Raw genomic sequence first — 263,628 nt, 5'->3', positions numbered from 1 at the left:
TCTCATCTTCTTGGCTTCTTACTCTATGTCCTCTTAATTTCCTTCTTCCCTACTATCCTGCTGCGCCCAAGCCTCCTCTCCTAGCTTCTTGTCCTCATAACCAGGTCCCCGCTTAGCCCTCTCATCAGTGTTTCTGGTCCCCTTGCCCAACCCCACCAACCTGTTTGCAGTCTGCGGCCATGAGGTTGAGGCTGCTGGTGGAGACCGTGAGAGTGATTGGCATTCCAGCAAATTTCAGGTTACTCCTCCCCAGGATAGAGCTGAGTGGGCGGCTACAGGGCTGGGGAAGGGCCCAAGCGTCTCAGAAGCTGGGGGTTCCTGACACCAGGAGACCACCCCAATCCTGCTCCCCACCTGCCTTCCCCCGCTCCTCTACATCTCCCAGCAGCACCCCTAGCCCATCGACCCCAGGTACCTTTCTCCTCCTTGTGGCCCCCTTAGCACCCGGCACAGCCTCACACACCAGACTGATGGCCTCCCTGGGGAAAGAGGGGTACTCAGACCCAGAGCCTGCCTCACACTCTGCTGGGGCTGCCACAGGGCTGGGGGAGGGGAAGGCCAGGCCAGACTCCTGGGGCACTCCAGGCTCTTTGTCGTGGTGGATTGAATTAAGGGCCTTTAATATTTGATGACACTGAGAGGCCGCTTCCTGGCTGATTGGGTTAGGGCCTCAATGGGTACGGCCCCACCCCTTTCCAGCTACCAAATGTCCCATTCCCTTCCCAAAGGCGGCAGCAACCTTCCATCTACCCCCATTTTCTACTCAAGCTCCAGCTGCCAGCTGCCTCTGCCACCTCCCCCACGACTCCTAAGGCTGGATAAGTAAGCAGTGTCCAGGCCAGAGTTGCCTCTTCTCATTCAGACTTAGACTTACTCCCCTAACTTTCTCTGAATCCCTTCTACCACCCAAAGATAAGCCATCACTAGCACCACCACCAAGTGACCCATTTCCCACCTCCCCTCACTAATCCCAGGACTTCCATAATCCACCCCCCTCCCCACTAACCTGGTGACCTGAGTCCTGGTGTTGAAGTCCAGGGCGCGCATTGACTGCAGGACCTCCACACAGCCCATGTACTGAGGGGAGGGATGGGAGGACAAGTCAGCCGCCTCCCCCCAACCCTCTCACAAAGGGCCCTAGGACTTTCCCCTACGTGGTCCCTAAGGGAAGGGAAGATGAAGAAGTTCTGCCCACTGCCCGTGGCTACATCCCACAACATGCAAGACAACAGGGAATGAGGAGAGAAGGAAAGGGCAGGCTAGGAGGATCTCATGCATCTGGTAAGAGAATTTGGAGGGAAGGGGCAGGCATTGGGTGGGATGGAGTGACATCTCCAGAAAGGGGGAGGAGACTGGAGGGGACCATCAGGAGACACTCATTCCATCACTTACTAAGGCCTTCGATGTGCTGGGCATTGTGCTAAGCATGGCAGGGCGGGGGTGGGGGAGTCACAAGAAGGAAGGGGGCACAGGCAGAGCTGGAAAGGAAGGGGCTACAGAATGGGAGGAGGGGCAAGAAAGGTTTAACAAACAGGACACTGAAACCAAGGGAGTTGCTGGGGAAGAGCAGGAAAAAAAAGAGCTGGAGTGAGCAGAGAAACTGGAGGGGTCTGGGAGGGAGTAGGAGGGAGTATGTTCACTCACCCGAACCAAGTAGGAAACCCCCGGTCCCATGACTTTGTCGTTGGGATGCAGCCAGCCCCGCGTGGGCTTATTGACAAAGCTCCCGTGGCGGGTCCACTCCTCGCCCCCCAGCTGGCCCCCTTCCACCCGAGTCCTGCGCCCGCCGCCTCCACTCAGCTTGTTCATGTCCTGGAGGAGGGGCAAGGGGCCTGAGTCCAGCATGGCTGCCCCTAAGATCCCCTCCCCATCCTCGGCTGCCCTTCCTGGCTCCCCCTTCAGCCCCGGGCGCCCCCCAACCGGGTTGGCCAGCTTCAAGTTGCTCATCCGGGGGAAGAAGGAGCACAGGGTAGTGGGACTGTCGTCCCCAGGCAGAGGTGGCAGGATGGGTCCCAGGGACGAAGCTGATGGGGAAGGTAGCTCCTCCGTTGGGGTGGACCCTGAAGCTCCCTCCTCCAGCGATGACAGAGACTCATTCCGAAGTGGGTTGTACTTGGGCTTGGGGGGCAGGAGATCCATGGCTGGAGTGAGAGGGAGGCTGCTGCCCAGCCCGGCCCCCCTGCCAGTCAGGGCAAGGGGGCCAGGCAGGGGGCATCCCCAGGCCCTTAGCCTGATCGGACCTCTATGGCCCAGGGATCTCAGGGGTCCTGGGGAGGGAGAAGGACGAGTGGCTGCGGCTCCCCCACTCAGACCCAGACAGTTTCAGGCCCCATCTCTTCCCAGCGTGGAGCCTCTTCTCTGGCTGAGAGGAGAACAGGCTGGACCTAGAGCTGCCTAGCTCCTCCCCAGGGGCGGGGAGCTAAGGGGACAGACCAATCCCAAGGACAGTGCTGACTCACAGGCTCTGAGGGGCTGAGCCCCCACCACTGCCCCAACCTAGAACTCTTGCAGGGGTAGAACTATCCAGGCCCCCCCTGCCCCAAACAAACAATTAGTAATCTGAGGAGGAGTAAAGTGGGGGTGCAAGGAAAGGATGAAGGAGTGAGAGGAAAGGAGGGAGATAAGAGATCTGGATCAATCTAAACCGGACATGGGCAGGCCAAAGGGAGCAGGAAGCTGAGGCAGGGTAGTGGGGAATGAGGGAGGAAACAGAGGCAGCTGGGGGTGGAAAAGGGAGGGGATCCCTGAGCTCAGCATTTCCCTTCCTGTCCTGGTTGAACACTCAAATTCCCCCATGCTCCAGCCCAGGCCACCCCCCACCACTGCCACACAGTGGGGCGGTGGCCCCAGGGAGCCTGGGCCATTAGCATCCTCTGTTACAACAGCTGTGGACTGGAGCTAAAGAAATGGGGAAAGGAAGGAAGAGGTCCCAGCGGATGGAGAGAGGGGCCAAGAGGTAGGACAAAGCTGGTGAAGTAAGGGGAATAAAGTCCAACCTGAGCGCTGCATCAGGGAGCCACCAGGCAGAAGCTGGAGCAGAGGAGACAAGCTGGTGGAGACTTGTTCTCTATGCATGGCACTTACCATCCCAAGGAGCGCTCGCTCCTGGCCAAGCACTCTTCTGCCCCTCTTTCCACAGGCCTAGTTAGCAAAGCAAGCTGTCAGGGGGCGGGGCACTGACACTGACTTCAGCTTCCTGGGCCTGACAGGTTATGCTCATACCCCTCCTCTTGCAGTGTCACTGGGGAGGGTGCAAGGGTCCACCATAGAGCAAAGTGCCCCTCACATCAAGGGCAGGGTCTGGCTGGAGGAGGTGGGAAAGCGAAACAATTCTCCAAGAGAAGTGGGGGCTACAGGCCATGAAGGGATAGAGAGGGCAGAAGACAAATCTGTGCTAAGTACAGGAGAAAAGGGTGACAGAAGATGGGCTGAGGCTGGACACAGGGAACAGTCCCAAACCCATTCCTTTCACCCACATTTCCTGCCACAGCTCTGCTTCAGGGGGCCACAGAGGAAGTTGGAAAGTGACCAAAATAGTAGTAGTAAAATATACATATACCCCCCCCAGGCTCACCTCAGAATTACCCTTATCCTTAGATTTACTTCAGAAGATAAAAAGTCACAAATAATCATATGATTACAGTGACTGCCCGTACTAACACTTAAAACGTGTTAGATACTGTGCTCAACTCTTTCACCTCCCTGTAGTCCTCATCCAAGAAGAGCTGTGTCACTCCATCCACCTCTCCTGAGAAGGAATTCTGTCACTGCATTTCCTAAGGCCCAGGCACTCAGGCATAGAAAGAATGAGGAAGCGATTCCACCATAGCCTCACACCCTCGACTCACAAACACCAGGCTGTCCTCATCTTTAGAGATGAGAGTTCTGTGGGAGCCTGCAGGATCCAGAGGCAGGGAATGACCAACAGGTGTGGACATTTGGAAGAAAAGAAAGAGGAAGGAGGGCTCCTTACATTTGCATAGGGAAAAAGGAGATTGCCTACTGGGAGACGGGGTGATTGGGCGAGGGGGAGAAGCTGCATGTGGCTTCTCAGCCCAGCAGGGAGGAGGAGGCAAGAGCAGTGGGAAGCAGCAGGAAATGGCGAAAGCCTCAGGAATGTTTCCAGAAGGGAAGGCTGGGCAAGCGGGACCAGGAGGAATGCCCAGACAATAACTCTGGTTAGGAGGAGGGAAAGAGCCAGAGAAGTGGTGGGGGCTGAGGAGTCCCTTAAAAAAACAGCAAAAAGGCCACTGTCCCCTATACCCACTCCAAGCCACCGTTTTCTGGTGGTAGAAAACTTTCACTCCTGTCACACACCAGCAAATCCATGACCCCACCCAGCTCCCCAGGTACAGGTATGAGACATACAGCTGTTTCTGGGGTGGAGTCAGTCCTGGGAAGGGAAACTCAGGGAGTGGGGCTGGGAATCTATGAGCAAGTCTGTCTCCCAATCTCGTGCCAAACCCCAAGTCCAGCCCCCTTCAAGTAGATCCACCCTTGGAAGGGGGTAAGGAAGAGGAAAAGGGCTGCCTCTAATCTCGCACTCCTCAGAGCCAGCTCAGTGGAGCGTGAGAGCTCAGGAAAACTGAGCCTAAGGCCCAAAAGAGAAACAGAAGAGGGAAATATAAGCAGGTGGAGTTTCTGGGACTGAAGACAAAGCTTCTGAGGTGATGACCTGGGTCCCACAGGAATAAAGCTCCTGAGGGGGCGTGGTCCCCTAGGACGCGTGCATCAGACTTCCAGGAGACGAGGCTTCTGGACAATCAGACGTGGATTAAGGAAGGGGCGGCGCTCCCAGGGGGCGGAGCCCCTAGAGAGGCGTGGCTTCACGAATTCGAACACAGTAGTTCTGCGAGGGGCAGGGTTTTGCCCTTTTGGGAGATAGGCTTTTTGATAGACAAGAGTTAGCGGAGAATCGTCGCGAGGAGGCGGAGTTTCGGGGAATTAGAAGGACTAACGTAGGGTTTCTTGCAGTAGGGCTTGGAAGCATGTCTGGGGGTTGGACTTCCAGGAAAGCTGGGTGACAGGGTGCGGTCGGGGACAATAAATAGAAAACAAATCGGGGTTCGGGGAGCCCCCTGAAGTTGGGAGGTGGGACTTCCGGAGAGGGGGTCTCAGGGGGCGGGACTTATAAATGAAGACCGGAAGTAGGGTCCCGGGAGAGGGGTTCCGGGGTGGAGGAGTGGGTCACCAAAGGAGAAAAAAAGTCCCAACTCACCAGGGCTTCATGGAGTCTCCGCACCGCACCGCGGGCCGATTTGGTTCCGGATCACGTCACGGCCTCTTTAGGTCCCCGCTCTAACTTTCTCCCCGGGCCTGGCCTCCCTGGAGAAACTTTATTTCACTCACTTCCGGCCTCACTAACCCCTGACCCTCTACCTCACCGTCCCTCCTTCGCCCATCCCACTTTCCCGAACCAGCCAATGGCAACGCGAGAACGCGCACAGGAGCAGTGACAGCCAATAAGAGGCCTATTTTTGATCTAAGCTAGGTCTCGAGAAACGTAAGAAGCGCACTCCAATAGGGACTCAAGGAGAAGCAAACCTAAGCCAATCGGAGGCTTGAAGGTGGAGTTGTCCCGCCTTAAGCAAAAGGGGCCAATAGGAAGCGCGAGCGGCGTGTTTGAAAGCGAGGCCAAGGAGGGTGGGAGCGCGTGCTGCTGGGAGTTGTTTGGAGGTCGGTGGTGCGGAGCTGGCTGTCTTCAGGCAGAGTGATCATGTCGCACAAACAAATTTACTATTCGGACAAATACGACGATGAGGAGTTCGAGTACCGGTTAGTGCAGGCGCGGGGGCCATAACGAGGTCGTGAGTTTTGACAAATGAGAAGCCGAAGAGTTAGTACGGGGACTGAAGCGACAGAGTTGGCGCATGCGCGGAGGTTAACGGGACGGGTGTGAGAGGGTTAAGAGCGTAAGGCGCATGCGCGAAGGGTAGGAAGCGATTGTAAAAGAAACAAAGTGGTAGCGAATTTGGAGTAAACCCTGTTGGGAGGAGGTGTAGGTGGGCGTGGTTAGAGTGTTAGCGTGCTGACCACCTTCACCTTTGCTAATTTCTGGATCATTCAACTTTATTGAGCAGGTTGAACTTGCCTTCTTGGGACTGCTTGTATCACGGCAAACACCATAGAACCACAGAGCTACTGGGAAAAGGCGGCAAAGGCGGAGCTCGAATTTTCCTCGCGTGCTCACTGCGAGGGGAGTTCCGCGAGAGCCTAAGTGCTGCTTATTAATTGATGGAAAGGGGCGTGGTTGTCTGGCTTTTTTGAGGAAGGGAGCTTCGAGGAACTGGAGTGGAATAAAACTGGGCAGGAACATTGAGAAAAGACTTAACATGAACCTAATACATGCCCTTCATATATTCGGAGGGCGTCTATTTAGGAAACAATTTTGGAGTGCTTATAGGTTTCAGGTGCTCTGCTAAAGTGCAAAGATAAGCTGTGGTCTCTGCTTTCAACAAACCTAAAAATCTGTGGAAATACTGACAGACTTCAGAAAGTAGGTGATAATTGGTATGAGAGAGATGGGAGCACCTATGATAGAGATAGGACTTGGCCCAGGATGGTGAAGAAAGGAATTCCTACAGAGTTTACATTTGATAAATCCTAAAGCCGTAATTCTAGATTGGAAAATTAGGGAAGACAAAGGATTCTACAAATGTTGGCATTCCACTGATCTGTATTAAGTGTAATACTTAAAACAACTTCCTAGTTTGTATCTTGTCTTCTCAAATGAAGAACACAAAATGGAAATTTGCTTTTCTTGTGTTTCTTCTCCAGCCTAGTGGAGGGCTCTGGGCCCTCTGGAGAAGTCGGTGTGTGCTGACAAATACATACCCATCTTTATGCCAGGTCCTTGGGAAAAGCCCCCAGGCCCTGCTTGAATCCAGTTAACTTTCTTTCCTCGGCTGTTTTCCTCTACATCTGAACTAAGCTAACTAAAACTATGTGCCTGTAAAATCTTTGCAGGACTAGGGAGAAGTCACTAGTGTCATCCCTTGGAAGATGTAAGTCTTCGTAGTGGTATTTTGGCTAAAGAAAGTTCTTTGGGGTTTTTTTTGTTTTGGTCTAATTAGGTGTTGAAGCCAACCTTTGTGCCAGGGGATTGTTAGAATGTAAGCTATTTTCAGACATTTAGACTAGAATTATCTCTTTGGAAAAAACCTCTGTTACTAGCACAGAGAGAGCATTTAGTATATTTTCATTGAGCATGATGAAGTTTATCTGGGTTAGCCTGATTGAAGTCAAGAGTAATAATTTATCTGCCATGAAAGGAGACTTATCCTAGTCATGGAGTTTCCCAAAAGAAGTCTCATGGCACATCCCTTCAGAGTTAGGAAAATGAGATTTCAGGATTTATTTTATTTTTATGTATTTATTTTTTAAAGTTTGGCCCTGAGCTAACATCTGTTGCCAATCTTTTTTTTTCCTTCTTCTCCCCAAAGCCCCCCAGTACATAGTTGTATATTCTAGTTGTCGGTCCTTCTAGTTCTGCTTTTTGGGACGCTGCCTCAGCATGGCTTGATGAGCGGTGCCATGTCCACTGCCCAGGATCCTAACCGGTGGAACCCTGGGCCACCGAAGCAGAGCACCCGAACCCAACCACTAGGCCACGGGGCTGGCAGGATCTATTTTAAAGGATAAGACGTTTACATTTCGTCCTTTATGATGGCTCTTCCAGTCAGCACTCCATAATACGCCTTTCTTCTCCACAAAATCACTTCTCTCCCTTCCTTTCCAATCCTGTTGCAAACCACTTTTAATTATTAACACTGCGTGTGCTGTGGGGCTCCCATTGTATTGTTTTAGGGTAATCAACTAGAAGACTGGAAGCCCCAAGGAGGCGGAGGCAGTGTATCAACAGTGCCTGGAATTCAGGTGCTCGTTCACTTGAGTTATTCATTAAGTAGGACTTTTTTTTTTTTTTTTAAAGATTTTATTATTTCCTTTTTCTCCCCAAAGCCCCCCGGTACATAGTTGTATATTCTTCGTTGTGGGTTCTTCTAGTTGTGGTATGTGGGACGCTGCCTCAGCGTGGTCTGATGAGCAGTGCCATGTCCGCGCCCAGGATTCGAACCAACGAAACACTGGGCCGCCTGCAGCGGAGCGCGCGAACTTAACCACTCGGCCACGGGGCCAGCCCCTTAAGTAGGACTTTTTAATATACTTTCGTGAGGAATTACATAGCTTGCCATTTATTTCTAGCTGCCTCTACCCCACAGTGAGATTATATAAACTCCTTGCCATCAGAAACAGGTTTGTCTTTGCTTTCCCCTCTTGGCTTTGTATGCAGGCACTTGTCTAACAGACTGTACCCAGTACTGACACAAATTCCCCACCTTCCCATGTTTCTGTTACAGGCATGTCATGTTGCCCAAGGACATAGCTAAGCTGGTCCCTAAAACCCATTTGATGTCTGAATCTGAATGGAGGAATCTGGGCGTTCAGCAGAGTCAGGGATGGGTTCATTATATGATCCACGAACCAGGTCAGTACAATGGCTGCAAGCAAACACGTCAGGCTCCTTCACTGAGGGAACGAAGGGATGATAAGATCGCATAACCCAAAGGAATAGGCGGAAGGGGAGGGTGGTTTACTGGTTCCTTAATCTGCCAGCCATCTAGAAAAACTGGAGTGACCAAAAATAAGAGTGAAGTATCTGGGAAGTTCAGAGACAACCTGGCAGTGGAAAACCACCTTTAATCTCTAATTCAGTCAGAGGGTACTTTGTGTGTTTTTTAAGGCCATGTATACCCCGGTAGAGGTTATGGCTCCTGCTTCATTCTCCATCAGAAAGCAAATTCTTGGATGTGTTCCAAATAAGCCAAGGAGAGTATATTTTTTGATAAGACACCAGACACCAAGCTGCCAGGCAAAACTAATAAAGGACACCCCGGGGCTGTACAAACATAGCAAAAGAGCTGATATTAACAATTCTGTACTTGGCAGACAGGCCAGGCTTCTGGGTCTGCTTCTAAGGCCATATGCTTAAATCTTAATTTAGTTAGAAAGATCCGAGTGGGTGATAGCTGGGAGGTGGGAGTGGGATACACTATAGGTTGTGCATAGAATGGTATGAGCTTGTCTCTGAGATTCCGCTCACTCTTTCAGAACCTCACATCTTGCTGTTCCGGCGGCCACTGCCAAAGAAGCCAAAGAAGTGAAGCCGGCGAGCCACTTTTCAGCCTCAAGCTTTACACAGCTGTCCTCACTTGCTAACATCTTTCTGATAACATTATTTTGTTGCCTTCTTGTTTCTCACTTGGATATTTAAAGGATGTTCAATACACTGTTTGAATGTGCTAGTGACTGCTTTGCTTCTGGAGCAGAGCCAACAGCACCACGGCCCAGCCTGGTGAGTGCTCTTTGGGCTGCAGCCTTGGCTGAGTGTGACCCCAGAAGCCACGTGAGCTCTGTATCCCTCAGAACACACTTGGTAGATGGAGCAAGCATTTGAGAATAAGACCATGGCTGTTACCAGGATTGTGTAAACTTGCTGTTTTGTTTTTTTTTCCTGCCAGGTGTTGTGTGTATGGTGATTTATGTTTCAATGTATTGGAAACTTTCCATTTTATTCAAGAAGTCAGTTCCATGTTAAAGCCTTGATTAAAGAGGAAGTTTTTATAATCCTAATTGTAAAGGTTTTTTCCCTCCACTCAGGGTGAGCATCACATTCAGTATCATGGTTCTAATTCCATGCCCTCTTCAGTTAGATAATGAAGCTCAGCTCTTTGCTGATATGACGTTTATTTCAGCATTCCGGTAACTGGTTTTTAATCTACTTTAAGCAGACTTGCTGTCAGATATCTACTGAAATATATTTCACTGTAACTACTGGCCTAAGATAGAGGTTATAGAGAGACAACATCATCTCATCAATGTCAAAACAAATAAACTGTTTCCTACAGTCAGCGATGCTGCCTTTAACATAGTCCTGGTATTTGAAGGGCACACGAGGGTAAAGGGAGGAGGCCTCAGCCACACCCTGCTAGTGTGCTCCACTTCCTGCCCAGCCTAAAGCTCAGACACACCTATGGCCTGTTCACTGTGCACATTGGTTGGGAGCTGTTTTCAGTGGTTCTCGTTTTGGCTGAGTATTGAAATCACCTGAGTAGCTTTAAAAGTACTGATGCCTAAATCATTCCTAGAGATGCTGACATAATTGCTCTGAGGTATGGCCTGGATGTGGAGATTTCAAGCATTCTTATGCAGGTAGTTACAGCCCTAACCTTTGAGGAAACATGTGTAAACTATAGCTATTTAAAAAAACATTTCACCAAATACCTTCCTTCTACTTTTCAAAATAACAGTACTACTAAGTAAGGGAGATTAATCTCCCCCCTTCTCCCTGTCTTCCATCCACGTATTCCCAGAGCAGTAGGTCAACTGTGGTCCCTGGAAGCATCAAAATCACCTGGAAACGCATTGGAAATGCACATTCTTGGGCTCCATCCTTGACCTACTGAGTCAGAAATGCTGAGGGTTGGGCCCGGCGATCTTTTAACAAGCTCGCCAGCTGATTCTGGTGCACACTCAAGCTTGAGAACCACCGGTAAAAGACTGGACCAGAGCTGATATTTGGGGATTTTTCTTGGGGGGGCGGTGAGGGGGAGTGTCAAATACCGCCATTACTACTAAAAAAGATGATGGAGCATTTGGCTTATGTCATTAGGCAAGCGGGACTTTCTATTTTTTTTTTTTTCTTAGAGCTGAGGTTCTTTTAAGTGGAAAAAACACAGGGCTTATTACTTGAGAAAGAATGGTCTAGAAGTCTAGCTCTATCATTCACTTTGGCATTTTGTGGTTGTGTGGCATCCCTTCACCTTTCTGAGCCTGTTGCCCATCTGTAAGATGGGCATCATCTCTATCTTAGAGGATTTTTAGGAGAGTAAAAAGAGGCCAGTTGTGGTTCAGCAGTCCTCCAAATGATGAATGAACTGTAGACCTTTACTACAGAAAACAGCCCCACAGACCAGTAGCATCAACATGACAGGAGAGCTGGTTAAACGCAGATGTCAGACCCACCCAAACCTGAATCTGGTAGATTTAACCAGCATATTTAAAAAGTCCCCAGATGATAAGTTTGAACGTGAAGGTTTAAGAAGCACTTTTAGACCAAAAGTAACTGAAATGAGAGTAAGTTAGGATGATGAGAGAATCCCCGGTAGACACATGACACTCCCTAGTCTGCCCTCACTTGTACCTACAAGGCAAATAAGAGGGAGAGGTGATGTTTAAGTACCGTCTGGAGCAAGGTAGGGGAAGACTTTTTCTTGTCAAAGAAGGTTAAGTAATTAGCTTTATGGTTTATAATAAAGAAATGAAAGTTCCACATACTAAAAGCTCACCTCCAGGATCTCCTACCTCACAGGCAATGATGACAGTTATTCTTGATGTCCTTCCAACTGCCATCTGCTACAATATAAAATCCCTTCTGACACCAAGAAAGCCCCCAATCTGTTCACCTAGAATTACAGTCTTGGTTAATAAAAACAGATTGCGTATGCATGCAAGAATTTGAATACAGGACAGAAGTTAGAGTCAAGTCTCCCCTTTACTTCCAGCACCAGAAGCGAGCACCCCGGACTCCTTGGAACATCTCCAACCACAGCTCCTTTCGCGCCCCACAACCCCTAGGTCCGCTGCTGAGAGAAGAGACGCCCCGCCCCACATTTCCGGTTGAGAGGCGTCCACGTGGTTGTCGCCAATAACAACCCAGCTCCTACTCCCGCCCCCTGGCTAAAGCTCGCGAGCGACAGTTAAGAATACCAATGGGTCCTTGGAGGTTGTCTGAGCGACAGCCAGTATGACCAATTCATATGAGGTAAATGTGAGCCTAAGGCGGGATTCTGAGTACGGAAGCTGCCCCGGGACATGAGGAGAGGCGAGAGGGAAAGACCAAGTGAAGGGGCAGAAAAGGCAGGTGAGAACCTGGAAGAGCTCAGTAATCTGAAGCGTGCTGGGAAGAGACTGGATTCCGGGCCAGAAAGGATGCGGAAGACTGCTGAAGAAGGCCACCGAGTTCTGGTCGGGGGTGGAGGGAGGGAACGCTTTTAAAGGGACCAAGACCCAGGATAAGGTAGGCATTTAAAGGGACAGGTGCCCCCAAAGAGAGGAGACATTTAAAGGTGCAGATATCCAAGATAGAGCAGACACTAGAGGACCCGAACGCGGGCAGAAGATATTTAAGATGGTAGGTGCTTCGGAGAGCAGGACATTTTAAGGAGACTGGAGCCAAGCTTAGAAGACATTTAAAGAGGCATGGGCCGGGGTTTGAGAACACGTTTATTAAAGAGGCATGGATAAAGAAATCACTTGTCCAGGGCCTAGTTAGGAAGACCCTGAAAGGATGTTCCTCTAAGGAAGAACATGCACTCCTGCTCTTCCCCGTTGTCTTTTCTGGCTCCTCCAGGTTCCCTCGACCCCGGACCCCGTGTTCCCGGGCTATGGCCCCCAGTGCCGTGTAGACCTGGCGGGATCCCCGTGCTTGCGACCCCTATTTGGGGGCCTGGGTGGCTACTGGAGGGCCTTGCAGAGGGGCATAGAACTCAGGACCATGGCATCCACGGCCTCTGGACTTCCCCCAGGGCGCAGCGTGACGGCAGGCATCATCATTGTTGGAGATGAGATCCTCAAGGTGTGTCTGGGACAGAAGAGCGGGGAGGGCGCGGTGTTCTCCTGTCCTTGAGAGCCTGCCCCACATTCTGTCGAGGCGGAGTGAACCAGGGTGGGAGCTGCAGTAGGGTCCTGGAGTGAGCCCAATATATTGGCGGAAAAGTGACCCTCATCTTTTCAATTACTCTGTTGAAAAACTTTTAGCAAAGTCCCTTGCGTTTTGCCAAGTACTATGGCAGGGGGAGGAGGGGCTTTAAGGAATTGACAAGGAGTCAAGTGTGTAAAGGAGGTACAGGTGCAGGTATTACTTAAGAATTATATCCAGGGGCCGACCCGGTGGCCCAGTGGTTAAGTTCTTGTGCTCTGCTTCGGTGGCTGGGGGTCTCTCTGGTTTGGATCCTGGGCAGCGACATGGCACCACTCATCAAGCCATGCTGAGGCAGCATCCCACATGCCATAACTAGGAGGACACACAACTAAAAATATACAACTATGTACCCGGGGGCTTGGGAGAGAAAAAGGAAAAATAAAATCTTAAAAAAAAGAAGAAGAATTATATCCAGCCTGTCTAGAAAATGGTTCAAGGCACTCAGCAGCATGGATAAGTGAGTAGAAGCAAAGTACTAGAAGGGAAAAATCCCTTCTGAATGATCATGGAAGTCTTACTAGAAGTCATCCAAGGCATCATTTGTAATAGTAGTATTGACCCCTATTTTTCGAGTGCTTACTAAGGCCTAGCAGTGTGCTTATTACATCACATATGTGATTTTACTAATCCTCACAACCCCATGACCCTGGTACTTTTATTGTAAATCTCAATTAATAGATTATGAGACTGAGTCTCAAAGAGGTTGAGAAACTTACCCGAAGTTACACAACTAGGAGTGGTAGATAGGATTCTAACCTGATTCCCTCTTATTCCAAACCCTTAACCATTAAACTCTCTGTAGAGAAGTAGAGGATGGGGCTGGAAAAGAAGATTGGATACACACCATAGACAGAGAGCCTCAAATATTCTGCAAAGGAATTTGAACTTTATTCTCTATTTGGTTGGAAACAACAAATGGCTTTTGAGGCCAAGAGTGATGCAATCACAGTGACACATTAGGAAGGTTTTTCAGGAGGCACAGGGCAGAGCGCTGTGGCTGGAGGCTGGGAGTCTGGCCAGGGGGCTGTCGCCACTGTCCAGGTGAAATGTGCCAAGGACCTGCTTGGTAGCAGTAGGGACAGAGAGAAGAGAGCAGATGGGGAGATATTTCAAAAGTAGAGTTGACAGCATGAAGGGCCTGAATGGCTCAGTGTCTAGGGGATGCCATTGACCAAAGTGACAATAGTGAGGGAGAGGGTGAAGATGTCCAATAAGCACTTGGAGCCAGGGGACTGAAACTGTCAGGGTTGGTGAGAAAGTAGACGGTTGTCCACATAGAATTGATATTTTAATCCATAAGTATAGATGGAAGCCCAGAGTTCATCACCACAGCATTGACACTCTCATCCTCCCCATCTCCAATCTCCCAGGGACACACTCAGGATACCAACACCTACTTTCTGTGCCGGACACTGCGCTCCCTGGGGGTCCAGGTGTGCCGAGTCTCTGTTGTCCCTGATGAGGTAGCCATCATCGCTGCTGAGGTCACCTCTTTCTCCAGCCGCTTCACCCATGTCCTCACAGCAGGGGGCATCGGCCCCACTCATGATGATGTGACCTTTGAGGCAGTAGCACAGGCCTTTGGGGATGAGCTCAAGCCACACCCTGAGCTGGAAGCTGCCATCAAAGCCCTAGGAGGAAAGGGCTGGGAGAAGCTGTCGCTGGTGCCCTCCTCTGCCCGCCTGCATTACGGCACCGATCCTCACACTGGCTGCCCCTTCAGATTCCCACTGGTCTCCGTCCGAAACGTCTACCTCCTCCCAGGCATTCCAGAGCTGCTGCGGCGGGTGCTGGAGGGGCTGAAGGGACTATTCCAAAACACAGCTGTTCAGTTCCACTTGCGGGAGCTGTATGTAGCAGCTAATGAGGCCTCTATCGCCCCCATCCTGGCCCAGGCCCAGGCACACTTTGGGCGCAGGCTTGGCCTAGGTTCCTACCCTGACTGGGGCAGCAACTACTATCAGGTGAAGCTGACGCTGGACTCGGAAGAAGAAGGGCCCCTGGAGGAATGCCTGGCCTACCTGACTGCCCATCTGCCCCAGGGATCGCTGGTCCCCTACACACCCAACGCTGTGGAGCAGGCCAGTGAGGCTGTATACAAACTCACTGAGTCAGGTAGGGGCCTCCTAGGGGAGGGGCAGCAGGTACCAGATCACTGGTGCCACCCTAGGTCTCAGGAATGCAGGGGCTGTTGGAGGCTTCCTGCAAATCCAAGAGAAGGTAGAAGGTAGCTACAGTTGATTCATTCATTCTTCCAATAAATATTAATTGAGTACCTACTTTCACCAGCACTGTGCTGGGCGTTGGGGATATAGCTCAACAGGACAGACTTATACCCTACTCCATGGACCAGTAGTTTAACAAGAAAGGCAGACGTTAAACAGGTAATTGTGCATGAAATGTCAGTGATGAGGAGGACTCCCCAGCAGGGAGATCAGCCTTGATCTGGGGTCAGAGAAGGCTACTGTGGGCAAGTGACATATACGCTGAGTGATAAGGAGGATTTGGGCAGACCAGGAGGTGGGCATGGGCAAAGAGTGTGAGAGAGGTTCTGAAAGGAAGCAGCATGAGGTTTAGGGGAATGGACAGAAACCAGGACCCCCGGAGGGAGGACACTGAGGTGAAGAACAAGGTGAGGTGTGGCTGAATAGCAGGCAGGGGACAGACTGCAGTGCCTAGCAGGCAGCATGAAGGAATCTGGACTTATCCTAGGGACACTGGGAAGACATTGAAGGATTTTAAGCAAGGGCAATGTGGCCCCCACTGCCCTTTGATGGTCATGTGTGTCTATCTGATGCCCTCTTCCCTGCCTGCCTGGCAGGGTCATCTCTGGGAGCAAAAGTGGCAGGTGCCCTGCAGACCATCGAGACTGCCCTGGCTCGGTACAGCCTGCCCCAGCTCTGTGTGGGCTTCAACGGGGGCAAGGACTGCACTGCCCTCCTGCACCTCTTCCATGCAGCTGTGCAGAGGTGAGCCATAACCCCTGGAGGCAAGGCTCAGAGACACCTGATCAGCCTCGTTCTCTAGTTCCCCATCCTGGGAAGCAGTGGGGAAAGGGGGTGTCTGGGTGGGATCTGGGAGGGAGGCAGCCATAGTGACCTTTCAGTTCCATTTCCCCACCATATTAATTGAATATCTGACACATGCCTGACCTTGGTTGTGGATGTGCAAGCCACCATCCCTGACCACAGGGAGGTCACAGTCCTGTTGGGGAGGTGAGACTCGCATACCTGAAACAGAGATGTGTGCTCCAGATTTGAGAGGTAAGAGATCAGAGAGGGCTTCCCGGAGAAAGTGGGTTCTGATGGACAGGAAGGACAAGGAAAGGGGAAAAGGGGAGGGTGTCCATCCCAGGGGTCAAAGAATAGTGCAAGCTCTCTGGAGAGCATTTCCCTGCCCATGCTGGCAAGCCTATGGATACTTCCCCGTCCCCAGGAAATGCCCTGATGCTCAAGAACCCCTCCAGATCCTGTATGTCCGCAGCATCTCCCCTTTCCCTGAGCTGGAGCAGTTTCTACAGGACACCATCAAGAGGTACTAGGGGCCCGGAGGTTTGGGCTCCAAAGGGACCTCACAGGGCCTACTTCTGACCCCCACCCCTCATCCTTCCGCAGGTACAATCTGCAGGTGCTGCAGGCTGAAGGTGACATGAAGCAGGCCCTTAGTGATATGCAGACGCGGCACCCCCAGCTGGAGGCCGTCCTGATGGGCACCCGCCGCACCGACCCCTACTCCTGCAGCCTCTGCCCCTTCAGCCCCACTGACCCAGGCTGGCCTTCGTTCATGCGCATCAACCCGCTGCTGGTAATTAGGAAGAGGATTTATTGCCTTCAGTCTCGTGTCCCCTATCAGTCACTGCACCCTGGCTGCCCCAGGTCGGGGAGGTTGGAGCCAGGGGGCTTGGATGAAAGAGCCCCATCATGCAAGGGAGGCGGTGCTATTTGTTCATGCAGCCTTTTGACCAATATTTATTGAGCACTAATTCAGCAGCAGGTATTGTGCTTTCTACTATGGGCAAAACAATGACTTAGACCTGTGCTGTCCAATATGGTAGTCACTAGCCATTTATTTACTCCCTAATTGTAATTAATTTAAATGAAATACAAATTACTCCAAAACGACTGAATCTATAAAGGGATGAATTTTATGGCATGTGAATTATATCTCAATTTTAAAAACTAAATCCAATTCAGAATTCCGTACTTCAGTTGCACTAGTCATATTTCAAGTGACCACCATTTTAGAAGGCACAGATAGAGAACATTTCCACCATTGCAGAAAGTTCTACTGGACAGCACAGGCTTACACACACATAGCCTCTCCCTGTCCTCCTGCAGCTCAGGCACTAGTGGAGGGTGGATTGGGAATGGAGAGGGGACAGGATGAAGGCTTCTCTTCCTCATTGCTTGGCCTACAGAGCAAGATATACCAGAGATTCGGATAGCAGGCCCTTCCTCAGAGGCCAAGGGAGCAGGAGAACCCGAATAGGCCCCTTTCCAGGCAGCAGTGGGGAAATGTGGGAGTGGGGAGTATTTGTGACTCCTCTCTGACTCTCTGCCCTCCCAGGACTGGACCTACAGAGACATCTGGGACTTTCTGCGTCAACTGTTTGTCCCATACTGTATCCTCTACGACCGAGGGTAAGGGTGTTGGAGGAAGAGAATGGGTGGGAAAGATGTAAGGGTGCTGGGATAGGAAGAGCCCACCCCACCCTGTGCTTGCCCTGCATTCTCCTGGCTCCAGCTACACGTCACTGGGAAGTCGGGAGAACACGGTGCGGAACCCGGCCCTGAAGTGCCTGAGCCCAGGCGGCCAGCCCACCTACCGTCCAGCCTACCTACTTGAGAACGAAGATGAGGAGCGCAACTCCCGCACATGACCTCCCCTTCCTGCCTGCTCCAGGAGGGAGGGAAGGAGGCTGACCTAGAGCATAACCTGTCAATAAACCGTGCCTCTCATGTGCCTGTTGCTTGGCTGTCTTCCTGCTCCAAGAGAAGCATAAGTGGGCCAGGCCCTGCCAGCTCTGAGCTGACAGTGCTCACTCTAAGAGGCCCAGGGGGTTATGGGGGGCAGAACAGGCTGGAAAGGAGCCCTCACTGATGATTCTGAATGCCAGCCTCAGCGGGAGCACACCAGAGGGCAGGAGCAGGGGGTTGCCAACCACTGGGGGAAGAGGCAGCAGGCAAGGCACCTGAGGTTTTGAGGCCCAGGGGGGCAAAAGGGAAGCTGAGCTGGCCTGGCTGTGAAAGATGAAAGATGGAGTGGCCAGGCCCTCCTCCAACTAAGCCCATCCCTCCATCCCTGTGCATAGGGGCTGACTCAGCCCATTCTCAGGCCCAGAACCTTCCCTCTGCTAGACCCAGGGGCCTTTGTCCCCGTAGTCATGAGGTCTGATGGGGGGTGGGGACAGTGTTGATAAAAGGCACTACAAGCAGCTCCCACACCCTTCTCAGAGCTGCTGGTAACATGCAGCCCCGGGCACAGCCCCTAGCCCAGGCCCTACCATTCTCCCTCGGAGGGGCCCTTCGAGACACTGGGCTCCGGGTGCCTGTCATGAAGATGAGCACAGGGTGGGAGGGCCTGCGGCGGACCCTGAAGGAAGTCGCCTACATCCTCCTCTGCTGCTGGTGTATCAAGGAGCTGCTGGATTAATGGCGGCAGGGAACTGCCTCCTCCCCACCGGCAGCATGGCTGGCATCACTCAGGTGGGCAGGGTAGGGCAAAGACAGGAGGCATGGCTGCAGCTTCTGTGGCAGAACCTGTCTCTCAGCTTCCCATTCTCTTCTTTAGTGCCCAGCCCAACCCCCATCAAGACTCCTGGGGCCAGCCGTGCCTGACCAAGGATGGGCCACAAACACCGAGTGAAGTGCGGATCCTGCTTTGAGTTTGTGCCATCTGTCAGACCTGCCTCGTCTCTGGGCCTCCATTCCCAGCCCCCACCTCTGGCGGCCCTCTGGTGCACAGGAGCTTGGTCTGCTGGCTAGGACCCCAGTAAGACTGCAGCCGGACCGGGCACTCCTCCAAGCCTGGCACAGTGAGCCCACCAGCCCAGATGGTTGATCTTACCATACCCTTTTAGTGCCAGAAATGGGCTGCTCCCTAATATCTCCATTTGAGAATCACTGAACTATATGTATAATAAAGAGGCCTTGAGGCCAAAAGTTCTAAATGTTTAAATGGGAATCAGAAAAAGCACTGGAAGGCTCTTGGAGCCAGAGTGCAGACCAGGGAGGGAAGGCGGTTGTCCTCGATAGAACTAAGACTGAAAGCCAGGTTTCTTGACTCAGTGGTGCCTGGGTGGGGAGGGTGGAGTTGGAAAGGCCAGGTTCCTCCCAACTTGTAGACAGGGAGGGGTCCAGCTTGGGTGGGGTCTGCTGTGAGGCCCTGTGCATTAGGGTCGGGACCCAAATAGAAGACCTGGTCTGGCCAGTTCCTTGCCTCTGAGGATCTTGGGGAAAGCACTGGGCTGATGCTAGGCCCCAGCTCACCAGGGAAGTAAGGCCCTGCTCCTCCAGCTCACACAAAAGCTGCAAGAGAATGGCACCTCTGTGGCCACACAGGTCCCTCAGGCTTATCACAGTGCACAGGACGCAAACAGCCAGAATGAGTCGAATTGACTCTTCACTTCCCCTTGGCAGCCACCAACACATGCTTTCCCTGAATTACTCCCAGTGGTAGGTACACATCAGCCATTTACATTATCTGGCTCATGCTTACTGACGTGCCCACTCACAGCCCCCCACAACCTCAGAGCCAGCCACAGGGCTTATCAAAGTGTCCCTGGGATCTCGACCCAGCATTCCCTGGCCCCTCTTGGGGTCTATTTATTGTCCCCCCTCTTTCTCTCCTGGGGCACTGGCCTGGAGAAGGTGTTTGGGGCCCTCCTGCCACTTCCAGGGACCAGCCCTTCCTCGGCCTTCTTAGTTAACTCCTTTTTCTCTAGGCTTATTTTATTTTTGTTTTTGTAAAGGTGACATGCCTAAAAACTTCTGAGAGTAAAAAGTAAGTCTCCCTGCCACACCTATCCCTCAACCCCCCAGCTCTCATCCCTGGAGGTTACCATGGTTACCAGTTTCTTGGAAGGCATTCCAGAGACAGTCTATGCATATACTGCATCTTCATTCATTCATTTAACAAATATTGTTGAGTACCTACTGTATGCCAATCTGGGTGCTTTGAAGACAAGAGTGATCAAAATAGATCCTTGTACTTGTAGAGCTTACCTTCTGGTGGGTGGAGACAGAAAATAAAATATAAATATTTTAAAAATAAGTATATAGATGCTATTAGGAGATAGGTGCTATGGAAAAAAGAAAAAGTCGAGCTGGGGTTGGGCGTGGAGGCAGGTCCCGGAGGGTCTAGGAAGCCTTGGTAAGAACTTGAGCTTTTATGCTGAGTGAAATGAGGAACTACTGCAGGGTGTCGAGCATGAGCTGATATTTTATTTAAAAGGCTCCTATGTTAGGTTGAAAATAGACCTTAGGGGAGCCAGGGTAGAATAGGAGAGAACTATTAGGAGGCAATGGACACAATCTGGGCCAGACATGTTGGTGGCTCAGAGCTGGCTTCTAGCAATAGCAGCGGTGAGGAGTGTCTGGATTCTGCATATGGTTGTTCTTCTGGTTGATGACATACTCTACACACTGTTCTGCCCCTTGCTTTTTTCCCTTAATATACCTTGTGCAGGATTCCACATCAGTACATTTAAAGCTCGCTCATTCTTTTTCACATCAGCATAGTACTCTATTTCTTATCCCTGGCAGCTCAGCACCCTTCTTTAGGCATCCACAAAATGCAGGTCAGTGCTCTTCCCTGGTCCCATGCCCCACCCTCGCCCCAGGGCGCAGCAGGGAGAAGGGGTAAGGTCCTGAATCCAACCAGACAGGGGGTAGTGATGAAGGTGGAAACAGAATTCATCTTCCCGTCTGAATCTGGTGCTCCTCTCCCGCTCATAGCCTGTACCCTGCTTGGCCAGCTCCAGCCCTTCCCTGACTCAAGCTCTGGCCTTTTCCTTTCTTAGGCCCTGCTCCTGCCAAGCCGGGGCAGTGCCTGGAGATGGACCCAGAGTCTGAGAGTTCTGAACCCAAGGGCCTAGTGCCAGGGGAGGGGATGTCTGGCAAAGACCACTGGGGAAATGGTAGGTAGAAGAAGGCAGGGCCCAGGGCTGTGGCATGTTATGGGACAAGTGGTGGGGAGCTGAAGGAGGGAGAAAAGCAGAGAGACTGCCAGTGATGCAAGGAGGGTGTCAGAGCTGGAAAGAGAGCCCTAAAAGTGAAAAGATGGCAGAGAGGAATGGGGAGAATAACAAAAACCTCATGTACCACTCTGAGATCCCTTTTCACACTACACAGTGCTTTGAGCTTTACAAAATCTACTTCAAAAGTAGGCAGGACAAGGGTAATTATCCCGTGTTAATGTGAAGGAAACAGGCCCAGAGAGGTGAAGTGACCCATCCAAAGTCATGCCCACAGCACACTGCAGTAGGATAGTCATTTAGTGAACCCAGATTTTCTCATCTCAGATTCAGGGCCTTTCTCAGTTAGCCTCTTCTGAACTGGTGCTTGGGATGGTGGCCTAAGTGGCCTGGGAGGCAGGACCAGGTAAGCAAAAGTGTGGAGGGGACTATCACCCCCATTCTGCACCCACTCCATGCTTTCTCACTTCCACCTCAACCCTGAGCTCCCCTTGTTCTTTGTTTCCCCAGCTCATTTGGGGACCCCAGCTCCGTCCTTTTAACCTAATCCACACAGGCCAGGAGATGGTTCCCTGACCTACACCTCCCCACTTCTCTAGAAGGGAAAAAGATGCGGCAGCTGCCTTGCAATGTTCTCTTCCCAACTAAAGTAAGCTCAGGTTTTGAGTGTCCAAACTACTCTCAGGAATTCACTAGAGGTGGTGCGTGGGGAGCAGAGTGCCAACATAGTGAAGGATGGGTAAGGTCTCATCTACCCCTGGGGCCCCGGGGCCCTCTAGTGGCCACAAGGGGTAGGGGAATGGGCTGGGTAAAATGGGGAAGGAGTCAAGGCAGAACTGGAAGTGACCCCAAGCAGGCAGCAAGAGGAGGAGGAGGGTCCTGATATCCAGAAGTCCTAGCTGATTACATAGGATATAAGACCCTCAATGGTGTGCGAAAGGCAGATGCAGGAGAGAGGTCATAGTGAAGTGATCTGAGGAGCCGCGCGCAATAAACTGGATATTATAGTCATGATCTTCGAGAGGGTCCCACGTTTTCCCAGCAACCCTGAGAGGTGGGCGGAAGGGGGGACGGCGGGGGGGAGGGGTGGCAGTCGTTACACTAGTGCTAGAGCGCAGACCGCCCAGGGCATAGGCGCTTATTTGCGTTCCTATTTGCATCTTGTTTGCATATGAGTTATTTCCCCTTCAAAAGGCAGAAGTCCTCACCCCCTTTCTTAGTTACTCCCAGCTGAGACTCCACTTCAGAGTCTTTGCCAGCCTCGGGGCCGTGCGCATTCTGCGGGCCTTTCTCCGGCCCCTCTCACCTCCGCACCTCAGTACCCTTCCATCATGCGCTCTCAGCTCTTTAGTACCTATCCCAGCTTCAAAGCCTCAACCCGAACTCCTAGCTGGGTTCGAGGAGACGGGGACCTGCGCCGCCTGGTGGCTGGCCTCAGGGAGGCTGCGGGCAGAGGGGTTCTGTTTCGCCTTGTCTGGGACGTGGAGTTTTGGAAAATGTTCCCCCGAGCTTCCTGAGGCTAAATTTATCTCCCCCGGCCCTGGGGGGCGCAGAGATCCCGGCGACGATTAGCGCTGCGCCGCAGCCGGCTCCCGCCCAGAGGCCCGGAATAGGCGCCGAGTTATAAATAGTGCAGCCCGCAGGTGTGGGGGGAGTCGGCGGGAGGGGGCAACCCTGGCAGCCACGGCCCCTTCAGGTGGGTTGGGCGGTCTCTGTGGGGGCCCCGGGGGGCGCCAGGCGGGAGGGCTGCGGTCTGAGCGCCCCCAGCGGTTTCCTGGGCGGCGGGTTTTTCGAGGGAAGCGGAGGCAGCCTGGGGGAAGGGGGGGAGCCGCGCAGAGGTGGGCGCCTGGCGCAGGCTGACGCTCCGCTTCCAGCTCAGACCCCCACATTCCAAAACAGGCCCCCAGACCCACTTACTCAGGACCCCGCCGAGGCAAAGCCTTGCCTTTCTTCCCGCCAGAAGCCCTCTCTCCTCCAGGTTCTGCAAGCTTCTAACTCCTCTGCAGCTGCCCTTTGGCGCACGTGGCCCAGCCAGTCCGGGCACCTGGCCTTCACCCCAGCCCCAGGTATACAGTCCTCCTTACGAGGGGTTAACTCCCAACTGGGACTTTCATCCCTCTTTTTGGCCAAACACCTCACTCTTCGGGTATTTACCCACCTCCTGCTGCTTTCTCCCTCAAATTAAGGTCTAGCTGGTCGCCTGAAGATTTAAGTGTGAACGTGCGGATCTGGGACGCTCCCCTATCCCCAGGAGGCCCCTGCAGGCCTCACACCTGCCCTCCAGTTCCCAGTTCCAGTCAGGGCCTGGTGGCGGGGCGGGGGTGGCGGCAGGCCCCTGGGGCCCGGCCGGGGTTTCGTGGGAGGGGGCGGGGCCCCCAGTCAGCGTTTCTTGGCCGCCGCTGTCTCAGTGGTTTGGCGCGGTAAAGGCCCGGAGTTGGGGGGTAGGCGGGAATTTCAAGTCGGGGTTCCCCCCTCCGACGTCTGAGCGAGTAAGGGAGCTGTGTGGACCACAAGAAGAGAAACCGGGAGGGGGTCACTGAGCAACTAACAGGAGGTTCCAAGACTGTCGAGACTCAAGTGGGGAATGGCATTCCGGCCGCTGAAAGATCCAGTTGGGTCCAGCGAGACGCCGGATGCGACCCCCTGAGATGGGGGACGGCGCGAGCCCAAGGCACTGGGCGCCGTTCGTTTCTCGTACCTAAGGGCTGGTGCCAAGGCGCCCGCCCTTCTATTGCCTCTGAGGCTCTGGTTCTGCCCTCCCTGGGCCACTTTCAGCCCCCCTTTTCCTCGGCCATGCCTCTTCCTCCCCGAAGCATCCCCCTCTCCATTTCACTTGCGAATCTGGCGAATCTGGCGCTGCCGTCTTGCCCCTGGCACTGCCCTTCCCCAGGCTAGCGCGACCCCGACGGCTGGAGAAGGGAGGGAAAAACCCTGGCCTGGACCCCACCGGCTCCAGAATCTGTCCGGCGGGGGCCGAAAAGAAAACCCGGGGCAGTGACCAGCCTCAGGACCCAAGGGGGACAGGGACGTTAGGAAAACCCGGAGCGGATTATCTGAGCAGGAGCGCCCCATGCCTGCTGCTACCCCCTCCTTTCTATAGCCCCCCTAGTTATCCAGTGAGATAATGTCTGGGGTGGGGGGCTGTTTGGTTTGGCCTGGGCTCTCAGGGGCGCCTCACACTTTCCGCCCCTGGCTGGGGCGCAGGGCAGCGGCCCCGAGGCTGAGTCACGGCCGGAGAGAGAGCGGGAGGGAGGGACCAGGACTTCGTCCCTCCCCCTGCGCGGGGATCCCGGGTCAACCCGGGTGAGGGCCAGGGCCCCCCTGGCGCCGCCCATTGTGGTCCAACAGGTTGAGCTGGTGTCCTGCGGAGCCACCTGCTGGAAGGGAGGGAGGCCCCCTGCGGAGGGGGTTGGGGGGAGAAAGCGAGTCCGACCCGGTTCGGCCCGGCCGGCCTCAGAGAGCAGAACCTGGCCCGAGGTAGCCGGATTTGATTCCGTTTTACACTAGTGGGAGGGGCTCTTTGGGGTACGTAGTGCCGCAGGCCCAGTTGGAAGCGTCTCTCACAGGCTACCTTCCTCAGTTGGGGGTGCACTGAAGTACGTATCCTGGTTCCCCCCGAGCCCACACACACATCGTAAAACACCCAGGCTCCCCTCGCCACCTGGATCTCTGAGCGAATCCATGTCAAGAGGCCCCTCTTTCGCGGAGACTCAGTTTCTCCACTTAGGAAACAGGCAGGATGGAGGCGGGGAGCGGGAGCGGGAGCGCGCCTCCCCCTCCCCCTTCCCCTTCGCGGACCCGGCCCCTCCCCTCTGACAATGCCAAGGCCGCAGCGGGCACCGGCTGGAGCTCAGAGGCTGCTTGCCCAGGGCGCCGTTCCCTCCCCGCGGGGCGCCGTCACGCGTGGGGAGGGACGCAGGGTGCCCGCAGCCTCAACTCCCCCGCTCCCTCTGAGGTGGGGGCTGTGGCGTAGGAGCTAGAGCTGATGGCCTGGTGGCTCCCCCTCCCCCTACCTCCCGGGGCCCTGACCTGATTATAGCCCCTCACGGGACCCCCCTCTCTCAATCCCCAAGTCCCCGCCTCACCCCTACCTAGCCTATCTTTAACCTCTCACACCCTTCCCTCCCGAGATGCTGACCCTACAGAAGCCCCTCTGGAGGAGTGGGAGCCCAGGCTGGGGGTACTGGGTTCTCCGGCCACTGCGGACACTGCCCCCTCCCCCTTCCCCTCCTCCAGGTTTCAGGCCAGCCCCTCGGCTCCGCCCCCTCCCTGGCCGAACGCAAGGCGGGACCCACTTGGGATGGGCGGGTGCCCAGGCCAATGGGCGGACAGGGCGGTGGAGTGCAGGGGGCGGAGCGGAGCAGCGGCGGAGGGCTGGATGGGGGTCGGGGGCGGAGTTCGATTTAAGGTGGACTGAGAGAGATAGGGGCTAGTGGGGAGAGAGAGAGGAAGAGGGAGAGGGAGAGGGAGGGGGGGAAAGGGACCGCGGCAGGTGAAGGGAGAAAGAGAGAGAGAAGGGAAGAAGGAGGGAAAAGAGGAGGGTGGGAAAGGCTCGGAGAGCAAAGTAAGAGCTTGGAGGAAGGGAGCGAAAAGGGAGGGACCCATCTGCGCCCTGCAGGGACTGGCTGGACCAAGGGGTTGAAGTTTATGTCCTTATTGGGCGGAGGGAGGGGGGCCTGGGGGGGCGGGTAAAAAACCAGGAAGTGACAGAGGGTGTTGCTAAGGGTTGGGGGGGGGAGTTTGGGGGGTGGCAGGGGGCGGGGGGAGGGAGGGGAGGGATGGGGGGAAAGCAAGCAGGAGGACAGGTGAGACAGCAGGACAGGTGAGGCGGGCCCTGAGGGGGGGGCGGGTGGGAGCCAGGTGAATGTACGGTTCTCGGCGGCCGAGGGGGGGGCGGGCGGCAGGAGGAGGCAGAGGGCTGCGGAGGAGGAGCCCCCCAGCAGAGAGCGGCGAGCGACTGACCGCGGCCTTCTGACCAGGACCGGAGCAGGGCCCCAAGCCCCCGGGCCTGGCAGGGGACGCGCTTCTCCCCACACCCTGTGCCTCAGCAGCTCCAGCCAGCGGACCCAAAGGCTGAGAGGTGAGTGTATCCCACTTTTGTCTCCTGGCTCGGGGTCCCCCGGACTCTAGACTACTGCAGTGTCCTTCGTCCGTCCTGTAAGTAGGACCCCCCCCACACACACGCATGCAGACCAGATTCCCACCACTCCCCTTCCCTGTGCCTTCCCAACACCCCGGGTGTTTGGAATTGATTTTAACTGGCAGGAAAGGTAGAGGAGGAACTACGGCCGCCCCCAACGCGGGGCGGAGGGTCCCCAGAAACTTTCTCTGCACTTCTGAGAATCAGACGGACTGGCGGCTCCAGGATGGAGAGAGGGTGAGGCGGCGCTGAGCGCTCCCCTAGTCTCCGTCGTGACTTTAGGGGGAGACCCCCGACCCGACCGAGTTGAGGGAATGGAAACGCTGACGGACTCTAACTAGGACAACACGCTCCCCCCGCCCCCCCCCCGCGCCCCCTGGCGCGGTGGGTTGGACCTGGGCCAGTTGCAGGGGGGGGTGGGGGGAGCACAGGAGGAGCCGCCGCTTGGGGGAAAGTTACCGGCTGGACTATTCGGTTTCTTGCGCTTCCAGAGCCGCGCTCTCTCTCTGGTAGTGGGGCTCAGCGACAACCTCCCAGCGACATAGGACGACCCCTCACTCCGCCGCCCCTCCATCCCACTCCTTTCCTTCAGGCTCCAGTCCCGCCGCCACCTTTTCAAAGCCAGCTCAGGCCCCCAGAACCCAAGAGCCAGAGTAGGTGACTGGGAAGAATTCTACCTACCACCCGTTCCCCCACCGGCGCCGGCGCACCTGCCCCTACCCAGAGTGGGGGTCGCGACTGTGTTGTAGAACCTACTGTGCGCGCCGCTGGCAGAGGGCTGCCATTCAAAGGGGTGGGGGGCGCTGCTTTCAATTTCCAGCTTTCTTTCTCTCCTCCCACCCCACCCCAAGTAAGAGAGCGACGTGTCCCGGCCAGAGCGAGGGGGGGCCAAGAGTGGGGGGGCGGCGTGGGCAGCGGGTTGTGCCCGGACACGTGCCTGCCCAGGCGCCCCGGCCCTGCCGGTGTTTGGAGAGAGGGCGGGTCCCCTGCCCCCCGCCCCGCACAACCCCCACGTATCAAAGGGCGGCTGAGACGTGGTGAGACCTCGGGGCGCCCTGGGGGGGGGCGGGGGGAGCCTGGGTCCGGAGCAGGGGAGGGGCAGAGGCGCGGGTGCTAGCTGACCCACAGGAAACGAGCGCTGCTGACCTAGTTTGGGACACCGGAAGTGGGTGCTGAGGAGAGGGGGAGACCAGCAGGCTGTCCTGGCTTCCGGGCCAGGTGGAGGGCGTTCTTGAATTGACCCCCACTCGAATGCTTTGGAGACCCCTAGCTGCAGCTGAGAATGGGAATGAGTCAGCGCAGCTATTCCCCCTTCCCCCAACTTATTCCTGGAGGAGGGAAGACAGTTTAGTAGGGGTAGGGGGAGCCAGATTGGGCAGTGAGGGGTTAAACCAGGATGGGAACTCTGTGTTCCCAATAGGGTGTATATGTGTGGGGGATGAGGCCTGGAGGATCATGGGGTTGCCTTCTGCTCCCCCACATACACCAACTGGTTTGGTCACCCCTGTACCCACCTGGCACCACTGGGAGAGCTGGCATAGAGTGGGCATTAGGTTAGGAGGGGAGAGTGGGCATAGGAGTTGTGCTGGAGAGGGACGTATTTGTGATTGAGTTGGGTGGTAGTTAGTGTTCCTCCTTAGTGGTGACTGGGGAGAAGGGCAGGGGGCTCCCCCTGGAGCAGCTGATGAAACAAGAAGAAATCTCTGTCAGTGCCTCCTGTCCCTGGCCCCCGGGACCCCAGCTCCCCCAGCGTGCCTCTGTTGCATGGTTGCTGTGGGCACCACGCAGCCTGCTGGCACCCCCAGACACTGTCCCCTCCCTTGGGTACCACACCCCCTAGCCTTAGCTCAAGGGTCAGGAAGGGGTTAATACCACCCGAAAGGGGCTCTGGGGAAGAAAGAAGGCAGTGCCCACTAGGCTCAGGTGTCAAGGAGAGAGGCCTGCTCTAATGGAGCCCTCTCATCACTATGCAACTCCAGCTGCTATGGACCCCAGTATCTGGAAGACAGGTGCTGACCTCTTCCCCCTTCCCCATGGTGCCCCCTGGCACCCAAGGCCCCCAGCTCCTCCTTGGCCTAGTGCCCGTCCCGGGAGGGTGCGGCGGGCAGCGGGGGCTGGGCTAACAATGCACCATCGGGCCCTTTGTGTGCTTGCACTTGGCACCCTGGGGAAGGGTGGGGGAGGGGGCCCAGCGGGCATGGGGGGCGGAGCGCCTCTGGGGTGGGGACAGTGAAGGCTGGGGGAGAGAAGCAGAGAATGAAAGCAGGTGGGGAGGAAAGGGAAGTAGGTCAGATAGGGTGCTGGCCCCCCATTCCAAGCCAAGGCTGAGAGAACCAGCCCCTGATACTGTTGGCTGCCCAGATGGCATCATGCTCCCCGAGGCACAGTCTAGGATTGGACATTTGGGGTCAGAAGTCACTTCCCAGGGGACTGCTCAGATGGAGGAGGCCCAGCTCGGTACTGCCCCCTTCTTGGTGGCTGAGAGACCCAGTATCTGGCCCGAGGCAGAGGCCCCAAGATGGGTAGCGAATGGGTTCCAGGCAGGGTGCTGCCCTCTGATAGAAGCCTCTGGGCCTGCTCCTGGGCTTCCTGCCTCCAGCCTGCTTGGTTCCCTGACCTTCTGAGAGTTAAGACTGCCCTGCCACCAGGCCTTGGGGCCTATGCCTGTTTTGGCCTAGGGCTGAAGAGGAGGGGGTGGGGAGGAAGGTGGGGACAGGCAGACGGATAGGACCCTGGCATGGGGTGTGCCCGCTCTGGCCTCTTCCCCCTCCTTCTGCTGAGTAAACTCGTGAGTAAACTTGACGTTTTGCCCGGACAGTTTGAAGTTGCCTCGCCGCCCCCCCCACAGTCCTGCCAACACACAGGCGGCCAGGCGCCAAGGCGGGCCTGGGGGACTGGGGGGAAGGGGTTAGAGCTGCTGTCATGTACTATCAAGGGCTTCAGAGGGGCAAGAGAGAGCTCCCACCCAGCCCCACCAAGGTCTTGGCAAGAGTCTTGACTGGGGCCTGTAAGCATCTGTCCCAGAGCCTTGGGGAGGCCAGGGAAAGTGGCCTCGAAGCAGAGCTTCTGCCCACTTCTGACCTCCACCCCCACTAAGGAAAGGCAATCGGCTGCCATCTGGCCCCCTTAGTTGCCACCTTTAATGTTCATAGGTTACCTGGCATAGGGGGAAAGCTACTTTTAGCAAATTCCACTGGGGGCTGCCCTCTTCATTCTATCCCATGCCCGTGGGCCTCCTCTCAGAGGCCTCCCAGCTGTCATGGCCTCAGCCCTGGAGGATAGCATCCTCATTTGCCAGCACAATTCTTTGACCTCACACCTGGGCCTAACCTCACACATACCTCCCTCTACCATATTTCCCATCGGACCTGGCCCTGACCTCTCCCAACCCCTTCCTCTGCCTGCTAGCATCCCAGAACCGAGTCAGTCTTCAGAGCTTCCCAGCCAGCAAATACCTGTGCCAGATCCAGGGGTTGAGGGTGCCCCCTCAGGCAAGAGAGAGCTGGTGGCAGGCAAACAGACCCAGTGACCCCACAAACACACCAATTTGCTGTCACTTGACATCACTAATTCCTCTTCTGCCTCCCCAGGCCACCAGAATGGCAGAGGGAAATGCATTCCCAGTCCCTGCCTGGCCTCGGAGTGGGGCTCCACCAGGCCCTTGCTTTCGACCTCATGTCTCTGGCTTCAGTTTCCTTCCTGTTTCCACTCCCCCCCCAACTCCTCCCCACCCATATGCCCCTTTCAACAGACATCCTCTCCTCCTTCCTTCCTCCTTTCCTCCCTCTTTGCCTGGGAGCAGGGGTCTTCTCTCCCCACCATGGACCTCCTAGCCTTTTACCTCTTTAAACACAGTCCCCTTGGAGATTTGTGAAGTCCTCTGCTCTGCCTTCCCCGACCCTATCAGTGAGGCTCTGGGGAAGAAGAGAGCACAGGGCTTCTCAAGGGAACTACAACTCCCAAGGTACATGCAAAGCAATTGTGGGGCATACTGGGAGTTGTAGTCCTCCTTGATCTCTCAATTTGGTTAAGTCTGGATATGTTTCTGTATGGGAGTAAAAGCTAGGACTAGAATAAATTGGAACATGGGTACCCTCTGTATCCCCCCACCTTGTTCTCATCATCCTGTTCCCACGTGATCCCATGTGCCCATGATTGATATCCGTCTCCCCTGGTGAGACATGCTACCCATTCTCTTAGGGCCCCACCCAAGAGATGCCCACACCCTGTCCTGCTGCCCCTGGCAGGGGTGAAATGGAGGGGCCCCATGAACTCCTTCCCTGCCCCCTGCCCTCTAGGCTGGTTCCCTGGGTTTATGGGGATCAAAGGGCAGAGAACAGCCCCACCCCACTCCCTCGCAGGCTGCGGGCACTAGGGCTCTCAGGAATTGCAGGGACTTTGGTGCCCAAGCAAATGCTTGGGCAGGGGGAATGCCGGGAGGCTGGCTCCTGGTGGCAGGGAGAGACACTGGCCCCCACCTTGGGGAGTGGAACCTTCAATCACTGCTCATCGGGCTGTCCATAGCCTCTTGGGCTCTCTTTGTGTTGGCCCTGACCTGTGTGTTGCCTCTTAAGGAGATAGCTTGAGAACAGGGTCTTGGGCCTTATCTATAGGACCTAGGGGCCTGGGCCCGCCTGGCTGGCACCAAGACACAGGGGTGACCCTCCCCCACCCCAGGCCCACAGTTGGCATGGGGCGCTGGGAGCAGGGGGGTAGGAGGGAGAGGAGAGCAGGACTGCCAGCATCCTGGTGGGTAGGTGCCAACCGGGCCGGGAGCTGGTGAGGGGCAGCAGGCCAGCGGCATTGAGCCAGCAGCTGTTGGGGGGAAAGGGGAGGAGATATTTTAGGGGGCATTTCTGTGGTCCCCCCTCAGCCCAGCAGAACTTAGGATGGCCTAATGTTTGAGGGACATGAGGGCACCCCTCATTCCAGGAATAAGAGACCTCAGGAGTTGTTTAAGTGGGACTTTGTGGCCCACCCATCTCTGGGCTCAGAGCCCTTCTGAGTTGCCCCTCAGGCCCAGGCGGGTCCCACCCAACCGGCCAGGGTGGCAGCAGCTTGCGCAAGGGGTGGGGCTAGGCGCTTCCCAGCAGATGCCCCCTCCCAGCTCCTTCCTCTTTCGGTGCCCACAGCTCCCCCATCTGTCCACCCCCCTCAGGCCAGCTCTGTCCCCCTGATCCCCCCGGCCACTGGGGGCTGGCATGAGTGCTGCCCCCTGGCCTGGTTGGCAGGGGCTGGCGCCCGGGCAAGGAACTGTGGTATGTGAGTGGGTTTGGGGTGAGGCATGGGGAGGGCGGGGTGCTGCCTTGCCCAGCCCCTGAGGGCCCCAGCCCAGTACAGGGTGGGGAGAATTCGGCCAGCTCCCAGGGGGGCTGAGGGGCCCATTAGGGTCTGGAGGGCCTCCTTTTGGTCCCCTATCATACCACATGCCCTGAGGGGCTGGGACCTGGGCACCTGTCACCCCTGGCACTGACTGTCCAGGGCTCCCCTCCTCCCTCTTCTGGCCACTGCCGCCTCCTGTCCCCTCCCCTCCCTTCTTCCTTCTCCTGGTCCCACCTCCAGAAGCCTCTCCTATTGCTCCTCCTCACCTCTGTCCTCCTGGACTGTCCCAGCTCCTACCTTCCCTACCGCTCACCTTTTTCCCCTTTTAGGACTGAGTGAGGACAGGCGGGGGTGGTACAGCTGGGGCTTGGGGCACAACAGCAGAGACTCTAGGCCCTCTCCCACGCTGCCAGCCCTCTGGTAACCCCTCCCTCCAAGCTGGGGGGAGGGGGGACAGCACCCAGAGGGTTAAGGCTGTAGGGGGGAGGGGCTGGGCCAGGTCGTGGGCGGCCCCTTTGAAGGAGGGAGCTGGAGCGGGGAACAGCCACCCTACCTCCCCCCCAGCCCGGCCCTCCCCGACCCCTCCCAACCTGCTCCCCCCAGGGGCCAAGAGGAGCTGCCGGCAAGGCCCCTCAGCGTTCAGGTGAGTAGGCCCCGCTCTAGCTTGGGAGTTGAGGCCCCAGGGGAGGCTTGGAGGCCTAGAATTGGCCAAGGGTCAGAGAGGGACTGAAAAATAGGCTATAGGCAGAGGGTGTCCCAACTGTACTGGGGGTTTAGGGAGCTGAGGGTCTGAGGAGCTGGAGCGTGGGGGAGCTTCAGCGTCCAGGGGACCCAGGAGGACAGGAGAGCAGAAGAAGGGGCCTACAGGAGCCGAGGGATTGCTGGGCCCGGACAGGAGGTTGGACAGGCTGGCAGGGAGCCGGACTCCGGGGATCGGGCTGGGGTGTCCTCTGGGGCTGGGGGGCTCAGGTTTCTGCCGGTGGCTTGGCGGGTGTGGGGTTACCAGCCGGCTCGGTTACCCAGCCGGAGACGCTAGGCTTGGGGGAGGGGGTGGGCACAGGGCAGACCCTGGCACCTTGTGCGGTTTCCTCAGGCCCTAAGGGGAGCTGGCAGTGCCCAGGCAGACCCCGCTGGGAAGCCTGATGGCCAGGGTCTGTCCAAGTGCACAGCTGCCTGGCCCAGGGTGGGCACCTTCTGGGGAAAGTCCAGCAGCTCCAGCGCTGGAAACTCTGACGGGCAGAGAGGCCTAGGTTGTCCCCCCCACCCCACCCCACATCCGCTCTCACTGCACCCCCCGCACCCATCCTCCCCACCTGGCCCCCAAATTTTGGTCCTGTGCTTCATCCAGAAGGGGACCATGGGTGCCCTAAATGTGGCCATCCCATGGCAAGACCAGGCCTTGGAGGGCAGGCCTTCCTCCTTGATTTAATTCCTCTGCCCATCTCTATACCGCGCCTGCCCGGGGAGAAGAAAAGGGATGCTTGGAGCAAGGTGAAATGGAGGAAGTGGGAGAGGCTTGAGCAAGACAACCAAAAGGGAAAAGAAAGGAAAGGTAGGGATGGTTCCTGGGAGGCCTAGTGACATAGATGTGGTAGAGAAGAGGCAGGAGCCTGGCAAGGGCTGAGGGAAGGAAAGCAAAGAATGAGGTGTGGAGAGGGGAGACAAGAGTCAGAGAAGGCAGTAAGGGGACAGAAAGAGGAGGCCAAGAGTGGAGAATGGCTGCTGAGCAGAGGTCCCCAAAGGTAGAGAGGGGAAGGCTGGCAAAGAGGGAGTTGCCCCCATTCCTTCCTCCGCCATCTTTTATCTCCCTCATATTTCTCCTGATGTGGCCTGAGGGGCTGTGTGCTAGGGCTGGTGTCACGGAAAGAAAATGTGGGGGAGCACTGAGGTCTCCCTCATTTCGGGAGTCGCAGCACCAGGAATTGGGGATTTTGAGGGAGGAGAGGCTTAACCCCCATAGCACCGGGAAGCAGCCAACTCCCCTTGCCTCCTTCCCCCTTCGTGGCTTGCGGTCTCTCTTCCCCGCCTCGGCCCCCAGGAAGTGTGAGTGCTGGGGGTGGTGAGGTTAGAAGGGGGGAAGCGGCATATGGGGGGATGGGGAAGGCATGCACTAGCTTGGAGGGGCTGAGGTGGGGAGAGAAGGGCTACATGAGTGCCTAGGGCATCCCTGGGCAGAGGGCCTCTCCTTCGAAGCCTTCCAGTCCTCCAGGGGGTTCCCCTCAGACCCTTACCCTGCCTTCCCAACTGGGCAGTCCAGATGGCTTCAGCCGCTGGGCCCCAGAGGCCCTGGGAAGGGATGGAAGAGGCTGGGGAACTAGGATTCCTGGGTCCCTGAGGACTTTGGACTGGCTGTCCTATTTCCCCACCCGCCCTGGTCCAGCCACAGGCCAAAGCCCTGGCTTCGTGCAAACTTAGCTCCAAAAAAACAGGAAGAGAACCTGAGGCTGGAGTTGGGGTGGGGGTTGGACGGGGGGAGAAAGGAGAAAGAAGTAAGGGGGAGGGGTGGCCTGCCAAGGTGCCAGGGACACTGGGAAGAGCCTCAGGTCTCCATCACCCCTGGCAGGAGGATGTCACAGCCTGGTCCGTGTCCTCCCTCACTCCAAGCTGCCGCACCTGGAGAAGGCTGGCCAGGCCCCTCTCAGGCTCCCTGGCAGAGCCCAGAGGTGGGGGCCTTGGAGCCCCGGTGGGGGGAGCGCTCTGTGTGTCTCAGGCCCATATCTATTTTCTCTGCCACTAATCCTGGTTCCGCCTGCTGCCCCCCACACTAAGCCTCACTCCCGTAATCCCCAGGGTGCAGGGAGGGGGGCCAGCTTTACTCAGCTGCCCCTTTCAGGGCCTCGTATCCCTGCTCTTCAGCTGGCTCCAGCCAGCAGTGTTGGCCCTGGTGCCCCCAGCCCTGCACTGGACACTGCCTGAGGTCAGCACCTGGAAAGAGTTCCAGCCTCCTTTCCTTTCCGAACCAGGGCCAGTGCCCTCTACCTTTTGGTCTCTTGGTGGTGGACACACCCTAGCAGGTGCCCTTGGGCACCGAGGGGTAGATGATAGGGGCTCCCACCTTTTCCCCTCTCCCACCTTTCTTACCCCAAAGTCTTCCCCCCAACCAAAGATGGGGCAGGCTTGACTCAGGGCCCAGTTTCAAGAGAGCTGCCCACCGGCTTGGCCGGTCTAGCAGGCCTGACAGTGAGGGGAGCCTGGGGGGGTGGCGGGAAAAAGGGAGCAATGGGGCGGGGCCCCCAGTTCTTCCCCCTACCAGGCAAACAGACCAAACAGACCTCGCCTGGTTCACTGGCACCGCTGCCCCCCCCACAACCACCACACACGCCCATGCCCACAAGGTCTTAGCAAGAGGGGGCATGCCAGGCTGGGTGGGGATGGGCCGTCCTCATGGGGCGTCAGGGGGCTGGGCCCTCTGGGATGCAGAGGTGGGAAGGATGCCCATGGTGGGGTGGGCATCCTGGTACCAGCGCCCCACCCTGTCAGAAAGAAGGCAGAGACCTCCACCCCTCCCAGATGATGTGGCTAGGAGTGCCCCCTTGGCCTGGTTGGCACCAGCATAGTGCCAGGTGGCACCTAAGTTGGCATAGGTGCCAGAGCCCTGGGTAAGGGCTGGGGGAGTTTCCCAGAAGCTAGAGAACTGTGTGAACACTCTCTCCTTCCCACGTGTGTCCTCTGCCTCTCCCCTCCTTCGTCTCTACCTCGTGGCCATGGGCATTGGAGTTGGGCCTAAGGAGTTAAACACCCACCTTTGCCCAAGCCTTATATGAGTTGCATGGTGAACCAGCCTGAGCCTGTGACCTGACAGCAGGGTCAACCAATCAGCGCCCCTACCACACCAAGTTGCCACGGAGACTGGCCCTGGGGTGGGAGAAAGGAGGCGGGCTTAGCAGCGGGAATGGGTGGGGTGGGGAGAGAAGGAGGGAGAGGGATGGGGTGAGCCACGTGCCTGCGGGTGCCCAGCTCCCGGCCAATGGACAGCGAGGACAGCCCCACCCATTCCCCTCAGGAGGGACAGGATCCACTTGGGCCCAGGAGGGTGCCCACTGCTGTTTAAGTGGCTGCTGCTGCCCACCCAGTTTTTGTTTGTTCCTAAGTCCTGGGGCCATTTGCCATTTGTACTATTTGTAAAGTACAGGCAGGAGAACCAAAGGGAACTGGGAGAGTTCCCAGACTTCTTGGCCCCCAGGGAGAGAAGTAGTTTGAGGACCCAGGTGGGAACGTGTGGGCTATCTCAGGGTACTGAGATGTGGCTTACAAGCACAGGCAGACACATGGGTGCTGCTCACTCAAGGCTTCTGCCCAGGAGTCCTGGCATTGCATTGAAGGTGGCAGGCAAGGAGACAGGCAGAGACAATGCAGTTCTTGTGTCCTAAAGAGGAAATTTGTGGCCCTTAACTCCCCCAACCCCCAAAAAAACCTTTCCCCATCAATGACCAGGGCTGAGCAGCTGTTGGGAGTGGCAGAGAAGACTGACAAAATGTCAGTGGGACTTGCCCTAAGGATCATCTAGGTCAGCCTTTAATATTACGGATGAGGAAACAGGCCTCCTCGGGAAAGGAAGTGACTTGTCCAAGGTCATGTAGCTAATAGTAACCTGACTCCCTCGGGGTGATTTGAGGGAGGGAGACAGACCTGTCCCCAAGTAGTTTTCCCAGCAGAGGCCATGTGTATAGTGGAATCTGGCCCCAGGCAAGACCTTGTTTCTCCCTCCCAAGGCCAGAACATTTATTGAGCCCCTACTGTGTGTCAGGCATTGTGCCACACACGTCACTGCAACCTAGGAGTCAGGTAGAATTATCCCATATTATAAATGAGGAAAGAGGTTCAGAGATTAGATCACTTGTTTAAGGTCACAGAGCTAATCAGCCACAGAGTGAGGATTCAACTCCAGCCTGGCTGACTCCAGAGCCCAGCTCTTTCCAGGCCCCAACTCTGTCTCCAGTTGCTCCAGACCCACTAAATGTCAGGGCTATAGGGCTGAGCCCTTGGAGCTTCCACTCCTTCCCCCTCCTTGTACAGTTGAGGAAACTGAAGCACAGAGAGAAATGACTTCCCCAAGGTCATTCAGCAAGATAGTAGCAGAGTCCAGACTTGAAGAAGATCTCCACACTTCCAGGCCATACTTGCTCTACTACCCCTACCCTCCCACCAGCCTTGGGATCGCTGGCAGCTCTGCACCTTCTGCGGCTGTGCCTTGGAGGGGAATTGGGGAGGTGGGGGGGGGCGCCGCTTTCCTGACTGGCCAGGAATGGGGAGGGAGAGGTGGTGGTGGTAGCTGAGGGGGGGAAGGGTGGGACTGGAACTTGGCCTATTGGCAGTGGGGGAGGGGGCGGGGACGATGCTTATCTGTGCGGGGCAGGAAGCACCCGCGCCAGCGACACCCCAGCAAAGGGTGGCTGCTCCTTGGCCCCATGGGGGAGGGGAGGATGTGGGGGGAGGGATGCTGGGAGCTGTGTTTCCCTTTTGGCCTCTAGAAGGGGGGATCTAGAAGGGGAGATGAACTTCTAGTGGGTGGAGGAGGGTGCTGGGAAGCTGCCTTTCTTGTTTGCATAGTGTTTTATAGTGCACCAAATGCTTTAGGGAGATAACTTGAGTTGAAGCACCTGACGTGCCTCCAGCAGACCTTGTTCCAGTGTGAATCTGAACTCTCTCATTGGCCTCTCTCTGGGCTGTGAGGAGGTTCCACACAAGGACTGTTACCCTACTTTTCAGATGATTGAGACCGGCTGCCAGAGCCACCCAGAGTCCTTCAGCCAATTCTTCATGAAGACTGAAGCCAGGACCCTGGCATCCTCTATCCCAGTCCAGGGCTTCTTCCAAAGGGATGGGGAATGGGGCAGGTGAAGCAGATGAGTCTCCAGGAAAGGACCAGAAAGTCAGGGCTCCTGCTCTCACAGAGGCAGAAGAGTGCACAGTGGTTAGGAACACAGACTCCGGGCCCACTGCCTGGGTTTGAACCCCGTTCTGCACTTAACTTGGAAAGTCACTTCACCTGTCCGCACCTCAGGTTCCTTGTCTATGAAAATGGATGATAATCATTACTTCAGAGGGTTGTGGAAGATTAAATGGGTGTAAAGTGCTTAGAAGAGTATCTGGCATGTAGTCATCCATCAATAAGTGCTGGCCAGTGTTGGTACTCCTTCCCTGGACCCCCTTGCAGGGCTGAGCACTCTTAACCTCCCCCTCCACTTGACCTTGCAGGAGAAGATGGGGAGCCCTGAGGACGACCTGATCGGGATTCCATTCCCTGAACACAGCAGTGAGCTCCTGAGCTGCCTCAACGAACAGCGCCAGCTGGGCCATCTGTGTGACCTAACCATCCGGACGCAGGGCCTTGAATACCGCACCCACCGGGCTGTGCTGGCTGCCTGCAGCCACTACTTTAAGAAACTCTTCACCGAGGGCGGTGGCGGGGCCGTCATGGGGGCTGGGGGCGGCGGGACAGCCGCTGGGGGAGCAGGGGCTGGCGTGTGTGAGCTGGACTTTGTGGGGCCAGAGGCACTGGGTGCCCTGCTCGAGTTTGCCTATACAGCCACACTGACCACCAGCAGCGCCAACATGCCGGCAGTGCTCCAGGCCGCCCGGCTGCTGGAGATCCCATGTGTCATCGCTGCCTGCATGGAGATTCTGCAGGTCAGTGGGCTAGAAGCTCCCAGCCCTGATGAGGATGACTGTGAGCGAGCCCGCCAGTACCTGGAGGCCTTCGCCACAGCCACGGCCTCAGGAGTTCCCAACGGGGAAGACAGCCCTCCACAGGTGCCCCTCCCGCCACCGCCGCCACCACCGCCACCACCTCGGCCTGTTGCCCGCCGCAGCCGCAAGCCCCGAAAAGCTTTCTTGCAGACCAAGGGGGCCCGGGCAAACCACCTAGTGCCCGAGGTGCCCACAGTGCCCACCCATCCCTTGACCTATGAGGAGGAGGAGGTGGCAGGCAAAGTGGGCAGCAGTGGGGGCAGTGGCCTGGCGGACAGCTACAGCCCTCCAACAGGGACTGCCTCACCCCCTGAGGGGCCCCTGAGCTACGAGCCCTATGAGGGTGAAGAAGAAGAGGAGGAGCTGGTATATCCCCCAGCCTATGGGCTGGCACAGAGCGGCGGGCCCCCGCTGTCCCCAGAGGAGCTGGGCTCAGATGAGGATGCCATCGATCCTGACCTGATGGCCTACCTAAGTTCGCTGCACCAGGATGCCCTGGCACCAGGCCTAGATGGCCAGGACAAGCTGGTGCGCAAACGCCGCTCCCAGATGCCCCAGGAGTGCCCGGTCTGCCACAAGATCATCCACGGGGCAGGCAAACTGCCACGCCACATGAGGACCCATACAGGGGAGAAGCCCTTCGCCTGTGAAGTCTGCGGTGTCCGTTTCACCCGGTGAGTACCTGTAGGGAACAGGGCCAGCAAGGGCCAGGTCCCTGGGGAGGGATAAAGGAGTTATAAGACCCAAGTTGTGGAGATAGGTGATCCTGAAGGGATTGTTGGGTGTGGGGGTTTCCAGAGTGAGGAGAGAGACCAGGATAGGGAAACCAGGAGAAAGAAAGTCAAGAGGGGTAGGTCTGGGGCATGAAAGACTTGGTGTCCAAGAGGGCTGTACTGGAGACAGGAGAGCCTTGTGGCTGGGCCCAATGTATCTTGGGGTAATAATGGGGAAACGAATGGTGAGGGACTGGAGTGGGACAAGGCCTGGGAACCCAGCCAGGGTGAGCCAGGGATCCCATCCTGAACGTCTCCCTTGCCCCTCCCCCCTGCCTGTGCCAGGAATGACAAGCTGAAGATCCACATGCGGAAGCACACAGGAGAGCGCCCCTATTCGTGCCCGCACTGCCCAGCCCGCTTCCTGCACAGCTATGACCTCAAGAACCACATGCACCTGCACACGGGAGACCGGCCCTATGAGTGCCACCTGTGCCACAAGGCTTTCGCCAAGGAGGACCACCTGCAGCGCCACCTCAAGGGCCAGAACTGCCTGGAGGTGCGCACCCGGCGGCGACGCAAGGACGATGCACCACCCCACTACCCACCACCCTCTGCTGCCACCCCATCCCCCGCTGGCCTCGACCTCTCCAATGGCCACTTGGACACCTTCCGCCTCTCTCTAGCTCGATTCTGGGAGCAGTCAGCCCCTACTGGGCCCCCGGTCTCCACCCCGGGGCCCCCTGATGACGATGAGGAGGAGGGGGCACCCACCACGCCTCAAGCTGAAGGTGCCATGGAGTCCTCTTAAAGAGGGACAAGAGGCCGTGCTGGAGCAGCACGAGGCCGGGGACGCCCATGCCAAGCAGTGGGAGCGTGCAGGACAGACAGAGCTGGGGTCGGGGCACTGTGCCTCCCTGGCATCAGAAATCAGCCCCTGCCCCCCAGAGCCCTCATTCCAGTTCCAAGCTGAGAAGGTTTTGGGGCAGAGGCTCCCCAGATTGGGGTGATCTCCCAAGGAGTGATACATATGATATTATGTATATATTTACAGCTCTATTGTAAAGGTGGGGTCCCTGTCTCCAGCTGCTCCTGGGGAGTAGAAGCAATAATGTATTTCTGATTTGCGGGATCCCTCTTCGGCTATGCGGGTTTCTAGGGGGTGGGGGGCTTGGGACCAAAGCCTTGCCCCGCCCCCACGCCCCTTGGGGTTTTGGCTGTGTAGAGGGGAGAAGGACTGCCCCTCCCTTCCGAGACCCCTCCTTCCTGGTTTCTGTTCCCTTTTCCTGGCAGTGAATTATGCAAAGGGGGCGGCAAAGGAAGGGTAGGTGGGGGAAAGCAAGGTAGAAGCTTGAAAGACTGGGGGACTGGGCCTGTAAGGAAGGAGCCATCCTAGTCCCCCTCCGCCCTGCTCCCGGCGCTGAGTCATGGGGTCCTGGAGAAGAAGGGGGCGGGGTGGCCTGATTGGCTCGCCCGCCCCTGGGGGCAGCGGGAGGGGCCCCGCCCAGCGAGGGGAGCCGCTTCGCTCGGTTCTCCTCCCCGGCCCTCCCCTCCCGCGTCCGCGGGCAGGGAATGTCTTGTTCCCGCCGCTCCCTCCCCGGGGCCAGAGGGCAGGGCGGGCCGGGCAGCGTCCTACCCTCTTCTCCTCCCCACCTCCTCCCCGCCCAGGTGCGAGCCGGAGCCGCCGCCACCGCTGCCGCCCCTGACTCACGCCGCCCCCGGGCTGGCGCGGCGCAGGGTGTGGGACCGGGTGAGGGGTTGGGGGAGCCTTGCGGAGAACGGGCGAGCCGGCGCCATCTGGCGGCCATGCCCTGCGCGGGCGAGCGCCCCCGGCGGCCACCTCCAGCGAGCCGGCTTCACTCGCCTCAACCGCCCAGCTGGTGAGCGAGCGGCGCCCCCTTCCCAAGGCAGTGGGCAAATAACGTCTTGCTTGGCCGCTGGGAGAGTGGGCTGCGGACCTGAGGGAAAGGGGTCCTTTTCCCAGACCCTTGCCAGCCGCGCTTCCTGTTGGGTCAGGGAGAATAATCCCCTCACTCTTCCCTTAGGACTGAATCTACCCCTGTTCTGTACATAGCCTCTTCTGTTGGTCTTGTTGAAATCTAGTTTCAGATTTTTAACTACCCAATTCTGCTGGGGGTGGGGGTCTCTCCCCCCCTTTCCTCGCTGGGTGCTGGACCCCCATTGCGGCCTGGGCTCTGCCTTGCACTATATCCCCTCCCTGGCCTGGCGGCCCCTCCCCCTCCTTAAAAGGGGCAGGTTCAGGGGCCCGGTGCTCTCCCTCCCTCCCATGCACCCCCCCACGCCCATTTGCACAGCTGCCCAGGTACCCCCAATAGTGGGGGGGGTCACAGGGAGGGGGTAGTGGGACCAGTCCCTGTATCTATTTAAAAAGTGATGATGTAATATATTGGGGTGGGGGAGGTCGGGTGGCCCAGGGCCTCATCTTAGCATTTCAGGTGATGGGGGAGCCCAGGGCTGGGGAGACCTGGGGCCTAGCCCCGGGGAGTGAGGACAATGTGGCCTCCCCCATCCCCCCTTGCGGCTTCTCCACTCAGTGCCTTAGGGGGGGAGGCAATCCCCCCTCTCCTTTTCCCCTCCCCTTCCCCTGCCCCCCACCTCGGGTGTAAGCGACAGGAAGAAATAATAATAATTTAAGATTCACACTTGTGTCCACCTTTGGTTCCTTTATTTTGGGGGTAGGTGGGAGAGATCAGGAGGAAAGGGAGATGAGAGACAGAGGGACTGGGACTTCTGAAGCTGGGGAGGGGCTGCTTTGGGGGCAGAGGACTTCTGAGGTGGTCAGTGGGGCTGAGCAGGCATGGGAATGCTGACAGACTTGGCCTCAGGGAGGGGCTGCTGCCTGTGGGTCCTCTTCTGAGGGCCCTTTTCCTCATCCCGGTCACTAGTGAGGAGAGCAAGCAGGTGGGCCGATCACCAACATTCTGTTTTCACAGGTGTATTCCTGCCCCCTGCCCTTGCCCCATCTGTTCAGATTTGGCTCCTGTTATTTACCAGCCACTGCTGCTCTCCCAGGCCCCCAAGGCATGCCAGCCCATGGCTGTAGATGTTTTCCGATTTTAGGCTGATGCTTAGAGACGAGTGGGCAATGACTTGCCCAAGGCCACATGGCTAATAAGGGCAGAACCAGTAGCGACCTTGGTATACCTGCTCGAGGCTCAAGCCACCACTTCTGGCACCCCAGCTTTTAAGTTCCCTGAGACCTCGGGAACCTCTCAAAATAAAGCTTTACTTCCCCTTCAAACTCTCAACTCACCACTACTTCCACTGCCCCATTCACAATGGAATGTGCCCACTGGACAGTTTTCTTTGCAGTCCTCTTAGGTGGAGGCTGCTTGCCTTTCTCACACCCCGTTGGCCCATGACATATTGCAAAGCCTCTGGCTGCCATGGCCGCCACATGTACCCCTGGGGCTGTGGCTGTCTCCCCAGGCCTCTCAGACACCCTGCCGTACCCATCCAGCGGGCCAGTACCCAACTCTGGCTGCTTGTGTGGCCCAGCAGCCTCCTCAGTGAAGGATTCATCCAACTCTCTGGCCTTTCAATCCTGACCTCCTTGCCCATAATGACCTGTACCTCCACTGCCACTCAGATGTCCCTCTCAATCTTCACCACTCTCTGGATTTATTGCAGAATTCTTCCCTGGTGGTGGCCCATTCTCTGTGTCCCTCCTGGCTACCGCCCCTGCTCCAGCACCTCATTGAGACACAGACCCTGGACTGCCCCCCAGGGTCTCAGTCCCTTCCCTTCCCCAAGGCCAGTCGTCTCAGACACTCTTACTGAAGACACACCAATTCTGGCCCCATCTTGTCCTTTCCCTGACCTGCCTAGAAAAAAAGCCTTCAACCTTCGAATCCTGTTCATGGCTACCACACTTGCCCAAGAAAACCACAGAACCATGCACATTGGAGTCAGCCATTACAGGTGATGGTTTTCGACATCCTCTGGGCCTTTCATGCTACCTGCAAATCCCTTAACCTCCCCGCTCGGCTTCTTTGCACATTCCCCAAGGCAGATGTTTCAACCTCCACCACCCACTCCTTGAAACTTTTTTCCACTCCCAGCCCCCTTCTTTGCTTTCTCAGCAGGCAACCTTGCCTCCTACTCCCCAGAGAAAATTGAGGCCACCAGACTGGAGCAGGCTCAACTCTGCTCAGAGGAACATACCCTTTCCCCTCCTGCCACAGGCGAGGCCACTCCTATCCAAGGCCACCCTGTCCACCTGGCCCTAGATCCCATCTCTCCGGCATCCTTCGCTCTTCAGTGCTCTCTTTTTCACCTCCTAAATGCTCAAATCTTCCGACCCTTGGATAAAGAAAAATCCTTTGGTGCTGGGTCCCCTTCAAACTACTCTCTTGCTGTGTGAAGCTAACTCCCTCTCCTTCACGATCAAGCTTTTTTTTGACTACAGCAGTTATATTTAAGAAAAGAATTATCAAACTTCTTGTAACAGTGATGCCGAGCCACGTACCCTGTTTCTGTTTGAGTCTTCTCTCCCAGTCACCCCTCAACCCATTATGATCTGGTTTTGGCCTTCCCAATGCCATGAAAACTGTTCCCACAAGCCACTCCAGTGATCTCTCAACCGCCGAATTCAGTGGCCAGTCTTGAGCCCTCATCTTCCTTGATCACTTCATGGCATTTGATATGCTTAGCTCTCTTGTATTCTTGAGCCTCTTCCATCCTTGGTTTGTGACTGAGCCCCTCAAGGTTCTGTCCCTGTCCCCTTCTCCTCTCCCACCATGCCCTCCGCCAGGATGAGTCAGCGCACTCTCTCTCTTACAGTCTCTAAATCAACAAACCCCCAAAATACACCCCCCGGCCCAGAGCCCTGCTGCTTTCTAACTGTCTGTGGGCATCTCCAGCTGGATGCCCTACAGACACTTTGAAGTTCTTGGACCGGGCCATTCCTCTTTCCCCAGAACCTGTTCCTCCTCTCACCTAACACCCTGCCCCCTAGTCCCAAGCATAAACTCCCGCTCATTCTCAGCAGCTCAGTCCTGAGGCCACCGCCAACCTCTCCTGAACTAAGACAGCTTCCTGTCTGCTCTCCCTCTTCCTGCCCATCCTCTGCTCTGCCTCTAGCTTACTGTCCTAAAAGACAGATTCGAACATGCCACTTTCTGACTGACGATCTTCAAACGGCAAGTAAGGCCCTCTCCCATCTTCCAACCTCATCTGCCAACTGATTCTCTGAGGTCTCCACCCAGACACACTTGCACACCCCCTCCTTTAGGCTCTCCCCTCCTGAATGGCTCAGATTCTCCCAACTCACACAGGTTTCCCCCTGGAGTGCTTTCCTCCGCTCCTTAGCCTAACAAACCACCAGGTTGCCTCCAGACCTACCTCTTTTTTCACCTCTTATGTGACGCCGTCATTAATATACCCCCATCCCAAATTGATTGTTCTGTCCTCTGTGCTATCCAGAGCCTGCTTCACCCCTTGACTGGGGTACTCTCCACACTGCTGTCACTTATCTATTTGATGTCACTCTCTCCCACCATTCAGTGGGCTCCTCCAGGGCAGGGGTGCTGACACAGAGCAGGCACTTGGCAAACCTCCATTCCCACCCCTGCCTCCATCTCTGTCTAGCTCTAGCAGAGGACCAGACACCAAAGAAGCCCTTCGTAAATGTGACAGAACATGCTTGGGCCTCCCAGGCCCCAACTCCTTCTGCTCTCTGCTCACCTGGACTCGGAGCTGGACTCTGATGAGACGGTCCTGTTCAGCTCTTCTTGGAGCCGTTGCCGCAGTAACCACTCTTGCTCAGGGTCCTTTTTTCGAATTGCAGCCAGCCATAGCTGGGGGCCCTCCTCGTCACTGGAGTCCCTGGAAAAGCCTCCTATCTCAGTGGCCTGCAGAGGTGCTGTGGGAGGGGTGGCTGCTCCCACTGCCCCCACTGACTGTAGCCACCCCATCTCACTGAAGACTCACAGCTCCAGGTCCAGTTTCCCCTGGTAGGAGAGAGGAGATGCACACACGGAGCAGGTGTTGTCCAGGAGGCGGAAGCAGGTGGTGCAGAAGAGAGCTGGAGGAGGTCAGGAAGGAAGGAGGTGAACTTGAGCTTACCCACCCACCCACTGTGCTCCCTAGCTTCTAGCCCCTGCCTCCCCTGGGAGGACCGTCCTTGTCAAGCAGTGTACACTAGGGATTTGCTGCATTGCCAGTTGCATGTGAATTCTGTTCGCACATGGGAGAATTAAGGCAAACATTAAGACAATGAGCTACCTGTAAATGAGAACATGCGTGGTAATGAAGGAGAGGTACAAAAGGTGAGGTAGGGGAGAAGTCCATGAAGGCAGGACCACATTTGATTGGCATATGCAGATGTGGTGAGTCCCAGCAGGGAGACGCACACTGCCCAGGAGTCTCACCTTGGCAGCCGGGGGTACTGCAGGACACAAAGTTCTCCATGTCCCCCTCGTCCTGGGGCTGCCCGCAGCCCAGGCAGTAGGCCTGGGGCTTCCAAAAGTGGCTGATAAATGGAGCCAGGCAGGAGCACCTGAAGAGAGGGGTCCCAGACACTGAGCAGGCCAGCCCAGCCAGCCTAACCACCCCCATCTCCATCACCAACCTCCAAATGGCAGATAGGCCTTCCTGCAGTCTAACCTCCATCCCTCTGACTGTAACAACAACCTTCAACCTGTTTCCTGTCCTCCTCCTCCCTTTACTCCCCACCCCTAAGAATTCTCATCCCAATTTCTCCCCCTCAGTGCACGAATAGCATGGAATGGGTCCCCTCTTCAACCAAATCTCTTGACACTTAGGACAGTGATCCATTCTGACCTTTGGCTTTTTCTGTCCCCTCCCGCCCCAACTCCTATAAGGAAGGACAGTGGGCTCACCTCATGGCCAGCCCCTGGAGGACACTCATGTGGCCCTGGTCAGCTGCCCGCCGCCTCACGGTTCGATGCAGGGCAGCCAACAGGTTGGTTCGGCGGCTCAGAAGTACATTGTAGAGGTAGGTGATCCTCTCCTGGTGGTGGGGAGGTCAGAGATGGCATCCCCTTGGTCTTGTTTCATCTGCCTGAAGTGCCCTGTGCACCCTTCCCTGCTCCCGACCTTTGCCTTCTGTCCGACTCCTGTGGATCCCTCCAGACGTGGCTCAAATGCCCCTTCCTCTGGGAAGCCTTCTGGACTTGCCTAGGCAGAGTTACTCATTCCCTCCTCTGGGCTTCCATAGCACTTTATTCATTCTTTAATAAAAACTCTTTTTTCGTTGGAATGTCTTGTTCTTTTTTTTTTTGAGGAAGATTAGCCCTGAGCTAACTGCTGCCAATCCTCCTCTTTTTGCTGAGGAAGACTAGCCCTGAACTAAAATCTGTGCCCATCTTCCTCTACTTTATATGTGGGATGTCTGCCACAGCATGGTGTGCCAAGTGGTGCCATGTCTGCACCCGGGATCCGAACCGGTGAACCCCGGGCTGCCGAAGCAGAACATGCGTACTTAACCACTGTGCCATGGGGCCGGCCCCTAAAATGTCTTTTTCAAAGTCTGCCTGGCCTGTCTCGAGATGCTAAGCTCCAGGCTGTGTCTGGCTCGTCTCAGCATCCTTGAGGCCAGCACAGTGACTGGCATACGGCAGATGCTCAGTCAACGATTTGTAAATGAGTAAACTAGCGAGTTTCCATTCACACTTCAACATGCCAACACGGCCTCAGCCCCCCATGGCTTTAACAAAACTTTGGAGGCAAGCTCTGTCTCAGGAAGCCCTGCCCTAGGAGGCACCATTTCTCCCAGCTGCATATGGGGTCCGGAGACCAACAGTCCAGGTCATTTGCTTTAGGTTCAGACAGAGGAGAGAGGGCTGGGGTGCTGAAAGACTCTAAGCTCCCCCAAACCAAGACAGACAGTCACGAGCTTAGCACCCTGGGGAGCGGGACAGGGACTGGTTGTGGACCCCTCACCTGCTCCCGCAATGGGTAGTAGGAGGCACAGATGACCCGCCGCAGCCGACTGACATAGTTGCCAAACAGAGTGACAAAGAAGCATAGGCCATACATGGTGCCTGGGGGCACAGCAGGCACAGTAAACCACTGCCGGTGGGCACAAGGTGTCAGCCACACACCCGCTCAGCGCCCCTTGTGCCCCGAATAGTGTCTATCCCCCCAGCACCCTCAGGGGTGTGGTGGATACCGATGAGTATGTAACCAGTGGGGTCAGGCTCCGAGGGATGCAGGAGGCAGCGCCGGGACAAGATACTGATGTTGCCTTGCTGCAGGACATCAAATGCCGACACCAGGTCACGGTAAATCTTCCCAGTATAGCCGGTGCCTTCCACGGTTATGGATACTAACACAGGGCCTGGCAACAGAGACACTGGGTGACGGATGCCCGTGCAGTTGCCCACTCCTCCAAGCAGGGGAGGCCACCTTCTGGATGGCGGAGAGTGGAGCAGTGCAGGTTATAGGAATAGCCCCAAGACCTCAGCCGGGGGCTTTTGATGCCCCAGGCACCCCCATGGTGCCCCAGAGCCTAACCTCAGCCACTGGCTCCTGGGACTGGCTCCATGGTCCAGAGCTGGCTGGCCCTGGTGTCTGGTCTGCCTGCCCAGGCCACCAGATATGAGCTGACCTTAACGGTCAGCTAGTCCATCCCCTGTCTCCACAACCACCCGGAAGCATTTATTTTAAAGCATTTGCTAAGCACTGGCTGTAGCAGGCACTGGGCTAAGTGAGTTATTGAATGTTTGGGTATTTTGTTTTGCTTTTTCTGTTGCACCTCTGGTACACAGGATTAGTTTAATTCTGCAGTTCGTGGCATGCTCTCAATCAATGGTCTACCATGTACTGAGCACACATAGTCTCATTTTCTCCTCAGAGCAACCCAGAGACGTTGCTACCACTCTTTTTTTGTTGTTGTTATTGTTGTTGAGAAAGATTCACCCTGAGTTAACATCTGTTGCTAATCATCTTCTTTTCTTTCCTTTTTTGCTTGAGGAAGATTAGCCCTGAGCTAACATCTGTGGCAATCTTCCTCCACTTTATATGTAGGTTGCCGCCACAGCATAGCTGACAAGTGGTGTAGGTCCATGCCTGGGATCTGAACCCGGGCAGCTGAATCGGAGCTGCCAGACTTATCCACTACACCATGGGACTGGCCCCAGGTTGCTACCATTTATATTCCATTGTTCAGATGAGGACACAGAAACTCTGGGAGGTTACAGAACGTGCTCAAGGTCACCACCTGGTAAAGGACAGAGCTAGGGTTTGAACCCAGGCCAGTCTGACTCTAGAACTTGTGTTTTTAACTACTCTGTAATGGTATAACCTTGAACTGGACTCAGGGGTTACCAGGCAGAGGACAGACTTGGAAGAGGGGCAAAGTCAGGGGCTGGTGAGTAACAGTGACATGGGGACATTCAGGCAATCTCCCAGGATTGGGGATGATGGGGAGGATGGGGAGGATGCAGGAGCAGACCGAGGGGGCTGCAGCTGGGCGGGCTGGGGGAGGTGGAGGTGCTCACTGCGGGCCACGATCTCGCCCTGCAGCTGGTGCCGGGCTAGGTCGAGCACCCAGAAAACAGCATAGTCCAGGAAGACCAGGAGCAGCACCAGGAGGAGGTGCCGAATAAGGTTGAAGGTTGCCATGATGTAAAAAATTTGCTCCCACCGGGACAGGAAGATGGAGCCTGTGTGGAGGAGTGATGGTCAGGAGGATGCTCCCCATTTCTCCCATTGGTTTTGACCCCCTGATTGAGGCGGGGCCTGTTTGCTTATCTGGAAGATGTGGAAGCTGTGAGGACCCCTGGGCAAAGGTGGGAAGCCCTCTTCATGGGCAGGGGCTCCAGGGCCAGAGGTGGAGGCCCAGCATCTCCACCTAGGCCCAGTGGCCCATTTCCAGTCTCCAGGAACCCTCCCTCCTGGGGCATCCCTGATCCTCTTATTGGGGCCCCGCCTCACAGACAGTCCCCCTAGGCTGCAACTCCTCTGTATTGGCACATTCACACCTCCTGTCCCCCACCCCTGAAAGCTTTCCCATCTTCACTTCCCTTACTCCATATCCACTCCCCACCCAACCTTCCCTCCCCTGACTCACTCTCTCTGCATGCTGCTGCGAGGGGCCCTACTTTCCCCAGACTGACGGCTCCCCAAGGACAGGACTGTGTCTCCCCCTAGCCTGAAATTTCCTTTAGCTCTGGGCTGTCTCTCTCTCTGGTCCTGCCCCAATCCAGGCCTGTGCATGGGGCGTAGGGTTAGGACAGTGGAGTTGGGGGAAGCCCTGGCCTGCCTCAGGGTCCCCATCCCCCCGTGCTCTGGCCCTCACCCGGCTGGATGTAGTGTCTGGCCTCGTGGGCACTAAGCGGCAGCACTGTGGGCAATCCCGCCATGGAGCGGACGGCTTCCATGTGCATGAAGCGGCTGGTGATGTAGATGTTGTCGTAATGGTCCCAGTTCAGGTAACAGTACCGGTAAAACAGGGCTCTGGTGGAGCGCACGTGAGGCCTCTCAGCACCCATGTCCAGACCCCAGAGGGCAGCAGCCTCCCCACCCTGCCCTCAAATTCTAGCCTCCCAGGATAATGTGGGGATGAGCTGGCCCCCAGCAGCCCTCGCGCCCCACTCCCCAGACCCGCCCTGCAGCCGCTCACTGGAGGTAGAGCAGAGTGAGCAGCAGAGGTGTGGTGTAGCCCATCAGAGCCAGGGCCTCACGGACACGGTACAGCTTCATGCTGACAGCCTCGTGGAGGTCCAGAGCTACCTGGGACAGGCTCCGAGAGGCATTGAGGTCCACAGAGAAGTGGTGAGTGGCTGTCACATTGAACTCAAACTCTTGACGCACCCGGTTAATCAACTTCATCACAGCTGGGGCCAGCAGATCCCAAGGAGAGGTGAGCAAGGAGAGTTAGGAGGGAGCAGAGCTGCACCTGGGAAGGGCCTCGGCACAGCCCAGGGGTCGCACAGCTCACAGACCAGCCAGGAACCCCCAGCGTCTGGACTTATGGTGGACTGAGGAGGGGTCAAAGCCTCCACAATCTGTGCCATGGCCACTGCACGCCCAGCCCCAGAATTACCCTCCATAATGAAAGACCTCAATGAGCCACCCTGGGGCAGGAGGCCCTGGTTCTCTCCCCAGCTCCTGCTCTAAAGTCAAGTTTTGGTGAGGCGCCTCCCCTTTGCTAAGCCTCAATCTCCTAATTTGTACAGCATGGACATTTGGCCCGGGTAACCTCCTGAGGTCCTTTCTTGCTCCTGCATTCTCATCCATGGGCTGCAAACACTCCGGGGATGGCAATGGCCATGCGAGGATGAAGGAGGGAGACCGCCCAGAAGCACAGCACGCAGGGCTGGGAGGGGATCACTCACGGGTGCCAATGGTCTTGCGCAGGAAGGGTTGGATGTACTTGGGGATGACGCAGAACACTTGAACCGCTGTGAGCCAGATGCTGAGTGTCAGGAGAGGCAGAGAGATGCAGCCTGCCTCTCCCACCTCCAGGGACCTCATTCTCACAGGGACCTCTTGATTTTTCGCTTTTCCTACTGGCCTCTACATTGGCTCAAAACCTTTTGGCTTCTCCCTATTACCCAACCCCCACATTGGTTCCTCCCTGTCTCCCTGCCACCCCATACTGGGCCCAGCATCCTTATTGGTCCCATATTCATTACTTCCTATTGGTCCCCTGGGTCCACCTTCCCAACTGACCCATACATTTGCCAGGTCCCCAGTCCTGCCAGCGAGCCCCTGGCTTTCTCACCACTGGCGAGTCCACAGAGCACCAGCTTGAAGGGCATGAGCACGTAACACAGGTGGTAGGCTTGTGGTATGACCTTCATGCAGTTGTCTTTGGCATCATCAAAGACCCGGGCACACTTCAAGTAAGGGTTTCCCAGCTCGGCGTTGCACACGTCGCCGATGTGCAGGAGCCAGTACCACACGTTCCGCAGGGCCCTGGCTGGGGACAGCTGTGGGGCTGGTACCCAGGGCTGGAGTTCTGCAGCATCTTCTCAGGGGGTTGGGGAACATCAGGACAGCACCCACAGCTGGAGAGGCCTGGTCAGGGGCCTGGCTGTGCCGTGTCCCGTGGGGACTAGTCAGCACCCAGGACGGGCCCAAAAAGTCCTGGACAGAGATGAGAGTGAGCAGACTGGGTGAATTTTGTTCCCCCAAAAACAGACGTGCTAATGTGCTGACCTACGTGCTTCACGCCATCCATGATTGACCGAAAGAACTTGCGGACCCCGTCAGCCACCTCTTTGGCCTTCTGGGCAATGGCTTTAATCTTGTTGAGGGCACCTGAGAGGCAGGGGACAGGGGGATTGTGGGGGTCTCCTCCTCTAGGCGCTGGGGCAGGGAGTGGAGAAGGGGCTGCCACCCAGGAGGTGGGAAGCTGGGAGCTTGGGTCTGGGAGACAGTTCATCGGGCAGTGGAGCAGGCCAGAGAGCAAGGATAAAGGGGTCTAACCAGGTGCTTTGAAGTTGGGGCCCAGTGCCAGCAGAGAGGAATGAAGCCAGAGGACTGTAGAACATGCAGGACAAGGGGGACATGAGGGTCAGCGGGAGATGGGGGGGGCCTTACTGACAAGGGGCTGCTTGGCCCGCTCCAGCATTTCGGCCGTCTGGTTCAGGGCCAGTTCTGCCCCACAGGCCACCGCCTCACTGGCCCGGGTGAAGTTGCGCAGGGTGTTGGCACAAGGTCCTTGCAGCACCAACCCAAAGGCAACCACCAACAGCAGTGCCCGGCCCTGCTCTGGGGGAGACAACGCCATCAGAACCAGGACCCAGGCTTGCACATGGCAGCATGTAAGTCACTCAGAGAAGCCTTAAGAATATTTCCCTCGTCCTGCCCCCTCCCCCAAGATCCCTTCTGCCCCAGCCCCTGCCCGCCCCCTCTGGGTGCCAGGCTCACTGGAGAAGGCCTGGGGCAGTAGCAGGAGGACTGTGACTCGGACCTGGCGGGAGAATCCCATGCCCAGGCTAAGGAAGGCAGCCAAAGTGAAGGTGCCCACCAGGCAGCCCCAGGGGCTGTGCCCTTCCACCAGCAGCTCCAGGAGCCCATAGGCCGTGGCTAAGGACAAGCCCAGGGTGAAGCCCCCCACGCTGCGGACCACAGCCCGCGCCATGCTTGGCTCCTCAGCCCCCGAGGGGCGCACAACATCCTTCATGATTTTGGCCATAGCTGCTGAGACCAAATGTCTGCCTGTCTCCAGGAGATGCCCCCGGGGTTCTGTGGCTCTTCAAGGGTCCTGGAATTTCTCACCACATTCTGAGGTTCCGAAGGGCTATTACTGTGTATATCTTGGAATTCCTGACCCAGTAGCAAAGACTGGGGAAGGGTTAGGTAGGTCTCTAATCTCCTTCCCCACATCTCAGAGCAGAGGGATTGAAAGACACAGAGCTCAGACGGCTGTGGGTGAAGCAGAGGAGACAGAGCAGAATCTCACGTCCAAAGACATCCTTGAGGAGACTTCTGGGATGAGACAGGGTTGCCCAGAGCAGACTTATGGGCATCAGATCTCATCAGAATGGAGCAAAGGGGCAAAGGAGGAAACTACCCCATACCAGTGAGTCAGTCACCAGAGACCCCGCCCCTTCCCAGCATCTCCCAGCCTCCACCCCTCTCATCCAGTGCCCTCCTCCAGCCTAGCCCTTTCTTATCTCCCTCGCATCTGCCCCTCATCCTCCTTCAGGATCCCCCAAGTTCCTGCCACCCTCATCCAGGTTCCCCCAGCGTCTACCCCTCTTCATGCCCCTAATCCTAATGAACCGCGTCCCAGCCAGAAGAGTGGGCTGTTGGCTCTGCTGGGCTAAACTGTTTGACCCCTCAGCGGTGCAGAGGCTCCTGAGCTGGGGGCTACCCATCTCCTGTAGCCGATTCCTGTGGCGCCAGCCGGGCGAGTTTCCAGTCACTGCTTTCCTGCTGGGGGCAGGCACCGGGGGGCTCCTGGCCATAGGTAAATGGGGAGCAGAGATCAGGGGTGGGACCCATCTTTTGACCTTTGGCTTGACCCTGTGCCCTTAGGTCTCTTTCAGCTGCTGGTGAACCCTATGAACATCTATGAAGAAGAGAAGATGGTGATGTTGTACAGCTTGGTGGGTTAGTGCCAGCCTAAGAACAGGGACACTCAAGAGGCCCGTGGAACATGGCCCAGTCCTGGGTGCCCAGGAAGGAGTCTGGGCTTGTTTCTTCTGTACCTAAGTATCCCTCGTGGCCTCTGCCTCGTCTCGGGCTTTGAAAGGAGATCCAGAGGGGAGAGGCCCCCCGTCTATGGAAGACACAGTCCTTGCCCTCTAGGGTCTCCCAGTCTGAAGGACTTCCTGTTACCTGCATGATATAGTCCAAACCCCACGACCCTTCATAATCCCCATCTCTCCTAACCTCTCTGGCATTGCTTCCTGCTCTTCCTCATAAATTCAGTTCAATTCATTCATTCATTCATTCATTCATTCATTCAGCACTAATTGAGCACCTGCTGAGGATTTAGCAGTGAACGAGGCTGGCAAGCACCCAGTTCTTTTGGAGTTTACCTTCTCTTTTAGAGTTTACATTCTAGTGGAGAGAGCTAGATAATAAATGAACAAAAAGTAAACAGGAGCATTTCTGATGATGACAAACAGTATGAAAAAAGTCAACCAGGATGTGATCAAAAGGGGCTGGGGAGTTACCCTAGCTTTGAGTAATCAGGGAAGGCTTCTCAGAGAAGGTGACGTTTGAATGGAGACCTTCTATCAGGAGGTACTGGGCTGCAAGAACAGAAACCCCACCTAAAAGTAGTTTAACCATACAGAAAGTTTATTATCTCATATAACAAGTTTCAAGGTAGAATGGTTTTGGAGTTTGGATAATTCAGCAGCTTGGTAAACCCACCAAGGACCCAGATTCCTTTTGTCTTTTTTCTCTGCCATCTTTGGCCTGTCAACCACTCCTCTTCAGGTCATGAAGTGGCTGCAGCAAATCCAGGCATTACATCTTCATACAACAATGTCAAAAGACCAGAACATTCCTTCCTCATGTCTCTTTTAAGAACAAGAAAAACTTTCCTGTAATCCCCCCAGCCAACTTGCCCTCACATCTCTTTGGTCAGAAACCAGCACCTGCCCTTTCCGAAACCTCTCCCAGGCAAGGGGCATGGAACTGGCACCATCACCGGTTTATTGAATGAACTAACCTCTGTGGGATACCAACAGGAAACTACTTTCTCTCTGACCTTTCAAACCTGTTCTCCCATTGATGACCTTTCACTCAAACCCTTGGCTGCCTGGTTATTTTCATTTGGAAGACCTAATCCTGCTTCAGTAATTATGACTATTTTTAGGGTTTAAAACGTCTCATCCAGACTACATCAAAATTTCAACCTCACGTCCATTCTCAGTCATCCTCCCTCCTGTTACCCCGGGTCCCCCAGCTCAGGCCTGATCCCTGGCATAGGGTCCTGCTGTGGAGAAGGGGGCACGGCCTGTTCTTTCTCTTTTTTCTCCACTTCCTTCCCCTTCTGGTTCTTCTGATGTCAGAAAAGGGAATTAGAAGAATTAGAGGAAAAGGGACAAAAGTCTGAAGTCACTGATACTGTTATAATCCCACTGCCTCTGTGTGGCAAGTGCTCACACCCTGGCTATCTCAGGGGGCCCTTTTATGGTCTCCTTGGAAGCTCTGTGTGGACCTTACACAGCCCAGTTTCCTGCCGAAGGCAGTTCTATTTGGCTGCCCTCGAATGAAGCTCCCGAAGCGCCTGCAGACCACCCACAGCCTCTTACTTTTGGATCCCTCCCCCAAAGCAGGCTGCCCTCTTGGCTGGAGAACTTCACAGATAGCTTGAGGCCTGCTGCCCTCCAAAACGTCCACTTGTCCCAGAGGACATGCACACATCCTTGCCCTGCCAAGCCGGGACAGCAGGCTACCTCGCGCTGCCCTCTCCCCTGCTGTGATGAGAAGCCAGTACCGCTCCCCACACGCCCAGAGAGGCCTTGCTGAGCACTCCCGTGAACTCTCCTCCATTCTGCGCTCCAGTGGTAGCTCTGGAGTGGCCCTACCAGGTTCTGCGACTCAGCAGGAGTCTGACCCTGGGTGGAGGGGCGGGACACATGAGCTAGCATCCCCTTCCTGCAGCACCAGTCTCTGAAGCGTTCTCTGTGGAGTCTCTCATCTGACACGGGGAAGGGGACACCCATCCTCTCCCTGGACTCTTCTCCCATGTCCACCTACTCCAACCCCTTCTCTCTCCTTCCAGAAAATTTAGATTTCTGCTCTTGTCTTTCTATAGACTGGTTGGGGTGGAGGAGGGAGAGACTAGTTTTGCTCTTTGATAAGCCCAGAGAGGTTATCTGTGGCTCCAGGGGGCTCTCTTTAGAATGTAGAGCAACTCTCTGTCAGCTATCATCCTCAGCTTGAGTCTTTGGCCAAAAGGCCGAGACCGTGGAACAAGCCCCTTTCAATGTCCTGTTCTACCATTATTGGCTTAGACAGATCCAGATTTACCCCCAGGGGCCGGGGCAGGGACAGGCTGCTGCCCTTGAACAAAACCCAAGTTGTGTTAGCAAGGAAGAAGGGAGAACAAACTGTTGGGTGGCACCAGACAGGGTTTGCAGCAAACCTGTATGGCTAGGTGGAGCCAGCCAGGTGAGGAAAAGGAGGAGGAGTGCTCCTGGCAGGGGGAGCAGCTAGGGCAAAGATCTAGGGGGAGGAATGAGCTTGGCATGTTCCAGGAACAGCTACTATGCCTATGTGGGCAGACATGGTGGGTGAGGGGCTGAGTGCCATGAGATCATCTCAGAAGGTAGGCAGGGGCCAGATCCCGCGGGTCTGGAGACCAGGTCCAGGGATTTTGGGTTTGATTCCAAGTGTGGTAGAAAGTCACTGGAAGGTCGGAAGCAGAGAAGGGACATGATCTGATCTATGTTTTGACAAGATCACTCTGGCTGCCTTGTGAAAACTGAAGCATAAGTTAGCAAGAGAGGAAGCAGGAGACTAGTTAGTCCCAGTGAGAGGTGATGGGGCCTCCGTGAGGGCAGTGGAGATGGAGGGAAGTGGAAGGACTTGGGATTTGCTTTGGGGATCCTTGGGCGGACACTCTATCAACACAGGAATCTTCTAGGTTCCTTGACCAGTATGCTGTTCCTTTGGCCTGGAATGTCGTTGGTGCCTCCTAACAACACTTACTCATCCTCCAGGCCCAGCTGACACATCATCTGCTTTGTCCAGCCTTTGCGGCCCCACCCCTCCCTGCAGAAATGCCCACTCCCTCTTCGGCTCCCACAGCGCTTCATAAGCACCTCCCTTGTGCCCTTCACACTTCGTGCTGTAGTCATTTGTTTACTTGTCTGTCTCTCTCCCTGGATTATGAGCTTCAAGGAGCTCACTGTCTCCTCACAGAGACCACAGGGAGACACATGTGAAACTGCTAAAACAGACCAGGAGGTACGCGCTGGAGGGCTAAATTAGGGGCAGAGGCCGTGAGTGCTGTGGGCGTCAGAGCTCGGGGTACGGAGGTGGCGCTGACCTCTCTTCTCACTGCTCTGAGCCACTGCCTGTTTCCAGAATGTTTTTCTTGCTCTCTGCCCCCTCAGCACCTAGGGTAAGTGTGAGTCCAGCCTGGAAATGGGAAGTGTTGGCCGCCTTCCGTAACAAAAACACACACTCAGATACACACACAAAGTCAATCACGTACCATGGCTTTTCACTCTGTAGCCATCTCTCCAAGTCCCTCCAGAGACTGCTACACAGCTGACCTCTGCAAATGGCTGTTGAGTAAATGAATGAATGAGTGGCCTAGAAGGCCTATCAGAGTCTGTACAAATGGGGACAAGGGCAGTAAGGTGATGGTTCTAGAAGGCAGTTGCGGGGAGTGGGGGATCCGGGAAACCTGGTGGGTGGGGCAGCTTCCTCACTCTGGCTCCCCACCTCCTGGGCTCTCCTGACAGGCTTGGGGGCCGTGGGCTGGGGGACCTCCCCTCACATCCGCTGCGCCAGCCTCCTGCTAGTACCCAAGATGCTGGGCAAAGAGGGCAGACTCTTCGTGCTGGGATATGCCTTGGCTGCCATCTATGAGGGTGAGTGTGTGCCCCTGGGTCCCAGTTAGTGACACTGAAGCAGTGGCCCTGGGTGGGCCACCCAATGAGAGCCAGGCCCAGTGAAGGAGAAAGAGTGGGAGTCTAATCCCAGCCCCTCCAACTTGCTGTGTGTCCCTCAGAGAGTTCCTCCACATCTCTGGGCCTCCTCAGTTTACACAGGCAAAAAAAATCAGAGGTTGAATGAGACAACCTCTCATAAGCTTCTGGGCCCTATCATTGTACGGTTCTAGAAGGTGGTCACTGCACACAGAGCAGGAGGTAGGGGTGGGCTTAGGAAAGTTAATTAGCTCTAGAAGGAGACGATTCACCAGGGCATCTTCCCCCAGGACCAGTGGCCAACCTGCGGCACAACCTCAACGAGGTGATAGCATCGCTGGGCTGCACCGTGGAGCTGCAGATCAACAACACGCGAGCGGCCTGGCGCATTTCCACAGCCCCGCTGCGGGCAGTGTTCAAGGACCTGCTGGTCAGGACCCTGCAAGGGCAGGGCCAAGGGGACCCTCTCCCCAGGGAGCCTCGATGATGAGCTGGGAGCTATGACTCTAGATGTATAGTTTCCCAATGGGGATACTACTGGCATTTTTTGCAGGACTATCCCCAAACATTGTAGGGTGTGCTCTGGTCCGTAGGCACTAAATGCCAGAAGAGCCCCCGCCCTCAGACATTGGGACACGCCCCACAGACAGTTCCAAACACCTGAGTAGGCCTGGGCAGCTGAACTAGAATGTCAGGAAATTGGGGGCCTTGGCCCTGAGGAGTCAGGAAGCTTTAAGGACCAGGGGATTCAGGAATTGGGTATTGGAGGACTGGAGGTTGGGGGTTTGGGAGGACTGCGGAGTCAAGTAGTTGGGGAGATGGGCGCTGAGGGGACTGGAGTCGGGGACAGTGAGATGGCATAGTTGTCTAAGAGATTCGTGATGAGGGGTGAAGTCCAAGGGCCTGGGGAACCCTTCCTTGACTAGCGAGGATCTGGGACCAGAGGCCTGAGGAGGAGCTGGGAGCCTGGGAGGTGAGCAGAGCACGGGCAACGGGGGAGAGGAGAGGGCTCCCAAGGACCGTGAACCATGGAGAATTGGAGGTGAGGGGGCATCTCAAGGCCTGGGCTCCCTATAGGCCTGAGGGAAGAGCCCAAAGCTTGGCTGATGGCGGGAGGACAGGCTCTGGGTCAGCAGAACCATCCCTGATCCACCTTCCTTCCCCTAACCCCCAACCCTAGAGCAGCAAAGATTCACTGAAAGCTGAGACTCAAAACATCTCCAGCTCCTTTGAGGACCTGGACACCCAGGTAAATAGTGAGGCTGGCTACACACCTGAGGATGCTGTGGACTCAGAGGAGACAGCCCAAGGCGCAGAGACTTACCGAGCTGCAGCCTCCAGACACCACCTCTCTACACAGAAGATGTATGAGCTGAAGACCAAGCTGCGTTGCTCCTGTGAGGGGTGTCCCTGGGCGGGGCAGGGTGGGGCTGGCCCGGGGCTGGGGCTCCAAGTCAGCGTGTGCAGACCTCAGACGCCCCTTGCCCCTTCCCACAGATGTGGTGAACCGGGCTGTACTCAGCTGCCGCCGCTGGTTTGATCAAAAGCACAAACACTGCATGCAACGCATCTGGGTCCCGCTCCTCAACCACCTGCTCTGCCTGCCCATGAAGTTCAAGTTCTTCTGTAGCATTGCTAAGGGTCAGCACAGTGGCTGGAGGGTGGAGAGCACCAGGGCCAGGGAGATGAGTCCTTGGGGGCCACTGGGTAGGTGCGGGGTAGGAAAGCAATCAGGCAGGGAGGGGTTAGGCTCTGAGGACGTGGCACCCTCAGAACCCAGCCCCTCCACTGACTGGCTTTGTGATCTAGAGTAAGTTTACAGCAAGGTTCTGAGCTCCGGTCTCTTCTCAAAGATGGGCATAGCAATAGTACTTATCCCGTTAGAGTTTTTGATGATTTAAGGGAATAAGACATGTAAAGCAGGTAACAGAGCTGGCACACAGGGAATTGCTCTATAACTGTTGGCTGTCATTGTTAATATTTGGTATTGCTATAGACAGGTGAAAAAACGAAGAAAATCAGGCCTTGTTCCTGGGAAAAAGAAGTCAAGGAGAGTAGAGAGAGGAAAGACTCAGTGTGGTAGAAAGTCATGGGCAGAGAGACAAAAAAGCAGGGTGGAGAGGATCACAGGAAGGAAGGCCTGGAAGCGGGGCATGGGGAGGCCCCTGACCTGGCCCCACTGCCCAGCAGTGATGGAGGTCTGGTGCCGCAGTCGCATCCCAGTGGAAGGCAACTTTGGGCAGACCTACGAATCTCTCAACAAGTCTATTCACGGGCTAAGTGGGGAATTTTCAGCCACTATTGACCTCAAGGTAGGAGGCAGGGACATGTGGGGTAGGGGGAGACAGGGAGCGAGAGGAGGGCACAGGGAATAGGGCCTGAGGAAGGGCAAGTGAGAGGGCACGGGAGAGAGGTGACTGGGTGTGAGGGAGGAGGACCAGGAGGGGAATGGCGTCGGTGTTGGGTGACAGGGAGGGGAACAGTGTCAAGCCTGTGGTATGCATCCACCTGACCGTGGGATGGAATGGTCAGCCAGGTGTGAGAGGGTGTCAGCTCTACAGGTGTAGGGGAGAAAGACTGTGCCAAGGAGGGTGGCGAGCAGAAGGAAGCAGCACCTCCTGAAGGTCCTGGGAAAAGCAGGGGGACGTGAGTGGAACACCAGGGGAGAGATGCCACAGAGAGCCTGGGTCTGGGCCTATGAGGCTGCAGCAGGCTGAGCCCACACCTGTGCCCTCCACCAGCAAGAGAAGCAGGCTGGGATTCTGGGCCTCAACACGAGCTGGGAGCACGTGAGCACCGAGGTGCGGGACTACGTGAGACGCCAGGAGGCCCAGCTGGAGTGGGCCCTGGGGCTGCTGCACGTGCTGCTCTCCTGCACCTTCCTGCTCGTCCTCCGCGCGTGAGACACAAACCCTAACCCCAGAAGCCCCTTCCTTCCCCCATTCTGGACTGGAGCGCTGCCCTGAGGGAGCCTGTAAGAACAGAGCTGTGGAGCCCACCTCCAGCTCTGAACGTGAATGTTCTTGTGCCTTTAACTTGGCCTTTGTATAAAGTTGGGTTCGTTGTTTACACAAAGTTAAAGGAAATGTGGACATTTTATCAGAAGAAACGTTACCCATGTTCCCACCACCTTAAAAGGGTGACCGTCTTCATTTATCTACCTCCTTCCAGCCTTTATCCCAATGCTGACTTTTTTTTCACTTTTAGCTTTGACTTTTGATTTTTTTCTTGCCCTTCATATTCCCCTTGGCGCTGACTTTGTGCCATTTTTATCGTCCAAGTCTGCTTTCATTTTCTCCCGCCTGCTGCGTTGGCAGCTACTTTCCCTCCATTTGGACCAAAGTCCTCAACCCCACCCAGCCCAGCGTCCAGCTGGGCTTCCCTGGGCCTCGCTGTTCCCCTGCCGACCTCTGGACCCTCTATTTCCTGGCTCCGCCTCCACATGCCTGAGGTGGGCAGGGGCCGGGCAAGGGCAGCCACAGGGGCTCTTGCTCTGTCTGGCCCTGTTTGTGGCCCCTAGAGTGCCTGTGAGTGAGTGGTTATGTATGCGCCTAGGGCCCTGTGGGAAGACAAAGAATGAGCTATACCCCCTGCCCTCAAGAAGCTCATGGTCTAGAGGAGGCAAGAGAGGCATCCACCAAACAGAGATGGAGCAAGGGCTGTACTATGGACTGGCTCTCCGGACAGGTGTGGGAGCTGAGGAGGTGCCCCTACAAGAGCCATAACTGAGCTTCAAAGGCTGCCGATGGGGAGCCATGGTCAAGGAGAGGTAGGGTGTCCTGGTGGGCAAGGATCCTGACATCTGTGAGAGGTGGAGGGCAGAGGCCAGAGTCGAGGACTGGGCTGAAGAGGGCATGGCCAGAACAGTGTGGAAAGCCCTGCAGGAGGGCACTGAACTGGGGGCAGTTGCAGGATGGACTGGGCAGGCTGGAGGCAGGGAGGCCAAGGTGGAGCAGAGGTTAGGGAGCGTGGCTGGAGTGGGGCCTGGCAGGAAGTTGGCCTGAGAGGGAGGGAGGGAGGGGAAGGTACAGCAGGTCTCAGAGCCAGCTGGGGGAGGGAAGGAAGGAGGCAAAGAGTCAAAAGCCACTTCCAGGCTTTCAGCCTGGGCGAGGTCACTCGCTGAACGGGCAGAGCTGGCCAGGGCAGGGTCCAGGCTCCAGAGGCCCACGCACAGCAGCAGTAGGTCTCTCCACAAGGGGGCGCTCACAGTCTTTCTTTGCATTCATAGTTATTTCTCTCTTAGAGGCAAAGATGTGGATTTTCACGGGGTCCCAGAACCAATAGCATTGGAACTCATGTTTCACAGTTTACAGAGCTTATTTCACATAATTTTACAGTTTTAAACACATTTCCAACAATTAGCATTTTTTCCTCAGGAAACTGAAGTATTACACGGGACTTTGGAAGATACACACAGGAGAGCTACATATGCGCACACACGCATGCACACAGAAAATATGGCTGTACTCAAGGGTGTGTTAGAGGAGAAGGGATATGGTGGTGTGGAATGAGTTTGGCTTTAGCTGACCTCCAGGAGATGTTTTGCAGGCTCAGCCAAGAGGCAGGGTCTTGAGAGGTAAATGTACAAGTCATAAGGGATCAGGTGATTCCTGCAGCCTTGAGGGGTTTCCTGTCTCTGTGCCTTTGCTCCTGCTGTTTCCTCTGCTTGATATTCATCCTGCAAGATCGACGCCTGGGAAACCTTCCCCTACCTCCCATGCACACACATGCACTCCCACCTCGCTCCTTCCCTCCCTCCCCTCCTCCCCTCTGTTGTCTCCTCAGCTGTGTATGTTCATGTCTTTCATTGACTGTGGGCTGCCAGAGGGCAGGGCAGAGTCTTCTCTAGAACCCAGGTGGTGCTCAGTGCATGTTGGTTGGTTGGTTGAATGACTGTGTGTCAAGGAAGCCCGTGGTTGGGGTGGGTGAAGAGAACCTGGAGGAGATGGAGACATCCTCGTCCATAGGTCCTTCTCCTACGTGGACAGCTATAATGGAGACATTCGCTTTGACAACATCTACATCAGCACCTACTTCTGTCAGATCGATGAACGCAGGAAGAAGCTGGTGAGTGCCCTGCTGTGTGCTCTGTGCAGCTTCATGCTCCAGGAGGGCACAGGGGAAAGGGGAGAGGGCCCCTAGTGTTCTTCACTGTGTGGATGTTTTTTCCAGGGCAAACGGACTCTGCTGCCATTCCGCAAAGCGGAGGAGAAAACTCTCATCTTCCCTTTCAAGCCTGCTATCCAGGCCTCAGAAATGAGAAACGTGGTGAGGACGGAGTCGGGGGCAGGCCTCTGGAGGCAACTATAGGCATGGATCTGAGGGGTGGAAGGCAAAGGCATCCGAGGGCTCCATGCCAGGGCAGGGGCGCCGCCCAGCTCTACTCCTCTTGCTCCTTGGGCAGATCAGGGAGCTCGTGGAGACACTGCCCGTTCTGCTGCTGCTGGTGGTGCTGTGTGGCCTGGACTGGGCTCTCTACTCCATCTTCGACACCATCCGCCACCACTCCTTCCTGGAGTACTCCTTCCGCAGTGCGTCTGCACCCTGCTCCAGGCCCCAGGCCCAAGAGACACCCCCTGGAGAACTCCCACCCCTGTGCAGCCACCCCACCCCAATTCTTCCAATTTTGTCCCTTCCTTCTGCATCTCAGTCCCTCCTGGGTCAAATCTCAGCCCTGTGACCTGACAGCTGTCATGGGGCCTCAGCGTCCAGCCTCCCTTCATATCTACGACAGGGAGGGTTAGGATTCAGTGAAGGGATGGAAAGGCCTGTGCAGCTGAGTCTTTCTATGCCTTGATCTCTCCCCCACATCCTGTCCCCATCCTGCCCCATCCCCCTAACTCCAACTCTTTCCTGACACCCCCTCTCCCCTCTTACGGTTCCTATCCTGGCCTCAGGCAGTCACAAATTAGAGGTGAAAGTCGGGGGGGACTCCATGCTTGCCCGGCTTCTTCGGAAAACCATCGGGGCCCTGAACACCTCCTCAGAGACAGTGGTGGAATCAAACAACCTGCGTGAGTGATGCTACCCATTTCGCTCAGAGGAACCGAGGGCTGGGGGGCAAAGAGTCGGGGGACGGGGCCTTGGGTGTGGTGAGATGGGGGTCAGCATGCTTGGGGTGGGGAAATCAGAGCAGGAAACATCAGGTCACACTTGAAGAATTGGAGGGAGACAGGCTGGGGTCAGAGGGGGCTGGAGGCTAGGGGCTGAGGCCTTGGGGCCCAGGGGTCTCAGCCTTCTGGAGCAATGCTGTCTAATAGAACTTTCTGCCACAATGGAAATTTTCTACATCTGTGCCGTGTTGAACAAATAGCCTCATGGGCCTCATAGCTGCGGCATTGACAGCACAGCCCTGGAGGGTGAGGGGCAGCCAGGAGGAGAGAGGGAATCCGAGACCTCACCTGCAGTCCCACTGGGATGGGGAATTCGACCCAGGGCTGCCCTGCCGTTGGCTGGCCCTGGCCAGACCCCTGACAGGCCTGCCCCCTCCCCCAGCCTGCCTGCCCCAGCCTGTGAGCCTGGATGCCAGGGCCTACTTGAGGGTTGCACTACCCATCGGCCTGCTAGTGTGTCTCTGCCTGCTCCAGGCTTTCGGCTACCGGCTCCGGAGGGTCATCGCAGCCTTCTACTTCCCCAAGGTGCGCCCCTCCCTGACCTCCCACCCCTACACATGTGCACACACACCAGCCAGCTCCCCAGCAACCCCATCCTTGGGGGATCCTTCCTGCTCAGCACTGTCACTATCACTGACCCCTCTCCCTGGCCCAGCGAGAGAAGAAGCGGATCCTGTTCCTCTACAATGATCTCCTGAGGAAGAGAGCAGCCTTCACCCAGCTGAGGAGGGCTGCCATCCTGCGGCGGGCACGACAGCAGAGGACTCCAGTAAGTCCAGGCCTCGGCTCCTGCGGCTCTTGGCTGGGTCTGAGAACTGTGGGGGAGGGGCATCTCTCTACAGTGGTGGTGCCCCCAGCACCCACCAAGGTCCCAGGCCTACTGGAGCTCAGTGAGTTCTGACATGATGCAGGCCAAGGGCCCCGGTCATCCAGGTCCTGGAGGTCAGCGCTGTGTCCGTCTCTGTACCCCAGGATTCGGCCCAGTCTGAGATACCCAGTGGACCATCTGGAAGCAGGCAGAAAAGGGGAATCAGATTTGATCCAGTCTGGTCAAAGGAAAGCAAGAGGGGTTCATCAGAAACGAGGGACCCACGGCAAAGTCACAGATTCTACTGAGAGGGCTGCAGACAGAAGCTCAGTGCAGTTCAGGTGGGGGGAGGCAGGTGGGCTGGGGGTAAGGGAGGCCTCCTGAGGGGGTATGTGGTATATGGAAAGAGCACGGAGTCAGAAGAACTAGGTTCTAATCCACACCCTCATTAAGCTGTGTGACCTCGGCCACGGTCCTCACTAGACCTCAGTTTTTCCCTCTGAATAACAGGGAGGTTGGATGGGTCTGTAAGGCCTGCCCATTAGAGATCAGTAATAGAATGGTGGTCAGGCAGGGGGCTCTGATGCCGAGGGCCAGGGTTTGAATTCTGGCCCCTCCCCTTATTACTACGACAACTGTGTGACCTTGAGTGCTTACTTAAATGCCACACCTTGGCTTTCCCCTTCTATAAAATAGAGTTAACTATTCCATCTGGTTGTTGTAAGGATTATATGTTTCACTCTCTTGCTGCAGGCACATAGCCACCTCTAGACACGTGTTAGTTGTCGTTGTGTGACCCTAGGCAAGTGATCGCCTCTCCAAGCATCAATTTTCTCACCTGAAAAAGAGATGGTGATATAACAATATCTGCCTTATATGCTTATTGTTTGAATTGAGTTAATTTACTTACAGTTTCTTAGTACAGGGCTCAACATTATAAAAAAAACAATGAGTGGCAGCCATTCTTATTTAATCAGCCCTAACAAAGCTCATAAAAGTGAGAGACTGTGTTTGCTTAACTTTTTCCTCCAGTGCCTAGATTCCCCCATGACACACAATAGGGGCTGAATGATGGAAAAATGAACATACTGTGATTCCATGACCCAGTCCTGAAGTAAACAGGATTTTGATGGGCAGATAGAAATGTGAAAGGCATTCATTCCAAGGTAAGGGAACAGAACGTGCAAAGATTCAGAGTCTAAAGGGAATGTCAGTGCCATGACTAGTCTAAGGTGAAACTCGCACAGAAGATGCAAAGTTCCAGAAGGGGTAAGCTGGAGGTGAGGCTAGAAAGGGACTAGATTGAAGGCCTAGCTCAGGAGTTCTACCTTTGTCTAGTAGGCAGTGGGGCCCCTGGAGTTTCCCGAGCAAAGAGTGACCTGATAATGTGGCCTGTGGAGAATTCCTGGTAATGGTTTGGAGAGGGGGGAGTATACATAATGAACCAGGCTTATGATTTGGAACCAGGGTACCTGGGTCCATCCAGGTTTGATTGCTTACTGTGTGCCTTTGGGAAAGTCACTTAACCTTTATGAGATTCACCTTTCTCATCTGTTAAGTGGGGAACACAATGGTGACAGTCTTATCTACCCTACTCACTTCTCAGCCCCACCGTTAGAATCAAATAAGATTTATGGGGGGGGCCAGCTCCTTTGCAAGTGGTTAAGTTGACGCCTGCTCCACTTTGGTGGCTGGGGTTCACTGGTTCATCTCCTGGGCGCGGACATACACACCGCTGGTCAAGCCATGCTGTGGCGGGACTCCACATAGAAAAACTAGAATGACCTACAGCCAGGATATACAACCTTGCACTGGGGCTTTGGGGAGAGAAAAAAAAAAAGAAAGAAAAAGAAGAAGAAGATTGGCAACAGATATTAGCTCAGGGCCAATCTTCCTCACCAAAAGAGCTTTTAAAAAAAAAGAGGGGCCGGCCCATGGCCGAGGGGTTAAGTTCGGGCACTCCGCTGCTGCGGCCCAGGGTTTCGCTGGTTCAGATCCTGGGCGCCGACAGGGCACCACTAATCAGGCCACTTGAGGCGGGTCCCACGTGCCACAACTAGAAGGACCCACAACTAAAACATACAACGATGTACTGGGGGGATTTGGAGAGAAAAAGCAGAAAGAAAAAAATAGATTGGCAACAGTTGTTAGCTCAGGTGCCAATCTTTAAAAAAAAAAAAAAAGTTACGGGAAAGTGCAAGTGATGGTTATTGCTGTTGCTGGCTGAGAGAGTCCAGGCTGCATCCTCCCCCTCTCCATCACGGAGTGGGGAGGAAGGCTCTCCAGGACCCACTTCCATAGCACCCTTGCCCTCCAAGGGTCTTCTTTCCCCAATCCCGCTTCCTCCAACATGTGGGCATTGTCAGGTCTTTAGACTTCAAACAAGAAGCGCTGTCCAGTTCCCCTGGTACCCCTTCTTTCCAGCCTCACTCCCCAACTGGCTCTAAACTCTCCTCGCCTCCCAACAGCGCCACCGCCTGGTGGATATCCTGCACCGCCGCTGCCCCTTCTTGCGCCGCTGGCTTCGCCGGCGCTGCGTGGTGTGCCAGGCACCCGAAAGGCCGGAGTCCTACGTGTGCCCGACGCCTGACTGCGGGGCCGTGTACTGCCGGTCGTGCTGGGATGACATGCGGCAGCGGTGCCCAGTCTGCACACCCCGCGAGGAGCTCTCTTCCTCCGCCTACAGCGACAGCAACGATGACGCTACCTACGCGGAGTGAAGAGGCGTCCTGCTCGTTCTCCCACCCGGCTCCTTCCTGTTTAATAAAATGCCTTGTACACTCCTGCTGCCCGCGCTTCGCAGGGGTCTGGTACGGGATGGTGAGCCCGGCGCTGCCTGGCCCGCCTGATCCCCGCAGATCCGGGGCGCGGATGTGAGGCGGGCGGGCAACGAAGCAGCTAGGAAGGGGTCGGGAGCCGGAGCCAGGGAGAGGAGCTACGCCCAAGCCGGTCGGACCGGACATCGGCTGCCAACCTGCACAGTAGCAGGAAAGCGGCGTAGGAGAGCAGCGTACGGCTAATCGCAGTCGGGGGCTGGGTCCTCACCTCTTTAGGACCCGGCGCGCGACGGGGGCGGGGCCTTCCCGGGGGCGGAGTCGAGGCGGAGGCGGAGCCTGGCTCGGGACCGGGTGGGAGAGGGCGGGGCGGGGAGGAGCCTGGTGGCAGCGCAGGGCGGCGGGGTGCGCGAAGCAGACCCGGCGGCCGCGGCTCTTCGGCGCTCGGCCCAGCACCTGCTGCCCTCGCCCGGCCCCGGGCGCCGCTGCCATGCGGCTGGCGCTGCTCTGGGCCCTGGGACTCCTGGGCGCGGGCAGCCCTCTGCCCTCCCGGCCGCTCCCAGATACAGGTGAGTACCCGGCCGGGAGTGGGCAGGGGGGAGGACTGGGAGGAGGCGCAGGGAAGTCGGGAGGCAGCGGGGTACTGGGGTCGGCCGGAGACCCTGGGAGACCCCGACCAGAGCGCAGCCCGCCCTGGTCTGTTGTCACGGGCCGAGGGCTCGGCGACTGGGCGATGGAGTTGAGAGGGAAGGTCGGGGGATGCCGGCGCCCCCTGCCCGGTCATCTTCTGCATGGTCCCCGCGGACACTTCCAGGCTTCGGTACCAGGCACCGAGCGGCCTGGTCCAGCGCTCCCTCAGGATCGCGGGAGAGGGTAGCTGCTCCCCAGGACTGACGCCTTCGCTCCTCTGGGGCCTAGCTGACCGTTCCACCCGGTGCCAGGGCCCCAAGTGGACATGCTCGCAGGGTTTGGCGAAGAGAATTCTTCTGGCCCCTCAGGCCTGAGCGGCTAGGCACCCCTCATCGTGGTGCGGATGCCACCAGAAACCTGGCTGAGCGGGAGGGGGCCCGGGAGGATCCGGGAGAGGGGAGAATTGGCCAGGAAAAAGGCTGGGACACCAACTCCTCCTTGGAACTTTCACTTCCCGCTGCTGTCTTGGGCCGGGGGCCGAGAAGGCAGGCGGGGGTGGAGTGTCCGGAGGAGAAAGGGCCTTTGGCGGGGGGGGGGGGGGGGGGGGGGGGGGGGTCGGGGAGGAAGCGGAGGCTGTGGGGAGCGGGCGTGCCTGACTGGGCATAGGGTGTTTGGGGGCGGGGGGGGGGGGTGTTTGCACTGCTCACCCAGAAATGGGCGTTCCTGGCATCTCTGATGTGAGGAAAGGGGAGGGTGTGTGGGCACTGGGCCACAAGGCTTCGCCCAGTCCCGAGAGGGGGCATTCCTGGGGGCGACGCTTGACAGGGAGTGGGAACAGAGGGAGGGTCCCTGTGAGAAGCTGGGATTGGCCTGAGGGGGACAGGGAGGGGCAAGCTAAACTTCTTTTTCTGAGGACTTGTGGATGGTTTGGTGCGACGCACTTGAAGAATGGGAGAGAAGCTCCCCTCCCTCTAGTATTCTCCTTGAAGTCCCAGCATGCAGTGCAGGAGTCCTTCAAGCAGAGAGGGGCCTTGACTGCTGGGAGCCGGGTGGATCAGAGGGTACCAGCCACCCCAGCCCTTGTGCTGATTCTCTCAGCACTCTCTTGGGGTGTCCTTGCAGGTGGCACTGAGGAGGAGCAAGGAAGGCCGGAGAGAAGGATCTTGGAGCCCCAGATCCTTCAGGACAACCTGACATTCAGCCTAGCAGAGGTGCTTCAGGTGAGCCTCGCTCTCCCCTCACATAAAGAAATACGCCCCCCACAGCCCGCCCCCCCACATTACCAGGTGTCTCAAGGCAGAGCTTGGCTGAGGAGCAGGTGAGTGGCCCTCACTGTATCATGGCGGCCTCTCCCGCTACACCCCAGCACCTGGCTTCACTTATTCCCCACTCCCCTCTACACACACATCTGTCTGCTCAGCCTCACCCAACCCCTCCATCTCCATTGGAGAGATCTGAGGCCAAACTTGCTTTCTTGGCCTCACGTTATCGGTTTTCTCAGTGGGGGGACTTGGAGATGGTCAAGGCCTCACTCAATGTCCCCCCCTCACCCCCCAATTCTAAAGCTGAGTCAGAGGAAGGGCTGGGGCCTGCACTGGGTCCTCCTCAATGCTTCCTCTCTAGGCAGGAAGCTGAGAAGGGGCGGCTCAGATACCTTCCTTGACCTCCCCACACAACCCCCCAGAACAATGCCCCAGGCCAGGCAGGGCTTCCTGGCCCCTCCCTCGGGATCCCCCCACCAGTGATCTCATCGTTGGTGCTCTCCTGAGATTTTCTGGTTAGAAAGGATAGGAATTTCGGGTAGGGCCAGGGAGGTGACATGCCCTCTGGTGCCCACAGACCAGTCTGCCTGAGGCTTTGCGGATCAAATTGGAATTGGATGGTGAGAGTCATATCCTGGAGCTGCTACAGAATAGGTAATAATGACAGTGGTAACACTGATAATAATAATACAGCTAACAACTTATATAGCATTTACTATGTGCCAGGTACTAAGTGCTTGAACTCATTTAATCCTCATAACATCCCTATAAGGTAGATGCTATTATGTATTATCATTGTCCTCATTTCATATATGAAGTCAAGGCATAGAGAGGTTAAATAACTTGCCCAAGGTCACACAGCTGGTGTGTGGTGAAAACCAGATTGGAACCCAGACAGCCTGGCAGAGTTTGTGGCCCAACCATTATACTCTGCTGCCTCTGGGGGAAGCAGGAAGGTTGAGGGACTGGCTGGCCCCCAGCCACCCCTCTATGACGTGCAGGCCTCAGGCTGTCACTGAACCATCCTGGGAGGCAGCTAACACTGCCTTCCTTTTTCTTCATTCCACAGGGAACTAGTCCCAGGCCACCCAACCCTGGTGTGGTACCAGCCTGATGGCACCCGGGTGGTCAGTGAGGGACATACTCTGGTGAGTCAGGTCCTCTTCTGCCCTATTTCTGGCCTGAGAGAAGAAGGGAGGGGCAGTGGAGGATGCCATCCCTGGAGAATGTGGGAGGAACGTGGCCACAGGAAGCTCACCCACAGGCCAGTCTCCTGGGCTCACATCCTGGCCTGGCCTGCAAGTGGGCACTAATGTCTCTCTCTGTAGGAGCACTGCTGCTACGAAGGAGGAGTGCAGGGCCATGCCAACTCCTGGGTCTCCCTCTGCACCTGCTCAGGCCTCAGGTACAGGGGGCGGAGTCCATGAAGATGGAGACAGCGAGGGGGCTCATGCGGAAAAGTTTTCTGACTTCCTGCATCTTTCCCTAGGGGCTTGGTGATTCTGTCGCCAGAGAGAAGCTACGCCCTGGAGCTGAGGCCTGGGGACCTTCAGGGTCCCCCCATCATCTCCCGGATCCAAGACCTCCTCCTGCCAGGCCACACTTGTGCCCTAAGCAGGCGTGCATCTGTGTCCACTCGGGTTCCACCAGAGCGCCACCTGGGACGGAACCACAGTCACCGGGTGAGGATGAGTGACAGGAGGGCTGGGCTGCTGTGTCCCGAGGGCTGGCTCCCCTGGACCCTCAGAGCTGTTCACAGTAACCACAGCTCCTACTAAAGGAGCGATTTCCACATGCCAGGCACTCTGTGAACATTATCTCCTTTATTCTTCCTGGCAATCCTGGGAGGTAGGTCCTATCAATAGCTCTATTTTAGTGAGAAAACCAGCTCAGAGAGGTTAAGTGACCTGCCCAAGGCCATTCAACCAATAAATGGAATATCCAGGATGTAGATGCAGATACTCAACTCAAACTCCTCATGTCTTATGATTCCATATGCAGAGAGCTCTCACTTAGGTATAGAAAATACAGTTACCAATCGTAAAGCAATAAGAACCCACTTTCCTAACTTGTAAAACAGGGATAATAAACTACTTACCTTACAGATTTGCTTTGAAGATTAAATAACTCAGTATATATGCAGAGTGCTGAGAACTGTACCTGGCAGATGGTATTTGATGGTGTTGGCTATTATTATTATTATTAAAATTTCGGGAAAAGCACTGAATTTGGAGCCAGAAAAGCAGGCCTCTACTCCCAGCTTCATAACCTACTTCTTAGTCGACATTGGGCAGGCCCCAGGCCTCTCAGACTCTCAGTGGTTCATCTGTAAAATGGGCTCTTCACTCTCCTCAGTGTGACCACACAGGGTGGGAGTAGACACCGCTTGGTCAGCCCTGCGCGGCTGCTGGCAGTGAGTGGTGGGTGTGCCTGATCCTCCTTCCTCTTGCCCACAGCGGAGGCGGGATGTAGTGACAGAGACCAAGATTGTTGAGCTGGTGATTGTAGCTGATCATTCCGAGGTGAGCTTGCTGGCCCCTGCATGTCCTCCCCTGACCCCTGCCTACCCTGCCGCCTGTCATGGTCACCTCTCTTGACCCACAGGTCCAGAAGTACCAGGACTTCCAGTACCTGCTGAACCGCACACTGGAAGTGGCTGTCCTCCTGGACACAGTGAGTGTTGGGCTGGGCAGCATCCTTACAGCCTCCTGACCTCGGGAACCCCTCTCTTGAGCCCCAGTTCTCTTTCAGTTCTTCCGGCCCCTGAATGTCCGGGTGGCGTTAGTGGGCCTGGAGGCCTGGACCCAGCGCGACCTGGTAGAGATAAACCAGGACCCAGGTCTCACACTAAACAGCTTCCTCCGCTGGCGCCAGGTGGACCTGCTGCCTCGATTGCCCCACGACAGTGCCCAGCTGGTGACGTAAGACCCCCAGGCTCAGCCAGTGGCCTGGCCAATTTCATACCCACCCTCCCCACCTGAGGCCTTGAAGCCCTGGCCACCTTGGCTTGTGGCCTTGACCTTTGACCTCTCAATCCCACAGTGCTACTTCATTCTCTGGGCCCGTGGTGGGCATGGCCATTCAGAACTCCATCTGTTCTCCTGAATTCTCAGGAGGCGTGAACATGGTGAGCTATTTCCAAATCTTCTCCCCATTCCCAATTCAGCTTCTCCCAACTGTGGTACCATTTATTCACTAAAACCCCCTACAAAGTTACCAACCCCAAAGCTGTGGGTATAGAAGGTAGGGGTGCATGATGTGACCTCTGCTGTCAGGGCACCTCTCAGTTATGTCCAGTTCATCCATGTACACGGTCTTCACCTATGGGGTCCTCCCATTTCTTGGGGCAGGAGGGAGCAACTGGGGCCCAAAGAACAGAGGTGATCTCCCAGGGCCACACAGTGAGGGCGGGAGAACAGGACTGAGCTAGAACCCAGGTTTCCTGCCACCCAGGCCTGGACTCTCCTCCTACTTTAGAAGCAATTAAGGAGGGAGGCAGTCCCTGCTGAGTGCCCAAGAGGTCAGATGAGAGAACAGGAGCAGTCAGGCTGGTGCTGGACCTGGGGTACCCCTCCCCAATGACAGGACCACTCCACAAGCATCCTGGGAGTTGCTTCCTCGATAGCCCATGAGTTGGGCCACAGCCTGGGTCTGGACCACGACTCCCCTGGGAACAGCTGCCCCTGTCCAGGCCCAGCCCCAGCCAAGAGCTGCATCATGGAGGCCTCCACAGAGTGAGTAACTGCAGGATGTAGAGAGGGGATGGGGTAGGGGGCAGGGAGCCATCCGCAGTTCCAACCTTCCTTGCCGCCCTCCCCAGCTTCCTGCCAGGCTTGAACTTCAGCAACTGCAGCCGCCAGGCCCTGGAGAAAGCCCTCTTGGATGGGATGGGCAGCTGCCTCTTTGAACAGCTGCCCGGCCTGCCCTCTATGGCCAAAGGCTGTGGAAACATGTTTGTGGACCCGGGCGAGCAGTGCGACTGTGGCTTCGCTGATGTGAGCCCCTCCCCCAGAGCCTGGCCCCACTCGCTTCTGTGCCCTCACCCTGGCTCCTTAGCCCTCTCCAGCCTCCCGAGCCCCTCTCTGGTCCTGAAGGAACCTCTCACACCTCGGCCACCTCCCTGTCTGCAAGGATAGCACAGGGATCATCACATCTAGCTCTCCCTCGCCGTGTGGCTGTGGGCGCCTTCTGGGTTTGGGCTCTGGGAGGAGGGGTGGGGGGTGGGCTCTCAGGCCCAGGCTGCTCTGATGCTCGGCCCCTCTGCCCTTGCCCACAGGAGTGCACTGATCCCTGCTGTAATTACCTCACCTGCCAGCTGAGGCCAGGGGCACAGTGTGCATCCAATGGACCCTGCTGTCAAAACTGCCAGGTAGGCACAGACTCAACTGGCCCCCCAGAGCTCGCCCGCCAGGGGCCAGGCTGGAAAGGGTCATTCTGACTCCCAGGGCCTGGCTGGATTTGCACCCACACTGATGCTCCTGCACCCTCCACAGCTGCGCCCGGCTGGCTGGCAGTGCCGCCCTCCCAGAGGTGACTGTGACTTGCCTGAGTTCTGCCCAGGAGACAGCTCCCAGTGCCCCCCTGACATCAGCCTGGGGGACGGTGAGCCATGTGCTGGTGGACTGGCCGTGTGCATGGAAGGGCGTTGTGCTTCCTACGCCCAGCAGTGCCAGGCTCTCTGGGGACCTGGGGCCCAGCCGGCCACACCACTTTGCCTCCTTACTGCCAACACTCGGGGAGATGCCTTTGGGAACTGTGGGCGCAGCCCTAATGGCAGCTACATGTCCTGTGCCACTAGGTAAGTGAGGAAGCCTGGATCCTCCCCTGGGTTTGTGGGAGCCTTGGCCCCACTCCCACTGAGCCTGCACCTCTTCCCTCACCCAGAGATGCCATTTGTGGGCAACTCCAGTGCCAGGGGGGTATGGCCCAGCCTCTGCTGGGCTCAGCCCAAGATCTGCACTGGGAGACACTGGAAGCCAATGGGACCCAGCTGAATTGCAGCTGGGTACACCTGGACCTGGGCAACGATGTGGCTCAGCCCCTCCTGACTCTTCCTGGCACAGCCTGTGGCCCTGGCCTGGTGAGCAGCCTGGGTGAGCAAGACCAGGTGGGGAGGGATGTCCGGGCCATGGTGAGCAGTGTCCAGGCCTCAGTGTCTGTGGAGAAGGCACAAACTCCAAGGGGAGTGCAGATTTTACTTCAAGTCATCCATGAGCCTCCCCATCTATAAAAGGGGGTGTAGCCTGAGCCCTGTTGGCCTCCCAGTGCCAGTAAAGCTTTGTGAGAACGTGATCTTTGCTCTTCTCTCCCCATTGGGCAGGTGTGTCTCAACCGTCGATGCCAGCCCGTGGATCTCCTGGGAGCACAGGAATGTCGGAGGAAATGCCATGGACATGGGGTGAGCTGGCATAGGGGAGATGGAGGGGGAGCAGGGAGCCTCCAGGGAGAAAAAGGATGATGGGCTTTAGAAACATATATACCTGGGTTCTAATCCTTGCTCTACCATTGCCTAGCTGTGTGACCTGGGGCAAGTTATTAACCTCTCTGTGCTCAGTCTCCTTATCTATCCATTGGGCATAATAATAGTACCCACTTCCTGGGGTACATGAGATGAGTATGGAAGCTTCTAGCACAGTGTCCAGCATATAGGAGGTACTCACAGTGTTAGCTCGATCTACTTTCTCCTGGCACGGACAGTGACTCCTCCAGAGCTCCGGCCCTCTCCACCCCACCATCCACAGCACACCTTCCAGGTGTGGACATCTGAGATCTTGAAAAGCTGGGGACAGAGTGCAGAGCCCCTCACTGCTCAACCTATACCTCCTAGGTCTGCGACAGCAATAGGCATTGCCACTGTGAGGAGGGCTGGGCGCCCCCTGACTGCACCACCCAGATCAGAGGTAGCGCGGGCAGGGGGGCAGGGGCTGCAAAGCGGCCCATCCTTTAACCCCCTCCTTTTCTGACGCCTTCACTCCTGGTTTCCAACTCGCTGTGACCCCTGACCCCTACACCTTCTCTGATCACTTGACCTCATGCCCTGCCCCCGCCCCTCTCTGGGAGCAGAGTTCTTAGTCCTGCCCACCTCCAAACCCGCCCTCACCCCACAGCAACCAGCTCCCTGACCACAGGGCTGCCCCTCAGCCTCCTGTTGATGGTGGTCCTGGTGCTGCTTGGTGCCAGCTACTGGCACCGTGCCCGCCTGCGCCAGCGACTCTGCCAACTCAAGGGACCCAGCTGCCAATACAGGTACCAGCCTCCCTGCTACCAGCTCCCTAAACACCTCTGTGGAGGACAGCGGCTCTGGAGCTCTGCCCCCACCCCTTCTGCAGCCCCTGCCACCTGGTTCTGACACCAAGCCCCTTGGACCACACCCTACACGCCTCCCTTCCCTACACGTGCCCCGTAGCTCTTCACCGCACACGTAGACCTGTGTAGGGCCGCTGGGATGCTAAGGCCATTTCTCCCCAGGAACCCCTGTGCTGGGTAAGAGGGGCCCCCCGAGACTGATCCACTCCCCCTCCTCACCCCTGATTTGGCCTAAACACACGAGTTCCTCTCCAAGGGGCTGCAAAAGGTTAACCATGTACTCAAGGGTCACATATGGATGGAGAAAAGAGTCTGAGGCTGGGCCCTCTCCCTCCTTGTTCTTCTCCATGCTCAGGGCAGCCCAATCTGGTCCTCCAGAACGCCCAGGACCCCCGCAGAGGGCCCTGCTGATCTCAGGCGCCAAGGTGAGTCCTGGATGCCAGAGGAGAGAGGGACCCACCTTGGTCGGGCATCCAGCTTGGGCCCTGGGGTGGGGGGTATTGAAGGTTCTAGACTCAGAAAAAGACTCACATTGCCCAAAAGCCAATCAAAGGAGTCAGGGCCAGCCCTCCCCTCCCCTCCCCTGGCTGCAGGCGAGAAGCAGAGTCCAGCCTCGAGTAGGGAGGGGCAGTCACCTAGAGGAGGGTCTGCTGAGCTCTTTGAGCTGGCCAAGCTGATGGCTTTGAGAGGTGGGTCTACCTGTGCTCCCAGCAGTGGCCTCTGGAGGGCAAGGGGGGTGGTGCCCAGAATGGCTTTCAGTGTGCCAGGACCTGAAGAGGCCCAGGTCACCATGTGTAGAAGGGCTGGTGAGTGCCCCTGCCTTGAGCTCTCTGGATCTGATGACAGGAGTATGTGTATGGAGGTGGTCTGCATGCCCACCCCACCACTTGTCACCCCCTCTGCATGCCACTAAATAACTCTGCATTCACAGCCCCCACTGTCCCTGGGACCCTGGCCACCCCTCCCTGGGCACTAACCCCTCTCTGCCCACATCTGTCTCTCTGCTCCCCCCCCTGCCCACTCTGTACCTGCCTGCTCCTCCTGCTCTCTTGGCAGACTAGTGCTCTTGGCTTCCCGGCCCCCCCCTCCAGGCCGCTGCCTCCAGACCCTGTGCCCAAGAGACTCCAGGTAAATCTGGGCCAGGCCCCACCCTGGCCCAGGGCTGGTGGGAGGCTTGGTACCCAACTGCAGTTCTCATCCCTGTTCCCTGCCAGTGGTGCCCTTCATTAGAGGACCAGGGTACCCCTCAGCCTTCAGACACACTGAGCCCCAGAAGCAGCAAAGGGTGAGCCTCCTGCCTTGGTTTCTACCACCATCTAGTGGTCAGTGGCGGGACTGCAGTCGGCTAGGGACACCACTGGTGACCCATACCTTCCTCCTCTGAGGCATCTGCTGGCATGCACCCAAGCCCTGTGTGCATGTCTCCATTCTCTCCTGCCCCCTGGCTGACTTTGCATGTTGACCTGAAGCCCTTGGGAGAACCACTGCATGCCCACTGCCCCTGGCTGTGCTCTCACAGCTACTGCACCTCTCTCTGTTCAGGCTGAGCTGGCTGACCGACCCAATCCCCCCACTCGCCCTCTGCCCGTTGACCCAGTCGTGAGGCGCTCGAAGGTAACAGTGGGGGGAGAGAAGGGCACAGCCTCTCCCCCTACCCAGGTCTCTGGTGCTAGTGGCTGTGGCGATGGTGGTGGCTGTGGCGATGGTGGTGGCCGTGGCGAGATGCCTCCTCCGTGCCTAAGGGCACATACCCAGTGGTGTCTTTAATGGTGACAGGTTTGTTTGAAGACAAAGGTGACCTCTGGTGCCGCCCTCCTAAGCTGGTGTTCCCCAGCACCAGTGCATTGGGGGCGGGCAACATGATACCCCCTCCCAAGCTGGCCTCCTGCCCTCTCTCTCTCAGTCTCAGGGGCCTGTCAAGCCCCCACCCCCGAGGAAGCCACTGCCTGCTGACCCCCAGGGCCAGCGCCCTTTGGGTGACCTGCCTGGCCCAGGAGCTGGAATCCTGCCCCTAGTTTTACCCTCCAGGTGGGTGGGGAGGGGCGCTGAGGATGGGTGGGCAGGGCAAGCTGTCTGGGGAAAGGGAGACCTCTTACCTTTTTTCTTGGCTTCCCGCACCCCAGGCCTGCCCCGCCGCCCCCAGCAGTGTCCTCGCTCTACCTCTGACCTCTCCTGAGGTTTCGCTGCCTCCAACCTGAATTTAGGACTTCAAGAGGGGGACCTGTCCCCTGCGGTCCCCCGCGATGACCCAAGGAGCCAGAGCCTGGATGTGACGGAGCAGGCGTCTTAAGACACCGGGCACCTCCTTGCGCTGTCGAGTTGCAGCTAGGAGTTGGGGAGGGACTGGGCGCTGGACAGGGCTGAGGGAGGGGCGCACAGCCTGTCTCTGCTCAGTTGCAATAAACGTGAGATCTTGGGAGCGCGCCTCGGAGTTTGTTGGCTCAGGGAAGACCAGGTCGCCCCTGCTGCGGTTCCAGGTCTGGTCGCCAGGAGACGCTGCCGCCTCAGTCGAAGACGGGATAGGGAGGGCGAGAGTCCCAGGCTGGTCAGTGTGTGTCCCCCTGGGATGCTCGGGGCTTGTTTCTGCCCAGGCTGGGATGCCTCTCTGCGCAGTCCAGTACCACAGGGAGTTGTACGCCCTTTGCCACCCCTAGTTGCCAAGTCCTCACCCGCAACGGTGCGCGGCTCCTGGAGGCGGCTATCGACAGAGCGGCCAAGCTATTGGACTCCCCGTCCCCACCCTCTGACCAGTGGCTGGGAAAAGTTAATCTCGCTAGTGCTCTCAGAGCCCCGGAGCTGGGGTGGAGTGGGGCGGCGGTTCCCAGGATCCCAAGGCCCCGCACCTGCCTCCTCCCCCGCCCCCGCCCCCACCTGAGGGCTTGGGAACAAAGGTGCTTTGTATAGGCCGCAACCACCTCATTACTTCGTCTTCGGTACTAGGGCCGCGTGGGCCCTTAGCCCAGAACGAAGGTGTGGGGAGGAAAGGGACAGGAGCCAACCCCAAGGTAGGCATTAGATCTTGCCACCTACAGCAGGGGATGGGAGGGCGGGGGTAGTGTCCCATGAGGCGATTTGTCCCTTCTCTCCTCGCGCTATCCCTAGACGTGCAAAGAAAAAGAGGCAAGGTGCTAAGGTGTCTGGACGGGCTCAGATCCTCGCCTGTGCCTCACTTTCCTCTTTCTTGGCAAAGGCCTTGTGCTCCGATTTAAATCTTTCAAACTTCTAATAAGGCTTTCTACCCTGTATTAATGCAGACACGAAAGACAGGACCTCCCTAAAAAAACTCCTAGATAGTGGAATACGTCCCTCCTCCCTGTCCCCTCGCAATGCGGTCTTGCCTCCGAGCTTGGCTAACCAGGCGCGCGCTACGGCGCACAGAAGGTTAACCAGAGTTCGCTCTGAGCGGAGAGGCGGAGACGTGCTCCCATTGGTGGAAAGTTATCCAGGGGCGTGGCCAATGAGTCTCCGCTCTCCACCCCCCCTTCCCCCACACCCCCCGCCCCCTCGACTTTGTACCTTTCTCGCCGCGACTGCGAAGCGGGCCGGTACGGGCCGGACCAGATCAGACTGACCCCGGGGGCGATGCGGCTGCTGCCCCTGCTGCGGACTGTCCTCTGGGCCGCGTTCTTGGGCTCCTCTCTGCGAGGGGGCTCCGGCCTCCGCCACGCCGTCTACTGGAACTCCAGTAACCCCAGGTAGCCTGGCCGAACCTGGCAAGCGACAAGCCGGGCCTGCGCGTTCCCGGGCCGGGCGCGCGCCCGATACTAGCTCTGTGCGCGGCGCCGCCTGAGCCCGGCTGCGCGCCGGGACTCCTTTGTTTGAGCCGGCAGGGGAGGGAGGGAGGAGGGGGGAGGGGCGAGGCGCGCCCCACGTCTCCCCCCGCCCACATGTGTTGTGGGGCGGGCGAGGACCCCAGCCCCGAGGGCAGTCTGTGGGGTCTGGGGGCCAGGAGCTGGGGGGCCTCGGTCCGCACTCCGAGCCCCGCCCCCCTTGCTTCTTTCCTGGAGATCCTCAGACTCCCTCTGGCCCGAGCTGGGGCAGGCGGGCTTGAGAGGGAGGGAGGGGACTTAACTCTCGTGAAAGAACGTAGGTTACTCTCCTCCTGCTCATTTGGACTCCCCTCTGGCGCTCGCTCTGTCTCCTGATTTCATTCGGTATCTCTGCTTTCATCTCAGTCCTTATCGGTCGTTCTGTTTCTGCCCGGTCTCGTCCCGGCCCTTCTAGCTAAATCACCTCTGGGCAAGTCGTGTGACCTCCCTAACCTCAGTTACCTCATCTGTAAAATGGGCTAGTAATACCTGGTACCTTGGGAAATCAGGCGGGCTGACTGAGGTCATGTGTGTGAAAGAGGTGCAGGCTGTACAGATATATACACTATTATTTCTTTTCCTCTCTTGAGCTGCCTGCCTTTGAACCTCGATATTTTTTATTGTTTGCATCCTCCTTCCCAGTTCTCCCTGCCTCTCTCTGTTTGCTCCATCTGTTTTCCTTTCTGATTTTCTATTTGAGGTAATCTGTGACTCTGTTCACTTATTCACTCACTAGCATTTATTAAGCGTGTAGTGTGTGCCGGGACTTGTGCTAGGATGATGCTGAGGATTCGAGAGATGAAATCTAGACTCTCCCCTCTGGGAGCCCAAAGACCCCCTGGGAGGGGAGGCGTCCAGACAGGTCATTACAATACCAATACCATGTGATGAGAGCTATTGTCTTCCAACAATTCCTCTCTCTCCGTTCCAGACCAGTGCCTCTGAATCGCTTGGAGGACTTGTTAAAGATTCAGATTCCTAGCCCCCAGCCCTGAGGTTTCTGATTCATTCATTCAATCCACAAATATTTATTGACCACTGTCCTTGTGCAGGACACTTTTCTAGGCGCTGAAGATGCTGCGGAACAAAACATACAAAGGCCCAGCTTGTGTTCTAGTAGGTATGAGCTGAGCCCAGGAATCTGCATCTCTAATCAGAACTGCTGATGCAGGTGGTCCTTGGACCACCCATTGAGGGACACTTGGAGGCCTTTCATAAGTCAAGCTGGGCTGCGTGTATGGAGGGGAGAGGGGAGGTGGTTCATGCTATATTTGATGCTGTGGCAGGCAGCCTCTCTCAGCCCTTCCCACTTGGACTGCCTCTCCCCAGGCAGCTCCCAAGAGGTAGGGAAGGGGGTCCTGGGGAAGCTGAAGATTGGGTGATGTGTGGAGGGAGCTCTCCTCCATGTCTGGCACTTCCTTGTCCTGGCAAAAAAAGGAAGGCACCCACCATTCACTCCCTCATTCCTTTTTTTACCATGGCATTCTTTTCAGCATTGGGTTGAGGTCTAAAGGGCAGTCTTCCTCTCTCTGCATTTGCTAATGAGGATACTGTTCCCAGTCTCCATCTCTGCGTCTGTGACTGCACTGTGGACCCAGATCTGTGCCCCAGCTTCTTCGCAGCAGCCACCCACCTAACATTTATCAAGCACAGGTGCTATGCCAGCCCGTGTGTTGGGCACTGGAGCTAGAGAGATGGGTGACAGCTCCAACCCAAAAGGTAGAGTGTGGTGAGTGGCCTTCTCACATTGGAGCTCCATGGTTGTGGGCACTGAGTCGTTTAACCTCTCAGAGCCCATGAATCGAACCCGTTAATCAGTTACCTCATCCATTTCTTGCACTCTCCTCATCTCTCAAGAGTTGTCAGTCTGGGGAACTCAGGCCTTGCTGAGCTGCTCCCTCTCCAGCCTTGGGGAGAGGCCAGCAGGGACCACTGGGAAGGGGTGTCTCTGACCCTCGTGCCCAGGCATGCTGTTCCATAACCCCCTCAGCCGGTGCCTGCCTTGTGCCCACAGGCTGCTTCGAGGAGACGCCGTGGTGAATCTGCACCTCAACGATTACCTAGACATCTTCTGCCCGCACTATGAGGGTCCAGGGCCCCCCGAGGGCCCTGAGACGTTTGCTTTATACATGGTGGACCGGCCCGGCTACGAGGCCTGCCGGGCAGAGGGGGCAGGTGCCTTCAAGCGCTGGGTGTGCTCCTTCCCCTTCGCTCCCTTTGGCCCTGTTCCGTTCTCGGAGAAGATTCAGCGCTTCACGCCCTTCTCCCTTGGCTTCGAGTTCTTGCCTGGAGAGACCTACTACTACATCTGTGAGTGAGGAAGGGCACTCTGGCTGTCTCTTGGGGAAGGTGGGGAAAGGAATGGGGTACCTTGCCACTGCCACCAGTCAGGGCAGAGAGCCTGAGGTGCGGGGGAGGGAGAGGCCTGGGAACAAAGGCCAGGCCTGGGAGCTGGGAGAGGCTGGATCAGGGAGTGGGGTGGGAGGGGGTCTGAGTCCAGGACTGCGTAGGGGGACATCTAGAGTGAGTCTATAGAGAGGAGGAGAGAGAAGAGGAGCTAGGAAAGGGGACTAGGGGGATGAGGAGCACCAATGGGGCCCAGCACCTGGGTATGGGCCAAAAGTAAGGAAAAGCTTTCCAGGAACTGGAGGGAAGAGAAGCTGGGGGGTCTGAAACTGGGTCTGAGGCGTGCAAACTAGCCTGTGCTGACTTCTCTCTCCCGATTCCCTACCACCCAGCAGTGCCAGCTCCGGAGAGTTCTGGCCAGTGCTTGAGGCTCCAGGTGTCTGTCTGCTGCAAGGAGAGCAGTAAGTGGGTTGGGGCATGGGGAACACCTGGCTAGTGTGGGGCCCTTGGGAGTGAGGGAAGGAGTGGGGAGAATGTGGAGCATCAGACTCTGAGGGGCCCCGGGGAGGCATTAAGCCATGGCCTCTTCTTCCCCATTTAGCCTTGTGGGAGCTTCCACTGCACCCCTTTATGCTGGGCTGAGGGAAGGGCATCTCCAGGAACAAGGCCCTTCAACATCTGAGCTGAACTCCTTGTCTCTAGTGGCAATTTGGGGGAGACTTGGACGTTGAGGCTTAAAGAGGATGAGGTGATAGAGGATAGGAAGGGAGTGCCTGGTTTGGGAGACCCTGAGAATGGGATGGGAGTGAACAGCTAATGGGGAGGGCTGGAAGGAGGCTGCTGAAATGGAGGACTCACCAGTGCCGCCCCCTACACCTCACAGAGTCCGAGTCAGCCCATCCTGTTGGGAGCCCTGGAGAGAGTGGCACATCAGGGTGGCAAGGGGGGGGCACTCCCAGCCCCCTCTGTCTCTTGCTGCTGCTGCTGCTCCCAATTCTGCGTCTCCTGCGAGTTCTCTGAGCCAAGCCGACCCTTCCTGCCACCTCCAGGAGCCAGAGCCCTTCCAAGATTCCCTGGAGGAGGGACCCCTGCTACCTGAGCTGGGATTGCCAAGCCAGACAGACAAGATGGAAGAGTGATGGGGGCAGTCAGAGGGTCTGAGGTGACCCTGAGAGATACCGACTCCCTCCTCACAGGCTAAAGAGGAGCTGCAGGAGAGACAGCCCTGGGCTCTCTTGAGCAGAGGCAGGGCAAACATAGGGTCTCTATTAGCTGCTTTGATGGTGTCATGCCATCCCCCAGGAAGACTGGGATTTTGTGGGACTGAGTCCTTGAGCCTGCTGGGGGCCAAGGCTGAAGATCTGGGGACAGGTCGACTGCTGGATCAGAGCAAGGAAGAAGCCCAGGCCTGCTATCTGTGCCCAGTGCCCGGTGGGCCTCTTCTCTGGGGTAGCACCTTGCCCTCCCCAGGGGGTCACTCACTTGTCTTCTGTGAAGATGGACTTGCCATGTGGTTGAATTTCATGCCAGTTTGTATTTTTATAAGTGTCTGGACCAAACCTTCAATAAACCACCCATCTTTTTGTTGTTCTCCCCAACCTACTGCCCTCTGACTCCTTCCCCGATACCAGGACTCCCTGCGGCCTCTGCTCTCAGCTTGGCTTGGCCTGACCTCCATGCCAGCTGTGCCCAGGCCATCCATGCCAGGCCTCAGTAGGCACCCCTCTGGGCAGTGTGGGGTGGGTGCCAGCAGCAGCTGTGGAGCTTGGCACCTTCCCCCACCTCCCTAGCTGGCTTCCTGTGCTGAGGAGGGGGTAGATGCTCCTGACAGCCCACCTACTTGGGGCACTGCCCAAGCTGTGGTAGTACCAAGTAGGGTGTGGGGGCAAAAGCAAGGTGTAGTGGAAAGACAGCAGCACCTGGGTTTCTGAATACCTGGGTCCGAGAGCTGGGTGGCTGCCTCCTCCCCAAGGCCAGTCTGGGCGGTTCCAGGCCTAGAACTGGGAAGGTGGGGTCAGATCAAAGCCGCCTTCCCAGCGGCCTCTTTGTTCTTCGCGTTTACAAGGAGAAGGGGGTGGGGCCGAGGAGGGAGGGCCCCCTTTGCTCTCAGCCCCACACTGTCTCTCTACCTCTTGCAGGCGAGGCTATGATTCCCCCCCAACCCAACCGGGACCCTCTTTCTGAACGATGTTCTGGGTGGAGCCAGGGTTAGGGGTGCCCCTTCCCCCGCAGCTTTGCTCCACCCGCCCCGGTGCCCCGCAGCCTCCACTGGCACAGTGCCGGCCCGCCTGGCACTGAGCCAGCGATCGATAGGTGGATGTTGTGCTGATTAGCTCGGGCCGGCTGCGGCAGCGAGAGGCGGCGTGTGAACACGCGGGGGTGGGGGGGGGGGTGGAGGCTGGGGGTCCAGAGACTGACCGACACCGCGAAATGCTGGACATCGTGAATCCCCTCCTCATCCCCTTGGACTCTTAGGTCAGACCCCGGTCTCTAGGTTAATTCCATTGCTCTGGCTGAGGCCTGGGGTGAAGGACACACCTTGGACGGAGCAGACACGAGTCGACTCCTTCCCCCATTCGAGGCCACTTTGAGAAAATGCCATATCTGTAGTTGCGTGTGCTTGCGCATTCGTCTGTCAGGGCCCTCACCCAAAAACACGATCTTTAGCGGGGGCGAGGGGCTGGGGTACAGAAAGAGTAGAGTCTGAGCTGAAGGATGAGCTTTGAGCTCTGTCTTCTGGTCCTGGGTTCCAGTTGCGTCTCTACTGTCCTCCAGGAGGGTGTCCATATGTAGCCGTGGAAACTTACTGTACTGCACCTCTCCAGTGAAACCCATAGGCGGGGCACGCTGGGGAGACTGGTTAGTAAACCCTGTCCTGCATTGAGGACTGTGGGGGTCTCACCGGACTCCCAGTGACCCCAGACACCCCACTCTTCGTGGGCCAGGCCGGGCGCGCTCGCTCCCGAGGCGGGCCGCTCCCGAGGCGGGCCGGCGCGCGGATCCGCCGCTGACAAGAACGCATGTGCGAAAGAGACGCGGGGCCCAGCCGGCTTTCCCGCACTCAGACACACGCCCTCACTCTCAGTCAGACGCGTACACTTGACACAGACATACGCCCTCGCCGGCCGCCAGGCTCCCTGCAGGTACAAGGGCGGACCCCTCGGCAGGGCAGCCGCGCACTTGCACGGGGGGAGGTCGCAAACTCGGGCCCGCCGGCTGCAGGCCTCAAGCCAAGCCAGCCCTCCCTACATCCACTTTCCTCCCAGCCTGGGCCCTGCGCGGACAGCTGATTCAGTCCCGGGGTGCGTCCCCATGGAAAGCGAGAGCCAAGTCCGCTTATGGGGCCGAGACGGGCCAAAGGCGCTGGGCGGTCCTCGGGGACTGGGCCCTACCCATGAGAAGTCCTCAGGGCGTGTTCCGGGGCGCGGTTCCAGGAGGCTGGGCAGGACTGCAAGTTTGGGGCGTCACCGATCTCCCCTAAACTCAGCGGCGCTAGACAGCCAAGGGTGGGGCCCTCAATTTGCTGGGCCTGCCCTAGTCTCTGCCGAACAATGCGACAACGCCCCTCGTCTTTGCATCACTCTATATCGCTGTCCCGATCCTGCTCCACACTTTCTGAGGTTTTAAACAGCCCTCTTTCCCTAGATGCTAAATCCTGAAGTTTGGGTCTTTTTATGGGACCCCTCCCTTTTTTCTTCTACCCTTTCATTAATTCCTTCCTCCCTTTCCTTATTCATTCAACAAACTGTGAGCTCCCAGCGCGTCGTTCTTGCAGTCGGCCACACCAGCTGGGGTCGTCGGGGGATCCCCAGTGGTGACGCAGTTGGAAAGAGGCATGCTGGCTTCCAAATAACCAATAGAATCCCGGGGCCTGGGGCATGAGGTCATCGGCGGTGATGCCCATTGGTTCAGGCCAGAACGTGAGGGGGTCCCCATAGCAACCGACGGTGCGTCCGAGCGTAACCTGGAGAGTGGTCTTTGCTTGAGCTCCAGTGGCAGCTTGGGTGGTGCTTGGGCTGGGGGCGGGGAGGCTGGGATGGAGCTCAGCTTCCCAATTCCTGCAGCCCTAGCCCAATCAAGCTCTGATCTTTCTTGAGATATTTTTCTCACTCAAAGTAAGGGTCAGTGCCACAACCCAAGAGGGGAGTATTGGCAGCAGCGTTGGGGTCCTAGGCGCGGCACCCGGAATGTTAATTCTGAGATCCTTGTGTTTATCTGCATATCGTCTGCATCTCATTTGCATTCTCTTCATTTAAGGTCAAATTGGGCAGACATCTCCACATCCCCAGCCCTGTCTCTTGTCTGTATCCCAAATCTATCCCTTAGCGGCTCTAATCTCTCTCAGTTGTCCAGTTCTTTACCCCACCCCTCTTCCCAGCCCCTAGTGTCTCCCGGGGTGGGAGGGGGCACAGCCTAGCTAAAAGAAAAATGATGAAAAGTCTGCCTCTCCTCTGGATGTTTGGTGACAGATGGGGAGGGCTGGTCTGTACTACCTAGAGACTAAATTGGCAAAGCAAATGGTGGGGGGAGGTGCCCCAGGCTGGGGTGAGGGTCTCTAGGGCCAAATCACCCACATGCCTGGCAGGGTGCTGGAGCTGGGGATGCCTGCTTCCAGCCAGGGGCAGGCCTGCCCACCTGTCTGGTGCCAGGGCAGCTTCCTTCCTCCAATTAAACACTAATGAGGTGTCATTAACCCTTACTTTACCTGCCAGCCCTCAGGTGAAACTCAAATTCATGGTCTCACACTGAGGAAGAGGGAGAAAGGAAGCCGAGAGGCAGTAAGGTCAGGGGACCAGGAGACAAGAAGGTGGGGCCAGAGGCATGAGCAGCAGGCACTGGTTATCCTCTGTGTGCTTCTGAGGGATTCTAGGCATGGGTGTCCCACCGTCAGAATGCATTTATTCTTCTATTCATCAATTCAACAATTATTTATTAAGCACCTCACCTACTCCTACTAACTAAATACCAGGCTGCATGCTCGATGCTGGGGATACTCGCTTCAATAAGACAAGATCCCTTCCCTTAAGGAATCTTCAGATTACTCAAGAAGACAAACTGGCCAACAAATAATTATAATGCCAAGAGCAAATGCTATTATAGAGCTATGCACAAAGTGCTGTGGGAACACAGGGAAAGCGAGCTGTCAGGGAAGGCTTGGATTTTGAAGGACAAAGTTTCTGGCATGGAGGGGATGTGTAGAACTAATAATTCTTGTGGGTTTGACTCAGTGTGGGTCCATGTTTAGCTGTGTTTTCAGGGCTGCTGGTGTCTGCCCTCCCAGAGCTGTATGTTTTGCATCTGTGTGTTTGTGTGTGAGTGTACGTGTGTTGTCTGGATCTCTGAGTGTCTGGAATCCCTTCTCCTGAACATACATTGTGGTTTTATTACAGATCAATGTTTGCTGTGAAGCTCTTGCACAGATTAGCCTGAACCTGCCCAGCCCAGGGGAGGGGAAGTGGAGAACTGATGTTGGCTCTTTGGGAAGGGGTGGGCAGGCACCATCTTCACACCTGGGGGCCCAGACCCTTGGCTCCCCAAGTGGCAAAAGGCTGGCCAAGGGAGGCAAAGAGTTGGACCCCAGGCTATGGTAGGCTGTGCCGAGGCTGTAGTCCCCTCTGCCCCTGGCTCCCCAGAGGAAACATGGGGGTTATAGCCACCACTCCCCACCTAGATCTCAGGCCCCCTCCCCTAGCCTGTTCTTCTGTCTGCAGAGAAGCAGGCCAGCTCAGACCTGTCTGCTGGCTCTCTCCCACTGGGAGCGGATCCTTTCCAGGGGACACGAGAGGGCTGGGGAATGCTGGGGCCTACTTGGAGGCCCCAGGTACTCCACCCTGGCCCTGGCTCTCTCCAGCCTGGATTCTCCCCGCCCACTTTGGGGTGCCACTTCTCAGGGTTTTGCCTAGACATAGCCATCTTTGCCAGGTAAGCCCTTGACCACTAGGCAGAGGGTGGGGCGAGAGTTCTGGCAGTGAGGACTGGCATGGGGGGGCTGGGGGGGGGCAGCAAGGAAATTGCAAAGCTACTCAGAGACCTCTACCCTCGTTCCTTCTGTCTCTTTGCAGCCACTAACTAGAAAGCCAAATTTTGGTGGCAGGAAAAAGAAGAGAGTCTGGATCTAGGGAGAGTTTTAGGGGTTAAGGAGAGGCTCTGAGGTCTGAGGAGAGGGTCAAGAACCCCTCCTTCCACACTGTCAAGAACGGGACTTCCTTTTTTGGTTGTAACTTCCCCTCCCCCTCATTCCATCTAATCTTTTCCTACCCCCTCCTTACTCCCCAAGCCCTCGGTTACCTCGCCCACTCTGACAGCTCTTAGAGAAGCTTGGAGATGGGGGGACAAATGGAAAGTCTAGTCTGGGTGAGGGACCTCAGGAGATAACCTCTCAATACCGTGATGATGAGGCCTCCATTCGTCAACCTCCTTGTGGGTCCTACACACTGTGCTAAGTGCTTCCCAAACGTGGATCTGAATGCTCACACAACCAGCTCCTCAAGGTAGGGTGTTCCTATCCCGATTTTACAGATGAGGAAGCAGTCTCAGGGAAGCACAGGGACTAGCACAGCCAATGAGTGGTAGAACTGGAATTCGAACCCAAGCCCATCCTATGAACTGCTAAGCACGACTGCCTCCTCCCAGCTTTCCTTGAAGCACATTCAGAGGATTCACACACACCTCTAGTGTAACACTCCCGAGAGGGCCCCCGGTTCAGGCTTCTTAGCTTGTTGGACTCATTAGAGGGATCAGGGTATGACTAGAAACAGAGGTTATTACACTCCAACGCCAACCAGCAAGGCCCGCATCCTAATTTCCTGTGTCCAGGACCACACATCAGTGCACTGGGTTCCCTGCTGTCAGTCGTGTGTGTGGTTCCACGTCAACTCATGGACATTAGGGCACCACGCAGCCATGCTGACACACACACTGGGAAGTCAGAAGATATGTGCATTGGCCTCCTTGTTGGCATGCTGGCACCCAGGTTTCCATGTTAGGACCACACCAACAGACTGCCTGCACTGGGGCACACACATGGGCCCTGTGCAAGGTGAGGAATCTGTGAATATTTCATGTCTGGAGCTGGCGGCTGCCTCTCCCGCTCACAGGCGTGCCCAATGCTCCTTCTCATAGGCTCCTTGTTTATTTGTTTAATGAATTATTTATTCACAGCCCCCCTTCCCTCCTGGCCTCCCCCTCCCCCAGGCCCTAGCCTCCATGATTTATTGAACACAGCTCAGCTCTGTGGTTGCCACCCGATGTCCCGGGAGCCGCCTTGGGTCCAGCCTGAGCACTCCCTCTGCCCTCGACCTGTTCAGCTCCCTGCTTCCTTGGCCCCAGGGGATGGGGGGGGGGGATGGGGAGAGGCGGGGAGGCACCATGTTCAGAGAGTTCCCAGGGGCCTGAGCTCAGTGCCTCTGGAGAGAAACATGGCAGCCAGCAGTGTTCTGGCAAGCCCGAGGGTCAGAGGGAAATGAAGGCAGAGATTGCAGGGCAGGAGAAAAGAGGCCTGAGGCCCTAGAAAGCGAGGGTCAGCCTCATGGAGAGAACCCCAGCCTCCACAGATGCCCTCACCCCACAGAGAGCTGTTGGTCAGAGCCCAGGCCTTAGACACCAGTGTGTCTAACTAGGTATAACCCAAGAGAGATAATGAAATCAAGAAATCCATTTTATGGGTCTCAACCAGCTTTCTATTTATTTTTTTTTAATTTTAAGAATAGAACAGAAGAAAAATATGAGTGCATCCTCGGTAATAAGAGTAAGTATTGTTTCATGAAACATTGTTTCAGTTGCATGTGAATGTGTGTGTGTGTGCATGTGTATGTACTGTATTGTAAATGCAAAATATAATCTTACTGTGGGTTACAGTCAGGAAAGGTTTGAGTATAAACTTTTATCAACAGGCCTAGACCCCACTGATGGAGGCCTGGGTCCTTCCATGACCCAGATGCCACAGAAAGAGGCCTAGGCTTCAGATCAGGTCCCAAGCATATGGACAGTGGCCCAGATCTTATACACAGAGACTCAATCCTTGGAGAAGCCCAGGCCCCATGAATAGAGGCCTATACACAGGCCTAGGCATTATAGCTGGAAGCGCATGTCCTATGGTCAGAACCGCCACATGCAGTTGGGCAGTTTGTGCATGGCACAAAGGAGCCACCCATGGGGCTAGTAGAGGCTGACATAAGCCCAAGCTCTCTGACAAAGATGGGGAGACACATAGGGCCACCTCCCGCTTAAGGAAGTGGCACCTTTGTATTTACACAAAGGCACTATTTGCCAAGAGATGCACCCTAAGGACTGGGTCTGCATAGAGGGTGTTTTTTTTAATTCTCACAAAAGCCCAAATCAGCCAGCAGCTGATTTGGTTAGAGGCCCAGATAGACAGAGCACCAAATCCCATGGACAGAAACTTAGGCCCTATAGAGAGTGTCTCAAAACCAAAATACCAGAGGCTCAGACCCCATAGAGAGAGCTGCTTAAATCCTATAGAAAGGGCTCCAGATTCCTGAGAGAAGGGCTCAGTTATTGGGGGGCAGGGTGTGGGGTGCTAGATTCTAAAGGAGTATCTGGGCCCTATAGAAAAGGGCCCAAATCCTTAAGCGGGACCCGGATTCTACCAACAGGGCTTCTAACATGGAATCTAAAGTCCTAGACCAAACGAGCAAGCTCCCACTCCCTGTGAATATGGGCAGCCTCTCTGCCAACTGTGGGCCTACAGAGAGAAGCCTCCCTTTGCAGAGCAGGGAGGGTGGGTAGGCAGGGAGGGGGCTGGGATTTGTGGCACCTAGAGGAGGCAGGTTAGCATCATTTGAGTGAAACAAATCTCTCCGGGGACAAGGAGGCTAGGGGGAGGGAGAGCTGTTTGCAAAGTCCCCCATTCCCACCCCCAAAGGGCCTAATTTATTTTCTGGCTCCTGAGAAGAGAAAGGAGATCTCCTGGGGTGGAGAGGAGTCAAGGGAGGACAGCGCCTCCTCTTGCCTGGCAGCAGCTAGGCACAGGGCCTATTCTGAATGGCATTGCCCTGTCCCAAACCCAGCACCTGGGGTCGACTTGTGGTCAGGACCCCTGTCCTGCCAAAGATGAACGGAGGAAGGGTGCCCATATGTCCTCTCTCCTGCAGTAAAGAAGACGAGTATCACGCCTGTCTCCCTGGGCACAAGTGGTTGGCTTGGGTTCTGAGAATCTGGTCTGGGACCTGGTCCTCCTGGTCACTCTTAGTCTGAGCCTCTCCAAAAGAGAAGAGAAAAGGGGTGGGTACCCCTAGGTCTCGATTCTAGACCCTTTCCCTCAACTTCTACTTCCTAGGAAAAGAAGAGAGAAGAGGCGACCACGGAGCTGTGTGTGTGCCTGAGGGTGCACGTGGGTTTGTGTGTGTGCATGGGTCTGGGTGTGCACTCCTATGTCTGTGTATCTAAGTGCCCATGTTTCTACAGATCTCTAGTTGTCTGAGAGTGTCTGCGAGGGGTTCTGTGTGCCTGTATGTCTGTGTCAGGTGCCTGTGTTTCCATGTTCTCTGCCTCTGGGTGTCTCTGCCTTTTCTCCTGAATGTGTGTGTGCAATGTCTGTGCTGGGGTGTCACTGTGAGGACAATGACTGTGGTGAGAGCTGAAACACAGGGTGCTATGCCTTCTGCCCTCTCATCAGCATCTGGGAGAGTAGGACTAACAATGCCTGGGGACACCAGTGGCTGCACTGGGAGGGGCCCCTGCTTAAAGTGTAGTGAGGAATCCTTTGTAGGTGTCCCAGGAAAGCCTGGTTTGCTCTAGCTGACTCTCTCCTTGTCCCTGGACTGCCAAATAGCCTTCAGCACCCAATGTTGCCATTCTTGGGAGCTGAGCTCCTCTACCCCACCTCCAAGAAAAATAAGCTTCATGCTCAGCTGGGGGCTTTAGGTCAACAGCTGTGAGGTCCTTGGTGCCAGCTGAGGGCTTCTCCACCACCCTCTCGAACCCACCTGACTCCTCATCCACATGGGAAGAGGGGCATGGAGGAAGCAGAAAGCCAGACTGTAAAGGAGGGGGATCTAGTTATACTTATTAAGAGGTCCTGGACTCCCCAGCTTCTTTTCAAGTTTCCTTCATCCCATCCCAGAAATGAGTGTGCTCACAGGAGATCGAGATGCCTGTGTTGGCCTCCCTAATCCTTCTCCCGAGAACTCCAGACTGGGGAGCAGAAGGCCCACGACCGGCGGCAGCAAATCAGACCTAGCAGGGAGAAGCGAGAAGCGTGCCGGTTGCTCTCGAGGGGGCAGCACGGTCCCCACCTCCCACGCGCCGCGCGCTCCAGGCCCGAGTGGGGCGGGGCCTGGCGGGAGCGCGCCAGGGGCGGGGCTTCGGCGGCGCGCCCGGGAGGGTGGAGGGAAGGGCTGGGGGCGTGGCCTAAGGCTCGGGGGCCGGCGGCGGCGGCGGCGGCGGCAGCAGCAGGGAGCTGGGAAGCGAGAAGCCGGGAGCGCGGGGCTCAGTCGGGGGGCGGCGGCGGCGGCGGCTCCGGGGATGGCGGCGGCTCCGCTGCTGCTGCTGCTGCTGCTCGTGCCCGTGCCGCTGCTGCCGCTGCTGGCCCAGGGGCCCGGGGGGGCGCTGGGAAACCGGCATGCGGTGTACTGGAACAGCTCCAACCAGCAGTGAGTCGGGGGCCCAGGGAGCCCGTGCGTCCCGCGTCTGTGAGAGGGGGAGCTGGTGGGCCGGGAAAGTCCTGGGGGAACCTGGGGTGGGAGTCCTAGGAGACCACCGCTGGGGGCTGGGAGGCGCGGGAGAGGGAGACTCTGTGGGCGTCTATGAAACTCGGGGGGTATCTGAAAGAGGCTGTTTAGGTATAGTAAGGAGGGCTTGGGCCGTGCGGAGGAGGCTTCTCGGGGACACCCCACCCCACCTTGGCTTCTCTCCACACCCGCCGCTAGAATAGCGTACCTCCGTCCCGCAGCCCCCCGTCTTCACCCCCTTAGGCCGGGCCGGGGTTTAGGAGTACCAATGTGCTGGGGATAGGCCGCCGCACTTGGGGGGCCCAGGGATGACCTGTTTTCAGACGTGAGGGTTTCAAGGGGTTCTGTCTAGGACTCCTGCTTTTAAAAGTGGGGTCCAGAGCTGAGGCAGGGAGTCCAACCCAGCACCTCCTCAGAACGAAGGCGAATGGGTTGCCCTGGTTGTGCGGATAAGCCTGGCTGGGGTGAGCTGGGGCTGGGTCGCCGAGTTGGGGGCCCTGGGGGTGCTGCTTGGCTAGGATGGGAACATGGGGTACTGGCGAAAGAGAAGAAGGCAGGGAGATGTCGGCGTGTCACACACGCACACACGCCCGGGCTGGGGACGGCGTGTGGCTCCAAGTGCGAGCGGGCGTGCGCGGCTGTCAGTGTGCGTGTGTGTCTGAGTGTGTGATTTGTGTGTCTGCGTCGGCGATCGTCTCGGGGTGGGAGCGGGCGACGGGTCGGGGAGGGGGCTGCGGTCGCTGTCCGCGTGGCCGGCCGCGTCTGAGCTTGGGCTGTCGGCGCCACCGCGGTCTGGGCGGGTGTCAGGGCGGCCGTGTGGTTTCCCCGGGTGTGTGGCGCGGCGGCTGGGTGCCGGCTGCGGAGCGAGGTCCTCGTTCTGCTCAGTCCTCGCTGCCCTTGTCTTCTCCTCCCCGCCGAGCCGCCGTGTGTATCACCCTGGCTGCCTCCGTGTGTGCCTGTGTATTGGGGGGATCCCTGGGGATGTGGGGGTCACTGTCACACCTGCCCAAGCAGCGGCGGCGACGCTGCCTCTGGCTTCCCACTCCGGGGGTCGACTCGGGAGCAAATGGCGAGGCCCCAGGGGAAGGGACCGGGAGGGCCGGCGGCCGCGACCCCCAACCTCCCGGAGGAGGGGCTGCCGCTCACCGCTCCGCTCTTTGTTGTTTGGGGCTCCGCGCCTCCCCCTCTCTCCCTCCTAGCGCCCGGAGTGTCAGACTGGGGGTGGGGATGAGCCAACGACGCCCCCCTCTCGCTTCCCATGGAAACCTCGGGGGTGGGGATTCGGCCCCTCCTCCCCCCGGAGCGGGACTCAGAGAACTCCGGGGGGCCCTAGGGGCTGACTCCCCTGCTCTATCTACTCCTCCCCCCTCCCCCAGACTCACACGTCCGCCCTCCGCCCTGCTAGAGTCTGGAGGGGAGTGGAGAGTGCGCAGGTGAGGGGCCCCGGGTTCCCCACCACCCTTCGGGTACCCCCTCGTTCTTAGGGGAAGCTGGAGCCAGGGGGATGCGGGAATGGCGGGGGGGGGAGGGATGTTGTTGATCAGGTTCCCCTCCCCCGCATACACCTGGGCGCAGGTGAAAGCCCTGGGAGGGGGTAGGGAAGCCTGGATTCCGGGAGCCTCCTTTCTGTCTTCCCCGCTCCCCCGCAGGTCTGGACCGGCAGAGGTAGGAGGGGATGCGCACCGGGCCGGGAGGCCGCCGCCGCCCCCGCCTCTCTTCCCCGGCCTTTGTTGCCGCTGCGCCCGGGCTCCCCGGCTCCCTCACTGCGGCAGCCGCGGCCCCATAAATCGTGAGAGCGACGTGCTCCGGAGCCGGCAGTGGAGAGGGCCAGGGAGCTGGGGGCGGGGCCCTGCCGAGCCACAGGCTCCCGCGCCCCCTCCTCCCGGTCACGTGAGCTGGGCTCCTGGCTCCCACCACCCCCCCCCCGTCACGTGCGGAGGGTCTCTGCCCCCTGGGGTCACGTGGAGAGGGTCTTGCGACCCCGCCTCTTGGGGGTCACGTGGGAGGGTGCTGGTGGGACACGTGCGGCGGCCTCCTTTGACAGACCTGGGGGCAGTGCCCTGCACAGCGGCCGCGATCTCGCCCCCTGCCCCCTACTCAGCCTCTCCGTTTGATCCCTTGGAATAGGCGAGACCTGTTCCCAACCTGGCCTAGAAACTAGGGATGGGGGGATTATACTAGAGGGACGCATGCGAGTGTGAGGTCGAGGGATCCCTGAGCCCAGAATTGAATTGGGGGGGCGGGTAGGGAGACCAGTCAGTGGCCAAATAGTTGCCCCCTGTGCTTCATTTCTTTGCAGAACTCAGCAAGGGTGTTGGTATTCGCCCTTATCTCAAGAAGCCTCAGGAACATCTTTCTCTAGCTGTCTCCCTACCTGTGTCTTCATCACGGAAATGTTTCTGTTGCTGATCTCTCTTTCATTCAAACATTCATTCAACAAATATTTATTGAGGCTCTACTATGTCCCTATTGGTCTTTCTCTGTTTCCTCCCTGCCCTGTCCCTGATATTCTCCTTTGCGTCTCTCCATCTCTGTCTCCGCTGACTGTGGGCCTCTCTGGATCGGCCTCTACATCTCCCCCTTTCTCCAAGTTTCTCTCCGTTCTCATTCTCTTCCCTCTTTCTCTCGGTTTCTGGACCCCGCTCTTTCGCTGTGTCTCTCTCCCATTCCTCTCGCAGTGAATCGGTCTCTTAATCTCCCCTCTCGCTGTGTGTCTCTCTCACTCCTTTTCTCTGTGTCTCGCTTTCGGCGGGTCTCTCGCTCTTCGCCGCCGCTGCAGATCAATAAACCTTCGCCGCCGCCGCCGCTGCTGCTGTCGCAGGGAGGAGGGGCGGGGATGTGGGGCGCGCTGATTCCCTCCCACCCGACGCGGGCCCGAGAAGCTGGGGACCCAGTCCCGGGATGGCAAGACGCGGCGGGGCGAGGTGCGGAGGCCCAGGGCGCCCGAGGGAGTGCGGGGGTGTCAGCGTGCATGCACTGCCCTGCGAGCGTTCCCGCCACCCACCGGCCCCCAGCCCGGGCGCGCGGACCCCACGCCGCGCACACGTGGTCTGGCCTCGCCCGCTGGAGCGAGCGGCGCGCGGCCTCGGGGGCGCGCGCGAGAGGGAAGGAGAACCCGGGTCCGGTGTCTTTACATCCCTCTTCCACTTCCTTAGCTCTGCATCCCGGCGTCTAAGGGTGGGGGCAGGGACTTAAGTTCAGGGCCCCTTGGGATCCTCTCCCTACTCCCTGGTCTTGTTACACACCCTGTTTACCTGCCCCTAATTGCCCCGGAGGGAGAGGTTTGCTCCTTCCCTGCTCCCCCGCCGCCCATCGCCCATCTCGCCAGGCTTGAGCAGGCAAAGCGCTGGAGTGAAAGAGAGGGGTCGGAATGCGCACTGGGGGCGGGGAGAGCCGGGAGAGACGAAATAACGGGGTGAAGGGGCACCCCCTCCCAGTGGGGTGTGTCGACACTCACCTGCCTTTTCTGCGAGAGAGGTAGGAGGCTCGTAGGGGATGAAGTGAGGAAGAATAGAGAACTGTTTGAAGGGACAGGCACAACCAGTCCCCAGATCCCAGCCCCCCCAACTCCCGCGAGGGGGTGCGGCTGTAGGTTGGGGAGGTGCGGCCCTGGAGGACGGGTTAGCTGCGGAGCTTCCCCGGGCCTAGCGGCACCTCCCTCCTCGCTGCCAGGGCAGGGAGGATGACAGATTCAATTAAAGCGCCCAAGCCAGGCAGACACCTCAAGTCTCCCAGGAGTTGTGGCTGGGGATTCCTGGCACCCAGCCCATCTGGCCCCCCTGTCCACCAGATACCAACTGGGCACAGCCGTTCCACAAGCAGGGCTTTCTCCCACGTGCCCAGCTTGGGGGACATTCCAGGGGCTGCTCCTGCCACCCAGCCCAGGGATAGGTAAGAAATGGCTTCTCCTCACTTGTGGTTGCTCAGCAACCTTTCAGTAAGGCTAGTGCCCACCCGCTTGAGGAAACCAATGTGCCTGTAGGAATACCTCTGGCTCTGGCTTACTCCCCACTGGAATAGGGTGTGCTATAGGGGGAACTGGGCAGTGCCCCAGGGAGGGGCTACTTCCGAGTAGGGCTGGAAACCTGGGTGAGGCTCAAGGACAGAGGTCCCAGTGTGGCTGTGCAGCTGCTCCAGGCTGGCACCCTACCACTGGTAGCCCTCTCCTGAAAGCCTGTGGGAGAGGAACAGTAGACTTGGGAGTTGGGGAGAGAGGCAAGCCTGGGGTGGTGGCTGGGAGGTAGGCCTGGTCTAACCCGTTTTCCTGCTCTCCCAGTGCCCCAGGCCGAGACTCCTGCCCACCTGAGTGCCAGGGCCAGGGAGGGGCCTGAGTGACCCATCACTCCCGTGGGAACCGAGTGGGGCTGGTGGCATTCTTGATGACTCAATGAGGCTGTGCCCAAGCACCGGGTCTCATCTGTCTGCCTTAATGCCAGCCTGGAAAGGAGCTTGAGGAGGGGGCAGCACGGGCAAGGCCAGAGAAGTAGGGTAAGGTGGGGAGGGACCCTCAAGGTCCCACCCATGAAGAGGCCTCCAGGTTCGTTTTCCTAATGGATCTAATTACTGTTTGTGGACCTGGGAGGTACCTGGCGACATGGGGAGCGAGTCTCTCCCCTCAGGGAGTTCCCAGGGACCCCAATGGTTTGACATTTTGCCAAGTACCCCATGCCTTCCTGTGTCCACCACACTCCCCTCTCCCAGCCAAGATGTATGCATTCCACCCCGAAGGAGATTAGGGGAAACTCTTGCCTCCTTCTCTGAGTTTCTTCCTCCATTCGGATGCTTCTCTCATCCCCACACCACCCAGTACCACCACTGAGGGCTTTACGACCAACACTTTGATGATGACTAGCAAGGCAGGTGGGGATTACAAGGGACCCAGCATCTGCTTCTCTGTCCCATAGAAGGATCAGGGATGTAAGAGGCACAGCCATCTTGTCTGGGCACTATGCCCGCTTCTCTGCCAAGCCTCACGAAGGGGGCAGTGGTGCCCAGGTTGAGAAGGGAGGTGTATAGAGACAGAAGTTTTGGCTGATTGGCATGATACCATATGAAGCCTTGGCATTGAGTCCCTTAGCTCCCTGGTCTGTTATGTCACACTATTGGGACCTAATTGCCCATGGCCTCTGGGTGGAGGTCAGTGGGACTCAAGGTACAGAGGCTCTTGATACTGTAGAGAGAGCATGTGCCTCGTGTGTGTGTGTGTGTGTGTGTGTGTGTGTGTGTGTGTGTGAAGGGCAGGGGGAGAGCTTGAGATTGCTGGGGTCAACGGATACTGGCATGTGAGTCAAGCACATGTACAACCTAGCTTTTCTATGCGTACGCCGCCTATGAGTGGGCGGTGGACATATTTGTGTATGTGCCATAGAACTTATGCATGTATATGCATGAAGCCTCCATACCTGCGAATGTGAGGGCAGGTCCTGTCGGACTAGCCTTGGGGGTGGACTGGCAGCCGCAGGAAAGCATGCTGGCAGAGGCATGGAGGGTGCGCATCCCTCCCACTTTCACCCTTCCTTTGCATTCCTTCTATCCTTCCTCCCCACTGGTGAATTATGGAGGATGGACGGAGGAAATCCGGGCCTGGGTCTGGGAGTTGCAGGGGCCTGCGCCGTTTCTGTGGTAACCAAAGCAGACGTTGCCTTCTTCCCTCCACCCTTCTCCCCCGCCTCTCTTCCTTTGGAGGCAGGCTGGGTTCCCTGCGCTTTTGCTCCCCTCTGGTGGCCACCAGGAGAAGGACAGAACAAAGAGTGGGCATGGAAGGATAGTGCGAGAACTGGCGGCACTAGGGCCCTGGGGACGGAGACAGGGACTGAGAAGAGAGGAAGCTCTGAAAAAAAAGCCGGGAGGCTCCGAGGACCCTGGGGAAGGTCTGCGGAGCGGTGAGGTGGAACGGGTTGGCTTTGGGGTTTCTTCTCTCTGACCCGCTTCCTTTCCCCACAGCCTGCGGCGAGAGGGCTACACGGTGCAGGTGAACGTGAATGATTATCTGGATATTTACTGCCCGCACTACAATAGCTCGGGGGTGGGCCCCGGGGCGGGGCCCGGGCCCGGAGGCGGGGCGGAGCAGTACGTGCTGTATATGGTGAGCCGGACGGGCTACCGCACCTGCAACGCCAGCCAGGGCTTCAAGCGCTGGGAATGCAACCGACCGCACGCCCCCCACAGCCCCATCAAGTTCTCGGAGAAGTTCCAGCGCTACAGCGCCTTCTCGCTGGGCTACGAGTTCCACGCCGGCCACGAGTACTACTACATCTGTGAGTGACTGCCGGGCGGGCCGGGGCGGGGCCTAAAAGTGTCTGAGTGACAGCCGGAGGGTGGAGTCCCGGGGGGCCGGGGGCGGGCCAACGCGGCTGCCTCGCTTTCAGAAATCGCTAGGAGTGATATCCCGGGACGAGGCGTGGGGATCGGGCCTCACGGTTTCAGCTCAGATAGGGTCGCCAGGCTAAGAGAGAGGTTTGGTGACAGTCTGAAGTTTGGGTCGCAAAGTCAATGTTTCTGTGAGGGCCATTCAGAGTCGGGGTTTCTTGAGAGGTGGGATCAAAGGGACTTCTATGGCTGAGGGCGGAGCCACAGAGACCAGTGTCCAAAGGGTAGGGGAGCTACTGAAGGAGAGCGCCCGGGAGGGACATTTTGGAGAGGGTGAGACGGAGAGTTTCTGAGTGAGGGTGGGGTGTAAATCGGGAGAAAGTGACTCAGGCCTCATCTCCTCCCCAGCCACGCCCACCCACAACCTGCACTGGAAGTGTCTGAGAATGAAAGTGTTCGTCTGCTGCGCCTCCAGTGAGTATAATCGGCTCCCAGCCGCGACCCTATTCTCGGCTCCCCTGCTTTGGGGCTCCCCTGCCTTCCTGGGGGTGGGGGCGGAGAGCACAGGCGAGGGGGACTCGTTCCCCAGCCGTAGCAGGGGGAGGGGATCCTGGCCCTGACTCTCCCCTCCTCTCTCCCCACTCGCACCCCACCCCGCAGCATCGCACTCCGGGGAGAAGCCGGTCCCCACTCTCCCCCAGTTCACCATGGGCCCCAATGTGAAGATCAACGTGCTGGGTGAGTCTGCGCAGCGCCCTCTGGTGGCCACTGCTGGAACCGCAGCCCCCTCCCCGGTGCCTGCTCACCTTGCATGCCTTGCGCTGGGGCACCGATCCTTCCTACCCCGTGGGTGGTCACGTCCCCAGCTCCACTGCTGCTGCTGCTGCCGCGTGCCCCCGCCCCGGCGCGCAGCCCAGCCCTCACCAGTCTGTCTATTCATCTATCCACAGAAGACTTTGAGGGAGAGAACCCCCAGGTGCCCAAGCTTGAGAAGAGCATCAGCGGGACCAGCCCCAAGCGGGAACACCTGCCCCTGGCGATGGGCATCGCCTTCTTCCTTATGACACTCTTGGCCTCCTAGCTCTGCCCCCTCCCTTGGCAGGGAGAGATGGGGTGGGGCTGGGACAGAGCGGGGAGCCTTTGGCCTCTGAAGGGAAGCCTAGCCAATGGGGCCTAGACCCCTCCTCCAAAGGCTGGCTGTGGGTTCTGCACCATACGTATGTGCCCGCCCCTCTGCCCCCTCCCCCCCAACGTAGGGCACTGTAGTGGACCAGGTGCAGGGACAGCCACGGGTCCTAGGTGGCCTTGTGGCTCTGGTAATGTTTGGTACCAAACTGGGGGGCTATAAAGGGCAGTGTTCAGGACTCCCTACCCCTGGCACCTTTCTCTGACCCCTGGTGCCCTCCGCCCTTTGTCCCCCCAGAGAGACAAATATGCCCCAGAGAGCGCAAATCGAAGCGTGGGAGACACCCCATCACTCTCCTCTAGGGGCAGAACATGGGGAGGGGACTAGATGGGCGAGGGGGTGGCATCGCCTGCTGCCCTCTTCCCCTGTTTACAGCAATAAGCATGTCCTCCTCCCCCCACTCCCACTCCCAGGTTTGTGGTTTGGATTGAATCCAAGTTTACAAGTAGACACCCCTGGGTGGGCGGGTAGTGGACAACGTTGACAAGGGGTGGGCATTGGGGTGCCAGGCAGGCATGTACAGACTCTATATCTCTATATATAATGTACAGACGGACAGAGTCCCTCTCCTTCCTTAACCCCCGACCTTCCTTGACTTCCCCTCCCAGCTTCAGACCCTTCCCCACCAGGCTAGGCCCCCCCACTGGGGGACCCCCTGGCCCCTCTTTTGTCTTCTGTGAAGACAGGACCTATGCAACGCACAGACACTTTTGGAGACCGTGAGACAACAATGCCCCTGTCCCTCCAGCCCTGAGCCGGGACCCAGCTCCCAGGACCTTGCCCTGCTCACCCTCTGTGGCCCCCACCCATCCTCCTGGGCCTTTTTCAAGTGCTTTGGCTGTGACTTTCATACTCTGCTCTTAGTCTAAAAAAATAAACTGGAGATAAAAATAACTGAGTGTGTGTGATTTCCAGGGGCCATTGCCCTTCTGTACACTGGTTAAACCCCACAGGTCACAGGACCTGGGTGGTGGAGGGGATTCTGGGGCCAAAGGGTCAACTGAGCACCTTGTTCTGTGGCTTGTCTCCCTTAAGGAGGTGTGGAGGGAGCCCCAGGGGCTTCTGAGCTGGGCCTGGATGACCTTGGGGAACTCACTCAACCTCTCTGAGCCTCAAGTATCTCATCAGAAATTTTGGGTTATAATGCATCTCTCTCAGGGTTGGTGAAAGGGTCTGAGGACAGAGGGATATTCAGCTCTCAATGACGCTATTCTCCTTTTCTTCCTAGTCCATCTGTCATGAGAGGTTCTTGACTGGGGTCTATGGGTTTCAGGGGGGCTGTGAACCTAGATAGAAAAAAAATTATATCTTTGTTTTCACTCACCTGTAACTGAAATTTAACATTCTCTGATGTAGTTGGGCGACAAGCCACAATAGTTTGAACAGTGCCTGTGACTTTGTAACCAACAGAAATCACAGATGTTTTCAGACTGCATTATAGTTTTTGAAGATATCCCAAAATATCATTTACTCTCATCATTCCTTTGAAATGACTGTAGTTGTTAGACCCTCCTTGTTTTTAATGTGTTAATAAAGAAGCGTATATATTACTATACCCAAAACTGTAAATGTTTTGATTAGTATGTTTCAATATAATTGGTTTCCTTTATAATCCTTTGTAATCTTATTTTATTCATTGAAAATGTTATGGCCAAAGGCTGAGCGTTTGCTGGTGCTGGGGTGGTGCGTAACTGCAGCACCGGGCGTCTGGCGGGAGAGGGAGGGACAGGTGAGACTGACAGTGGAGGAAGCAGTCGAAGGTCTCTCCTCAGGAGCCTCAGCCCTGCCCGGGCTGGGTGAGGTCAGGGTGATAGGGTTGGGCATTGCGTGGGGGGCTTGCCCACAGGGGCCAAAATCTGCCCGGGCTTCACTGTCCAACCAAGTGCCCTGGTCCAGGGAGGGGGTGCCTTTTTCCCATTGCCAAGCTGTGCACCCTTGGCATCCATCCCAACCAGGTTCTCTAGTTGGCACTGTGTGAGCAGGCTGGGTCCTGGGTGAGTGCCCCTCCTGTGTGCCTCTGTTGCTCTTAGCACCTGCATTGTGAGAGTCCCTGGGCAGCAGGGACTGTGTCTTCTCCCCCTCCATACTCATAAAACATAGGAAATGGAATTTCAGCTGGACCCTGGAGAGGAGGTAGGTCTCCCGCTGGCAGAGCAAGGAGGAGTGGCGGTGGGAGGGCAGGTGAGGGAAGAACGAAGGGCAGCCAGTGTGCCAGTCAGAGGCTCCCTACCCGGAGACAAGGCTGAACAGGTAGGCTCACCCATCCAATTGTTCATGGACTCAAACGACATTTTTTTAGCATCGGCTGAGTGCCAGGCCCTATCCTGGGTACCAGGGATGCAAAGAAGACACAGTCTCTACCCTCGAATAAGCTCATAATTTAGCCTGTGTTGATATGTGAAGAGGAGCCAGTCACACATACATACACATATGATGATATAACCAGTGTTACATGGTTAAATGCCAGGCAGCTATGGGAACAAGGAGGAAAAAGTGCATTCTTGCCTGGGGACAAGGAAGAGGTACACACAGCTGGGGCCTGACTGGGCAGAGTCTTGAGGCCTTGAGGCTGAGAAGTGTGGGTTGCTCCCATAAAGGAGCCACAGCTGTGGGCCTAGGCTGCAGGCTCCCCCAAATCCCAGGACCCTGGAGACGGGCTGGTCGGCTGGGATGGGGGGCACCTAGTGAGTTCAAAGATCCGGGAATGGGAAGACTGTGAGGACCAGGCATTTGGGGGCAGGAGCCAGAACAAGGCAGCTTCCACTGACTGAGCTCTTACGATGCGCCAGACTCTGAGCCCAGTGCCTTACGTGCATTGCAAGCATCGTGCCCTTGAAAACCTTACCAACCCAATAGCACAGATGGAAAGACTGAGGGTCTAAGAGGCTGTGTATCTTGACTAGCGTCACACAGCCTGATAAGGCTGGCATTCATAGTGGGTCGGACCATCACCATGCTCTGACCACTGGAACACTTTCCCACAAAACCTGATTGCCTCCTGTCACCCCCTCCACCAAAGTCACTCGGAGTTTTTGGAGAAAGACATCAAAGGACCTCAGATCTGGGTTGAGTGAGCCAAATCCAAACCCCACATTTTACAGATGGGCAAACTGAGTCTCAGAGAGAACAAACGACTTGCCCACAGTCAGTTAGATGTCCATGGCAGAGCCAGAACTGGAACTCAGGTGTCCTGAACCCCCATCTTTTTATCTACCACAGTACAATGACCCAGAAGAGAGGATGTGCATCTTGAACTGAAGGCTGGTATTTGGAACTTCTTAAACCACCACAAGCAGGGAGTAAGGAGGAAGCACCGGTCACCTCAAAGATCCTTTCTCATTTCCCCTGAGGCTGGGGCTTCAGGAAGCTCTGGGGTCCTGTGGGATCTTCCCTCAGGCGAGGTTTTTGTTCCCTGAGCACTTAAGGGGGAGTGGGGTATGGGGTCAGCACTTAGATGGACAGACATTAGTGACCTGAGCCTGCCTGGCCTGGGGCCCCTGCCTTGTGGTACCAAGGTCTGCACATCCCAGGGTGTCTTGGCCAAGGCAGGGGGGAGATGACCCCAGTGGCAGGGCCCGAGGGCAAGGGTTGGAGGTACAAATGAGGGTAGGGGCTGGCGGGCAGGAAGGAAGGGGCCCACAGTCCAGACTCAATACCTGCTGATGGGTAGGACAGGGCAGGTAGGACAGCACGGAACAAACTGGAACAGCTTCGGATATGGGACTGGGCAAGACACTAGGGGAGTGGGGCCGAGGGGACAGGATGACAGGACGACAGGATAACAGCAGGGGAAAAGAAGGCCAGGCTAAGCCACCTCCTTCCTGCCGCCACACTGTAGCACCGGGGGTGCCCTTAGAATCTGCTGATGGCTGCCAGATGGTGACCCCGGGCCTGCACATTCTGCAATTGTGCTGTCCCCACCCCAAAGCACAGGGCCCTGAGGCAAGGGGAGTTCGATTCAGCCAGCTGTGCTGGCTCCTGATGGGCAGCTAACTGGCCTTGAGCAGGGTCTTCTTCCTCCCTGTTTGGTCTCATTCTGGCTGTGGGTAGGGAAGAGGAGCAGGGCCGTTTACAATCCAGGCTGGCTTGAAAGCCCTGTTCCTTGGGTGGGGGGGCCTGCAATGTTGGCCTTTGATGGGATCAGGGGGCTGCCCTGGAGGAGGCTTTGGACTCAGCCTGTTCTCAGGTCTGGGGCAGAAGGGAGAGGTCCCAACCCACCCCCCATCCCAGAATTTCTCTCCACCCTTACCCCCTTCTTTCCCTCCCTCCAGTGCTGGATGCTGTGGGGTTGGGAGTGGACTTGGCCCAGTCCACACCTGTCCAGCCTAGAGCTACTCAGCCCCAAAGTCTTACATATTCTCCCTCACCTTCCTTTTCTGCACAGTTAGCAAACCCAGGGGCATGGGCTGGGCTGGGCTGGGGGGACACAGGACGTGGGCTGGATGTGGTGGTGACATGGCTGGGAGGGGACGGGGATTGGAATGGAGAGACAAGAGCTAGGACCAAGAGACATGGACTGGGATGGGGGGACACAGGTGGGGGATGAAGGACACGAGCTAGGTAGGGGGCATGGGCTGGCATGAGGACACTGGTGAGAAGGGGTGAGGACCCACAGGCTGAGTAGCTTAGACCAACTGGGAAGTGTGCTGCTGACACAGGGAATAGCCCAGATGTGCTGGGGCCAGGCCAGCCGGACACACTTTGGGCTCAGAGCAGGAAAAGCAGCTTCAAGCAGAACCCAAGGATGCTGGCCTGGGAGCTGACCCTGGGGAGGGCCAGCCTCTGGCTTGGGCAGGGCTCGGGCTGGGGGCGGAGGCAGTGCAGATGTGGCCCCTGCTCCGGAGGATCAGCAGCAAATTCTTAGCATCCACCACACCGTCTGGCCCGGGGTAACAATAGGACTGTCACCAAGCCTGGCTATAAAAGGGTGGATGAACCGGCCGAGGGACCTGGGAGAGCTCAAGTGGCCTGAGGTCCCCAACCTGCCCCTGAGAGGCTGGTGTCAGCCAGGGGATGCTAGGGCCTCTCATTCACCCTTACACACAATTTTGCACACTTCAGTTCACACCCAGTCACATAACCTCACAACCTTGCGACCCCACACAGTCAATCAAGTCACTGCTCAGGGAGGAGGGTTGGGGGATGACAACCCTGAAGGGGCCTCAGAAAGGAAGGCAGGGGCTTTGTTTACACAGCTGAAGTGGAAGGGGCCTCACGGGCTAGAGGGGGCAGCCCAGGCATCTCAGGCACACAGGCCACGTCCACCCCGTACACCACAGGCAGCAGCTCTGACACACACACTCCTTCGCCACTTCCACACGCATTCAGCATGCGTGTTCAACACACTTCAAAGCCACACTCACACCTTTCACAGGCATCTGCACACACAGGAATGTCACACTGTCTAACACACGCATACAAACATGAGCCCACATACATGTGGAAGGGCTCAGAGACACCTTGAGCCATACTTGCATCCAGGGTCACACAGGGTGATACACTTGAGGGCTGGCGTCCAACAGATGACACTCGCCAACACAAACCACGCTGACAGTCCCAACTAAACAGTGTTTCATGCCAGGAAGGGCAGCGGCCAGACTGACTGGACAAAGCATGGAGTCTGGGAAAGTCCACGGGAAGGAAGAGGTGGAGTGTGGGGGAGAGCCGTGCCATGTTCACACTCTGGAAACAGCCACATGGGACACAAAAACAACCCCTAGGGTTCCAAGGATACATCCAGACACACTCACAAACACAGAGCGAGTCAGGGCCTTCTCACTCACATCCATGTGTACACGGACACACGAGCCCACACCCAGCATTAGACACAGACACCCACCACCATTCCTCCCAGGGACCTTGAGCACCCTTCCCCACCCCCATCATATACTGGTGTCCTGAGGCCTGTCACTTGGGTGCCCTTCCAGGCCTGACAGAACCTGGTCTGACAGTAGGAAAACAGGATGCTCTCAGGGAACCCCTAGAAGGCCCCCCAAAAGGGCCTTGGGAGCATTCACCACTGGAAGGCTCAGCACACCCCAGGCACTGGGCTACACACTACGTACATAGCCCAGAATAAAAGGGCCATTTGGCTAGGCCTATGGGCAGAGTTGTCAGGCAAAGCTTTTGGAGAGACGAGAGGCTTGAGGGATGGCTGACAGATTGCCAGCTAGGGTGTGGGTGTTGGCTGGGGGACTAGGAGGGAAGACAGGCCGCGCAGAAGTGTTGCCATGACCAAAAGGGCAGAGGCTATTATGTTTATGTTTCATAGCATAGCAGTCACAAAAGCATTCACACTCGCAGCAGAGCACACGCTTTCACACAGTGAGCCTTTATGCACATGCACACCCTCCTTGGGCACGAGTTTGCCGCCCCATTCCCCCCACCCCCCCCTTCCCCGGGACAATCCTGCGGGCACCGTTCCCACGGTGTCTAGGTGCATGGCGCCCTCTAGAGGTTCTATCGAGAATCTGCGTCCTGGCTGAGGGGCTGCTTGCCCTGGGTGCCCAGAACCAGCGCCCGCAGTGATGGGCTTCTTCTCCTGGGACAGCTGGCTGGGAAGCTGGGAGCATCTGAGCGGTCGATGAGCCTTCCGGGGCTAGGGAGGGCGGGGAGGCCAGGGAGACTGTGGCCACCCGGGGGACCAGAAGCAGCAGGTTCTCCTTTAGCCAAAAGCACTTAAGCAGAGACCTGAGTTAAAAATAGGTGGATTTACTGCCAGAAGGTGGCAGGAGAGGAAGCTCTTTTCTGACAGTGCTTTGTCCCAAACGCCTGGAGGCTCTGTGGGACCTCTCCGGGTTCTGTCTGCAGAATGGGCAGCTGACACGCCCCTGTGGATGCCTGTGACCCCGACTCCATTTTATCTCCTTTATTGGGCTTACTAAGCTATACTTAAAAAAATTTTTTTCGTGGTTCCTCTAGGATTACAGAATGCATCTTTAACTTATACCCTATCTTCTTCAAGTATTATATCACTTTACTGAGCCTTTGGGCTATTGTCCTGCATTTTATTTCTACACATGCTATGAATTCCACATACATTATTATGTTTGCTTTAACCCCTCAATTATCATTTAAAGAAATTTCACAATAAGAAAAACGTCTTTTATATTTATCCACATATTTACTATTTCAGGTGTTCCTCATTCCTCTGTGTAGATGGAGATTTCCATCTATGTTATCTCTTTTCTTCTGCTTGAAGGACTTAAAATTTTCCTTATTGTTCAGACCAGCTAGTGATGAATTCTTTCAGCTTTTGAATGTCTGAAAGCATCTTTATTTCATCCTCAGTTTTGAAAGATATCTCCACTGAATTCTAGGTTGACAGTTTTTATCTTTTAGTACTTTAAAGACATTGCTTTGAGCCAGCCCTGATGATCTAGTGGTTAAAATTCAGTGCTCTCACTGCTTTGGCGGCCCGGGTTCGTTTACAGGTCGCAGAACCAAATCACCCATCTGTCAGTTGCCATGCTGTGGCAGCGGCTCACATAGAAGAGCTAGAATGACTTACAACTAAGATATACAGTTACGCACTGGGGCTTTGGAGAGAAAAAAAAAAAGAGGAAGATTGACAACAGATATTAGCTCAGGGCAAATCTTCCCCTGCAAAAAATAAAAATAAAAATAAAGACATTGCCTCACTGTCTTCAGGCTTGCATTGTTTCTGACGAGAAGTCTACTTCCCTTTTTCCTCTTTGCATAATGTGTTTTTCATCAGGCTGCTCTTCAGATTTTCTCTTTATCATTGGTGTTCAGCAGTGATTAAGGCAGATTATGATGTGCCTTCATGTAGTTTTCTTCATATTTCTTGTGCTTAGAGTTTGTTGAGCTTTTTGGATATATGGGTTTATAGTTTTCATCAAAACTGAAATCTTTTGGCCATTACTTCTTCTGTTACCCTTCTATCCAACCTTACGGACCCCCAAACAGGTATATGGGCTGCTTGATATTATTCCACAACTCACTGATTTCTCCTCTTCCTCCTCCTTCTTTTCCCTCTCTGTGTTTCATTTTGGATAGTTTCTATGGCTAAATCTTCAAGTTCACCTATCTTTTTTCTGCACTGTCTAATCCGATTTAATTCCATCCAGTAGTACATTTTTCATCTCAGACATTGTAATTTTCATCTTTAGAGGTTTGATTGGGGTCTTATTTTTTATCTTTCACATCTAACCTTATCATGTTCATGTGTTTCTTTATCTTCCTGAACATAGAAAATATATTTAGTGATAGCTATTTTAAATCCTCCGTCTACTACTTCTATCATCTGTGTCATTTCTGGATCTGTCTTGACTGCTTGATTTTTTGCCTCATTTTGGGGCATATTTTCCAGCTTCTTTACATGTGTGGTAATTATTGACTAGATGTTAGATATTGTAAATTTTATGTTGTATGGTGCTGGATTTTTTTTTAAATGGCTTTGGATATTTTTTCTTTTCCTTTTTTTTTCCATTACAAAGTTGATTTGCCTCAGTTCATTGATAACTATTTCGAGGTATTTTGGTGGTGGTTGTTGTTTTTCTGTTTTTTGTGAGGAAGATGGTCCCTGAGCTAACATCCATGCCAATCCTCCTCTACTTTGTATACAGGATGCTGCCGCAGCGTGGCTTGATGAGTGGTATATAGGTCCATGCCTGGGATCCGAACCTGCGAACCCTAGGCCACCAAAGCAGAGCACACAAACCTAACCACTATGTCACTGGGCCAGCCCCAGCTTTGGATACTTTTGAGCCTTGCTCAGGGACACTGCTACGTTACTCAGAAACAGATTGATCCTTTTAAGAGTTACTTTCAAGTACCATTTGGCACTTAAACAACCAAAACAGGCTTTGGTTTGGGGCTAACTTGGTCTGGCTACTGAGGCCATGCTCTTCTGAGGACTCTACTTGGTGCCCGTGTATCAGCCAGCATCCAGTCAGGAGACAGAAATCAGACAGTAATGTGAACAGGGGAAGTTTACTATAAAGAATTATTAACTGTAGCAGGAGATTGGCTAGTAAGAAGGAAACAGAACTCTAAAAGCATATAGAAATAGCAGATTCCAGGAGCAGCCACCACTTGTAGGGCTGAGATACAGCTCTCAGGGAAGAGCCCTCTCGGGGCTGCATCTGAGAAGCTGCATGTGCTACAGAAACCTGTGGAGAGAGCACCCCAGGATCCAAAAGGAAGATTTCTTCCTCCTGCAATGTTTCTCCAGCACCCTCCATTGGCAAAGCTTAGCATGGTGCCCACTGGCAAAGGAAAAATGTTGAAAGGGCTCAGCTCTATTTTCATAGAGCAGGCAGAGAAGAATCAATTTAGAGCTGAGAGGCACTACATTAATAACTGGCACAAAATGATGACTGTTAGGAGGTCTTTCCTCTCTGGCTGTGCGAACACGGAGTATTCCTGTCCCAGTCTGAGCTCTGAGGATTGCCTCCTCCTTTCCTACGGCTCTTTCCCGACATGCATGCCCTGCTCAGCACATAGCTGAAGACATGAGAGGAATGTTCTGCAGATCCCCAGAATTCTCCCTCTGTGCAGCTCTCTCCTTTCCAGTACCTTGCCCTGCAAACTGCCCACCGTGGCCACCCCCGCCTCCCCATCCCCGCTCCTCCACTCCAGTCATCGGGCTCAGCCTGGGTGCCCCTTTCTGTGCTGCAGCCTGGAAATTCTCTTCAGGAAGTAATCTTAGGCAATCTTAGAGCTCGCTTTGCTTGTTTCCTCTCTCTCAGGGGCCACTGTCCTGTTCTGCCTGTTGTCCAGTGTCTGAATATCATTGTTTCATATAGTCTGCCCATTTTTAGTTGTTTAATGCAAGCAAATAGAGGGAGGTTGCTGTTACTCCATCACGGTCAGAATCAGAAGTTGGCCTATGATTTTGGAAGAGACTTTTCCTGCAAACACGATTTTGTTTGCTTTTGAAAAAGACCTTGTTGGGTCTTCTTCAGTCTTTTAACCCTCTTTGGCTGTATTAACTAACATAAACACTGCTATATGTCACATTCTATAATATTTGTCTATTGAAAAAGGGGAGCCTTTAGGCACCCTCCTTTTTAATTGTATATAATCAATTTCATTTGATCACAGTAATGCATTATATAGTTTAAAAAGCCAAATAGGTTTAAACAACTTTGATGAAAAATGATAGCCCCTGCCACGCCTCTCCGCAACTCCCAATCCTTGTGCCCAGAGGCAACCACCCTCAAACCTTCTAGCTGTTGCTTTTGATATTTACCTTCATATTTGTAAATAATCTTATTTAACTTTTTCCTTTTTTTTTTCTTTTTCAGCTTTTGACTTTATTCACTGACTTCCTCTTCTGGAAGGTGACGCTCTAGCTCTCTATGTCCTACCCTGGATGCACGAACACACGCTTTGCCTCCACCTTCACAATATAGTTATAGCCCAAATTTTGGTTAAATCAATATTTAGCACTTAGATTGTTATGAAAATGTAACAGTTATTCACAATTGAGCCATGTAACATACTATGACCCATTCTCCTTCTTCAAAAACTTTTTATTTTCCTTGCAGTTAATAATCTGGAAAGACCAAAACCCAATAGAGAAATGGCCAAAGAACATGAACATTTTATAGATGAGAAATGCAAATGGCTTTTAAATTTTTAAAAAGATGCTCAATCTCACACATAAGATAAATGAAAATTAAAACTACACTGAGATAGCATTCCTCATTTATCAGCTTGGCAAAATTCCAAAAGTTTACAACACAACCTCTTGATGAGGCTTCAGGGAACGGGCATTTTCATATATTGCCAGTGGGAAGGCAAAACAGGGCAGCTCAAGGGGAGGGGGATTCGGAGACATCAAGCAAAATTACAGATGCGTTTACCCTTTCACCCCTGCAATCCCACTTCTGGGAATTTGTCCTGCAGCTATATCTGCACACGTTTGAAATGATGCATGTATACAGTTATTCATTGTGGCATTCATTTACAATGGTAAAGTATTGGAAAAAACCCAAGTGTTTTTCCATAGAGAACTGGTCAAATCAGCTATTGTTCATTCACACAATGGAACACTAAGCGACTAGACAAAAGAATGAGGAAGCTCTCCATGGAAAGATCTCCAGGATATAATGGAAAGTGGAAACAGCAAAGTGTAGAACAATGTATATACAATGCAAGAAAAATAAGAGAGTATACTCATATTTACTTGTGCCTTATTTTAAAACACTGCAACACAACAATGCGGATATAGTTTACTGAACTGCACACTGAAAAATGGTTACAATGGGAAACTTTATGTTACATGTTTTTTACCACAATTTTTAAAAAATTGGAAGTATCCATGAAAAACTAATAAAAAATGGGTGGTTTGGGGAGGAGACTGGGATGCATGGAGTAAATTATTTTGCTTTTTTTATCATTTTGATTTTCCAACCATGTGAATGTATTCCCTATTCAAAAATGAATTTAAATTTAAAATGTTGCCTGGGTTATTTTATCTATTTGTTTTCGTTTTCTTTGCCTGTTTACTAATTTATTCCTCAACTCTGATTGATCCTTCCTCGCAAGGTGTTCATCAAGTAGCTCGGCAGTGCCTTTGTCCTGGAGACGCTCTTCCTGGCGTCCCTCACTGTCTGCTCTAACCCGGGTTGGTTGGTCTGTAGTTCTGGTGTGCAGCTGCCTTCCTGAAGCTTCTCTTCCTCAACAGTCGGGGAATTCCCTTCCCGTCTTTCCTGTGTTAGAGCCCTGTTTCCTGGATCCCATGTCTCATTCTTTCTGTGTTTACTTCTCATTTTGTGGACATATCGCCAAAGCTTCCTGAGAAACACTGCATGGGAAGGAAACATTTTGTGTCGTTGAATGGCTGAAAGTCCTCTTTATCCTCACTCCCTTCTTGATTGCTAGTTTGGCTGGGGGTAGAATTTCAGGTTGGAAAACATTTTCCCTCAGGATTTCGAGGTCTCCTAGTTTCTTCAAGTCTCCTAGCTTCCAGTGTTGCTATTGAGAAATCTAAGCCTAAACCGATTCTTGATCCTTTATGTGAATGCAGATCTTTACCACTCTCATTCTAAAATTTCAGTTCTTGGAAACTTTCTTGTATTATTTCTGTGATAACTTCCTCCCATCGCCTTTCTCATATTAGTTAGATGCTTAGCCTCCTGGGTTGCTTCTCTAATTTTTATATTTTTCTCCCCTATTCCCCAATTTATTTAATCGGCTCTCTTGGAGATTTCCACAGCTAGACTTTCCATTCCTTTGATTGTTTTTACCAACCTATATTTAATTTCTGATTAAATTTCCAGTTCATGTTTTAATATAATCTTGTTATTTCATGAATCCTCTCTTGCCTCTCTAAAAGTGTCGGTTCCATTTTTTAAGTTTTCTTCTACTCCCTGCATTGTCCCTATTTTCTTGTGATTTCTTTTTCTCTTTTTCCCATTGGAGGCTTCCTCAAATGCCTGCTGATTCTTGGCCATCCATTCGTATTTCAGCATGAGGCACGCACAAGCTGCTGAATAACTACATACACGCCGGGTTTGTGATGACGCCCTGCCAGAACAGTAGCTCTTCAAGGCAAAGAGTTATGTCAGTTTTGTTTACAGATGAGTCCAGGCACCAAGAATAGTGTCTGGTACATAGCAGGTGCTCAATAAATATTTGTGGAAGGAGGGGGGAGGGAGGAAGGGAGGGAGAAAAGATGGAAAGAGGGAAGGATAGAAGGATGGAAAGGAGGAATAAAAGGACAGCTAGCGGCTTTCTCATCTTTTCTAAATGTTGACCTTTTCTCTGGGACTTTTTCCAGAAAAAAAGAGTCCTCTAATCTGGTTCCTGGGAGGGCAGGCCCAGCTTTCGGGAAGCAGGTAGGGAAGGGGGTAGAGGGATCACCATTCAGCATGCAGATTGTTATTTTTATCTATATATTCCTTTTACCTATTTTGCTTGGTGTTCCTGAGGCTAGAGTCACGCCCTTCCTATTTTTTCAAATCCTAGTATATGCCCAGCACTGTTCTCTACGGCAGGGAACGAAGTCCCTGCCCCATGAAGCTTACAGTCTACAGAGAAGGATCATAAAACAGACAGAAAGTAATACATACTTATATACACAGATATATAGAGATGTCAGGGGGTAACAAGTGCAATGAGGAAAAAGAAAGCAAAATAAGAAGATGAAGAGGAACAGGAGTACGTGTGTGTGACCTTGATCACGCAGGCTCGTCTGTGCTGGAGTCATCAAAAAGGACCTCTCCATGGAGACGATGTTTGAATGAGTCAAGCGTATATCTTGGGGAAGAATTTCCCAGACTGAGGTTCAAAGTGCAAATTCTCTGAGGCTGGAGCATAGGTGAGGAGGTCATGGAGCAGCAAGAAGGTCACTGTGGCTGGAGAAGGGTGAATAAGGAGAAAAACGTCTTGAGTTAAGGCGGGGGAGGGAGCCAGGGGCCAGATAATGTAGGGTTCGGTAGACCACAGGAAGTGCCTGAATATCATTGTGTGTCTGAGAGCCACTAGGGGGTTTGGCCAGGGGAGCCCAGGATACAATTCACATTTAAAAAGATCTCTTCAGCTGTTGTGTAAAGAATAGGATTATAGGGGTGAGAGTGGAAGCTGGGAGCGCTGAGGAGAGGGTACCGGCTAGGTCCAGGCGAGAGGTGACGGCAGCTCAGCCCAGGTGGTAGAGGTGGAGGTGTGAAGATGAGGGGGAGGTAAGGGTTAGATAGAAATTTGGGAGTCCTCAGCTGATAGAAGGTGTTTATAGCTGGGAGCCTGGTGAGATCTCTTAGGGAGATGGTATACTCAGGGCAGCGGGGAGGTTTCCTATGGGGCGGGGTTTGCAGGGGTGTGGTCTCTCAGCTTCTGCAGGTGCAGGAAAGACCTGGGGGCCTGCCTGCCCCAGGCCCCCCTTCGCTAGCCTCATCCCCAGCCCACAGGCCATATCCTGCCTTGAGAGATACCTTACTCTTCCCAAATCCTGAGCCTTCCTGGTTTCCAGAAGAGCCAACAGACTCGCTTTCAGCAAGACCCCCCTCTACAAGCACCCACCTTAGAGCTTCTTCCTCTCTCGAAAAATTGGTTCCGCTCCTTCACCTGCTGTCCATCTTACAAAATGTGTTAAACCTCTCCCGTTACGTGATTTCTTCTCTCATCCTTGGAGGAGCTGTGTGATTATTATTATATAACAATTCAGTCATTTTAGTTTGGTTTTGAGAAATAGACGTGTGATTAGCCCCCTGTGTTTCCTCACGTCTTCTGAAGGACAGGATTTGAGTGTCATCATGGAAAGAGCTGAGGATTCAAAGTCAGACAGACCCGAGTTCAAGGCCCAGCTCCACCCCTTATAGGTTTGTGAGTCTGGAAAGGCTTTTAACCCCCCTCAGTGCCCGCTCCACGATAGAGACGATACCTACTCCTCAGTTATCATGAGGAGTGGCTGGCTCCTGCACTTTCCGACCCCCTTATAAAACCAACTCCCCAGAATACGTATACATTAGAATGGGAATAAAAATAGGCAAAAGGATGAGAAGAAAAGAGGCAGCCAGCCTATGAGGGACGAATGTCCACCCCCTAACTCAGGTATATTCACAGCTATAGCCAATCCTGCTCATCATGGTCACTTCCTTCTATCCTGGGAACTCAATGTGCTTGACCATGATGTGCTTGTCTAACTTCGAAGCACAAGCAAGGAAGTAAATGAATATGATAACTGAGGTCCAAGCACCAGAAGGAGCCGCATTTCCATTTGGTGATCACAAACCTATCCTATCCTATTCACCCCGACCCCTTGCGCCCCCCACCACCGCAAGCCAGACCCCTTGCATCTGGGTGAAGAACGTCCACAGAGATTAGATATCAGAAATGGCTGCTTAGTTATGCCCAACACCCTCCCCAAAAAGAACCACAGCTTGCTTCAATTGATTCCCACACTTAACCTAAAAAAACCCATAGGAGTATGGATGTCCTCGGTCCTGGCCAGCCTCAGCTCTCTGCCACATGCCACGTAGACATTGTACCTCCCACACCACACCACAGGCTGTGTCAGAGAGGACTTTGCTCTGGGACAGTTTCACAATACTTCCAGCAGCCATGCTAGAGTTATCCAGGAACAGCAGCAGCGTGGGGTTTGGAGTCCAATCCAGCCCACCTGGGCCTGAAACACGATGCCACTGTGGACCAGCTGGGTGGTATTGACGCTCCTCATGCCTGTAATTCCAGCCCTGTGGGGTTACTGTGAGAGTTAATATGACAGGTTGTATAAAGCTCCAACTTGCCTGGGGCATCATAGATGCCCAAGAAGTGGTCATAGTTATTAATAATAAGTAAAAGTGGTGCTATTTCCTGGATGTCAAGCAAAAGTCAAAGTCATGAAGGAGTTCAAAGGGTGGAGTTGTTACTAAGTGGACCAGGGAGGGGTCACAAAGGAAGTAGAACTTGACTAGAGTTGTCAGATAATCTGCAGAACTGCCACTTGACTCTGATTTTAAGATAACAATTAATATCTTTTTTAGTAGAAGTAAGTATGTCCCAAATATTGCATAGAACATACTTATACTAAAAACGTATTCATTGTTTATGTGAAATTCAAGTTTAACTGGGCATCCCCTATTTTCACTTGCTAAATCCGTTAAGCCTAAACTTGAAGAAAGGGTAGCATAGATGGGCTGAGAGGAGAGAACGGGGCAGTGGGGGGGAACCTACCAGGGAGGTGGGAGAGCTAACACGCGTGCTTGCAGACATCTGCTAGGAGCTGCACTGGGCAATTTACAAGAGTATTACAACCCCCATAAGGTATTTATCATTCCATACACTTCACAGATGAGGGAACTGAGACTCAGGAACACTGCTGGTTAGTATTTAAACTCCCAGTCTGCCTGGCTCCTAAGCACCTGTTTCTTCCCAGGCGCCACAGCCTCCCTGGGGCAGCAGGGAAGCAAAGGAAACGGGCATGAATACCCACCTTCACGCTGGAGCCCACCCCAGGCATCTGTCCCAGCTCCGTGCCAATACAGCCTTGAACGCCAAGGATCTGTAAGTTGTTTTCTTTCTTTTTCTTTTTTTTTTTTTGTCATTTCTTTCTGAGAGCTGAACTCAACAGCAAGACTTGTAGATTGCTACTCCCTTTAACATTTTCATTTAACCAGGCTACATTTTGGGTGCCTTTGAGTTATTCATACGAATCAAATGTTCCTTCCATGCTCAGGTTTGAGTTCCACAATATGCAGCCCAGAAACCACCACAGGAACGGCGCCCCACTGCCAGTGTGTCACCGTCCTTCATCAGGCAGGTGCCAGGAAATTTCATAATAAAGACAAATTTACCACAGATCATCTTGTCCCCTGCCAATGCTGTCCCCAAACAATTTCCTAACAAGATAGACATCATGTATCAGAACTACAATAAAATAAAACGACATTCTCTTCAAATTATATTTTGAATCCCACCAATTCTAAATTCAGCACAATTACATCTATACTCTAAAGGAGGCAAAGGTCAAAGAGTACGAAATAAAAAAACATCCTAAAGTGTGATGGCTTTTACCAAATTAGGTCTGTGCCAATGCAGGATCTTTATTTTCTGCAAAGTAATCCTCTTAAAAAAAAAAGTTTAATTCAACAAACATTGACTGAGAGCCCACTCTGGGCTCGGAGCTGCAGGGAAGACGTCGAGAGCCAAGACACAGTTCTGGTCCTCAGAGGATGTGTGATGGTGAACAGACACATATTCAGCGAAATTTCAGAAAGGAAGGAACAAAGTAAACATTGTAAAAGACAAAATGTCATGAGGGCCCAGAATATGGAGTGATTAATTCGCACTGTGGGGAGGTGGTACTGAGCCAGCCGGGAAGGATGACTAGGATTTTGACAGCTGGTGAAGGCATCCCAGGCAGAGGGAACAGCTTCGGCAGAGGTAGAAGGCCACGATGTACGGGAGGACTCATCATCATTGTCTAATTTATCAAAATGTATATTGCGATATTCTAATTATTATATGTTAGTAAATAGTGTCACACTTACTTGCTTCAGAAGTAAAAATCACATCCCTGTATTATTACCCCTAAAGGACTTTAACCAATGATTTATAAGCATAGTAGTTTTCCAAAAGATGCTAATTTCCCAGACTAAACCCCGCTCCCAGGTCCGGAGGCCCTTTACACACATTCCAGCCCGGGGAACACACACCCTCACCAACAACAGGCTCCTTTTCTTGCCCTGATTCTCGGCGGCATCTCGGCATCGCTACCTCTAAACTCCCTCATTAACACATACTCCAGGCCACACATGCACACATATTACCGACTCCGCGACACAGTGCCAGACAGGAAACACATTTGGAGGATTTTAAACAATTTTAAAATGTGCCTTCAAATTTTACAACTTGCTTTACTTGCCCGAGGGAGGAACTGAGCCCCTTGTACAAATATCACCCCAAACAGGCCTGCTCCACATCCCACCCAGCGCGGGGATCTTGGTTTTTCTCTGCGAGCCTCGGGGTGAGTTTGGGGGGTTTTGTTTATTTTGATTTTCTTTTTTTCATTTCATCTGTGTCTTCTGTGGTCACTGGCTTGTTCAGTCATGTTTATTTTATAGGCGCTCCCGGTAGCCAGTGGAGAGGAGAAACGGTCCTGGCTCCCGGGAACGCCAGCCACCCAAGCAGCCTGGGACGAACCATTCAGCAGGCTCCGGGTGGACCGCTGAGGGACCATCTCAAGGAAAGCATTTCCTGGATGTGAGTGGGACAGTTCGTAGCATCAGGGCGGCTGTGGGGCAGAGGAAAGGCCCCTCTCCTAGTAGCAGGAACTGGGGGCATCCGGAGGGTACCGGGTGAGACGGAGCCCCCCTCAGTGCCCCAGCCCCTGGCCCTGTGCCTTTATCTTCAGGGGGCCCTCAGGATGCCACCCCCACTGCCTCACCCACTCTCCCTCTCACTGGTTCACAAACTGTGGTCTCCAGTTAACCTTTTTATTTTTTTAGGATTTTATTTTTCCTTTTTCTCCCCAAAGCCCCTCAGCACATAGTTGTATATTTTTAGTTGTGGGTCCTTCTAGCTGTGGCATGTGGGATGCTGCCTCAGTATGGCTTGACCAGTGGTACCGTGTCCACGCCCAGGATCTGAACCGGCGAAACCCCAGGCTTCTGAAGTGGAGCTCGGGAACTTTACCACTCAGGCACGGGGCCGGCCTCTCCAGTTAACCTTTTTGTTCTTGCTTGTTTGTTGTATTTTTTATTACCTTTAGTGAAGTAGAATTTGCATATAATAATATCCACACATTTTAAGTTTCTATATAGGTTAGTGATGACTTTTGACACATATATTCACCCCATAAAGCCCGCCTCAATCAAGATAGAGAACACTTCCCTCATGCCCCCTTCCAGTCGGTTCCCCACCGCCACCTCCACCCCAGGCCACCACTGGCCTGCTTTCTGTCACTGTAGAGTTGATTTACCTGTCCTAGAATCAATTGACCTTTTCTAGAGGGCCTCTGGGGCAGGCAAGTTGGGGTCAGACACTGTCCCCTTTCCTGCACCCTGCCCTCCTCCAATCCTACAGAGTCTGGGTGCATCTAATGACACACAGGGATTGTTTTGTTTTGTTTTTGTTGTCTATAAGGAGAAGGAGGACAGAGTTCTGAAGAAACAGGAACCTGGGAAGAGATGAGGATGAGGCAAAGTGAAGAGGTCTTGGGAATGTCCTTGGCCGGGTAGAGGGGTGGGGGCAGAAGTCACAAGACTGGCTTTGATGAAGGCCTTGGGCCTCAGGGCCTGATCCTGGGCCTTTGGTGACAGAGTGTAGCTCAGAATTGGAGAGAGGGCCCATCCCCAACCCACGCAAGGGGCCCAGCTCCACCTGGTCCTAGGGGATTGGCAGCTGTGTCCTCAGCCTTCCACCGTCACCCTTAGCGGCCCTCACCTGGGGCAGGGCCTATCTCTTGCTTTGCCCAAGTTTTCTGCAGAGGGACTGGCTGGGCTGCTGTCCCAGGAGGGGCTGTGGCAGGACATTCACCAAGAGCCTGATGGCTCCTGTGTACACTGGGGTTGGTAACCATCAAGCAGCCAGGAGGGAACACCCCACTGGAGTGTCCTTGCCTGAGGGGCTGAGGAAGCTCCCAAAAGGCTCAGTAGCCAAGCCCTCATCCTCAGAGAGGACTAGAAATCCCACTACAGTACAGCAAGGTGGCAAATGTGCAAATCCATCCTCAGTCCAGGCCCAGGGAAGCCTGTCAGCCCCAGGGATAGAAGCAGCTGCGAATGAAAACTGAAGAGCTGACACCAAACCGCAACATGTGGAAACTCGAGCGGCCTTTCCCAGGAATCTTCCAAAAGAGATGACACAGGAGGGGCGAGGGAGATGCCTGCCACCTCGCCCCCCACCGGCAGAGAAACACTGGGCCCAGCAGAACAGCTGCAGCCCTCAGCGAGCGCGGACATGAGGACGAGAGGATGAGCCCACAGAAATGCCCTATGGGGACCATCAGCAATATCTGAGGGGGACCTTGCAGGGGGGCTGGAGGACCTATGTCAGCAGGTGGGAGCAGGAGCCAGTTGAACTGGAATTCATTACTGTCACTGGGAGGCCTCTGCAATAAAAATCATAATAATTACCATCATAACAGTGAATCCCAAGGTCCTTCCATACGCCAGACACACCAGCTTTTCTTAGTACTTTACGGACGTATTCTCATTTAATCCTCACCACGATCCTTTGGGTGGGCACTATTATTATTATGTTCATTTCACAAATGAGGAAACTGAGGCACCCATGTGTTTGCCCAGGGTCACATCCTAGTAAGTGATAGAGCTGGGATCTGAATCCCTACGGTCTGTCTCCAAGCCCATGCTCTCCGCCTGGGTGAGGCCTGGGGTGGCCTGGGAACAGGCTCTCGTAACTTCCTTCCAACATCTCTCAGGCTTCCTCCCATCATCTCCCACCCTTCCTCCACTCTGATATACAGCTGCTCCCCTCTTCGCCAAGATGGACTCCTACCCTCTGCCCTAAACCCCATCCCCACACGTTCCTCCTGGGGCCTACTTCCTCAGTTTTCCCTATGCATCTTCAGGCTCTCTCTCCTCTTAATCCACAACTGGGCCCAGATTTCCCCATCCAAAAATATCCTTCCCTCCATTCTGAAACCTTCTCAAGCTACCCAGCTCTCCTAGTTGACATCCGCTTATTTGCTTGCCCAGCTTCCATTTCCCTGTCTAGGGACAGATGCCTCACTTTCCTTGGGGACTCTCCTCATCCTCAGTCCACCTCCAAGGTCAGTGGTGAGCCAGTGTCCTGAGCCTGGCCAGTCCCAGCACAGCAGCCCCAGGTGCCAGGGATTGGTTTGGGGATGGGCATGTGGCCCAAGGCAGGACAATGGGAGTCCTCCTTAGGCTCCTGCTGAAAGAGTAGAGGTGTTCTCCTTCTTCTGGGCCGACTAAGGTGACAGGATACCAGTCTGAAGCCTACATTTTGCCGACCTGACAAACATACCTGGCCCCTTCACTCTTTTATGACTCCTGACTGGCTCCTTGCAGGCCCTGTGTTTGCAAGCCAGCTCTCACGCCAATTCCAGGGCCTCAAACTCCAATTTTCTGGGCCATCTCCACACCCCTAACTCAAAGCACTGTCTCCAGGCCCAGCCCCTATTATGCAACTTCTCAACCCATTCTCCAGGCATTACCAAGCGCTTTACACCTGACCCACTGAAATAGGACTCCCTGTCCTTCCCCCAAAACGCACAGCTGCTCCTGATCCTTCCAGGCTCCCAGGCTGGAGACCTTGGCACCATCACCGACTCCCTCTGTCCCAGTTCAGGTTCTGGCTTGCCAGTGACAGAAGCTGACTCTAGGTCACTTAAAGCAGAAAAAGGATTTACTAGAATGAAATTCAGTCATTCATGCCATGAATGGAAACCTGTCTTGGGAGACAGGCAGAGTCAAGGTACATGGGGCAGCCAGAATGAAAGCCAAGATCACAGGGACAGTCCAGTGGGAAATGAATTCGAAACTCCTCATGACTCTGAGTCCTTCCTTTTCATTAGGAGCCCTGGGAGGAAGCCTCTGATTGACAGCTCTAGCAGAAAAGGCCTGAGAAAGCAAATATTTCATCTGTAGGCTTTCATGGCCCTGCCTCCCACCTGAGCTCCTGATTCTGAACAGACAACCCCGTTGTACCCCCACATCCAAACAGCTGCTGCATACTGTAGAGATCATTTCCAGAATGGTCTTGCATCTCTGGGTCCCCACTGGTCTACACCCCAGACCAACACTCGTTGCACCTCCCTAGGAACAGAGTGGTACAGTGGTTAAATCATGACTATCAAGCCAGAATGCCTTGTTTCAGATTCTGGCTCCATCACTTACTAGCTGTGTGACCTGAGAGAAATTATTAACTTCTCTGTGCTTTCAGTCTGCTCGTCTGTAAAATGAGGATAATAACACTACCTATCTCATCTGATGACTGTGAAGATTAAGTGCGTTAATGTACGCAGAGTGCTTCAAATGAGCCCGGAATGGGGAACGTGTTCTACAAATGTGAGCTGATGTTATTATTCCCAGGGTGCCTTGCCCATTATCCACTTCCGAGTCTCCAAAGTTTCTCTCTCTCTCTGCCTTCTCTCAGCCTCTGGTTTTCCAGTGAAATACAACTCCCTTGGTTCATCCTTGAGGCCCTGCTGGGTTGGTCCAAGGGCCCTTCTCCAGCCCAATCTGGAATGTCCTCAGCCCATTTAAAACGAGTGTCCCAGTAAGGCACCTCTCCACAGGGCCTCCACTAGGCTGTCTGTCTGGACCCCTCCCCAAGACGGGGATGGGTGCCCTGAGAGGGGCTCTTTCTTCTGAGTCCCCAGGACCGTGCCCACTTCTCCCCCAGGTGTTTACCACATTCCCCTTGCATTCCACCTGTTTCTATACTCTTGCCCCTCCTCTCTGGGGGGTTCCCGCCCCCTCACTCTGCTCCGTGCTCCGGTGCCCTTCCCCCACCTTTACTTACTCAGTTTCTGTTCTTCTTTAAGACCCAACAGTGCCTGGTCCACGGTTAGTGGATTTAGCGGACATTGATGATGCCTAGACCATGAGAAAGAGGGGCAGTGGGGAGGGTCAGGGAGGGGACCAGAGTGTAGCCAAGTGGGAAATAAGGAACGTGAAGGAGGGAAAAGCAGGCTCTGAGAGACAGATCCTCTCCCATCTCCTTCCCCTCACCCCTGCAGGCCAGGGGAGAGTGGCCTGCACCATCCCCCAGGCATGAAATGCCCTCGCCCTCCATCACTACCAAGGGAGCCCTTAGGATTCCACCCACTCATCTCTGCCCCCACTGAACCTCAGAGCTCTTGGTTGCCTTGGGGCATTTATCCAGTACCACCTGGTAGAACAAATATTTGGGTACCTGGGGCTCCTCCTCCCCCACCTTCCCTATACCTGAAGGCTCCCCCTCCTCACCCCCAATATCAGCACGTTTACTCCCAATCAGCCGGGGAGGCCCGGGCCCACGTAAGGAGAAGTTCACACCAGTGCTTTTGACAGCCTACTCCCCCGGTTAGCACCAGGTCCCTCACATCTGTCATTTCATTTGATCCCTGTAATAATTCCATGCAGAAAGTAGTCTTGAGCCAGCCCTGATGGCCTACTGGGTAAAATTCAGCGCACACGGCTTCGGCGGCCCGGGTTCGCTTCCTTGTCGCAGAACCACACCACCCATGTGTCAGTTGCCAGACTGTTGCGGCGGCTCACATACAAGAACTAGAATGACTTACAAATAGGATACACAACCATGTACTGGCGCTTTGGGGAGGAAAAAAAGTCTTGCCCCCATCTTACAGATGAAAAAACAGAGGCTCAGACAGGTTAAATACTTTCTCAAGTTTCCACAGCTGGGATGCAAACCCAGATCTCTTCTGATCTCTCTCCCTGTTCACAGGTTGCCTTATCTGGCCTCCAGGGGAGTGCCTAGCACAGTAAACAGCCTGACCTCAAAAAATGTTTGGTGAAGTGGAAAGTAAGCCATTATCTGGACATCAACTGCCAGCAGAGACAGGCCAGGGCCAGGGCGGGCTTAAGCCCTCGGCGACTGCACCTCGTGAGCCTGTCTCCTCCTCCTGTCTCCTCTCCTCCTTCCCCCACCCATGGGTTCTGGTGCTGAAAGGGGCTGCCCCTCTTCACCTCCTTTCCTTCCCTTCTCTATATGCACTCCTTCCATTAGCCCACAGCAAATTCAGCACTTTGTGCCAAACCTTTCCTTTGCACCCAGGACAGCTGGGCAGCGAGGTGTGGAAGTTGAATAACACAGTATGGACCCAAGCCCCACCCAGGGTACCCATCTGAGTTCTCAATACTAAGCCTCCCCTTTCCAAGCCTCAGTTTCCTCGTCCAGTCAGTGGCGGCAAAATTCCTGCCTTTGCCCACCTTGCAATTGTAGGAGTCTATAAAGATGAAATAGTACGTGACAAAATATGCAGCTGAAAACACTGGAAGATTGTAAAATGTTACACAAACACAAGGGGTTCCGAACTGGCCGTAACGTGGGCATTAAACTGTAACCTCTTCTGGATACGTCCCATAAAAACTGACAGAGCTGAGGGCAAAGAATCAAGGAGCGTGCTGGCTCCTGAGATTCCACTTCTGTGCGTGACCTTTTTCCCTTCATTTGTGCTTCTCCAAGTTTTCTGCACTGATCATGGGTTTCTTCTGTAATTAGGAAAAAAAGTTATATAAAAGTAATGCTTCTGAAATAAAAGTAAATTCCTGCTCTTGTACTGTGTTACGGTGAATGAAAGATTCTAGCCGGGGTGGAACAGAGGTTTTTCGGCGCACTGAGAGCGAATGCCCTCCATCCACTGCCATCTGGCTTTTCAACCTGGGAGCTGGGGAGCTGGGAAGGAGGGATTTTCCCCCTGTGAGATTCACAGGGAAGGGATTCCTGGCCCTCCATCGACCCCGCTCTTCTTCCTCGCCTGAAGCATGCAGTCTGGAGGAAGCCCTCCTTATAAGCCCTGAGGTTCACCAGGATATCCCAAAGCGATGAATGTCCTGAGCTTCCCACCCTCCTCAGCTCCAGGCCCCCATCTCCAACTGCCCCCTGGGACACCTCCACCTGGAAGTTCCAGTGGCCCCTCAAATGCAACACATCTGTGTGGGCGCTGTTCTGTGCTCATCCCTGCCCCCAGGCTAACAGACTCCAGTTCCTTTGGGGAGAAGGATAGATCTCATTTGGAGAAGGTTAGGGTCAGGGTCAGGGTTAGGGTTAGGGTTAGTGGAAAGTAAGCCACTGTCTGGACATCTACTGCCCGCAGGGACAGGCCAGGGCAGGCTTAAGCCCTGGAGGAATGCATCTCCAGTGGGCCCCCGTCCAGCCTCGATCTCACCCTCTGCAGATGCGGGTGTAGACACGGAGCCACTTCTGACTCCTGAGGGTAGTTGTCTAAGAAGCTGCTAGAAAAGATTTTCTTACCAGATAAAAAGAGACCCTTAGGAGGAGAAGACCTTGTGCTCCCACCCCTCCTTCCTGTGGCTCCTGCAGCTTGAATGTAGCTCTGTGGCCGAGGCAGCCATCTTATAACCAGGGTCATGAGGATAGCACAGCAGAGGCAAAGAGCATTGGGTCTTTAACGACACTGTCAAGCTGCTGGCCCACTTTGTTATGGGGGAAACATAAAACCCCTCGTTTGAATGGCTAGTAGTTGAGGTTGTTTTTTTTTTTTTTTAAGATTGGCACCTGAGCTACCAACTGTTGCCAATCTTTTTTTTTTCCTTTCTGCTTTTTCTCCCCAAATCCCCAAGTACATAGTTGTATATTCTAGTTGTGGGTCCTTCTAGTTGTGGCATGTGGGATGCTGCCTTAACGTGGCCTGATGAGTGGTGCCATGTCCGCACCCAGGATCCAAACCAACAAAACCCTGGGCTGCTGAAGCAGAGTGCGTGAACTGAACCACTCGGCCATAGGATTGGCCCCATAGTTGAGTATTCTGTATTTGCAGCCAAAATCATTCCTAACTAACACAATGTCCAAAACTGCTCTCTTCATTTATCCTTCCCAGGTCTGTTCCTCTCCTCGATTTCCTGTCTGTAAGTGGCACTTCCCACCCACCAAGCCATACGAGACTCCTCCCTGCCTTGTGCCCATGGCTCAGCTCTCATCCAACTCTGTTTAATCTGTCCTCTGCTGTCCCCCTCTGCTACTCCTCAGCTTCAGGCTCTCCTCTCTCCTGCTGGAACCCCTGCAGCTCAGGCCTAACCAGCTCCCCTACCTCTGAGCTCCGTCCTCTACCCACATTTTATTACTCACAGTGACTTTTCTAAAATACAAATCTGAGGGGCTGGCCCAGTCGCATAGTGGTTAAGTTCGCACACTCCACTTTGGTGGCCCAGGATTCGCAGGTTCGGATCCCAGGCACGGACATAGCACTGCTCGTCAGGCCATGCTGTGGTGGCATCCCACATAAAATAGAGGAAGATTGGCACAGATGTTAGCTCAGCGACAATCGTCCTCACAAAAAAAATATATAAAGTAAAATACAAATCTGACTATGTTTCCAACTTGAGCATCTCTGAGCTACAGAATAATGATCAAAATCCTGAACCTGATGTTCGAGGCCCTTGGCAACATAGCCCCCAAACCACCTTCTGTTTTCATCTCCTGCCACTCCCCCAGACCCATTCTGTAATTTTAGCTACACCAGAGTATTCACTGCACAAACTCTCACCCCTCTACCAGAATTCTTTGTTCCCTCATCCCTGAATGCGAATGCCTTCTTATCCTCCAAAACCCATTTCAAATATCCCCTCCTCTGTGAAGTCCTCCTCACACCAAATAAACATTCCTTCCACTGTGAGCCCACAGCCTGTTGTTCCATTTATACCTCTATTATAATTTGTTTTTTTTGAGGAAGATTAGCCCTGAACTAACTGCTGCCAATCCTCCTCTTTTCGTCGAGGAAGACTGGCCCTAAGCTAACATCCGTGCCCATCTTCCTCCACTTTATATGTGGGACACCTACCACAGCATGGCTTTTGCCAAGCGGTGCCATGTCCACACCCGGGATCCGAACTGGGGAACCCCGGGCCGCTGAAGCGGAATGTGTGCACTTAACCGCTGCACCACTGGGCCGGCCTCTCTTATCTTACATTCTAATTATATATTTACCAGTAGACCAGAGTCCTTTAGGGCAAGGATCTATTTCAGAGTCCCCAGTGCCTCCCAGTACAGTTTTTTGACAGGAGTGCTTAGCCAATTTTCAGTGGAAGAGGCAGCAGTACAAAACACCTTTCGGTGCTTTCTATGCCGAAACCGCAGTCCCATCCTCCCTAGCACTGCCCCTCCTTTCTCCCTCCCACGCCCCCATCCTGCCCACCCTCCTCTTCCCTGCAGTTGAGGGTAAGGAATCCCAACTTTCCCATGGAGGCTGGCCCCTTCTTGAGTTGGGCATGGGGAGGGACAGATCCCTTAGGTTCTGGAAACCTCGGCCCTCAGCGAGAGAACTGGACTGGTAGCCAAAAGAATCCAACTTTGGTTTGGTGATATCAAAAGCATTTTCCCACATCTGTGAAATTCTCCAAAATCTAGAAAAGCGCATCCCCAGATTTCATCTAAGTTGTAAGCTCCATGAGAACAGGGTCCTCCCCTATTGCCTTCTACTAAGCCCCCGTTCCCAGTACAGAACCCCATCCAGAGTGGATGTGTCACAAATACTTGTTGAATGGAAGTCAATCTCAGAGTTATTTGTAAGTTCTAAGAACCAGTCAACTGCTCAGCAGCCGAGGAGGGCGTGAGTGTGTGAATGTGTTTATTTATTTCTACCCTGCCTCCCCACAATGGCAAAGTCGGAAACACTCAGTGAAACATTACGCTTCGGTTAAAAATATTGTTTACAAAGAGTTTATAATATGGAAAATGTCTTCTGTCTTAAAGTTAAAGGGGAAAAAAGAAGTACACAATAGAAATGAGTCATATTTATCACACCATCTAAAAGCAAGCAAACAAAATCTCACAAGCAAAAGGCTGGCAGGGAAGGGACAACGATGTTAATAGTGGCTGGTGGTTGCTCCCTGCCCTTTATTCTCCTGTTCTCTATCTTCCAACTTTTGAAAAATAGACACACATTATTAACAAAGTGGGAAACACTTTATTTTTCAAATGACATCGAGGGAGTGGAGCAGAAGCTGCTCCAGGCTCAGGATGGCCCTGTGTTGCTTCCGCTCCTCACCCTATTGCCCAGAGATGCCCTCAGGGGCTGTGCCAGGTTAGATGGCACCCCAGGGCCCTGTGGCTCTGGCCTTCCCCACCCCAAACCACAGGACGCTCAGCAAGGGAGTAGCAACCAAGTAGTTCCGCCCATTCCAGACTGGAAATGGCACCTCCAGACGAGCAGTGCCCCCAAAGGTGGACAGCACGTCCCTCCAGAGGCCAGGCCTCTCCCAGGGCACTCAGAAGGTTAATCTTGTTCCTCAGGAATTCCCAGAAAGGACTCACAACGGGAATTTCCCAGACAGGCAGACAGACAGACACCTCAGACAGCTCCCGCCACTGAGCACAGATGTTTGCCTGAGGGTGGCGGTGCTGAGAGCCAACACAGGCGCCCAACTTTGCGGTGAGAGGTAGCCCAAAGCAAGAACCAAGACAAGACCCGCCTGGGCAGGCTAGGGGCTGGGATGGGGGAGGGGACAGGGTGGGGGCTGCGTTGGTCTGCAGGTCGAGTCTCGGAGCCGAAGTCCCTTCTGTGCTCTGTCTGGACCGTGCAGTGCCTGCAACTCTCCTCTCGGTCCAGCAGGCGTCGCAGCGGCTCTAGGGGTGTCAGGGCAGTGCGAGGGCGCATTGTGGGTCTGCAATCTGGGCTTTGCATTTTGCAAGTTTGTGGTATAAATGGTGGCTTGTCTATTTCCCCTAGAGGTCTTGCTCCCCAAGGGCAGGGATTTCACCTTAAACGCACCCTTGCTCTCGGAGCCCGACGTCTAGGGGTGCCCCATTAAGTCTGACGAACGACCCCCAAACGCACAAAAACGTGGATAGAAGAAGAGCAATGAGATCAAAACCTGAAGTGAGAATGTTGGAGACAGCGCCAAGCCGGGGAAGGGAGGCTCCGCGTCCCGTTCGTGCCCAGAATTTCCCCCCTCCTCTTCTCCACTCGGCTTGCTCCAGCCCTACACGCAGGCAGGGCGGGAACGGACGTGGCCCCGCCGGGCTGGGCCCGGCGAGCCCGAACCTGCCCGGTCCCAGCGGCGCAGTTCAGGGACCCCACACGTTCCCGCCCAGCAGCCCCGGCGGTCAGAGAAACAGAGGAATGGCCCTAAACCGTCTCCTCCCGGGCCAGCCTCCCTGAAGAGCCACCACCACCCCTCCCCTCTCCAACCCCTCTCCTGGTTTCTTTTCAGAGCAGTGTGTCCCGCAGAAGTTAAGGACCTTCTCCGAACAGTGATTTCACTCACTCAACAAATATTTACTGACCATCTACTATGTATGCTAGGTACTGTGCCAGGCCCTGGCAAGACAGCGGTGAACAAAAAAAATCCCTGCCCTCGTGGAGCTTCGATTCTATGAGACACATGAGGTGGGATGGGGTAATCTCGCCAGGGGCACGTGGGAGGCCGACACCCAGGTGTCCTCCCAGGTGAGCAAAACGCGCGTGAGGCCCTGCCCTGGGGCTGGTCGGCGGGTAGACTTCGGCCCCGGAGGGAGGGGCAGGCTGCACCTCTGGTAAACGCGGGGCTGGGCACGTCGCCTGGGGCAGGTGTGCGCGAGGGGTTGGGGATTGGGGACCGTGCGCAAAGCCAGGCCCTGACCCGGCCGTCGGGGTAAGGGGCCTGGCACCTAGTCAGTGCTCGGTAAATATTTATCATACGCGCGGGGAGTCCAGCCTCCGGGAGCTTGCGCCTCATGGGGCGTGGGGGCTGGCCCGGGCCCTCCCCCGCCCCAGGCTCCTCCCCGGCAGGCTGAGCGCCGGACTAGCCGCGGCGTCCCGGCCCCGCGTAATTACAGGGGCTGTCGCCAGGCCTCGCCGTAAAAGAGTAGGATGAAACGGCCTGGGAACGGGGGAAGCTGGGCCGGAGCTGGCCAGGGGCACCGGGCCTGCGGCTTCCTGAGATGCACAGCCGCGTGGACGGGCTGGTCAGGGATGCGCACATACTCGCAACACCAACCGGAGGCGCGCATACAAACAGCCACACAATCACACACATAAACCACCAAACACGCAGACACACAGCACTCAGCCCTCCCGCTCCAGACAGACACGAGCCTAATCAAACACCTGCCCGCTCTCTCCACCCCGAGAGCTGGGAGGCAGACACCCGCCCGCCAACCCCTCTCCAGACGGCAGCAGATCCCGGCGGGGAAGGGAGCCCCGAGAGGCGAATTCCAGCGGGTTTGTTTACATGGAGCGGGGGAGGAGGCTCGAGCTGGGTACTGGGACCTGACTGACTGGGAGACCCAGCCCAAACTGGGCCAGACCCAGCCGCCCAGCCGGGGACGAAGGGGACGCCTCACAAACACCCCCGCCCCCACCCCACATATGCTTCTCGCCTGTACGCGTTTCCCCTCTTCTTCACACGCTGTTCACAAACATTAGCATACGTACGTCAAAATTTCACACGCTTCCCCACACGCGGCTGTGATACTCCTCACAAATGCTTTCACACTTGCGCGCCATCACACATATTTACACATGCCAGATGCACATGTGTGGTTACAGTTTGTCACCCTTTATGCCCAGATTCTCACAGTCCATATTCAAAGCCCGTTTGCACAGTACACTTGTTTGTTGGCGCACACACACAGATACACACAGGTCACTACTGCCCTTTGGCACACTAGAAATAAGAGCAAGCCACCCCCCCCCCCCCCCCGCAGGCCCAGGATCCCGAGTGTCCCTCCCTCTCACAGGCACTGATGAAGAGGCGCCTTTAGCCCCAGCCGCACACGTTACACACTTGATCACACACAGGGTCGCAATTTATTCCCGGCATCTAGGCGATGACACAATCTCTCGAACAAAGACAACATTGACAAACCCAACAAAAACAAACAGCCGCGTGTGTGGGGAGGGGCAGCCGAGCGCAGAGTCGACGAAGCGGGGGTAGGAGGAGAGTGTGAGAACGCGGGAGCCCGAATCGGGTGTGCAAGGTTCAGGAAAGGTGCAGGGTCTACAAACAACCTTGCACCCTGCAAGATCCAAGCACGGCGCAGCGAAGCTGGGCTCCCCCACCCGCGTGTTCGCAGACCTGCACGTGGAGTTCGTTCCCTTCTCCCGCTCGTGACTGCGCCCGGGGACACAGACCCACCACCCCGCACGGGCCCACAGAGCGGCACGCAGACCCACAACTGAGCGGACACGCAGCGCCGAGCCGATTTGTCGGGACAGAGGCGAGCGCGGCGCTCCCGGCGCTGCCCTCCCCTCCTCCACCGCCCCAGCCCCCAGGCCCCGGGGCAGCCGCGCGCCGCGCGGGGCGGGGCGGGGGCGGGGCGGGGTGTCGGCGGCGCCGGCCCAAAAGGCGGAGTCGCGAGGCTAAGGGGCCAGAGCCGTGAGCGCGGTGCTGACTGCGCGGCGGAGAGAGCCAGCGGGAACCCAGACACAGGAGCCCCCGTCTCGCCCGGCCTGGCCAGGCCCCGCGCTATGGAGTTCCTCTGGGCCCCTCTCTTGGGTCTGTGCTGCAGTCTGGCCGCTGCTGACCGCCACACCGTCTTCTGGAACAGTTCAAACCCCAAGTAAGCCCCGAGTCTCCGGCCGACAGCCTGGGCGCCCGGTTAGCACTGCCCCCCCGCCCCCCGGGTTAACTGTCCCGGCCAGCCCCTGACCTGAGTCTTGGGGAGGTGACCAGAGGCGGGAGGGGTTGTAGATTTTCTTTCTCTCGTTTCTCCCCCATACCTTGGGGTAGCCCACCCCAGGGCAGGAACCTGCCCCTGTCTGCTTGTACAGGCACTATTTCTGCCCTTCCTTTCCTTCCCTCTGGCACCCCTATTTCTCCGAAGTGAGAGACCCATGCTGAACAGTTCCTGCCTCCAGCGTGGACCACGCTCCCTGGCCACCGGGGCTCTTGTTCTAGGCCTTTCCACCAGGAAAGCCTCTGTGGCTCTCCTTGTGTGTCACTTGGGCATCTGCCCACCCTGACAGTTACCTGATGTGACATCGGGAGTAAGCAGAATGCTCTCTGTAATCTTGGAAGGACCCCTCAGGAGGGACCTGGGCTGCTGGCTTTAAGCAGTCATTCTTTATTTAAGGTGACCCTGGAAAGCACCCCCCAAGGGATCTTTTGAGGTGACATGAGTGAGGCACATGCTGTGTGTGGGTAGGCCAAGGGAGTCACCTGTTTATGAGGTTCAAGTAGTAAAACTGATGAGATGGGGGCGGGAGGTCATGGGAAATGTTCAGAAGGAATGGAAGGGGTTAAAAGGGTTACAAAGGGTTCTGGGCAGGAAGGAGTTAACTTCTCCTGGGCAGGTTTAGGGCTGTGAGGCAAATGGTACTGGGAGGAAGAAGCTCAGTCGGACCCTTTGTTCTTGCCCTTGAGTTTTCTGAAGTTATGGGAACAATATTTGCGGGAAAACAGGAGAGGGGGTAGGGTGGAGCAGGGAGAGGAGGGCTGGGCAGCTCGGGGCAGGAAAACACTCCACTCAGTTCAGCTACCCCAGCCCTAGGCGCACGTCTACCCCCGACTCCCCTTGAGAAATATATTGTGCCAGCTTCCTCTGACCCTGTGGCGGCATTGCTTGGTGGGAGGTCTGTCGTCTGTGGCGTGTTGGGTGGGAGGGAACAACTAGCTGCCAACCCCAGAGGGCAATGCCCTTTTGCCCATCAGCCCAGGGGCAGTTCAGCCAGCCCTCCCCCATCCCACTCCTTGCTGCCTGTTCTTTGCTTCCTTGACCCAATCTTGTCCTAGTGGGAGAGAGCAAAGTCCCTGTTTATGCCCATGCCAGGTGTTGGCTGAAGGAGGAGGAGGGGACAGGAAGCCATGAGTAGGGAGGGGGGGACCCTGGCCTTTTCCGTTCCCAAGCTCCCAGGTTTCCTCTCTTTCAGGAAGGAGCCTCTTCCTTGCCCCCCCTCCCCGCCTTCCCTGACGCCGCTGCCCCCCTTTCCCAGATGGGGAGCAAGAGTCAAAGGAGTGCTAAGTGGAGCAGACTGTACCCCAGGAGGAGGGTGATGGGTGCCCCCCACCAAGCACAGCTTTGGCCATCTGGCCATATCCACACACACTCTACCATACCCAGGACCAGAGAGAAGCCAGGCCAGAGTGGAGACCACAGGCGGCCAAGGGGGACCCAGCTTGGGGACAAAGATGAGGTGGCAAGGAGCTGGGCGGGTGTGAGGCTGGCAAGGGTGACTCAGGGCAGTGGGCATCCTCCCTGGGATCTCCAGGCCCCAGGCAGGGGGCAGCGTGGGGAGAAGGGCAGTGTGACTGCGAGCCAGGCCCAGGCCTCCTTGGTGCTGGAGGGGCAGGTGCCCCGCCCATTCAGACCTGCCAGCTCCCTTTGCCTGGAGGACAGTGCCCAGGGCAAGTGGGCGCTGTGCCATCCTGGGGTCCTGGGGGCTGTCCACATTTGACAAGGTAAATTTTCACAGGTTCTCATGAATGCTGGGGCGGGTGGCAGAGGTGGATGAGGAATGAGTCAGTGCCCGTCACGGGAATGGGGGAAAGACGCCAGGCCCAGAGCTGAAATACCTGTTCTGAAATGGCTTCTATGTTTATCTCTCCAGAGAGGAATTTTAAAAGCCTCTCTCTGCTTCTCTCTCTCTCACTCACTCACTGTTTTCCCCAGGGTGGGGGAGGGGCCCTGGTAAGCCTAGCTTGAGCAGTGGCATGCTGCTGCAAGGCCAGGCCTCTTAGGGGTCGTGCTGACTGGGCAGTGGGTGCCCACCTCAGAGGCCCCTTGGCCAACTCCTGCTCCTCCGCCCCCACCCATGCCCAGGGCTTCGCTTGGAAGCAAGTTGGCAGCCAACTCTGCTGAGTGTCTAGCTGGCAGTACTTGGGGGAATTCAGAGAGGCTGACCAGCTTGGAGAGGGAGGTGGGGAGGCACTTTTCCCCCTAGTAGGACCCCACCCAGACTGGAGCCAGGTGTCTGGAGCTAGGGGGGAGGGGCGGTTGGGCAGTCAGGCTGGAGCCTGTGGAGCCTGGGGGGAATGGGCTGGGGGAGGGGAGCTGGCTCCACCTTGGGAGGCGGTGAGGGGAGAGCAGTCTCAGATCTGAGAACGCCAGCGTTTCTGGAGCTCCTCTCAAGGGAGGTGGCTTTTGGACATAAAGGGACAGGGATGTTTTGGGGTGCTTTGAGAGAAGTGGACAAGGAGACATGAGCATAAATTTGAGTAGCTAGAAGGGGAGATTTGAGGCAACTGAATGAATTGATGAAAGTGATTTAACTTAAAGGACTTGGGCACTATCTGCTGGCCTGGGTGTACTGGTGGCTTCGGGGGAAAAATGAAGCTGAGAAATGTGAGATACACTCAGTGGGTCAGGGGGAAAAAATGAGAGTAAGAGAAGTGAAGCCACAGGTGTGTTGGGAGCTAAGTGCTAACATGGTAAAGAGAAAGGGCTCCCTGATCCTGCTTATAGGGTGGGCCAGAAGGGTCTCCGACTGAGGTCTAATAGCATTTAAAGGAGCAACTGGTAGAAAAGACTTGGGGAAATATTTATGGGTAGAGGAGAATAATGAGGGAGCTAAGGAAATATTTAGAAGCCCATCCTTGGGTAAATATCAGGGGGGTTCTGAGAAGTGCTTTGGTACCTGAAAGATACTGAGTGGATGCTATTTAGAGGCTTAATGGGAGACAATGATGGTGGAGGGAATGTTTGGAGATGGTGGAAAGATATTTAAGAGATCAAGATCAGTAAATATTGGGAGTTGAGATTTTCAAAAATCTTAGGGGTATGGGGGTCCAGTGTGAAATGTGAGGGGTCATGTAAACATTTGGAGGCTCAAGGCTCTGCTCTGGCTCCTGAGTGACCACCTGCTTCTTCCTCCTCCGCACGCCCAGGTTCTGGAGTGAGGACTACACAGTACACGTGCGGCTGAATGACTACCTGGACATCATCTGTCCGCATTACGAGGATGACTCTGTGGCAGACGCTGCCATGGAGCGATACACTCTGTACCTGGTGGAGCGTGAGCAGTACCAGCTGTGCCAACCCCTCTCCAAGGACCAGGTCCGCTGGCAGTGCAACCAGCCCAGTGCCAGGCATGGCCCGGAGAAGCTATCTGAGAAGTTCCAGCGCTTCACACCCTTTACCCTGGGCAAGGAGTTCAAAGAGGGACACAGCTATTACTACATCTGTGAGTGCCAGGCGGCGTGCACACGGGTGCACACACTGGGGCACGCAGCTGGCATGATGCATACGCTTGGGTACATGCTTAGTGAGCAGTCAGGCAGCAGAGGGCTCCTTCCAATCCTGAATTCTATTTTCATTCATTCACATTTCAAATGTGGGGTGAGCTTCTGCCATATACCCAGCACTCTGCTTGGCACCACAGGCAGAGAAAAATAAAAATTACAGGCTCCCAGTCCTCAAGGGAGCTGGGAACCAGAGATACCCATAGGTTAACACACCATAGAACAGTGTGATATGGAGGACATGAGCGCAGGGGCCTGGAAAATGACCTGGGTACCTGCCAGGCAAGGGGGACACAGAGAAGGCTTCCCAAGGAAGATGACCCCAGAGCTTAGGACAAACAGAGGAGCTGGTCAGGCATGAAGGGATATGTGCTAAAGAAGCATGACATCCTCAGGGAACTCCATACAGTTCAGCCTGGCTGGAGTAGGAGGGACACTGGAAGTGGGGAGAGATGAGCTTGGAGAGGTAGACAGGGCAGATCACGGGGGCCTAAGAAGTGCTAAGGAGTTTGGACTTTATCCTGAGGGCAGTGGAGGGCCCCTGGTGGATTTAGAGTTAGCTGATCAGCTCTGTGTAGAATGGATCCAGGCCTCACCCTCGGCGGGGGGAGAATAAAATGGCCCAGAGAAGGGGAGCATATCATGAAGGCCTCACCCAACTTCAGGCTGGGAGGAGTGAAGGATGGACTGAGGGGAGGGGATAGCATCTATGTTCTTTTTATTATCGCCTCTAAAACCAAGGGTTATTTCAAATAGGAGGTTTGGCTGAACCTGGGGCAGAAAGTGAGCAAAAAGTAAGGAAGGTAAGAATCAAAGATTAGAAGAGAGGGATGAAAATGAGCAGGGACCGAGGGGCCAGCCCCGTGGCCGAGTGGTTAAGTTCGAGCGCTCCACTTTGGTGGCCAGAGTTTCGCTGGTTCGGATCCTGGGCGAGGACATGGCACCGCTCATCAAGCCACGCTGAGGCGGCATCCCACATTCCACAACTAGAAGGACCCACAACTAAAAATACACAACTATGTACCAGGGAGCTATGGGGAGAAAAAGGAAAAATAAAATCTAAAAAAAAAAAAAAATGAGCAATGACCGAGAAAGCAGAACCAGAGGCATTTGCACTATTTTCTTCCGGCAAAGGTTCCTTCCTTAACGCCCTGTGGGTTTATCTTCTTGCAGCCAAACCCATCCACCACCAAGAAGACCGGTGCTTGAGGTTGAAGGTGACTGTCGACGGCAAAATCAGTGAGTGTCAGGACCCTGTGGGCTCCCTCCTCCACCTCTAAGCTGGGCCTGGGCTAGTGATCTGGGATGGTAGAGAAATCCCACTGCCCAGCCCACCTAGCACCCAGCACTTGCACCCTTCTGCCTCCCTGGTACAGTACCTGATGGACGGCCACCCTTGTCTTTCAGCTCACAGTCCTCAGGCCCATGCCAATCCCCAGGAGAAGAGACTTCCAGCAGGTAGGTACCTGGAGCAATCTGGGCCTCGGGCACAAAAGGGGATCTGCTTGAGGAGGTTGGGTACAATAGGTGGCTCCTTGCCAGGCAGGGGCTGGAGAAACCTTGTTGGGCTGAGGGCCAGTGCCAGTAGTGGGGCCACTCACCTTGGGGGCCTTTGCCCTCTCATCTTGCAGATGACTCGGAGGTGCAGGTTCTACATAGCATTGGTCACAGTGCCGCCCCCCGCCTCTTCCCACTTGCCTGGGTTGTGCTGCTCCTGCCATTCCTGCTGCTGCAAACCCCGTGACGGTGTAAACCACATCTGGCCTAAAGATTGGAACTGGGCTGAGGAGGCAGGGGCAGGCACCCAGCACCTGTCCTGGGGCCCCTCCCAAAGCCACAGTCTTGGGAACCACTCCCGCCACATGCACAAGCTGCCACCCAGCAGCCTCAAAACGGGTCAGTATTAACGGTTTCCATCCAAAGGAAGTCGGCAAGCCTGGCAGTGCCATCCACACCTCCACCTCAGAGGGATGGACAGAGAAGTGGGGACAGTCCTTTTCCCACCATTTCTGCTCTTAAGCCAAAGAAACAAGCTGTGCAGACACGGCCTCTTAAGAAGGGCACTGTGGGAGCTGAGCTGGAAGGGGCCTGGGGTCATGCGGATGGACACTGAACTGGCAAAGTCACCCCTCCCAGAGAGAACCAAGATGCCCAGATGAACTGACTGAAGGAAAAGCAAGAGGCAGTTCCTGCTCGGGAGCCAGGGACAGGAGGGGCAGCATGCTTGGGCTGACCCGGCATCTCCCCCGAGACTCCGGTCTGTGGAGCTGCCGTGGAGAGGTTTGTAGCCAAGCACTGCATCCTCTCCCATCCTGGGGCAGCACTCCCCAGAGCTGTGCCAGCAGGGGGGCTGTGCCAGCTTACAGTGTAGCTGAAAGGGCAGTGCCCATGTGCACAGAGTCTGTGCCTAGAGTGTAGCCTGGAGGGCAGGGCCCACATGTACAGGATCTGTATATAAACTTTCTGTGTGTCTGTTCCGATTTCTATAATTGGATTTTTTTTATACAATGTTCTTTGTCTCAAAATAAAGCAATGTGTTTGGTTTTTTTGGATATGCTTTTCTGCCCCTCCATCCTAATTTAGGACCATGGAGTCCGTGCTATGTGCTAGGCTCTGTGCGACACCAGTAGCAACTGGGTTTGAATTTTTTTCCCCTCTCTGGAAAGCATACATACCCCTTGCCAGCCCCAACGGATGGGATGTTTCCTCCTCTGAGGGTTATCCAGGACAGGAGGATGGCAGTCTCTCGGGTTCTAGGCTGCACCCCACTCTGGAAGTTCTTCCTGTCCAACCTCTGCCCCACTCCCACTCCCTCAACGCTGGGCTTTGGCACACGGTTCAGGTACTCATGCTGTTGGGTGAGTCAGGCAGTCGCTCAGGGGAGCGCCAGCTGAAGCATGCGGCCCCGCCCACGGCCCCACCGAGACGTGTGGGAGGCTGGGAGGGAAAGTTCCCAGCAGCAAGTCGGTTGGACGTCGGGGTCAGCCTTGCGCTTCAGTGGACTGGCCAAGTCACGGAAAGTTGGCAGTGTGGCTGAAGGGGGAGGGCACCTGATAGCCTTGGTGATTCCTGGCAATCCCTGTTATTTATGGGAGAGACTGGGAAGAGGCTTCAGCAAACTGGGAAAAACCTCCCAAATCTTGGTTAACTGAGGTTCTGATCTGGAGCTCTGGATGGGAAGCGTGTTGAAGTCTGGTCGCGTCTAGCAAGCTTTTGTTTTGAGGTGTACCACGTAGGCTCACGGGCCTGCGGGAAATTGTTGAGGCTGGGGGTCTAGGTCATCCAAGGGGTAAGCAGAGTGAGCAGCGGCGGGTGCCGGGGACAAACCCGCGAAGCCTTCGGAAAGGGACCAGCAGGGATCTGGAGTGCAACGTCAGGAGCAGGAATCCTGCGGCCGGCAGGGGCCGGGACCGGCGCTCGGAGGGGCGGGGCCTGCGTCCCGGCTCGGAGTTCTGGGGGTGGGCCGGGTTCCGGTTCAGTTTCCGGGGGGATGGCCGAGCGCGCGGGGGCGGAGCCAGGGACGCGGAGGGGCGGGGCTCCGGCGCCCGCGGGCTCCCAACCGAGCTACCTTGCGCCTGTCGCTGAGCGCTGGATCCGACCCCTGGAGGCATGGAGGCCGGCGGCGTGGCCGACTCGCTCCTTTCCGGAGCTTGCGTGCTCTTCACCCTCGGCATGTTCTCCAGCGGCCTGTGAGAGCGCGGCTGGGCTGGGCTGGGGCAGGACCAGGAAGTCGGGAAAGGAGAGAGAGGGAACAGAGACGTGGCCACAGCCCCAGGCTGCGTCCCGAACCTGGAGTCAAAGTGGAATCGGGTCGAGGGGCCCGGGCACAAGGGCGAGGCTGGTCACTTGACCTGAGGGAGAAGGCAAGGGAGCTGAGGGCGGGGCTGGGGGTCTGCAGTTGCCTGGGGAGGATGACAGGCATCGGGGGTCTCGACTCCCCAGCAGCCTGGCTTTCCCCTCCCACCTCTCACCCCTGGCTTCGGGGGCCCGTTACAGCTCGGACCTTAGGCACATGCGGATGACCCGGAGCGTGGACAATGTCCAGTTCCTGCCCTTTCTCACCACGGATATCAAGTGAGAGGGGCTACTGCTGCGGCGGGAAAGACTATCTGCGGGGGGTGGGGGAGGGATGCGGAACGTGGAAGAGGCGCCTTGGGTCCCCCTCCCACATTCAATCCCGCGGGCGAATATCTCTCCCCTCCACCCTGCAGCAACCTGAGCTGGCTGAGTTATGGGGCCTTGAAAGGAGACGGGACCCTAATCATCGTGAACTCCGTGGGTGCTATGCTTCAGACCCTGTATATCTTGGTGTATCTGCACTACTGCCCTCGGAAGGTAGAGACCCTCCCTTGGGCCCACTTTGCTGCACGTCCTGCACTGCTGGCAGCGCAGACACTGCTTCCTAGAAGACTGTAACAGGCTGGCACTGCCACCTTTTCCTGGAAGGCCCCTCCAGCCTTGCAGTCCTCCTTCCTCCATGAAGCCAGCCTTCTGAGACTCACACATCGCCCCCCATTCTGGCGAAGCTGGTAGCCCTGCCAAGCCTGATGGTGCCTCACTGCCCAAGAAGCTGAGGGGAAAAAGGCTTTTGTCTCGGATAGTTCCTTCAGAGCCAGGGTCGGTGGCTGAGAATGAGATGATTAGCTCTGCTTCTCCATTCAATCACACAAGCATTTATTTAAGCTCCTACTGTGTGTACCAAGCTTCCTTCCCTAGAAACCTCCAGTGTTGTGGATTGATCAAACACACGATCAAGTCACTGGTGGGAAAGAGAGTGTGACAAGTGCAATACTGGAGGCTTAGACGAAGATTGGCTCCCCCACTGGAGCGTGGGAGAGGGCAGGATGAGTTAATTCCAGCAGGGGAGTCAGAGAGGGCTCCTGGCACATCCAGGGCTAAGGCTGTTCTCTCCCCTGCAGCGTGGCGTGCTCCTACAGACTGCAGCCCTGCTGGGGGTCCTTCTTCTGGGTTTTGGCTACTTTTGGCTCCTGGTGCCTGACCTTGAGGCCAGGCTTCAGTGGCTGGGCCTCTTCTGCAGTGTCTTCACCATCAGTATGTATCTCTCACCACTGGCTGACTTGGTGAGTGAGGGTATCCAGGGAGGTGGGGGAGATAAGAAAGGTCAGGCTCCCATAGTCAGAGACTGTAGCTTACACTCCAGAGGAAGGGAAGAGCCAAATCCTGGAAGGAGACAGGGCAGCAGAGATGGGTGAGTGGGAGGCAGGAGGGAAGGATCAGGTAGCAGAAGATCAGGGGAGAAACTTTTTTCTGAGGAAATTAGTAGGCAATGTAGGAGCTTTACTACATGTCTGGGCTGGGAGTGTCTTTCATCCTTTCCCACAGGCCAAGGTCATTCAGACTAAATCAGCCCAACATTTCTCCTTCTCACTCACCATTGCCACCCTCCTCGCCTCTGCCTCCTGGACCCTCTACGGGTTTCGACTCAAAGATCCCTACATCACGGTAAGCAGAACAGGGATGGGCTGACAGGTGTGCAAAGTGGAAAACCAGCTCCTCTCCTCATAGCAGCCCTTGTGATTTCAGGTGCCCAACTTTCCAGGAATCGTCACCAGCTTCATTCGCCTCTGGCTTTTCTGGAAGTATTCCCAGAAGCCAGCTAGGAACTCTCAGCTCCTACAAACCTGAAGCAGTTCACCTGACCACTGGGCACTTTAATGCCAACCTGTCACCAAAGAGAACTCCTTGTTTCAGCTGTTCCTGCTGACCAGCTCCATGGGTGCAGTGGGTTTTGGGAAAGAAAGAGACACTTTGAGAATCGAGGGACCAAAGAAAGAGCTTTACTTAGGAGATATGGGTGGGACTTGAGAGATGAATCACTTTTATTTTTTCAAGATTATATTTTTTAATTTGAAGGTTGGGGTGGAACCTTTAGAATGTGCCTTAAAATAAACTGTTCCCTACCTGTGCCCATTAAGGCTCGTTCTCTGTTCAGTGCTTCTCAACCTGCCTGGTTTGGTGAAGGGTACAGGTGCACTGCCTGATCCACAGTTCCTCTGGGGCTGGTAGGGTTGGCTCAGAAAAGTATCTGAAAGAACCAAGAAGTTGGAAAGATCTAGAAGGCCTTAAGAAGAACAGAGCTTGGATGTTACGAAGAAGAATGGAAGTTGGGCTTCAAGAAGTACTTCCCGACAGGGTTAAAAGGACCAGGAGAGTGAAATAACATTTCCATCCTGAGCGATCTTGAGAAGGGATCTTAGCCTCCTTTGGAGCAAAAAGGAGGACCACCAGCAGATTGCAGACAAAGGCTGAGAGCCTCAGGAAGGTGGCTCCCCTACCTCTCACCTCGCGACAGCTGGTACACAGAATCCCCAATTCCCATTCCATACTCAAACCAAACAAAGTTAGAAAATAAACTTGCTCTTTAATGGGGGATGGGAGAGCAGGCTGTCCCGGCGAGAATGGGGTTAGGTGTCAGAAGCGCATCCCCCTGCGGGCCAAGTCAGCTCGGGCCTCCTGGATCTGGCTCTGCAGCTCGCGGGCGGCGTCCTCACAGTCGTGAAAAGTGGCCACACGATAGCCCACAGTGCCCAGGGCGTAGCAGCCGGCGGACACCAGCAAGTAGGCGGGCAGTGGCCAAAGGACCTCCTGGCATGACGAGGGCAGCTCCAGGCCCAGGGCTCCCATGGTCAAGGCTGCCCAGGCGGAGCCCAGGAGCGCCAGTGCCCAAAGCCACTGTGCTAATTTCGTCATGGTCACTGCGGGAAGAGAAAGCAGAGCTCGAGGTTCCTTCCACCCAGCTACCCCCGCTTCATTGGAGACCCATTCCCTGTCCTCCTCCCTCCCCACCCCCCATGTCACCTAGCCTCAGCGTCATTCTGCCATCGCACTCGCCATTCCCGCGCCCTCTCCGCCCTCTCCCTTCTGCCCTCAACCTACATTTACCTGTTTGCCGCGCGTCTCTCCTTCCCTGCGCGGCGCCAACGTCAGGGTCCGGAAGTCCCCTACGGCTCGTGCTCCGCCTCCGCAGGGCCTGCTGGGAGTCGTAGTCCTCTTGGCGGCGCCTAGAGGACTCGCGGACGCTGTCTTTACCTAGGCTGTCTTCGGTGGGCTCTGCTTCGCAAACCGCGGCGTGGGTCCTTAGGGGCTTCGGTGCTGCTTTTCTCCCTCAAGACCTCGTTCCAAGCTGGCGTGGGGCGTGTAGAAAGCCTGAGCACACCCTTAAACCTTGCAACAAGGTGCGAATGTAATATCGTTCCCCTTAAACTCATTTGTCCGGCACAGAAATCCCACTCATTGGTTCACTTATTTATTCTTTTATTCATCCGTTCACTCGAATGTTTCTTGAGTGCCCTGGTAGACTTTGGAGAAATAGAGATGTCAAGACACTCGGCCTCTCCTGGGGTGGAGGGGGAAAGCAGGAGTCAGGAAAGCAGATGCATTGATAAATAACTACGATGGCTTGAGATAGGTGTGAGAACAGAGGTTGTCATATTTTTAAAAAGAAACGCAGGGCAGCAGCCAGTACAACTTGGAGCTCGAGGAAGAAGGGCTCCAAGGCTCAAAGTGTCTGTAAGAAAAAAAGTGTGGGGACAGAGGAATTACTGATGTGTTTAAGGTAGTGAGAGAAGGTGTATACATCTTTCAAAGAGTTTTGGGATGAATTCATGATAGGTATATAGAAAACAAGTAAAAGAAAAGGTCAGGCAATTATCAACTGGAGGGAAAACAATTATAAAAGAAAGAGAACTGATAAAAGCCCGTCTGATAAAGACCACCAGGAAAATAACTGAAGTTGGACAGAGTTAGGTTTAATAACTTGCTGCTGCAAGAGAGAGCTGTGGGACTCTGTGGGGACACCAGAGGAACTGTGGGGTGATTCATCAAAGGAACAAACAGGGTCGTTACGAGCTATGGGAAAAGGTTGAGTTTAGGTAATATTTAAATGACACAGTGTTTTGATAGGTTCCAGGTAAGCATGGTTCTAAGGCAAGGAGTCAACAGCAAGCCTGGGCTGAGAATTGGACTGAGGGTCCACTGAAAACTACAAAATTAAAATAATTAATTTTAGATAATTATGTATTAGATAAATATATAATTAAGATAAATGTAGAATGTTGTGTTCAAAACCCCATTATCTGAAGTTTTGCACCTAGGTTGGAAATCGAGGCTTCTTCTCGTCAAAGTAATCCACTTGGCTCAGACCTCCAGGCCAGAGTGGAATGTTCATGCTCACTGATTGATTTCAAGTAGCAAAGTTTGTGACTGTATTATTTTTTATTTTATTTTATTTTTATTGAGGTCATATTGGCTTTTAACATTGTGTGAATTTCAGGCATACATTATTATATTTCAGTTTTTGTATAGATTGCATTGCGTTCAACACCAACAGTCTGGTTTTTATGTGACACTATGATTTTAGAGAATGAAGTTTCTCAGCCCCATATCTTTGATGTTAATTAACAAAAGCAGGTTTCACAGATTCACAGAGTTTTAGTACAAACATTACATAACTCAGCTGTGAAGAATATTTTCACAGCCATAATAATGTAAACACTGAGTGTTGATTTAACTGAAAATTGGAATATATTTGAATTGAGAGGGTGGGGGAGGGGAGTAGAGTAGGAGAATCAGGATTAAAGAGAACTATGTCCTCATCTTCCATGACAAGCCGTCAATTGGCTATATCTAAAATAGAATCAAGAAATAATAATATGAGCATGTTATTTAGAAATGTAGAAGTAATTACCAAAAGAAGCAGCTGAGAAACTTGAGCGTGGTTTATGGAGGAGCACGTAAGGCTGGGAGAAGTGGAGCAGGGGACTGTTTGCATTAAATGCCTTGTAGAAGTAGTTGACTTTTTAAACTATGCAAATTCCTTTGTTAAAGTAAAAATTGAGACAAAGTAAAACATTTTTAAAAACTTGCTGTGTAGGGGCTGGCCCCGTGACCGAGTGGTTAAGTTCGTGCGCTCCGCTGCAGGTGGCCCAGTGTTTCGTTGGTTCGAATCCTGGGCACGGACATGGCACTGCTCATCACACCACGCTGAGGCAGCGTCCCACATGCCACAACTAGAAGGACCCACAATGAAGAATATACAACTATGTACTGGGGGGCTTTGGGGAGAAAAAGGAAAAAAATAAAATCTTTAAAAAAAAAAAACTTGCTATGTGAATTTCAAAGCCCCACCCCTGCTCCCTTCCCCATTTCCCCCCAGAGTCCCTCTGGTTGCTCATTCAACACCTCACTGGTCGTGATGACTTTCAGCACAGTTCAGGGGCTACGCATCAGCTTTGCAGATCCAGAAATTCTATTCACCCACACTAGACCTGGCCCTGAAAGATTGCCACTCCCCAGAAAAGTTGAGGGGGAAAGATAATGAGAAAGGGCTTGCCCTGCAACGCATAAAGACTGATAATAAATTATAATGTTATAATAATAATCAGCAGCAGAAGAATAAACATTCACCGAGGGGCTATCAAGTGTCGTGCCCTGTGCGACATTGTCATGTTTAATTTTCACAACAGGCTTTAGTAGGTGTTTTTATATCCCCATATATGAAGGAGGAAACCAAAACAGAGAGGTGGTAAAAGGTAAGCGCCTTCCCCAAGGTCATGCAGGTAGTAAGTAGCAGAGCTATCTCAGCCGACTCAAAGCTCTGTGCTTGGTAATTTCACCCTCCCGGGTTACTAGTGCAGGAATGGGCAGATAGGGATCATCATAGCAGCGGACAGTCATTGGTCGATTACTCTGTGCCAGCACTGTACTGGGGACTTTATGTGCATTATCTCATTCAGTCTTCACAGCCACCATATGGAGTAGGTACTATTATTATCTCCATTTCACAAATGAGGAAACTGAGGCACACCCCAGCTAATCTGACCTCAGAGCCTGCAAACTTTGCCCCTACAATATAGCACTGCCCTCCCTAGATCAATGGAACAGAATAAAAAGTAAAGAAATAAATCAATCATATACCAGTTTAGCATATGATAGCGATAGCATTGCAAGTAAGGAAAGATGGATTGTTTGAAAACCATTTGCAACTAGCTTACCCTTTGAAAAAGTAAATTAAGTTAGATTTCAGCCTCACATCTTACAGCAAAATAAATTCCCAGTGCATTAAAAAGATTTTAGTGTGAAAAGTGAAACCCTAAATATGCCGCAAGAAAATGTGGGTACCTATTCCTCTAATGTTCAGCTGAAGCATCATGTTCTCCCAGCAGCCTTCCTGGGCCTTGACGCTGTCTTGCAGGGTTGGTCACCATCTTCCTCCTCTGAGCCCCCACAGACTCTCTTTTACAGATGGCACTTACCATGTTGAGCTGTAGGTTTGTTGTTTCCCCGCTTGGCCTGCCCAGGACCATTGCATCTCCAGGACCAAGTGCAGTGTGGAAAACCCAGCAGGGCTTCTACAGATGTAAGATGAGGGACAGAAGGAAGGACAGGTTAGCACTGGATGGTCTCCAGGGAGACTGACCCAAATTTCTTGGTCCCAGGAAATCTAACTACTCCAGAGACTCCCATGTGCCAGACACAGGGTCTTTGGCCTTGGATAGCACGAGACAAAAGCCAGCAGATTCTTATGGTCCAACTCCTTTCTCTTCAACCTTTTTGCAGGCCATCACCCTTCTGCTGTCATAGCAGGACACAGGACACGTGATTATGGCAGGGTATGAGAGGCAGTGCAGCTTGGGGGTTAAAAGTTTGGGCTTTTAGAACCCGGTTGTCTGAGGTTGGGTCCTGCCTCTTTCCTTTACTTAGCTGTGTGACCTTGGGCAAGCAACTTAACTTCTCTGAGCTTCAGTTTTCTCAGCTGTACAATGGAACCAATAATTGATCCTCTCTCGTAGGGTTGCTCTCAAGATTACAGCACATAATGTAGACAGGGTGCTTAAAACAATGTGTGGCATTTGGGAAGCATGCACTGGGTATTAGTTACTCTTGTTGTTTTTATGAACAGCTGTCATTAGTTACATCTCAGGACTGAGGACGCGCCTTAACCACCACAGCCTTTCTCCAGCCTCCCTACCATCACTCATGAACCACCTTCTGAGATGAGTTACTTCTGCAGATGGCTGAGCTCCTGTTTGTTGGGGTCTTCTGCTTTTGCAAGCTTTGGTTTCAGAGGGAGACAAATTCCCAATCTGGGAGCCCTCATGCTAGAATGCACTGAAGATGGAGGATACGTAAAATTATATACAACACAGAGGAGAAGAGTGACCGTCCAGGGGGGAGGTTTCACAGAGACCCTGAAGGCTGAGTTGATACTGGAAAGATGAGTAAGAGTGGTTCAGGTGGGGGGGGGGGGGGTGGGGCAGGCAAGGCCAAGGGGAAGCTTGAACAAAGGCACAGAGTCATGAGAGTTTGTGGTGAGTAATCCTTTGTGGCTGTCTCTGGGACAAAGACTGCTTCATGGGGGAGTGGCAGGAGATGAGGCTGGAAAAGCAGGCCAGGGCCAGGCTAATAAAGACCCCTTAAAAGTATTTATGTTGGGGGGCTTGGTCCTTCAGATCAGCAGCTTCACCCCTTAGAGGAGTGGGTGACCTCTGTGTGTGCCTGTGCATATTGTGTCAGGCAGTAGGGCTTTCTGAGGTCACAGGTGCCATGGTGATTACTGGGTCCTTGGAGAAGTTTCGAGGTGGTCAGGTGCTGTTGACTCCATCCCTGTCCTTAGGGCATCCACAGTTCCATAGGGGTGACAGGACAGGACAGACATAATCAACTGTCTTTAGGGCACCACAGTTCCATAGGGGTGACAGGACAGACACAAACGTAATCCACAAAAACACATACTTACAAAATTACAGCCTGGCTTTAAAGGGAAAAGGCAGACAAGAGATTGTGCTACTGATTGAAGAAGGGAGCGGATGAGTCAGGATTTCCAAGAGAAGGTAAGCTGGAGGAGACCAAGATGAGACAAGAGGACAGCCTGGGGGCGGAGGGGCCCGGGAACAGGCCTGGCAGCTGAAATATTGTCTGATTGTAGGAATTCAGTTTGGAGTTGATACAGGTGGAATTGGACGTTCAGCAAAGAGCTGGAAGTGTGACAATGGTGTGTTGCTAATGAGGTTCTCGGTTCTTCTTTTTTTTTTTTAAGATTGGCACCTGAGCTAACAACTGTTGCCAATCTTCTTGTTTTTTTTTCTTCTTCTTCTCCCCAAAGTCCCCCAGTAAATAGTTGCATATTTTAGTTGCAGGTCCTTCTGCTTGTGCTATGTGGGACACCCACCTCGGCATGGCCTGATGAGCGGTGCCATGTCCATGCCCAGGATCTGAACCAGCAAAACCCTGGGCTGCCGAAGCGGGGCGTGCGAACTTACCCACTTGGCCACAGGGACAGCCCTCTGTTCTTCTTTTAACAATTATATATTGAACACCTACTGTATGTCAAGCAGTGTTTTAGTGAGCAAAACAGACAAAATCCCTGCTTTCAATGAAGTGGTGGGAGACAGACAAGAAACAAACAAATATTTCAATATTCATTTGTGAGAAGTACTGTGAAAAAGAATATAGCCAGGTAAGTGGCTAAAGGGTGACAGAGTGTACTATGTTACATAGCATGGTCAGAAAGGCCTCTCTGAGAAGGAGACATTTGCATGGAAACTTGAATGATGTGAAGGAGGGAGAAGTGCAGCTATCTGCTGAATGAGGGTTCCAGCAGTGGGAACAGCAAGTGCAAAGGGCACGAGGTGCAAGCACACCTGGCACAGGGGACACACGGAGGCTGGGGGTGGGATGGTGTGAGTATGGGGAAGAGTGCAAAGAAATGAGGTCAGAGGGGTGGTGGGGCCAGACGACATGTTGTAACCATGTGTTGTAACCACATTGGTTAAGCAACATGGAGGCACTAATGGATCTGAATTTCAGCTCTAGCCCTACCTTCACTTATAATCTTGAGCAGGTTATTCTGACCTCTTTTTCATTTTCATTTCACTAAAGTGGGTGTATTAGTCAGTGTTCTCCAGACCCATAGGATGTGTATATACGTATACAAATAAAGAGACTTATTTTACGGAATTGGTTCATGCAATTATAGAGGCTGGCAAATCTAAAATCTGCAGGTTCTCACTCTGTCAAATCTTGACTTCCTCCTGACCTAGGATGGGAGCAGTGGGGCCGGCTAGGTCCCAGCCTCTGTGAGACACCGCCGGGGAATCTTGCAGGCCGCAGATCCAGGAGAGAACCAACGTCATGGTTCAAGTCCGAAGGCATCTGCTGTTGAATTCCTCTTGCTCTGGGGAGGTCAGTCTTTTGTTCAAAGTAGGCCTTCAACAGACTGGATGATGTTCACCCGCTTGGTGGAGGACAGTCTGCTTTACTCCTAATTTAAATGGAAATCTCATTCACAAACATCCTCACAGGGGCCGGCCTGGTGGCTTAGTGGTTAGATTCATGTGCTCCACTTCAGCAGCCCGGGGTTTTCGGGTTCAAATCCTGGGTGTGGACTACACTCTGTTCACCAGGCCATGCTGTGGTGGTGTCCCACATACAAAATGGAGAAGTGGCATAGATGTTAGCTCAGAGACCATCTTCCTCAAGCAAAAAGAGGAAGATTGTTAACAGATGTTAGCTCAGGGCCAATCTTCCTCACCAAAAAACACCCTCACAGAAACACCCACAATAATGTTTGACCAAATATTTGAACACCATGGCCAAGTCAAGTTGACACATATTAACCTTCATATGGAGTAAGCATATCAATTTTATAAGGTCGATGCGAGGGTTGAAATTGAGAATATCCGTAAAGCACTAAGTACATTGACTGGCAAGTGGTAAATGCTTATTTAAAGTTGTTATTGTTGTCTTTACATAGGGAAAAAAATAACATTTGTCAAATACCTATCAGGTTAAGCACTACACTAGGCTCTTACACATTGTTGTTGAATTCAGATCTTTCTCACCACAATTTGAGGTAGGTATTATCCCCATTTTACAGTTGAAGAATTTAAGGTGCAGAGAAGTCACTCAACTTGCCCAAGGACCCTTACCTGCTAAGCATCAGAGCCAAAACTAGAACTCAGCTCTATCTGATCTCAAGACCTGGGCTCCTTCCTACTGTCCCACAGAACCTGAAATGATCTGAGTCAGAAGGCCCAGGTCACAGAGGCTGGAAATGGGGGCTGGAGCCTGAGAGCAGGAAGGAGAAGGGTCTCCCTGGGGGGCTTATGCCTAGACCCACACTCACAGGTGTACACACATCTCCACCACAGCAATCCCCCTGAAGCAGCCTGAGGTCGGCCCTCACAGCAACTCTTGGCCCAGAAAGGGGATGTGTGGAAGGTTTTTTTGGTGAGATCCTGGGCTGTGCAGACAGGAATCCCGCTCTTCAGTCCTTTCTGGCAGCACAGCCTCAGGCGAGAATGGGTGGAGGAAACTCCCCCTGCTCTTCCAGCTTCTGTGAGGTGAGCGGAGTTCTCAGAGAAGGGCTCCTCACAGGCCACGAGGGCCATTTGGCTCAGCCCTTATTGTCACACAGGGCCTCGAATTTAGACTTCTTATGTTACCTCCAAGTGTGGTTCCAGACCTGTCGCACTGTTACTCTCTGATAGAGCAGGATGAAGGGACTACCGTGCAAGTGGTTTCACTTTTATTAAGGAATTTTCAAATATGTACAAAGGTAGAAAGAATAGTACAATGAATCTGATATGCCCATTATCATAGAACTTTACATTATAACATAGGGCCCGCAGTTTCCTGTGAAGGAAAAATTTCCAAAAGTCCTGTAATGATCTTGTGACTAGCAACATTATACTGCATTGTAATTTTGTTAAAAAGTGTTAATTTGTTAAATGTAAACATTTCAAACATGCCTTGGTGTTTCTTCATTTTGAAGTGGACCTGGGCCTCTCTCCATCTTTCAGAGGACCTGCCCAGGGAGCAGTTGCTAACTGTGGGCCCAGGTAGAAGAGAGCTGGAAGGAAGGAGGCCCACCCGCCTGAGAGCGCAGAGGCAGGGGTGGGAAGAGCTGGTGCTACACTCGGCTTCCTGCCAGCGGGCAGGCCTGCAGCAATCGCCCTCTGCCCCTTGCCACCGGTGATGCGGGTGCCTAACTCTGGGGCCAGCCAGAGGGCTTTGCTCTCTGCCTCTGCAGGAACACAACCCAACAGCGTTTACAGTGCAACCTCTGTGTGGCCAGCTTGCTCTCAGCCCTGGGGGACTGGAAGGGTGGGATTTGGCAGCATGATCTGGGCCCTGCCCCCTCAGGAACTTCCAGTCTGCTGGGAGGGAGGTAAAGAAATGCACCTGAAGCAGGAGCAATTAAGTGGCACCAACGGTGCCTGCACAAGGGTTCCAGCGATTGTTTGTTTAGGAGGCGGCTCTGTGAGTGACCCTAAGTCAAGAAGGCGTGCGCACAGGGCAGGCCAGCCCGGAGGTCCCCGAGGGCAGGGCCTCCCGCCTCCCATTCTTTCGTGGTTCCCACAGTGCCCAGGGCCTGCTCGGCTCACAATGAGCTTCAATGCTCGCTTTTGACTGAACCTTTCCCCTTTGTATCTGTCTCTGTGTCTCTCGGCATCTCTGTCTCTACGAGTCTCTGGCTCTCTCTTGTTTCCCAACATCCTTTCCGAGCCCCTGGGGAGCAGAGCTGGGGGGGCCAGGCAGTGGGAACGGGACAGCGTCCTGTTCTCACCACGGACAATAAGGGCCGGAAAGGGCTGGAGCCAAGGCCTGGCGAGGACTCCCCCTCCCTGCGTGCCCTGGGCGCCCCCACCCCGGCTCTGACCCTCTGTCATGCCCTAAATGCCAGGCATCCCCTCATGCCAGTGCCAGTCTGAGAGGAGTCCAGCCTCTGTCCGGGCCGGGGACCCCCCTTATCTCATCTTCCCACTGCCCTCTTCTCAGGTGGCATCACCTCCTGCCCCAAGCAGCGCGCCTCCCAGGCCAGGAACCTGTAGAGTGCCCTCCCCCACCAGCCTCCCTACTCGCATCCCAGGCCACCACCCCCCATATTATTTACTCCTGTTTCCGGAGCTGGCGGCGGGTGCCGGCGGGTGTCGGAGCCACGTGTGAGGGAGCAGGAGGAAACATCTGGCTTCCCTCTGTCCTGCAGGGGTGGGACTGCCCCTATCTCCCCCAGGCCTCCAGTCTCCGGGGTGGAGCAGAGCCCCAGGAGACCAGGGACCAAGAGGTTAGCACCTTTGCCCTTCTCACCTTCAGGTCTCCAGAAGCCTGCTGCCCCCTTACTTAATGATGGTGACTAGGTGGCTGGGATACCCCTGTCAGGGTTAATCGGTAGGTCAGGTGCAGGGAGCCTGCAATCAGGCACCCCAGAGGTAGGCTGGGTGGAGAGCTGAGGTTGGCGCCAACCTGCCTTGTAAATGCGCCCATTCCCTGAGGAAGGGGTCATTATTCCTGGGCCACATGCTAACCCTGGTGCCTACACAGTGGGTGGCAGCAGGTGCCCAGATCCCTTGGCATCGCCTGGGCACCTGCTTTTCGGCTCCTCCCCCACCCAGCCCCACCCAAGTTTCCATCTCGGGAGGGATGGTGCCCTCAAGTGGCCAGATTCCCTAGCTGTGTCTATGTTAGCCTGGGCTGGGACCTGGGCCTGTGCATACTGCCCCCACTCCAGATCAGGAGAAAGTCAAGGTCTGACAGTGAGACCCAGAACCAACCCAGCCCACCCCCATAGGTCCAGGGCCCATTTTGGACAACCTCTCATCTTCCTCCCCAGAGGGGCCCACATACTGCAGCCCCTCAACTATCACTAGGTAAGTTGGAACCTAGAGCAGCCACTCCCTCAGAGAGGCTCTGGTCTCCACTGAATTCTCTTGGCCTCTGCTCCCAGCCTAGGGGAGCAAGGAGACTTGATTCATGCTTCAGCCCTTCCAAACGGCCAGTCTTTTGGGTCCCCCAAGAAAGCTGACTTGCTGGAGAGACAGCAAGAGAACCCTGAGACCCAGCAGCAACGCTCCTCAGCCCTCAGGGCAGGCTTGCATGGGAGTATTGCTAGTCTTCTACAAAGTGAGCTCTTGGCGCCCCCTGCAGGCATCCTGGGTAAACTGCATAGCACTCCCTCAGCCTAGGGTACGGGGCAAGGGTCTGGGATTCCTGCCACAAATGGGGGTGGGGGGCCCTCTAATTATAGCCGGGGAGGGTCACCTCTTATCCTTTTTTCTTTTTAAAGATTGGCGCCTGAGCTAACAACTGTTGCCAATCTTTTTTTTTTTTTTTCCTGCTTTTTCTCCCCAAATCCCCCCAATATATAGTTATATATTCTAGTTGTAGGTCCTTCTAGTTGTGGCATGTGGGACCCTGCCTCAGTGTGACCTGCTGAGCGGTGCCATGTCCGTGCCCAGGATCCGAACCAGTGAAACCCTGGGCCGCCGAAGTGGAGCACGCAAACTTAACCATTCGGGGACAGGGCCGGCCCCTAACCTCTTATCCTGGACAAGACCTCCTTTGACTGACTTCATCTTCATTGGCTCTTCTTCTCTAACTTAGGCACATCCCATGTACAGGATTTTCTGTTCTAGAAGGGCAGGTTCTTTCATTCAGCCAACCCACCAATCTCTACCACCCATTATCAGGCACTGTGGAGAATACAAAGCTGACTAAGGCATTGTTCGTGCCCTAAAGCTCACACCATCCAGCAGGAGGGAGGGTGCCTAGGTGCCCCAGAGGACAGGTACTCTGGACAGAGGCGCTCCTCACGGCAGGGCATGGACAGAGTAGTTCCTGAGAAACCACATCCCTCATTTCCATCAAGGCTGGCTCAGGGGTTGGCCTTGTGCCTACTGTTTTATATACAGTCATGGACCACATAACGATGTTTCAGTCAACAACTGACCGCATATACTTAATCCCCTCAGATTAGTACCGTATAGCCTAGATTTGTAGTAGGCTGTACTATCTAGGTTTGTGTAAGTACACTCTACAATGTTTGCACAACAGAATCGCCTAATGACACATTTCTCAGAATGTATCCCCATCATTAAGCAATGCATGACTGTGCTTTGCTAAAAATTAGGAAGTTCCTAATCTCTACGAGACAGAGAAAAATGAAGCACCAGAACAAAGAAGATGACAGGGCAGTGATCAACCTTGGAGTTCTAAACACACGCATATGTCCGTGGTGGAGTAGAACAGATGCGTCCACGAGGGCAACATCAGTAGGGGATTCTCAGCCCCGGGCTTAGAGCAGAAGCGGCTCATTTGGTCATGGTGGGGTGGAGTAACAAAGCCCCCACAGGTGTAAATAGAACCCTATGGAAAGGTGGGGGTGAGTGGCCCTTCCTTCCCTTCCTCCTCTCTTCCAAGGTCTACTTCAGTTCTGACGGGCAGGCCTTCCTGTAGTGAAAGGTCAAGACTGCAGACCATTCGTGCACTTTTATTCCACGATGAGGCTCTTACAGAAGCATATACCAGGGGCCGGTCCTGTGGCCGAGTGGTTAAGTTCACGCAGTCCGCTTCGGCGGCCCAGGGTGTTGCTGGTTCAAATCCTGGGCGTGGACATGGCACCGCTCATCAGGCCATACTGAAATGGCATCCCACATACCACAACTAGAAGGACCCACAACTAAAACATATATACAACTATGTACTAGGGAACTATGGGGAGAAAAAGGAAAAATGAAATCTTAAAAAAAGAAAAAAAAGCATATGCCAATCCTGTGCCTGGCACTGACAGCACTCGATAAATATTTGAAAAAATGAACCTTGCAGGAAGGAAAGCCCCACCACCCCCAAGGTACCCATCTGCCCTAGCATTCTGCACACCCATGCAGGCATTGGCAGAAGAGGCCCACAGCATGGCACAGCTCACAGAGCTACAAAGAAATCAACTTTATTGGACAGTCAGGTCAGTTTCTCTTTTTGCCCTTGCCCGTGACCTTGGCTGGTGTGAGGACTGGAGCTGTTGCCTGGTACAGAGTCGAGGAGATCTTGTTGATGTAGTACAGACCAACCATGGAGAAGATGAAGCTACCAGGTGAAGACAGAAAGGTCATGGTATCAGTGGGCATGCTATCAGCCTGGTGCCTCCTAGGGCAGATACCAGCATCAGGGAGAGAATCCAGGTTCAGGTTGAGGAAATGGGGACGGGGAAAGGAGGGAGAACAGAAGGGGACAGACTTATGGGGAAGGTCTGGAACCACCACAGGAGGATCCAGTGTCAAAGAACAGGGTGCTGCACCCCTTACCCAGCTGTCAGACACATACCACGTGGTGACACACACTCGGTGGATGAGGCCGGATGCAAACAGAGCCAACAGGAGGCAAAGGAGAACTGGGGAGGCAAGAGGGGACAAGAAGGGTGATGGTCAGAAGGGAAATACTAGGCATTCATATGTGGAGTCTAGAGAAATCTGGGGCCCTCTGAATCTTGGTGAACCATTGGAGTATGGCATGACAAGAACAGGAGGACGGCCTTAATGATGCCCAGGACACGGACGTAGGAGATGCATGTTCACTACTAGCTCTGCCCCAGGTAGCACTTAACTTCCCTCTCGTGGCTTTCCTCTGATAAAAAGGAAAAGGGAAGGTGATAGGAGAGTCTGAAGGGCATGGCTTGGGGAAGAGGGTCAATGCCTTTCCAACAGAAGCCAGCCAATGGGGATCAATTCATTAAACTGGCTGGCCAGTGGTGGAAGTTGAGGTCCTCACTCCCTGGACACAGGTTGGAGGGCAGTGTCTGGATATACACACCCAAGAGGGCAGGAAAGGGTCTCAGGATATCTAGAGTAGGACTGGAGAGAAGGTGAAAGGGCAGAAAGCAAAGGCAAGCCCCACCTGCCCAGTTGGGGAGGGCAGGCAAGGAGAGCCAAGAACCCCGCCCCGCAAAACATACGGAAACAAAATCTAACAGAGGGAAGTCCTGGGGCTGATGGAAGGAGCTCTGGAAGCCTGCAACAGGGCCAAGTGGAGAGAGCAAGCCCTGGAGGAGGGGAGAGAGTGGAGGACAAGGGTGACATGTCTTTGTTCCACCAGATGAAGGCTTCACATGAGGTGGCATCTGCTGCCAATTTGAAGCATGTGGCATTCCTTAGGTGATCTGGCCTTGATGCCTAATTTGCTTTACGAAAATTCTCCATAAGTAACTAAATCATCAATTTTGATTACATGGAGCAAAAACAAGGATCCTTTCAAACAGAAAACAACCTAACAGATACTCTATTTTGGCCAGGATTCCTGCTGACATAGAAATTTGGTGTATCTAATAGCTAGGCTCTTCACAATCATCTCAAATAAACAGAATTCTCTAATATTGGGTCAAGTTCACATCAGAACCCCTCAATGAACTCGGTCCTGCTGCTGCTTCTGGTGGGGAACAAAGAACGCCTCCCCAGAGACGTATACAAAATACGCCCAAACTTGTCTGTTCCTCTCAAACTTTCCCCGGAAACTGGCCAGAAAGTACTGAGCTTCTCGCTTTCAGGGGCCTGCTCTTCCCGCTCCAATTCCAGGAGCTAGATAAGGTGCTGGATCCAAAAGAGTCATCTACCTCCAGACAGTTTTAGTAAATACATTTCCTTCTCCTAAACAACCTTTACCATGTAAGCACCTGGAAATTCAGTACCGTATCGGGGGAGGTCAAATACGCAACGCCCAGTTTTCACTTACTCTCTGGGAAAATCTTTGCTTGGAAGCCTTTGCCAAAGACAAGATTCTCCAGATTATTGAAGGCCTGGGTCGCGGGAGTTAAGGAGTGGGGCGTGCAATGGGAGCACGGTAATGTGGGTAATGGGAACGGCACAAGCGTGCGTGGCCCTCCACCCTTCCTACCCTCAAACCCCTCTCCCCGCTCCACCGCAGGGAGGATACAGTGAGAGAGAAGACGAAAAGGCCGGAGCCAAGCAGGCCCCCCTGGATGGTGAGCCACTCGGTGGAGGCCAGCTGGCGGCTGTACATCTGCATCCCAGCGAAGAGCAGCAGGGACAGGAGGGAGGAGAGCGCCAGCGAGGTGCCCGTACCCACCACTGGAGGGGAGGAGAAAAGAGACGGAGAGTCAGGCCCGGCCCTCCCTCCAGGAGCCGCAGGCAGATTCGGCAGGTCCCCGAGCTCGACGGCCCGACATCTTCCAAGCACTCCGGGACGAAGCCACACTCTCCGACTCCCCACACCCTGCGGCGACCCCCAGGAATTCCTCAGTCCCAGAGGCCCTGAACCCTCCCGTCCCGTGGAAATGCCCGCCCGCTGCAACCCAGGACACGTCAGCTCTGTGAGGAGAGGACAGAGAAAGTTGGTCCGCCCCAACTCCGACGCCCACTACTCCGCCAGGGGAGATCCGCCGGTCCCGTTACCCATCCTGCCCAGCCCGCGAGTCCAGTCGGCGCCTGTGGCCAAGAAAAAGTGGAGCCGAACCGGGTGCAGCTGCCTGTGCGCATGCGTCGGCGCTCCTTGCGAACTTGCTTCCCTCAAGTCTTCCTCTTTCTCTCTCTTTCTCGGCGCCTGCACGCAGCGCCCTCTTCCGGCAGGGAGGAAATATTGTGTCTAAAACCATCCTTGGCCACCGCCCTGGTCCCCCACCCTTCCCCGCATCCCAAGCATCTGCTGCCTCTCGATGAAAGCTGCACTTAACTCTTCAAGTCACTGGGACCATGGCCCATAGCCTCTAGCCCACCACTGTCTTCTTTGCCATTTATGTCATCTCTAATGCCTGTTCCTCAGTCCTCCCTCTCCCATGATCATTGCCTCGACATCTCCCCGAGACTCTTGGCCAAACGAAAATTTAGTCCTCGCATCCTGGAGCCTATCTTTCTCTGAAACTATCTTCCCGCTTTATATTAGTAAAATTAGGGGCCAATGAAGAATGTGAACATAAGAAGTGGCTCTCCCCTCAAATACCATTCCATGTTACCCAACCCCCAGACTGCCTTCTGAGAACCACGTGGGGAGAACTATTTCCCACCTCCCACCCCGACCGGCGCTGTTCGAGGCTGGTCCCTGGAGCATGCGCAGTGACATCTCACCCCCACCCCTCCCCACACCCCCATCGGGCTCCTGCATTAAGCCCCGGGTTCGCAGCCGCAGCCGAGATCAGGCACCCGGGGGCGGGCGGGCATGGTAGGGCCATGGCTGAGGGTGAGGATATGCAGACCTTCACTTCCATCATGGATGCACTGGTCCGCATCAGTGTGAGTTAAGGTGGGGTCGAGGGGAACGGGAGCGGGAGTATAGGGGTCCGGGCAGGCCCAGACCTTGAACAGGTGGGGATCTGGCAAGATGCTGGGATGTAGACAGGGGGCTAGTGATAGCAGAAAGGACTGGGAGGGTCGGGATGCAGGTATGAGAGGGTAATCCCTGAGGCAGCCCGGAGGTGAGTGCCGTGAAGGCGTCCATCTGCTGGGGCATGAGGAACAAGGAGCTGCCCGGACGCAGCGGGTGGGCTGGGGCTGCAAGGCAATGGGGCTATGCTATGAGGAGGGGGCGTGTGTGAGCTTGGAAAATTTCCAAGAAAACCGAGGACAGGTGGGAGGCGATGAAGGAGTCGCCCCAGGGTGCAGTTCCCAATTTGGACCCCTCCGTGAGACCCCACCCCACCGCACCCCCACTCAGGGCTGCCTCCGAGCCTGTGGTTGTCATGGAAACCCGTGCCCGGCTCTCCCAGGGGCGGTGCCAACCCTGCTCCCCCCCACCACTTCCTTCCCCCTCCCTCCCTGTCCCTCCCTCCTTTGTGTCAGCTGCGCCCCTGACCGGGATGGCTGCGAAGAGAGGGACCAAGGTGAGGTGTGGGGGTGGGGCATAGCCTGAGGACCCCCGCCACCAAAAAAGGGAGGGGTACTTCCGGTGGGGAGGGGGAGAGTAGGCGGGGCGCTTGTTTCTCCCTTGATGGGGGAGGGGGTTGCGGCTAGCCAGGTTTCACCAGGGAAGGGAGCCGGATTGCCGGCTGGTAGGGGGCAAGGGGAATGGGCTAGTATCGGACGACAGGAGGAGATGGATGGAGAAGTGAAGATGGGGGATGGAGGCTGGGGCGGCCGCAGGCCAGAGCCGCGGCAGGAGGACGGATGGGGTGAGCAGGAGGATGGAGAGCGAGCGGCGCCTGGCTATAGGGAGGAGTCACGCGGAGGGGGGCTGCAGAGGAGGACGTGGGGGTCCGCACCGAGCTGCAGAATGGGCGGTGTCCATGAGAGAAGTGCCAGGGGCAGGCTGCCCGGAGATTGGGGGATGGGGGCAATGGCCAGGTGAGAAGGACTGCAGGCCCTGCTGGGGCAGTGGGGGTGAAAGGGGTGGGGCTTGAGGCTGGGGGAGGCACAGCTCCAACCACCCCTCCTCCATAGACCTTTAGTTCTGCAGAAGGGAAACAGGCAAGAGACAGAGAGCTGAGAAGGTCTGTGAAACAGGCTGAGGCTGGTGTTGGGGAAAAGCCATAGATAGCTTGTCTTTCCCCATTCTGAGACCCCTTGGGTCTCTTAAGGGCAACTGAGGGGCCTGTTGAGATGTGCCCAGGTGTCCAAGCTCTGACCCAACCTCCTGATCCCTCCACAGACGAGCATGAAGAACATGGAGAAGGAACTGCTGTGCCCAGTGTGTCAAGAGATGTACAAGCAGCCACTAGTGCTGCCCTGTACCCACAACGTGTGCCAGGCCTGTGCCCGGGAGGTGCTGGGCCAGCAGGGCTACGTAGGCCATGGTGGGGACCCCAGCTCCGAGCCCACCTCTCCTGCCTCCACCCCTTCCACCCGAAGTCCTCGCCTCTCCCGAAGAACCCTCCCCAAGCCAGATCGTTTGGACCGGCTGCTTAAGTCAGGTGGGACTGGGCCCTGTGGGGTGGGGGTGAGGAGGCTGGGATGTCCATTAGGAAGATGGAAGAGGTCCATCACTGGTCAGGGGCATCTGTCTTTCAGGGGCTGGAGATACTGCTCATCCAGGCTCTAGTGAGAGAAGAGCTCTGGCACAATAAAAATTAATTTTTAATTGAACCGATTTCCCCCACCCCAGACAGCTCTAATTTTCAGCTCTCTACCTCCTGGCCCATCCACAGGCTTTGGGACATACCCCGGGCGGAAGCGAGGTGCTTTGCACCCCCAGGTAATCATGTTCCCGTGCCCAGCCTGCCAGGGCGATGTGGAGCTTGGGGAGCGGGGCCTGGCAGGGCTGTTCCGGAATCTGACCCTGGAGCGAGTGGTGGAGAGGTACCGCCAGAGTGTGAGTGTGGGTGGTGCCATCCTGTGCCAACTGTGCAAGCCCCCGCCACTAGAAGCCACCAAGGGCTGCACCGAGTGCCGGGCCACCTTCTGCAATGAGTGCTTCAAGCTTTTCCACCCCTGGGGCACCCAGAAGGCCCAGCATGAGCCCACCCTGCCTACTCTCTCATTCCGCCCCAAGGTGAGCCAGCCCTTGCAGAACCTGGGAAGGGAGGGGCACAGTAGCGCTGGGTGGGTGGGACTGCCTGGCATTGTGGGCTTCCAAAAGGAGATGGGCAGGGGTGCAGGCACTGGACAAATCTTTGAACACCTTTGAGCCTCCATCTCATCTGTTGAATGAGGATGATAACATCTGCCCTGCAATATCCATACCCGCAGGGTGGTTGAGAGATCACCTGAGATAATGTTTGTGAAAGTTATCTGTATACTAAAAAAGTCTGTATGCATTCATGCATTGAATTGAACAAATATTTATCAAGCACCTATGTGCCTGGTGCTATTTTAGGTGTTGGGGATATGGCAGTAAACAAGGTGGGCAAGGTTAATTATTAGCCACGAGGCTAAGATTAATTATGATCCTTGTTATTGTTGTTACCACACATCTTGAGGTGGATGATGGGAGGAGCAAGGCCTGGAGAGTGCAGGAAAGGCTCTCTTTGATGCCAGTGTGTACCACCAGGTGGCACTGTATGACCAGCTGAACTCCCCTCCTCCCCCATCAAGCCAGGGGAGGGAGAGGACCAAACTGCTCCAGTGGTAGGTCAGCACCTTTACACCCAGCATTGGCTGACTATGTCATTGCTCCTTCTGTCCCGAGGGCCTGATGTGTCCAGACCACAAGGAAGAGGTGACCCACTACTGTAAGACGTGCCAACGGCTGGTATGCCAACTCTGCCGAGTGCGGCGCACTCACAGCGGGCACAAGATCACACCAGTACTCAGCGCCTACCAGGCCCTCAAGGTGAGAACCCCGCCTCACTCAGCCCCAGTGCTAACCCACACTTGCACCTGCTCTTGACTGCTGGCTTCTGCCGAGCCAGGCGTGATGCTCACCTCTTTCTTCCCCCTCAGGACAAGCTGACAAAGAGCCTGACATACATCCTGGGAAACCAGGACACAGTACAGACCCAGATCTGTGAGCTGGAGGAGACTGTGAGGCACACCGAGGTGAGGGAGGGCATGGAGGTGGGCCCTGGGCCCTGCCTGGGAGTGAAAGCAGGAAGAGGGTGTGGATGGGCATGGCCCAGTCACCTGGTTGCAAGCTCAGGAAGCCCGTGTGGGGCCCATGGATATGTTGAGGTTCTGGTTAAACCAGGTTGGCAGGAACATCAGTGCCCCAGGCCAGGCTGTACCTGGGGCTGCAGTGGAGACACCGTGGCTATGCCCAGGACAGGAAGAGCTTGAAAAGCCCCAGGGACATAGCTTAGATGCTCTCAGGCTCAGCTGCCTGCTGAGGATGGCACACATTCCTGGAGCTAGGGTGAGGTGGTGGCTCTGACACCTTCTGCCAGATTGCTTGAATCAGCTGACTTGGGGGTGGGCAATAAGGATGGCATCAACGCTGGTGGACATTAGTGCAATCCAAGTGGACATTATTGCAGTCATGGCCTCTTTTATTTGGGGGAGTCCTTAAGGGGTCAGGATTGTGGGGTGGGCATCCAGGAAGGTTGGCACAAATGGTCAGGAGTTGAGCCCATCTGGGTGTACAGGTGCTTTTGGAGCCATGAACCTGGCCTTATTGGAACAGGTGGGTAGGATTTCCCCAGATCCTTTGTGATCGTAGCCCATGGTGTGGTGCCCCAGGAGGCTGGCGCAAGTGCTGCCTTCAAAAAGAAGATAGTAAGTGTTGTTCTCTGGGCAGGTGAGTGGTCAGCAGGCCAAGGAGGAGGTGTCCCAGCTGGTACGGGGGCTGGGGGCTGTGCTGGAGGAGAAGCGGGCATCACTGCTTCAGGCCATTGAGGAATGCCAGCAGGAGCGGCTGGCCCGTCTCAGCGCCCAGATCCAGGAGCACCGGAGCCTGCTAGATGGCTCAGGTCTGGTGGGCTACGCCCAGGAGGTTCTTAAGGAAACAGACCAGCCTTGCTTTGTGCAAGCAGCCAAGCAGCTGCACAACAGGTACTCAGGGGCATGGCGTAGGGGCACGGGCTCCTAGGGCCAGGGGTATCATGGGTTTAGCCAAGGTCCAAGACAATGTCTAGAGTACTGCCTGATGGAGAGCTGGCCCTGAGGATTTTCACTAGGCCAAAGTCATACCCCGCTTTCCTAAAGGATAAGGAAGAGACCCAAAGCAGATGCCAAGCCTCTAGGGGCAGGCAAGGCAGAATCAAGGGGAAAGGTGGCTGCCCAGATGGCAGAGCCTGACCCTTGGCTGCCCACATCCCAGGATTACCCGAGCTACGGAGGCCCTCCAGATGTTCCGACCAGCTGCTAGCTCTTCCTTCCGCCATTGCCAGCTGGACGTGGGGCGTGAGATGAAGCTGCTGACAGAGCTTAACTTCCTGCGAGGTAAGGAGATGGCCAGGCCCCATGCCCAATTAGAGCTTTCCTCCCTTCTTCCTCAGCAGCGGGCCCGGGGGGCAGTGCCCACCGGGGACCTCCCTGGCCTCCTGCCCAGCCTGGCCAGCCACCCCTCCCACCTAGCCCACCCGGCCACACCGTCCCATCGCGCTCAGCGCTGCTTCTCCCTCTCTTTGTTTGTAGGCCGTGGCCACCGCGGACTCTGCTCCGGAGCACCCCAGGCAAGTCAGCGGCCCTGCCCCGGGGGACCTGCCCCCCGCCGGGCCCCCTGCCCCAACCCTCCCTGCCGCTCCCACGCAGCTCAGCCACCCACTCATTGCCTCCTTCTCTGTCCTGCCCTGTCCAGACGCTCGGTCCTCCCCCGACCAGTGCCCTCCGTCTCTCTTCTACCTTCCTTAGATGCTTGCCTAATCCTTGCCCCTTTGACCTTTTGTCCCTGTGACCCTTGCCCTCTGGACTTCCTTTTCTTCCCCTTGCCTTTCGACCCCTGCTCTCAAGCTTTTGCTTGCCCTCTTTTGTCCCTCATTTTCTGTCTTACTGACTCTCATACCTATCTCCCTCCCGCTCTGTCCCCTCCTTCCTGTTCAGTGCCCTCTTGCCTGGGTTCCAGTGGCCTTTGCCTGCCTTTCCCTGGGGCTCCTCTTTATCCATAGAATAAAAAGGGTCAGAGAAAGAAGGGTCCCCGTCCTGTCTGATACCCTCGTTTGACAGAGGAGGAAACTGAGGTCCAGAAGGGGAAAGTGACTGACCCAAGGCCAGCGTGAGAGAGTGGCAGACCGGGACTAGCACGCAGGCCTCCTGCCTCCCGCCCAGTGCGCTCCTGCCTCTCTCCTTCTCCCCTGGGCTCTGCCCTGTCTGTCCCTGCCCAGCGCCCAGATAGGTCTTTTTCCCACTTCCCTCTCACCCACACTCACCCCCCCGGCTCCCGCTGCTTTCCCTTCTCCTGCCTGCCCTCCATGCCAGGCCAGCGGCCAGGCCCTGACTGATCCCCACTGTCTCTTCCAACAGTGCCCGAGGCTCCTGTCATTGATACCCAGCGCACCTTTGCCTACGACCAGATCTTCCTGTGCTGGCGGCTGCCCCCACACTCACCACCTGCCTGGCACTACACCATTGAGTTCCGGCGCACGGATGTGCCTGCCCAGCCGGGCCCCACCCGCTGGCAGCGGCGGGAGGAGGTGAGGGGCACCAGTGCCCTGCTCGAGAACCCTGACACTGGCTCTGTGTACGTGCTGCGTGTCCGTGGCTGCAACAAGGCCGGCTACGGCGAGTACAGTGAAGATGTGCACCTGCACACGCCCCCAGCACCTGGTGAGTGGGCAGGTGGGTGGGCACAGTGTGGCATGCCAAGCGCACAGCGTATGCTGGGAGCCAGGCACTAACAGCTGGTGCTGGGTGGACTGGAGAGACAGTATAACACAATGGGTTATGCTCACTAGCTCTGGGGCTAGACTGCCCGGGTTCAATCCCAGCTCTGCCTCTTGCCAACTGGGTGGCTTTGGGCAAGTTATTCACCCTCTCGGATCTTCAAGTTCCCCTTCTTTAGGGATAATAACAACACTTACCTCATAGGGTTGCTGTGAGAGTTGACACAGCAGCACTTGATAAGTGAGATGATACATGTAATGTCTTAACAGAGTTTCTGGCTCCTAGTAAGGGCTCAATAAATGTTACTAAAGTGACTCTCCAGAAAATAGTGTGGGGCATAACAGAGGAGGATGACCACCCCAGTAGGGGGCAGAAGAGTTAGGGGTTGGGTGTAAGTACCAGGTGTGAGCACCAGAGTGTGGGCTGGAAGGTGTAGGTAGATGGTGGTGGGAATGTCACCAGGTGGAACAGAATAGTGAGGACTGTCCACGGGGCCAGCATGGGAAAGGGGTTGGAGGAAGCACTATGAGTCAAGTGGGTCTGGGAGACCAGTTTCTGTGCCCACCAGTCATCACTGCAGTTCTTCCTGGGGTCGTCTGCCCATCTGGGATGCCCCTTCTGTTTTCCCTATGCCCCCATTCCAGTTCTCCAGGCCCTGTTCCCCAGAGCCCCCTGCCCAGCCCTTGGCAACGTGTTCCATGTTCTGAAATCTCCTAGTGTCTTGTGCTAACACCTCACAGTCGCCAGTGCCAGTGTTTGCCCCTGAAGTCCTTCCTTCTGTCTCAACCCTCCCCAACTCCAGTGCTGCACTTCTTCCTCGATGGCCGCTGGGGTACAAGCCGAGAGCGGCTGGCCATCAGCAAGGACCAGCGAGCAGTGCGGAGTGTTCCAGGGCTGCCCCTGCTGCTGGCTGCTGAGCGGCTGCTGACTGGCTGCCACCTGAGCGTGGATGTGGTCCTGGGCGATGTGGCTGTGACCCAGGGCCGCAGCTACTGGGCCTGCGCCGTGGACCCAGCCTCCTACTTGGTCAAGGTGGGCGTTGGGCTGGAGAGCAAGCTTCAGGAAAGCTTCCAGGGCGCCCCTGATGTGATCAGCCCCAGGTCAGGCCTCTCTGGAAGGGAAGGGGTGTGGGGACCCTGGGTGGGGGAGCTGGGAACAGGGTGGAGGTAGCAAAGAGAGCACAGACTTGCTGGGGGGGAGCTTGGGAGGAGATTGGGAGGAAGCAGTAGGAGCATGGGGGCCGGCTGGAGGGGCTTGGGGCCAGGGGAAATGTGGGCTCAGCGAACGGGCTTTGAGGATTGATTTTCAGAGTGAGTGGCTGGGGAAAGGGATAATAGAAGAGGGAGCCATCTCCACTTCCTTCCATCTGTCACTCAATACACCATCTCTCCAAGCCTCTGTGTCCTTTCTCCCTAATATCCCATTTCCAACATCCTTCCTCCACAAAACCTTTTCTCTCCAAACCTCCTTCACCCACATCTTTTCTGAACATCCTAATATTCTTCCCTTAAACTTTCCATCTCCATACCTTTTTATCCCCAGCATCCTATTTAACACCCTCCCACATATGCTTTTCTCCCTGAACCCCTTCTCCCCAGCACTCTACCCCCCAACACCTCATTTCTTCAAAATGCTTTCTCTCCAACACCAATTCTTCCTAAACCCTATCTTCCCCAAGCCTGCATCCCTCTAACATCCTTCATCAATGACACCCATCCCCCTCATCTCTCTCCCAACATTCACCTTCCCAACATCCTTTCTCTGCTCTTCCCCTCTCCCCAGCCCCTCAGTCACCAACCCCTCTTTCTTCCAGCATTCCCTAACCCTCAAAACCCTCTCCTGGCGTGATATCTCCAATACCACTTTTCTTACCACCTTCCCATCTCGCTAAGAGCTGCGTTTTTCCCTTTTTTTTTTTTTTTGGAGGAAGATTAGCCCTGAGCTAACTACTGCCAATCTTCCTCTTTTTGCTGAGGAAGAATGGCCCTGAGCTAACATCCATGTCCATCTTCCTCTATTTTATACGTGGGACACCTACCACAGCATGGCTTTTTGCCAAGTGGTGCCATGTCCGCACTGGGGATCAGAACCCACAAACCCTGGGCCACCAAGAAGCGGAACATGCAAACTTAACTGCTGCACCACCGGGTCAGCCCCTAAGCGCTGCTTTTCTTGAATCTGCTTTATCAATACCTTGTCTTTCTTCCCCTCCCCACACCTCTCTTGCCAATATGCTTTCCTCTCAATTCCCCTTTCCCACAAAACCAAACCCCCAACCCTATATTCTAACCTTTGTCTCTTCAACGTGTTTTCTCCTTAATACCCACATCAATCCTTTCAACCACTTGCTCCCCAATACTCCATCCTTCCAACATCTCAGCCCTCTGGTACCCCACCCCCCACTCCCTTACTCACCCGTCAACTTCCTTCTACCCAATGCCCGCTCCTGCAGGTATGACCCGGACAGCGGACATGATAGCGGTGCTGAGGATGCCACAGTGGAGGCGTTGCCACCCTTCGCTTTCCTAACCATTGGCATGGGCAAGATCCTGCTGGGGTCCGGGGCCAACTCAAATGCAGGGCTGACAGGGAGGGATGGCCCTTCAGCGAGCTGCACAGTGCCCTTGCCGCCCCGCCTGGGCATCTGCCTGGACTACGAGCGGGGCCGGGTTTCCTTCCTAGACGCCGTGTCCTTCCGCGGGCTCCTGGAGTGCCCCCTGGACTGCTCCGGGCCTGTGTGCCCTGCCTTTTGCTTCATTGGGGGTGGGGCAGTACAGCTACAAGAGCCTGTGGGCACTAAGCCTGAGAGGAAGGTCACCATTGGGGGCTTTGCCAAGCTGGACTGACCCTTTCAGGCCTCTCCTGGACCCTGGGTTCCCAAGCCTCCTAGAGCCGGGTTATTCCTCCGGCAGCTTCTCCCCCAAACTCTTCCTACCATGTGGTCCTGTCCCTTACCCTATGTCTGTGTCTTCCCAGGGCCTTCTCTTGACCAAGGGACTCTCCTCTGCTCACCTCTCTGGATGTCCCCCATTCTCTCCATTGCCTGTTAATCCAGGCTCCCACCCTCACCAGGTCTCTGCCCCATGCCCTGCCCTTGGCATCTTACCCAGGTCATGGAGAGAGCCCCTTCCCCATCACTGTCCTGTGCTCCTCCCCAGGCTGTTTGGGAGGGAAGGCACCTGGAACACTGGGCATGATCCCCAGCTCTACCCTCTGCCCTGCCAAGCTCCCTGCCCCAATGATGCTGAACTACAGCCTTGGGGCGGGCAGCCTCTTTGGCCAGACACTGCCCAGGCACTTCCTGGTGAGGGGAAGGGGACCCTATCATCCTGCTTTATTTATTTGGGTCCCCATACCCCTCAGCCGCATGCCTCTTATGTCCCCCTTCTCTCTTTTGCATGCTTTACCTGCCCCACACCCATGCACCCATGCCAACGTGCCAAGTCTCCCTTGGGACCCCAGCTGAGGTTGCGTGTCCCCGGTGGGTTGGGCCAGGCAAGGCCTCTGGTGCCAGCAGCTGCCCCCCTGTGGTGGGCACTGCTAGGCCTGTGCCAAGCAACAGCTATTACTTTCATGGTTTATAAACAATAAACTGTGATGGCAGGCACATCTCTGCCTTCCCTGAGCCTGACCATTCCTCTCAGTTTCTGTGATGGACGTGGCAGGTGGGAGGGATTCAGGGTCCTCTGCTATTGCTCAGAACAGGAGTGCCCGATGCATCTGCTGCCACAAGGAAGTCAGTCGCCAAGCCAGACGTTCCGGAGTCTCCTGCCACATCTGTAACCGGCCTAGACCCGACCATGGCCGCCAGGGGGCGCATCCCTCTGGTGGTTACTGGCGCCAGCCCCTAGACGGGGCAACCTGCCGGCGACGCCCAGGTCCCAGGGGAATGTGGTTGAGGGAGCGGGCACCGTGCCTGGACCCAAAGGGGTCAGGGAACCAGAACCACTTCCCCATTCCAGGGTGCGGGGAAGCAGACCCCAGAGCCAACGGACGGGGGGCAGCCGGCGGCCAGGGAGGGGGCCGGGCCTGGCGCCAGTTCCCGGATCTGACACGGCACTTATCCCTGCCGTGTTGACTCTACGGCTGTTATCGCTGCTTGAGGACTTGCCTCACACCCGGAAAGCTAAGAATAGAGCTGCCTGGGGCACCATGCCAAGGGGAGAGGAGGGGCGGGCCGCCACCAGCCCCCAGCCAGAGTGAAACCCAGGCCCCCAGGCCCAAGGAGAGGGGAGAGCTGCAAGAGCCGGGCAGGTGCGCAGGTGGAGTCGAGTCACGGTGGCCTGTGACCTGCAGAGCCGGCCTAGGTTTGGTTTCCTCCTACCTCCTGTGCAGCCATCGACGGGAGAGAGGTGACTCAAGTTCTTCCGCCAGCCACTCCTGCGCCCCAAGTCATCTCTCCACGCCTCCTGCTTCTCAAATGAACTCTGCTCCTCCTCGCTTTCTTTCCTCCCTGTCTCACCCCCAAAGGCCCCTTCCAGACTCCCTCACACACACATGCTGACTGCTCCTCTGTCTCTGAGTCACAGATGAAGGATCAGAAGTTGGTGGTCAGGGCAGAGGAGGCCCACGTTTTATTTAGCCACGTTCAAGCTCCCACTCCCATCTCGGGGCTTTCTGAAACAGTCCTCCTGGGAGCCACTGCTCCAGGCATGTCTCCAGGGGCTCAGATGGGCTCCACCAGGGCTAAGATGAGTCGGGATTTGGTGGGGCCTGGGAGCTGTGCCAGCCCACCTGAATTTCCAGTTCACCAGCCCAGAAGGGGGTGGAGGGGGTTGCGGGGGGGGGTTCTGGCAGTGAAGAACCTGAGCGAGGCAACTGGCACTGGCTGGACAGACGCTCAGCAGGCAATGTGCTCCTACAAGTTAGCAGAAGTGGCTGCTGGGTTCGTGTAAGAGAGGCTGCTGCCACCGTTGCCTGAAGAAACCTAGGTGGGAAGTAAAGGGATCCAGGGTGAGGGCAGAAGCTTTCCTGGGAGGAGCTCCCTCCCCAGGGCCCCTGGAAGGTCCAAGAGCCTGGCGAGCTCTCAATGGGTTAATTCGGAGAGAGCACCTGCTGGGCACCAACAGCAGCCAGGTGACTGTAAACAGGGCCCAGGGCCGCTCCTCCTCCCTCAGCTCCCCTTCACCCCTCCTCTTGGCTCTAATCAGCCCCCTTGCCCTCTCCTCCTGCCCTTTCCCTCCTCCATTATCTGCTCCCCTAGCCCAAGGAGGTGTATGTATATCTGTGTAAAACTGGGAGAAGGAAGTCCCCAGGCGAAGGAAAAACAGGGTCAGTTAAAGGAAACTCCTCCCTCCCCCACCTGGAGTGGCGTTCCAGCCCTGGGTGGCCCAAGTAATTATTTACTAGGTCCTGGAGAGAAAGGCCAGGAGAGGAAAGAGGGAGGAGGGGTCCTTGCTTCCTCCAGACTCCCAAGAACTTCACGGGCACCCAGACTCACCTGGCTTGGTGAGACTTCTTCCTCCACCTCAGAGACCTCCCTCCTGCCAGCCTTTCACAATCTACCCTCCATTCTTAGAACTCCAGTGGGAGCACAGGTGCTCATTCCCTGTGAGTCCTGCGTGAGGGCTCCCCTGGGCACAGTGCCCCACCCATTTTGCCTCTGGGCATCCCAGTGAGCGGCTGTGGCACCAGTTCAGCTGAGCAGGGACTGCTGTTTTCGAAATGCTAGGAGTCTGGACACTCCCTCTTGAGGTCCTCTTTCTTCCGTGGTCTCCTCCCCAGCTCTTTCCCCGAGAACTCCTCTGACCTCCACCCCCATCCTTGCCAGGCCCTCCACCGCTTACTTCATGCTGCCTCTCACCTCTTCTAAGTTCTCCGGGCTTTCCAAGCACCCTTTCGGAACCCCTGCCCAGTCAAAGCTTCTGCCTCCCTCAGCCCATGGGGGCCATCCTCACCTCCTCATAGGGGCTACGTCTGGTACTGCCAGGGGGCACATAGCGCCCATGGGTGTGGTAGGTGGGGTACTCGCTCATAGGATGGTAGGCATCACGGGTTGGAAAGATGTCCAGCTGCCCATAGTTCTTTCGGCGGCACTGACACACAGCCTGGGGAGAGAGGAGGTTATGCGGGGCCATGGAGTTCCTTCTAGCAGGGGAACTCTGGGCAAGGCTAGAGACTGAGCACTTACCAGGGCAACGAGATAGATGATGGCCAACGCGACCAGAACACAGACCAGCACCAGCAGGGCGATGCCCCAGCCAGGTACCCCAGACCCAGACTGGGTAGAGGAAGGAAATGGCACATGATTCACTAAAAGGAAAAGCAGTGGTCAGGGCAGTCTCCCAAAGGAGGGACCCTCCTCCTACTAGCATCAAAGGGAAGTGCAGGAATCCAGATGCTGGAGACAGAGGGGCCCTGGCAGCATGGTGCTGGCCCACAGCTGGGGAAGTGGGCTCACCACTAACTCTTGAGATGTCCAGGTTATATCTGGCTGCTTCTGTTGCACCCTTATCAAACAGTGTCTTCACTTCCTGGGCATCAATGGTACCCTCTTGGAAGGCCAAAGTTGATTCTACCACCACGGATCCTGGGCTGGTCACAGGGAAATGGGCAGTTCAGCCACGGGTCCCAGCTTCTGGGTCAGCACTTCCCCCCAACCATGAATGCACCAGTCCCTCCCCACAGTCACGACAACATCCACCCACCCTACACAGAGTCCACACCCAGAACTGTACCTGAACTTCATAGCAGAGAGGCTCAGAAAATCCTCTTGTTTATAAATTTCCGAAAGCTGGGGTGAGAGGGAAAGGCTTGATGCAAGGGGTTCGAGCAGCTCTGAAGGCCGCTTCAGGGTGCTTGGTGGAGGAAAGGGCAGGTACTTACCAATTGAGAAATGTTTCTCTGCAGCTCCTGGTAGTAGTTGGTGCTGGGATCTTCCAGGGAAGAGTTAAACTGGAGGTTCGAAATGTAAAAGGACAGGAAGAAGAAGGAGGCCCTAACAGGAAAAGGATTGGAGGAGGTGGGAGATACTATGCTATGGTTAGTGCTACTGGCAGCAGTCCTGGTACTATGGCTGGCAGAGGTGGTGGGAGTATCAGAGTGGTGGCTGGGAACTGAGGATGGAGTGCCCTTGCTGACTGTAGTTATGGTAGCCTTGGTAGAGGTGCTCTTGTGTGTTGGAGTGGCAGCTGAACTTGAGGCAGGGCTGGTGGCTGGGGCTGAGGTGACATGGTGGACAGGAGTGGTGGCAGAGCCTGGGGCAGGGCTGGTGATCAGGGATGATGTGCCATTGGGGGCCAGGGCTGAGGTGACATTGTGGACTGCAGTGGTGGCAGAGCCTGGGGCAGGGCTGGTGATCAGGGATGATGTGCCATTGGGGGCCAGGGCTGAGGTGACATTGTGGACTGCAGTAGTGGTCGAGCCTGGAGCAGGGCTGGTGATCAGGGATGATGTGCCATTGGGGGCCAGGGCTGAGGTGACATTGTGGACTGCAGTGGTGGTCGAGCCTGGAGCAGGGCTGGTGATCAGGGATGATGTGCCATTGGGGGCCAGGGCTGAGGTGACATTGCGGACTAGCAGTGGTGGTTGAGCCTGGGGCAGGGCTGGTGGTCAGGGATGAGGTGCCATGGTGTGCTGGAGTGGCGGCCAAGCTTGAGGCAGGGCTGTTGGTCAGGGATGAAGTGCCATTCGTGGCTGGGGCCGAGGTGACATGGTGGACTGGAGTGGTGGTCGAGCCTGGAGCAGGGCTGGTGGCCAGGGATGAGGTACCATGGTGTGCTGGAGTGGCGGCTGAGCTTGAGGCAGGGCTGGTGGTCAGGGATGACGTGCCATTTGTGGCTGGGGCTGAGGTGACATGGTAGACTGGAGTGGTGGTCGAGCCTGGAGCAGGGCTGGTGGCCAGGGATGAGGTACCATGGTGTGCTGGAGTGGCGGCTAAGCTTGAGGCAGGGCTGGTGGTCAGGGATGACGTGCCATTTGTGGCTGGGGCTGAGGTGACATGGTGGACTGGAGTGGTGGTCGAGCCTGAAGCAGGGCTGGTGCCCAAGGATGAGGTGCCATGGTGTGCTGGAGTGGCGGCTGAGCTTGAGGCAGGGCTGGTGGTCAGGGATGACGTGCCATTTGTGGCTGGGGCTGAGGTGACATGGTAGACTGGAGTGGTGGTCGAGCCTGGAGCAGGGCTGGTGGCCAGGGATGAGGTACCATGGTGTGCTGGAGTGGCAGCTGAGCTTGAGGCAGGGCTGGTGGTCAGGGATGACGTGCCATTCGTGGCTGGGGCTGAGGTGACATGGTGGACTGGAGTGGTGGTCGAGCCTGAAGCAGGGCTGGTGCCCAAGGATGAGGTGCCATGGTGTGCTGGAGTGGCGGCTGAGCTTGAGCCAGGGCTGGTGATCTGGGCCGAGCTGACATGGCGGACTGGAGTGGTAGTCGAGCCTGGAGCAGGACTGGTGGTCAGGGATGACGTGTCATGGTGTGCTGGAGTGGCACCTGAACTAGAGCCAGGGCTGGTGGTCAGGGATAAAGTGCCATGGTCTGCTGAAGTCATGGTCCAGGTTGAGGCTGAGCCGGTGGCTAGGGTCGGGTTGACCTGGGAGGCTGTATGGGCAGCTGTAAGAAGTTGAGGTTACAAGGTTGGGTGGAGGGACAAATCAGAACAAGGAGAAAATACATCTTCTGACATCTGGAGAAGTAATGCCAGGAGGATTTGTGGAGCGGACCCCTGGGTCAGCCTTCCTCCTCCTTCCCCACTGGCAGCCTCCCTCTCTCTTCCCACACCCCTCTGCTCCTGGCTTGTCTATTTCTCTATTCCTAAAGCTTCACCTCTCCTAACTCCCCTGCCACCGCCACCGCTCCGACTTCTCTTCAGGACATCCACACACACACACACACACAAACACCCCCGGCACCCGCTCTCCTGGGGGTGGGGGGGCATCTCCTCTCAGCCTGTCTTTAGCCTCTCTCCTTTATTCTGGCACAGACTGAGCCATCCCTGTCTGCAACGTCTGCCTCTTGGGGTGCCATCTGCCAGGAAACAAAACCCCCAGAAAGGCTGGGAAGATGACTTGAGAAGGGCAGCCCCCTCCCCACCTTGTGCCCCTCACCTGTAAGCACTAAGAACAGCAGCAGCAGGAGGAAGAAAGGGGCCTGGATGCCCAGTGTCATGGTGGTGGTGAACTGGGTGGGGAGGGGGCAGGACAGACTCAGGCAGGCACTGCGTGTGAGGTGGAGCAGGCACAGGCGCCTGCTGCTTTATACCGGTCCCCCGCCTGCCCGCCCTAGGCTCAGCCAGAGCAGGTGACAGGTGACAAAACCCCACCCCCTCCCCCTTTCCTTACCTTTTCTTACCTCTTCCTCCTCCTCCCCAACCACTCCTGGCCCCTCAGGTAGGGTACATGGGCTCCAATCACTCAACCCCCTGACAACCTGTTTGTTCTCCAGTTGGCCTCCCCCTTTCACCAACCACTTCCTGGCTCCAGAAGGCTGTGTGGGGGAGGGGTGAGGCTGGGGGGGGGGGCAGTCTGGGACCTGGCTCCCCATGACTCTAGTTTTAGCCTCAGGGCAACAGCCAAGGTGAGTAAAGGAACAGAGAAGTGGGCTAGGTTAAGGCCGGGAAGTTCAGCCTCAGGTCCCCCACTCCACCTCCCCATTCTCACTAGGTCCCTTGGAGCCGCACCCTGGGAAGCTGAGAAGAAATGGGAAGGCTTGCGAATGAGTGGTCTAGATGCTAGTTTTGGACCCCCTCCCCCCACCACTTCCCGGAATAGCCCCACCCTTCTAGCCGCTCCCTGTCCCGTTCCACCCGCAGTTCTACCCTGAAACCCACAGTCCCCGCCCCTGCTGGACTCCCTTGGCCTTCTCCCGAGAAGGGGACAAGGGAAGAAATTTCCGCTTAAACAAGGACGAAACCTGGGCTCCGCCCAACCCTAGGGTCTTTCCTCCACCTTGTAGCGGCGGCCAGCCGGCGTAGCTGGCGGGCTGTCCCGCCCTCTAGCGGTCACCCGGAGCCTCACAGGGCCTGCCCGAGCGGCTGAGGGGCTGCCTCGCTTGGGGGAGAGGGGGTTGGGCGGCGCTGCCAACGAGGGAGCAGATCGAGGCTGGGGAGGGCAGGACGCAGGCAAGAAGAGCCAGTGGCTTGGACAGAGAAGGGGAGCAACGCACTGTACCACGGATGGAGAGGCTGGGAGCTTTAAGAGGGGACTCTCAAGCGAGTGGGGTGGTGTCTGGAGGAAATGGCGCTAAGTGGGTGGGGTCCTGAGGTACGTGGAAGGGGCACCGAGGTATGTGGGAGAGGACATTGGAATGTGGGAGGGATAATGGGGCACGTTAGTTACGTTTTTCACAAGGCAGAGAGTAGGCCCGGCGACAGAATGGTATTTGGGGGCACAGGATTATCCTTTGGGGAGCAGAGCGGTATTTGGGGCAGGTAGGCACATGGTTGGGAGGGGGTAAAACTGTATGTGAGGGTGAGTAATTTGGGGGGACCGAAAGGTATTTTGAAGGGCAGAAATATGTGGGAGCAGGGAAATATTTGGGGCTAGAGCGGCACATGGAGCATAGGGTATCGGACCCCATCCGGAGGTCCTGGGTTGAAGTCTAGGCCGACGGAAGCAGTTACATCCGCATTAGGAAAACAATTCTCAGCCCCGATGAATAAAGAATGAAGAAGGAACGCTAAAAACACTTCAGTGCGACGGGATTGGAGGGGAGCCGGGTCAGGGAGGGAGGCAGCCCTGCTCCCCCGCTCACGCAGCTCCACCAGGTTAGCGCGGCTTTGTGCGGCGGCCAGCGAGGGGCGGGCGCGGGGCGGGGCGGGGGCCGTTGACGTCGCTTGTCCCGGCGCGCGGGCCGGAAGGCGGGGACGCCCCCCACCTGCAGCTAGTGAAAGCGCGAGTATCTAGGTGGGCGGCCCCACAACTTCAGCCCGGCGTTACCAGGCAACAGCCATTCATTTCGGTTGCTGGGACACGCGTCACCATGGCGACAGCTCCGCGCCGCGCAGTCTGAGTATTTAAAGAGCAAGCGCGCTCAACGCCCCGGCGTCGGATAGCGACCTTCCGGGATCCCGCGGTCTCCCTTTCTCCCTGCCTCCCTCCCTTCCCCTTACCATCCCCTTCACCCTCTTCCGGACGCCAAGTCTCTCTGGCCTCCTAGGTGAACCCAACTCCCCAGCGAGCCCCGGGTTCTTGGGTTGGTCCGGCTTCAAGCAGTGGGGAGCGGGATCCCGGGCCCCGGGCGGGCGGGAGGGACGGGACGCGGTGCAGTGTTGTTCTTTCCCCCGCCAATATTGCACTCGTCCCGGCCTCCGGCCCCTTCGGCCCCCCGGCCTCCCCCTCACCCCGAGCGGGGCAGTCCCAGCCCTCCTGGCTCTCGATCCCGGCTGATCTAAGATAGACTGGAGTGTCGCCGCTGCCACCGTGAGTAAGAGGGACTGGGAGGACTTTAGTCATCCTCCGACCAGTACCTCATCCCTCACCTAACCCCTAGCCTTCACCTAACCCCCATCCAGCACCTTCCTCATCATGTCCCAAACCCAGCCAAACTTTCTGTAGATCTCTAACTACCATCCTACCAGTCTTCTCCCTTACCCGCCTCAGGTTCCTTCCTGCTCCCACTCTATCCCGGATTACCCCTAAAATAAGCAATTGCACTGGCTTAGAAAACAACTGGAACTTTATGGCAATGTGCTGTTATCTTTCGTGGGGTTAGTGCCTGAGAAATACCCCTTGAAAACTTCCCATCTCCTGAACAGTGGGGTCACCACCCCTCTGGAGCTGAACTCCTGGTGGGTGCCAGAGGAGGGTCTGTGTTTGGCTGAGGGGCTGTATATTAGACCCCAGGGTCTCCAGAATGGACCCCAAGGCCAAAGGGTCTAAAATCAGGATTCTGAGTCCGGTGGCCACATCTTCACACTCTTCCCTGGAGCAGCTGCCTCCGGAATGGCTCAAAATCCTCGGGCACTGTGTCTGAGGAAGGAGAAATGATTAAGGTCCGAAGATGTGGCTCTCCCAAGAGGGCATGAGAGGTCAGGCTGATCTCAGTCTAGAGCCTCACCATTGCATCGATACTGGAGATTGGACCAAATGATGTTTTCTTGGGAGAAGCAGAATACACCAAGACGCCCCCCTCGCATGGATGTGTCAATGATCACCCCAGAATCCGCCACTAGCTGGGGACCCTCATAGAGCTTCACCCTGTCCAGGATAGGGGTGTCCATTGGTGCTAGGGTGTCAGTGGGCACTGTGCCACCATGCCTGGCCCCTGTTCAACCCCAACCCCCCTTGAGCACACCAGGCCTGAGAGAGAAGGGAGGGGGGAAAAGGGAGGAAGGAAAGGGGAGGGAAGGGGGTGCTTTTCTCAGGCCTGGGGCCCCTGGCTCTTTGTCCATCCCCCTTTGCATCTCAAAGCACCAGCCACATTCCAAGCGAGGATTGGGTTGCCATGACGATGAGCACAATGGACTGGGGGGTGAAGTCACCCGCTTCCCAGGCTCTAGTCCACCCCCCCTTATCCCCTGCCCTGGCGCCCCCGCAGCCCCAGGCACCTTAAAGGGGAACCAACCCAAGTCCCTGGACTCGGCTCTTGGCCATTTCCCCTCCCTTCCCTGTCATCCCTACCAAGTAGGAAATGTGGAGTTTGGATAAAGTGCTGAACTGAGAGGCCTCAGCTCTGCGACTAAGAGGCGTGAAGTCTGGGGCTCAGTTTGCTCTTCTGTAAATGATGATCCCTTCCAGGTCAGACACTTTGATGAGGCAAGTTCTGAGCTGTCCCCATGAAGGGGCTGGATGTGATGTGCCTTTCCACAGACTGGCCTGGGGTTTGGAGGTTCCCAGAGGTGCCCTCATTTGACAGAGGGGAAAACAGAGCACAGAAAAGGAAGGACTTGCCCAACACTGCCTATAGGTCCTCGGCAGCACCAGCACCAGAGCCCAGGCTGCCTGATGTTAGGAGGAAAGCAGGGCTGAGGCAGCAGGTCTGTGGTGAGAGGGGAGATGGAGAGAAGTCCCAGTCCGGGCCCATGGCACCAAGGCACTGAGTAGAGGGGAGGTCACTGGTGAATCCCAGCTAAAAGCAAAGGACAGGCTGAGCCTGGGGTCCCTCAGGAGGGCTCAGCCCCTCCCCTCACCGAATGTAGCCAACTTGAGGCCGGTGCAGCAGCTGCCAGCGGTAGGAGGTCTTGTCACGCCAGCCCACATTTCGTGGGTCAGTCCACAGCAGTCGTACCTGATCAGGGGTGTGGCCAGTATGCCACAGAGCATTCCGGAGGTGCTCACCTGGGCCAGACACTGATGTCACTGCCTGGGGGACAGTGGCAAAGACAGCCGGTCAACCACAGGACCCAAGTGAGGGGAGACAACAGGTTGATAAGTGCAGGTGGAAAAGGAAGTCTAGGTGGTCAGGAGAATGTTCTGGAACCCCAGGGAGCCAACCTCCAGGCCAGAAGTCTGGGTAAGAGGGTTCCCACTCAGGCAGCGGGGGAGGCCGTGGGGTTGCCGGGGGAGACTTTGGGAAAGGGCCCAGGATTGGGGAATCTGGGCAGCTGCGAGACCTTGAGCTGCAGCCCGGGCTGGGCCACAGCCCGGAAAGGTGTGGCCTGCCAGTAGGTCTGTTCCGTTTGTTTCCACATGACCACGTAGAAGCGGCCGCTGTCCTGATAGCTGAAGAGAAAGCCTGCATAGTCATCATCAGTCACTGTGTTCACATGGAAGGTGCCTTCAAAGTCCACGCCATTGAAGGCTGTATATCCTAGGGGTGGGTGGGATCAAGGTCAGGGGCAGCAAAGCTACTGGTGGCCCATTGTGAGGTGGGGGTGGGAAGGGATGCCTGCTATATGTGTGGCCAGTTTGCCCCCCACCTACTCCCCTGGTAGGATTCCTTTGTTTAGAAATTACTGAAATTACTGAACTGGGTGTCCCTTACATACCAACTGCCAGGCCGGGATCACTATTCATGGTTTGAACGATTTCCATGCCCTGGTGGTGTGCAACAAAGAAGAAAGCCCTGATCCAGGTGCGCTACCCCACCAAGGCCCCACCTGGGAGTCTGGTCTGACAGCACCCGCCCAGCCCACTGCCCCAGTACCTGGTTGAGCACGACCCAGTTTGGGTCAATCTGAGCATCACCCTCAGGATCCAGGACGACGGTCTGATAGGCCCGAAAATCTGTGAGGGTTACCTCTGCACTTTCAGGGCACACATCCAGGGGGTCAACGACTGCATCATTGTCAAAGTCATCCTCACACACATCACCAACGCCATTGCCTGGGCAGAGTAAGGCTAGGCACTCAGAAAGGCCCTGGCCACTGGCATTAGCCAGCACTACCATCTCTTGGGCCTTGCATTCCTGACCTCTCTCCCCATTCTGCCTTTCCTCACTCCCCAGCAAGGCCTGTTACCCTTCCCTAAGCAAAGCCCACACCAGTCCAATCCTCTGTGGGACCCCAGGCTTACCATCTGAGTCCTTCTGATTTGGATTTGGTACCAGGCGACAGTTATCAGGACCAGGAGGCACATAATCTGGGACACCATCATTGTCATCGTCCACATCACACTCATCTCCAAGTCCGTCATTGTCTGAGTCCAGCTGGGAGCTGTTGGGCAGCTGTGGGCAGTTGTCCTTTGTGTCCTGATGTCCATCCCCATCGCTGTCCAGAAGAACAGGCACCAAATAAACACTCTAAAGGTACCACATCCTTCCCCCCTCTTCTGCTTAGGAGTCTTTCTGGGGTATGCCCTCCATTCAACCAGACCCCTTACAGTCAGCCAGATGAGGTGAAGGTCCAGCAATAAGAAAGTAGGGTAGACTATGGGAATGACTTCCTGTTCAATAGTAGTGGAGATTTAAGGCTAAATCATAGAGGGAATTGAGAATATGCTAGAGGAAAGTAAAGGATCCCCTGTAAGACCTTCCATCTCTTGGCCAAGACCCTACCTGTCTTCATTGGTGTCACAGACATCCCCCACCAGGTCGCTGTCTGCATCTGTCTGAGAGAGAGGGGCCTGTTCTCACCATCTCCTCTTGATAATTCTGAAGAGGGTGACCTGACCACTTCCCGTCCAAAAGGCCGGGGCTTCATCCCCTAGGCCCCCACCCCTTCCCTGCCCTCTCCATTCCCCTGTACCTGGGTAGGATTGCTCATTTCAGGGCAGCTGTCGCAGGCATCTCCCACCCCATCCTCATCCCTGTCTGTCTGTAGGGGATTGGGGACTTTAGGGCAATTGTCCAATCCATTGGGGATGCCTAGAAGACATGGGGGTAGCACAAGGTTGTCACTAGAACCTGTCACACTCCCTCTTCTAGGTTGGTGAAAGCCCCAATCTTTGTCTCCCATCCAGAGGACAGCTGGTCAGGAAATCTGCCTGTACTTGTCTCACCCTCTTACCCACTCCCTGCCTAACTTTACACATTACCTCACGTTCCCACCGACACCTGCCGCAGTAATCTCTCACCTAGGCTGACTTCCCTAAGCACCGCCCTGCCCCCCCACCCCAATTCTCAGACTTCCTAGTCTCCCTGCTTCATTCCCGCCTGTATCCAAGTTCTGACAGGTCTCCCAGCCACCCCCTCAACCCCAGGCCTGCACCATCCCCATCCACGTCGTTGTCACAGGCATCTCCTTCCCCATTGCCATCTGTGTCCTTCTGGTCGTTGTTGGGAACATTGGGGCAGTTGTCACAGGCGTCACCAAATGAATCTGTATCTGAGTTTTGCTGGTCCTTGTTGGGGAACAGCCGGCAGTTGTCCTGGGGTGGGAGGGAAAGAGTCAGGCCTCCCTCGAACCACTGGCCACCTAGCACCCACCTTGTCCCTGTACCCTTGTCTACAATCACTTCCCCTGTGATGGTCCATGTGCTTAGTGCAGTCCCACCCATCCAACCTCCAGGTAGTCCACCTCATCCTGGGCACCAGGCTTATGTCTTTCTAATTTTGGAGCACTTGGGCTCTTCTGGGAGAGCTGCCCAGGGCCAAGAGTGGCAGGGTTATATGAAAAGGCAACAGAGATGTGGAGGAGAACAGAGGAGCTAGAAGGGGCAGGATGTCTGGAAGCTACCTCAACATTCTTGATCCCATCCCCATCAGCATCATCATCACACTGGTCCCCCACACCATCATTATCAGCATCTTCCTGCCCAGAGTTGGGTGTCAAAAGGCAGTTGTCCTAAAGGTCATGGGGAAGAGGAGGATGGATGAATTTTGGCCTGCCCCAGCCTGGGGCGCCCTACCCTGTTCACTCGAGCACCTGCCCCCTGTACCTGTTTGCAGTGTTTGTTGTTGTCCATGCAGGGCAGCGCCTGGTCTGGGTAGCCATCAATGTCCGTGTCAGGCCCACACACGTTCCCATTCCCGGCCCAGCCCACATTACACTGGGGCAACACAAAGCGTGGGAGTTAGTGGTCTGGACTGGCTCCTCACACACACCCTTTTCCCTGCTTCAGGCTCTATTCTCACCAGCCAATTCCTGGGCCCAGGCCCACCTCCCTCTCCCGTGAAGGCCCCCATTCCAGCCCATAAACATGTTCACTAGCTCTGCACTAGCCCAGATTCTCCCTTTTCCTTCCAAGCCCCAGGCCTAGCTCACCGAGCAGGACACTGCACCATTGCGTTCAAAGAGACAGTGTGCGTGGACATGGCAGGGGCTGTGGGCTGGGCTGCGGCATGTCCGGGCTGGAAGGCAGCCCTGGCTCTGGTTGCCCACGAAGCCCAGGCGACAGGGACCACACTTGAAAGAGCCCTAGGAGTAGGGAAGCAGTGTCTGAGGAAGGAGGGTCAGCCCGCCAGGTCCCCAGGACCAGCACTGTCCCCCTCGAGGTGTGTAAGATGGGCACTCACAGCTCTATGCCAGGTCTATCAGTTATCTCCTTTAGGTTCTCCTGACAACCTTTCAAGGTAGACAATGGCCCTATTTTTCAAGTGAGGATGCTGAGGCTCAGAAAAGCTAAATAACTCGCTAACAGTCACAGCTAGAAAGAGACAGAACCAGAACTCCAAATCAGGTCTGTGTGGAGCACCTACTATGTGCCGTGCCCTAGGAAAGGGCGAGGGGGAGCAGGGAATTTGAGGAGGGGGTTTCACGTTCCCACCTCCCCAGACACACTCAGTACTCAGCTCACCACGGTATTGGTGCAGATGGAGTTTGGGTCACAGCCACCATTGTTACCATCATTGCATTCATCAACATCATTGCAGACCTGAAGGGGCAGACTTTGGGTAGAACCAGACCTATGGTGGGTCTCCTCAGATACAGGAGAGGGCACTGGTGTGGCCTTATCTGTGAACATTGACATGAAGCCCAGACCCAAACCAATGCAAAGCCAGCAGATGAGCCAGTAGCCTCATCCCATATATCACAAAGACCCCAGGTCCAACCCAGAAGCCCCCAGCCCCTACAGGCCAAGATCTCTTGTCCACACCCTCTACCCAACCTGACCTGTTTGCTGGCCCGGGCGTAGTCAATGCCCACACCAGACACCCGGGTGCCTTTGTAGCCTCGAGGACAGGCCTCGCAGTGGAAGCCAGGCATGGTGTTGATGCAGCTGGAGCCCGGAAAACAAGGGTCAGCATGAGCACACTGGAGACCAGACGAGAAGGAAGAGGTCAGGCCTCTGCCTGTGATCTTAGGGTCACTGCTCCTGGTCTCCCTTGTTTGTGGCCCTCCCCCACCAACCTCGTTGTGCTCTGATCCCCACCCCAGCCTCCGTCCAGGTTCCCTCCTGGCTAGCTATCTCAAACTGCTCCTGTCACTCCCCCAGCTGTTTCCCTGTGTGGCCCTTCAGTCTTCACCCCAGGCCTCTGTCCCTTCCTTCTCACACTTCTTTTATGGTCTCCAACCTCTCCTAAACCCCAGGTTCCTCTGCTTCTGACCAACATTCACCCCACCTTGGGCCTCCTAACTCCCTCCCCGTAGCTTTCTGTGCCCTTCCAGATTCTGCCCTCCCCCACCTCATTGATGTCAGTGCAGTGGGTGCCGTTGCCCTGCAGGCCAGGGGGACAGGGCCCACAGCGGTAGCCGGGGTACTCATACACTTCCATGCAGTCCACGCCGCGGAAGCAGGGGTTGGGGCTGCAGTGGGAGCGCTGCTCGTGGAAGCCTGGGGGACGAGTACAATCAGAGCCACCCAGAAGTCACCATTCAAATCACCAGAAGTGGAGGCCGAAGCCATGGGGTGGGGAGCACAGTAATGCCACCTGGAGCCCTCCCTTACTCGCCCACTCACCGCACACCTGACACTCCATGATGGTGTTTCGGATCAAGGACATTTCCTTCACCTGGCAGACAGAAGGATGGGGAGGAGTCAGCTCTTGGCATCTGCCACTCCACCCCAGAATCAGTGCCACCCTTTGCTGGCCCACTCAAACCTGGTCTCGGATATCATCCCGCAGCTCCACCAGGATCTGGTTGAAGAGGGTAAGTTGGGTGACCAGCGCCTTGGTCTGCTCTCCTGTCAGGGCCCAGGGTGCAGAAGGGCTCAGAACTGGGGCATCAGCCCTCGTCCCTCTCTGGGTAGTGAGCCAGCTCCTGCCACTACTCCCCCCCCCCCCTTTAAACCCCACCCCATTCCCAGCTGAAGAGGACACAGTTTCAGGCAGCTGCCAAAGCCTGGTCCCCTCTCCACTCTCCTGCCCCTTCCACCTCATCGCAGCCTACTCACCGAGGATGGAATGGAGTGCATTGGTCACTAGAAAGAAGAAGAAAACACAGAGAGTGGAGATGTGAAGAGGGGCCTGGCTGGTGAAGAGGAGGAAGAAAAAGAGGGGTGGGACAAAGGGCTGGAGCCTTGAATAAAGATGGAGTGTTGGATAGTAGGGGGGCAGAGGTGACAGGCAAGCAGCACCAGCTCTTTCCACTAGGTGAGGGACCTTGTAAGGAAGTCGCCTCACAGACAGTCAAAACCCAAATCCTCCTGCTCCCCAGGCATGCTAGTGGCAGAAGGGATCCAAGTGAGAGGCAACCCAAAGCAGGGCCAGGGCCCCAGAACATTCCATTTCCACCCTCCTAAGCTTCTACTGCAAGAGCCCTTTCTCTGAAATATCTAGGAGAAGTGGCTGTTTTATTTAGGTAAGAGCGTCCAAACATCCCTGTCAGAGACCAGGCAGATGGGCAATGCTCAGAGAAACTGCTGCTAAGTGATAGCTGCCAAAGGGAGCTAAAAAAGACCCAAGACCCTTATCCCAGGCAACCAAGACCAAGTAGTTAACTTCCTCACCCCCACTCAGAGTTCTTCAGAGTTATATTCTTCCCTTGGATCATTTTATTTTTCTGGCCACCCTGGTAGGCGGGATGACCTGAACAGGGAAATTTAAAAAAATTTTTTTTTATTTTTTTGCTGTGGAAGATTCACCCTGAGCTAACATCTATGGCAATCTTCCTCCATTTTATACATGGGTTGCCACCACAGCATGGCTGACAAGTAGTGTAGGTCCATGCCCGGGATCTGAACCTGTGAACCCCGGCCGCCAAAGCAGAGCACACCAAACTTGACTAGGCCATGGGGCTGGCCCCTGAACAGGGAAATTTTTTTGACCCACCTCCTGGGATGGCTGTATTATTTGGAGATTATAGAATCAGAGGTGAAGGAGATTTGGGTTAACAGGGTCAGAGGCCCCAGGAATAGGTGAGCCAAAGGAATGAGTGTTAGGGGGAGGGAGGTCAAGAGGATGAGAGTCACCAATTATCACAGGACCTGGGGTCCAGGATGTCAGCTAACAGAAGTCACTGTGTTACCTGCACTGTGGATGGATTCATCCCCCTGGAACGGACACTCACTCAGGGCTCCAACCCGGGCCATGGACCCACCCAGAATCATTTTCATAGATTCCACGAAGCCCTGGGGGGACAGGAGCAGAGAAGGGTGGGAGGACCTACCAACTCCTCCTCCCACTGGTGCAAATTGTTTTCACAGCAACTCAGAGGGTCCTCCCTTCCTGCTCACCTGCATCCTCAAATAAGCCTTCTGTCCAGTCCTAATCTCCAGCCCATCAACCTCCGCTGGAGGAATGGGGGCCAGTGCCGGAAGGCCAGCATGCTGGTCACCCAGTTTGCAGTCCACATAGAGCTGCAGGGCAGGGCTGGGGCGGGACGGGCCTCGGAGTCGCAGGAGAGCCGTGTGTGTGCGCCCGTCGGCCAGGCCTGCTTGCTGTAGGTTCACTGCATGGACTTTGCCATCCTCCCGCTGGTACCGCACCAGCACTGCCCAGGAGGGGAGGTCAGTATGGGCGCTGTCCCCCACCCCTGTCTCCCAGTTGAGGCTTGGATCAACTCTGCTGTGTACCACATCTCTGAAGCTATCATCCCTTATTCAACTATGTATCTTTCAACATCTTGCACATAATAGGTACACAATAAATGTTTTTCAAATTGGTTTAGAAACTAGGACTTCTGAGTCTTCAGTGGCATCAGATCACTCTATCCCCTCCTAGGGTGGCAGCTGGTTCTGTACCCACTGAACTGTCCCAGGAGTCTGGGGACCTCTCTATACCACTGCTGGGGCACAGAGACATGCCTCTCCTCCCCCCAGGCATCCCCAAGTACAACACCTGGTCCCTACAAATACCAGGCATTATGCTATTGTTTGGGGCCTGGCCTCCTGAGACACCTCCTAAGCACCCCATAGCAGGTGCCCCTGGTGCCTGGGCACAGCCTGGTGGGTCCATGGTCCTTAAGAGGGATCTGGGAGTGGGGAAGAGGGAGTGCTCAAGGGGGTCACTGCTGCAGGAAAGGAGATGCCCACCAGTCACCTTTGTTGATCTTGCCTACAACAGAGGCCTCCAGCCATCGTGTGTTGTCTTGGCGAGAGTAGAGGCCAAACAGGACACCACCCTGCTTGGGGGGCAGGCGGAAGGTGGACAAGAGGTAGATGTCCCCAGCGGTGAGCAGGGCTGTCCGGATCTTCTCTGCCACAGCTACCATCTGCCGGGACTCGCCCACAGTCAGCAGGTCAATCACTGGCCAGGATGATCAAGGTCAGAGAAAGAGGTCAAATGCTAAGGTCTGCTCTCTTCCCTGAGCCCTCAAGGGTGGGGCATCCTTCACCCCCCAACCCTCCCCAGACAGTATTAGTCACCTTTTCAAAATTCAACCCTTGTGCTGTTAGAGGACAAGGCATTGTGCCTTCCTTTCCCTCAATATTGCCTATTGCCAATCTGTGGGAACCGGCAGGCCTGAGGCTCGCTTGGGAATACAGAAACAGCATCCCACAAACTTGAGATGCTCCCACCAGGTGGCGCAAAGGAGTCACTGTGCTGATCCCAGGCAGGGGTAGCACCTGGTGCCCACAGCGCAGAAATGGGAAGGCAGTTTCTCTTTACACTGCTGAGTTTGGCTCATTCCACACCCTAGTGCCCCTCCTCCCATCCTGGGGGCTCAGCACACTCGCTCTGGATGGGAACAGCTGCCTACTGAAGGCTCTGACCCTCCCACTGTCTGGCTCTCTCCCACGGGAATGTGGGACCCAGCTCCTCTGCCTCCTGTGTCCTGGCCAATCTGTGGTTTCCCTTCCAGCCTGTAAAGAATCTGTGCCTGTGTCATCTCCTCCAACTACCTCTCCCACACCCACAGGCCCATCCCACCACCAGACCTCCAGGAGAGTCCAGACCTCTCCGTCCCCACCCCAGCCCTGTCCTTGGGCAGCCAGGAGCCCAGGAGTTGAAGAAGCCCACCTCCGAGCTGCTCTCCCAGACCCCAGGGTGCCTGTGGATGCTAAGACACCAACACAGCCAGGCAGCCCTAGCATCCAGCTCCTGAGTCCTCTGCCCTGGCCTCATGCTGACCCTGGCCAGTTCCCACTCACCCACCACCCTCTAGTGTCAACTCCTTCCCACAGGGCAGTAATTTCACCAACTCTTCCCTCCCACTTGATTTCAGGACTCTTCCCCTTTCCCCTTGCCCACATGTTCCCTGCTTCTAGCCTGGGGGCAAATGGGGAGGAGACAGAGAGGGGTCTAAGAGGATGGAGACAGGCTTACCCTGCAGGTCCTGACTGGCAGATGCGAAAGTGCAAAGGAGGAGAAGAGCCAGGGCCCCCCGAAGTTCCTGCGTCTCCATGCCGCTCAGCCGGCTCACTACCCCTGGCAGGCAGGCGGCTGGGAGGGGAAAAGGCTAGGCGGAGAGAACAGGAGCGGGGGGCGGAGGGACTGGAAGGGGGAGTTGAAGGGGGGGGCCAGCAGGCGGGTGAGGGGGGGCTGAAACAAAGAGCTGCCAATCACCCTAGAGGCATCCCCAGCTCCTGGAACCAGGGGCACCGGGAAGAGTCCTGGTGGCCTCTCTACCTCCTCCCTCTCCCTAATGGTCCTCTCCCCCAGGAGCCTCTCTCTCTCCTGGCATCTGGTTGTTGGGGGCCACTACCGAATGCTACTGTTTTCTGAAAGCCACAGTTGGGAAAGGCAGGAACCCCTGGCAGGGGCAGTGCCAGACAGGAGCATTATTCCACAGCTGGCATGAGAGGATGCCAAGGGAGTGGCCCAAACTAGCTCGCTATAGTGCCCAGGGGTTGTCCACATGGCATGAAATTTGTTGCTCTGACAGAGCAAGTGCGCTTTCTTAGGGTGGGGTGGGGGGTCCTTCACATGTGCCTGTGCCTCCATTTTCCCTCATTCCTAGGAAAACTTGGAGTATGGAAGCGTCCGATGGGAACTGGAGGGAGAGTCTAAAACAGTCGTCAGGTTAGAGTGAAGAAATCAGGCAAGAGGAAAGGGACACCAAGGGCAGTAGACCGGCGGACAGGCCAGGGGCCGGGGGCCAGACTGGGAACACTGGGGGTACTGGTGGGCAGGCCGTGACCCGGATGAGGCGGAGGGGCGCCACAGTTCCCGTTACCAAGGCAACAGCCAGCGAGCCCCACCTCCCCTCCCCCACCCAGGCTCCAACCAGGCCTCGCTCCGGCCGCCGCCACCGCCCCTGTTTTGTTTCCATGGCGACAGGCGGCGCGGGGCCCGCTCCAAACATAACGCGCTGTGGAAAACATGCGGCTCGGGGGACCGCCCCCCGCAGCCCCCGCTCGGGGCTGAGCCCTGAGGGGCGCTGGAGCAGCCCAGGCCACGTGCAGATTTGCGAGAGCCCCCAGAGCCCGTCCAGGCGCACAAGACCCCCTTCCCGTTGGGCCTGCTTTGCCTTCGGGGGTTCGGGGCTCCCTCGGCCGAGGCGCCCTGACCGTCAGAGGCGCGCCTGGCCGAGAGCCCTCGCCCCCCTTCGGGAGCCGCCTCTGGATCAGGCGGCTGCAGCCCTCCCCCGAAGCCCGCGGCTCCGCCCCGCGCCATCCGGCCGCCTCTCCGGCCGGGCGAAGCCGCGCCTCCCCGAGGGCCTCCCCCGGCCCCAGCCCGGAGATCCCAAAGGGGCGGCGGCGGGAGGCGGGTCCGCGCCGGGGAGGGCAGAAGCGTGGAGGGAGGTGCTTCCGGGACAGAGGGCGGGCAAGATGGCGGCGCCCATGGAGCTGTTCTGCTGGTCGGGGGGCTGGGGGCTGCCGTCAGTGGACCTGGACAGCCTGGCCGTGCTGGTGAGGGGTGGCGCCAGCGCCCTCTGCTGCGCCCTGGAGGACTGGGGAGGGGGCCTGAACTAGCCGATCGTTCCGAATTTTGCCAGGGCGCCTCAGCACGGGTGCAGTGGGGAAAACTAAAGCCATCAAAGAACGTGCCTGGCCGGTACGGGCTCAGTGTCCTATGCTGTAGCAGCCTGGGGTTTGTGCAGCAATGGAAAGAGGTCTGGTCTGGGGTTCAGGAGATGTTGTTTTAGTCCTTGCACATCCATTTACTGGCTGTGTGACCTTGGGGCGATCTCTTCTCTGTGGGAGCTGTTTCTTTATCCGGAGGTTTACTAAAGCTGGACGATCTCAGGGTTCCCGGGCTTGGCATTCCTGTCTTCTTCTCAGCCTTCCTTTCCTCCTCCCCCTTTCCTCCTCCTCCTTATTGAGGTTATTGTTTATTGAACCAAAAAGCCCACAGCCAGGTTCTATAGAAAGAATTTTGGAGTCAGACAGACTGTTTCCTTTCACTCATTCACTCCTTCATTTAATAAGCATGTATTAGGCCTCTTCCAAATACCAAACATTGGCATGTAAAGATGAGTAAGACTTGGTCCCTCCCCAGAATTTGTTTATCAAAAGGTAGACGTGTAAGCAAATAAATGTAATAAAATGTTGAGGTGCTAAGATCTAAGTAGGAACAGGCCATGGAGGCTGCCAAAGAAGGGCATGGCCAGTGCTTCCAAGATGGATATACTGGTTAGGAAAAACTTATGAGGATAGGTGTTCACCAGGTAGATGTCAGGAGAGGAGGCAGAGCGAAGGATTTTCTTGGCTGACCTGTAATCACGGACATGTCCATTATCTCTCTCTGAGCCCTGTGTTGCCCATTGTAAAATGGGAAAGGTAATGTCTACCTCTTTTTTTGGGAAGCAAGTACTAAATATAGAGCATAACAGGAAAGGTATTCAATAAGTGTTACTTCTCTTCCTGATTCTCCTGTGGGGGCCATGTCCCTGGCCTCTCTGCCTTCTGCTTCCTTCCCTGCAGACCTATGCCAGATTTACTGGTGCCCCACTCAAGGTGCACAAGATCACCAACCCCTGGCGGAGCCCTTCAGGTACCCAGTGTCCCTGGGGGGTGAAGAAGGGAATGTACAAGGGGAGGAGCAGGAGACAGACAGGGACGTGGTGCAAATATGCATGGATAGGCAGCTAAGGGTCTGGTGGGCATACTTCTTTCTCAATGTCAGGAACTCTGCCTGCCCTTCGGACCAGTCATGGAGAGGTCATCTCGGTACCACACAAGATCATCACCCACCTTCGAAAAGAGGTAGGTGGCTCGGGTAGGGGGGCTGTCAGTGAGAGAAGTTCAGTCAATTCAGTCAGCGCAACACACATTTATTGAGCACCAAGTACATGCCAAGCTAGACGCAGATGACCCAGAGCTTCAAGGAGCACAAAGCCTGATGGGAGAGACGCACACAATGTTGCTGTGAAGCAGGAAGCAGTAGGCAGAGATTAAGCTGGGGCACTGTCAGGGCATCTGGAAGCACAGTGCCCTCTGCCTGCTGGGCGGGGAGGGAGAAACGAATAGGCTGATGACACATGGAAGGGAAAGGGGAGTAGAAAAGAGCAGTTGGCTCAGATGATGCCCTCAAAGGTGGGACCAGAGAGGGACTTCTAAGGGCCATTGCCCTTTTTTTCAGGTTGGGCTGGATATGGGGCTCAAGATGGACAAGGCTTAGAACCAGGGTGGGGAAGTTTAAAGAGTATTACAAGAGGAATGGGGAGACCTAGGCTCTCCTCTTCATTCTGTTCTTGACTGTGTGACCAACTCACTTAACCTCTCAGAGCCTTAAGTTCCGTATTTTTAAAACTAGGGAGGCTCAGCTAGGATGCTTTCCAAAGGTTCTTCTAGCTTTCCTAGTTTGGTTCCAAAAGGGAACACCTTGTCAGAAGTGGGCCCTTCATCTTCATTTCTACTTTTCCAAAGGTGAAGGAGCTGGAGAATTAAGGGAAGCTTGAGAGGCATGGAGAGGGGATCCAGGTAAAAGCCAAAGTTCCTGGCAAGGACTAGGTCACTCTCTTGTTTCCTTATATGTGAACACAGCTTTTCCAGTTTCCAGAGTTTTCTCCTAACACAGCCACTTTGAGAGAAAAGAGACTATTACTCTCATTCCACAGGGGAGAAACTGAGGCTCAGAGAGATTTAAGGATCATGCTCAAGAGGTTATTTGGGGACAAAGCTTACTCAGGATGTAGACAGGGGTGCTGAGGAGCAGACGCTGGAGCCTAGGAAGGTGTGGCAGGCTGAGACATGGGGGTGCGGTTGGAATGTGTGTGTGGCGGTGGCGCCTGGGCCATGGAATGAAATAGAAGAAATAGCTAAGAGTTAGGCATTGAGAGAACAAGCCAGGGGCCCTGGGCATGGGTTCCCTGGGTCCTGGGAGCATGAGGATGGCGTCCCCTAGTTCCTGAGGCATGGACTGAGGCCCGAACTGCATCTGAGCTCTCCTCTGCTAGCTTTGTGGTGCCTGGATCGGGGAAGTTACAGTTAGAAAGTTGCCGTCAGCAGGCAGGCTGCCAGCTTTCCGTGGAAACTCTGGGAGCTGCTCCTGGTTTGCGGCCGGGCCTTCCTTCCTCCCCCCACTGGGCGTGAGACCTTCACGGCCAGCAGGCTCCAAGACCCAGGCTTTCTGCCAACAGCAACAGGCTACTGGCTGGGCCCAGGCAAGGGGGCCTCAGTGGGAAAAGCTGCTTGCTCTACCTCTGCTACACTCAGAGGCCAGTGAGGGTGGTACCAGTCAGGATGCCTCCTCCTTGGGGAGGTGCCCCCGGAGTCCCCCGGCATCCACCTCATGGACATTTCCTCCACAGAAGTATAATGCTGATTATGATCTGTCAGCCCGGCAAGGGGCAGACACTTTGGCCTTCATGTCTCTGCTAGAGGAGAAGCTGCTCCCAGTGCTGGTGAGTGTGTCCAGCCCCCACGCCCTTCATGGCCAGCAGGGGAGGGGGCCAGGCGCACACACACTGCCCATTCCCCACCCCCCCACCCAACAGGCTTGGAACAGCATGGGGATCAGAAGCCTCCTCTGAGTCAGGCAGGTGCACTGGCTCAGACCTGCCTCTTCCTTCCTACGTACCCAATCCAGATACATACTTTTTGGGTAGACACCAAGAACTATGTGGAAGTGACCCGGAAGTGGTATGCAGAGGCTATGCCCTTTCCCCTCAACTTCTTCCTGCCTGGTCGCATGCAGCGGCAGTACATGGAGCGGCTGCAGCTGCTGTGCGGGGAGCACAGGCCTGAGAATGAAGAAGAGCTGGAGAAGGAGGTACCTCTGGGACAGGGGGCTATTGTATGAAAGGAGCCCCAAGGATGATGGCCAGGACTGGGAGTGCCTAGGAGGGGAGGCAGCACTGTTCCCGCAGCCACAAGCCTACCTTGTGTCCTCCCTATAGCTGTACCAAGAGGCTCGGGAATGCCTGACCCTTCTCTCTCAGCGCCTGGGCTCTCAGAAATTCTTCTTTGGAGATGCGTGAGTCTGACTCCAGGGGAATAATAGGTGGCTTGGAAGAAGATACAGGTTCAGATGTAGCTGCAGGGGCTGGGGTGAGCTCAGGCTCTGGATAAGAGCTCCTCGGGACAGACACTAGGTCCGATGACAGTGGGGCTGTGTGTGGGGTCGGAGCCTCCTCAGTGGTGCAGGAGGGTGGGAGGGCCGCCAGGCACAGGAGGGGCCTGCAGGGCTGTGGGGCACTCAATGTGCCCTTTGTGCAGCCCTGGGATAGAGTCCCATTCAGGGCCAGGCTGGCGCCACCTGGGGAGCCCTTCCCACACCAGGTCCAGAACTGTGTGTCCTCTCTTCCCCTGGTGGCCCTCTGCTGCCCAGGGCCCCCCTTCCAGGGCCGACTCTTCCTCTGATTCTATCTCTACCCCTTCTGCCTCTCCATCCCACCCTTCTCTCTACTCCAGCCCCGCCTCCCTAGACGCCTTTGTCTTCAGCTACTTGGCCTTGCTGCTGCAGGCAAAGCTGCCCAGTGGGAAGCTGCAGGCCCACCTGAGGGGGCTGCACAACCTCTGTGCCTACTGCACCCACATCCTCAGCCTCTACTTCCCCTGGGATGGAGGTAAGGGGTAGATGGATGGTGGGCGCCAGCCTTGGGGAGAGTGGGCAGGGATCCAGGAACTAGCCCCCTGCCTACCTTCCTTCCTTTCCCCTCAGCTGGGGTGCCACCACCACGTCAGACACCAGCAGGCCCAGAGACTGAGGAGGAGCCATACCGGCGCCGGAACCAGATCCTATCTGTGCTGGCAGGGCTGGCAGCCATGGTGGGCTATGCCTTGCTCAGTGGCATTGTCTCTATCCAGCGGGCAACGCCTGCTCGGGCCCCAGGCACACGGGCCCTGGGCATGGCTGAGGAGGATGAAGAGGAATGAGTCATCCTCATGCTCCCAGGACTGATTTTTCTACTGTATGCATTCCAGAGGCCCCTGTGTCTCATTATTGGTACGGCCAGAAATGGGGTGCTACCCCCGGAATAAACCTGCTCACACTGACTAGGATCAGACATTCTCTCCTTTAAGGGGCTGCCATTTTTCCTAGCTGGTGCCAAGGGGGCCATCTGGGTGCTTGAGCCTACACACTGGTGCTTGGCTTCTGTAGCTGCCTGTGCCCTGATGCTGACATCTTCTGCAGAGGCCCAGTTCTGCATTGCCAAGAAAGACAAACAGTCCCCAGTTTTGGGTCCAGCTTTCCTAGTCTCTTCCTTTCCTTAACCTCCCCCCCACCCCCATCTTGTGCTTGAACAGACAGTGAGCTCACCCTGGGCCTGGGCCCACTTTCCACAGGCAACCAGCACAGAGCACACACTCACACAAGCATGGGGGTGGGGGGCCACTGGGCTGCCTGATCCTTTCCCTAGGGGCCTCTAGCCCCTGGCACCAACTAGAGGGGAGAGTGAGTCACGCAAACCACTGCCCCTGGGCTTATGTCACTTAAGCTCACCCCAGCCCTGCTGTACCCTCTTTAGCCATAGACAGCATGTGAGCTGACTCTGTCCTTTTAATGCCCATGCTAAGCCCAGGCGCCTGCTTGGGTATCCACTTCATCACTGGCGACGCCACAGGTAGGTGTGAATGGAGTAGCCAGGTGAGACAGTCTCCAGGAATCCCACGGCAGGATCCTTGATGGTGAGAGGCACATCCTTAGAGGAGCTGGGGAGGGGGAAGGAGAAGCTGAGTGCGTGATCCTGCCAAGCCCACCATCTCATCTTCAGCCCAGTTCCCAGGCCCCGCTGCTCTCACCGGTTTAGCACGACCACAACTGCAGAGCCATCGGGATGCATCAGTGCCACTGTGTCCAAGTTGGTCTTCTCACTGGCATCCAGCCCCACTCTCTGGGAGCCCTCAGGAATGAACTTGCTGAAGTGGGAACAGGTATTGTTAGGGACCCCAGCCTAGCCCCTCTGGCCCTGAGGGCTGCTCCCATCAATCCCTCATCTAAGAAGTCACCCTTCCCATCGCTCACCCCTGAGAACCCTTGTGAGAGTTCTGCCCTAACTCTAAAGGCCTTGAGCTGCGCTGCTGGGCATGCCCTGCCCACCTGTCTCCCAGCCCAGCATCGGGCATCCAGGGGTTGTCTGTGTCTTTGATGCCATCTAGTCACTTCCTGTCTAGATGGTGCAAGAGGGACAAATGTGCCTCTCCCAAGGTTCCCACCCTAAAGGCCTTCCTGCTCCCTCGTGTAGGGTGATGTAAGCCCAGTGCAGGAGATGCTAGGCCTGTGTGGAGCGGGGGGCCCACCCTGCACTCACCTGAAGTGGCCAAGGTGGTAGAACATGGGCTGTTTGTAAAACGTGTCCTTGGCGATGTCCACGATGATGGGGCTGTCGACAAAGTTGCGCACCCAGTTGGGTCCCCCTTCAGGGTTCAGGGCGAGGTTCCAGTCGGTCCAGCCAGCCACATGGTAGAGGAGGTTCTAGGATGGGAACAGGGCAGAGAGACAAAGGCTCAACCCTGGGTTCCCAGAGAATGTAGTTAAGGGTCACATGAGGGAGACGGGCTGTGGTGCCTCAGCCCTGTGAGAAGGGCGCTCTGTATCCTCCATATCTAAGGAGAGAGGGATTCTGAGGAGGAAGGCATCACAAGAGAAGCTGAGAAATCCGAGGCAGCTGTAACTGTCTGAGAGCCCAGCATTCGGAAAAAGGGTGATGGGGTCTGTAGATCTGTGAAGGGAAGGCAAGATAGGGAACCGTGATATCCCAGAATGTGCTCCAGCAAGCAAGCCGTCTGGGGAAAAGTTGGAGAGGAGGGCCTTCCGTCAGCCTTTGGTGAGAGCAGGAGGGGTCTGAGGTGGTCTGCTTTGGGGAAGGGGCACTGAGGTGGCTCACCGTGATGATGCTGTGGCTGTACTGCACCCCTCGATCCCAGGAGCCTAGGCGCACACTCTGCTCCCAGAACTTGGAGCCCACACAGGCCTCTGAGGCAAAGAGCATCATGTCAGGGAACAGGCGGTGTGTCTCCCCCAGGGTGGCTTTTGCCGGAGCCAGAAAGTCCAGATACCAGTGTACAGCGATGCCATGAACGTATTTGGCTGCCTCTGGGTCCGCCAGCACCTGTACAGGGAAGGGGAAGGACACTTGGGGAAAGGGAGCCACTGAAGTTGGGTCCTGCACGGAGAGTTCTGGAAGAGGCACTAGGGGACCTGAGACATGAGTGGAGGGATGAACACAACTAAAAGGGGTTAAAGTGACAATCAGGGGGATCCATGGGGTCCTGGAGATCCAGACTGGGTCCTTACCACCCCCAGCACCCCAGGGGTGGCACCAGGCCCCAGCCTGGGATGCTCTAGGAATCAAGAGTTGGGGCAGGATGGCCAGCCCAGTGGTGTAGTGGATCAGTTCACACACTCTGCTCCGGTGGCCTGGGGTTCATGGGTTCAGATCCCCAGCACACACCTACACACCGCTCATCAAGCCATGCTGTGGTGGCATCCCACATACAAAATAGAGGAAGATTGTCACAGATGTTAGGTCAGGGACAATCTTCCTTCCTCCCCCAAAAAAGAATTGGGGCAGGAGAGGCATTCTGTTCGGGAGCAGTCATTTGGATGCTGGATTTGGAGGTCACTTGGGTACCCACAGAGGTCCTGAGCCTTACCACCTGGGCCCAGCGGGGCAGCAGCAGGCGTTGGTCATCCAGCATGAGCACACGGACATTGCGGTGCGTACTGTTGGCAAGGGTGGGACCCAGGTCACGGGCGATGAAGTCTCGCTGGTGTTCAGGGGTGAAGCCCAGGCACTGGAAGGGGTACCCACTAATGAGCCCTGCAGAAGGCTCGTTCTCAGTTGTTACCGCCCAGAACTGTAACTTGTGCTCAGCATAGGCATCTAGGAACCTGGCAGGAGAAAAGGTGTGAGTGATCATGGCCAAGAAAGGGGACCAAGACACTGGGGAATAGGAGGCCCAATAGGTGGGGGAAACCGAGGAGCCCAAGTCTGAAAGGCCCAGAAGGTAGAAAGATGAGCTGAGGAGAGTCAGATCTGGAGGCAAAACTAGGTTGAGGGTTGGGATATAGACCGGGGTGTCCAAAAGAGGAGGTTGATCCAGACCCATGGCCTTGCTGCTCCCTTACTTGACAAAGTATTTGGCCCAGGTCTGGTGGTAGCGATCTCCCGGCTGACCCTTGAGTGACCCCTTCCCATTCACTGCCCCATTGGTCTTGAGCCAAGTGGGTGATGTCCAGGGACTGGCGAAGAGTGAGATGGGGCGCTGGGACAACTCCAGGGCCTGGTGAATCAGGGGTATCTAGAAACAAAGGTAGTGAGGAGAGAGACACCCAGAGTTGGAACATAGACAGACTGGCCCAACCAGTGCATCAGGCCTAGCCATCAGCTCCCACCCTCCCACACACAGGACAAAACAGCAGGGGGCAGATTCTATGTCTCTGCAGGTTGCTCTAGCCTGAGGCTTCTCGACCAGCAGGCATCAATGCCACCACAGCCTGAGGCGGCCAGAGTGCCCACCTTGAGCTTGACATCTTCCTCTGGGAGGCTGAAGTTGTGCAACTGGAAGTCATCAGGGGTGTCGGCATAGGTGTATACACGAATGGAGAAGTCACAGCTGGCCATGGGTACCCGGATGATATTGTATTCGATTCCTGCAGAGAAAGAAGACCAAGATATGGGACTCTGAGTCAATAGGAGAATGTGGGACCTGGTCTACCACTTGCCTGTCCTGAATTACGTCCAAATCAGGACCAAAGGGAACTTGGACTTCTGGGTTGGGGCCTGTGGAGCCAGGCACATGGGTGAAGCACAGGCCTCTGAGCCTGAGAGTTCCCAAGACTCAGCAGAAGATGGGTAGGGCAATTTTATTCCACTGGGCATTAAGAAAGGACTCAAATGTTAGGAATGGGTGGAAGTCAGGGTCAAAGGAAAGGTCAGTGTCAACTGCACTATATCATCTTGCCCCCCTCCTCACCTTCTTCAGAGAAGTATGATTTGAGTAGCAAATTCCGGGCAGCAGGTGACAGGGCAAGGATGTTGAGAGCAGCAGCATCTGTCATGGCCCCTCCAAATCCCTTCACTTTTTGGAACTTCTGATCTGGCTGCAGGGTCAGTAGCAACCCTAAGGACATCCACAGGCAATAAAGGGTGTCAGCGCACAGGGGAGAAACTCTCTGGTGGTCACTGGCACAATTCAGTTCCAGCAGGATCCCAGCCTGGCTCGGGGTGAGGAGGGTAGCGTTACCTGTGCCTGTGCGGTTGGCCTGGATGGCCCCCAGACTCAGCTCCATTCGGCGACCACTGCGTGTGCTCTCATAGCGGCTGAAGGTGCCAGGGGCAGGCAGGGTCAGGGGGTCAAGAGAGTCACAGTACGTGGCATTGCAGACACAGACCACCGAGCTGTAGCCAAAGCTTTTAGGGCTGCAGGGGCGGGCACCTGGCAGGGAGGACGCACAAGCAGAGGCAAGGGCTGAGGGATGAAGATGGGGAGGAGGGGCACACCGGTTGAAAGGAGAGACCTAACACTGGTTCCAAAAATCCTCTTGCATGGGGCTGGCCTTGTGGCCCAGCAGTTAAATTTGCATGTTCTGCTTCTGCGGCCTGGGGTTTGCTGGTTTGGGTCCCAGGTGGGGACACAGCACTGCTTGGCAAGCTATGCTGTGGCAGGTGTCCCACATATAAAGTGGAGGAAGATGGGCACAGATGTTAGCTCAGGACCAGTTTTCCTCAGCAAAAAGATGAGGATTGGCAGCAGATATTAGCTCTGGGCTAATCTTCCTCAAAAAAAAAAAAACATCCTCCTGCTGTACCCTCACCCCAAGGTTGGTCTCAGTCACTCCAAAGGGTTGACTGAACACCTGCTGAAGTCTGCCACCAGTATGCCAGAGGCTATCAAAGGACCATAAGGCAGAAGGGAGCCTCGGGCTACCTCCCTCCTTGACTCACTCACCTGATGCCCGTGATACTGCCTGAAGTAGAAGCAATCCCATGAAGCTGGCAGCCATGATGCCTACCCTGCCCGGGCACTTGAGACACCCCTGAGAACAGAATAAGAAGTGGCTAGAAGGCAAGTCCCTCTCCACCCTTCAGCTCCTCTCTTGGGCAAGGCTCGCTGCCTATGGGCACCCACAGCCTAGTCTCCATCTTTAATAGGGATGGAACAAGGCCCACAGACACCTGGGTGCAGCCCTCCCTCCAAGCCCTCTGCTAGTGACAGCTCTCTGCCCACCCCAACCAGGACCCTCCTCCACCCCTCTTCCCACCCATTTCTTCCCCGACCACCCCCTTATCTGTTCCTCCATTAAAGAGCCATGATGGCCTGGGTTCGAGGAGGGCCTGTCATTCATTGAATTCCAGAGCCTGGATGGCCAAGATTCCAGAAGCAGCGTGACAAGAGCAGCTGGGAGCCCTGGCCCACTCACCTCTCTGGAAGGACTTGAAAGCTCCATCACTAGATGAGAAGACTACAGGGTTCTCAAGCCTCGGAGGGATAGAGGATCCACTAAATGAAAACAGATGCAAGCACCTGCGGTAGCTATAGACACTGGGTTAGCCCTGCGGGTTAATCCGGCATAATGGAGTGGATGGGTCACATGATGACGACAGGAGAGTCACATGATACAGGAAATGAGGCAACTGCAACCATACTGGTAAAGGGCGACTGGCTTCTTCCGGGCTGTTGGCGATTATACACCCTGTGAAATTCTGGGAGGCGTGTGTGGATGACAACTTTAGGAAGAATCTAGATCAAAGATCTGAGTGGAGGATTGGGTAGAGGCTCCTGAATCTGAGAGGATGGAAACCACAGCAGGCACATTGCTTTCTTGAGAAAAAAATTTAAGGTGATACTAATAAAGGTGAACTAATAAAAGAGGTTCACTGTGCAAAACGCTGAGAGAATTAAGACAGTCTTTGTCCTACAGAGGCTCGTGAGGCGGGGGAGTCACACGCTTACACAGATAGTTACAGGTAAAGACAAAAACAGTAAGAGGTGTGCATGGAGGGAGGCTGGCGGGGGGGGGGGGGGGTGGCTGGGGGGGGGTGCGGGGAGTTACCCTGGAAGTCTTCAAGGAGGAGAAGGGGCGGGGATTATTAACCAGCGAAATGCAGGGAGAATGGGCCCGGGGCAGAGGGATGGCAGGACTGAAGGGAGGGAGTCATCAACGTGGCGCCTCTTGAGACCTCCCTTGTTTCATCATCACATGCAGATTGTAATAACTGTTCTTCCTTTCTCACAGGACAGGGAGGTTGTGTAAAGTAGTTCAGAAACTGGAAAGTGTTGTACAAAGCTGCATCCTCCAGGATGCGAGAAGAGGGTTGTCCACGGTGTTGCCTCATGGACCACATAGCATATGAGTTAGTGGGAGTGACACACGCACAGTTGTGACCTGACCAACTCCAGCTCTCTGAATCTGTTTCCTCACCTGTAAAACAGAGGCAGTCCCACAACCTCACGGGTCATTACTGGGATCTGAGATGAGCACAGTGCCGGGTGCATAGTAGGTGCTCAGGAACCACTTGTTTGTTGTTTGTGTCTCTTTGTTTTCGAAAATTATCTCAGTGAGTCTTTTCCAGACTCACTCCAGGCAAAATTGATCATCTCTTCTAGGTTCCTATAGCACTTAAGTATAGTCTCAGTGAGGGGCTGGCCCCGTGGCCGAGTGGTTAAGTTCGCACGCTCCGCTGCAGGCAGCCCAGTGTTTTGTTGGTTCGAATCCTGGGCGCGGACATGGCGCTGCTCATCTAAACCACGCTGAGGCAGCGTCCCACATGCCACAACTAGAAGGACCCAGAACAAAGAATATACAACTATGTACTGGGGGGCTTTGGGGAGAAAAAGGAAAAAAATAAAATCTTAAAAAAAATAAAAATAAAAAAGTATAGTCTCAGTGAGACGAGCTGGGTTTGAATCCTGGCTCCACCATTCCCTGGCTGTTTGACCTTCAATAAATTAATCACTCTAAGCCTGTGTTTCTCATCTCTAAAAGGGAAGTGATGACTCCTACCTCCTAGAGTTGCTGTGACGTTTGAGTGCGATAATGTGTGTATCTAGTACACTGCTTGGCACCAAATATTGCAACAAGTTAGGTCTGTGTTTACAGAGGGAGCTTGGACTTCCGTGAAGGAGTGTCTTACTCATTCTGTGCAGACAGCCTGGCACAGAATGGGTAGGTACCAAACTGCTGAACTGAAGTGAACCGTCATCACGGTTATGTCAGTATCTGCCCCACGCGGACTTCCTGTTTTTCCGGGAAAGGTGATACAGGGCTTGTTCTCGGCAGGTGGGCGGGCGGGTGAGATCCAGGACCTTACTTCCCTCTAGTTCATCATTCCACAAGTATTTGTGAAGCACATACTACCTTCGCCCCTGCCTGTTCTGGTGGGTGGAGAGCCCCCATCCCTCTCTGTTTCGCTCTGCAGGCACAGAGTTTATGAGTCTTTTTTCTTCTGTTTAACCTTCAGTTTGCAAAAAGTTTTCCAGAGTGGATACCATCTCATGGTCCACATTTCTCTCACAATGTGATTTGCTTTTATATTTTGTTTTCTAAATAAAGTCGGTTACAATAAGGGCCAATACGTATTGAGTACTTATTCTGTGCTCTTTTATGATCATTGTCTCATTTCATTCTCACAAGACAGATACTATTATTTTCCTCATTTTAGAGAGGAGCAACCTAAGACTCTGAAAGGTCATCAAATTGCCCGAAGTCCCTCAGCTATTCAGTGGCGGAACATGGATTCATATCCAGAGTCATGTGACACACATCATATATTTAATGAGTGTCTCCGGTGTGCCAAGTGCTGTGCTAGGTGCTGGTTATTTTCAAAAGCTGCTGTGCTGGTCTGCAGTGTTTGCTTTGTTTTAAAATCATCCCTTGTCTTTTATGGAGTGTTCTACCTGCCCCAGGTGAAGCCCAAGTTGGTTTTTTTTTTTTTTTTTTGAGGAAGATTAGCCCTGAGCTAACTGCTGCCAATCCTCCTCTTTTTGCTGAGGAAGACTGGCCCTGAGCTAACATCCACGCCCATCTTCCTCCACTTTATATATGGGATGCCTACCACAGCATGGTGTGTCAAGTGGTGCCATGTCTGCACCCGGGATCCGAACCGGTGAACCCCGGGCTGCGGAAGCAGAATGTGCGCACATAACCTCTGGGCCACCAGGCCGGCCCCCCAAGTTGGCTTCTGAAGTGCGGGCTACGTGGCAACATTTCTGGATCCATGTTCTCCAAGGGTATTAGTCAGGGGATACCAACTGAATAATAAAACAAAATCAAGAACTCCCATGTTGGGCAAGAATGATTGATTTTCAGTTGGGGTGGGGTGGCCCTGCCTCTGTCCCTGAGCTTCACTCTCCTCACCCTGGGAGAGCTCAGCCCAACAGCCCCAGTGCCCCCTTTTCATAAAAAGTATTTTCTAACATACTCTTTACTACCCTGAAATGAACGTATAGATGATATGACTTACCTACACACATAATTTAGAAGAATCAATACAGTTGCCTTAATTGGAATATAAAGGAAAAATAATAGGACTATTTTTTATAATAAAATATGTTTTCAATAAGTAAATGCTTAGGCATGATTACCTAGAAGACATAATGTAGTCAGATCTTACACTGACTTAAATGGAATAAATTAAGATTGAAAAGAAGCGAAAAAGGCCCATGAATTGATACATAACTTCAATATGTCACTTTCACTATATGTAATTTTCACAATACGTAATTATCATTGTGCTGCAAAAACATAAAATATATGATAAGTCAAAATGGTTAAAAGCCAGTCTTCATGAATAAGATTTAGTACATTCCACATGTCTCTACAAATTTAATACTTGATTCTAAGCCTTGGCAATTCAAAAAGGAAAAGGATAGTCTTTTCAACAAATGGTGCTCAGAAAACTGGATATTCACATGCAAAAAGATAAACTTAGACCCTTACCTCACTCCATAACCCAAAATTAAAGCAAAATAGATCATAGACAGAAATGTAAGCGTTAAAACTATAAAACTCTTGGAAGAGGGGCCAGCCCAGTGGTGTAGTGGTTAAGTTCGCACACTCTGCTTTGGCAGCCTGGGGTTTGCAGGTTTGGATCCCAGGTGCAGACCTACACACTGCTCATCAAGCCATGCTATGGTGGCAACCCATATACAAAATGGAAGAAGAGTGGCACAGATGTTAGCTCAGCAACAGTCTTCCTCAAGCAAAAAGAGGAAGATTGGCAAGAGACGTTAGCCCAGAGCCAATCTTCCTCACCAAACCCCCCCCCCCCCAAAAACCCAAAAAAACTCCTGGAAGAAGCCATAGGCATAAATCTTTGTAACCTTGAAATAGGCAATGGTTTCTTTTTCTTTTTTTTAAACAACAACAAACATTTATCATCTCTCATAGTTTCTGTGGGTCAGGAATTCAGGAGTGGCTTAGCTGGACAGTTCATATTTGAGGTTTCTATGAGACCATAGCCAAGATATTGGTCAGGGCTGCAGTCATCTGTAGGCCTGACCAGGCCAAGGCTCTGCTTTCAAGATGAGCTGCTAACTAACATAGGTGGTCAACTGGGGCTGGCTGTTGGCAGGAGGCCTCAGTTCCTCACCACAAGGACTTATCCATAGGACCACTTGAGCATCCTCACAACATGCATGGCAGCTGGATTCCTCCAGAGTGAGTGACCTAAGAGAGAGCAAGGCAGAACCCACAACGTCCCAGCCTCAGGAGTAGCACCTCATCACTTCTACAATATCCTATTGGTTACACAGATCTTCCCTATACAATGTGTGTGGGGTGGACTAAACAAAGGCGTGAAGACCAGGAGGTGGGGAGCATTTGGGGCCATCTAGGAGGCAATCTGCCACAGTCCACCCTCTGGCCCCCAATAAGTCATGTCCCTCCACATGTAAATACTCTTACTTCCTCCCAAGGTCCCCAAAAGTCTCATCTTATTATAGCTAAAGTCCAGAATCTCATTAGGCAATGGTTTCTTATATATAATTCCAAACCACAAGTGACAGGAGAAAAAAAAGATAAATTGGACTACACCAAAATAAAAAGTGTTTGTGCTTCAAAGGATGCCATCAAGAAAGTGAAAAGATGACCAGCCCAGAGAATAGGAGAAAATATTTGCAAATCACATATCTGATAAGGGCCTAGTATTCAAAATATAAGAACTCTTACAACTCAATAATAAAAAGATAACCTAATTTAAAAATGGGCAAAGTATTTGAATAGACATTTCTCCAAAGATAATATACAAATGGCCAACTAGCACATGAAAAGATGCTCGACAACACTAGTCATTAAGGAAATGCAAATCAAAACCACCATATCACTTCACATGCCCTAGGATGGCTATAAGCAAAAAGACAGACAACAAGTGTTGACAGGATGTGGAGAAACTGGAATGCCCATATGTTACTGGTGGGAACGGACAATGGTGCAGCCACTTTGGAAGAGTTTGGAAGTTCCTTCAAAATGTCAAGCATAGTTACATATGACCCAGCAATTCCACTTCTAGGTATCTACTTAAGAGAAATGAAAATATATGTCCACACAAAGACTTGCACGTAAATGTTTATAGCAGCGTTATTCATGGAAACAACCTAAATGTTCATCAATTGGTGAATGAACAAACTGTGGTATTCTCATGCACTGGAATACTATGCAGCAATAAAAAGGAACAAAATATCGATACATGCAACAACTTGAATGAACCTCAAAAACATTATGCTTGGGGCTGGCCCTGTGGCTAAGTGGTTAAGTTTATGCGCTCTGCTTCGGCGGCCCAGGGTGTCGCTGGTTCAGATCCGGGGCATGGACATGGCACCACTCATTAGGCCATTCTGAGGCGGCATCCCACATGCCACAACTAGAAGGACCCACAACTAAAATATACAACTATGTACTGGGTGGCTTTGGGGAGAAAAAGCAGGAAAAAAAAAACCCATTACGCTAGGTGAAAGAAGCCAGACACAAAAGATCACATATTGTATGATTGCATTTATATGAAATACTAGCCTAGGCGAATCTAAAGGGACAGAAAATGGATTAGTGGTTGCCTGGGGCTGGGGTGAGAATGGAGATTAACTGTTGCGCAAATCAGTAAATTTACTAATAAATCATTGAACTGTACACTCAAAAGGACAGACTTTTATAGTATGCAAATTACACCTCAATTAAGCTAGTAAAAGACTTTATTACATATTTGCAGTTGATTCATTGCTTTTGCAGGACCTGCACTACTGCACTCTCCAACTAAATATATTACACAGTTGGAAATGCTCTACCACACGAAGTAGACGGATGCAATACTTTCAATGTATTTTTTTTATTTTTTATTTTTCCTTTTGCTCCCCAAAGCCCCCCGGTACGTAGTTTTGTATTTTTAGTTGTGGGTCCTTCTAGTTGTGGCATGTGGGGACGCTGCCTCGATGGCTTGATGAGCAATGCCATGTCCGCGCCCAGGATATGAACCGGCAAAACCCTGGGCTGCCGAAGCGCAGCGCGCGAACTTAACCACTCAGCCATGGGGCCGACCCCTCAATGTATTTTATTTAAGCTTCCTTGTCTATAATGATCTCCTAAATGATTGGGCTTTTTCAAAAACCAAGTTCTTGTAAAACTTTTCTGCATTATTATATATTAAAGTCCTGTTGATTTATGTTTGATTTTATATTTGCATATGTTATTGAGCAGAACATTCCAAAGTCAAATAGAATAAGGGACAATTCTTCCTTGTGCAGGACTGCCCTGCATGTTACAGAACATCTACCTTTCCTGCCCTTCATCCAGGAAATCCTCCAAGCGCTTCCTAATCGTAGCCTCCACTAAAGACACAAGTTCCCAAGATGCCCCCTAGGGGGCGACTGAGAACCACTGCCCTAGGGGCGTCACCTCAAACACCAGGCCTCGCTGCAGTGGCCACTAGGGGCGAAGTAGGTGGCCACAAACGCGTTCCTCTGTCTGCTTTGCACAGCACTTTTAAAAGACTTAGCTAAACACAAGAGGAGGACAACCGGGAAATAAATATAAGCGAAACGCAGAAGTACGGAAATAGTTTGGCTGACCCAGCACAGGAGTTCTGATCCCACTTCAGCCAGCCCTGTGCCAGGCTGTAGGTTCCGCTCAGCAAACAGCAGCCCTGGAGACTGGCAAGTATCATGTCACAGGCTCCTTGCTCTAATTTAGGCCTCAGACCAACTCCCCAAGGAGGACGCCCCCTCCCAGTCCCACTGTCACCTCCACGGTCAAGTCAGAGAGACACTTTCTCATTCCATGCACAGCAAGGTAGGTGCTCAAAAAATACGTACTAGATAAATGAATGAATAAACCTCACCAGCCAGCCTAGAGCCTGTCCTTTCAGCTGTGGTTTCTGATTTGAAGATACACCACCCCTGAATACTGACATAAAAATGACTTCCTCCTCCAGTGAGACCCTTCCACCCCTCAGGCACTAGGATGTGGCTCCACCATTGGAGTCATCTGATTAACCAACTCTTTTTTTTTTTCCAGCTTTAGCAAGATATAACATTGTGTAAGTTTAAGGTGTATCATGTGATGATTTGATACATGCATATATTGCAAAATGATTACCACAATAAGGTTAGTTTGATTAACTGACTCTTAAACAATAACCACAGCATTCACTGTAAAGCCCAGGGCAAATGGAAAGTACTTCTTCCTCCAATGCTATCCTATAATTTTTCTCAAGACAACAAGAGCCAATCTTTCATAAGTGCTAACTACATGCATTAGCCTGACAACTCCATGTTACAGATGAGAAAACTGAGACCTAGAGAAGTTAAGTGAGTGGCAGAGCCAAGCCTAAATTCAGATCTGTCCTACTTTGACATCTTACTCTTAACCATCTCGCCATACAGCCTCCCAGATATTTCAGTAATGTATTTTTAATCTTCTTTAAAGGTTATAAACAATTGCAGGACAAATTTCATGGTTCCTATTTCTTTGAATCCTCAAAACTCTTCACTCAGAGGCAAGCAGCACAGAATCGGGGCTCCATGTTTGCCGAATGAATGAATGGGTTAAGTCATCAACCACACGCGGGTATTCAAGGCCCTGCTTCTCTGTTTCAGAGACTTCCTTGGTGTGGTTTGAAGCAGAGGAGTGGTGAACTCAGGAGGAATGAGGTTAACTCTGAACACGACTATTAGAGCTAAAGTGAGACCTAATGGAGGGGACTTGGGTGCGGCGACAGGAAGTGCGGATTCACATACTGAACACCTGTGAGCCTGCTCACACATTCCTTACTGTTTTGGGCCTTCCGTGCAGGGCGGTAGTGAGGCTCACAGAAGACAATAATGTCTGTGAAGATGTTCCTTGTGAACTGGAAAGCTCCAGTAGATGGCAGGAATGATTACTGTTATTGTTATTCAGCCTTTCTCTCTTCCCTCCAGGTATAGTTGAAGGAGTCTTCTGGCCAATACCTCTACCTCCACCCTTGCCCCCTCCGGCCGCCGCCATTTCTCTCGTCCCCTTAAGGAGAGGCAATATGGAAGAATGTTATAGCATGGACACCAGAGTGACTACACAGGCTTTAAATCCTTGCTTCATTACTCACTAGTGCTGATTTATAGGGAAGTTACTTAACCTCTCAGAGCTTCAGTTTCCTCATCTCCAAAACTCTTGCCTCGGTTGCTATGAGGATTTAATGCAACAATGCATGTAACATTATTTAAAGTCAAACTTCTGGAATGAGTTGCTACACTTGATGAGTCCTCTCTCACACTTCCTACATTCCAAAGGCCACCTCTGGACCCTCTCTGCTCCAAAACTGCTCTTGCCAAGGTCAACAATGATCTCTTTGTCGCTAAGTGCAGGCGATAATGTGCAGCCCTTATCTGACTTGACTCTTTACCTCAGTTGACACAGGACCCCTCTCATCTGTTTTCATGACTCCACACTCTGCTGGTTTGAGTGTCCTCCCACTTCTTTGGCTGTTCGTTCTCTTTTGTAGGCTTCCCCTCCTCTTTCTGTCTGTGGGTGTTACTTTGGGTTTTGTCCCAGGCTGTCTCTTCTCATACATCATGCTCTCTCCGAAAAGACAACCCCATGGCTTGACTACCTTCTAGTCGCTTGTGGTTCCGAAATCTCCACCTCCAATCCCAATCCTTCTCCTGGGATTGCTTCTGTGACATGACTGCCCTCCAGACCTTTCCTCCAGGCGACTCACAGACACCTCAGCAGGATCATCCGGAGATCCTCACCTCCCCCAGCCAAAATCGCTCTTGCTCCTGTGTTCTCTCTCCCCATGAATGGAACCCCTTCCTCCCAGACCCTGGGACTCATCCTTGACTCCGTCCTCTCCCCATTATTTCTCTCCTAAACCACTGAAACATCTCTCTCTCTTGGTCCCCTAACCTCCACTTTTCTCCTCCAATCCATTCTCCAAGAACTGGATCTAACTAACATACAAATTCTGAAGCTACCACTCTCCATCCTAAAATCCTTCAATGGCTCTAGACTGCCTTTATGATGGCTTATGGGACCTGGCATCTTTGTTCCACCTTCACATCTCACCTCTCCACTTGCACCACATGCTCCAGTCACATTTCCTCTAACAGGCTGCATTCCATCTTGCCTCTGCTCTCCCCTCTGCCATGAGTACTTTCTTCTCTTCCTCTCTTGAAAAAAATGAATAATTACTCTTGACAAATAGAAATGGCAAGCAATAGGATATATTGGAGTATATGAGGAAGCCATTTAGTGTAAACTTAATTCGGCCTGACTTTGTTTTTTCCAAAAAGGCCTGACATAGCCATCGAGCATGCACTGTATACCTGCTTTAAACATTTCCTATGGCAAGAACAAATGCCCTTGAGATAAAGGTGCAACTTCCCCCCACATTGGCATCTCCTTAAGGATAAGCATCTCTTCCTAGGCTAGGAACTGATTGCTGCTCTCACCTTTGACCACCCAGCTCACCTGTGACCACCCAGCTCAAGACAACAGACCTGCCACCCTGCTGTGTTCACCAAGACAGCAGACCTACCTGCTGTGTCCACCAATCGCTGTGCCGACAGAGCAGTCTCAAGACTATTGTAAAAAGGACATTTCAATCCTATGGGAAACATCCTCTCTGGGGGTATATAACCACTCTGTCCACCCCACTTCCTCGGTGCCCTTTCTTCCTTTAGCTCAGAATAAACTCACCCAAATTTTCATTTATAGATTGGTTATGGATTATTTTCGTTGACACTCTTTTTCATCATTAAGGCCTCAACCTTAATGTCACTGTCATCAGGACCATTTTCCTGACACCCGCTTGCTATGTGCTCCCAAATTCACACATTCAACAAATAATAATTGAGTATCTACTATGTGCCAGGCACTATTCTATGTCCTGAGGATACAGCAATGAATAAGAGGATAAAGTCCTTGGCTGTACAGAACTTATGTTCTAGTGGGGGTAGTACACAGAAAACAGATAATTTCAGACGACCATGAGAACTATGAAGCAAAATAAAGGGGTAGGGCATGATGAAGAGAGCAAGTGAGGGGGAGAGTGTAAGATGTGAGTTTGGAGAAAAAGGTTGGGGGCCAGATTCTGTAGGGCCTTGGTGGCCACAGTAAAGAGTCTGTATTTTGTTCTAAGATGGAAATTCACTGGAGAGTTTGGTGCAGGGAAGTGACAAGATGAGATTTATATTTTTAAAAGATCACTTTGGCTGCTGTGTAGAAATCAGACTATAGGGGGTAAGTGCCAAGCCAGGGAGAGCAGCTTCCAATTACAGTTGCCGGGGACTTGCCTTTTCTACATTCGTTCTGCCTCAGTCCTCGCAAAGGCTCTTCCTTCAGGATGCACCACTCTGCACCTCCATTTAGCCTGGCTAATGCATATTCATCTTTGAGAACTCAGCCCAGATGTCATCTTCTCCAAGAAATTATCTCCCTTCACACACACCCCTCCTGTAATACAAGCTCATGGTCCTTACGTCTCCTTTGTAGCTCTTATCATAGTCGTGATTAATTGTACAAATAATGTCCGTTATAGTGTCCAGTGGCCTGCTAACTCGTTTGCTTGCTGATCTGTCAGTGCGTAAGCCCAGTAGCGCAGGGGCCAGTGTGTCCTGGCTCCCTGCCATATCCCCCGTGCGCTGGTCCCGTGCTCAGTGAAGGTTTGTCAAATGACTTAAGAATGGATAAATCATACAGACCTTCTTCCCACTCCACCCCTCAAAAAACCAAGTGGATAGCGGAAGATTTGAAAATTTTATCCCCTCTTCTTCATTAGTAAAATATGACCATCCATACAATTAATAACAATGATGATGAAAAGGTGAAGTGCAAACGCAGGGAGGGGAGAGTTAAGACCCAAACAGTGCAACATACATTACGCCTACCGTCAGCGAAGCGAAATAGCAGCCCCAACCGGAGGCAAAAGGAAATCCCCCAGCACCCTGCAAAGCGGAATGGGCGGGGCGAGAGCAGGGGCCCGGCGGAGCGAGCGCGGAGCGCGGCTGCAGACCCCCGACGCGCAGCCGCGAGACGCGCAGCCAGAGCCGGCGGGGGCGGGGCCTCGCTCGGGCGGGGAGAGCGCTAATCGTCAGAAGGCGGGACGCAGGCCTCTTCCGCACGTCTTATTGGCCTTTCTGGGGACGGGCTGCTCTCTCTGACCAGCCACAGTCCAGATGGGGCGCAAGCGTATTCGGGGATCTTCCCGGGAAGAGGGCGCGAGAGTCGAGAAGCACGCATGCGCCTCGACGTACGCCCGGCCCCACACTGCAACGGGTTGGGGGAAATTGAATTCCCTGAATGAGTCCAGCCCACGGGGGCTGAGGTGGGTTCTTAAACTTTGTCCTTTGGGAGCCTCAGGATAGGGAACATTCAATGCCCAGAAACTTCCCCGTTGGGAATCCCAATCTCCACCCCCTCCTATCTCGTTTTGTCGTCTGGCCGCGCCCTAACCCTCCCTGAGGCTAGGTTGTTATGATGGTGAATTATTCAAGAAGGCTTGCAGCCTGACGCCATCTCTGGGCAGTGCCCTTCCATTCTCCCTTCCTTCCCTGTAGCGCACCATGGCTCTCCCCAAAATCACAGGGTCCCGAAGCTGTTTACAAGGCCCTACTCTGCCACTTTAATAACTTCACGAGTTTGTTGAGGATCTACTGTTAGACCCAGTGAACTAAGCAAGTCCCTGCTCTTAGGAGCTGACATTCTATGGGAAGACACAGACAAAAACAAAGGAGACAATTTTAGATAGTGATAAGTGCTGAAAACAACATGGCAATGTGATAGACCGACTGGGGAGTCCTCAGTGAGAAGGTGTGAATGGAACTAAGACCTCAATTAGGCAAAGGCAACAGCCATAGGGAAGACCGCGTCATGCTTGGGAAAAAGCAAGTGCAAAAGTTCTTATGTGAGGCGATTTGAAGCAGAGTGGACCAGATTGTATTTGACCATGGTCTTTTAAGGAGTTTGGAATTCTTCTAAATAAAATGGGAAGCCAGAAGGTTTAGGCAGAACCTTGATGTGATGTGATTTCTTATCACCTTGCTGAGTGGAGAATGGATTGTTCAGAAGTGTGGAAACAGATCAGTTCAGAGGCTGGAAGAGAGGGTGGTGGCTTGAACTAGGTAGCTGGTGAGACATGGATGAATTAAGGATAGAACTGGGTGTGTTGGATGAGGGAAAAGAAGAAATCAGGATGATTCCCAAGCTTCTGGAATGTGCAGCTGGGCAAATGGTGGTGCCATTAATTGAGATGGGAGCAGTGGAAGAGGAACAGGGGCCGGGGGCTGGGAATGAAGAGTTCAGTTGTGGCCATGTTGAGTCTGAGGTGCCCATTAGACACTGAAGCAGAGATGTCAAGTTGGAGGTTGGAGCTCATGGAGAGGTCAAGGAGGGAGTTATCCACGAACACATAAATGGCATTAAAGCCGTGCATTCTGGTAGGGCTACCTACAGGCCGAGTGGAGGCAGAAGAGAAGAGGGCCAAGGGGAGAGGCCTGAGGACCTCCAGTGTTAAGTGATGCAGCAGAGGTGGAAAAGCTGGGAAAGGATACCGGGAGAGTGAAATAGGAGGAAAAATAGGAGAATATGATGTATTTAAGGCAAGAAAGGGAAAAAATTCAAGAGGAAAAATGCCGATTCTCTGGGTTAAATACTTCTTAGAGGTCAAGTGAGATGCAAGCCAAGAAATGGCCACTGGGTCTGATACCTTTTTGGTTACTGAAAACTTTGTCAAGAGCAGTGCCTGGAGAGAGGTACGGGAAACAGCCTGATGGGAGTAGGTGAGGAGAGAATGGATGTTCAAGCAGAAGGAGGGAAGAGCAAATAGCTTGAAATAAAAAGGAACAGAGATACAGTGTGGTAGCTGGAAATAAATATGTGTCTTGCAAGAGTTTTTTTTTTTTTTAATTAAAGATTGGCTAACATCTGTTGCCAGTCTTTTTTTTTTTTTCCTTTCTTCTCCCCAAAGCCCCCCAGCACGTAGTTGTATATTCTAGTTGTAGGTCCTTCTGGTTCTGCTATGTGGGATGTTGCCTCAGCATGGCCTGATGAACGGTGCCATGTCCATGCCCAGGATCCGAACCTGTGAAACCCTGGGCTGCCTAAGCGGAGTGCACGAACTTAACCGCTCGGCCTAGGACGGGCCTGCGAGAGTTTTCTTAACCATGAGAGATGCTAGAACAAATTTCTTTCTTTTTTTTTTTTAAAGATTTTATTTTTTTTTAAAGATTTTATTTTTCCTTCTTCTCCCCAAAGCCCCCAGTACATAGTTATGTATCTTCAGTTGTGGATCCTTCTAGTTGTGGCAGGTGGGACGCTGCCTCAGCGCGGCCTGATGAGTGGTGCTAGGTTCACACCCGGGATCCGAACTGGTGAAACCCTGAGCCACAGTAGCAGAGCTCACAAACTTAACCACTCGGCCACAGGGCCAGCCCCACTAGAACAAATTTCATTGATGATAAAGAATGATCCAGAAGAGAAGGGGAAAATTGAAATTTATTGAAGGCTTACTTAGTATGTTAAGAGCTTTACAAACATTCGTCCTCACAATGTTTTATGGATCAGGCAACTGAGGTTAAGTAACTTGCCCAAGGTCATGCAGCTAGAGGTAGCGGAGCTGAATGGCCACCCAGATCTTTCTCATTCTTCAAGCCTCACCACCCCATTGCACAGGCACACAGCCCCCTGAGCTTAAACACCCGGGACATGCCTTCGCCCTGGCCATAGTGCCCCTGGCAAATCAGTGCTCCTCTCATGCTGGGGGTCAGGACTTTATCTTCCTTCTCAATGTTGTAAGCAGGGGCCTCTCTCCCCACAGCCTGCATACCCATGCAGCACAGGACAGAAGCTCTCCCAGACCGAGGGGCAGAGGCAAGCAGCAGGAGCCCCTGGAGGTAGGAGGGAAAGGGATACTTCTGGGGGTGTTCAGCAGGTTTTTTGTGTCAGCCAGTGCAAGGGGCCGCTGGTCCCAACCAGCTGGTGCCTGTGGCCCCAGCATTCATCTGGATGTGTTCAGTGTGGCAAGAAGCCCAGGTCAGAGCCCAGTCTCCCGGCTGCCCCCATTGAGGCTGAGGCTGTGGGGGCGGGTACCACGCTCCAGCCGTCGGGCAGACAGGAGGCGCCGCAGGGAGGAGCCGGAGCTCAGATCGCCGCAGCTTCGAAGGTGGAGGCTCTCTCGGCCTGGTCGGCCCCACGGGCTCCGGGGCACCTACAGGGGGACACGGGAGAGGGCATCAGTGTGGCCCAACCTGAAGCTCCAGGCTTTCCTGGGTATCTTCCCAGGCTCCCCTAACTCCTACCTGTTTATGCCCATGGGCTCCAATCCCACTGGGGTCTGGGGCCTTCCTGGACATCTGGAGGAAACGCGTGACCAAGCCCCGGCCTGGCCAGCTGCCCTTCAGATCCCCCAGGGAGTGGGCAGGTGCAGGGCCAGAGGGCAGGGGGACCTTCTGGAAGGTGGGCACAGGGCGCCGTTTCTCGGCTGAGCGGGCACGCAGCAACTTGGGGGAAGGGCAGCGGGCTAGACGAAAGAGGCAGGCTTCAGAGCAGAGCCCTGGAGAGAGACGGAGAGGGAGAGTGGTGGAATGGGAGGTACAGAGAGGGCCCGGCAGCATTCCCCCAGCCCCGACCCCAGGGCACCAACCACACGCCTGACCTGTATCTGCAGAGGAAACGGAAGCAGCTTCTTCCTCAAGCACTTTGGTATAAAGGTCCCTGAAGTCAGCTGGGGAGAGAAAGGGACAGGGACTAAGTAGGAGAGCTCAGTGGACACGCCTGCCCATCCCATCACCCTCCTGTGAGATCTCAAGCCCAGAGGAGCTTTCACAGCTCCCACTCCCCATCCCCAACCAAGGGGGCATCATCTCTGCCCATCTCTGCCAGCAACTAGACTGTACAATCCACTGAGACAGGGACAAGGCGGTATCCTTCACGGCTGCATGCACTCCAGGACCTGGCCCATCATGGTAATAGTGAGCACTCTCTGTGCCAGAGCTGAACACTTTACTTGCATGATCTCATTTCTCAGTAACTCTATGGTACCTCTGGTTTGGGTCCTATTATTATACCTGTTTTACAGGTGAGAATGAGGCTTGAAGAGGGCAGGTAACTAGCCCAAGCTGGGAGCTATGGAATTGGGTTTCAAAAAACAAATCCTCCTCTTTCAGCCACTAAGCTATTGCTGTGATTCTAGGAGGTGAGCATTCCAGAAGTGTCTCCTGCAAGAGTGAACTCACCCCTTCTTCCTCCTCAGGGACCTCAACAGTCACTGGCCCTCCAACTCCCAGTGCCTACCCTCTCCTGAACCTTGCGGGGGGAGGGGGTGCTCACCGGTGGCGCTGGAGGTGGTGATGCCTGGGTCACTGTGGGACCGTGGCAGCAGCAGCGGTGGCGGGGGAGCCGGATGAGGAGGCCGGTGCCCCGGTGGTGGGGTGAGGGAACCTGAGCTATCGCTGAAGCGGCGAGTGGCGGCTCGGGTGGGAGGGGCCGCAGCTGGCTGGCTGCCTCCCCGGGGGACCCGCCGCCTCAGCTCTGGGAAGCAGGGTCCCACCCAGGGTGGCCAGCCCTCCAGCCGGTGGCAGCTGCGGGCGGCTGTGGGGGTACCCAGTGTGGGTGGGGCCTCAGGGGCAGAGCAGGAATAGGAGCGGGCAGCCCGCGGGGGCCGCCGTGGCAGGGGGCTGTCCTCAAAGGGGCCCCGCAGGCCACAGTCCAGGCTGAGGCAGTAGCCGGCGCGGCTGCGCTGAATAGAGCGGAAGAGCACGTAGTCAACGGAGCGCACGGAGCCCTGCAGCTCCAGCAGGCACGAGTCCTCCGACGGGCTCGAGCCCCCGGGGAGGTCACCGATGGCCGACAGCACCAGGGACCCGCTGTCCATGGACACTGTGGGCGGCAGGGGGTGCTGGGTAGCACCAGCCTGGCCAGGCCCAGGCAGTTCCTCTTTTCTCAGGCCCAGCCGCTCAGGGGCCACTCTGTCTCCAGTTTTATCTTCAAGGAGACAGGTAAGTCCAGGGTCTAAGAAGCCAGAGCTCTCACTTGTCCCTAAACCATCAGCCTTGTCTCCCCCTTCTTTGCCCCCATCCAGCTCTGCTACCCCAGGTAGGCTGGCCCTTGTCCACACTCCCCACTTTCTGCTCACCGTCTACAATGGAGGCCACCCGCTCACAGATGCAGGAGCTGTCATGAAGCTGAGGGTCAAACAGAGTGGCCTGCAGAAGATACAAGGGTCGGGGGTCTAGCCCTGCATACTGATATAGTCAGACCCATGTGCTAGACGAGCTCTGGAGAGCTAGATTCCAGTCCAGCTTTGTCACTGATGTGGGCCTCAGTTGCCACATCTGTGACATAGAAATAATAGTTCCTACCCCACCCAGCTCACCAGGCTCTAGGGAAGATCAAAGATGACAGCAGATGTGCGACTGCTATAAAGCTCAGGAGAACTATTATTATCTCTCTCCAGTGACTGCAGCTCACTCAGCTTTTCAGGCTCTATCCCTGGCTCCCCAGCTCACACCAAGCCCTCTCTCACCTGGCTGTCTCCTCGTAGCCCCATGACGGCCTCATAAGAAGGGGGGCAATCAGTAGGGTACAAAGGCACCGGGCTGTCCATGGAGCCATTGTAGGTGATGCTGGCAGGACAAGGGAGAGAATCAAAGCCTGGAAAAGAACTCCTCCTCCACAAAGATCCCTCCCCAGCAAGCCAGGCCACAGCCGCAGTCCCCTCCTTAGTTCCCCCACAGGACTCTGCCAGGCCTCACCTCTGTGCGTCTGTTTCTGAGCTGCAGGTGTACTCTGGGGGATAGTAGGGTGGCGGGGGCACAGGCGGTACAAATTCCTCCAAGTCCAGCATGGTGTGTAGGAGAGGGGCTGGGGGCGATGATGTACAGCCCAGAGGCCCCAGTGGGCCTGACACTGAGCGCTCAGGGGCCAGCTGCTGAGGAGCAAGCAAGTCAACAAACCTGGTTTCTGGGAATACAGCTCCTTGGCTCCCAAACTCCTCTCTGGTCTGCATTTTTCCGGCCCCGTCCCCTCCAAGAAGCCCTTCCCACAGCCAGAACCAGCTCCTCCTCTAATCCTGCCCCCCACCCAGGATCTCCGGCTCTGACCCTGCCCATCTAGAAATTCCTCCTTTTTATGGCCCCATCTGCACCCAGAATTGTCCCCTGTTCTCTGTTCCCACCAGAACATCAACACTTTGTCCCCATCCCCATCTAGGACCTTCTTGACTCTGCTCAACTTCCAGTCCCACTCTCTGATGCCCCCTCCTCTGGCCCCAGACTAGCATCACATACTTCTCTTACTCCTGTCATTCCCCTCCTCAGTCTTCCTTGGACTCCCTACCCATCCCTACAATAGACACATCTAATAGATGACCCACAGCCCCTGGTGCTCAGAAGCCAGCACTGTAGCTACCACCCCCTCAAGCCTAGTTTGAGCACACACACCCGTACCCTCCATCATCCTTCCTTGGCCGTGACCCCAGGTGCCCCCTCACCGTGTGAACGAGGTCCAGGGAGAAGATCTGGATGCAGCAGACAATAGCTGAGAGGGTACAGATTATAGCAGCACAAATGGTGAGCCCACAGACACTGAAGAGCAGGTTCTGGGGAAGGAAAGAGAGAAGAACGATGTGACAGGGGTCTGGGGAGTGACAAAGCCCACATGTTCCGGGCCTGTGAGGACCCCAGGAGGGGAGGAAAGGGTGAGAATCAGGAGGATGGTGGGGGAGGAAGGAATGGCAGAGGTGGGAGGTGCATGCTTACCTTGAGGGCCCCTCGGGCTTCATCACAGGTGGAGTTAGGGGCAATTTTCAGTTCCTGCCCTGACTCTGGACAGGGCCGGAGTAGGGGAACAGAGGGGCAGCACACACAGACCTTTCCTTCCTGAGTGGGAGTGGAGAGGGTGAGGTAGCCCGAGTCAGGACAAACCCAGGTGTCCCGTACACCTCCCCCAACCAGTTCTTTCTGGCTCTGGATCCTCAAATCTCACCATGGAGCAGTCTCGGAAGTCTCGGGCCAGCTGAGCATTCTTACAGGAGAGAACAGAGCCAGCCATGCTGAGCATGACACAAAGCACCGAAAGCAAGGAGAAGAAGGAGATCTGGGGAAACAGGGTGCAGACTCAGGGTTGGACCCTCAGGAGTACCCCTCTACCACGGATGGAGCCACCCTCCTTCAGACATTTGTGCCTGGCTGGCATAAACTGGAGAGCCAATTCCCTTCTTGAGGGCATAAATGGGCATCCCCTCAGGTGCTGGGCACCTGCCTCCCAGTGGGCACCAGACCCTGGCACCTACCACTAGAGTGAATGGCCGCTTCCAGGACACAATGCCAACCACCCCGGAGAACGCCAGCTGGGGACAGAGTGGGCACAGGCTCAGCCTGGCAGGGGAGGCACCTGAGTGAGCCCCTCACCACAGGGTGCACCCAGCCCTATAAGGTGGGAAAGGACCAGGAGAGGGAGGAGAGGCCAGGATTTGGACTGGCAGCTGGTGTGGAGGGGTGGGGCCCAAGGAGCCTCCCCCACCCAACGACTGTGCACCCAACTCACCGAGAATCCAGCCCAAGACGGGCAGGACCTCTTGATGCTCTCAGTGGTGGTGACGGAGGAGGCCACCATGCTGAAGGTGACCACCAGGATGCCCAGGAGCACCTGGGCCAGCCCCAGCGTGAGCAGGGCCTGCAGCCAGGGTCGGTGGAGGCGAAGGTGGGTAAGGCCCCGGGTGCTGGGCCGGCTGGTCAGCGAGCGGCTGGAGTCACTAGGCGAGGGCATCATGCCTGCCGCCCGGTTGCCTGAGCCTCGCTCGGCACCCCCTGGCGCTTGGGAGCATCTCAGAGGCGCCCAAGGCCCCGTCCTTCCTTCTCTCCACCCACCTCGCTCTAGAGCCCACCCTCTGGCTGGGTCCCCTGGGGCATGGCCCAGGGACTCCAGCTGCGGGGGGTCCCAAAAGAGGGGCGTCACGGAGGGGCCGCGGAATGCTCCCTCCCCACCACAGGCACTGGACGGGCACCGTGCCCGGGACGGCGAGGAGGACGCGGGGGCACCGGCTCATCGCATCTCCCTGGGGAAGAGGGGCACCGCCGAGAAGGGCCGGTTCGGGAGTGAGGAGAGGGCGGCGGTGCGGAACCTAGGGAAGGGTGGGGAAGGTAAAGGCGAGAATGATGGGAAAGAAGTCTAGAGAAGAGGGGAAGGGTCGGCGTGGGGTGACTCTAGAGGCGCGGTCGGTGTGCCCTCAGAGTGTCCAGTGGGATCCGAGGCCGCCTGGTGGGGAGAGGCCGCGGCGCCGCCGTCTTCTGGGTCGCCCGCCCGGGTCCCCTCCCCACCACGCTCCGCTCTCCCAGCTCGGGTTGCAGTAGGTCGGGGTCTGGAGGCGGGGGATGGCGATCTTGCGGGAGGAGGGGCGTGACGGCGGGGGAAGGCGCGGTGCACCTCGGGAGTTGTTGTCCCGGCCAGAGATTCCGTGGGGCGGGGAGCAGGGGTCGGCGGCAAGGCAAGCTGGCCTTCTCTTCCCATTTGGCGAGCGGTCCCCAGCCCCTGCCTCTCTCCGGATCCACACTCGAGTTAACAACCCTTTCGGCACCCCCTCGAGACCCACCCAGCTTCTCAGACCCCTGGGCCCGCTTCGTTCCCGGCAGAGGCAGCGGCTCTTCGCCCGTCATTAATGGAGAGGGTGGGGAGAACGGACAGCAGGCGGATCCCGATTCCACGACTTCCCTCCCACTTCCTGCGCCAGCCACTAGGCTCTGCTGCCCCGCCCTCAGCAGCTCTCAGCTTACGCCAAAGCCAAGTCCCACCTTCCCTCTGGTGTTCACATTCTGCTTCCACTCCAGTTTCCTCCACACTCTCCTTTTCTTCCGTAAGGCCTAGTTCCCAATAAAAATTTCAGAAACGGAGATTTGAGTTCCAGTTCCACTTTCTTTTTATTTAAATAACCGAAGCAACAGGCTTGGCACAGCAGAGGGAAGCTGGGTTGGGGCATGTGAGAGGGCAGCAGTGCAGCGTGATTCGGGGGTGGTAGGGGGAAGCAGTGACTAGGTCACAGTGGGCTCCACACACCCCTAAGTCAGTTTCAGCAGTCATGGCCCTGGGATTGGGAGCACTACGGAGGAGACATCAAGTAGTGATGTCTCACCAAGTCCCAGAGGCCTCAGGGATGGGGGCCAAGTCAGCTCCCTCAATGGCAAGGCCAGAGCATCCCAGTCAGGGATCACGGGGTCCGGAAGGCATTTTCGGCAGCCCCAGCGGCTGCATTGGCAGCTGCGGTTCGCACCGCAGGGTTGGAAAAGACACCAGCAGCAAATTCTTGCTGGGCCTTCTGAAAGCTGGCACCTGTGCGGCGGTACAAGGAGTGGATCTGCAAGTAGAGGGCAGAGATTACAGCATGTTCTGGCCCCTGTTACTCCACTCTGACCTAAAACCAGCACTACCACTCACCAGTCTGCTACTCTAGCTTTTCCTTTTTGGCTTCCTCTCAACACACACACACACACACACCACAAAACACACTCACCCGCCCCCCCACCCCCCCAAGAGGTCCATTAGCTGAGAACCCGCCCATCAGCCTGGCCCTCCCCAGTTCCTCCTGAATGTTCCACCCAGGTCCCTAGGGACACATGATCTCATTCTCCTGGCCCCACCTTCCACATAGCCTCTCACCCGCTTTAGCATCACAATTCCCAGCACAGCGATGCCAGTGAAGAACAGGGCAACCAGCAGCATGAGCACAGCTACAGCTGGGTTGGGCCCCACCAACACCAGAGCAGAGATCCAGCCACTATCAGGAAGGGAAAGCATACAGCAGTGAAGAGGGGCTGCTCACAGCTGGGTCTCTGTCATCCCAACTTCTCTATCAGTTATGTTGCAAACATGTCTGTTCCCACGCATCTCATCAGGGGTCGCTCCCCTGTCAGTCTGGCAGCTTTCCACGTACCCCAATCTCAAACTATGTCCACTCTCTTCATAGTTTAATTCTAGCTTCTGAACCATTAGCTCCTAGCTCTCCAAGCTCTTCCAGACATCCTCACTCCAAAGAGACCCTTCTAATCTTTTTTTTTTGAGGGAGATTGGCCCTAGGCTAACATCTGCTGCCAATCCTCCTCTTTTTTTTCCTTCTTTTTCTCCCCAAAGCCCCCCAGTACATAATTGTATATTCTAGTTGCAGGTCCTTTTGCTTGTGTTATATGGGACGCCACCTCAGCATGGCCTGATGAGTGGTGCCATATCCGCCCCCAGGATCTGAACTGATGAAACCCTGGGACGCCGAAGCAGAGTATGTGAACTTAACCACTTGGCCACGGGGCCAGCCCCCCCAAAAAAGACCTTTTTGTTGAGGATTCTCCCTCCCCTCTTCAACCACAGTTACATAGGCCTTCTCAGACTGACCACAGGCAGCCTTCTTCCCCTCAATCTACATCTCTCTAGAGTTCCATCTGGGCTCTCTCCACCCTAGAAGAACGTCCTGTCTCTGGTGCTAAACTAGCACCTCCCAAGAATAAAAACTGCATTTCCTTTCTCTGAACAACTTCTACCCCAGCATCCAGCGCTGACTTGGTCTAGAGCGGGAGGAAGGGGTGAGGGTAGATGGCAGCCTCACAGACCTGAACCCCCAACCTGGGATGCCAATGGCCTGCAGGACAAAGATCACATCCTGGACGAAGAAAATGAAGAAGAAAACGAAGAAATTGAATGAACTGTCACTCCTGCAAGGAGAAAAAATTGGGAGGGTGGGAGAAGAATTAGGGCTGGAGGAGCAGACGGGGGCCGGCCCAAGGTCCTGCTTCACCCGTCCCCCAACTTACCGGAAAGCCTTATACATGGGGCGGTACCAGCAGACGAAGGAGCAGGGAGTGAAAAGGAGGATCCAGAGGATAGAGAGTCCAAAGCCTGAGCCATTGCTGGTCTCCACACAGAAACTGGCCAGGCAGGCGAGGAAATTCAGGAGAAGAGCCAGAGTGCTGCCTAAGGAACAGAGGGACAGGCTGATGGGTCCTTCTGGACTGCAATGAAAGCTCCTTCCCACATAAGCCCACCCCACAATCCTCACTAAACATGGCAGAGTCAGGAAAGGAACGCAGCTTCTGTTTTCACAGAATCTCAACTCAACAGGGGAGGCAGAGCGAGCAAATCTCAATCATGTGTGATCCCCTTTGCAGACATTTAAAGGATTCAGAATACATTTATGCATGAGGACAAGGAAAGGGGGAGAGGGCAAAAGACTGGAGGATAAGTCCTAAATACTATAAAAGGAGTAACCCAGGAAGATACCTGGAAGAATGAGCCTTAAACTCGAATGCTGAGAAGAGGTGAAGTGTCTGGTTCTGGGTGAGTGGGCTCCAGGGCAGGAAAGATGTACAAATTACTACCTGTGCTTTTCCTCCCAAAAGGCTTCTCACTACTCACATATCCAGAGGTAGTACATGGTGGATACTGTCTTCTGAAATTCGTGGGGGATCTCCATGGAGATGTCCTGGAAAAAGCAGGGCTGAACTGGACAAAACGAAGGTAGAGGGGGCCAATTGTTTTGTCGAGCTGTAAGGCACAAAGAGAGCAGGAGGACCCAGGAGTAAGGGAGAGACCAACAAAGGAATCACTCCCCATTCCTTCCGCCCCCACGTCTTCTCTTCTATCTCCAATTCAGGTCTGAGGAGACAAAGGAGAGTGGTAAAAATAATACTGTTTATTATTATTTATAACTTTTAAGCACTGTGCCAAACGCTTTGTATAGATGATCTTGTTTAACCCTCACAACAATCCTGTCAAACAGGTACAAACATTATTCTCATTTTACAAGTAAGGAAATTGAGGCACTCAAGATTAAGTAACTTGCCTAAGAGCTCACGGTTAGTAAGCAATAGCACCCAAATTGAAACCCAGCAATCTGGTTCCAGCACCCACGCTGTTAGGCCCTTTTATGCTCCTTTGAAACTGTCAGATGCCTTCCCCTACCCTACCAAGGATACACTTACGAGCTGCGCCCCCCAGGGCAGCATGCTGCAGCTCTCTCTCCCTCCGGTCCAACTCCTCTGCCTTCCGGTTGAGCTCCTCCTGCTTCTTTAGCAGCTCAGCTGTGGCTGCTGCAGCTGAAGCCTGCCGAGAATGAGCAGAAGGAGAAGTGAGTCCTGGGCCCCCAGGCTGGCCCCTCTCCCCAACCCCCACCAGACACCCCCTTTACCTGGGTGCTGTAGGAGCCGTAGTTCTTGGGTTCTGCGGGGCTGAGCTTTCTCGAGGATTGCAAGGAGGGAGCCACGGGTGGAGGCAGCGGGGCAGGGGCAGAAGAAGGCTCATAGGCTGGCGGTGGCTGTTGGGTTTGGAAAAGACCTTAGGGATCATCTAGCCCCTCTTAACACAGGGATCTGCAGTCTGCCGGAACACCTTTAGACGCACAACTTACTACCAAAGGCAGCAGCCTCTCCTCCAGTGGTTAGAAGCTAATTCTTGTGTTTAGTTTATAGCAGAGAACTTTTACCATCTGCAGCAGCCCTTATCACACCTTACGTCAAATTCCTTAGCCAGGACTCAAAACACTTCTACCCTATCTACCTCCTTAACTTTTAAAAACTCTTACCATTTTCTATTCCAGTAGGATAAAAAGGGCTAGCCGTCCTTATTCCTCATCTTCTAATTGCACACCTAGGCATAGTTTGTTTTCTCCTCAACTCCAACCAACCCCATCTTTTAATTTCTTTAAAGCAGCCTTCCCAGACAGGGTCTTGGTTCAGGCCCTGCCAGACTCCAGGTCTTCCTGGGACTGACATTTAGGACTCAAACCGGATGGATCGTTGGCCCTGCTGTCTTCAGAAGGATAAGGCATCCCATGGCAGACTAGCCACTCTCAGGGAGATAAAATCCTGGTGCTGCTCCCTTTGCATGCAGAACAGTCCCCTGTACTCCAACAGAGTGGGCTTCCTGACACACCCTACCCTTTCTTGCCCTCCTGTGCTCTCCAGAATCTCACCTCCCGGGTCTCAAAAGGGTTGTAGACGTCAAGCGTAGCATACTGCGGGCTGGGTCGGTGCTGGATCACAGCTGGGTCCTGCGGGGAGAGACCTGGGGCTCAGCTGGCACCTGGTGCCTCTGGGAGAACTCACAGGGGCCTCTTTCTAAATTGTTTGTGGCTCCAAGGACTGCATTTTGTGGGCCACGCTGTTGTCCCAACATTTGCCCCCAATCCTTCACCCCACACTATCAGTACCAGCTCCTTACAGGGGCAGGACCCGCCCCCCAGGGTGCTCACTAGTCTGGAGTGACCATCACCCCCACGTGGCGATCCTTCCCCGGATCGAATGTCACGAAAGGGAAAACAAGTTAGCCCGACCCTCCAGAACCGAGAAGAGTCAATCCAGCTGCCAAAGACTGGCGCAAGTCACCTGAAAGGGGTTGTCAAGCTCGCCAGGATCGGCGAAGGGGTTTCCACCGTCTTTGCTTTGAGCCATGTTACCAACTACGGCCCGGGCCGCCCCCTGCCCTCCACGCCCCTGCCGCGGCAGTGGCGGCAGCTCTCAGAGCTCCCTCCGCTCCTCTCGGTCCGCCCCGCTTCTCTCTGCAAGGATTGGTTATACCCACCGGAAGAGTCGCAAGGATCCCCGCAGCAGCAGCGGGTTGCGCCTGCGTCTTAGCTAAAGGCAAAGACGGAAGTGCTCCCTGTAACACCTCCAACTTCGTCCCCGTAGCCAAGTACCGCCCCTTCACCCCGTGACTTCCCTCCACCAGCGAACTACACCTCCCAGCAAACCTCGCGTCAGAATCCCGCTCCGTCCTGTTTCCCGAGATGTACGACGGGAGTACTCCGGCCGGTAGCGGCAGCCTCCTAAGAGCCCAGTTGATGAAGTTTTTTTACCTAGCTTTCTGGCTCTATCCTGGGGCCTAATGCTATAGTAGTTGGACCTCTTTCCCAACCTCATTATTCCAGATCAGAGAAGTACCACCTTATAACCCTTCTCCACTCTAACCTGCAAGATATCCTATCCATCACTACCCTCTCCTGAGACAAACTGGACAGATAAACTGGTGGCCAGACTCTAATTTTGGAGGGTAAGATGGGACTCCCTTGATAACCAAACTCAGAAGGTTGCAAATCTTCTCATCCCTCCACCCCACCATCCCCAAACCTCAAACCCTAGGGATGGGGGTCAGATGAAGCACGTCATTTTATTTCACAAAGACTGTACAAAATTCCTTATAAAACATGGGATAGGTGCCACCTGGTTACCTCATTCTGCGCCCATCCAACTCAACTGTGAAGGGGCAGGTGAGGGTGGGAAGAGTGCAGGATGGAATAGCATTATGTACAAGGCAGGAGTTGAAGCGATAGGTACAAGTTCTTTCATATTTACACTATTTCACATATTCACAGGTATATAGGGAGCCAGGAGGAAGGAGCAGGCTCCGGCTCTGTTCTCTTGTATAAAAAAGCACCAGTGTCCTGGACTGGACACCCACTGCTGTTAGAGATGCAGGGGGGCCCAGGGCCTGATCGTCACCGACTGATATCCCGACTGGAGTCCCACAACTTGGCGCTGGGTGGCTCAGCCCGAAGGCGGGCGAAGAAAGGATGCTGAAGGGCTTCACCCAAGGTCAGTCGCTTAGCAGGCTCATACTCTAGCATGCTTTCAATCAGATCGAAGAGCTGGTGGTGTTCCTCTGCCTCTGAGGTCAGATATCGCTGGTGATGGAGGGCAGGAAAAAGGTGAGGCAGGATGCCTTACAAACCCTACCTTCTTCTTCAAGGCCCTAGCTTTCAATCGTGGAGGATTCAAGGCTCTGCTTGCAACTATTATGAATGCTACCTTACCACGACCACACCATGACCAACGTTTCTGATATTATAGCTCAACCTACCTTCCCACTAGCACAATTACTCCTTCATACTCTTTGAAAGTTCTTTCTACTTGTATATCCTTGTCAACTTCATGAATCTTCTTTAGCTCCTCATTAAAATGTAAGCTCTTCAAAGGTAGTTTATTCTTTTCTGTCTGACCTAAAGAATCCAGGACATTGCTTTGATCTCTGGTTGGCTGAGGAAAGACATGGCTGTCTAACCTCCTTCCCTCCATAAAATCACTTTTCTCTCTCTTCTATTAACAAAAGAAGTTTTCTTTCAGTTTTGACTCCCCTTGTTTCCTAACCCTCTGCTTGTGAAACGCATTCCAGGGGCAAAACACCTTCAGAAGGAGTGACCTCTGGGTGGTGGGCACTATTTATCCCCAGCTGGGCTCACCCGCAGTGGTTTGCAGTTTTCTCGAACGTAACGCCCAGCTGATGTGTTCTCATCCCAATCCAGGCGACCCCGATAAAAATATTTCTGCTTCCTAGAGGGGAAGGAGGAGTTGAGGAATCAGGAGGTTCCCCTTGTTGTGGGGTAATTCCCTTATTCCCTCATCTGAGAGTAGCTGGGGGAAGGGGAGGTGTCAAAGAAGAAAGAAAATAATGTGATAAAGGCCAATTTGTGGAAAGAAAAGGGTAAAGTCCCTCCCACTCAAGGTTCACCTTGTCTTTCGAATCATCCGGGAAGGGATAGGACCCAAGATCCTTTCCATCATGGCTAGATGCTCTCTGTTGTCATGGGTCTGAGAAACAAAGACAGAACTGAGCATGGGACTAGGAAGGGGATGCTGAGGACTAGCTGCCAGGAAGATAAGCAATGTGGAGAAGCAGGCAGGCACGTCCTGAGCAGACAACAATGAAATCAGGTACAAGAATGCCAGATGGTCACATAAGACAACCCACCACTTACTTGGAAGAGGGTGAAGCCAACATAGTACTCGAAGATGATGCAGCCTATGCTCCACACATCACAAGGCTGTGACCAGCCCAACTCTGGGTAGGAATGGGAGGGAAAAGGAATTTAGAGGCTTAGGAGAGGTCCCACCCTCACCACCATACCCCCTCACATACTTGGACAACCTTGTCCTCCCCCACCTTACCGAGGATGACCTCTGGTGCTCGGTAATGGCGAGTGGAAACAATGGTACTATGGTGTTCATGGTCAAAGGTGGCACTGCCAAAGTCTACCACCCGCACAGCTGTGCTCTTTACACTGCGCTCATCTCGCTTCTAGGAGCAAAGTAGGAAGAGAATGAACTTCTGCACCACATACTGAGATTCTACCACTATTTTCTAAAGTGCTTCTGAACCTTAAAAAAGCAATTCTGACCTCCTGCCTGCTCCCAAATATGCCGGAGAATCTCCTGCTTTACAGCCTCCCCCATACCCAGCAGAGTGCTTTAGCAGCTGGGAAGGAAGAGGATTAAGCAATAATTATGGCATAGCATGCAAGTCTCTATGTATCTGAAAACTATACCCAAGCGACTGGTGTACAGTTTTTCTGAAAATATCTAACAGGTATAGGAGGGGAAGGAGGGCTTCCTTAGCTGAGATCTCTAATATCTCCAGTTAGTCAAGGCAGCTGAGCTTTCCGTATAGAAAAGAGAAAGAAGACCAAACCAAGAACCTTAAAAGCATTTTCACTCTATTGAAAAGTTAACTGAGCTCTTTTTTCCCAGTTCTCTTCCAATTTAAGTCTTCTTAAATCTCTCCCTTTCAATCTATTCTGGTACTCTGGTTTTACTGAGTTGGAGCCAGAGTGGGAGAAAATGTGGAGAAAGTAGTAAAAGGGAGGACAGAAAGGGCTACGAGAAAGGCACAGCGGCACAGCTGCCTGCCCTCAGTGGCCAAGGGGTAGGCCTGTCCATCATACCTTCTCTAGGTTGTAGGTGAGCTCGTAGTCTGAATTCACAAACAGAATATTTTCAGGCTTGAGGTCCGTATGTGTCAGCTTGTTATCATGGAGGACTGCAGGGGAGAAGGCCAGGTCAGGGTTGGTCCAGGCAGCCAGGGCTAACTGGCACCAGCTGACCCCACGCTTCGTCACCTAGCACAAAGCTGGTGAGGAGGCAGGTCCAGAATCACTAGGCTGCTTTGCGTTCTACATCCAAATGAAATGCCTGGTCTAAAAAGCCCTGCGTTCACTAATGTAAGATACATGTATGTCGTTCTCCACTGAAGTAAAAGGATAGCTTGCTATGGGTTGTATTTTTGTACTGACTTTCACATATGTGTGTATCAGACATTCTGTGAAATCAACTCTGCGAAAGTGTACTGTGATGAAGACTCAAGAGGAATTATGTACTAGTCTGGATTCCCTAGTTGGCCCCTTGGCTGAACTAAATTCTCTGCTCCCACCTGCTGTGCTGGTAATGGAGAGCATCTCAGCTCAGACAAATGTCAACCTGTAGCTTGAAGAGTCCTTCTGTCTCTTTGTGCTTGCTACCTGACTTAGACTTTCCCAAGAAAGGGGAATGAAGAAAAAGAGAGGTAATTAAGTGCTTTGATTTCAAAAGCTTTCTCTTGCAGCTCCTGCTAGGTTGGATGCGGAGTAAAAGCAATCAGTGATGGTGAAGACATCAGTCAAGGAGTGAAGTCAGAAGAGGAGATGTCAACATGACAGTGAATAAAAGGACTGCAGATAATCGAGGTGACTGTTTAGGGGCTTCACCAGTGCACAGTTGAGACAGAAGAGGTCCAATGGAGGGAGGGGCTGCCCCAGAGTCCGCCTCGGCCCGCCCCACTCACACTTGACGGCCTGGCACAGCTGGAAGGCCATGTGGCGCACTTGGTGGATGGGGTAGGGCAGGTAGTTGTTGTCTTTGAGGAAATCGAAGGTGCTAAGGCCCAGAAGCTCAAAGGAGATACACATGTGGCCATGGTAGTCAAACCAGTCAAACATCTGGACACAGAGGCTGGGAAGAGAGATGGGGGAGGGGGATGTCTGATGAGCTCCCAATTGCCCACCACCCCCTCCAACAAGGAGGACTGCATAGCTGTTGATTCCACATACTTGTGTAAAAACATGCCAGCTAGTATTAACAACAAAATTCAGTTCAGGTAAGGAATGGCCTTTCTGGCAGACCCAAGAAGAGAGGTACTATGTGCCAAGCTTCAAACCATTTTCCTGCAACATTTTAAATAGTTAAAAAAATTCCAATTTGTGAAGAGCTACTGAGTGCCAGGCTCTAGTGTGGACCCTCAATCATCAAAGTGTCACTCTTAAATCCCTACCCCAGCTCTCACTCCAGAAATTCACTCACCATCAGCAACCACTGGGTCCACTATACCTGTTGTCTTATTTTGTCTTTGTTTAATGCTCTTATTCCGTATTTGGTTTATAAATGTGTGTGAAAAGAAATGTTACATATAAATGGCTGTTTACATTAAATTACATATAAAAAACTCAATTAATTTTTTGATGAAAATGTTGATTCTCAGTCTCAGGGCCATTTCCAGGGTATATCCCCACAAAGGCCATCCTGGGCTGGGGTCAAACTGCAGAGCAATCTAACTGCCCTGAAAACAAGGGGAATGGATTAGAGAATGCCACACAGCCTCCCTTCCTGCCCTAATGTTCTACTGCTCTAAGATGATGAACCAAAAATGAATGAATGAGGAGGTCTAGGAATCTCCTGCCTGCCTAACCCAGGTCTGGAAGATTCTCCTGTGCAGGTGTGGAGCCTCTCAGACTCCCCCACACTCCTTTGCTTGCTTACTTCTTGTTGTCAGGGTCCTTCTCATTGATCTTCTCCAGCACGTTGATTTCAAGTCGAGCTGCTTCCTTGTACTTTTCCACATTCTTAATGATCTTTAGGGCAACTCGAGCGCCACCCCTGTAGGTTGGCAGAAAAGGCTTTTGCTGGGTTCTCAAGAACATCTCAAATTGAAAAGGGCTGTCTGGGGATTAAGAAATCCTACCTTTTGCTAATTAGCAAAAAAACCCTCCAGATAACCCTCACTACCTCTTCATGCCTAAGAGGTGTGGAGTAGAGAAGGGGCTGACAATTACCTGCGATGGTCGACACATTGTACAACTCGGCCAAAGGTCCCCTCTCCCAAGGTGCTTACAATTTCATCTGAAACGAAAAAGAGCAGGGTCGGGGAGAGGGAGGGAGAGAAGAAGGGGAATGAGCTGAGTTGGAAGAAGAAAGGGCACAGCAACCTGGGGTGAGATGAAGGAAGGGGGAACAGATACAGATGGTCACAGGGGAAGAAAACCCCTGTGTGATTCCCACCACCTTTAACCCAGGGGCCATGAGAGCTGGGAGTGGACAGCAGAGGTCAATTCTCAACAGCAACTCAAACCACCCAGATAAACAACACCACTGAGAAAAGGCAAAAGAGGCTGTGACTTGGGTTGGCTCGGGACGTTAGGATGGCTATGGGACCATTACAGGCTATAGGATTGTTACGATTTGGCTTGTACATCGCTCTTGTAGCCAGTCCCCGACGTGGTAGATGAGGTGGCCCTCAGCGTCGTCCTCTACACTCTTGGCTCTCCGGCTGCTGTGCTGCTGTCGGGGGGCGGGGGGGGTCGGAGCAAGCCAGGTGTCGGAGCGGGGGCCGGAGGGAGGCGGGGTGGGTGGTGGAGGGGTCACCGGTCACAGGCGCCCAGCCAGGGGGGACAGACGATGATGGGGGACAGTGGAAGGGAACACGTCAGATGCAGTAAGGCGGATTGGGGTGAGAAGAGAGAGCGGCGCATAATCCCAAGTCCCAAACCCAAAACAGGAACTGGGAGAGGCACGGGCAGAGCAGAGAAGTGGTGTCGTTGCGAATGTCACCCACAACCCCATGCTCTACACAATGCCCTTGCAGGCGGGCACAGATCTCCCCTTGCCCCCACCCAAGCCCACCTGTTGAGGGGGCCATGGAGCCCAGGGCTTGGGAGAGAAAGGCAGTTCACAAGCAAGGTCCCCATTAGAGTGGAGGCCTCTGGGGTGGAGGAGCTGCTCCCAACACAATAAGCCCAGCATGCCAGGGAGGGCACTGGGGTTCACGAATGCTCTGTGCCCGTCCATCTCCAAAGCAGATTCCAGGGCTCTCCAAGAGTTGGAGAGCTTCCAGGAGAGTAGACAGACTCAGTGCCCACCTCAGTGTTCATGCCCCAATGCTCAGCTGAGAACAAGGACGCCTCTCACTTACCAGGGTTCTAGAGGCCTGAAGGAGGGTGGGGAGAGGAAGAGCCTGGGCTGGCACTCACCGAAGATGAGCGGCTGAATGTCCGGCTGCGTCGCCTCCGCCGTCTGTGCTTCCTCCGGCTGCTGCGCTGGCTGCGGTAACTGCTGTTCTCCCGCTGATACTCGTAGGAATGCCGGTAGTCTGCATCATAGTAGGCTTCTCCCCGATCCCGGCTGTAGTCGTTGCGCCTGTAGCTGCCACAGTATCGCCGGTCATATGCCCTCCGGTCTGATGAACGGTCATCATAGCTGCTGTTGAACAACAAACACCCATTAGGTACATCTGTTCAGGCCACATTCCTTGCCACACCATGTGACAAGTCTTCCCTCAGTGAGGACAAGGAGTAATGCTAGAAAAACTGCTCTCAGACACTCATCAAGTTGCTCTGAGAGGACCAGAGAAATAACTAAGCACAGAGGAGGAACCCCACACCCGTGTGTCACCACAACCTCTGCAAAGAGATGTGCAAAACAACTCCCTCTAGGGCCTCCTCCTCCTCTCCAGTGATTCAGTCGAACAAAGAGCCATTTCTTTCTCGAGCCTTTCCCAACTGACATCCAGCTTTGCTCCCAACTATCCCTAGCCCATCCCTCCCACTGAACGTGCCCCTAAGTTATGGAAACCATGCAGACCTAACTTTGTCTTATTAGCTCATTAGCTCCCTCTGGCCCCAAGTCTTTTGCACTTGTTTTCCCTTTGCCTGGGACACTTCTTTGTGCTTCAGACAAGCTTAGATGTCATATTCCCTGGAAAGCATTCCCTGAAGTACAAGTGGCTTATTTTGATATCCATCTGGAACATCCTCTTCACCCAGCTGCTTAGCATGTAACCACTAAATCTTTGCTAAACAAATGAATGAGTGAGTGACCCTGAGTATGAATTTCCCTTCCTGAGGCCTCACCTCCGGGAACGGACATGGTAGCTGTCTTCCCGCCGGCGCCGTCGTGTCCGGTCACTGCTACTTGACCAGGAGCGGCTTCTTCGTCTCTTATGCTTTCGGCTCCGATAGTGTTCATGGTAACTCCCCCGGCTGCCTCGCTCTGAGGAGTGGTACCTTCGGGGATGAGGCATCTGCAAGGGAAGGAAAAACAGAAATAGTGGGAAAAGCTGAGTTTTCACAAGTCCCCTCCAAGGACTGGCTGCTCCAGAGATGCTAAGCTGCTTTCTGCTTTCATTTATTTTTAAATTTTTTTTTAAAAAACTCAGAAAGTCTCATTTTTTTTTTTTAAAGATTTTATTTTTTCCTTTTTCTTCCCAAAGCCCCCTGGTACATAGTTGTATATTCTTCGTTGTGGGTCCTTCTAGTTGTGGCATGTGGGACGCTGCCTCAATGTGGTTTGATGACCAGTGCCATGTCCGCGCCCAGGATTCGAACCAACGAAACAGTGGGCCGCCTGCAGCGGAGCGCGCTAACTTAACCACTCGGCCACGGGGCCAGCCCCTCTGCTTTTATTTCTACCTCTTTTTACCACCCACAACGTCCTTCGTCTTCCTCTCTGCTTACAATTCCTGCTCAATGGAGTACCTATCCAGGGTGAGTGAACCTACTCACTCTGGCAACAAACTCTGGGAAGCCTCCCTCTTGCCCCCAATCGCTAATTAACCCCCCCCGACTCAGCTCACTGCTCTACTCTGATTTTCCTCAAACATGGCTCCAGGAAGACCTTCAGGTCTGGGTCACAGCTCATTACAGGTGAGACTGTGCAAGTGATGGAGACTGCTGGGATCTAAAATAGACTGTGCCATGCTGAGTTCTTCACAACGCAACAAAATAAAGCTTTAGTATACACTATTATGATACATGTTATCAGTCATTGAGTGTATATTATCTCCTCAACTAGACCATCTAGGTCCCGAGGGCAGGAATCCAGTTTACCAGGTCTCTACATATAGCAGTGAATACCAAATATAAGCAAAGCAAGTTCCAGGGATCTGGGTCTGGCCCTTCCAACTAACTTAATCATCCCTCACATCTCTGGCCAAATCCCCCTGGAGAGATTTTAATACAGCAGGCCCCAAGCTGCAGTCAGCTGCCCATCTGGCCTCTCCTCTCTTGTGCTTAGGAAGTACAGAATAACTGGTTTTTAATTAATGTCAGAACTATGTGGCTAAAAGCTGGCCACTTTCCAGTTATTGAATGGCATGGTGCACAAATCCTTTCTTCCCTTCAAAGAAAGAATCAAGAGAGAAATCACTGTCACAATCCAGGAAGATGAGAATAGGAGGGCAGAATAAAATGAAACGGGGCCAGGGACAGACGTCTTGGTGAAGGCTGGTGAGAGGAGTTGTGGAAAAGGCTTAATGACTCCCACATCTGGCTCCCATTCTGAGCTACTTCTTCCCAACCTCCTCAAACTGAGGAGGAGGGTGACATTTGATTCATTCCTGACCTAACAGCACACTAAGGAACCAAGGAAACCTAAGTACAAGATTCTCCCAGGTAATCTAACCTTGTCAAGCATAACCACATAAATGTCACCATATACATACTGCCACGGAAGTTCCTCACAGGCCTCTCCCCAATCCAAACCATCTCCAGCCTACATCCTTTCTCAACTTCCAAATCTTCTTTTCTCTTTCTCACTCAGAAAACCCAGAACTAACTCCTAGAGTCAAACTCTTGCCATAACCTCCAGGTGACACGGTGGTGTCTTCCCTCTCTCCAGCCTTAGTCCAACTTTGACATTCTGCTCTCTCTCATCTCTGGAGACACTCCTATCCCTACTCCATCACCCCTTCTCCTACTCCGATCCCTCCCAAGTTACCTATAGGTCTTCCGGACACATCTAAGGCAGGCCGATCTTCCACCTTATCTCCCCACTCCTCACCTCTGCTGCTTCACAGGTCTCAACCCTCCTCCTTTCCTAATCTCGCCCCAGTCCTTTGCCCCCAATCCAATCCTATCCCCGCCCGCCCCGCGGTCGCCATCTTTCCGCGCGGCCCCGCGGCCCGCCAGGCTGCGCGCTCACCGTTCTGGCGGCGAGGCCCGTGCGCTTGTCCCACAGGAAGTCCGTGATGGCGGCGGCACTGCGGCCGGAGTCCCGGCACCCCCGCGGCGACGAAGTGCGACTCCACCCCCTCAACCCGAGACCCTGGGACCTCCCGCCTCGTTCCCGGGCTCCGCTCCAGTCCCGCCCGCCCCGGCTCCGTCCCCGCCCCCAGGATCCGCTTGGCGCCGCTCGCACCGCCCCCGCCCGGGGCCCGATCCCAGCTCGGTCTCCGGCTCTGGCCTCTCCGATCCGCCGCCGCCACCGTGAGCGAGCACGTACGTGCGCACGCACGTCCTGCGTCGCTTCCCAGCTACCCCCTGGGCTCCGCCTCCAGGGCCGCGCACGCCACCGCCGCGTTGCGTAGCTCGCGGGCGTCCTCGGGTGTGAGCGGAGGAGGTGCTGGGGGCGGAAGTTCATGAGGGCGGAGAGGCCGTCGCCGGGGCTTGCCAGGCCCTGTACGCCCCGCCTTGAGTCGTTCCCTATCGGTGAACTTTTTACCTTTTTCGTGGACTTCTGTGGCTTACTGAGTTAGGTTTGAAGATGTAAAAGAAAGTGGTGTCATTTATGGAGTGTCGCCGCTCCGCAAACCTTTTGAGGCTTGGCGCTGAGGTCTGACTCTCCTGCATAGCCTGTAAATGTCTAGTCCTTAAAACGGTTTGGCTGCCTAACCGCACCAAAGAGGGCCTTCCACCCTTTGTCCTGAACAAAAGCTATGCACATGTGGAGTCGGGGGCATAGCCATGGGGGGAAGATTTGGGAAATGGAGGGATGGAGATTCAAGTGCCAAAAAGGGGAAATCACTTGAGAACTGTATGTTATGTACTTACACGTGATATATGAGATGCGTAAGATGCTGAATTGGAAAAAAGGAGAGGAAAGAGAAGGAGACCTTCAGACAAACTGGGCAGAGTTAGAGACGCCATAGAAAGAATCGAGAAATAAAAAGGGAAATGAAAAAATAACCTGAGGCTAACTTTATTAAAGTCAGGGAATATCAGAAGGGAGCTGGGATGGAGGATAGTCAGATGGAGATTAGATCAGTTGGCTAGAAATTATTTAGGAGAAGTTCCCTAAAGTAGACGAGGAAGGGTAATGAAGGGGTTGAGTGGAAAGAGTGGAGAGTTCACTTCTTCCTCCATGAACACTTTCGCAGGTCAGTGATTCATTCAACAAGCATTTACTGAATGTCCACTATGTATCCAGCATTGAGCCAGGCGCACAGCTCCTATTCTTCAGAACTTCACAGTCTAATGAGAGAGAAAGAACTGTAACCAAATAGTGGCAGTCTATGGTAAAAGCTGTCATAAACAGTAGTGCCCTGGGCGCTGTAAGAAAGCTCTAGACTAGATCGTAGCTGGGGAGAGGAGAGTTGGAAAGGCGTTTTTAGGTTTCCTAGAGGAGATGACATCTGAACCAACTGCTGGAAAGTGAATTGGAGGAGAATAATACCACGCAGAGAAAATATATGCAAAGGACTGGAGACAAGACAGAACAAAGCATTTCAGCATGATTGGAGTCCTGGCTTTCAAGAGAGAGACTATCAGAAGAGAGACTGTTGAAACTAGGTCCAAATTTTGCAAGACCTTGTACGTCATTCTAAGGGGCTTAAATGTAATCCTATAGAAGATGGGGAAGTTTAAATGACAGTAAGCAAGTGATATAGTTACATTCAGATTTTAGGAAGGTAACTCTGGCAGACTATGGAAATAGAATTGACCTGGGAGAGTTTAGAGACCCTTTTAGAGGTTTCTGAAATAATCTAGGTGAAAAAATGCTGAGGGCTTGAAATAAGGCAGTGGCAATAAGAAACGGAGATGAGGGGTAACTTTGAGATATTTAGGAACTTACAGCACTTAACATCACATAGCACTATAGTTTACCTGTTCTGTCTGTTTGCAGGCACAGACAAGCAGTGGCTTTATGGCTAGGAGTTTTGTATTCATCTTTGTATCCTCAGCGTCCATTCAGTGACAGGCAGTCGGACATGGTGAAGGTTAGCACAATGAATTCGTAAGTGAAGTACTAACAGAAGCAGTATGGAGATCAGAAGGAAGGAATACGCCTAGGAGAGTGCCGAGAGGGAGAAAGTGGAAAGCAGAAAGTCCATGAGCGAGAGTGGGGAAGAATCTCAAAAAAGCTATTCCCCACCTTTTCCCTTGGTCCCCAATCCCTTGCCTTCCCGATTCTTACGAGCTACAACCAGCGTCCGGTTTTCCCGCCGTTCGCCGGCGGCTCCACCTCCCTGGCGCTCAGTGGATAAAAGCCCATCAACTCTAGGCCACGCCCTCTCCATGGCTCTGGCTGTTTCCCCTCCTTCTTCTATACTTGGAGAACGTCCCGTATTTGCTAAGCCACGCCCACCTCAGAGTCCTTCCAGGATACAGGCTTTGTTGGCCCTGCCCGCTCCCGGGATGGCTTTCGGACGGCCACGCCCCCGCCGGTCCTACCCAGCCTTCCCGCGGCCCTCGCCAGGGGGCGCAGCGCAAGCCGCCCGCTGCCCGCCGGAGTGTCTGTCGCACACACCCCCTCCGCCCCGCGCGCAGGCAGTTCCCAGCCGACTACGTCTCCGCTCTGAGCCCGAGGGGCTGCGCCGGCTCCGGCTCCGGGAGGGGTCGGGGGTCCCAGATGGCCGTGGTAGGGTCTGGGAGGCCAAGCGTGTAAGCTGGCGGGCGTCATGGAGGCGGAGCAAAGGCCGACCTCCCCGGCCGGCGACGGGGCGACCCCTGGGCTGGAAGCGGCGCCTCCTGCTGCACCGGCGTCTGCGACCGCGGCCTCGGGTCCGACCCCTGGGTCTGGGTCCGGGCCCGAGCCCAAGAGGAGGCAGCTCGGGACGCTGCTCCAGCCCACGGTCAACAAGTTCTCCCTTCGCGTGTTCGGCAGCCACAAAGCAGTGGAAATCGAGCAGGAGAGGGTCAAGTCAGCAGGGGCCTGGATCATCCACCCCTACAGCGACTTCCGGTACTGGGGGCCCGGCAGAGAGGGCGGGGGACACAGATCCCACCTTCACGGGCAGCCACACGGGGGCTGGGTCCGCCGCCCCACCCTCCGCGGTCACTTCATTTCCGGCCCAGGGGTCCCTGGGTGGGGCGAGAAAGGCATTTCCCCCAACCTAGCCTGGGAATTCTTGGGCGAGGGATCCCCAGCCAGAGGCCCTCGGTGACTTCACAGGCTGGGGCTACCAGAAAGGACAAGCAGAGATCTGGATTTCCCGTTTCAGGAACCCGGCATCCCCCCATGGAACACAGGGACTACTGGAATTAGGAACCCCTGCCTTCTCCAGTCCTGCTTGCTGGGGATCTGGGAAATTATGTCATATTCCAAGGCTCGGAGTCAGCCTGAGGGGAAAACCGAGCCCCGCTATTTCCCCCCACCCCATCCCCCCCCCCCCCCCAGGACCTGCCTGGTTCAGCAGGGCAGGCTACCAGGAAAATTAGGGACGCTGGGAGGAGAGTGGGGGCGGGGGGCGGGTCTGGACAGTTCTGTCGCTGTCCACGGTGCTGAAGGCGGGATGCGGCGGGGCCGGGCCGAGACTCGGATTGAGGCAGCAACGCAGGGGCATGGCCACCGCCCAGGTGACTACCAGAGAGAAGGGACCGAGGGTGGGGGTGGGGCCATTTCATAGTCCCCATCAGGCTGTACCTCTATATCAAGGTCGCTAGGGGAGGAGAGCAGCCCTGTCCTTGGAGGAAATGAAGGACAGCTTTTGGATGAGGCAAGGATGTGTGTAAAACACCTAACCTGGGGAGAGAAATGAGCAGAAAGGATGAGGTGTGAATCAGGAGCCTGGAAACACAACTGGGAACCTAGACATCATTTTGAATCCACAGACATACAAACTCCCTAAACGTTCCTCTTTCTCTCATTGTTCCTTCCACTCCCCTCTTCTTTATTGCCTCATTCCCACCCCACCAATGCACCTTTTCTAGTGTCCTGTGGATCTCCCTCCCCTCCCCCGTTTCACCCTCAGATGTATCCCCTAGAAGCCTTGTATCCCCCTTATTATCGTGCTTTTTCTCCGTCCTCTCTATTGCATCACCAGCCAGGCTTGTGACTGCCTGTGAGTCAGGCTGTGAAGATGCTCTATGGCTAGGCAAACCCTCTTTCCCTCTCCTCTCCCAACTCACACTACAGGATTTCTCCAGTGGCCCAGGAGTGAGAGCAAGAGTGGGTCGAGGATTTGTTGTTGATTGAAAGCACACAGTCCCAGGGCCTTCCTGGAGGCCTGGACTTGGGGACCATCAAGCTTCTTTCAGTGGCTGAAAGGATTGACTTTGTAGTCAGAGTCAGAAGGGATTGGGTCCTGGAGTCCTAACCCAGCTGGGTCGTGGGTTGATGCTGCAATTAGATGTGTCCTGGAATTAAAACCATCATAGCTAATTAGGACCCTCAGATTGTCCAGTTATTTTCTCTGAATGAAGGCTTCACCTAGCTCCCTGCTGACCTCTTCTTTCCACAGCTTCCAGCACAGCAGTGCGACTTCCCCCTGCCCATGCCCTTGCCTGGTCTCAGCCAGAGTCCCAGTGGGCACAGGGAGGCTAGGGGAGGAAAAGAGTGTAGAACTTCAAGCCTTGCCTCAGAATCTCCTATGGAGCATCTCTGTATGTGCAGCCCTCTTTGAGGTGCTGTGCAGGGGATGGGGGTATCCTTGAAAAGCTTAGTTCAAATGGGAGGCAGGACAGACCACCCCCACCCTGGGACACAGATGAGCAGATCCCAGCAGAGAAGCAGGAACCATGGGTCCAACTGTGCTGACGAGGAGAGATGGGGTGGGGAAGGCTGGGGAGGGCCTGAAGTCCTAGACTAAGAATGGGCAGAGAGCTGGAGATGGGAGAAGCAGCAACCTCTTCAGAAATCTGGGGATAAAGGGTGGGTGAGTCATAACACCAATTAGAACTTGTACAGCACTGTCACATCCATTGTCTCAGTGGCTATTTTTTCAGCAACTCTGTGAGATTAGCACAGAGTACTTTATCTTTTTTTAACATTTAAAATATTTAATAATAGTGACATAGATCATACCATGTAAGAGAATTATGTATATATTTTATACATATTAAGAAGATACATATGTATATATAAAGTAGGGATAATTAGGATATATATTTACATGGTAGAGTCATATATAGTAGTATAGTATATAGCAGGCCATATATATATGAAAAAGTAATTATAAAGCAAACTCTCATGTAACAACTATCTAGGGTAAGAGAGACTACATTGCTGACACCCCAGAAACCTCCCCACAGCTCTCATATTCCTTTCCCAAACCCAGTACTCTAACTTTTCTGGAACTGATTTCCTGTTTCTGAACTCTGTACAAGTGGAATCATCCAGCATGTATCCTTTTGTTTCTTATTTCTTTTCTCAACATTAAATTTGTGAGATTCATCCATACTGCGGCATGTAGCTGAAGTTGGGGGATTTCTCAGTTGTATAGTATTCCAGGGCATGAATACATCACAGTGTATCTAACTACTGTGTTTATCTTATTTATCTACGTTTTTCTGCTGATGGACATTGGGCTTTCCAGATTTAATGCTGCTATTCCTGTATATATCTCCTGGAGCACATGTTTCCCATGAGTGTGTATATACCTAGGAAGGAGCTGCTGAGTTGCAGGGAATACAAATGTTTAACTTTACTAGATAATGCCAAACTATTTTCCCAAATAGTCTTCCCAATTTATACCTCCACCAGCTGCAAATGGTCATTCCATTATTCTGTATCCTTGCCCACTCTTGGCTGTGTCAGACTGCTGTTTAGAGGCTGGTGAAATATCATCGTGGTCTTATTCCCCATCCTATCCCCACCTTAGGTTTTACTGGGACCTGATCATGCTCCTGCTAATGGTGGGGAACCTCATTGTGCTGCCCGTGGGCATCACTTTCTTCAAGGAGGAAAACTCCCCTCCGTGGATCGTCTTCAACGTCCTCTCTGACACTTTCTTCCTGCTGGATCTGGTGCTCAACTTCCGCACAGGCATCGTGGTAGAGGAGGGCGCTGAGATCCTGCTGGCACCACGGGCCATCCGCACACGCTACCTGCGCACCTGGTTCCTGGTTGACCTCATTTCCTCTATCCCTGTGGACTACATCTTCCTGGTGGTAGAGCTGGAGCCACGATTGGATGCCGAGGTCTACAAAACAGCGCGGGCTCTGCGCATCGTGCGCTTCACCAAGATCCTCAGCCTGCTGCGGCTGCTCCGCCTCTCTCGCCTCATCCGCTACATACACCAGTGGGAGGAGGTGGGGCGGGGAGGTGGGCAGGGGGGCTCGCACACTCCTCCAAGACAGGGATATGGGTGGGGCTTCTGGTGACTTTAGGGGGGCGCAGATGGGTGAGGCTTCTGAGGGTGGGCTCTCTCCAGAGCTGTTTGGGGAGAAGCAGAGACGGAATAAGTGTTCAGGGAATAGGGTCCCAAGGTGAGAATGGTGGTGCAGGAGGCTGGGGCGCAGCTGCTGGACAAATACTTAGCTGGACTCTGGGAGAAGATGTGGGAAGGGAGTTAAGAATTGCGGGCGGTGGGAGAGACTGGAATTTCAACTGCAGGGCAGCAGAGTTTAGTGGTTCAGAGTGTGGGCTCTGCAATTTCATTGCCTGTGGTCAGATCCCAGTTTTACTATTGACTATATGAGACTTGGTTTCCTCTTCTATAAAGTGGAAATGGTGAATATACTTGGGTGATAAGGATTAAAGGAGTTAATACCTATAAAGCACTTAGAACAGCGCCTGGCTCACAGTATGTTCTCAGTAAATTACCTCTTGTTGTTATTATTGGAGAGGAAGAGGACTGCCAGCATTACTCCTTAAACACATGCCCTGGGGACGTTACACTCTGAAATGCCCTCTCTCCTCTTTTCCAGGCTGCATCTGGGCAATTTGTACAGTAGACCTTTTTGAGTTTCTACTGTGACACTTACTGTGTGATTCTGAGTACATGATCGTGTCAATTTTCCTATCTATGAGAGTAGAAACACAACCTACTTGTGTTAGCTATGTATGTGCGCTGTAAAGCTCTATACAAATGAATAAGAGCCACATTTAAAAAACTCATGGGGGCTGGGGCTAGAGAGAAGTTCAGAGAGAGCATCTGCAAGGTTGGGAATGGAGGAGGACCGGCAGGGAGGGGTTCCTGTCCACAGTAGCCCCTCCTCGGACTCCTCAGATCTTTCACATGACCTATGACCTGGCCAGTGCCGTGGTTCGCATCTTCAACCTCATCGGGATGATGCTGCTGCTATGTCACTGGGATGGCTGTCTGCAGTTCCTGGTCCCCATGCTGCAGGACTTCCCTCCCGACTGCTGGGTCTCCATCAACCACATGGTGGTGAGCACTCCCCACGGCTCTGCCTCTCCTGGGCCTTCCAAGGGCTCTTCTGACCGAGTAGCAGGGATGACCACAGCGGGCAGGAGGTGGGAGATGATGGAGAGATGATCAAGAGAGAAGACAGGAGTGAGGAGGTGGGGAGGTAAGAGGAGAGGGGAAAGAGACTCAGGAGAAGTGTTTGTGTGTTGGAGGCAGCAGGCTGGAAAGGAAAGCTAGGCAGAAACTGAGGCCCTCCGAGCTGCAAAAGAGGCCCCTTCTGCCTCAGGCTCCCCAGAAGCAAACTTAAGTGTCTTCCTGCGAGGCAAGTCTGAAGAAGAAGGGGGCAGGTAGAAGGACTGAAAGAGAGAGAGAAGGGGGCAGAAGGACATTGAGGCTCTGAGGGGCCTATGCCCAGCTCTGCAATACACTCTGCCCCCTAGAACCACTCGTGGGGCCGCCAGTATTCCCATGCCCTGTTCAAGGCCATGAGCCACATGCTCTGCATTGGCTACGGGCAGCAGGCACCTGTTGGCATGCCCGACGTCTGGCTCACCATGCTCAGCATGATCGTGGGCGCCACGTGCTACGCCATGTTCATCGGCCACGCCACCGCCCTCATCCAGTCACTGGACTCTTCCCGGCGTCAGTACCAGGAAAAGGTCAGCAGGGGCAGGAGAAGGAAGGGGTGGGCATGGAGGGAGCTGGAGGCTGGGTAGCTCAACTTGAGGCCCGTTCTGACACATGCCCCTGTTGGATCTCTGTGTCCTTTTTTGCCCCATGTCCATGTGTCCCGTGACCTTGTGTGTACTTCTCCTTGTTTGGACCTGTGCCCCTGTCCTTGGACCCCTCCTCTGCCCATTTCTGGGTTTTCCTGTGACTGTGCTCTGTGTCCTCCCTGTATCCACCGTTTTCCATGTGTCCCTCGGTGGCTGTGTGTATCCCCGTCTGTCTCCATGTTTCACCTCTCTGGGTTTGGCCCTTGTCTGTGATCTTCCTCCACATACACCCCACATGCTGTTCCTGCCCCACATCTGTCTCTGTGTCCCCTTGCCTGCTGGCCTTCGGCTGGCCCTCCAGTACAAGCAGGTGGAGCAGTACATGTCCTTCCACAAGCTGCCAGCTGACACCCGGCAGCGCATCCACGAGTACTATGAGCACCGCTACCAGGGCAAGATGTTTGATGAGGAGAGCATCCTGGGCGAGCTGAGCGAGCCGCTGCGGGAGGTGGGACTGGGCGGGGCCCTGGAGGGGGGCTCTTCAAGGACCTGGGCTTCTGGGATGCTGTGTAGGGTAGGGGCTATTGGTCAGCAGGTGCACCTATACAGAATGGGGCCTGCAGTGGGCCCCATGGGAGGCCAGGCCTTTGGGGGGCTTTTAGGGGCTAAGGTCTTTCTTGAAGCTCTTATGGGGGTGAAGTATACATGGGGAGGGGCTGTAGGGTTCTCTATTTGAGGGGGATGGTCCTGCAAGGGCTCATGGGAGAGCTCTGAGGTCAGGAGCTTAGGGATGGTCCCAGGCCCACTGGAGCATCCCCATCCTTTGGCAGATCATGACCCCAAGGGTGGGGCCTCTGGAGACAGATGAGCTCAATGGGGGCACCTCGGGGCAAGGGGCACAGCCTGCCTAACAGGCCCCTCCCCTGCCCAGGAGATCATTAACTTCACCTGCCGGGGCTTGGTGGCCCACATGCCGCTGTTTGCCCACGCCGACCCCAGCTTCGTCACGGCAGTGCTCACCAAGCTGCGCTTTGAGGTCTTCCAGCCAGGGGACCTGGTGGTGCGTGAGGGCTCCGTGGGCAGGAAGATGTACTTCATCCAGCATGGGCTGCTCAGTGTGCTGGCACGTGGCGCCCGGGACACCCGCCTCACTGACGGATCCTACTTTGGGGGTCAGCAGGCCTCAGGGCGGGTGGGGGGACTGGAGCAGAGGACAGAGGGCGACTGCTCCCCTGGATCAGGGTCCCTGCCTGGCTGTGCTGCAGAATCACAGAGTTCCAGCCCCTCCCCAGGCCTGCTTAATCAGAATCTCTGGGCCTGGGGCCTGGAGCTCCGTATTTATAAAAAGCTCCTTAAGGGATTCTAATGTACAGCCAGGTTGAAAATTTCTGGGCTAGTGGGCATTTTAGAACCCTTAAGCAGTGAAATCTGAGGATCCTACGAGATGAGGGAAAGATAGGAATAAAGCAGTGCTGTTCCAGGGGCTTGAGCTTGGTGGCTCCCTGGTGGGACCCAGCTTGTGGCAGTGGGGGCAGTTCTGCCAGCTGCTGCCCCAAGTGACTTGAGGCTCATATAATCTCTCAGTCCCCAAACCTCTGGCCCCCTCCAGCATCCCTATTGTGTTGCCCTTTGCCCTTTGGCATTACTTTTCTCTTGGGTTGCCCTTGGCATTCATTCAAAAGGGTGAGAGTTGAGAGTACATGCCCCAAGCCTACCCCTTGGGACAGAGCAGTGGAGGTGGGTGGGAATTAAAGTGCAGTAGGAGTGTGCGGCCAGCAAAACCTCCTGTTTGTCAGCTTCAGTATGGAGAGAGTGAGAAGGATGGTAATTGTGCGGGTCTGGAGAGGGACAATGCTTGGAGCATTTAAGGAGCCTGGGGTGGGTTGGTAGTCACTAATTTCCCCGTCTGGGGGGAGCCTGAGGAAGCTGGGTCAGCTGCCACAGGCCCAGTGAGAGGGAGCTCTGGGAACAGTGGTTCTGAAGGTCTCCTCCCAACTTGGGCAGAGATCTGTCTGCTGACTCGGGGCCGGCGCACGGCCAGCGTGCGGGCCGACACCTACTGCCGCCTCTACTCGCTCAGTGTGGACCATTTCAACGCGGTGCTCGAGGAGTTCCCCATGATGCGCCGCGCCTTCGAGACTGTGGCCATGGATCGGCTGCGCCGCATTGGTGAGGCCTGTCCACCCTGTCTGCTCTGGGTCCAGGCTGTGCCCTCACCCTATCTCCAGGGCAGGAAGCCCCCAGCGTCCCAGGGCCGAGGCTCTAGTACCTCAGCATCACACCCTAGTCCACCCCAGTCCCAGCAAATACCCCCAAAAGGCCTTTCAACACTGCGGCTTGCTGTCCTCATCACTCAGTATCTCCTTCCCCTGGAGGTATCGCCCCGAGTCCCCATGCCCTGAGTCCTTCCTCCCTGAGTACCAGTCCATGACCCTCACCATCTCTGATACATACTCTCATCCCCAGACCCTCCTCCTCCAACCCCCATCTCCCAATCTCCATCCCCCAACCCCATCTCCATACTCTTGACTCCCATCCTCTACCCTCATCCCACCGCCATCCCTTCACTCCATCTTGTTCCCCTCACACTCTTTGATGTCCAACCTTCATGTTGGATTTCTTCCCTATGCTTAACTCCTCCCTCCTGGGAAAATTTCTAGGCAAGAAGAATTCCATACTACAGCGGAAGCGCTCTGAGCCGAGTCCTGGCAGCAGTGGGGGCATCATGGAGCAGCACTTGGTGCAATACGACAGGGACATGGCTCGGGGTGTTCGTGGCCTGGCCCCAGGCACAGGAGCTCGGCTCAGCGGAAAGCCAGTGCTGTGGGAGCCACTGGTGCACGCCCCCCTGCAGGCAGCTGCCGTGACGTCCAATGTGGCCATTGCCCTGACTCACCAGCGGAGCCCTCTGCCCCTCTCCCCCGACTCTCCAGCCACCTTCCTTGCTCGCTCTGCTCGACGCTCAGCAGGCTCCCCAGCCTCCCCTCTGGTGCCTGTCCGAGCTGGCCCTCTGCTGGCCCGGGGGCCATGGGCATCCACCTCCCGCCTGCCAGCCCCACCTGCTCGAACCCTCCACGCCAGCCTATCCCGGGCTGGGCGCTCCCAGGTGTCCCTGCTGGGGCCCCCCCCAGGAGGAGGTGGAAGGCGACTAGGACCTCGGGGCCGCCCACTCTCAGCCTCCCAACCCTCTCTGCCTCAGCGGGCAGCAGGTGATGGCTCTCCGGGGCGGAAGGGCTCAGGAAGTGAACGCCTGCCCCCCTCAGGGCTCTTGGCCAAGCCTCCAGGGACAGCCCAGCCCCCCAGGCCACCGGTGCCTGAGCCAGTCACCCCCCGGGGCCCCCAGCTCTCTGCCAACATGTGAAACCCTTGGGTGCAGTAGTGTGTGCCCGAGGGCAGGTGCCTCTTGGGGAAGGCTGAGGGGACCTGAAACAATGCCCTATGGGATATTTCCCCTTACTACTATGAAGATGGTCTCTGTCCTCAGCTCAGGCACCCTGCAGCCTGTTTGACATCCTCCTAATCCATTCACCCATCCATCAAATGTACTGAGCGCCTACTGTGTTCAAGGCACTGTGCTGAGTGCTGTATGTCTCCACTGCCAAGTAGAAGTGACTCCAAGCCCTTTGACAAGGGTATTCCCTCAGCCATGGTCCTGCCAGGTGCAGGCCTGGACCCGTGATCCCACTTTACTAAGCACAAGTACTTGCCACCACCATCACTGCCAAGTAACTAGATGTCTCTGTTTCCCTGCCCATGACCCTGCAGGTTCTGCCTGGCACGGTTATCTTTCTGTCCCCCTAGCATAGCTGGGCACTGCCAATTACTTGTGCCCCCATTACTGTCAACAAATGTCATAAGTCCTCAGTATGGGCATCACCTTCACTGCCATGTATGGACCCTCCCTGTCTATACCACCAGAGTGGAACACACATCTCCTGCCAAGTTCCCTGCGCTCTTTGTCTCTGTGGGAGAACTGTCTTTTTGTAAACTGGGAGCCACCTACTCCCTGTGCCCCTGCCCCAGTGGTGTCCCCCTTGAAGCTAAGGGATAGTTGGCACCTCCTTATTTAGTGTGCCAGCCTAGATCCCCCCCGGTGGGGAGCTGGTGGCTGAATCCTTAGATGGCTTTTTTTCTTTCCTTCCTCCCTTCCTCCTTATTTATTTATTCTTAATTGTTCAATCATTTAATAATTGTATTTATGTATTCATTTGCTAATTTAATTTATTATCCATTCATCTTATTCACTCATTCCTTTATTCATCCCTCCCCTCCCCTCCTGGTAAGGAGATAGGAAGGCACAGGGCCCCACCATGCCAGCTCTTGTGGTCCTTGCCCATTTCCATTGGCAGCAGTATTGGAATCCTCTCCCTATCTGGGTAGGGGTAGGACGGGCCCCCCAAGAGGGGGAACAGGACTGTTTTTACTTTTAGGGTTTTTTTTCCCTACTGAGTTTGCTGGTGGTTCAGGAGGGCCCGAGCTATCCAAGCCTGGGGAAAGGCAGGCCAGCCAGCACCTCTGCCTTCTCAGGGACAAGAGAAATCCCTTACCACACCCTCTGTCCCCACACCTACTCCACAGCATCAGAGAACATGGGGCTGGGATCCTAAATCTCCTTTTCTCCTGGGTGAGGAGTTCTGGGGTTCTGGGTGTGTGGGAGAAGTTTTATAATTGCTTCCAAACAGCTGGGTTTAAAAAGAAAAGAGAGACACTCATTTGGCTCCTGGTGTGTGTGTGGAACAAAGTGGGCACGAAGGAATTTCTGGGTGCAGGGGGAGGGAGCAGGGTGTCCAACCCAGCGAGGCATGAGGTGGGCATGACGGCAACCGGGGAGTGGCCTGCAGGCCCAGCAGAGGCTGTAAAGATAGTGACAAGATGAGTCCCCCACTCTCGGCGCTCCCAGCGTACATCTACCCTGGCTTTCCCAAAAGGGGGGTGCTTTGATGTCACTGTTAGTCACAACGAAGGAAGAGGTGGCACTCCTTGGGAGATGCGCAGTTTAGCATGAGGGCCACGTATGAGAACGTCAGACTGCCTGGAAATGGGATATTTTTAAAGTAGTGATTTTGTGGGGACTGTGGACAGGATCACTCCATTCCCCTCTCCCCCCTCCCGCCAGGCGTGGGAAGCCTGGGGGAATAGAATTAACCAGTTTAGCTGAGATTAAAGGCTCAGAGCATCTTAGGGCTCAGCTGAGAGCATTGGGTGCAGGGAATCTACAGTTGGTGCAGCTGGATGGCCAGTGCTTAATTGGACACAGACTTTCAGGGCCTGTGTGAAATGAAGAGGGGGAAGGGGCACCCTGGAATGGGGTTAGATGGCAGATGTGGCCTTGGGTAGGGAGAATTGGGGGTAGACAAGACTTAGATATGGGGCTGTAGGAGGGGTGTGAGGTGGAGGGCGTGGGTAGAAGGGATGGGATCCAGGGCTGGCTGGGTCAGAGGGGGAGGGGCATCTCAGGATATGCTCAGCACCCGCATGATGTTGGTATAGCCAGAGCCAGGCCGCCAGCCTGTCACCACAATCACCAGGTCCCCGACATGGAGGAAACCACGGAGTTTTCCTGGGATGGTAGGGGGAGAGGATGACAATCAGCCATTGAGAGACCCAGGCCAGCCCTGTAACAAGAACCAGCCACCACCCTCCATCTCCTTAAGGCCATTCTGTAGGGAATAAGGGGCCTGAGGCAAACCATACAAGGTGTCCCACAGGTGGCACCACAGGGAATGTGACCACGGCAGTATATTAGAGCAGCAGATTTGTCTGTGGGGTGGCATGGGGTGTGTTCCTAAGTAGCAAGTCTGTCCGCCTGTGTTGCTATCAGATAGGAAGGGGTGGGGTACAGTCATAGCCAGTTGTAAATTAAATTTTAGTTCCAGCTTCAGGGGACTGGGTCCCCCTTTCTCCTCTCACCTCTTGCTCCTTATGTCACACCAGGCTCTAACCACCTGGTGTAGACAGCAGGTGGGCTGACTTCTTAGGGATGACCCTGACCTCTCTCTGCCCTCCTCCCTCAGCATCCCCCACCCCCCACCCCACCCCACCCCCCCCTCCCCGCCCCTAGAGGCCAAAATATCTCTGAGTCTTAGTGAATCTCACAGAGAAAATCTAGGACGAGAGGAGAGACGCAAGGCCCTTTTGAGGGGTGTGGGAAGTGGGATTGAGGGAGTTATGATACAAATCCAGGGGCGGGTTGGGAGGAAGTCTAGGTGGCTCACCACTTTCAATGCCAAATTGGACTCGGCGATCCACATCGTCTGCCCAGATGGCCTCTGGAGGTTCATGGTAGAGCAAGGGGAAGACTCCTCGGCATAGGTGGGCCTGGCGGGCAACCTGAGCGGAGCGGGTGACAGCAATGACTGCTGCCCGAGGTCGGTACCGAGACAGAAGCTGGGCTGAGCTGAAGGAGACACAGAAAGTCAGCCCAGAACAGAGAAAAGACTGTTGAACCAAGAAACAAGAGTTTGGGTTCTGGTTCAAGTGTCACCCACAAGCTGTGTGACCCTGGGTAAATCATCATCTTTTTCTGGGCCTTGGTTTCCTCACCTGTAAAATGGGTGTAAGAATGCCTGCCTTCTTACCACCCAGGAAGATATGAGATCATAAAGGATACATCAAATGAGATAATAAGAAACCTCCTTGAGAAACACAAAACCCTTCTGAGAATGTACCTTTACATAGTACTCAACTTACAAATGTCTCCTGTTAATCCTCACAGCCCCCTGAGGAAACTCAGGAGGCTTACAGAGCTGGGCTGACTTAGCTAAGGGGTCATATCTAAGTTTCAGAGCAAAGACTTGAACTCAGACCTTCTGGGACCTTCGGCAGCACCTCAGCATTGTAAGGCTTTGTGGGCTAAACGCAGAGGACTTGCCTCTGAGCCTTAAGAGCCCAAATGGCCTGGAAGCCAAAGCACGCAGTGATGCCGCCTTCTCCTTCCAACCCCCTAGAGCTCACCGGCACAATTCCTAGTGTGCTCTAAGACACGCCTCTCCTGGCCTCCAGCTCTCATAGCTACCTCTTCTCTCGTGCTAGAATGATACTCTTCATCGCTTATGACGAGACAAAACCCAAGCCTGTGGCCCATCCCAGCCTGCCCCTGACCCAAAGCCTTGTCTTAGTGTTCCCAGTATCCCCCTCACCGGCCAGTTGTGGTCAGGACAATGATGGCAGCAGCACAGCACTTGAAAGCAGCCTCCACAGCGCCGATGGCGACTACCTCAGTGGGATCACGGCTCAGGGGTGCTGCCCGGCGCAGCTCCTCAAACAGCTGCCGGTGGTACACTGCAGCCTCTGCCTCCCGGGCAATCTGCAGGCACCAGGAGGTCAGGCTGGGCAGGGACCTTGGCATCTGGAAGGGGTTTGGTTTTCCGACCCAAATGCCTTGCATTCTGAGCTCCTACCGCATGCTGCATCTTTACGGCCTCCACAGGAAAGTTGCCCTTGGCAGTTTCCCCCGACAGCATGATGCAGTCAGCCCCATCCAGCACAGCATTGGCCACATCACTGGTCTCTGCCCGAGTTGGCCGGGACTTCGTGATCATGCTCTCCAGCATCTGGGGAACATCTGGATGTCAGAGCTGTAGGAGTCACACTCTGACAAGCTACTTCTCTGACATCCACACTCTCAGAGTGCCCTGAAAGCCAGAGTCACCGTCACAAACTGTGTGATCCTGGCTGTTCAGTTTCCTCATCTGAAAATGGGGGTCACGGTATTTCTTCCCAACTTTGTTGTTTGAGGACCAAACGCTGGACAGCAAGCCTGCTATAGGCCTATGGTGGGGTATTCACCCTCAGGCGTCCCACAGAGGGCCCCAGCCCTGAGGGCTCACTCCAGACCTGTGTAGCACAGACAACAGGCTTGCCCGCCAAGTTGCAACGTCCGATTATCATCTTCTGAGCCAGGAAAACCTTCTCAGCTGGGATCTCGATGCCCAGGTCACCCCGTGCCACCATGATGCCGTCGCTCACCTCCAGGATTTCATCAAACCTGGGCGGTTGGGGGAGTCAGGGCTGGGGAAGAGCCAGAAGATGACAGGAAGAGGTAGGCGGAAGAAGAGGAGGAGCAGTGGGGATGGCTTAGGGCTTGATAGGGACAAAGACTGGGACTCACTTCTTCACTCCTTCGTGGTTCTCGATTTTGCTAATGATCTTGATGCCCTGTCCTTTTGGCCCCAGAGCAGCCCGGACGGCAACCACGTCGCTAGCTTTCCGCATAAAGGAGGCAAAGACGATGTCCACGCCATGCTCCACCCCAAAGCGCAGGTCTTGGACATCTTGCTCGGACAGCCCAGGCAGGTCTACCTGGATGCCTGGCAAGTTCACGCCCTTCCGGCTGCCCAGAAGGCCACCACTCTCCACTTCAGTCTCCAGCCCCTTTGGGCCTGCGGGCATAGAAAGAGCCAGCCTAGGTCACGGGTGAGGCCTGGGGCATAATCGTGATAGAAGGAGCATGGGGCTTGGACCCTCAAGAGATCAGGAACCATGTCCTATTCGTCTCTTCACCCTTGGCCCGTGGTCTGCACCAAATAGCACTGGGTGGACATCTGTGGAAGAAACAACTAACCTGCCAGTCCAGCCCCAACTCAGGGTGAGCCTAGGAGTTGGGATGCTGGGGCTCTGGGGACCGAGATGGGTGGGGAAGGATGCTGGCCAGGGGAAGGTGTGGTGGATCTACAGGACAAGCGTGTGAGCCCAAGGGAAGAAAGTGCATTCAAGTTTTGTGCATGGCTAGGGTGGGAGGCGTATCCGCACCAATTTTCTTGACCCGTAGGGAGATGAGCCCGTCGTCAATGTAGATGTGGCTCCCCAGTGGCATGACCCGGACGATATTGGGGTAGTCCACCCACACGGTGTTCGCGTTCCCCTGAATCTGGAATGCTGGGTCCACGGTCACCAGCACCTGGGAGCCCTTCACCAGCTCCACTTTTGATTCCAGGCCCTAGGGGCAGAGCCAGAGGAGTCTTGAGTTCTGCCCCATGCTATCCTGGGTCAGCCTTTCCCCACACTCCCCGCACGGGCAATTGTCTCCGTGCTCTATCACCCCCTTCCTGATCCCCCAAGTGTGGCCCGGCCCGGCCTGCCTCTCACCCCCTGCAGGATCCCAGTGCGTATCTCTGGTCCCCTGGTGTCCAGAGCGATGGCCACGGGTCGGTAGCTGAGCGGAGAAGTTGCAAAGCTCTCTGCTGCCTTTCGGACATTGGCGATGGACTCAGCGTGGTACTGGGGGCAGGAACCCGAACAGGGATTTCAGGTGAAGTTGGCCAGGACCCTGGGGCATCCTCTAGCCCCGCCTGCCTCCCCTTGGCCCTGCCCCAACCTCATGGGAACCGTGAGAGAAGTTGAATCGCGCAATGTTCATCCCAGCCTTAATCATCTCCTTGATGAGCTCCACGGAGCGAGATGCTGGCCCTGAAAACACAGATCCCGCTCAGACAACTTTCTCCCCTACCCTGAGAAAACCAAACCCATCACCACCCTCAGAGATGCCCCATGCCACAGAAGTCCTGTTACCTGACCTTTATTCCTGACACAGTCTCTGCTCACAGCTCAGAAACTCCGTTCTCCTCTCCAGCCAACACCTGCCTCCCTGGGGAGGCAACACTGTGGGGGTCTTGGAGGGGAGTGTCTTCAGCCAGGCCTGAGGTAACCTGGTTGGCAGTAAGTGCTGCAGTATAGGGGTAACCCGGAGGAGGTGTGGCAGGGGATGGGTGCCAAGTGACAGCATTTGGGGTACGGGCTTTAGAGCTGGCAGGTGTCATGCTGACTGAGGAGAGCTGAGTTCTCTCCCATCCCTGCTCTGCCGATAGGGCAGCTGTGTAACTGAGAGCCAGCTGGCCAGCCTCTCCAGTCCCTCCCTAAAGCCACTTCTTCCACTTGCGCGCTAGGTCTCCTTCTTACCCGCTCAGAGACAGAGTCAGCCATTCTCCAGTCCTCCGTGTTATCAATGTTTTCCTTTTTATTCGATCGTTCTCATCAATATGTCAACCTGCTGTTATTTCTTTCATCATAAAAAAATTCTCTTAATCCCAGTTCCCCCTCCAGCTGCAGTCCTATTTCTTTGCTCTCCTTTGCAGCAAAACTCATTGCAAGAATTGTCTGTGCTTGCTGCCTCCAGTTCTGCCCCCTTCCCATTCTCCGTTGTGTCCACTCCAGTCAGACATTGGCCTCCGTCTCTCTACTGCATCTGTTCTTGTCAAGGTCACCAAGAACCTCAGTGTTGTTGCTAAATCTCATGGTCAGTTCTCAGTCCTCATCTTAGCAGGCCCCACGGCAGCATTGGACACACATCCTTGATGCACCTCATTACTCAGCCTCCGAGACGCCCCCCTCTCCCAGTTTACTCCTGTCTCGCTGGCTGTTCCTTCTCAGTCTCTCTTGCTCCTTCCTCCTCTTAACATTAGATGCCCCATTCTCTTCTCTGTCATCTTACCTTCACTCCCTTTGTGGTCTCAACCAGTCTCCTGGCTTTAAATACCATCTATGTGCTGACAGCTCCCAAATTTATATCTCCAGTTCAGACCTCTCTCCCAAACCCAGATCTGTGTGTCTGATTGCCTACTCTATATCATACTCAGATGTCTAGTATGCGTCTCAAACTCAGCGTGCCCCAAACTGAACTCCTGATCTGCTCCCTGCCCCAAATCTTTCCACCACATCTTTCCTGCTCAGATGATAATGCATCCTTCTAGTTCCTCATGCCAAAAACCTTGGAGTCATCCTTCACTCCTTTCTTGCCCTCACCCCCATCCATATCCAATCCATCAGGAAATCCTGTCAGCTCGACCTTCAAGATACATTCAGAATCCGATCACTTCTCACCGCCTCCACTGCCACCGCCTGGTCTGAGCCAGCAATACCGTAGGAGCAGCATCTGCTCTTGCCTCTACCCTCACCCCCAACCTATGTTCAATACGGCAGTCAGGGTGGTTCTGTTAAAACACACATAAGAGTGTGTCATTCCCCCTGCTCAAAACTCTGCAGTGGTTTCCCATTTTTCAGGCAGGAAAACTCAACTCAAATTCTAAAAATGGCCTACTAAGGCCTCCATGATCTTCCACCCTCCCCAATCTCTTCATTTCTGCAATTCTTGCCTTTGATGGCTTCTGGCCATTCCAGCCTCCTTGACATAGGGCTTTTGCACTAACCATTCCTTCTGCCCAGAACTCTCTTCCCTGGAGTTCTGCATGGCTTATTCTCTCATCCCCTTCAAGCCTTTGCTCATGTCTAATTTTCTGAATACTGGCTACCTTGACTCTCTATTTAGGACTACAACCTGCCTCCCACTCTCACATCCCTAATGCCCCTTACCATGATCTATTTTTCTTTTTTCCATAGTTCTCATCACTTTCTAACACACTAAATAACTTATTTATTTTTAATAATTTACTGTGTTTATCATTTATTGTCCCAGCCAGCTATATTGTCAGCTCCCCAAGCGTAAAGATCTTTGTTTATTTATGAATCTACTCCCAGGGCCCAAAACCTTGTCTACCAAGTGCTCAACAAATATCTGTTGAATGAATGACTCTGTCATATACGGAGGAGTCTCAAAAGAGACAAAAGATGGGGAAGCACCTTGAGAAGCACCAAGAGGCCCTGTGGTGCTCTGGGGAGGGGGGGGGGGGTAGAGGCTGCTTACCGATGGTGGCAATGATGCTGGTACTGCGTGCGGCCAAGGGCTCGGAGTCAATGTCCAGCAGGCAGAGGTGCTCCAGGAAGGTGTCTGCCATAGCAGCTGGCAGCTGCTGCCTCTGGAAGAAGGCGGTGCCCAGCTCCTGGGTCAGCTGGGCCACGCTGGCCCGCCGCAGGTACCCCGCTTGTCCTGCAATAGAAGGTGGCTGCCTGGACCCCTACCTCTCCTCCCCATCCTTTCATCTCAGCACACCCTCTAGTCCTTCCCTCGGCTCTTCAGGTTTGTTGAGTCCTTCCTAGGAGCTGGGCATTGTGCATACTTTATCTTACGTAGTCACAAGGATCCTATGAAGCAGGTCCTGTTAAATGTTCTATAATTATTCCCATTTTATAGATAAGGAAACAGAGGCTGAGCAAGATTAAATAAATTGCCCAAGATCATACGGCTTCTAAGTAGCAGAGATGGGATTCACATCCATGTCTGACAAACTCTAGTTTCAAGTTCTCAACCATTCAGCCATCTGATTTCTCACAATTCCCGAACTTCTTGCCCTTCAGCTGCTGACTTCCCTCAGCCTCAGCCCCTATTTCTAGTCCACAGTGGTCCCTCATTATTCAGGCCCAGAATCACCCAGTCTCCTCTCCTAAAGTCTCTGTTTTCTTCCTTCAAACCTCTGGCAATTGGCTGGACCTCCACCCTATCTCCTCTGAATTTCCCCATCCCCCTCAATGCTACTCCAGGTCCTGGGGTCCCTGTAGCTTGACCCAGGCCAGCCCAGAGGAACCCCACTTCCAGCCTCACCCTCCATGCCACTGCACGCCTGCCTGTCTCTGGGAGTCTGGTCCACACTGTCAGGCTGTCAGAGGCGTGAGGTCCACCTGGGCTGGGGATCAGTTCTGCGTACTGGTTAAAGTGTCACCAGTGTTTCCCCTGACACTGGAAGCCCTGTGCCTCAGGGGTCAGAGTCCAGGAACCACGGGAGTGCCCCATGGCTCCCATGCTGCAGGCTCCCCTCTGCTCCACCCCGTGGCCTCATGCTGCAGGCTCCCCTCTGCTCCACCCCGTGGCCTCATGCTGCAGGCTCCCCTCTGCTCCACCCCGTGGCCTCATGCTGCAGGCTCCCCTCTGCTCCGCCCCATGGCCCCATGCTGCAGGCTCCCCTCTGCCCTGTCTATAAGGGCTAGGAGAAGAGGCCCAGACCAGGGTCTACAACTTAACATGGGAGAACTCAGATGAACAGAGATCTTCCTCAAATGCCTCCTAGCCAGGAGCACATATTGATCATTTGTACCCCCCGCCCCCCAACTCCTGATTCCCACCCTATATCCCCTCTATGTTCAATGGCTTCTGTTGCCCCTTCTTACCTCCTGGAGCCCCAGTCAGAATGGACTTTGCTAAGTCCCTTTGGGACTTAGAGATCCGTGACCAAGACTGCTGGAGTCGTTTGCTCCCCTTGGTTGACATGCTTTCAAAGTGTGGAACTGGGGCTGTGGCGACTGTGGAGAGAGGGGGAGAGGATAACAAAACTGCTGGTCTTATCTAAGGGAGCCAGACAAAAGGAAAGGGGCACACCCAGTAGGCTGCTTCTGTCCCCACACAGAGGCCCTCCCCGAGACCTGCTGGCTCTCTGCCCCTGTCTGTTGGCATTTTTCCTCTCTCATCCATTTTTCCTGATAAATTTTCAATCCATTCACATTGTCTGGTCATCAACCTAAATAGAGATTTTTTTTGCCAGTGATGCAGCCCCTTTTTCTTTGTACTTTACTGAAGTTAGTCCTGGGTGAAGCGAGGAAGCAGGGCATTTAGGGGAGAGCCTGGAGCCTGAAGAAAGGGGATGGGGAGCGCTTTGCCAGTGTGTGGGGATTCTCTGGAAGGACTGTGATAGCCTGACCATCATCATAACATTGGCTCCCATGCTCATTGACCGCTCTTCAATATTTATTGGGCACCTGCTGTGTGCCAGGTCCTGAGGATACAGTGGTGAGCAAAACAGATGGGACGTTTTCCCTTCTATGGAATTTACAGTGTGGTGGGGAGAGAGACTATAAACAAGTATCAAACAAATAAATCTATAACTACAAACTTTGTAAGTGCTATTAAGGAATCGATCAAGGAGCTGGAACAGAGAAGCCATTGGGAAGAATGGAAGGGAATATATTTTAGACGACGTGGTTGGGGAAGCCCTCTTTGAAGTGATCATATTTAAGTGGAGATTTCAAGGATGAAAAGGAACCAGTGGGGACAATTGGAAGCAAGGAGTTTTCCATGGGCTTGGAAATAATGCATGCCGAGGCTCTGAGGAAGAGAAAAGCCCAGTGGTAAGGAGAAGGAAAGCTGCCATGAGACCATGTGCCCGGAGTAGAGGGGCCTGGTCTGTGGAGAAATTGGAGACTGAAGTAGGGCCATGCAGGACAGTGGGTTTGCCCAGGGAAGTGACAGCCAACTGATGCTTTTGAGCCCTGTGGCTGGCGGTGGAGGGTGAGAGTAAGTGCAGGGAGACTGATGAGAGGTTTCAGGAGTAATCTGGGTGGGAGGTTGATGGACTAGCACAGTGGCAGTGGAGAGAGGGAGGCGGATTTGAGATGTATTTGGAGAAGAGCAGACAGAGTGGAAGGACAGAGAGAAGTGGGGAGACGGAGAGGGAAGCTTCCATCCCCTGAATGGGGATGGCACTGAGGAGTCTGGCTTGAGCAGTTGGGCAGATGGTGCTGCTGCTCAGTGAGACTAGGGAAGAAATAGGTTTGCAGGGGGGATGGGGGACATTCAAGGGTTCAGCGTTAGACAGGCTAAGTTTGAGATGCTAACTAATCATTAAAATCAATAGGCAGACAGTAGGACCTGTTCATCGAGCATTTACCATATGCTGGAGCAGCATTCAATGCCTCATGTGCAGCCTCTGCTTTATCACCACGACAACCTAGAAGGAAGTTTGGCCTAATAGCCTGTTTTACAGCTGAGGGAACTGAGGCCAGCAGGGTGTGTGGGCATCTTCTGTTGCCACTCCAGATCCTTTCTCTACCCTTCTCCAATCTGCTTTGGGGCCAGGAGGCTGAAGGCCTTGCCCCACAGCCTCTGTAGGGCTTGGCCAGTGGAGACGGGCACCAATAGGAGATGAGACGGAGGAGAGGAAGGCTGGGCATTTGCCTGCCCCCTCCCCCGTCAGGTTGCTGTAGGCCCCAGCTCCTGCCTGGGGGCCCTCTCCAGATTCTAGGAACCATTCTCTCTCCATCCCCTGGGATCCCAAGGGTGGTAACTAAGCCCACTGTTCCTAGATCTGGAGTAAGGCCCCATCCCTTGCGGTTTAGTAACACCCTGCCCGCACCTTTGAATAGAATCCTGTTATGAAACACTCCTCAAATGATCTCATTTAAGAGAGCCCTCAGTTTCCTGACAAGCCCTGCCTGAGACGCTTGTCTGGGGCTAAAAATCTTGGTGGTGGTGGAGCTGGGATTTGGGCCCAGAGAGTGTGGTTCCAGAGCTTGAGCTGTAACCACCAAGCTCTATTCCTTCCTTCTCAGGACTGTTTCAGTGGAAGAGAAGGGGAGAAGCCTCAGGCTCTGCTTGGAAAAGAAAGAGGTTAGGTTAGACAATAGGAAGGACTTCCCAAGGTAGAATGAGCTTGGGGTCCTAGGCTCTATGAATAAAAGTTGTAACCAGAAGGAACAAACTTCAGAGACTAGGGACTCAGGCATGGGGGTCGGAGAGGGACACGAGATGTTTAAGTTTGGCCTGGCAATTTTGAACTGACTCCAGGACCAGTTGGGTGAACAAGAATCCCAGAATCCCAAGTGGCCAACAGGAGGTGGAGGTTGGTGCCCCAGAGCAGCCCCTGTCCTAGCCAGCCAGGGACAGAAACTGACCAGAAATCAGGTCAAAGAGGAAGAGCAGTCTGGCTGACCCTGGGTCAGTGAGTGACCACGTGAGAGACGGTCTGCCCTTTGTCACAGGGTCAGGCGGCCCTGAGCAGGAGGCCTATGGGTGAGAAAACCGGGAGAGGGACAACAGGCTTCCAGGATCCAGACAGGACGAGAGTGTTCAGCTTTGTCAGGCGAGATCCCTCCCCAGCCCGGCAGATGCACACACTCCCAACCCTCCCGCACATACAGGGCCGCTCGCGGGACGTCGAACACACAAAGACACAGACGCAAGCGTGGGTCGAGCCCCCACCGTGTGTTCTGTCCCATGCCGGACTCCGAGGGTGTGAGGTCACCAAGGTCGGGTCCCTGCTCAGACTGGGGAGAGACAGGACGGCCAGCAGTTAGGTTTAATAGAGTGTGTCGTGAGGGGGATGGAGTTGTGTTCAGGATACAGAGGGGCGCCAGGAGAGACTGAGCATTGTGCGTGAGGGACGAGGTCAGTGTGGCTTCACAGAGGCGGTGACACCAGAGCTGAACTGAGTCAAGGACACGGAGACTGCCCAGTGCTGGGACATGTGTACATGCACATTTGCACCCACATGTGCGTGCACACACACACTCCAGTTCCACCCATGCACACACATCCCCTAACCCTAACACGAATACAGAGTCCACACTCACACCACAAGCACACACTCATACAACACACTCACACAATTAGACATAGACACTCCGGAACTTCACACACTTTTTCTCACAGAGACACACACTCATGCACACACACGCACACAAAGTCCAGGCTCCGTCCCCCTTCTTAAGGCCACTGTATTCTGCAAGCCAGGGACCACCCTTCCCGCCTCGCACTGGGGAAAGGGCGGCTGGCAGCCCTGCGAGGGGCGCCCGCGGGCCGCTGGCCACAGGGCGAGGGCGGGGCGGCTGCGCGGAGGAGGCGCCGCGGCAGTTTCGTCATCTGCAGACCGAGATAACAAACCTTCGGGAGGAAGTAGTGCGATAATATACGTGGAAGTGCTGTGAGCGCTGCGCGAACAGAGCGCGCGGAATTGTGGTTGTTCTCCCGCGTGGATCGGTGACTCCTCTCTGACTTCAGTAACCAGAATATCGGGGCTGGGCCTCTGCATCTGTCTTTCCAAAAGTGCCATAGAATTTGTTCAAAATGTATTTACATTTATTTGAACAGATATTTGCATAATATACAAAATTCAGAGGTACAGACTGTGGGTGAAGAGTTTCTCCCTTCCCAGCTTCATCCTGCTTCCCAGACACTCAGTTCCCCCCAGCACGGGACTGAATTTTCTGTGTGTTCTCCCAGCAATAGACAATGCAGACACAAGCAATATATAACCCTTCCCTTTTGAGGCAAATGTCAGCAGGTACTATACACACCTTCTGTACCCCACCCACCCCCGCTTTTCTATTCCACTTAGAGTAGATCTTGGACTCTGCATGTGAAGAGAGGCCTCGATTTTCCTCACAACTTTTGTAACGGACCCCCTGAAATCCATGTATGGAACCCTTCACTTGCAGGGGAGGAAACCAGCCAGAGAGGAGCCGGAGGGAGAGGCCAGTCTGGGCCCAGGTCTCTTTTTCTTTTTTTAAAAATTGTGGTAAAATATACATACGATAAAATTTACCATTTTAACCATTTTCAAATGTACAAGTCAGTGGCATTAAGTACATTCACAGTGTTGGGCAACCATCACCACTATCTAAGTGAAATAAGCCAGTCACAAAAGACAAATTCTGTGTGAGTCTACTTAGATGAGGCACCTAGAGTAGACAAATTCTTAGAGACACAAAGTAGAACAGAGGTTGCCAGCGGCTGAGGGTGGGGAGGGGGCACTGGGGAGTTACTGTTTAATGGCTATAGAGTTTCTGGAAATATAAGAGCTCTGGAAATAGATAGTGGTGGGCTTTCTTGTCTCCTTCTGTTCAGTTAAATTTAAAATACTCATCAATAGCTACCAAAGCCATTAGATCTGGCACCACTAGAAGTGGACAACCGGGCCTGTGTGCCCCGATACCGTGCCACAGGAAGGACATGCCTCAGAAGAATTCGGATGCTAATGAAGCCTCAAACCTAACGACTGATTTACAGGAAACACAGGGAATAGATAAATGATTAAATGAAAACTGAGGATGCAATCAGCCAAATCCAGAATACGGGCAGTTCTATAAAAATTGCCCTAGTTTCGTCAGCAATGAAATAGCATGAAAAAAAGGGGGAAGGAGGAACTGTTTATTTAAAAATTATTTAAGACACGTACCAACCAAATGCAATGTGTGGACCTGAATGAGATTCTGATTTGAACAAACCAATTGCAAAATACATTTTTAAGACAATCCAGGAAACTTGAACATGGATTGGACATTAGATAATATTAAAGAATTACTGTTAATTTTGTGTGTTGTGTTGAAAAAATTCCTTGTCTATTAAAGATATATCCTGAGATATTTATGGGTGTAGTGATATTGATGTTGGGGGTTTGATTGAAAATATTCCAGCAAAGGGGCTGGCCCAGTGGCATAGTGATTAAGTTCCTGGGCTCCACTTCGGCGGCCCAGAGTTCGCAGGTTGTGATCCCAGGCATGGACCCAGCACCGCTCATCAAGCCACGCTGTGGTGGCATCCCACATAAAATAGAGAAAGATTGGCATAGAGGTTAGCTCAGTGACAATCTTCCTCACACACACACAAAAGTTCCAGCAAAGAAAGAATGTGGTGTTTGGTGTGAGGAGAAGAAAAGGAGGGTAGTTTGATAAAATCAGATGAATAAAATGTTGACAATTGTGAAAGCCGGTTGACAGTTACATGGGGGTTCATTAGAATAGTTCTCTACTTTTGGTATGTTATAAAAAACATCAAAACAAATTCCATACAAGTTTATTGTTGGGGTAGACCCTGTGCTGTGCTCTGGGTGACAACAACAAATATGTGTCCTGGTCCTCAAAAGGTCCCAAGTGGTGGAGAAGACAGGCAAGAATTCAGGCACTGTATTTAGTGATCAGGGTTACGATGGGGAGATATAGAGGGACACCTAAGTCAGTGAGAGAGGGTCTCCTAGAGAAGGACTCAGGCTTGGCCTCTGTAACAAGAGGTCACAGAATACAACAGCTTAAACTAGCCACTGTGCTAATGGTCTGGGGATGCAGCTGAAAGCTGTGATGGCTAGAACGTTGCTTGTACCATATGTGGGAGAATGCCTTCCATGACCCTTTGAGATGCATATTATCTCCATTTTAAGGAGGAGAAAAATGACGTTCAAAGAGGTTAGGGAGGGGGCTGGCGACTCAGTGGTTAAGTTCTTGCACTCTGCTTCAGTGGCCTGGGGTTTGCCAGTTTGGATCCTGGGCAGGGACCTAGCACCGCTCATCAAGCCATGCTGAGGTGGCGTCCCACACAGAAGAAGTGGAAGGACCTACAACTAGGATATATAACCATGTACTGGGGCTTTGGGAAGACAAAAAAAAAAGAGGAAGATTGGCAACAGATGTTAGCTCACAGCCAATCTTCCTCATCAAAAAAAGAAAGAAAGCATAAAACAGTGGGCTAGTGGTCAGCCACCTTAAACAAAAAAAAAGAAAAAGAGAGGCCGGCCCCGTGGCCAAGTGGTTAAGTTCACATGCTTCACTTCAGCGGCCCAGGGTTCAGATCCCGGGCGCAGACATGGCACCGCTTGCTAGGCCATGTTGAGGCGGCATCCCACATGCCACAACTGGAAGGACCTACAACTAGACTATACAACTATGTATTGGGGGGATTTGGGGAGAAAAAAAATTTAAAAAAAAAAGGAAGCTTGGCAACAGTTGTTAGCTCAGGTGCCAATCTTAAAAAAAAAAAGAGGTTAGGTATTTAACCCCAAATCATACAACCAATAAGGATTTAAACCAGGTTTTGAACCCAGGACTGGTTGACTGCAAAGCTGTGTTCTTTCCGTGAGTACTTCCGTGAGGCTTCTCGGTGACTAGGGGAGGGCTGGCTGTGAGCACTTTCTCTCTTCCCAGGGACCTAGTGTGTTTAGGAGACCTAGGCCCCCCTTCCAAGAGTTTCCCGGTGGGGATTAGGCTGGGCAGAGGACAGCCCAGGGACTGTTGTCCCAGCCAGACTGAGCCCAGATTGTCTCAAACTTCCTCTGAGTTCTGCTGGGAAGGTCACTTCCTGGAGGTCCCAGACCAGACTTGGAGAAGTGAGAGGGCTGTGGTTCTGGGAGACACTGCCTCGCCCGGATCAATCCTCTTTCCTTCAACCCCAGGTGACATCCTCCATTTCCTTCACCTGGAGTTTGCAATGAGCGTGGATTACTAATTCCTTGGATTTAAATGAACTGAATATTTATAAAGACCTTTCCCCTACTTTGCCACTTTTGATTCTCAACTCTGCCCTATGAGTTAATTAGATCGGGCACACATTCATCCTTTGATTTGTTAAAAAAACACACAGAGGTCATCTAAGTATGCTAGTATCCTCAATTTGCATATTTGGAGTCCACTCAGAGCGGTCATGTGGCTTGTTGAAGTTCACCCAGCTGGTTGGAGTGGCATCAAGACTTGAACCCAGGCAGCAGCTAGGCCCAGGGAGTTCCACTTAGCTGGGCAAGGATGAAGAAGGACTGAGTCAACAATCAATTTCCCTTCCTGGCCTGTTTCAATTGCTCTTCTCTCTGGGGGTGAACTAGCTGCCAGCTGATCCCTGACTCCTATCAGACCACAGAAGACAAGCCAGGTGGATACTAAATCAGCTAGAAGCCCTTCTCTTGGCATTCTCACTCCTCCTTCTACCCATTACCTGGCAGGCTGTGCCCCTTCCTGAAGTGTCTTCCCCCAGTAGGCTTCCTGCTGCTCCTCTGCATGTCCCTTACCTGTATCCTTTGTTAATTCCCGCCCCTCCCAGCCCCACCCCCGCCCCCAGGCATGAAGTCAGAGAGAGAGAGCAGTGACCCAGGGCCTTGACAGATGGCAAAGGAAGGAAGAGGTGGGTCTGGGGGAAGAATGTACAGGCTCCCGTGGAGGTGTCGTTGCTGAGAAGATGATGTACAGACTTAAAGGCAGATGAAGTAGATTCTGGGTGTGGCTCTGATACTGAGCCTGGTATCAGTTTCCCCACATTAAACCCAGCATATATGGGGTTAAAACCAAAACACTCATTCCTTGCTTACTCTCTGGCTTCCTGCCTCCAGAATCCGATAACCTCCATGGAGACAGACACCGTCAAGGACAAGCACCTGGACCATCTCCTCCCCACAAAGAGATACGGGCTGGTGGGAAAGCTGCTGACCAGCAAGGTCACAAGCTCCCTCCTCTCTGCAAGTGTCTCAAGGCCAAAGACAGGCTGGTGGGAAAGCTCTGACCAGCAAGGCCATATGCTCCCCTTCCCCTACCTAAAGCCCCAAATAAAAACCCTTCCTTTTAGCTTTTCGGGGAGTTTGGGATTTTAGCGTTAGCTGCCCTCTCTCCTTGCTCAGCGCTGTGCAAAAATAAAGTTCCTACTTTCTTCCACCACCCCCGGTGTCAGAGATTGGCTTGCTGCGCAACGGGTGAGCGAACTCACTTCAGGTTTGGTAACAGCTCTGCCACTCGAGCTGTAAAGCTTTGACCTGGGCACTTAGGCCAAGTGGGAAATCGTACAGGCGAAAGTTTAATGAGATGATGTGTACATGAAAGTGCAGATTTCAGGGTACAGGATGGGGAAACTGGAGTCAGAATTCCCTTTTCTTCAGCTTTGCGCCTTTCCCTAAGCTGTTTTCTAACACCCAAGGTGCTGAAGGCCTGATCTCTAAATTCCTTTGAGGTTCCTATTTTTCCTAAGGGACTCCTCCCCCACGGTGGAGGCCGACTGACCTGGCAAACCCAACCCTGCCAAGTGACAGCAATGTCACACTCCCTCACCTGTATTGTCACTGATTGTACAATGACATTTTCCTGGACCTCTCTCTAGTTCCTCTCCAGGTAGGCACAATGACTTTTAGTTTTAATTTTTTTAATTGTAAAATATATATCACATAACATTTAACATTTTAACCATTTTTAAGTGTAAAGTGGCAGTAAGTACATTCACACTGTTGTATAACTACCACCAACTCCGTTTCTAGAACTTCTACAATTTTCTCAAACTGAAAGTCTATATCCATTAAACAATAATTCCGCATCCTCCCTGCCCTCAGCCCCTGGTAAGCACCATTCTGCTTTCTGTCTCTATGAATCTGAGGTACCTCATATTAGTGGAATCATACAGTTTTTGTTCTTTTGTGTCTGGCTTATTTCACTTAGCATAAAATCTTCAAGATCTATCCATGTGGTAGCATGTGTCAGAATTTCCTTCCTTTTTAAGGCTGAATAATATTTCACTTTATGTATATAAAACATTTCGTTTATCCTTTCTTCTGTTGGTGAATGCCTGGGTTGTTTCCACCTTTTGGCTATTGTGAATAATGCTGCAATGAACTTTGGTGTACAAGTATTTGTTTCAGTCTCTATTTTCAATTCTTTGCGATATACACCCAGCATGGGAATTGCTGGGTGTATGGTAATTCTATGTCTAACATTTTGAGGAGTGGCCAAACTGTTTTCCACAGCAGCTGCACCATTTTTCCTTCCCACTAGCAAGATATGGGGATTCCAATTTCTCTACATCCTCACCAAGACTTGTTATTTTCAGGTTTTGTTTTTTTTACTATAGCCATCTTACTAAGTACAAAAGTGGTATCTCATTATGGTTTTGATTCTTTTTTCTGAGGAAGAGTATTCCTGAGCTAACATCTGCTGCCAATCCTCCTGTTTTGCTGAAAAAGGCTGGCCCTGAGCTAACATCTGTGCCCATCTTCCTCCACTTTATATGTGGGACACCTATCACAGCACGGCTTGCCAAGTGGTGCCGTGTCCACACCCGGCATCCGAACCGGCGAACCCCAAGCCGCTGAAGCCAAATGTGCGCACTTAACCACTGCGCCTCCAGGCCTGCCCTATGGTTTTGATTTTTATTTTCCTAATGACTAATGATGTTGAGCATCTTGTCATGGGCTTACTGGCCATTTGCACATTTTCTTTGGAGAAATGTCTACTCAAGTGCTTTGCCCATTTTCTTTTTCTTTTTTTTAAAATTTTTTATTTATTTTTTTATTGAGTTAATGATAAGTTACAATCTTGCGTGATTTCAGTTGTACATTAATGTTTCTCATTTGTGTTGTAGGTGCACCATTTCACCCTTTGTGCCCACCCCCCACCCCACCTTTCCCCTGGTAGCCACTAATCTGTTCTCTTCGTTCACATTTTTAAATTCCTCTTATGAATGGAGTCATACAGAGATTATCCTTCTCTAACTGGCTTATTTCACTTAACATAATTCCCTCAAGGTCCATCCATGTTGTTGCAAATGGGATGATTTTGTTCTGTTTTGCAGCTGAGTAGTATTCCATTGTGTAGATATACCACATCTTCTTTATCCATTCATCTGTTGATGGGCACTTAGGTTGCTTCCATGTCTTGGCTATTGTAAATAATGCTGCAGTGAACATTGGGGTGCATAGGACTTTTGGGATTGCTGACTTCAAGCTCTCTGGATAGATACCCAGTAGTGGAATGGCTGGATCGTATGGTTAGTTCTATTTTTAATTTTTTGAGGAGTCTCCATACTGTTTTCCATAGTGGCTGCACTAGTTTGCATTCCCACCAGCAGTGTATGAGGGTTCCATTCTCTCCACAACCTCTCCAACATTTGTTACTATTAGATTTAGATATTTTTGTCATTCTAATGGGTGTAAGGTGATATCTCAGTGTAGTTTTGATTTGCATTTCCCTGATGATCAGCGATGATGAGCATCTTTTCATGTGCCTACTGGCCATCCGTATATCTTCTTTGGAGAAATGTCTTTTCATGTCTCCTGCCCATTTTTTGATTGGGTTGTTTGATTTTTTGTTGTTGAGTTGTGAGAGTTCTTTATATATTATGGATATTAAGCCTTTGTCAGATATATGACTTGCAAATATTTTTTCCCAGTTAGTGGGTTGTTTTTTTGTTTCAATCCTGTTTTCATTTGCCTTGAAGAAGCTCTTTAGTCTGATGAAGTCCCATTTGTTTATTCTTTCTATTGTTTCCCTTCTCTGAGAAGACATGGTGTCCGAAAAGATCCTTTTAATACTGATGTCAAAGAGTGTACTGCCTACGTTTTCTTCTAGAAGCCTTATGGTTTCAGGTCTCACCTTTAGGTCTTTGATCCATTTTGAGTTTATTTTGGTGAATGGTGAAAAAGAATGGTCAATTTTCATTCTTTTACATGTGGCTTTCCAGTTTTCCCAGCACCATTTGTTGAAAAGACTTTCTTTTCTCCATTGTATGCCCTCAGCTCCTTTGTCAAAGATAAGCTGTCCATAGATGTGTGGTTTTATTTCTGGGCTTTCAGTTCTGTTCCATTGATCTGTGCACCTGTTTTTGTACCGGTACCATGCTGTTTTGATTACTGTAGCTTTGTAGTGTGTTTTGAAGTCAGGGATTGTGATGCCTCCCATTTTGTTCTTTTTTCTCAGGATTGCTTTAGCAATTCCGGGTCTTTTGTTGCCCCATATGAATTTTAGGATTCTTTGTTCTAATTCTGTAAAGAATGTCATTGGGATTCTGATTGGGATAGCGTTGAATCTGTAGATTGCTTTAGGTAGAATGGGCATTTTAACTATGTTTATTCTTCCAATCCATGTACATGGAATGTCTTTCCATCTCCTTATGTCATCATCCAATTCTCTCAGAAAAGCCTTGTAATTTTCATTATATAGGTCCTTCACTTCCTTAGTTAAATTTACCCTGAGGTATTTTATTCTTTTTGTTGCGATTGTGAATGATATTGTGTTCTTGAGTTCTTTTTCTGTTAGTTCGTTGTTAGAATATAGAAATGCTACTGATTTATGCAAATTGATTTTATACCCTGCAACTTTGCTGTAGTTGTTGATTACATCTAAGAGTTTTCCAATGGATTCTTTGGAGTTTTCTATATATAAGATCATGTCATCTGCAAACAGTGAGAGTTTCACTTCTTCCCTCCCTATTTGGATTCCTTTTATTCCTTTATCTTGCCTGATTGCTCTGGCTAGGACCTCCAGTACTATGTTAAATAAGAGTGGTGATAGAGGGCATCCTTGTCTCGTTCCTATTTTCAGGGGGATGGCACTCAGTTTTTGCCCATTGAGTATGATGTTGGCTTTGCGCTTTTCATATATGGCCTTTATTATGTTGAGATAGTTCCCTTCTATGCCCATTTTGTTCAGAGTTTTTATCATAAATGGCTGTTGGATCTTGTCAAATGCTTTCTCTGCATCTATTGAGATGATCATGTGGTTTTTATTCCTCAGTTTGTTGATGTGGTGTATCACGTTGATTGATTTGCAGACGTTGAGCCATCCCTGTGTCCCTGGTATGAATCCCACTTGATCATGATGTATGATTCTTTTGATGAATTGCTGAATTCTGGTGGCCAAAATTTTGTTTAGAATTTTTGCATCTATGTTCATCAGTGATATTGGCCTATAGTTCTCTTTTTTCGTGGCGTCCTTGTCTGGCTTTGGTATCAGTGTGATGTTGGCCTCATAGAATGTGTTAGGAAGTGTTCCATCCTCCCTAATTTTTTGGAATAGCTTGAAAAGGATAGGTATTAAATCCTCTCTGAAAGTTTGGTAGAATTCCCCAGGGAAGCCATCTGGTCCTGGGGTTTTATTCTTTGGCACGTTTTTGATTGCTGTTTCAATCTCTTTCCTTGTGATTAGTCTGTTCAAATTGTCTGCTTCTTGAGTGAGCTTTGGGAGATTGTAGGAGTCCAAGAATTTATCCATTTCCTCTAGGTTATCCATTCTGTTAGCATAGAGTTTTTCGTAGTATTCTCTTATAATGTGTTGTATTTCTGCAGAGTCTGTTGTTATTTCTCCTCTTTCATTTCTGATTTTGTTTATTTGAGCTTTCTCCCTTTTTTTCTTTGTAAGTCTGGCTAGGGTTTGTCAATTTTATTTATCTTCTCAAAGAACCAGCTCTTTGTTTCATTGATCCTTTCTACCGCCTTTTTCATTTCAATAGTATTTATTTCCCCTCTGATTTTTATTATTTCTCTCCTTCTGCTGACTTTGGGCTTTATTTGTTCTTCTTTCTCTAGTTCAGTTAGGTGTAGTTTAAGGTTGCTTATTTGGGATTTTTCTTGTTTGTTAAGATGTCCTTTGCCCATTTTCTAACTGGGTTGGTTGTATTTTTGTTGTTGAGTTTTAGGAGTTTTTTAAAAATATATTCTGGATATTAAACCCCTGCAGATGTATGATTTGTGAATATTTTCTCCCATTCTGTAGGTTTTCTTTTCATTCTCCTAATAGTGTCCTTTAATGCACAAAAGTTTTAATTTTGATGAAGTCCAATTTATCTATTTTTTCTTTTGTTGTTTATGCTTTTTGTGTCGTATTTAAGGATCCATTGCCAAGTCCAAGGTATGAAGACTTACTCCTATGTTTTCTTCTAAGATTTTTGTGGTTTTAGCTTTTATATTTAGGTTGTAATCCATTTTGAGTTAATTTTTGAATATGGCATGAGGTAGGGGTCCAACTTCATTATTTTGCACATGGAAATCCAGTTTTCCTAGTACCATTTGTTGAAGAGACTGTTCTTTCCCTACTGAGTGGACTTAGTACTTTTGTCAAAATCCTATTGGCCGTGGATGTATGAGTTTATTTCTGGACTCTCAATTCTTTTCTTTTCTTTTCTTTTTTGAGGAAGATTAGCCCTGAGCTAACATCTGCTGCCAATCTTCCTCTTTTTGCTGAGGAAGACTGACCCTGAGCTAACATCTGTGCCCATCCTCCTCTACTTTGTATGTGGGACACCTGCCACAGCATGGCTTGCCATGTGGTGCCATGTCTGCACCCAAAATCCAGGCCCAAGAATCTGGGCAGCCAAAGTGGAACATGTGCACTTAACCACTGTGCCACCAGGCTGGCTCCTGGACCCTCAATTCTATTCCATTGGTCTACATGTCTATCTTTATGCCAGTACCACATGGTTTTGATTACTAGAGCTTTGTAGTAAGTTTTGAAATTGGGAAGTATGAGTCTTTCAATCTTGTTCTTCATCAAGATTATTCTAGCTATTCAGGGCCCCTTGCAATACCATATGCATTTGAGAATCAGCTTTTCCATTTCTTCAAAAAATTCTGTTGGAATTTTGATAAGGGACTACATTGAATCTATAGATTGCCTTGGGTGGTATTGACATCCTAACAATATATTAAGTCTTTCAACCCAAGAATGTGGGCTGTTTCCCATTTATTTAGGTTTTCTTTAATTTTTTTCAGCAATGTTTTATAGTTTTCACTGTATAAGTCTTTCACCTCCTTGGTTAAATTTTCTTCTTAGGTATTTTATTATTTTAGACATTATTGTAAATAGAATTGCTTTCTTCATTTCCTTTTTGAGATTGTTCATTGCAGGTGTATAGAAACACAACTGAT

At 54.2% G+C, this 263,628-nt stretch overlaps 24 protein-coding genes and 5 long non-coding RNA genes across 117 annotated transcripts in view; 15 read left to right on the top strand and 14 right to left on the bottom strand.

Moving 5' to 3' along the window:
- The window catches only part of SHC1 (SHC adaptor protein 1), a 10,387-nt gene extending 4,982 nt beyond the window's left edge, over positions 1–5,405 (bottom strand). For 2 of the 10 annotated variants that reach the window (XM_070607245.1, XM_070607248.1), the window contains exons 1-6: positions 5,219–5,357; positions 2,997–3,141; positions 1,645–1,812; positions 1,007–1,077; positions 416–479; positions 161–280 (exon numbers count right to left, since the gene is read on the bottom strand). In XM_070607245.1, the coding sequence (XP_070463346.1) occupies positions 161–280; positions 416–479; positions 1,007–1,077; positions 1,645–1,809 (420 nt within the window). In that variant the 5' untranslated portion in view covers positions 1,810–1,812; positions 2,997–3,141; positions 5,219–5,357. Of the gene's footprint in view, positions 1–160; positions 281–415; positions 480–1,006; positions 1,078–1,644; positions 2,393–2,996; positions 3,142–5,218 lie in introns of those variants that run through there. The other 8 variants (XM_070607244.1, XM_070607247.1, XM_008523122.2 and 5 more) reach the window with 6 other exon arrangements.
- Positions 5,406–5,422: 17 nt separating this feature from the next.
- Positions 5,423–9,630, top strand: CKS1B (CDC28 protein kinase regulatory subunit 1B). The gene is made up of 3 exons (XM_008523121.2): positions 5,423–5,775; positions 8,358–8,485; positions 9,109–9,630. The coding sequence occupies exons 1-3, from the start codon at positions 5,717–5,719 to the stop codon at positions 9,159–9,161; spliced, it is 240 nt and encodes a 79-aa protein (XP_008521343.1). The 5' UTR covers positions 5,423–5,716; the 3' UTR covers positions 9,162–9,630.
- A 2,108-nt stretch (positions 9,631–11,738) lies between these two features.
- FLAD1 (flavin adenine dinucleotide synthetase 1) lies at positions 11,739–17,722 on the top strand. Of its 9 annotated transcripts, none has more exons than XM_008523119.2 (8): positions 11,739–11,920; positions 12,410–12,634; positions 14,131–14,875; positions 15,582–15,729; positions 16,196–16,294; positions 16,375–16,564; positions 17,327–17,400; positions 17,504–17,722. In XM_008523119.2, the coding sequence occupies exons 2-8, from the start codon at positions 12,554–12,556 to the stop codon at positions 17,637–17,639; spliced, it is 1,473 nt and encodes a 490-aa protein (XP_008521341.1). In that variant the 5' UTR covers positions 11,739–11,920; positions 12,410–12,553; the 3' UTR covers positions 17,640–17,722. The 9 variants fall into 9 exon arrangements, 6 of the variants coding, with proteins under 6 accessions (XP_008521341.1, XP_070463362.1, XP_008521340.1 ...); XR_011536571.1 differs by having other exon boundaries at positions 11,752–11,920; positions 15,582–16,023; XM_008523118.2 differs by having other exon boundaries at positions 11,849–12,076.
- Positions 17,723–18,129: 407 nt separating this feature from the next.
- LENEP (lens epithelial protein) lies at positions 18,130–18,929 on the top strand. Its single transcript, XM_008523116.2, has 2 exons — positions 18,130–18,465; positions 18,551–18,929. The coding sequence occupies exon 1, from the start codon at positions 18,227–18,229 to the stop codon at positions 18,410–18,412; it is 186 nt and encodes a 61-aa protein (XP_008521338.1). The 5' UTR covers positions 18,130–18,226; the 3' UTR covers positions 18,413–18,465; positions 18,551–18,929.
- A 6,566-nt stretch (positions 18,930–25,495) lies between these two features.
- On the top strand, positions 25,496–41,480 carry ZBTB7B (zinc finger and BTB domain containing 7B). Of its 8 annotated transcripts, none has more exons than XM_070607252.1 (4): positions 25,496–25,518; positions 25,934–26,034; positions 37,615–38,780; positions 39,165–41,480. In XM_070607252.1, the coding sequence occupies exons 3-4, from the start codon at positions 37,621–37,623 to the stop codon at positions 39,628–39,630; spliced, it is 1,626 nt and encodes a 541-aa protein (XP_070463353.1). In that variant the 5' UTR covers positions 25,496–25,518; positions 25,934–26,034; positions 37,615–37,620; the 3' UTR covers positions 39,631–41,480. The 8 variants fall into 8 exon arrangements, with proteins under 8 accessions (XP_070463353.1, XP_070463351.1, XP_070463352.1 ...); XM_070607250.1 differs by lacking the exon at positions 25,496–25,518 and adding an exon at positions 25,663–25,776; XM_070607251.1 differs by lacking the exon at positions 25,496–25,518 and adding an exon at positions 25,690–25,759.
- An 8-nt stretch (positions 41,481–41,488) lies between these two features.
- DCST2 (DC-STAMP domain containing 2) lies at positions 41,489–52,056 on the bottom strand. 3 transcript variants are annotated; one of them, XM_070607235.1, is made up of 15 exons: positions 51,727–52,056; positions 51,354–51,519; positions 50,970–51,071; positions 50,533–50,730; positions 50,144–50,209; positions 49,429–49,642; positions 49,105–49,262; positions 48,305–48,469; positions 46,975–47,142; positions 46,746–46,846; positions 45,683–45,813; positions 45,212–45,339; positions 44,772–44,865; positions 44,526–44,666; positions 41,489–41,721 (listed from the first exon to the last, which is right to left on the bottom strand). In XM_070607235.1, the coding sequence occupies exons 1-15, from the start codon at positions 51,949–51,951 to the stop codon at positions 41,619–41,621; spliced, it is 2,160 nt and encodes a 719-aa protein (XP_070463336.1). In that variant the 5' UTR covers positions 51,952–52,056; the 3' UTR covers positions 41,489–41,618. The 3 variants fall into 3 exon arrangements, with proteins under 3 accessions (XP_070463336.1, XP_070463338.1, XP_008521332.2); XM_070607237.1 differs by having other exon boundaries at positions 51,784–52,056; XM_008523110.2 differs by having other exon boundaries at positions 51,354–51,524; positions 51,684–52,055.
- Positions 52,043–66,582, top strand: DCST1 (DC-STAMP domain containing 1). Of its 3 annotated transcripts, XM_008523111.2 has the most exons (16): positions 52,043–52,338; positions 52,603–52,728; positions 52,797–52,871; positions 56,693–56,821; positions 57,169–57,308; positions 58,059–58,275; positions 58,376–58,519; positions 59,069–59,190; positions 59,620–59,777; positions 61,846–61,945; positions 62,051–62,146; positions 62,283–62,409; positions 62,776–62,892; positions 63,374–63,516; positions 63,647–63,760; positions 66,268–66,582. In XM_008523111.2, the coding sequence occupies exons 1-16, from the start codon at positions 52,278–52,280 to the stop codon at positions 66,517–66,519; spliced, it is 2,121 nt and encodes a 706-aa protein (XP_008521333.1). In that variant the 5' UTR covers positions 52,043–52,277; the 3' UTR covers positions 66,520–66,582. The 3 variants fall into 3 exon arrangements, with proteins under 3 accessions (XP_008521333.1, XP_070463339.1, XP_070463340.1); XM_070607238.1 differs by lacking the exon at positions 52,043–52,338 and having other exon boundaries at positions 52,396–52,728; XM_070607239.1 differs by lacking the exons at positions 52,043–52,338; positions 52,603–52,728; positions 52,797–52,871 and adding an exon at positions 56,068–56,346.
- LOC139081452 (uncharacterized) lies at positions 61,177–78,769 on the bottom strand. The gene is made up of 2 exons (XR_011536574.1): positions 78,288–78,769; positions 61,177–63,997 (listed from the first exon to the last, which is right to left on the bottom strand). It is a non-coding gene; the product is annotated as an uncharacterized lncRNA (long non-coding RNA).
- ADAM15 (ADAM metallopeptidase domain 15) lies at positions 66,914–77,190 on the top strand. Of its 8 annotated transcripts, none has more exons than XR_011536564.1 (24): positions 66,914–67,142; positions 68,326–68,423; positions 69,043–69,119; positions 69,535–69,613; positions 69,794–69,870; positions 69,955–70,147; positions 70,922–70,987; positions 71,070–71,138; positions 71,217–71,386; positions 71,508–71,592; positions 72,051–72,199; positions 72,286–72,460; positions 72,742–72,834; positions 72,959–73,263; positions 73,350–73,545; positions 73,786–73,863; positions 74,293–74,365; positions 74,573–74,711; positions 75,127–75,196; positions 75,828–75,899; positions 75,986–76,056; positions 76,314–76,385; positions 76,675–76,799; positions 76,895–77,190. XR_011536564.1 is itself a non-coding variant. In XM_070607224.1 (23 exons), exons 1-23 carry the CDS (start codon positions 67,064–67,066, stop codon positions 76,935–76,937), a joined length of 2,583 nt encoding a protein of 860 aa, XP_070463325.1. In that variant the 5' UTR covers positions 66,914–67,063; the 3' UTR covers positions 76,938–77,190. The 8 variants fall into 8 exon arrangements, 3 of the variants coding, with proteins under 3 accessions (XP_070463325.1, XP_070463326.1, XP_070463327.1); XR_011536565.1 differs by lacking the exon at positions 75,986–76,056 and adding an exon at positions 75,365–75,460; XR_011536566.1 differs by lacking the exons at positions 75,828–75,899; positions 75,986–76,056 and adding an exon at positions 75,365–75,460.
- Positions 78,263–82,524, top strand: EFNA4 (ephrin A4). 7 transcript variants are annotated; one of them, XM_008523108.2, is made up of 4 exons: positions 78,263–78,466; positions 80,595–80,890; positions 81,322–81,387; positions 81,976–82,524. In XM_008523108.2, the coding sequence occupies exons 1-4, from the start codon at positions 78,354–78,356 to the stop codon at positions 82,023–82,025; spliced, it is 525 nt and encodes a 174-aa protein (XP_008521330.1). In that variant the 5' UTR covers positions 78,263–78,353; the 3' UTR covers positions 82,026–82,524. The 7 variants fall into 7 exon arrangements, with proteins under 7 accessions (XP_008521330.1, XP_008521328.1, XP_070463374.1 ...); XM_008523106.2 differs by having other exon boundaries at positions 81,810–82,524; XM_070607273.1 differs by having other exon boundaries at positions 81,319–81,387.
- An 8,777-nt stretch (positions 82,525–91,301) lies between these two features.
- Positions 91,302–100,006, top strand: EFNA3 (ephrin A3). 4 transcript variants are annotated; one of them, XM_070607263.1, is made up of 5 exons: positions 91,307–91,539; positions 97,561–97,874; positions 98,335–98,400; positions 98,587–98,664; positions 98,877–100,006. In XM_070607263.1, exons 1-5 carry the CDS (start codon positions 91,412–91,414, stop codon positions 99,005–99,007), a joined length of 717 nt encoding a protein of 238 aa, XP_070463364.1. In that variant the 5' UTR covers positions 91,307–91,411; the 3' UTR covers positions 99,008–100,006. The 4 variants fall into 4 exon arrangements, with proteins under 4 accessions (XP_070463365.1, XP_070463364.1, XP_070463363.1 ...); XM_070607262.1 differs by lacking the exon at positions 91,307–91,539 and adding an exon at positions 92,830–93,050; XM_008523145.2 differs by lacking the exon at positions 91,307–91,539 and adding an exon at positions 95,109–95,508.
- On the bottom strand, positions 94,046–95,615 carry LOC139081453 (uncharacterized). 2 transcript variants are annotated; one of them, XR_011536576.1, is made up of 2 exons: positions 95,075–95,615; positions 94,046–94,426 (listed from the first exon to the last, which is right to left on the bottom strand). It is a non-coding gene; the product is annotated as an uncharacterized lncRNA (long non-coding RNA). The 2 variants fall into 2 exon arrangements; XR_011536575.1 differs by having other exon boundaries at positions 94,046–94,429; positions 95,075–95,166.
- A 29,477-nt stretch (positions 100,007–129,483) lies between the features above and the next one.
- EFNA1 (ephrin A1) lies at positions 129,484–135,899 on the top strand. The gene is made up of 5 exons (XM_008523101.2): positions 129,484–129,730; positions 132,994–133,289; positions 134,521–134,586; positions 134,755–134,805; positions 134,979–135,899. The coding sequence occupies exons 1-5, from the start codon at positions 129,639–129,641 to the stop codon at positions 135,089–135,091; spliced, it is 618 nt and encodes a 205-aa protein (XP_008521323.1). The 5' UTR covers positions 129,484–129,638; the 3' UTR covers positions 135,092–135,899.
- Positions 135,900–136,829: 930 nt separating this feature from the next.
- SLC50A1 (solute carrier family 50 member 1) lies at positions 136,830–139,282 on the top strand. Of its 3 annotated transcripts, none has more exons than XM_008523099.2 (6): positions 136,830–137,036; positions 137,344–137,421; positions 137,559–137,682; positions 138,267–138,428; positions 138,691–138,810; positions 138,892–139,282. In XM_008523099.2, the coding sequence occupies exons 1-6, from the start codon at positions 136,957–136,959 to the stop codon at positions 138,991–138,993; spliced, it is 666 nt and encodes a 221-aa protein (XP_008521321.1). In that variant the 5' UTR covers positions 136,830–136,956; the 3' UTR covers positions 138,994–139,282. The 3 variants fall into 3 exon arrangements, with proteins under 3 accessions (XP_008521321.1, XP_008521322.1, XP_070463437.1); XM_070607336.1 differs by having other exon boundaries at positions 136,857–137,017; XM_008523100.2 differs by lacking the exon at positions 137,344–137,421 and having other exon boundaries at positions 136,848–137,036.
- DPM3 (dolichyl-phosphate mannosyltransferase subunit 3, regulatory) lies at positions 138,001–140,380 on the bottom strand. Of its 5 annotated transcripts, none has more exons than XM_070607338.1 (4): positions 140,251–140,380; positions 139,727–140,063; positions 139,270–139,393; positions 138,001–138,528 (listed from the first exon to the last, which is right to left on the bottom strand). In XM_070607338.1, exon 2 carries the CDS (start codon positions 140,056–140,058, stop codon positions 139,780–139,782), a length of 279 nt encoding a protein of 92 aa, XP_070463439.1. In that variant the 5' UTR covers positions 140,059–140,063; positions 140,251–140,380; the 3' UTR covers positions 138,001–138,528; positions 139,270–139,393; positions 139,727–139,779. The 5 variants fall into 5 exon arrangements, with proteins under 5 accessions (XP_070463439.1, XP_070463438.1, XP_008521318.1 ...); XM_070607337.1 differs by lacking the exon at positions 140,251–140,380 and adding an exon at positions 140,167–140,242; XM_008523096.2 differs by lacking the exon at positions 138,001–138,528 and having other exon boundaries at positions 139,129–139,393.
- A 4,324-nt stretch (positions 140,381–144,704) lies between these two features.
- Positions 144,705–148,113, top strand: LOC139081473 (uncharacterized). The gene is made up of 3 exons (XR_011536594.1): positions 144,705–145,199; positions 145,500–145,825; positions 146,409–148,113. It is a non-coding gene; the product is annotated as an uncharacterized lncRNA (long non-coding RNA).
- A 3,963-nt stretch (positions 148,114–152,076) lies between these two features.
- Positions 152,077–154,646, bottom strand: KRTCAP2 (keratinocyte associated protein 2). The gene is given in 6 exon segments (XM_008523094.2): positions 152,077–152,229; positions 152,467–152,533; positions 153,868–153,931; positions 154,069–154,223; positions 154,548–154,593; positions 154,596–154,646. Coding segments are annotated over 6 exon segments (489 nt in total). The 5' UTR covers positions 154,632–154,646; the 3' UTR covers positions 152,077–152,108.
- Positions 154,647–155,157: 511 nt separating this feature from the next.
- Positions 155,158–164,901, top strand: TRIM46 (tripartite motif containing 46). 5 transcript variants are annotated; one of them, XM_070607326.1, is made up of 10 exons: positions 155,158–155,968; positions 156,733–156,994; positions 157,229–157,572; positions 158,209–158,352; positions 158,463–158,558; positions 159,253–159,506; positions 159,775–159,896; positions 160,917–161,219; positions 162,079–162,376; positions 163,729–164,901. In XM_070607326.1, exons 1-10 carry the CDS (start codon positions 155,726–155,728, stop codon positions 164,120–164,122), a joined length of 2,460 nt encoding a protein of 819 aa, XP_070463427.1. In that variant the 5' UTR covers positions 155,158–155,725; the 3' UTR covers positions 164,123–164,901. The 5 variants fall into 5 exon arrangements, with proteins under 5 accessions (XP_070463427.1, XP_070463428.1, XP_070463425.1 ...); XM_070607324.1 differs by having other exon boundaries at positions 155,208–155,381; XM_070607325.1 differs by lacking the exon at positions 155,158–155,968 and adding an exon at positions 156,060–156,256.
- LOC103552849 (uncharacterized) lies at positions 158,987–165,796 on the bottom strand. Its single transcript, XR_011536592.1, has 3 exons — positions 165,601–165,796; positions 159,781–159,889; positions 158,987–159,214 (listed from the first exon to the last, which is right to left on the bottom strand). It is a non-coding gene; the product is annotated as an uncharacterized lncRNA (long non-coding RNA).
- A 24-nt stretch (positions 165,797–165,820) lies between these two features.
- MUC1 (mucin 1, cell surface associated) lies at positions 165,821–170,966 on the bottom strand. Of its 5 annotated transcripts, XM_070607322.1 has the most exons (9): positions 170,552–170,864; positions 169,052–169,823; positions 168,839–168,883; positions 168,102–168,669; positions 167,954–168,009; positions 167,677–167,810; positions 167,407–167,528; positions 167,174–167,323; positions 165,821–166,203 (listed from the first exon to the last, which is right to left on the bottom strand). In XM_070607322.1, exons 1-9 carry the CDS (start codon positions 170,751–170,753, stop codon positions 166,135–166,137), a joined length of 2,118 nt encoding a protein of 705 aa, XP_070463423.1. In that variant the 5' UTR covers positions 170,754–170,864; the 3' UTR covers positions 165,821–166,134. The 5 variants fall into 5 exon arrangements, with proteins under 5 accessions (XP_070463423.1, XP_070463422.1, XP_070463421.1 ...); XM_070607321.1 differs by lacking the exon at positions 168,839–168,883 and having other exon boundaries at positions 168,102–168,777; positions 168,923–169,823; positions 170,318–170,966; XM_070607320.1 differs by having other exon boundaries at positions 168,839–169,823.
- Positions 170,967–172,868: 1,902 nt separating this feature from the next.
- On the bottom strand, positions 172,869–183,955 carry THBS3 (thrombospondin 3). Of its 4 annotated transcripts, none has more exons than XM_008523090.2 (23): positions 183,177–183,955; positions 181,950–182,156; positions 181,145–181,401; positions 180,937–181,039; positions 179,864–179,890; positions 179,571–179,653; positions 179,429–179,480; positions 179,154–179,302; positions 178,642–178,782; positions 178,325–178,402; positions 177,793–177,945; positions 177,467–177,577; positions 177,265–177,372; positions 176,797–176,956; positions 176,335–176,453; positions 176,145–176,197; positions 175,664–175,857; positions 175,296–175,474; positions 175,138–175,186; positions 174,763–174,959; positions 174,340–174,512; positions 173,268–173,407; positions 172,869–173,179 (listed from the first exon to the last, which is right to left on the bottom strand). In XM_008523090.2, exons 1-23 carry the CDS (start codon positions 183,253–183,255, stop codon positions 173,121–173,123), a joined length of 2,871 nt encoding a protein of 956 aa, XP_008521312.1. In that variant the 5' UTR covers positions 183,256–183,955; the 3' UTR covers positions 172,869–173,120. The 4 variants fall into 4 exon arrangements, with proteins under 4 accessions (XP_008521312.1, XP_070463418.1, XP_008521313.1 ...); XM_070607317.1 differs by having other exon boundaries at positions 179,436–179,480; positions 183,177–183,595; XM_008523091.2 differs by lacking the exon at positions 173,268–173,407.
- A 150-nt stretch (positions 183,956–184,105) lies between these two features.
- On the top strand, positions 184,106–189,232 carry MTX1 (metaxin 1). Its single transcript, XM_008523088.2, is given in 10 exon segments — positions 184,106–184,393; positions 184,395–184,521; positions 184,524–184,702; positions 185,717–185,786; positions 185,919–185,998; positions 187,546–187,638; positions 187,824–188,006; positions 188,134–188,210; positions 188,648–188,802; positions 188,898–189,232. Coding segments are annotated over 10 exon segments (1,452 nt in total). The 5' UTR covers positions 184,106–184,120; the 3' UTR covers positions 189,113–189,232.
- GBA1 (glucosylceramidase beta 1) lies at positions 186,050–205,746 on the bottom strand. 11 transcript variants are annotated; one of them, XM_070607335.1, is made up of 13 exons: positions 205,535–205,704; positions 203,712–203,815; positions 194,604–194,683; positions 194,132–194,219; positions 193,427–193,618; positions 193,157–193,303; positions 192,700–192,833; positions 192,309–192,481; positions 191,834–192,071; positions 191,065–191,289; positions 190,489–190,652; positions 189,980–190,096; positions 186,050–189,889 (listed from the first exon to the last, which is right to left on the bottom strand). In XM_070607335.1, exons 3-13 carry the CDS (start codon positions 194,628–194,630, stop codon positions 189,784–189,786), a joined length of 1,611 nt encoding a protein of 536 aa, XP_070463436.1. In that variant the 5' UTR covers positions 194,631–194,683; positions 203,712–203,815; positions 205,535–205,704; the 3' UTR covers positions 186,050–189,783. The 11 variants fall into 11 exon arrangements, with proteins under 11 accessions (XP_070463436.1, XP_070463431.1, XP_070463432.1 ...); XM_070607330.1 differs by lacking the exon at positions 203,712–203,815 and adding an exon at positions 195,606–195,960 and having other exon boundaries at positions 194,604–194,968; XM_070607331.1 differs by lacking the exon at positions 203,712–203,815 and adding an exon at positions 195,606–195,960 and having other exon boundaries at positions 194,604–194,857; positions 205,535–205,698.
- LOC139081472 (uncharacterized) lies at positions 194,884–196,142 on the top strand. The gene is made up of 3 exons (XR_011536593.1): positions 194,884–195,023; positions 195,105–195,150; positions 195,420–196,142. It is a non-coding gene; the product is annotated as an uncharacterized lncRNA (long non-coding RNA).
- A 2,375-nt stretch (positions 205,747–208,121) lies between the features above and the next one.
- ENTREP3 (endosomal transmembrane epsin interactor 3) lies at positions 208,122–214,525 on the bottom strand. Of its 12 annotated transcripts, none has more exons than XM_070607518.1 (12): positions 213,189–214,525; positions 212,935–212,991; positions 212,628–212,738; positions 212,402–212,521; positions 212,134–212,241; positions 211,397–211,572; positions 211,168–211,267; positions 210,778–210,847; positions 209,973–210,626; positions 209,299–209,367; positions 208,943–209,196; positions 208,122–208,851 (listed from the first exon to the last, which is right to left on the bottom strand). In XM_070607518.1, exons 1-12 carry the CDS (start codon positions 213,411–213,413, stop codon positions 208,678–208,680), a joined length of 2,118 nt encoding a protein of 705 aa, XP_070463619.1. In that variant the 5' UTR covers positions 213,414–214,525; the 3' UTR covers positions 208,122–208,677. The 12 variants fall into 12 exon arrangements, with proteins under 12 accessions (XP_070463619.1, XP_070463621.1, XP_070463624.1 ...); XM_070607520.1 differs by having other exon boundaries at positions 208,943–209,163; XM_070607523.1 differs by having other exon boundaries at positions 209,973–210,521.
- Positions 214,526–214,533: 8 nt separating this feature from the next.
- On the bottom strand, positions 214,534–219,233 carry SCAMP3 (secretory carrier membrane protein 3). Its single transcript, XM_008523082.2, has 9 exons — positions 219,005–219,233; positions 218,593–218,670; positions 217,810–217,935; positions 217,604–217,724; positions 217,038–217,166; positions 216,437–216,596; positions 216,236–216,337; positions 215,295–215,412; positions 214,534–214,992 (listed from the first exon to the last, which is right to left on the bottom strand). Exons 1-9 carry the CDS (start codon positions 219,068–219,070, stop codon positions 214,846–214,848), a joined length of 1,047 nt encoding a protein of 348 aa, XP_008521304.1. The 5' UTR covers positions 219,071–219,233; the 3' UTR covers positions 214,534–214,845.
- Positions 219,234–219,766: 533 nt separating this feature from the next.
- On the bottom strand, positions 219,767–228,914 carry CLK2 (CDC like kinase 2). Of its 5 annotated transcripts, none has more exons than XM_008523077.2 (13): positions 228,614–228,914; positions 226,546–226,715; positions 225,667–225,895; positions 224,890–224,977; positions 224,473–224,539; positions 224,180–224,296; positions 223,209–223,375; positions 222,334–222,428; positions 221,561–221,690; positions 221,371–221,453; positions 221,124–221,203; positions 220,855–220,945; positions 219,767–220,299 (listed from the first exon to the last, which is right to left on the bottom strand). In XM_008523077.2, the coding sequence occupies exons 2-13, from the start codon at positions 226,713–226,715 to the stop codon at positions 220,114–220,116; spliced, it is 1,503 nt and encodes a 500-aa protein (XP_008521299.1). In that variant the 5' UTR covers positions 228,614–228,914; the 3' UTR covers positions 219,767–220,113. The 5 variants fall into 5 exon arrangements, with proteins under 5 accessions (XP_008521299.1, XP_008521300.1, XP_008521301.1 ...); XM_008523078.2 differs by having other exon boundaries at positions 224,890–224,974; positions 228,614–228,911; XM_008523079.2 differs by having other exon boundaries at positions 225,667–225,892; positions 228,614–228,903.
- Positions 228,915–231,123: 2,209 nt separating this feature from the next.
- On the top strand, positions 231,124–241,368 carry HCN3 (hyperpolarization activated cyclic nucleotide gated potassium channel 3). The gene is made up of 8 exons (XM_008523075.2): positions 231,124–231,592; positions 234,450–234,879; positions 235,800–235,961; positions 236,381–236,599; positions 237,018–237,164; positions 237,588–237,828; positions 238,661–238,825; positions 239,317–241,368. Exons 1-8 carry the CDS (start codon positions 231,309–231,311, stop codon positions 240,015–240,017), a joined length of 2,349 nt encoding a protein of 782 aa, XP_008521297.2. The 5' UTR covers positions 231,124–231,308; the 3' UTR covers positions 240,018–241,368.
- Positions 240,860–249,787, bottom strand: PKLR (pyruvate kinase L/R). 2 transcript variants are annotated; one of them, XM_070607517.1, is made up of 11 exons: positions 249,653–249,787; positions 248,295–248,477; positions 245,973–246,064; positions 245,744–245,875; positions 245,408–245,594; positions 244,767–245,037; positions 244,493–244,643; positions 244,057–244,209; positions 243,796–243,962; positions 242,872–243,053; positions 240,860–242,216 (listed from the first exon to the last, which is right to left on the bottom strand). In XM_070607517.1, exons 1-11 carry the CDS (start codon positions 249,750–249,752, stop codon positions 242,110–242,112), a joined length of 1,725 nt encoding a protein of 574 aa, XP_070463618.1. In that variant the 5' UTR covers positions 249,753–249,787; the 3' UTR covers positions 240,860–242,109. The 2 variants fall into 2 exon arrangements, with proteins under 2 accessions (XP_070463618.1, XP_008521291.1); XM_008523069.2 differs by lacking the exon at positions 249,653–249,787 and adding an exon at positions 249,090–249,366.
- Positions 249,788–263,628: the final 13,841 nt, after the last annotated feature.

Source organism: Equus przewalskii, unplaced genomic scaffold, assembly GCF_037783145.1.
Source record: "Equus przewalskii isolate Varuska unplaced genomic scaffold, EquPr2 ChrUn-10, whole genome shotgun sequence".
Classification (NCBI taxonomy): domain Eukaryota; kingdom Metazoa; phylum Chordata; class Mammalia; order Perissodactyla; family Equidae; genus Equus; species Equus przewalskii.
This window is presented reverse-complemented; position numbering and strand designations above follow the sequence as displayed.

What these genes read in the sequence shown, in the direction of transcription:
- ZBTB7B (XM_070607257.1), top strand. Translation starts at nt 33,984, where the DNA reads ATGTCACAGCCTGGTCCGTGTCCTCCCTCACTCCAAGCTGCCGCACCT. An exon ending in CTCCCTGGCAGAGCCCAGAG is followed by an intron (nt 34,080 to 37,614) that starts GTGGGGGCCTTG and finishes TTGACCTTGCAG; the next exon opens with GAGAAGATGGGGAGCCCTGA. An exon ending in TGCGGTGTCCGTTTCACCCG is followed by an intron (nt 38,781 to 39,164) that starts GTGAGTACCTGT and finishes TGCCTGTGCCAG; the next exon opens with GAATGACAAGCTGAAGATCC.
- CLK2 (XM_008523077.2), bottom strand. Translation starts at nt 226,715, where the DNA reads ATGCCTCATCCCCGAAGGTACCACTCCTCAGAGCGAGGCAGCCGGGGG. An exon ending in CAATGTGTCGACCATCGCAG is followed by an intron (nt 224,297 to 224,472) that starts GTAATTGTCAGC and finishes GCCAACCTACAG; the next exon opens with GGGTGGCGCTCGAGTTGCCC. An exon ending in AAGGACCCTGACAACAAGAA is followed by an intron (nt 223,376 to 224,179) that starts GTAAGCAAGCAA and finishes CTCTCTTCCCAG; the next exon opens with CCTCTGTGTCCAGATGTTTG.
- THBS3 (XM_008523090.2), bottom strand. Translation starts at nt 183,255, where the DNA reads ATGGAGACGCAGGAACTTCGGGGGGCCCTGGCTCTTCTCCTCCTTTGC. An exon ending in TGCACTCCATTCCATCCTCG is followed by an intron (nt 179,654 to 179,863) that starts GTGAGTAGGCTG and finishes GGGCCCTGACAG; the next exon opens with GAGAGCAGACCAAGGCGCTG. An exon ending in GGGATGATATCCGAGACCAG is followed by an intron (nt 179,481 to 179,570) that starts GTTTGAGTGGGC and finishes TCTGTCTGCCAG; the next exon opens with GTGAAGGAAATGTCCTTGAT.
- EFNA1 (XM_008523101.2), top strand. Translation starts at nt 129,639, where the DNA reads ATGGAGTTCCTCTGGGCCCCTCTCTTGGGTCTGTGCTGCAGTCTGGCC. An exon ending in ACACAGCTATTACTACATCT is followed by an intron (nt 133,290 to 134,520) that starts GTGAGTGCCAGG and finishes ATCTTCTTGCAG; the next exon opens with CCAAACCCATCCACCACCAA. An exon ending in GACTGTCGACGGCAAAATCA is followed by an intron (nt 134,587 to 134,754) that starts GTGAGTGTCAGG and finishes CTTGTCTTTCAG; the next exon opens with CTCACAGTCCTCAGGCCCAT.
- CKS1B (XM_008523121.2), top strand. Translation starts at nt 5,717, where the DNA reads ATGTCGCACAAACAAATTTACTATTCGGACAAATACGACGATGAGGAG. An exon ending in GATGAGGAGTTCGAGTACCG is followed by an intron (nt 5,776 to 8,357) that starts GTTAGTGCAGGC and finishes TTTCTGTTACAG; the next exon opens with GCATGTCATGTTGCCCAAGG. An exon ending in TTATATGATCCACGAACCAG is followed by an intron (nt 8,486 to 9,108) that starts GTCAGTACAATG and finishes TCACTCTTTCAG; the next exon opens with AACCTCACATCTTGCTGTTC.
- SCAMP3 (XM_008523082.2), bottom strand. Translation starts at nt 219,070, where the DNA reads ATGGCTCAAAGCAAAGACGGTGGAAACCCCTTCGCCGATCCTGGCGAG. An exon ending in ACGGCTCCTACAGCACCCAG is followed by an intron (nt 217,725 to 217,809) that starts GTAAAGGGGGTG and finishes CATTCTCGGCAG; the next exon opens with GCTTCAGCTGCAGCAGCCAC. An exon ending in GAATTGTGATGCTAAAGCGG is followed by an intron (nt 214,993 to 215,294) that starts GTGAGAGGCTAT and finishes CTCTACTTGCAG; the next exon opens with ATCCACTCCTTGTACCGCCG.
- DCST1 (XM_070607238.1), top strand. Translation starts at nt 52,521, where the DNA reads ATGCCCCTAATCCTAATGAACCGCGTCCCAGCCAGAAGAGTGGGCTGT. An exon ending in CAGCCACTATTGACCTCAAG is followed by an intron (nt 59,191 to 59,619) that starts GTAGGAGGCAGG and finishes GCCCTCCACCAG; the next exon opens with CAAGAGAAGCAGGCTGGGAT. An exon ending in CACGACAGCAGAGGACTCCA is followed by an intron (nt 63,761 to 66,267) that starts GTAAGTCCAGGC and finishes GCCTCCCAACAG; the next exon opens with CGCCACCGCCTGGTGGATAT.
- DCST2 (XM_008523110.2), bottom strand. Translation starts at nt 51,951, where the DNA reads ATGGCCAAAATCATGAAGGATGTTGTGCGCCCCTCGGGGGCTGAGGAG. An exon ending in ACTGCCCCAGGCCTTCTCCA is followed by an intron (nt 51,525 to 51,683) that starts GTGAGCCTGGCA and finishes TGTCTCCCCCAG; the next exon opens with AGCAGGGCCGGGCACTGCTG. An exon ending in CTCACTCTGCTCTACCTCCA is followed by an intron (nt 49,263 to 49,428) that starts GTGAGCGGCTGC and finishes GCGCTCCACCAG; the next exon opens with AGCCCTGTTTTACCGGTACT.
- ENTREP3 (XM_070607518.1), bottom strand. Translation starts at nt 213,413, where the DNA reads ATGATGCCCTCGCCTAGTGACTCCAGCCGCTCGCTGACCAGCCGGCCC. An exon ending in CGTTTCCTCTGCAGATACAG is followed by an intron (nt 209,197 to 209,298) that starts GTCAGGCGTGTG and finishes GTCTCTCTCCAG; the next exon opens with GGCTCTGCTCTGAAGCCTGC. An exon ending in GAGCCCATGGGCATAAACAG is followed by an intron (nt 208,852 to 208,942) that starts GTAGGAGTTAGG and finishes GTCCCCCTGTAG; the next exon opens with GTGCCCCGGAGCCCGTGGGG.
- TRIM46 (XM_070607326.1), top strand. Translation starts at nt 155,726, where the DNA reads ATGAAGGAGTCGCCCCAGGGTGCAGTTCCCAATTTGGACCCCTCCGTG. An exon ending in AGACTGTGAGGCACACCGAG is followed by an intron (nt 158,559 to 159,252) that starts GTGAGGGAGGGC and finishes TTCTCTGGGCAG; the next exon opens with GTGAGTGGTCAGCAGGCCAA. An exon ending in CCTGATGTGATCAGCCCCAG is followed by an intron (nt 162,377 to 163,728) that starts GTCAGGCCTCTC and finishes CCGCTCCTGCAG; the next exon opens with GTATGACCCGGACAGCGGAC.
- PKLR (XM_070607517.1), bottom strand. Translation starts at nt 249,752, where the DNA reads ATGTCAACCAAGGGGAGCAAACGACTCCAGCAGTCTTGGTCACGGATC. An exon ending in TCTCTCACGGTTCCCATGAG is followed by an intron (nt 245,876 to 245,972) that starts GTTGGGGCAGGG and finishes TCCTGCCCCCAG; the next exon opens with TACCACGCTGAGTCCATCGC. An exon ending in CTGTTGTCTGTGCTACACAG is followed by an intron (nt 244,210 to 244,492) that starts GTCTGGAGTGAG and finishes GATGTTCCCCAG; the next exon opens with ATGCTGGAGAGCATGATCAC.
- GBA1 (XM_008523085.2), bottom strand. Translation starts at nt 194,630, where the DNA reads ATGGAGCTTTCAAGTCCTTCCAGAGAG. An exon ending in ACAGCCACAGCATCATCACG is followed by an intron (nt 190,653 to 191,064) that starts GTGAGCCACCTC and finishes TTCCCATCCTAG; the next exon opens with AACCTCCTCTACCATGTGGC. An exon ending in TACCACCTTGGCCACTTCAG is followed by an intron (nt 190,097 to 190,488) that starts GTGAGTGCAGGG and finishes TTCCCACTTCAG; the next exon opens with CAAGTTCATTCCTGAGGGCT.
- EFNA4 (XM_008523105.2), top strand. Translation starts at nt 78,354, where the DNA reads ATGCGGCTGCTGCCCCTGCTGCGGACTGTCCTCTGGGCCGCGTTCTTG. An exon ending in AGAGACCTACTACTACATCT is followed by an intron (nt 80,891 to 81,318) that starts GTGAGTGAGGAA and finishes CCTACCACCCAG; the next exon opens with CAGTGCCAGCTCCGGAGAGT. An exon ending in TGTCTGCTGCAAGGAGAGCA is followed by an intron (nt 81,388 to 81,809) that starts GTAAGTGGGTTG and finishes TACACCTCACAG; the next exon opens with AGTCCGAGTCAGCCCATCCT.
- FLAD1 (XM_070607258.1), top strand. An exon ending in TTCCATGCAGCTGTGCAGAG is followed by an intron (nt 15,730 to 16,195) that starts GTGAGCCATAAC and finishes CCCCGTCCCCAG; the next exon opens with GAAATGCCCTGATGCTCAAG. An exon ending in CTACAGGACACCATCAAGAG is followed by an intron (nt 16,295 to 16,374) that starts GTACTAGGGGCC and finishes ATCCTTCCGCAG; the next exon opens with GTACAATCTGCAGGTGCTGC.
- ADAM15 (XM_070607224.1), top strand. Translation starts at nt 67,064, where the DNA reads ATGCGGCTGGCGCTGCTCTGGGCCCTGGGACTCCTGGGCGCGGGCAGC. An exon ending in TGCACCTGCTCAGGCCTCAG is followed by an intron (nt 69,871 to 69,954) that starts GTACAGGGGGCG and finishes ATCTTTCCCTAG; the next exon opens with GGGCTTGGTGATTCTGTCGC. An exon ending in TGCTGATCTCAGGCGCCAAG is followed by an intron (nt 75,197 to 75,827) that starts GTGAGTCCTGGA and finishes CTCTCTTGGCAG; the next exon opens with ACTAGTGCTCTTGGCTTCCC.
- SLC50A1 (XM_008523099.2), top strand. Translation starts at nt 136,957, where the DNA reads ATGGAGGCCGGCGGCGTGGCCGACTCGCTCCTTTCCGGAGCTTGCGTG. An exon ending in GGCATGTTCTCCAGCGGCCT is followed by an intron (nt 137,037 to 137,343) that starts GTGAGAGCGCGG and finishes GGCCCGTTACAG; the next exon opens with CTCGGACCTTAGGCACATGC. An exon ending in TGCACTACTGCCCTCGGAAG is followed by an intron (nt 137,683 to 138,266) that starts GTAGAGACCCTC and finishes TCTCCCCTGCAG; the next exon opens with CGTGGCGTGCTCCTACAGAC.
- EFNA3 (XM_008523145.2), top strand. Translation starts at nt 95,300, where the DNA reads ATGACAGATTCAATTAAAGCGCCCAAGCCAGGCAGACACCTCAAGTCT. An exon ending in GCCACCCAGCCCAGGGATAG is followed by an intron (nt 95,509 to 97,560) that starts GTAAGAAATGGC and finishes CTTTCCCCACAG; the next exon opens with CCTGCGGCGAGAGGGCTACA. An exon ending in CCACGAGTACTACTACATCT is followed by an intron (nt 97,875 to 98,334) that starts GTGAGTGACTGC and finishes TCTCCTCCCCAG; the next exon opens with CCACGCCCACCCACAACCTG.
- LENEP (XM_008523116.2), top strand. Translation starts at nt 18,227, where the DNA reads ATGCAGCCCCGGGCACAGCCCCTAGCCCAGGCCCTACCATTCTCCCTC.
- HCN3 (XM_008523075.2), top strand. Translation starts at nt 231,309, where the DNA reads ATGGAGGCGGAGCAAAGGCCGACCTCCCCGGCCGGCGACGGGGCGACC. An exon ending in TGACGGATCCTACTTTGGGG is followed by an intron (nt 237,829 to 238,660) that starts GTCAGCAGGCCT and finishes CAACTTGGGCAG; the next exon opens with AGATCTGTCTGCTGACTCGG. An exon ending in GGATCGGCTGCGCCGCATTG is followed by an intron (nt 238,826 to 239,316) that starts GTGAGGCCTGTC and finishes GAAAATTTCTAG; the next exon opens with GCAAGAAGAATTCCATACTA.
- MUC1 (XM_070607319.1), bottom strand. Translation starts at nt 170,753, where the DNA reads ATGGGGAGCCAGGTCCCAGACTGCCCCCCCCCCCAGCCTCACCCCTCC. An exon ending in GGAGGAAGAGGTAAGAAAAG is followed by an intron (nt 169,824 to 170,551) that starts GTAAGGAAAGGG and finishes AACTTCTTACAG; the next exon opens with CTGCCCATACAGCCTCCCAG. An exon ending in ACTCCAGTCCACCATGTCAC is followed by an intron (nt 168,778 to 168,922) that starts CTCGGCCCCAGC and finishes CCGCAATGTCAC; the next exon opens with CTCAGCCCTGGCCCCCAATG.